The sequence below is a fragment of the Piliocolobus tephrosceles genome, chromosome 9 (genome assembly GCF_002776525.5).
Source record: "Piliocolobus tephrosceles isolate RC106 chromosome 9, ASM277652v3, whole genome shotgun sequence".
In the NCBI taxonomy this organism is placed as follows: Eukaryota; Metazoa; Chordata; class Mammalia; order Primates; family Cercopithecidae; genus Piliocolobus; species Piliocolobus tephrosceles.
In genome coordinates, this window is record NC_045442.1 from 37591794 (window position 1) to 37858520 (window position 266727).

A 266727-nucleotide genomic window follows, 5' to 3' on the forward strand; every position below is an offset into this window, starting at 1 on the left:
TCTGGTTTTGAGGTCTCCTGCCTCACTAGCGATAAAAATGATTCACTAATTGGTTGTTGGACAGCTGTTTTGCTGGATGAACATTCTCTTTGAGGGTTTTCATACACTGCTGTTCCTGAAAACCTACGACGTTTATTAGAATTATTCACTTTTGAGTAATTATGAAAAGGTAATGAACCTTGGTTGGAGGATTCAACAGGTAGCTCAGAGTTGACATAATTAATGCAATAATTATGCATATCTCCACTGCTGTATGCATTTGGTTTGGCAACACAGTTGACTTTATCTGGACTTTTAATGGTGGTACCTAATACCTCGGGGTGACTCTGAGTGAGATGATTTCCCCAGAAGTCAACATTATCTCTTGTTTCAAATTTTGTGGTCAAATTCACTGATGATGTAACCAATTCTGACATTGTTGACAAAGAAGATACACTTTTCTCATTATCCACTGTTTGAAGCTTATTATTCCTTTGAGATACCAAAGTCATTTCTTTTTCTGAACTTGCTTTCCCTGAAAGTATAGAAGATGAACACGAAAATGGAGTAGCTGCTTTCATATAAACTGTGTCATTTAACTCAGTTGTTACTCCTGTCAAAAATCCATTAGTGTCCAAAGTCTGGGGCTGCAAATTAGCAGTACTGTCCTTTGCAGCACCTGAGTGTGAGTCTGGTGAACATGTATTTTGTTTGATAGGCACCAATTTTAATAAAATATGCTGTTTTCCATCCATCATCCTGAAGCCCATAAACTTAGCACTATAGTTAGGGGGAACTGTTCCTCTATTATTTTTCAGCATAAACAGTGTAGGTCCTAGTACAGCAGTCTTCATGAAACCTGAACTAGCATTTGGTCCCTCTTCAGCTCTATTACCTTGCCCAGTGGACACAGGAGTTGGCTTCTCTGACTCTGATTCAGGGGCTTTATCATTACTCTCACAGTGTAGTCCTTCATCCTTTTCTTCACTTAAATGCTCTTGAACAACATGGCTCTGGTCTTCAGATTTAGTCTGTGGTTTTTTCATTTTTTGAAGCACTTGCGTGTTCTTTTCTACAATTCTATCACTTCCACTGTTAATTTTCTTACGTTTCCAGAATGTCTTCCTTGATGCACCTATTTTATATCTTTTCAGTATTAGCTTAAGTCCTGCTGAAGTCTTTGCCATTCTTTTTTCATATTTGTCTTTTTCCAGTTTTTCTTTTGCATATAAATGTTCTTTGTGCAAAGTTATAACATGTCTTACAAGGTGTTCTCTCTTGGTGGCACCATAGCTACAATATTGACAAGTGAAGGGAAAAGTACCAGAATGAATATGAAGGTGCTTCTGAAGCTCTCCTTTGGTAAAACATACATGATGACATTTACCACACTTATAATGAATTTCGTTATGTCTATGAATGTGCTGAACAAATGTGCCAACATCCTGGGTGGAGAACTTACACTTTTCACATTGAAAATTACCATTAACACAATGTGTGGATGTGAAATGCTTTGTCAAGTTCAGTAAAGTATATACACTCTCATTGTTACAAATGTCACATTTTACTAAAGTGCTTCTATGGGTTCGTCTGTGTTGTTTAAATACCTGAAAGTCATTTGCTGAAAAGCTACACATTTCACAAGGATATGAAGGTAATTCGCCATGGTGCCACATTTGAAAGTGTTTCTGCAAATCATTTGGGCTATATCGAGTGTTGTCTCGGCATTTTAAACAGCTGAAATTGAGTATTTTTGCAGACATTTTTATACCCTCCTCTTCAGCTCTCTCAGACTTATGAAGCAATGTACACTCCTCTACACAGCTTACAGTCTTTATACTGATAGATTTTCTTGCAGTCTGCTGTTTACTCTGAAATAATTTTCTGTATTTGTCAACTTCATGTTTCAATAGGACTTCATTTGGAATATTTATTTTTGGCAAATGAATTTTCACATTTTTTAGTTCATAATGAATACTTTCTGAAATTTTTGGTTTAAGTACTGATCTATCAACTATCTCATTTTTCACATCATACTCTTTTTTTAAAGTAGTTTGTTTTTCATCACAAAATAACTCTTTCTGTTCAGATGGCATGATTTAACCAAAAAAGTCCCAATTTCCTTTTTTCTGAAAACTCTTGAAGTTATCTGTAATTTAAACAGGAAACGATACTGTGTAGAGACATCTTCAAAATACAGGATTTTTCCCACAATAACTCACCTAAAATTAAACACAGAATTGAAATTCTCATCATAAAAAATAATAGTAAATTTCGTATCTGTAAGTTCATTTTGGCACAAAGTAGGAATGTTAATCAAAACCACAAATTAAATATACAAAAGACTTGTTAAGTATTTTAAGAACAGCTTACCAAGAAGTAATAGTTTGAAGTAAAAATAATACTAATCTGGAAGTCAGGAAATGCAAGCTCTAGTTCCAGCTCTGCTGTGTGACCTTGGGAAAGCTTCAACTTCTCTGGACCTCAGTTTTCTCATCTAAAGAAAACCACAGTTGGATAAGTACGCTCAAGCGCTAAGATTTTTATATTAAGGTGATAACACAGTTTTTAAACAAGACTTTAAAAATCTCAGAATCCTAAAAAGTTCCAATTACACACATGTGGTTTATCCATATACTATTAACTTTTTCATTTGCTTAGTTGATCTAATAGCTATTCCCTGTGAGAATCCCAACAGACTTCTCTCCAGATTTTCTACTTCCTTAGCTCCTCAGAGATAATCTACAGTTAAAACAAAAGCTTCATTCATCTAACAGAAACAACCAAAGACAGTATCTGCTTATCATTACTAACAGGTTAGCAAACAAACAAACAAAAAGAACAAAAAGGAAGAAATTTAAAAGAACAGCAGCACCATTTTCCTGGTGTAGTCCTAAAGTTTATCTACTTACTACCTTTTTGGTTCCCTACCATTTTGCTATGTGGATTTATATCCCTAGAACTCTAGCCAGATGACAGCAAGGAAAAGCCCTTGGCAGATTAGAACATACCCATCACTACCTACCTGCATTAATTCAAGCACTTACTGGTCATGTTACTTTAGACAAGTCTCAACCTCTGTGTCTTAGTTCCTTCATCTGTAAAATGGGGGAAAAAATTAGTACTTCCCCTATGTCTTTCACAATGTTGTTGTGAATATAAAATGAGAAAATACATGTAAAAATATCCTTAAAAGTGCTATATAAATCATAGCTACCACTATTACTCTATGTGATTATCATGTATGGGACATAACAACATATTGTTGAGACAGGAATCTGAATACTGAAAGTTCAGTCATTAAAATATCAAATTGCATTATTAGAAAAATTACATGTTTTTAATTTTGTGCCATATATATATGAATAGACAAAATCAGATAAGCTAAACAAAACATAGTATAAATCACATTAAGCTCCCCATCCATAATGTCTATCCAAAGGTCTCAGCTTTAAACTTCAATTAATCTAAATACCTATGAACTTTAGTGTTTTAGAAATCCTTTACTGAGGGAATGATTAAAAGTTGAATTACTTACATATTAAGAGATCTATAATAAATTAATCAGAAGGATACCAATTATTGAACTGTTTTACATGCCACGACTAATACAGTAAAATGTGAATCTAGAATGGGATGTTTGTCATAAAACTTTAGTATTACAAAGAAAAAGTAATACAAGATGAAGGCCTTATGAAGGGTTTTTAGGGCCCTAAAACAAGAAAAGCTGAAAAAGTAACTGGAACTGTCAGGAAACCAGGAGAAAAGGCTGAGAAGAATTATCTGACTGCTATTCTTAAAGATGGGGCTTACAGATGATTTCAGAATGACTAGCAAAGCAGAGCACTTGCCTTTCTAGGAGAATGAACTAGACACTAATTACCAGTAAGAGAAGGCTCTACAATCCAACAGTCAGGTTTTAACTCACTGCTTTGTTAACAGAAAAGAAAAGAAAGAAGAAAGGAAGGAAGGAAAAAAAAGAAAGAAAGGAAGGAAGGAGGGAGGGAGGAGAAAGAAAGGAAGGAAAGAAGGAAAGGAAAGGAAGAAAGAGAGAGAGAAAAAGAAAGAAAAGAATGATGACAGGGTCTCACTCTGTCGCTCAGGCTGCAGTGCAATGGCGCCATCATGGCTCACTGCAGGCTTGACCTCCCAGGCTCAGGTGATCCTCCCACCTCAGCCTCCCGACGAGCAGCAGGGATTACAGGCATGCGCCACCATACCCAACTAATGTTCTGCATTTTTTGTAGAGATGAGGTTTCACCATGTTGCCCAGGCTAGGTGTAGAAAGAATTGTATGAGTTTATTAAAAAGAAAATAGTATTACTAAATCAAGTGTTCAGTTCTCCTTCAGGGACTAGGGCAAGAGTGGGGAAATGGAATATATGTAGAGGTAGGAAATCAAACTGTCTAATCTTGTAAGATACTCTAATATGTAACTCAGGAGTCAAAATGGTTGTGAAATAAAACATAACAGACAGCTTTGGCTTCCTTCTCTAATAATGTCTCACTTAAACTTTGAGAATAGGATTATTAAAATGTAATACATACTTTTTCTGTTTGAGTATCAAAAGATTTTAGATGCCTAGCAGATGGAAACTCAGTATTTACACTGCTTATGTCCTATTTCACATTTGACATCTCTTCTGTGCTACTCGAGTTTTCATGTGTTTTCACTAGTTTCAACTTCAAATACAAGAGGTTCAAAAGCTTCACTGGGAACATTTTTGTAAGTCAAAAAAATGGCATAACAATAAGGATAAAAGAGACCATCTTATTAGGAAATCCACTTAGCCCTTACTTAAGCTTGGTAACTGTTAAATAAAGTTGAATGTCAATCTTTTCTGTATTTAATGGCATATACAATATAGCACTAGAGGAGTTTGTGTACTTTAGGTAGTTTGGGGTTATTTGCCCTCAAATTTTAAGTTTCTCTAGAGAGTCTATTATATGTCTTCAATTATGTTCAACTTGTTGCATGGGGAAGCAATCTGTGATGGTTAATTTTAGGTATCAACTTGACTGGATTAAGGAACACCTAGAAAACCGGTAAAACATTACTTCTGGGTTTGTCTGTGAGGGTGTTTCCAGAGACCACGATGTGAGTCAGTAGATTGAGTGTGGCAGATTTGTCTCAGTGTGGGTGGGCACCATCCAATCGGCCAGGGGCCTTGGCAGAACAAAAAAGGAGAGAAAAGGATTTCCCCTGCCCCTCTCTTGGAGCAAGAATACTCTCTTCCTCCTGCCCTTGGACATCAGAACTCCAGGCTCTCTAGCCTTAGGACTCCAGGACTCAGACCAGCAGCCCTGCTTTGGTCAGGCCTTTAGCCTCAGACTGAGAATTGGACCATCGGCTTCCCTGGTTCTGAGGCGTTTGGACTTGGACTGAATCACACTACCAGCATCCCAGGGTCTCTAGTTTGCAGACAACCTGTTACAGGATTTCTCAGCCTCCATAACCGCATGAGTCAATTCCCTTAATAAATCCCCTCTCATGTATTTATATATCTATCAATCCATATACAGTCAATGCTGCATAATTATGTTTTAGTCAACAATGAACCAAATAAAAGTGGTCTCAAGAGATTATAATACTATAATACTATAATTTTGCTGCATCTTTTCTACATTTAGATACACAAATACTCATCATTGTGTTACATTTGCATACACTATTCAGTACAGTAACATGCTACACAGGTAGCCTAGAAGCAAAAGGCTATACCACATAGCCTAAGTGTGTAACAGGTTCACTATCTAGGTTTTTGTAAGTACACTCTGATGTTCACACAATGACAAAATAACCTCATGACTCATTTCTCAGAACATATTCCCATCATTAAATAAGGTATGACTGTGTAAGTATCTTATTGGTTCTGTGTCTCTGGAGAATTCTGACTAATACACAAACATGATATCTGACAGCAATTTATACAAAGGTTGCTACATATGGACAAAACATGTTGTGAACATCTCAACATAAAAAAAGAAAAATTTTATTACAATTGTAATCCTCCAACCTATGAGCTAATGTTCTTTTTACTACAGTCCAATCTCTACCCACCAACAAAGATTGCTGGTTTTATTTATTTATTTATTTATTTTGAGACAGTGTCTCGCTGTCGCCCAGACTGAAGTGCAGTGGTGTGATCTCAGCTCACTGCAGCCTCAACCTCCCAGTCTCAAGTAATCCTCCCACCTCAGCCTCCCAGGTAACAGGGACTATAGGTATACACCATCACAGTACGCTAATTTTTGTATTTTTCTGCATAGATGAGGTTTTGCCATGTTGCCCAGGCTGGTCTTGAACTTCTGAGCTCAAGTGATCCACTCGCCTTGGCTTCCCAAAGTGCTGAGATTATAGGTGTGTGCCACGACATCCAGCCCAGATTACTGGTTTTAAATGTGCTATTTAAACTACTGCCTTCTATATATGTATTATTACAGCATAAGACTTGACCAACATCTCAATAAGTCTTGAAATAATACAAATTTGTAAAAGTATTACAATAATCTGTAGTTTCCTATAAGAACATGGCAACTGAAAACATCTGACTTCCTCCTCCTCCTAACTGCCTACTGAAACAATCAAACAACATAACTTAAAAACTACAACATGGCTAGGAACTAGAAAAACATTCCACATACATACAGCAAGGTGTCTGATAGGAAACGGTCTGGTGAGAGGGGAGTAAAAACAAACGCCTACCCACTGCCAACCACCATTTTTAAAGAGGGAGTTCACTAGGAACATTCATCCAATCAATGTTTAATGAGGATCTGCCCATTATGCCCCAAGTACAGAAGTGAGAGATATAATTTTGACTACTCCTACCCCTAAACATACCTTGGAAGATAAAGTGAGGCCTGAGTGAAAAAAAGCTGGAACCCTTTGGGTGACAGAAGGCTCAGGCTGAGGTACAAGGAAGAAGGAAATTAATCCAGAACTTCAAGCTAGGTCCAGAGGCCAGAGTAGGGGACTGTTAGCACCAACTGTCAGGAGAGATGCAAAGAAGACATTATTTCTGAACAAAGATGAATCTTCCTACACTCATGGCTATCTTCCTCTGCTCAACAGCCCTGTCCTTTTGCCACATAACTGAATTATCTCTACACCGTCAGAAAAATAAATGAGGTTAAATCTCAACTTCCCCTTCTCCTAACAAAAACATTGAGAAAATCTTGGTATATTCTCTAGGAATTCATCTCAACCACCAATGCCAACAAAAAAAGATAAGTAGGCAGAAACATCACTGGATACAGCAGCTCTAAAAAGAGAAAATAATCTGAACCCTCTGAGAAACCTCTCCCCTGTTCTCCCATTCAGCTGTGACCATAATTAAAGTTATTGCAGTAAGGACGGGAGTAGTGGCTCACGCCTGTAATCCCAACACTTCGGGAGGCCAAGGAGGGCAGATCACCTGAGGTCAGGAGTTTGAGACCAGCCTGGCCAACATGGTGAAACCCTATCTCTACTAAAAACACAAAAATTAGTCAGGCATGGTGATGGGTGCCTGTAATCCCAGCTTCTCAGGAGGCTGAGGCTCAAGAATCACTTGAACCTAGGAAGTAGAGGTGGCGACTGCAGTGAGCCGACATCACGCCACTGCACTCCAGGCTGGGTGACAGAATGAGACTCTCTCACAAAAAAAAAAACAAAAACAAAAAACAAAAAGAAAGTTACTGCAATTAAAAAATAAGAGAAAACTTAAAAAAAAATCAGGTAATAACTAGCATATTGAAACAAAGAGCATATTGAGGGCCGGGCGCGGTGGCTCAAGCCTGTAATTCCAGCACTTTGGGAGGCCGAGACGGGTGGATCACGAGGTCAGGAGATCGAGACCATCCTGGTTAACCCAGTGAAACCACGTTTCTACTAAAAAAAATACAAAAAACTAGCCGGGCGAGGTGGTGGGTGCCTGTAGTCCCAGCCACCTGGGAGGCTGAGGCAGGAAGGCAGGAGAATGGCGTAAACCCAGGAGGCGGAGCTTGCAGTGAGCTGAGATCGGGTCACTGCACTCCAGCCTGCACGACAGAGCGAGACACCATCTCAAAAAAAAAAAAAAAAGAGCATATTGACTGTCATAAAAGAGAGAACAAAGTAGATGCACAAGGAATAATGATTTTGAAAATGAGAAAAAATTGTACCTAGGTTTTTGTTTGTTTGTTTTCAATAAGACCTAAATTTTTAAAATCAAAGGCTCTCCAAATACCAGGCAAGATTACAAGGTAGAAGGAGAATATAAAGCTCAGTATCTACAACTTATTCCTGTAAAAATTTTTAGCCTAAAAGATAAAAATGAAATGCTATCCAAAAAGGTGGTGACAGTCACCTAAAAAAAGGGATTTTTCATCAGCAACACCACCTTTCATCAGGTATCAATTTTTTTATTTATTTTTATTTTTATTTTTTTTGAGACTGAGCCTCGCTCTGTGGCCCAGGCTGGAGTGCAGTGACGCACTCTCGGCTCACTGCAAGCTCCGCCTCCCAGGTTCATGCCATTCTCCTGCCTCAGTCTCCCAAGTAGCTGGGACTACAGACACCCACCACCACGGCCGGCTAATTTTTTTTCTGTATTTTTAGTAGAGATGGGGTTTCACCATGTTAGCCAGGATGGTCTCGATCTCCTGACCTCATGATCCACCTGCCTTGGCCTCCCAAAGTGCTGGGATCACAGGTGTGAGCCGCCACACCCAGCCCAAACACCAATATTAATCAGACATTTTATTCACAACTCTAAACTCGAGAAGAAAATGGAATAATATTTATATAGAGTTCTGAGGTAACCCAAGATTAATTTCACATCCAGAAAAGTTCCCATATGTGAGGGAAAAGCACAATTTTAGATATGCAAAGATTCAGAAAATACACTACATATGTACTCTTTAAGGAAAAAAGTTTTGAGTAAATACTTCAGCAAATTCAAATTTAAATCACAAAGAAAACTCAAAAAAACTAATATAGAAGAAATATCTGTGAACAATATAACCTACAACACAGAAATGAATATAAACATTGTTATTAATATAGTTAAGAAAGCAGAAAAGACTGGATGGAGAAAAAGAACACTTGCGACAACAAATATTTAGAATCCCTTACAGCAAAATTCACAACAGAAAACAGAAGAGGAAACAATAGCAACAAACTTTTGGATACTGAAAAGCACATAAATGACCTTGCAGACAGTTGGGAAAGCTAGCAACTAACACATTTTACATTCTGAATCTTTACGAGGCCTAAGAACTGGCAGCACCAAGCAACTACGAAATGGGAGGAAGGAGTGAGGGGGAGGCTAAAGCAGAAATTTGGAGAAAGCTGGTTGACTTTTAGTTAGATGCTAAGATTCTCTTCCTCACTCTATCAAGCTATCGGTTACTGTTGTTTCCCTACTACAGAAATCTAGAGGCTTACTCTCTACAGTGGGTAAAACAGAATCTCTGTTTTCGGGGAGACCAGGCACAGGTGAGAGAGTAGGCACTACACCAAAACCAAGAGGATTAAATCACCACATACATGAGACACAAACCCTCACCTCATATCCCTTTTTTTTTCTGCTTCTAGGTTGGCTCCTAGGCGACAACAATGCTCCTTAAACTATGGTCTGCTGATGGCCATAAGCCATCTGTCACCAGTCCATGACAAGGTAAGTACCGAAACCGAAAATAAACATTTATAACCTATTACGCAAATTTTCAGAGTTAGGGTTATTATCTGTTAAATCTAATAATAAAAATACATACTTGTGTTTTATATGTCTTCATTTTTAAAATTTCATTATTCTGGCAATTTATTTTTATTATGCTTTAAAACTATCAGCTGTAATAGACTGAGAGGCAAAAGAAAAAAAAAAAAAAAAATCAGACCAGGCGCGGTGGCTCATGCTTGTAATCCCAGCACTTTGGGAGGCAAAGGCAGACAGATCATGAGGTCAGGAGATCGAGACCATCCTGGCTAACACGGTGAAACCCCGTCTCTACTAAAAATACAAAAAATTAGCCAGGTGTGGTGGTGGGCTCCTGTAGTCCTAGCTACTTGGGAGGCTGAGGCAGGAGAATGGTGTGAACCTGGGAGGTGGAGCTTGCAGTGAGCCGAGACTGAGCCACCACACTCCAGCCTGGGCGACAGAGCGAGACTCCGTCTCAAAAAGAAAAATAAAAGGAAAAAAAATCCTGGAGCTTCACCAGTTGGAGAAGCACTGGGCCAGATTCTGGTGCCTGGCCCAGTCCAAAGAGCTCCCCACAGTGGGAATCAAAACCTTGTGTTACAAACCCTTCTATGGGTTCAGACTGGGCTTTCCAGGAGCTTCTGAGACACAAGCAGACAGCCAAGGATTACCGGATATCTGAGAAAACCCTCTAATATTAGTTCAAGATCCAGACCAAATAAATTTTAAAAAGTAATTTGTTAGAAACTGAGACTATGTATTAAGACAATTTTTTTTTTTTAGACAGACTTTCACTCTTGTTGCCCAGGCTGGAGTGCAATGGCACGATCTTGGCTCACTGCAACCTCTGCCTCCCAGGTTCAAGCAATTCTCCTGCCTCAGCCTCCCTAGGAGCTGGGATTATAGGCATGGGCCACCACGCTCAGCTAATTTTGTATTTTTAGTAGAGACGGGGTTTCTCCATGTTGGTCAGGCTGGTCTCGAACTCCCGACCTCAGGTGATCCACCCGCCTCAGCCTCCTAAAGTGCTGAGATTACAGGTGTGAGCCACTGTGCCTGGCCAAGACAATACATTTTTAAAAATTCATTGATTTCCAGGGATATAAGAAATAGGAACAGGATGCCACAAAAAGGGAACATCAAAAGAACAAAAAGAACTCTAAGAAATAAGAAAACATAAAGAAGCAAAAAGGGGCAACGGAAGGGCTGTAAGGTAAAGGTGAAATAACTTCTCAGAAAAAAACAAAACACAGAGATAAAAAACAGGAGAAACAAGGTAAGAAAGTTAGAGGAGCAATCTAGGAGGTCTAACATTTGACTAACAGGAGGGCAGGAAGAGAGTACAAAGAAAAAGAGGAAGGAAATCATCAATAAAATAACTTTTTAAAGTACTGAGCTGTAGGAAAGCAGTTTCCAGGATGAAAATGTCCACCAAATGGACATTTTCAAGTGCTCAGTGTAAAGTACGAAGGCATATCATTGCAAAGATTCATAACAGTAGAGGCAAAATCCAGTTTCTGAAAAGAAACAAAAAAGGTCAGAAAACAAATTAGAAATCAAATAACAACAACAACAAAAATAACAGATGGACAAAGACAAAGGGGCAATACCTTCGAATTCTGGCATAAAGTTTCAACCGAGAATTTTACATTTTGCCAAGGGTCTAAGTAAAAGGGTAAAATGAAGACATGCAAAATCTCAAAATTTACCTGCCAGACATCCTCCCCAAAATGAAAGAATAAACCAAGAGAGAGAAAGACATGAAATATATGCATTGTGGGATCAAATGGAAGAGAGAGAAGTAAATAATATCCCCAAGATGATGGTAAAGGGAAATACCAGGATAACAAACAGTTGGACCACAGATCACATGCTCCTGTCAGTCCAAAGACAAGACATCTTGGACATCAAAAGACACATTGAGGACTTTCATCGCCAAAAACATCACTGACACTGTACCATCTTTTCAATCATTGGACAGAATCCCCAGGTGAGCCTGGCCCAGATTCTTATCTGTATTTGGCTTGTATTGATATAAACTCATCATATTCCTGCTTTTCCCTCCATACCTTTATATCCAGATCAACTGCATGGTGAGCTTAGAAGCCAAAATTACAGAGCAGCCTCTCTCAGACATCCACTATCTGGTCTATACTCTGGGCCTGCCAGATTCTCTGATTACAGTGAGCCCTAAGGTTGCTAGGATTCACTCATGACTTACCTAGACTTCCCCAAAAGCGGCTCTGGTAAATTCTAGGGAAGCTAAAACCAGACTGTGATCTAGGTATGCTGTTACCTTAACTTCTCCTGGGAGCCTTCATCTACTAGCAGCACTGTTACCCTTTCACTGTACAGCTAGATTGAGGCTTGCTACCAAATTTTCAAAACTAAACAATTTGGTGTTTATAGTCATCAAAATACCAAAAGTTAGAATGGTAGTTTCATATTGGTTAGGAGCAGAGAGGAGGATATGACCAGAGAGAACACCATGAGAGTAGAGGAAAGGAGCTTCTGTTTCTCAAACAGTTGGTATGCAGATATTTATCTTTAAACCATACACACAGTGTGCATTTTGTACATAAACACATTTCATAATAAAAATACAAACAAGTTACAAACTGGGCAAAAGACCCAAAGAAGAAAGTCACAGAGGAATATAAGTGAAAACACGCCCAACTTCACTAGAATTCAAAACAAACAAAAATGAGAAAACTTCTGCCAATCAGACTGCAAAAGATGTTACATATTTGTAATACCTAGTGTTGGTCAGTGAGGGGAAAAAAGGCACAATGATATACTAATGATGGAGATAAAACTGGCATGACCTTTATAAAGAACAGTTTGCAATACATACATAAAAAGTCTGGAGGAAAAGGCATACAACTTCTGATTCACTTCTAGAAATGCACCCTAAAGCTAATAATCAGAAATATTGTTTGTGCTATTGTTTATAAAATCACAAAATTAAAAATAAGTGTCCACCAATAAATAATGATTAAATCAAGTATGGTATTTTAAGGGAATATTATGCAATCTAAAAATCAATACTGTAAACTCACATTTATTAACATGATGATATGTAACATACCTTAAGAAAAAATTAACAGTAGACATAATAAGAGTTTAATTTGTTCAAATACTGATAGATGGATACAGAATGGATAAACAAATGTGTAAAAAGTAAAAAGTCAGGAAGAACACACATACAAAAATGTTCCTAGTGATCACTGGTTACTCTTAGGTCAGTGTTTCATAAAATGCTGTCTTAGATCACCAGGGCCTCCACACTGGCATACTACCTTATGATAGCACAAGCAAACAACTTACATTTGGATGTTGTGAAAACAGCAATCTTTTTGCCTCTAGACTGCAATTTTATGAAACTTTATGAAATAAAGTGGCATGAAGCCATGATAATTTTGAAATTCTCAAACAAAGCAAGTGACTTCTGTGGTAAACCAACTGAGTTTTTCTTGAACAAACTCAAAATAATATACTTGCTGCCAGTATAAAATAGGAGAATGTTGACACTAAAGGTGAAGAAGAGATCAAAACAATATAGGTATCATTCAATTCTGTGTTTCCCATATCAACACACACATACCCACTCATACCAGTGCAGAGAACACTTTAACACCAGCGTCAAAGTTAATGGTAAACACTCAAGAAAATGATGAATTATGTTACTAAATTTCACTCATGTTACATAAATTCATGCTGTGTTTTTAGTTTGTTTAACAATTAATTTGTGAGGAATGAGGGAATGAGGCTAACTAAAAAGTAATGGGAATTAATACAACCAGAATAGCAGTTATGTATGCAGTGTTGTTACATAAATAAAAAGATGTCGTTGGGAGCGGTGGCTGACACCTGTAATCCCAACACTTTGGGAGGCCAAGGTGGGAAGATCACCTGAGATCAGGAGTTCAAGACCAGCCTGACCAACATGGTGAAACCCCATCTCTACTAAAAATACAAAAATCAGCTGGGTGTGGTGGCCCATGCCTGTAATCCCAGCTACTCGGGAGGCTGAGGCAGAAGAATCGCTTGAACCCAGGAGATGGAGGTTGCTGAGATCGTGCCACTGCACTCCGGCCTGGGCAACAGAGTGGGACTCCATCTCAACAAAAAAATAAAAAAATTAAAAGACATGTGTATTTTATATAAAAACAAATGGTATTCAACTAACAAGATGGTTCCTGATCTTGATACTGTTAAAAGAAATACTAAAAATTTTAACACCCACTTAATTTTGCCTATATATTTCTTTCTGTATGCTATACAAAGAAATGAAGAGCAACTATAATGTTGAGCTATTTTTGCAATATGCAGCATATTATTCTTTAATAAAGTGCTGAATTTCATCTGACAAAATGTTATTTAGACTTTTTTTTCTTTTTTTTTTTTTTTTTTTTGCTATCTATAACAGTTTTGGCAGTGGTATTACAGAGGGTTCATAAAATGGATTGCAGCACTTACCACTATTTCATCTGCTCTGAAATAGTTCACTAACCAAACTACTGACCACAGTTTAATTTTTGTTCTTTCCTTAAAATTATACAGACTGCACCAAGAACACCATATGGAACTAGTAACACTTCAGCTTTTTAGACCTTACACCCTTTGCAAGTTCTTCTATGGTTTCTGGGCTCTTTAGATTTTCTACTGCTTGAGTCACTTCGGTAATTTATATTTTCCTTGATAATACTCAATTTTGTATACTCACAAAAACCTCACTTTTAAGAATATCCTACCCCCTAAAAAGCATAACATATAAATATATATATGTCAGTATCACTTAAATGCCCAGGAATAGGAAAATTATAAAATAACGGAACATCCACATGAAATTGTACAGAAAGAAGTATGTGTACTGAATTGCCTTCAAACAATATTTATTCTATGTATTTTTTTTTTTTAATTTTGAAAAGAAGATGTAGGCTGGGCACGGTGACTCATGCCTATAATCCGAGCATTTTGGGAAGCCAAGGTGGGTGGATGGTTTGAGTTCAGGAGTTCAAAACCAGCCTGGGAAACATGGCGAAACCCCATTTCTACAAAAAATACAAAAATTAGCTAAGCGTGGTGGTGTGCGCCTGTAGTCCCAGCTACTCGGGAGGCTGAGGTGGAAGCATTGCTTGAGCTTGGGAGGTCAAGGCTGCAGTGAGCCATGATCAGGCCACTGCACTCCAGCCTAGGTGACAGAGCGAGACCCTGTCTAAAAAAACAACAACGAAGGAAGCTGCAGACTGAGGCACAGAATACATTTTTAAAGCAGGAGAAATGATCCTCATTTTCATGCTAAGAAGAAAGATCTTATAAGCATATGTGTATATAAGCACAGATCTGCAGAAGGGTATCCTCCAAACTACTGACAATAGTTTAATTTTTTTTTTTTAAGAAATGACAGCATGGCATAGCAAAAAACAAACCAGAAAACCAAATCAATAGAAGAAAAATAATCAGCTCTAAGAACCCTGACTGAAACCAAGAGGGCAATGTCACCACCACAAGCCTTTATGAGGTCTGCCTATATATTCCTACTCCTGAATTCCAGGAAATTCTGTATCCTTAAAATAATTTCCGCTTTCAACATAAGCTAGCTCACATTGGTTTCTACTGCTTGTTATCAAAGGCTTCTTAATACAAAAAGTTGACAAATCAATGATGACTGTGTTTACTTCATAGAAAGGTAGATTTTGTGAGAACCCTTTAAAGAGTAGCAGGACTTAAACATGTAAGAAAGGAGCAAAGGCAATCTCAACCAGAAAAACAGAAGAAAGAAACAATGAAAGAAAACTATTTTTCTCCCAAGGTACCACAGGGTCTAGATCAAAAAGAGAATGCACGATGGGGAGGTTAAGTGAGAAAAGACTATAGAGGACAGATCTGAATTGGAAATGAAAGATTAACAGAAGCAATTGTCAATTTATGAACAGAAAAAAGTTACAAAAGATGTACATTAGAAATATTAGAAGGGTACTAGAAAGCAACATAAACTGGAGAAAGAGTAAAAATAGAAATGAGGAAATTAAATGACTAGAGGGACAATCCAAATAAAAAGTGAGGAGCCAAGGAACTAGTAACGTTAACATACATAGGTCAGAAATCACAGGTGGGCGCAGTGGCTCACCCCTCTAATCCCAGCACTTTGCGGGGCCAAGGCGGGCGGATCACCTGAGGTTAGGAGTTCAAGAACAGCCTGGTCAACATGGTGAAACCCCATCTGTACTAAAAATACAGCCGGGCATGGTTGTGGGTACCTGTAATCCTGCAGGAGGCTGAGACACGAGAATTACTTGAACCCAGGCGGCAGAGGTTGGCAGTGGGCCAACTGCCAACTGCACTCCAGCCCAAGTGACAGTGAGATTCTGTTGCAATAAAAATAAAAAAATAAAAAAAAAAAAATAGAAATCACACATTGGGTCCAGAAAGACTTAAAGATAATTCCCAAAGTACAATGCCAAAGATAAGGAAGATTTGAAGAGCTCATCAAAAGGCAACATTCCTAGAGAGTTACATTTGCTTTCTACGATAATTAAAAGTCAAAGGCATTCTACAGAGTCTAAAAACGAAGAATCTATGTGCTACTTAACTATATTCAAGTTGCTTAAAAACCAAAGAAAACTAGAAAACTCTAGTTTTAGCTTAGCTATATTCGTGACTCAGCATGTAGCTCTGTAAGTTGTCTCATCACATAGAAAACTACTGCATTCCTTAAGTCATTCAATCCTTTTTCTGCAGATAAATACAGGTAAAACAATCATATGAATGAATACATTAGTGGTGATAAAACCAAAGCAGCAAGTACAGTAAAAGCTTACTGAAAAATATAAGGTTCTGCTAAAAGGAGTCTAGAAACACACACACACACACACACACACATCCACCTAAGAATATTACTTTCAAAGCAGAATCTATTTTAGTACCCTCAAAATAACTATTATCTATTCATTACTTGAAACAAACATTTTGGGCTTACCTTTTTTTGTACCTGTTTTAAGTTTTCCGAAAGTTTACCTGCAAGACTAATGCCTATCACATTTTAAGAGAGTGCAAGAAATGGTTTTATACAGTTTACATACATAACCAAATCCAGCTCTTTCCAAATCACTGTGGTTTAATGAACAACTTAAACATGGAAAAAGAAATGAAGGCTGCGCACGGTGGCTCAGGCCTATAATCCGAGCACATTGGGAGGCAGAGGCGGGAGAACTGCTTGAGCCCAGGAGTTCAAGACCAGCCTGAGCGATACAGTGAGACCTCATCTCTACAAAAGCATTTTTAAAATTAGGCAAGTGTGGTGGCATGTGCATGTATTCCCAGCTACTCAGGAGGCTCACTTAAACCTGGGTGGCAGAGGTTGCAGCAAGCCAAGCACCACTGCATTCCAGCCCAAAAGAGCTAGACCATGTCTCAAAAACAAAAAAAAAAAAAAAAAAAAGAAAGAAAGAAAAGAAAAGAAAAAAAGAAATGTAGGGTTAAATATGCAAAACTAATTAAATACAGATCTAGAAATGTTCAAAATTCTAGTGTATCTGTGGGTCACATACCATTCTGGTATGCAGTTGATATTGGTATACAATTATAAAGGAGTTTAAAATTAAAAATTAAAATACAGAAGCAGTTCTTGGTTCAGGTAAACCTTATTCTTTATTACTCCCTGAAACTATGACTTCTCACTGTGCCCAATATAAAAGATGCTTACCCACACATACACCTTTATTGACCTTTGTTCTGTTCGTGTAATTTTTGGTCACCAGGCATGGCATCTCTTTCCCTCTATCTAAATTCAATACTATTCAAACTTCCTTTCAAATGCTACAATACACACTAAATCTCTCCTTTCTCTGAATATCCACTTAAAGAGCAGCCAGTGCTCACCATTTATTACAAACTGCTTTATACTATTACATAATTTCATTATTTAAGTTTTACCTCCCCAGATAATTTATAAGCTTCCTAAATGCAAGCTTTACTTAATATTTCTCGTTTTTCCCTCACAAAAACCAGAAGACTGGGTAAACAGGTACCTAACCCATATATTTTTAAGCGATTCATTCTCATTTTCAAATCAAATACGACTATGATTTTAGATTAAATCAATTTATAGCAAACTTCAAAGAGCATGTAAACTTTTTTGCTGCAATAATTTGGAACTTGGTTTAAAACACACTGAGTCAGAAACCACTCCCACAACCCCCCATCTTTTTTTTCACTCTGTCTCCCAGGCTGAAGTGCAATGGCATAATTATGGCTCACTACAGCCTCACCCTCCTGGGGTCAATTGATCCTCCCACCTCAGTCTCCCAAGTAGCTGGGACTACAGGTGTGCACCACCATGCCAAGCTAATTTGTCCAATTTTTTTTTTTTTTTTAAGAGATGGGGTTTCACCATGTTGCCCAGGTTGGTCTTGAACTCCTGGTCTCAAGCAATTTGCCCACCTCAGCCTCCCAAAGTGCTGAGACTACAGACATGAGCCACCACACTCTGGCAGAAATCACCTTTTTAATAGGTAGGAATTGGGAGAAAAATCTGAACTAATTCGTCCAAAGTGACATAAGCACCATTGAATTCAGTACAGGAAAGGGATTATTTTCATCTCTTGCTCTTTTCTTCTGTTTGTCATTTTGCTGTGACAGTGACTTAGAATAGGCAGATTTTGATTTGGAATACACGAGGGGAGGGAAGAAAATCAAAAGATGTACTGCTGTTTGCTGGGAGAACGTGTTATCACGTGATCCATTCCTGCTCAGCTTCACTAAATAATATAAATGGTTTAGTTTTTCTCTAGGTCTATACAGCACCTGCCTCCATGAGTAGAAACTGCATGTCCACATCTTACTTAGTATGTGGCACTAAAATCCATACACTTTCACGAGCCAGAAATCAAGATTCATCCTTGATTCCTCCATCCCTTACTCCCCACATTAACCCATAAGCAACCCTGGTCAACTCTATCTCAAAACCAGATCTTGGGCCGGGTGAGGTGGCTCACGCCTATCCCAGCACTTTGTGAGGCTGAGACAGGTGGATTACCTGAGGTTGCAAGTTTGAGACCAGCCTGACCAACATGGAGAAACCCCGCCTCTACTAAAAACACAAAAGTAGCCGGGTGTGGTGCATGCCTGTAATCCTAGCTACTCGGGAGGCTGAGGCAGGACAATCTCTTGAACCCGGGAGGTGGAGGTTGAGGTGAGCCAAGATCGCGCCATTGCACTCCAGCCTGGGCAATAAGAGCAAAACTCTGTCTCGAAAAAACAGAAACAAAAACCAAAAAAGAAACAACAGATCTTGTATTTCCCTTCTTCTCTTCCTGTCCACTGTCATCATCTTAGTCCAGGCCACCATCATTTCTAACATGAATGAAAACAGTCTTCCCAACTGGCATCCATGCTTCCACCTTGTCCACCACCCACCTCTGAGTCCACTCTCCACACAGGAGCTAATGTTCTTCTTAAAATAAAATAGATCACAAAGCTCCCCTGCTTAAAGCTCCTTGGTGGTTTCCCAAGTGTCTTACTCTGTTCTGGCTGCTGTAACAGAGTACCATAGACTGGGTGACTTATTTCTCACAATTCTGAAGGCTGGAAAGTCTAAGATCAAGGCACTGGCGATTTGGTGTCTGGAGAGGGCCTACTTCCTGGTTCACAGAGGGCCATCTTCTCACTGTGTCCTCACATGACAAAATAGAGCTCTCTGGGGTCTCTTTTATAAGGGTACTAATTCCATTCTTAAGGGCTCTGCCCTCATGACCTCATCACCTCTTAAAAAGGCCCCACTTCCAAATGCCATCACACTGAACAATAGGTTTCAATATATCAATCTAAGGATGGCAAAGGGGGACATAAACATTCAGTCTATAGCGGAAAGGCACTTAAAATTTAATCCCTTTACAAAGGCCTGCAAGAGACAGCAGTATCTGGTCTTGGGCCTTTTTCTTCAACTTCATCTCACACCACTCTCCTCACTGTACATATACTCCAACAAGTTGCCACAGATTCTCAGCTCCTCAAATATTCTTCCTATCCTTCCTATCTCAGGCCTTTGCATCAGCTGTTCCCTACTTGAAATGTGCTTTCTTCCATTCTTCAAAAGGCTAGATCCTTCTCATCTTTTAGGTCTCAGCTCAAATGTCACCACCTCAGAAGGGCCCTTCCCTATAAACCATCCCCTCCTCAAAAAAAAAAAAAAAAAAAAAAAAAATTATTCGCCACTTTATCCTTTTGTATTTCTTTTTTGTAACACTTACATCTTACATCTCTGGCAATATTTTATTTGCTAATTTATTTTCTATCTATCTCTACCACTGGAATATAAGCTGCATAAGGATGAGAACTACATCTGTAATGTTCTTTACTGTATCACCAGCATGTGAGATGGTACCAGGCTTATAGCTAGCACCACATCTACGTTCTAAGCATTGGGAATATGGCAGTAAACAAAACAGACAAAAATCCCTCCCCTCATGGAGATAACATTTTACTGATTATTTAGGTAATAAGCAAAGCAAGTAAATTATAATGTATATTAAAAGGCAACAAGTGCTACAGAGAAAAATAAAGCAAAGATGGAAAGGCAGAATCAGAGTGCTATAATTTTAAATATGAAGTCAGGGAGCCCTCACTTGAAAAGGTCTTTTTGGAGTCAAGATCTTAAGGAGCTGAGGAAGCCAACAATCCAAGAAAAGAAAACAGTAAGTGCCATGACCCTGAGTGTGCAATGTGCCTAACACATTTGGGGAACAGCAAGAAAATCAGTATGACCACAACAGAAAGCATTAGAGGGAAAGCTAGAAGATGAGGTCAGAGAAGTAACAAGGGGACAGAAACAGGCCCTGATAGAAACTATAAAGGCTTTGGTTTTATTCTGAATCAGAGAGGAAGCTACTGGAGATGTTGCGGGCAGAGAATTACCATGAGTTGAATTACTTCTATCACTTGGGCTGCCATGCTAAGAACAGAGTATTCAGGAGGGATTAAGAGTAAAGACAAAGAATATACAGTGCAATTATCCGAGTAAGAGTTGATGGTGGTTTGGTTAGTTTAATGAGGCATGGTAAGATTGAATATATTTTGAAGTTAGCACCTACAAGATATCCTGACATGCTTTCTCTGAAAGCGACATGTCAAGGATAACTCTAGAAGTTCTGACAGCAATGGAAAGAACTGAATTGCTATTTACCGAGATATAAAAGATTGTTAAAGTAGGAGGGAAGTATACCAAAAGTTCCATTTTAGGCATGTAACATTTGAGATGTCTATTTGACATCCAAGAGGAAAGGTGGACTGTGTGGCTGGATATAGACTACACAGGGCTAGGTGGATGATGAAATCTGGGGAGTTATCGGTGTGCGTATATGTACCTATGTACTTTCAAGTACTTGGAGCAGGATGAAATCACCAGAAGAATAAACAAAAAGAGCAGTCCAAGGCCTGAGCCTTAAGATTCTATAACACATTCAACAGAAAGAGATTAAAAAGAACCAGCAAGTGAGACAGGAAAGAAAAGACCAATAAGACTTAAGGTAAATCAAAGCAAAATGAAAAAAATGTTTCCTGGATAAGGGATTGAACAACTCTGTCAAGTAAGAAGATGACTGACTAGACTTAATGTGAAGATCACTGGTACCATGGATTAGAAGAGTTTCAGTGGAGTTATAGAGGAGAAAGGCTGACAAGCTTGGATGTAAGCCAAAATGGGAAGAGAGGAAGTAGTGATGTAGTGCAGACTCTTTCAAGGAGTTTTACGATAAAGGAGTTGTTTTGTTTTGTTTAATTTTATTTCTTGTGTTTTAAAGGTGGGAGAAATTACAGTATGACTGCATGTTTATTAAAATAATCTAGTAAAAATAAAAAAATTGATGATGGAGGATAGGAAACAAATGCAGCAGCGAAGTCCTTCAGGTTAGAAGGGACGGAATCTAGCGAACGAGTTGAAGAGGTGAACTTAGAAAGTAGCAAACATGATCCATCTATAGTAACTAGAGGGGAGGATAAATAAAGATGCTAGCAGGTGCGCAGATGTGACTGAGAGAGTTTGTGGAATGAAATGACAGCCTGCGGGCCAAATCTGGCCTGCTGCCTGTTTCTGTAAATTAAGTTTCATTGGAATACAGCCACACTCACTCATTTACATATTGCCTATGGCTTCTTTTGTGTTACAATAGTTGCACCAGAAACCATATGGCCCACAAAGCCTAAAATATTTACTATCTGGCCATTTACAGAAAAAGCTTGCCAACCTTGGAATAATCCAACTGGATTAATCCAACTGTTACTGAGTTGAGAGTCAGATGCGAGGCTATGAGGAAAGAAGGTAGGCAAGGACATAGGAAATTACAGCATTTAATGAGACAATGACCCAACAATAAGTTGTACATCATTCCTAGTTTCCGGAGCCCAAAATGAACATTCTATGAGCAATCGATCATCACTTTAATTTTGTTCCTTATCTTTAAAAACTTTTTTTTTTAAATAGAGATGGGGGTCTCACTATGTTGTCCTGGCTGGTCTCAAACTCCTGGGTTCAAGCAATCCTCCCAGCTCAGCTGCTCAATGTGCTGGGACTACAGGCATGAGCCACCTCCCCAGCCTTTAAATGTTTTTACATCTATTGCTACATTCGTTTCAAACTGGCTTTATTGATAAGGAATAGGGTATGGTTTTGACTATTACTAAGAGATCTCTCAAAAAGGGAAAGGTAAGAAGAAATGTTATATATATTTCTTCTTACCTTTCCCTTTTTGAGAAAGGTTATACATACATATTTATAAATCGGCATTTCAAGTTATTTGCTATTTTTAAAAAATCTTCAAGACAGATGAATATAATAAAGGTTTTCGCCATAATGAATAATTTTACAGTATTCCATCATACTTTACATTTCAGCGTACAAAAATGAAATTATATGAAAAGAAATATACACATTTTTTCAAAGAAATCTCCATCTTAGTAGAAAGCCAAAATTTCTGCTTGGTTTTCCAAAGGCCTCATACAAAGATTTACCTTAAACAGTCACCTTATTTTCTACTACCTCATTTCCAAAGAACACATACTGTTATAGTGAAACCAATCTCCACTCCAACCTGGATCAGACTATAATCATTTTTAACTCCATCCTCTCTTCAGTTATTCTCTGTGCCTATCAAAGCCACATTCATAACTAGAAATACATTTAAAGTTATATATTCTTCACAAAATCTTCCTAAATGGGTCAACCTGCTCACTTCCTTCCCATCAAAATTGACTTAAAATACAATTGTGCATTCATTTATCCGTTTTTTCTGTTGTGTTTGCTGTATATTAATATGAACTCTTTAACTAGAAGACAACGAATTCTTATTCTCACGTTATTACTTAGATGCCAAGCACCACAGTCATTATTCTCAACACATGCTTGTTGATCTGTGCACCAGAAATAAAAAAAAAACAAGTCATATATCCACCATCCACTCAGTCTAGTACATATAATCCTTGCCTATCCATGCAGTTGCACATACTCGTACATAATGGACACTCAAAAAATGTCTGTAGGTTGAATGAAAGTGGATTGAACATATGCATAAATGATGAATAAATAAAGGGAACCTTTTATAAGGTATAGGAAAGTGGCAAACTACAGAAGGATGTGAATGATCAATCTGAAACTTTAGACCTTAAATTCATAAGGGCCATATATTCATCAGAACACTTTCTGCTCCAATTCAAACCAATTTATACATAGAATTCTGGCACAAGGACTGAGAAGGACACCAGGATAGCTCACAAAATCAAAAGTAGGTGCCACTTACCATGTTCCCTGAGATTGAAAGTGGCACTACCACCATCCATCTCCCATCTCCTTATGGCATCACTTTCTCCCACTACACAGATGTGCTTTTCATACACGTGGTAAAGAATGTCACCAGCACCTTCCCAGATCAACAGTTTCAGAGAAAAGGTACTACCTTTGTCCTAGCATTCGCCCATAAATTTTGAAAAAGGATTCTGACTGGTTCTGCATGAGTAACAGCAATCACTGTTGCAATAGGGATGACCAAGCTCAGGTTATAAGACAGTAAGACTGACGGAGAGCCCACCAACCACTCAGAATAGGGGAGGAGTGGTTCCCTAAATGAAGAGATACTGAGTTGACAAAAACAATATATATGTCTTCTACCAGCCACAGCCTTCAACAAACCAATTTTAATCAGGAGTTGACGATAAGCTTACTACATTTTGAAATTATTTGACTTTCCTCATGAAATGACACCTATGTGAAGCCCACTTAACTTTCTGAAACTTCACATCATGTACCTTCATTCTAATATTCTGACACTTGTTTCACACAGCCATACCAGTCACAGCTTTAAATTTTTAGTCAGACTTTGCTCACAACTTTTCAAGATAAATTAATACAAATCATTTTGGTCAGTCATCACATAGCAGTCTCTTATTTACTTTACTACAACTGAAGCTTTCACTCTTCATTACATTACTTTTTCTGAGTAGTTTGGTTCAAATAGTACAAACTGAATATTCCTTAACCAAAATGCTTGGAAGCAGGCCGGAAGCAGTGGCTCATGCCTGTAATTCAGTGGCTCACTCCTGTAATCCCAGCACTTTGGGAGGCCAAGGCAGACAGATCACTCGAGGTCAGGAGTTTGAGACCAGCCTGCCCAACATGGCGAAGACTCGTCTCTACTAAAAATACAAAAAAAAAAAAAAAAAAAAATTAGCCAGGCATAGTGGTATGCTCCTGTAGTCCCAGCTACTCGGGAGGCTGAGGCAGAAGAATTGCTTGCACCCGAGAGGCAGAGGTTGCCGTCAGCCAAGAAGATCACGCCACTGCACTCCAGCCTGGGTGGCAGAGTGAGACTCCATCTCAAAAAAACAAAACAAAACAAAAAAGCTTGGAACTAGAAGTGTTTCAGATTTCAGATTTTTGAGGATTTTGGAATATTTGCACTACTTACTGGCTGAATATCCAAAATCCAAAATGTTCCAATGATGATTTCCTTTGACCTTCATGTCAGGACTAAAAAAGTTTCAGATTTTGGAGTATTTTGGATTTCAGGTCTTCAGATTTGGGATGCTCAACCTTTAGGAAAATTCTTAGCATTCAGAATTACTTTATCTCTTCAGGAATAACACAGTACCCATGTGAATCTCATGGGAGGAAGTCAAACAAACGTTATATAGGAAAAAGTTACTTAATGACATAAATGATAACGTGGTATCCTCAACTCAGCTCTACGGCTTTCTACTTAATGTACATTATTTTCTGACAAAATAAAAATTCACGCCTTTGTAAAAAAATGGCCCTGAACAGAAATCTATTTGCTGGTGAAGTTCAGAGAAGAACACAGTTATGATAATTAAACCAATAATGTAAGGTGGTATACTATACAACAGCTATTTCAACAGTTAAATAAATAATCTTATTCCTAATTTATCATTATACTTATGTGTATACTTACTCCATTTAGAGGAATTTTATGATACTGTAGTATCCAAGAATCTTAGGATTTCAAAGATCCCAGGACCTATCCAACACAAACAGTAAGAGACATCTGTGTTTCGAGGGTAGAAAAAACATGTTTTTTTACACGGGTACAATATTTTCCACTACATTTCCAAAGTTTTCCTTATAATACCATAGATTTGTTGGCATATTTTTGCTCCTTTTTTGTCTACACCCAGACATTCATGATTGTCTTCAAGAAACTAATCATAACACGATAGTGATTCCCAAGTCCCGTTCCTGATTCATAATGAAAATGCTATTAGTCACAGTATAAACATGTATGAGATAACTTTTCTTTAGGTACATTGCTTTGCACTTACTAGACCACAACCACACTCTTCTGGCCATTCATACAGCTTTGAAACATTTATCTGCCACCTTTATCTCCACTGTTCATTACCCAGAAGCCTTTAATGCCACCTTTCTATTTAGAAGGATGATACAGTTAAAGTTGTATTTGGATCTCTAATAAAATGTTAAGCAATAAACTATGAAACCAAAAATTACTTTTTTTGCTTAGATTAAAATGAAAACCCATGTTTAAGTATTTTATTCTGGCCAAAAAATAAAATACAACTGTAACTTACATAACTTATGAAAACTCATGTATACGTAAACTACAGGTTGAGGGTCTATTATCCGAAATGCTTCGGAACAGAAGGGTTTCATTCTTTTTTTTTCTTTTTTAGGATTTTAGAATATTTGCATTATACCAGTTGAGCACCTCAAATCCAAAAGTTCAAAATCCAAAATGTTCCAAAGAGCATTTCCTTTGACCATCATGTCAGCACTCAAAGAATTTTGCATTTTGGATTTTTGGATTTGGGATACTTAACCTGTGTTTTATTTTTATTTTATTTAGTCCAATATTAAAACATACTAACTTACTACTTAATAGACTATATACTCCAGTATTTCAATCTTTACCATACCTCTTTCTTCAGGAACAAAAGGCACACAATTTAACACTTGCACAATGTCACAATCAGGAACAGTGATCAAAAGAAGAGATGATATCTGGAAATGAAGACCAAGATTTTAAAACTTTTGACTACAAAAACTGTTCAATTACACGTCACATTCAACTTAAGGAGTATAAAGAAACCTAAAACACACACACACACACACAAAACTAAGAAAACCTCTCTACACTTAAGCATGTATCATTGATGCCCAGTGATAACACGTCATAAATTTGCAAAAGTCACAATCTAAAGCCTAGAATCAATCTGACTCAGTATCTTCATTTATTACAAGAAAAAGAAAATGAGCCTTGCCCAAAGTCACAAAACTAGAACTAATATCTGGATCTGATTCCAACTCAGTTATCCTACAACCACAATACTAACCCTTAACACTCATTTCTGGTATCTAATATGCCATGAAAACTGCTCACCATGAGACGCCAATACCCCATATAGAATTGAAATACTCACAGCCTACACACCTGGGACCAGATAATAAACAAAAATTTCAAGACTGTGTTAAAACCTTTTCTTCTGCTTATAGCACTTTGCCACAAAACCTTCAGTAGCATACCTGAAGGAATGTCGGCAAGATTAAAGTCTCCTATCATTAAAAAAAAAAAAAAAAAAGTTGTATTAAGTGCTTTAAAGTATGCAATGTCAGAACGCCTCAATGAGAACAATTCTAAACAACTATATACAGAAAAGCAAACAATAAAAATAAAGGGCATTTAAAGTATATCTCGAAGTCAAATTATAGATTTAGGCTAAAGTACAGTCCCTCTGTAATGTTTCAAAATACAGAAACTTCTGGGATTACAGCATACTATTACCAGAGAGACTAGAACAGAATCCGAAGTGTGACCATGGCAAAAAACTGAAGCATTTAAAAGTTCATACATTATCAATGCACATAGTGGGTGTTCATTGTGGTCACTGTCTTTTGTCCTTCCATAAAACCATATATAAAACGTTTTAAGTGGTCATTATACTTATTTTCACTGCAACAAACAGGAAACATTTGGTTGTGTAACATACCTACATTTTATTCTCCTCCCCCTTTTGTTGGCAATTTTCTGTATCTAGGGATGATCTAATTTATAGTTTTTATAGCAAAAATCAACATTGTTTACTATGCTTACCTTCCCCAGGAAATCCCAACACCCTCAAAGTGTTAAAAGAACGCAATGTCTCTTTATAAGTTTCAGAAAAGAGAATTTTGCTGAAAGGTAGTGAATGCATTTCTATAAATTTGCAGTTAAACTCTGAAAATGTTAGGAAATTTCACTGAATCAATTTAAATGTTTTAAATTAAATCTGAGGATACCAACCTTAGAGTATACTCAAATCAGACCCCTCGCTGCAGAAAAAGCAATTCAATAATTACCAGTAACTAGATCTAACATGCACATTTTCAAGTTAATAGAATTCCTATGCTGACAGTTTGGTGTCTTCATGTTTTATCACTGTGACAACTGTACAAATTCCAACATTCTTATGAATTCCTTGAACACTGACTTATTTTATTTTTCTAGGGTTGTTTTAGACGTTTGACAACATACTCAACAATGTTTGCACTCAAACAGCTCACATACACTACTTGCTATCAAATTTAAACCTAAAAAGAACACTGAGTCTTAACTGTTGTATTCTAAACTTTAAAGCTACATCTGTTGGATCGGTCCGCTTAAGAGTTAAAACATTTTTCCTTATATACATTCACTCCATATACTTTTCAATTACCACAGCCACCTAGGAAGAGACTGTCTACTTGACAAAGAGGACACCATGTAAAGAATAGAGTCAAAATGAACCCTACATGTGAGAAAACAAGTTACAAAGAAATCCATCTGCCACTGGGTGTGGTTAGGGTCTGCGGGGAAGAGCACCTTTGGCCAACTCTGGAGAAGAGCGAGCGCTTCAGGGAGCTGGGCATCTCTGCAAGAAATGGCCCCCAATGACCATAGGCTGGGCCAGCAATGGGGACGCCGTCGAGTCGGGCCTGCGAACCTATAGGTCGAGGGGTGCGGTCTGCGGGGTGCCCTTGCTGTCTCCACCAACCACGAAACCCGCCGAGTGAGTGCTTCGAGCGCCGCGCGCCCAGCTTCGCCCCAAACACCGCGCCCGATCCGCCCCTTCCTCCGGGGTTCGGCTGCCCCGCGGCGAAGCGCGGAGGCACACCGTGCCCTACTCCCACCCAGCTCCTAGAATGTAGGAGAGTGTAGAGTTCAAAAAGCCCGGACGTAAAACAACCCCAGGTTTAGAAAGTAAGGATTAGCTCTGGCAGCCTGCAAAAGCGCTCGGCAAAAAAACCCCGACTTCGCCAGAAAAACTTTGCGGCAAGTTAAGCGGAAGCGCTGAATGGCCGGGACTATTTAACTTGCGCTTCCTCTCACAAGAGGCGGATCCCCAGACCTGTTTGGGGGACCCTGACGGTCCACAAACTCGCCGTTTGCCTGCTGGGTGGCCCTCTAGAAGTTCCGGCATCCTAAAAGGTCTGGGCAGTCCCGCTCACAGGGAGTACCTGTCGTAGTCCCCATTGCCTGCGAGTCCCTGATGGCGGCCATTACACTTCCATCCGGGTATTGCTGAAAAGCTGATCGCAGCGCTACCGGGAGTGCACGCTACGGCGGAGGGATCTGCGCTGCACCTGGGACAAGCGGAAGAGAACGGAAGCCGGCAGGGTCCGCGCTCGGTCCGACGAGACTAGGCCATGGAGCTGGGTTCGCCGCTGACCTTTCCCCGTAGGGCGCTGCCCCGGCGCCCACCACTCCAGTGACTCACTACTGCCTCTTTGCTCACCAGCAGCTGCTGATCCTACTGCCAGTGAAATGGCAGACAAACGTCCACTTTGTGCTCTTCAGAGTAGACACCAGGAGCAGGAAATGTATGCACTTCGCAAGCCTTTGCTGACTGGGAATGGTCTCCACCCTGAGATTTTAACCAGTTCCGGTTTAGCAAATGGCGCCTCCCCACCCCTTGCTTTTGGCACACAGGTTTTAGCAACCATTGTAGCCCATGTCAACGAAAGAAGCTGTCGCCAGTAGCTCTAGAAGATGTACTGAACTTCAAACATGTACATATTGAATAATTGATCAAAAACTGTCTTTACAATGAGAGAGGCTCGCATCCCCTTCAAACGAATACTTCCTCTACCTCACAACAGGGCTGGACAGTTAATATGGTTGGCTTTACCCCAAAGGCCAGTATGGCTCCTCTTCTGTTCTTTATAAATCCAACCTATTAATTGATACCTCACTTTCTACATAATTCTACATAAATTATCTTTTAAAATGTGGGAGGGAATAAGGAGGGGCAAACGTTCAAGCAACAACAAAATACTTTGGAGCAGAAGGATATACCAATAAATTAAAAGCGAAACTATGATCTGATTTTTCACTTTTTTTTTTTATTCCATGTTTTCTTAAGTAGCATGTATGGCATTGACAATTTTCTAAAAACTTTAAAAATGTGTGTGATACATAATTGTCTCAGAGTAGGCTTTTGAAAATGTCAACCTGTAGCCAAATGCAAGATTTTCTCCATCCTTTAATAAAAAGCACACTGAGAAATCCTCACTTTGTCTTTAGGAAGCCTTCTTTATTATTGTGTTTATTGGGCTACACAATTCCACCTAGAAAAGGCAAATGAGCGGAAATTCGCATTAGTCATACTCACGCTTGTGTAAAACACACAAGGAGAAATCTTCTGTAAATACCAAAGGGGATGCCATTGTGGAATGATGAACATGTTTACAAAGTGGATTTTACGCCGCATCGTACATCCCCCGTCTCTCTTCAGGTCCTCATTTCCATGCAAGCCAGACATGCACACACATCACAGCAGAAAGAGAGAACAAGATTTTTCTTTTAATGACAAAAAACGATGTTAGTTTGGAAAAATGGGTAGAGTTGTTTGTTCTGTGTTTTGATGTACTTTTTGTTTTTCAGATTAGGATATTGCATTCCCCCCAACAGTATTCACATTATAACTTTATTTTACTTCTACGTATACATTCACCTACAAAATCTTGCAAACCTGCATTTATGTTACAGAAGAATTGGAGAAAGTTAAAATAGTTAGTCAGACTTACCTTATCTCTTCCACCTTCCTCCTCCACCATTCATCTCACCTCTTCCACCATTCATCTCACCTTTTCCACCATTCATATGACCTTTTTTTCTTGCTAACCTCTATGTTCAAAACCTGAAAGTTATCTCGATCTCCTTTCAGGTTTTGAACATATTGGTTAGCAAGAAAAAAAAAACGGTGAGGGAGGAAAGGAAAGAGGAGAGTGAATCAAGAAGGAAGGGAAGATGATTAAAAGGGAGAAAAAGAAAAAGGGAGAGGGCTAAATCATAGCTCAGGAAAGGATTCTGGAATACTTTTTTACTTGAGAAGGATAGTTAGTGGGGATAGGGCATTTAGATTAATGCTTTAAATAGTTGATCCCTCCAAAGACCTTACTACTGTTTACTAGCTGATAGCATTTAACCTCTGAGTTTCTCAGAGCTGTGCAACGTATAACTAATATGTTATATATTGTTTGATAGATTGGAGAGAGTACTCAATGCCATTGCACCAAGAGTGTAATGGAAATGATAAAAGTGACGATGGTGGTGATAGTAATGAAGTTTCCATCTTGATTACAAACCTCTTTCTGCTTTTCAATATACAACTGATGCCAGGTGCAGTGGCTTGTGCCTAAAATCCCAGCGATTCAGGAGACTGAGGTGGAAGGATAAAAAAATATATACATACAATTCATGGACACTGTCATAAAGCAGCTCACTTTAAGACAGTGAAATTTTCTCCTAAAAATAATATATAAATGGAAATACATCTCTCTCTAAGGATTCTCACCTGTAAATCATACCAACAAACTTGTATTTGTTCTTACAACAATGTAAACATACTTTTAAGACATAGATAAGTTGGTACCTCATAAGCACTGTGATAACAAAAGATTAAATGATATTAATTTGGATAATAAGAGTCTCTTAAAAATGCCTCTCTTCTTTTTGCTGATCTATGAACTCAAGCCCAGGTTCTCTACCCCCAACAATATAATCAAGTGCAACCAGAATTGGGGGAAAAAAAAAAAAGAGATAGGAAGAGTCTGGGTGATACAACATAAAGTGGTTACACATCTTGGTCAAAGATATTATGGCTTAATTACTTGTGGCAATCTATCATACAAGTGTTACTTGGTCTTTAAGTATTATTCTTCTCAACGTTCTTTTCAATTTTGTTATTTAATATTTATTCAGCAGACATTTTCTTGACTACCTATTATGTGCCAGAAACTGCTAGCAATAAATAAGACATGATTCCTTGTGGAGGACCATCAATTCGATGGAATTTTCTTGAATATTTAAAAGATTTTATGATCCAACAAAGCAATTCTAAAGATGAGATTTCAGATCCTGTAATACAGGATGAGAAAGATTTTTCTTTAGGTTGGCATCCTGACAGTTTCCTCTCAATTCACACTTCTTAGATGACCAAGACATTTTTATTAAGTTTTTATGAGTCCCTCTTTCTTAGTTCTTTTCATGGATACTATATTCACCATAAAGAACATTAAAATGAACTGTATAAACTATATTGGTCTTACCTAAGTATTTTAGGGTACCTCTCCCCACCTCCAATCACATCAAATTCTTCCTAATACTCTCTGCATCCTGAGGGAACGATAATAGATAGTACAGTTAATTCAAGTCTTAGAAAAAGAAAAAAGAATTCAGTGGAATACTTGTTAATTACATTTAAGAACAAACCTGGTACATATATATGTTATATGTACTCCTTTATTTCTCTTGTATATGCATAGAACATTTCATTATTTAAAGTTTTAAAAGAAAAAAAGTATAGGGTTTTTCTTTTCTTTTTTTGTTAGTGGAAATTAATTGGTTTTTTGTCTAAAGTGGCTTAAAAGATAAATCTGATTTTTGTGAGATCAATGCCATATGGACTATGCTAATACCAATAAATTATATTTGAGAACTTGTAAAAGTAGATAATTATGGTTCATTACATTTTAAAGAAAACTTTTAATAAAAGTTTGATGGTTCATTAGGTGTCCAGCAAGAGACGTAATGAAAAAACAAAAAACAAAAAACCTAACCCTGATACATTATAATGAAATTGAAGAATATCAAAGACAAAGTGGAGCTTCTAAAAGTTTCCAGAGATAAAAAGATCACTTATACAGAATAAGAATCAGATTGAGATCATGTAGCTATCACAGCAGCAGACATTGTATCCTCCCTCAGCAGTAAGAAGTGAGAAAAAGAAAAAAAAAAAAAAAATCTTTCTTCTCACACTTTTCCAAATTTTACTGGAGAGAAAAACCTTTTCTAATGAACTTCTTATATTTAATTTGCCAACATGGAATCACATACTCATCTCTAGAACAAATTGATAGCGAAGAAAAACAGTATTGCTGTGATTGACTCAAACCAATCATGACTTACACCCTGAGACTGGGCAAATTGACAACTGAGCAAAATAGTGGTTCTAACTAGCATGGAGGAAGGATGAATAACTTTTGGTTAGCATATAAAAATGTTTGACTTCTGTCAATATCACAAAAAAAAATGGGAGAAAACCAGTCATTATGGGAAAACAAGAGTGCCTAGAGCACTACCAAGTCACAGGAATTACAGAGGTCAGAGGAACATACTAAACTACACAATGAGCAAAACCAACTATAAACTTCGTGAAACTGTATAAGACAAATGACCTGTTTTCTCAACCAAACAAAAAGTTGCACAGAAAAAAAGAGATGAAAGAGAAAACCTATAGATTAAAAGAGACAAATTATATATCAATTAATCATTATGTGTGGAAGTTACTTGGATTCTGATTCAAGCAAACAGACAAAAACACATTTATGACATGTATGAGACAATTGGAAATTTGAAAACAGGATATTTGATTGTATTAAATTGTTTTGTTAATTTTTAGATGTAATATATTTGTTATGTCTTTAAAGTTTATCATTTAGAGACACATGCTGAAATATTTACAGATAAAATATAAGACCACATTTCATGTATGTCCACAAGTCATAGGTCTTCACTTTAACTGATCCTGGCACCAAGATGACCAATGTTCTTTAAACACAAGAAAGCAGAGATACGGCAAAATGAACTGACCCTTTGGACAAAATGCAGAGATTCAACAGATTTAAATGAAAAATGCCCCTGTGTAGACAGAAATTACCTCACTCTCTTTTTTTTCCATCTCCCTAACCTCCTCAGGCAGCTGAGTAACTGAAAAATAGAAACTATCAACATCCAGCTCCTAGCTTAAAGTCTGACAGAATTAATACAGTTTCTAGACAAACAGGAAAGGGAGTTAAGAGGACTGGACCTATACAATTATTGACACAGAAAGATTAATTTAAAAGTTAATAATAAAAATCACTAATAAAACTCATGGGGTACAGATAAAATTTCTTCCCCTCCAAAAAACAAAACCAAACCAAAAAGACTTAAGAAGAAAAGTTTTTAAGAGAGGATTCTGGGAAGATGACAACACAGGAAGCAGCAGGAATCTGTCAACAAGTGGTACTGGCAGGATATGTCTGATGTAACTATTTTGGAACTCTGGCATCTATAGAAGGCTTGCAAGGTAAATTGCAGTTTCTGTCAATTTCAGCTCTCAGCTCCGCAATAGCTACCATCCCCCACCCTGTAGCCTCCAGCAAGGCAGCTGTGCACTTGTTCCTGGAGTCCCTTGCTTGCAGTTTGCTGGGCTTGGGTGGCAATAAGGAGCAAGTACTCATCCTCCAAATACTGGGGATCTGTGTTCTGACTGCTGATTGCTACTTCTGTTCCTAAGAGTGTCCGCACAGAGTTGGACAGCCATTGTTGCACCACCACCACCCAACCCCTCCTCCAAGGTGGCAAGTCCCACCCCCTCAGGCTGAAGCAACTGCCAGGAGACTTAAAGGGCCAGCGCCTTTTTCCTTTCCTTCATTTTCCTTTTTGCCCTTTTGGGAGCCAAACATTGAAGACTAGGACATTCAAAGGCAACTGCATATCCAGGAGAAATAAGAAAGTCACTGCACATGCCCAGAAAAAGACACAGGCTCAGGAAACACCTGAGGAGACTGGTTTACACCTTAGGTTGATCCTTGGCTTGGCATGAGTACAGCCTACAACAACCAAAACCCAAACAACAAAAAACAGCAAACCCTGTGGGAATGGGGAGGACTCTGATTACCAGCTGCCACATTATTAGATTCCAGTGGCCAACTTTCAACAAAGAAATCACAAGGCATACAAAGATACAGGAAAGCATGGCACAATCACAGGGAAAAAATAAACAAAACAAAAATTGCTCTGCAAGAAATGCTAAAGATAGTTCCTGCAGCTTGAAATAAAAGGACACTAGACAGTAACTCAAAGTTATATGAAAACATAAAGGTCTTAATAAAGAAAAATACATGGGCAATTATTAAAACTAGTTTTATGGTAACAATAACTTGGTTTTTTGTTGGCTTGTTTTTTAAGACCAGGGTGTCACTCTGTGGCCCAAGCTGGAATGCAGTGGCATGATCTCAGCTCACTGCAACCTTGACCTCAGGCTCAAGTGATCCTCCCACCTCAGCCTCCAGAGTAGCTTGGACTGCAGGCATGTGCCACCATGCCTGGCTAATTTTTTGTATTTTTTGTAGAGATGGAGTTTCGTCATGTTGCCCAGGCCGGTCCCAAATTCCTGGCCTCAAGCTACCCGCCTCAGCCTCTGAAAGTACAGGGATTACAGCCATGAGTCACTACGCTAGGCCAACAGGGACTTGTAATTCGACATTTTTTTTTTTTTTTAGACCAAGTCTCGCTGTATTGCGCAGGCTGGAATGCAGTGGCATGATCTCTGCTCACTGTAACCTCCGCCTCCCGGGTTCAAGCGATTCTCCTGCCTCAGCCTCCCAAGTAGCTGGGAGTACAGGCACCCACCACCACGCCTGGCTAATTTTTGTATTTTTAATAGAGAAGGGGTTTCATCATATTGGCCAGGCTGGTCTCGAACTCTTGACCTTGTGATCCACCCGCCTCGGCATCCCAGAATGCTGGGATTACAGGTGGGAGCCACTGCGTCTGGCGTAACTCCACTTTTTGTTTTATATGTGATTTAAGAGACCAATAAATTAAAAAACAATTATTGGTCTAAAAGCTAGTATTCTTATAACTTTGGTTTGTAAATCCATATTTCATTTTCTACATAATTTAAGAGACTAATGAATTTTAAAAACCAGTGACTAGTTTATGTTTTTGGATGCACAATATATAAAGATGTAATTCTGTGACCTTAATAATAAAAAGAGGTGGACATGGAGCTGTAAAGGAGCAGACTTTTTGTACGCTATTGGAAGTTAATCTGGTAAAAATTCACATTAGAGTGTTATAACTTTAAGATGTTAAATATAATCCCCATGGTAACCACAAAAATAATTATAGAATATACACAAAAAGAAATGAGAAGGGAATTGAAACATTTCACTATAAAAAGTCAACTAAAGATAAAAGAAAACTGTAAGGAAATGAGAGACAAGAAAGTTATGAGTCATATAGAAAACAAAGCAAAATGACATAACAAAGTCCCTCCTTTTCAGTAATTACTTTAAATATAAATAAACTCTCTAATTAAAAGACAGAAATTGGAAGAATAGATAGAAATACATGATCCAACTGAATGCTGTCCACAAGAGACTCAGTTTAGATTCAAAGACACAAATAGGTTGAATGTGAAAAGATGGAAAAATACATTTCATGCAAATAGTAAAAATAGGATTACCATATGATCCAGCAATTTCACTTCTGAGTATGTACCTAAAAGAATTAACAACAGAATCCTGAGGAGATATTTGTATACTGTGTTCATAGCAGAATTATTCACTACAACTAATAGAAAACATAAAAAATTAAAACCTAACATCCAGATAATAGGAGCTCCTCTTTTCCGTGAAGAGAAATGAGAAGAAATTATTAAACAAATACAATAAAATGCCCTAGAACTGGAGGATGGCACTTTCTATACTGAATTTCACACTGAATGTCACCAAAATGACCATGCTAAGATACATCACTGTAGATTTTAGAACATCAGGATACAAAGAGCCTAAAATCTTACAAAGAGAAAAGAGAGGTCACATGCAAAAGATAGTAAATAAAAATAAAATCAAATTTCTCAACAATTACACAAATAACTAGACAACAATGGAGTAATACCTTTAAATTCTAAGTCAAATTAAACAATTAAACATAAGAGTAGAATCAAGACCATCCTGGTCTACAACGGTGAAACCCCGTCTCTACTAAAAATACAAAAAACTAGCCGGGCGAGATGGCGGGCGCCTGTAGTCCCAGCTACTCGGGAGGCTGAGGCAGGAGAATGGCGTGAACCCGGGAGGCGGAGCTTGTAGTGAGCTGAGATCGGGTCACTGCACTCCAGCCTGGGCGACAGAGCGAGACTCCGTCTCAAAAAAAAAAAAAAAAAAGAGTAGAATCAATACATTTTTAGGAAGGGAAATGCTCTAAAACTTACCTCCCTTGCGCTTTTTCCCAAAAAGGTAATGCTTCACTAAAATTCAGGGAGTAAATTAAGAAAGAGTAAAACTCAGAAATCAGATAATAGGAAGTGTAAGTCAGGAGAAAGTGTAAGAAAATCTCAGAATAATAGAAAAAGGAAGCACAGGAACAAAACAAAATTATCTACTGGCTCTCTGGGGAACTGTGTTAGCCTCAATTTACTCTAAAACAGAGGCCTGTCATCTGTAATATGAAATCTCCTTCCAGCCTGACGGACTGGGATAGGCTAAGAAAGACAACTTCAAAATAACTAAATGAGGAAGAGTGAGCAGAGAGCAAGATCAAGAGTGACAGAAAGAGAAAAAGAAAGAATGGCCGGGCGCAGTGGCTCATGCCTGTAATCCCAGCACTTTGGGAGGCCGAGGCAGGTGGATCACAAGGTCAGGAGTTCAAGACCAGCCTAGCCAAGATGGTGAAACCTCATCTCTACTAAAAATACAAAAAAATTAGCAGGGCATGGTGGCAGGTGCCTATAATCCCAGCTACTTGGGAGGCTGAGACGGAGAATTGCTTGAACCCTGGAGGCAGACGTTGCAGTGAACCAAGATGGCACCACTGCACTCCAGCCTGGGTGACAGAGCGAGACTCTGTCCCCCTCCCCCAAAAAAAGAAAATGAAAGAAGGAAGGAAGGATAAAATTCCTATTCAAATTGACTCTGCAAATTCAACTCCAAACCCCATAAAGTAATCTAATGCTATGAAAGTAGCCAATAAATCAAACTTTAGAATGTAAGTTCACTCCTGAAGAAACTAAACTGTCTTACAAAAAGGTAAATGAAAAAATGATGTTATTAAAAACAGTAAGCAATGAATTAATAAGCAGGCAGAAATGAAGCACAAGTAGAGTGATATTTTAAAAGAATGTATTAGAATTATAATTAGATATCTTGGAAATAAAAATCTAGCCATTGAAATATTGTAAGTTAACAGATGGAATAAAGCCTACAGTGGTTACAATAAAGAGAATAAATGTGAAAATGACCCAGAGGAATTTCTCTGAAATGCAGTAAGGAGAAACAAATACATTGAAATACATGAAAGAGCTTTTAATAGAAATGGAGAAAGATTGAGTGTTTTCAACATACACCTGTTACAGGAGTGCATGCAAGTGTGTTAATGGAAGAAAAGCAGTATTGGAAGAGATAAAGGCTAAGCATGTTTCTGAATTGGAGAAAACACAAGATTCCTCCGGGGTGGGTGGCAGGGATAGCAGGGAGGTGGGGATGGTTAATGGGTACAAAAAAAATTGTAAGAAAGAATGAATAAGACCTAGTATTTCATAGTACAACAGGAGGACTATAGTCAATAATAACTTAACTGTACATTTTAACATAACTAAAAGAGTATAATTGGATTGGTTGTAACACAAAGGAAAATGCTTGAGGGAATGGATACTCCAATTTCCATGATGTAATTATGAATTGCATGCCTGTATCAAAATATATACATGTACTATGTACCCACAAAAATTTAAAAAATAAAATAAATTGTAACTAAAAACATAAAAAGAAAAGAGTCCCCATTTGAAAATGTGCTACAAACACTGGATAGAATAAATAAAAACATACCTGGACACACCATAGTAAAATTATGAAAATAAAAAAAAAGAGAATTCTTTTTTAAGTCACCAGAAAGAAAAGACAATTAAATATAAAAGAATTAGACTAAAAACAGAATTTTTCAATACCTCATAGATACTATAAAACAACATCATAATTTTTTTAAGTGGTGAGAGAAAATGACTGTATATAGGATTTCATACCTAGCTGAACTATTGTTATGAGGGCAATTTTAAAGATATTTGCCATCATTTAAAGATTAAATTTACCTCCACATATTCTCTGCAAAGGAATATTAAATAATGAACTTCAGCCAGAAGGTAAGTAAATCAAGAGGAAAAGTATAAAATATAGCAAAAATGTTGAGTTCTGAAACTTACAAAATATGTGAGAAGAGTAATGGACTCTTCAAGAAAACATTTTCTAATCTTCGAAAAAAGTTGAAGCTAAAATGCTATGCAACAATTACAAGGTTTGGAGTTGGTCTTGATGCTCAATGGATAAAAGTCATGTGGTATTCAGAAGAAAGATACAAATATTGGGTAATCACAAGCTGAGCATGGTGGCTCATGCCTGTAATCCCAGCACTTAGGGAGGCCGAGGAGGGTGAAATACCTGAGGTTAGGAGTTCAACCAGCCTGGCCCACATGGTGAAACCCTGTCTCTACTAAAAATACAAAAATTAGCCAGGTGTGGTGGCACACATCTGTAATCCCAGTTACTCTGGAGGCTGAGGCAGTAGAATCACTTGAACCCAGGAGGCAGAGGCTGCAGTGAACCGAGATCGAGCCACTGTATTCCAGCCTGGGCAACAGAGCAAGACTCTGTTTCAAAAAAAATAATAATAAAATAAAAATTGAATAATTACAGACATTGTTAAAAAAATTTATATGGAGTTATGTACCTCAAATATTAAGGGTTCCTATTAAAAGAAGAGAAATATATTCTATAGCTTCTAAGCCAAGAGAGGAATCAAAAGGCAATACATTTGTTTTTCAATCCGATCTAAAGAAGGAAAAATAAAGACACAGTGATAAAAAACGGTAAACAGAAAATGTAAATGTAAATATTATGATAAACACAAGTTCATCAATCATTTTAACAGAGAAAGCTTACATATTGAGACAGATAGATCCTCAGAATATATCTCAAAAACAAATTCCATCATTGTGTTGCTTACAAGAGAAAATAACAAACCTATAAAGTTTGAAAGTAAAAGTTAGGTAGATACACCAAGAAAATATTAAACTAATGGAAGATGGCTTTACCAAACCAAACCGGGCCAGTTTGCCTGCGCAACACAAAGCCAAACACGGAAGCACCAGGTTTTTGCAACGTGAAAGGGTTATTGTGACTGCACTGGCAAGTAGACCAGAGGAGGAAACACTCAAACCTGTTTCCCCAAGCTGGGGGTTGGGCCAGGTTTTTGTTTTGGTTTGTTTTGGTTTTTGTTTTGTTGTTGTTGTTCAGACGGGGTCCTCGCTCTGTCGCCCAGGCTGAAGTGCCACTCCCGAGTAGCTGGGATTACAGGAGCATGCCACCATGCCCGGCTAATTTTTGTATTTTTTTGTGGAGCTGGGTTTCGCCACATTGTCCAGGTGGGTCTAGAACTCCAGGGTTCCAGCGATCCACCCACCGCGGCTTCCCAAAGTGCTGAGATTACAGGCATGAGTCACCAGCGCCCAGCCTGGGTCAGGTTTTTAAAATATAGGATAATGAGGGGTGATCTGATTGGAGCTTGCAATGAGTTGCTGCTGGGAGTCATGATGTCAGTGGTGTCTGCTTCTTAATTCAGTCCCTGTTCCTTGGTCTGAGCACTTAGGTTCCACCAGTGGTTGCACATTTGGTTCATCTGGGCATGCTCAGGTTACATGACCTTGAACCTGGGAGGTCCATAGCAACTGAAAAGCAATTCACAACTTTGTTACATAGAAGTTGAACCCAATTGGTCTGGTTCAGTTACAATAGGTTAAAAATATTAACATGAGTCCAAAATATCATTTAAAGACAAAAGCTTTAATAAGGATTAAAAATAGTCACTACTGCCGGGCGCGGTGGCTCAAGCCTGTAATCCCAGCACTTTGGGAGGCCGAGACGGGCGGATCACGAGGTCAGGAGATCGAGACCATCCTGGCTAACACGGTGAAACCCCGTCTCTACTAAAAATACAAAAACTAGCCGGGCGAGGTGGCGGGCGCCTGTAGTCCCAGCTACTCCGGAGGCTGAGGCAGGAGAATGGCGTAAACCCGGGAGGCGGAGCTTGCAGTGAGCTGAGATCCGGCCACTGCACTCCAGTCCAGGCGACAGAGCGAGACTCCGCCTCAAAAAAAAAAAAAAAAAAAAAAAATAGTCACTACTTAGTAATTATAAAAGGAACTATTAATGAACAAGGTGTCATAATCCTCAACTTATAATTAACAACATAAGATTGGAATTTATAAAGTAAAATATAACAATCAATAGAAAAAAATTGAGACATCTACAATCATGGAGGAAGATTTTAATATACCTTTTTTAGAAACTGATAGGGCAAACAGATTAAAAAATTTGTGAGGATATAGAAGATTTCAACAACAAAATCAGCAAGCTTAAACTAATTTATATACTCCTGCACTTAAGCTGACAATAGATAAATGGAATATTTACAAAACTTGAACACTTTTTTTCAACACCTTTCCTAGAATCAACACCATGCAAACTAGAGATTGTAAAACTAGGACAAAATAACAATATAGATAGAGTTGTGTCTTATTTCATATAGTGTTGAAATATGAGTGAAGATGGGTATTTTCTTTAAAATTTCCAAGATTATAAAATTTTTAAAATAGAAAAGCTAAATATTAAGCACATTTCAAATATAACTTAAAAACATATAAAACAGCATGCAAAACACATTTTGAACATGCTTATCGCTCAAATAAAATTTTTAAAGCAATAACTAAAAATTACGCATTAAAAATACTGAAGCACTACCCCAAAATGGATAAAAGTGTATTTAAAATGAAAGATAAAAAATGAAGTAATATTTGATGATTTTTAGAAAATGCAATCTTCAAAACAAAGTGTGTGTCAATGGTGTGTCAACGGTGACATCCTTGAGTTGCAAATGCATTTTGCGTACGTTTATTCCGGCTGTTTCTTCTCTTTTTTTTTTTTTTTTTAAACCCTTCTATCCTAGGACCAGCTATTTCTTCTTGTGTCTATTTTATTGTTATATTTTCCAAGATTTTGTCCAGTTTTTCTTAAATGGCAAATTACTGACAATACAATTTACTCATTTTCCCATCTGTAGGATATGTTTTGATATCCACTTATACATTGCTGATATTATTTGTGATTTCTCTGTCTTTCAAAATCATTATCTCAGAGATTTTTCCTTTTCTTTTTTTTTTTTTAAGTCATTTTAAAGAATCAAGCTTTTGGGTAAGTGGATCTTCTATATTTAATATTTGTTTTCTATTTTATTCACTTCTGCTATTTATATTATTTCTTCTTTGTATATTCTTTGGTTTAATTTGTTACTCTGTACCTAACTTCTTGAGAGCAATCCCTGATTTCAGTCATTCTCCTTTCTTATGTATGCAAAGTTATAAATTTCCCTCCAACACTACTTTAGCTATATCCTACAGTTTTTGATTTGCAGTATTTTCATTAACATTAAATTCAAACTATTTTTAAATTTCCATCGTGATTTCTTTTTAATCCATGTGCTATTTTGATATGTATGGTTTAATTTCTAAATACATGGTGTTTCTTTCCTTTTTCTCTTTTACTGTTTACTTGTGTGTGTTGTTTTTGTACTGATTTCAAACTCAGTTCCCTTGTGATCAGGAAACATGTATTCCACAATTTCAATCCTTTGAACTGTATTGAGATTTGTTTTATAGCCTTGGATATGGTCAACATTTATAAATATTTCATGTGCTCTTGAAAAGAATGTGTATTCCATGGTAATGGGTGTAGTGTTCTGTGCATGTCTCTTAGGTGCATTTAAATCAGTTTTTACTCCTATGTCTTCACTGGTTTTCAAATTTTTTTTGTCTGTTTATTTTTTTACTTACTGAGAGAAGTATCTTTAAAAATCCCAGTATGATTGTTGATGTGTCTGTTTTTCCTTGTTGTTCTGTTATTTTGCTTTATGTGTTTTGAGACAATGTTATTTATGCACATATAATTTTAAAATTATTATATCTTCCTGATAAATTAGTTTTATCTTTATGAAATAGGACTGTATTTCTAGTCAGACATTTTTTCTCTTGAATTTTACTTTATCTGAGAGTGATATATATCTATACCAGGTCTCTTTAAGTTGGTATTTACATGACATGACCTTTTATCTTTAAGCTTTTCTTTCATTACAGTTTGTCTCTTATAAACAGCAGATCATAGTTTCTCTTCCTAAGAAAATGGTTTGCTCCTAGCTGGACAATACAGTCATTTATCCTTAATATAATTAGATAGGGATGTATGTGAACTTAAATCTACTATCTTTTTGTTGTTGTTGTTGTTTTCTACCTCTTCCACTATCATTTTTCTCCTTTTCTTTCTTCTTTTGGATTGATTGGCTGTTTTATTATTTCTTTTATCAGTTTTGCAGTAATCTATTCTTTACTTGTCTTTAAGTGCTTTATTATAGCTTATATTAGTTACCCATGGCTTATTAATGTCTAATGTATATCAGTACTTTTTCCTTTTTCTTGTCAATTAAGAGAACGTTTTAACTCAGTTTAATCCCATCTTTCTTAGTTTATGTGCTATTGTTTATAAATTTTAATTTTCTCTCTATCGTAAGCCCCAATAGACATTGTTATTACTGCTTTACATAGACATAATTGCATAATTGATTCAGATTTACTTTTACATGCTTTCATAATATCTTGCAACTCCAAGCTTCCGTCTGGGATCCTTTCTCTTCTGCTTGCAGAGGTGATGGGGGGAACACTTGATTTTTTAGTGTGGGTTTGCTGGTGATAAAGCTTTTTGTTTTTGTTTTCTTGAAAGTGTACTTATTTCACCTTCCTTACTGAAAGACGGTTTCGTTTGTTATGGAATTCTAGGTTGGCAGTTGTTTTCTTGAAACCACATTGACGATAACTTTATGGTGCCTCTTTCATTGTTTCTGTTGAGGAGTCACAGTTATCTATTCAATTTTTATTCTATTGAAGATAATATGTGTTTTTTATCTTTCTATGAACAGAATTTTGCTTTTAAAAATTTCCCTGTCTTTGATTTTAGCAGTTTGGTTCTTATGTCATTTCATATATTTATCCTTCATGTTGTTTTTTTGGGGAAAAAACCCCTCGGTTTTGGAAAAAAATTATGTTATTAGCTATCTATGGCTGCATTTAAAAATTACCTTCAAAGCTTAGCAGGTAAAACCAATAAACATTTATTATCAAGCTGGGCACTGTGATGTATTCCTGTAGTCCCAGCTGCTCAGGAGGTTGAGGCAGCAAGATCGCCGAGCCCAGGAATTCAAGGCCTGCCTGGGCAACATATACTCCATCTCTTAACAAAACAAAAATACATTTATTATCTCATAGCGTTTATGTTGGAGGGATCTAGAAGCAGCTTAACTAGGTGTTTCTGACACAGGGTCTCACATGAGATAGCAGTCAAGATGCTTGCTAAGACTACAGTCATTTAAAGGCTTGACTAAGGTTGAAGATCCACTGCCAGGGTATCTGATTACATGCATGGCAAATCAGTGCTGACTATTAGCAGGTGGTCACAGTGCAGTGTCACATAGACTTCTCCATTGGGCTGGGTGAGTATACTAGCACAGCAGTTGATTTCTACCAAAGCAAGTGATCTAAAAGAACACAAGATGGAAGCCACATTGTCTTTTATTATATCGTCTCAGAAGTATCAGTTACAGAGGCCAACTGTATTCGGAATGAGAGGGGACTACCCCAGAGTTTAATACCAAGAAACAAAAATCACCAGAGGTCATCTTGGTGGGTAACTACCACATTCCACCTTCTGTAACCCAATTATTCATGTCCCTCTCATATGAAAAAAAAGTCACCCTCACAAGTTTTAATCCATTACAGCACGAGCTCAAAGTACAAAACTTTGTATCAGGTCCAGATATAGGTAAGTCTTCTTGGGTGTAGTTCTTTCATAAAAGCTCAAGTATTGTTCCTTTCAATCTGAAGGCATGTGAACTAAAGTGACAAGTTGTTAGTGTCTCCCATGTCAAACAGTATGGTGGCACAGGCAAAGGATAACTGCTATAGATGCTCCTGTTTAAAAGGATGGGGGGGATGAGTACAACACACAGTCCACAGCAATTCTGAAATTCACCTGGACAAATTTTTAAAGTCCTTGATCAGAATTCATTGCTAATCCTGCACAGGAACAATTCTCCATATCTCTTGGCTCTACCATCTGGGCTCTTGATTCTTTTCTTTGAGTTATTCTTCCTTTTTCATAAAACACTATCATTGGTTTTGGTTGCATGATTTTTTTGGCCTAGTTCATGCCTATAAATGTTTCCAAATCCAAGGACTTATTTTCCTTTTTGCTATTTCTGACCCATTAAGTCCAAGCTAGTGGTGTTTCCACCAATAAAAGTATCTTTAAAACTGTGGGTATTCTGTGAAAGTTCTTGGATTTACTCTATTAAGTAAAAGCCACACCCACAAATCTCGTTGAAGTGATCCCTTTTCTACACTGGACTTCCACTGATGCTGCTGGGGACAGCACACCTAAGAGTCACATAACCTTTATTCTCTGATTAAAAGTATCTAAAGCATCACCTTGGATCCTTCTGAGCTCTTTAAAAGGAGTTTATAGGCACACTCTCAGCTTCATCTTTAGACCAAGTTTTCCTTAAAGTGACTTAAATTTGACCTTTGTCTGGAAGCCATTGTTAATTTCAGCATTCTGTGTCATTTGGAGAGGCTGAGAATGTTCAAATCCAATGATTTCTGGCTTCTCTTACTCAACTTTTTAAAAGCAGTTCTATTTTTTGCTTCCTCTCACCTTTCACATTTTCCTATAAGCAAAATGAAGAATCAAGGAGGCACACAATACTTTGCCTGAAAATTGTTTTTAGCTAGATCACATAGCTCATCAGGTATGTTTGCTACTTTCCATGTTACTGCAGGTACTAGTTTTGCTAAACTTTTTTACATAAGGAAGATTTCCTTTCCTCCAATATTCAGTAAAATTTACTTCCTTTTCATTTTAAGTCCTCACCTGCAGTATTCTAAAATGCCATCAGGTTTCTACTAACAAACACCTAAAGGCTCTTCAAGGTTTTCACCATTTTGTGTTTTGTATACTGCCTAGTTCCAAAGCCATTACATTTTAGGTTTTGGTTACAGCAGCACTCCAACTCCAGGCCTCAAAAATCTGTATTTGTTATTTGTCACTGCATGCAAATTAGCCCAAATTTAGTGGCATAAGACATAAACAGTTATTATCTCCTACAGTTTATTTAGGGTGAAAAACCTGGGAGTGGCTTAATGATTATGGCTATGACTCAGGGTCTCTCTTAAGGTTGAATAACAGAAGACAGCCAAGAATGCAGTTATCTGAAAGTTTGACTTGGCCTGGAAGATCTGCTTCCAGCATAGCTTACTCAATTGGCTGCCAAGTTAGTACTGTTTTTGGAAAATAGGCCTCAATTCCTGCCACATGGATCTCTCCATTGGGCTATCTAAATGTCTTCATGGCATGGCAGTTAGCTTCTCTCAGAAAGTGATCTGTGAGAGCAAGATGGAAGGTGAAATGGCCTTTATGCCTGGCTTTGGAAAGCACACTCCATCCTTTCTGCACTCTTTTATTGGTTATACAGATTAGCCCTCTGCAATGTGGGAGAAAACTATATAGAGGGGGAGAATACCAGGAGGCGAAAATCACTGTGGAAATCTCTAAGCCTGGAGATCACATTTCAGTTTTGGGAAAATCTCAGTTATTATGTCTTCAAACATTATTTCTGTACCATTCTCTTGCTCCTCCTTTTCTGGGACTCCAATACAAACATGTTATACAATATGCAATGCCTTTTCATTTTATTCCCTAGTGTCTTAAGTTTTTCTAAATATTTTCTTTTTTCTCTTGGTATCGTATTCTTCTGATGTTTTTCTCTGACATATCTTGAAGTTTACTAGTTAATTTACTAATTATTTTCTTCTTTTGGATGACTCAAGTATTTTTATTTTATTTTCCCCTTATTAGTTTATTATGCAGTCCTTAATCAATAATTTAGCATTTACATTATATATTCTTGACTTGTTAGAGTCCCTATGAAATTAGTAATTTTATCTCTTCACAAACAATGAAAGAGCTTTACAAATTTTAAATCCATTTAACTGCCTCCCAATTTGTCCTATTGTTGTCATAGATTGCATTTTATAAATATTTTAAGCCCAAGGCATTATTTTTGTCATTTGATAAAGTCAATATTCACTCTAATATACCCACATATTTACTTTTCCCAGCACGCTTTATTTCTTTTTGTATTCTGTACTTCCACCTGGGACCATTTCTTTTCCCTTTGAGCAACTCCCTTTAATATTTCCCTTAGTGAAAATCTGCTGGCAAAACATTCTTTCAACGTTTTTGCCTGAAAATATCGTTATTTGCTTTTCAATTTTTTTAATTGTGAAGAATTTTTTTGCCAGTTGTAGAATTATAGCTTTATGGATAGTTTGTTTCAACAACTTAAATATATTGCTCTATTGTTTTCTGACTTTCATTGATCCTATTGAAAAGTCATTTATCTGGCTTGTCTCACCCAACTGCCCATCTGAAAGAAACATCTCATTTTTCTCAGGTTGCTTTTATAATTTGCTTGTCTTTGACTATGCTGATCCCAAGTATGATAATCTGTATTTATCTTACCTATGGTTCTTAGAGAGCTTTTCAAATCTGTGGTTTGATATCTTTCACCAGTAGAAAAATATTCTCAGCCAACATATTCTGAAATACTGCTACTGTTCTATTCTCTCTCCTCCTATTCTGAGATTTACACACAAGTCAGAAGATGTCACCATGTTCTATATATTCTTATCTTTGTTATGTATTTTCCATCCTTTTTTCTCTGTGCTTTAATCTTGATAATTTCTACTCATATGTCTTCCAGTTAAAATATCCTGTTTCGATGTGTCAGATCTATTAAACACATCAACTTACTTCTTAATTTTAGTTACAGATTATTTTCAATTCTAAAATTTCCATTTGACCTTTTAAATAGATTCCAAGTGTCAGCTGAAATTCTGTCTTTCCCTTTGTTCTATTGGCTATCTTAATTATTGTTTTTAGAAACATTTTTTTCTTTTTTCTTTTTGGTCAGCAATTAAACATGGATCATCATTATTTTAAAGTCTCTGTCTGCTAACTTCAATATCTGAATCACTGTGAGGCTATTTCTCCATCTGTTTTAAATTTGTTTTTTCGTTATGTGGTTCTTCTTATAGCATGCTTCATAATTTTTACTGAATACCAGACTTTGTGTATTAAAACTGTAAAAGGTTTAACTAATGTTTTCTCCTTCCTAAGTCAGTTTTCTTCTGACAGATGGGACAGATTATCTTAATTCTATATAGGCCTGGTTTTAGGCTTTGTAAAAGATGATTCAGTTTTTTGTTTTGTTTTGTTTTTTGCCCTTACTCCTAGGATATGGCTTTCTGTGGTATCTTCTAAAAGTCTGGTATTTATATAGTTTTTCCACCTTTGCCGATCTTTTTAACTTGAACCTCTGTGTCCCTACCACCCCAAAGCTGCTGAAATCCCTGTTTGGCTCTTTAGCCTCAAAGATGCTTCTTTATCCTGGATTTCTTGAACTTTCATCTTGTGCATGTAAAGCTTAGCAACTGGCAAATGTCTTGAAGGAAGATGACATGAAAGTTTTGGATTTACTTTTCTTGATTTTCTCTGCTCTGATATTTTGTCTCTCAATTTCTATTTGTTTGTCTCCTCAGCCCAGTGGCACTAGTGTTTTCTGTTTGAATCTATCTTATTTAATCATCTATGTTAAAAATTGCAAATTTCCCTCAGGTAAAAATCCAAGAGTCTATCAAAACTGGCCAGAGAAGTTAACAAAGTACCAAGTAGAATTTCCAAAAAGCAAAAACATAGTAATTGAAAATTAAAACTCTGGAACTGGATTAAACTAAATATTAAAAACACATGAAAAAGTAAGTGAAAGACAGATCTGGAAACATTTCCTGAGTGCAGGATTGAAAGTCGAAGGGATAAGAATAATGAAAAGGATGTAAAATACGCAGAAGAAAGACTGGGAATTTCGACACCTGTCTAATCGGAGTTCTAGTAGGAAAAAAAATGCTGGAGAGGCAGTATTTGAAGAAATAATCACTAAAAATCTCTATAATTGATGAAAAGACACCATGACCAAGTGGGATTTATATAAACTATGTGAGGCTGATTCAGTATTTGAAAAGCAATTAATGTTATATCCATCAAATCAACAGGTTAAAAAAGAAAAATTACACAGTCATATCAATAGATGCAGAAAAAGCATCTGACAAAATCCAATACCTATTCATTATAAAAACTCTCAGCAAACTAGGATAGAGAGGAACTTCTCAACTTGATAAAGAATATCTACAAATACCATAGCTGACATTATACTTAATAATGGTAAAGTAGGTGCTTTTCACGAAAATTAGGAATGAAGCAAAACTGCTTCCTCTCTCCACTTCTGTTCAATATTATATTGAAAATCCTAGGTAATTCAGTAGGACAAAGAAAGAAAATAAAAAATATACAGATTGACAAGGAAGTAATAAAGTTTTCCTTGCTTACAGATAACATATTTATCTATGTATAAAATCTCAAATAATTGACCAAAAAATGCTAGAACTAATAAGTGATTACAGCAAGGTTACAGGATACAACGTTAATTTACAAAAGTCAATTGCTTTCCTATATACCAGCAGTGAACAACTGAAATGTGAAATTAATAACACAATACTAACTTATATCAACCACACTCTTGGACCACAGCACAATAAAAATAGAAATCAACACTGAAAAAAATCACTCAAAACCACACAGTTACATAGAAATTAAACAACCTTAAGACTGTTCTAAGAAATTTCCAAAAACATATAGCACTTAAAGGAATGGCCATTTTCTCTGAAAGAAACTGCTTTGATAGCCATGATCTTATTGCTAGCTGCTTTTACCAAAAGTCTTTTGTTGAAACTACCACCTACACTCTTTAAACAAGTAAAAACTGAAATCTCTTGCAAAAAAAAAAAAAAGAAAGAAAGAAAGAAAGAAAGAAAGAAAGAAAGAAAGAAAGAAAGAAAAAGAGAAGAAATTAAACTATCTGCTCCTGAATGACTTTGGGGCAAATAATGAAGTTAAAGCAGAAATAAAGAAATTCTTCGAAACTAATGAGAACAAAGATACAACATACCCGAATCTCTGAGACACAGCTGAGGCAGTGTTAAGAGGGAAGTTTATAGCACTAAACACCCACATCAAACTGTTGGAAAGATTTCAAATTAACTACCTAACATCAAAATTAGAAGAACTAGAGAAACAAGAGCAAACAAACCCCAAAGCTAGCAGAAGACAAGAAACAACCAAAATCAGAACTGAACTGAAGGAAACTGAAATGCGAAAAACCATACAAAAGATGAACAAATTCAGGAGTTGGCTTTTTAAAAAAAATAATAAGATAGATAGACTGCTATATAGACTATTAAAGAAAAGAGAGAGAAGATCCAAATAAATACAATCGGAAATGATGAAGGGGATGTTACCACTGACCCCACAGAAATACAAAAACCTTCAGAGACAACTATGAACAACTCTATGCACACAAACTAAAAAAACCTAGAAGAAACTGATAAATTCCTGGATGCATACAACCTCCCAAGACTGAACCAGGAAGAAACTGAATCCCTGAACAGACCAATAATGAGTTCCAAAATTGAATCAGTACTGAAAAGCCTGCTAACCAAAGAAAATATCTAGGACCAGATGGATTCATAGCCGGATTCTGTCAGATGTATAAAGAAGAACTGGTACCATTCCTACTGAAACTATTCCCAAAAATTGAAGAGGAGGAACTCCTCCCTAACTCATTCTATGATGCCAGCATCATCCTGATACTAAAACCTAGCAGAGACACAACAAAAAAAGAAAACTTCAGGACAATATCCTTGATGAACATAGACACAAAAATCCTCAACAAAATACTAGCAAACCAAAACCAGCAGTACATCAAAACCAGCTTTATTACTATGATCCAAGTTTAGTACAACACATGCAAATCAATAAATCTGATTCATCAAATAAATAGAACTAAAAACAAAATCAACATGATTATCTCAATAGATGCAGAATAGGCTTTTGATAAAATTCAGCATCCCTTTGTCAGAGGCATTCAAACCAGAGTGACTCCATCTTGAATAGGGGCTGGGTAAAATAAGGCTGAAACCTACTGGGCTGCATTCCCAGGAAGTTAGGCATTTTAAGTCACAGGATGAGATAGGAGGTCCGCACAACATACAGATCATTAAGTCCTTGCTGATAAAACAGGTTGCAGTAAAGAAGCTAGCTAAAACCCACCAAAACAAAGATAGTGACTAGAGTGACCTCTGGTTGTCCTCACTGCTCATTATATGCTAATTATAATGTATTAGCATGCTAAATGACACTCCCAGTAGTGCAACGACAGTTTACAAATGCAATGGCAACATCAGGAAGTTACTCTAGATTGTCTAAAAAGGCAAGAAATCCTCAGTTCCCAGAATTGCCCACCCCATTCCCAGAAAACTCATAAATAATACACCCCTTGTTTAGCATATAATCAAGAAGTAACAGTAAGTATCCTTAGTTGAGCAGCTCAAGCACTGCTCTGCCTGTGGAGTAGCCATTCTTTATTTCTTTACTTTCTTAACAAACTTGCTTTCACTTTACTCTATGGACTTGCCCTGAATTCTTTCTTGCGTGAAATCCAAGATCCCTCTCTTGGAGTCTGGATCAGGACCCTTTCTGCTAACATTTTCGTGTTAAAAAAAAACCCTCAACAAACTAGGCATTGAAGGAACATACTTCAAAAGAATAAGAGCCATCTATTACAAACCCACAGCCAACATCACACTGAATGGGCAAAAGCTGGAAGCATTCCCCTTGCAAACCAGAACAAGACAAGGATGCCCTCTCTCACTACTCCTATTCAACATAGTACTGGAAGTCCTGGCCAGAGTAATCAGGCAAGATAAAGAAATAAAAGGCATCCAAATAGGAAAAGAGGAAACCAAACTATTCCTGTTTGCAGACAACATGATTCTATACCTAAAAATTCCCATAGTCTCTACCCAAAAGCTCCATAAGCTAATAAACAACTTCAAAGTTTTAGGATACAAAATCAATGCACAATAATCAATAGCATTCTTATACACCAAAAATATTCAAGCTAAGAACCAAATCAGTAATGCAATCCCATTCACAATAGCAACAAAAAAGAATAAAATACCTAGGAATACAGCTAACTGAGAGGTGAAAGATCTCTACAAGGAGAATTTCAAAATGCTGCTCAAATAAATCAGAAATGACACAAACAAATGGAAAAACATTCCATGCTCATGGAAAAGAAGAATCAATATATTGTTAAAATGGCCATACTGCCCAAAGCAATTTACAGATTCAATGCTATCGTTGTCAAACGTTCTTCACAGAATTAGCACAAACTATTTTAAAATCCTTATGGAACCAAAAAGGAGCCCAAATAGCCAAAGCAATTCTAGGCAAAAAAAACCCAGAAAACAAAAAAACAAAGCTGGAGGCATCATGCTACCCAACTTCAAACAATACTACAAGACTACAGTAACCAAAACAGCAAGGTACTGGTACAAAAACAGACACATAGGCCAATGGAACAGAATAAAGAACCCAGAAATAATGTTGCACACCCACAACCATCTGATCTTTGACAAAGCTGACAAAAACAAGCAATGGGGAAAGAACTCTCTATTCAATAAATGGTGCTGGGATAACTGGCTAGCTATTTACAGAAGATTGAAACTGGACCTCTTCCTTACACCATACACAAAAATCAACTCAAGACGGATTAAAGACTAAATGCAAAACCTAAAATAATAAAAACCTCAGAAGATAACCTAGGAAATACTATTCTGGATGTAGGCCTTGGCAAAGATTTCATGACGAAGATGCCAAAAGCAATGACAACAAAAACACAAATTAATAAACGGGACCTAATTAAACTAAAGAGCTTCTGCACAGCCAAAGAAACTATCAACAGAGTAAACAGACAACCTACAGAATGAGAGAAAATATTTGCACACTATGCATCTGACAAAGGTCTAATATCCAGAATCTATAAGGAACTTAAATGTAAAAGAAAAATCAACTCCATTAAAAAGTGGACAAAGGACATGAACAGACACTTTTCAATAGCAGACATACACATGGCCTACAAGCATATGAAAAAATACTCAACATCACTAATCATTAGAGAAATGCAAATCAAAACTACAATGAGATACCATCTCACACCAGTCAGAATTGCCATTATTTAAAAGTCAAAAAATAATAGATGCTGGTGAGATTGTGGTAAAAAGGGAACACTTATACACTGCTGGTGGGAATATAAAATCGTTCCGCCCTTGTGGAAAGCAGTGTGGTGATTCCTCAAAAAACCTGATTACCATTTGACTCATAGATCCCATTATTAGGTATTGCCCAAAGGAATATAAATCATTATGTTATAAAGACACATGCATGTCTATGTTTGATGCAGCACTATTCACAATAGCAAATACATGGAATCAGCCTAAATGCCCATCAACAGTAGTTTGGATAAAGAAAATGTGGTACATATAACCATGGAATACTATGCAGCCATTAAAAAGAACAACCTCATGCTCTTTTCAGCAAGATGAATGGAGCTGGAGGCCATTATCTTAAGCAAACTAATCCAGGAACAGAAAACCAAATACTGCGTGCTCACATTTATGGACACAGAGAGAGGAAAAACAGACACTGGGGCCTACTTGACCATGGAGGTTGGGAAGAGGGAAAGAATAAAAAACTACCTATTGGGGACTATGCTTATTACCTGGATGACGAAATAATATGTACACCAAATCCCGTGACACACAGTTTACCTATATAACAAACCCGCACATGTACCCCGAACCTAAAATAGGAATAAAAGAAAAAAACAACACAATACTATTAGCATGAAGAAATGAAGTACTTCGGAATAAATCTAACAAAATATGTACAATATCTATATGAGGAAAACTGCAAACTCCAATGAAAGAAACCAAAGAATATTTAAAAGAATGCAGAGACTATGTTCATGGATAAAAATACTCAATATTGTTAAGATGTTTGGTTTTCCCAACTTTATAGATTCAATGTAATTCAAATAAAAAACCCAGCAAGCTATTTTGTGGATATCAACAAATTCAAATTTATATGGACAGTCAAGAGACCCAAAGTAGCCAATACAATACTGAGGAGGCAGAATAAACAGGAAGAATTAATATTATCTGACTTCAAGGCTTAGCATAAATGTATAGTAATCAAGACAGTGTAGTATTGGTAAAAGAACAGACAAACTGATCAATGGAATAGAATAGGGAGCCCAGAAATAGATCCACACAAATATTCTCACCTGACCTTTGACAAAGGAGCAAAGGAGATTCAATGGAGAAAGGCTAGGCTTCTCAACAATTGCTCCTGGAACAACTGGCCATCCACATGTTAAAACAATATATATACTGACTTCACACATTTCACAACTCATAATTCAAAACAGATCTTATACCTAAATGTAAAATGCAAAACTAAAACTTCTAGAAGATAACACAAGAGAAAATTTAGGTGACCTTGTGTTTGGTGATAACTTTTTAGATACTACACCAAAAGCACAATTCATGAAAGAAAAATTGATAATCTGGACTTCACTTAAAGTTAAAACTTTTGCTTTGTGAAATACACTGTTAAGAACATTAAAAGACAAGCCACAGACTGGGAGAAAATATTTGCAGAATACATATCTGACAAAGAACTTGTATTCAAATATATAAAGAAGTCTTAACACTCAACAATAAGAAAACTAAGAACTTAATTTAAAAAATAAGCTAAAGATCTGAAAAACACATCACCAGAGGAAATACACAGATGGCAAATAAACATATGAGACCACATACACCATACACCATATGCCTAATGACATAATAACACCTTATGTCATTAGGGAAATGCAAATTAAAACAACAAGATACCACCTCATGCCTATTAGAATGGCTCAAATCCAAAAAGTGACAATACCAAATACTGGGGAGAATGTGGAGCAATGCAAACTCTCATTTATCACTGGTGGAAATGCACAGTGGTATAGCCACTTTAAAATACTGTTTGGCAGTTTCTTACAAAGTTAAATATAGTCTTACCATAGACCTCAGGAATTGCACTTGTAGGTATTTGCCCCAATAAGTTGAAAATTTACTTTCACACAAAATCTGCTAGGAATGTTTATTACAGCTTTGTTCACAATTGCCAAAAACTGGAAGCAACCAAGATGTCCTTCCAAAAGGTGAATGGATAAACAAATTGTAGTATATCTATCCATGCAGTGAAATATTATTTAGTATTTAGCCATTAAAGGAAAGGAACTATCAAGCTGCAAGACCTGGAACAAACTTAAGTACATATTTGCTTGATAAAAAAGGCCAATCTGGGCTGGGTGAGGTGGCTCACGCCTGTAATCCTAGCACTTTGAGAGGCTGAGGTGGGTGGATTGCCTGAGTTCAGGAGTTCGAGACCAACCCAGGGAACAGGGTGAAACCCCATCTCTACTAAAACACAAAAACTTGGCCGCGCATGGAGGCTGAGGCAGGAAAATTGCTTTAACTCAGGAGGCGGAGGTTGCAGTAAGCCGAGATCATGCCACTGCACTCCAGCCAAAAAATAAAATAAAATAAAATAAAGAAGCCAATCTGAACATGTCTAAGGTCTCCAATGTAATCTTGAGTAGTAACAGTAACAGAAAATATCTATGCACCTATATAGCATCCTAACTTTTATAAAAATGCTTCTAAATGTAACCATTAAGTGATAATGGTGTTAAGTGAAAGTGTTTATGGGTTTTGCACTGATGTCAATCATGACATTAAGAGGTGTCTTTCTTTTTCTTTTTTGCTAAGGAGTTTTTGTTTGTTGTTGTTGTTTTTTAAGAATCATGAATAGATTTTAAATATTATCAAACAGATTTTCCTCATCCACTGACCATTAAAATGGCCACATTTTAAAATTTGATTCCTTAATATTGTGAGTTACAATGATATAATTTTAGTTGTTGAACCACTGTTATATTTCTGATGTAAAGTTGTCACGGTCTATTTTTTAATACGTTGTTTGATTCAACTTGATATATTTAATGTGGTTACATCCATGTGCATAAGAGAAATGTGGCTACAATTTTCTTTCCTTGCCCTTGTATGGTCTCAAAAAAATTAACAGGTCATGCTTCTTCTTTTTTTTTTTTTTTTTTCTTTTTTTTGAGATAGAGTCTTGCTCTGTCACCCAGGTTGGAGTAGGAGTGCAGTGGCATGATCTTGGTTCCCTGGAACCTCCACCTCCCAGGTTCAAGTGATTCTCTTGCCTCAGCCTCCTGAGTATTTGGGATTACAGGCACCCACCACCATGCCCGGCTAATTTTTGTATTTTTAGTAGAGATGGGGTTTCACCATGTTGGCCAGGCTGGTCTCAAACTCCTGGTCTCAAGTGATCCACCCGCCTTGGCCTACCAAAGTGCTGGGATTACAAGTGTGAGCCACCATGCCTGGCCGTGTTTCCTTTTAAAAGAATTTTTTTAAAATAATCTTTTAGCAGTTTGTGTAAGATAGGGTTTAGTTGTTTCTTGAACATTTGTTAAGACTGCCTATAAATCTATATACAGATAATATCTTTATTGTAGAAGGTAGACATTTTGATATTGTTTTTGAATGATTATTTATTTGCTCAGATTTTCTAAGCTTTATTGGTGACATATTTTCATAGAAAATAATCTATTTCATCTAGGTTTTACAAATTTATTGAATATGGCTATTCAAATTATCCTTCTAAGGCTTTTTAAGTCTCTATGACAGCTGTTTTTCTTGTTTTGATTCTTTATGTTTTCCTTCTTTTTGTCTCTATCTTTATATTGGTCTGTTTATTATTCTTCCAAAATAAAAAAAAACTTTTGGAGGTATTATCTCTTTTTCTGTTATTTTGTTTTCTAAATAAATTCTACTCTGCTTGTTTTCTTCTATATTATCTGAGTTCATTCTATCTTATTTTTAACTTCATGAATTAAGTACTTGGTTTATTTATGGTTTTTTATTTATTGTATTCTAAAATGCAAAGCCTATCAAGTTCCCTCTAAGTTCCATTTTAGCTGCACTGCACCAGTTGTTTATCTGGAGTGATTTCACTATCTTTTGATGTCTTAGTTGGATCTTGAGTTGTTTGGAAGTAAGGTTTTGTTTTCACAACTAATTTTTAACTGTTTGTATTGATTTTTAATTTTATTTCATGTTTGTCACAGAACATTGTTCCTATAATATCAGCTTTAAAAAATAAAAATAAAGACAGATTCTCACTCTGTCACCCAGGCTGAAGTACGGTGGTGGCATCACAGCTCGCTGCAGCCTTGAACTCCTAGGATCAAGCCATCCTTCTGCCTTAACCTCCTGGGTAGCTGGGACAACAGTCATGTGTTACCATGCCCTGCCAATTTCTTTTCTTTTTTTTTTTTTTAAGAGATGGGGGTCTCTCTATGTTGCCCAGGCTGGCCTTGAACTCCTGGCCTCAAGTGACCCTCCTGGAGGTTTGTTTCATGGTTGTATTGTGTGATGCTGAGGTTTGGGGTATGATTGAAGCCGTCACTCAGATAGTGAGCATAGTAACCAATAGGTAGTTTTTCAACCTTTTCTGTCTCCTTCCCTTCCCACTCCTGTAGTTCCCAGTGTCAATTGTTCCCATCTTTATGTCTAATCTTGTTTTTTTTTTAATAAGCATCCTTTTATTTGCTTACGCCATTACAAAAACCGATTACATTAGCAACAAAAAAAGTGTTTTCTTGAGTTGAAGTCAGAGGCAGTTACTTCTCAAAATGTTGAGTAAAACAATGAAAACAGTGTAGGTACCCATTGTTTAGCTTCCATGTATAAGTGAAAACGTGGTATTTGGTTTTCTGTTTCTACATAAATTTGCTTAGGATAATAGTCTCCAACTGTATCCATGTTACTGCAAAGAACACAATTTCATTCTTTCTTATGGCTGTATAGTATTCTACAGTGTATATTACCACAGTTTCTATTTTAAATTGAATCTAAAAATTTTTTAAAATGCTTTCAATTAAATTGTGATATGCCTTTTTATCAAGATTTTTATTGTGTGCTTATTGAAATATACCTTTTTGACTTACTTAGACAAGTACTCAACTATATATAATTTTTGTATATATAAAAAGAAATATGTAAGCAAAACAAATCATTTAAGGTATTTCTAAAATTTCTTCACATTTACATTTGTGTTCAATCACTTTAACTCAGTGGCACAAGTATCTGTTTTTCTACCCAGTATCATCCCATGTACCATAAAGAAACTTTGTGATGCAGCATTTTTTTAAAAGTGCTTCACTATTAACCTCTAGGATTTTCTTACAAATTGCTGACACTGGCTCAACAGGCTTTAATGATGGCTATGACTAAGGGAAAAGAGTAAATTAGTACTGATTCTACATAGGTATGGATCTAGATAAAATTTGGGGCTCTGTGTGCATCGCAGGGGAAAGAGGATACTGGGGGACAAGTGGCAGTCTCAGAAACATGGTAGTCATTTTCATATTATATACACAAGGTAAATGAAGCACAGAGAATTAGACTAATTGCCCAATGATGCACAATTACTGCCACTGAGCCAAGATGAAATCCAAATATATGCAGCTCTTCAATCCTACCCTAAAACCTAAATCTAGAGTTAATAAGTAATACCAAGTGTTGGGTAACCCCAATATTTTTGCAGACTAAGGAGGATTGCTTGAGCCCAGGAGTTCAAGACTAGCCTGGGCAACACAGGGAGACCCTGCCTTTACAAAAAATTAAAAATTATCTGGGCATGATGGTGCATGCCTGCAGTTCCAACTACTTGGAAGCCTGAGGTGGGAGGCTCACTTGAGCCTGGGAAGTAGAAGCTATAGTGAGCCATGATTGCACCACTGCACTCTAGCTTGGGCAACAGAGTGAGACCCTGTCTTAAAAAAATATGTAAATGTGCTTCTCCTTAAACTCAACAGTTCCTTCAGGAATTTAGTCTAAAAATACCAGTACAAATGTGCAAACACATATAGGATCTACATGAGTGAGTCACTTCTCCAGACTTTAAATTGGAAACTAGTGCTGTAAATAAGGCTGGAGAGTAAGGTGGCAGATACACTGAAATTTAAGAGTCAGAAGTAGCAGTATCATTATTGGTGCAAGCAATAGCATCCATAACCAGCAAGCACAGTAGTGATGTTCCCACTAGACCAGTTCCGCAGTGTGATTCTGGGAATTTGTCTTGGCAGGCCAGTCTCCAAGATGGTTCTTTGGCATCCCAGAGATTCTGGGAGTTGCTAAGTATCTTTCAATAAATTCTCTTCCTGCTTATATTGGTTTCCACTGATTGCAAGGGGAAGTCTAACTGATACACTGGCCCCCTCTCTTTTCCTCCAAACTGCCAAGTTGTTATCGCCTTAGGATCTTTGCTTTCCATGTTTGTCTGCCTTGATCACCCAGGGCCCATTCCTTTGAATCATTCAGGATATAAGCCAAATATCACCCACCTTGCAGCAGAAACGACCCAGATCCTCCTTTTTTTTTTTTTTTTTAAGTGACAGGGTTTCTTTCTGTAGCTCAGGCTGGGGTGGCACGATCACAGTTCACTATAGTCTCCATCTCCTAGGCTGGGCCTCAAACAATTCTCCCACCTCAGCCTCCTGAACTCCTGAATATCTGGGACTAGAGGAGCATGCCACGATGCCCAGTTAACTTTTTTATTTTTAAAAAAGTTTTTTTTTAAACTTTTTTGTGAGACAGAGTCTTGCTATGTTGTCCAGGTTGTTCTCAAACTCCTGCACTCAAGTGATCCTCCCACCTTGACTCCTCAAGCACTGGGACTCCATTGGTATGAGCCACTGCTTACCTCCCCAGATCCCCCCTTCTGAAGAAGTTCTACACCCACATCTTTCCCTTTGTATGAAATCTCCCTGTTTTATTTGTCTTCACAGAACTTATCACTAGATGCAATTATTTAGTTCACACATATTTGTTTTCTTGTTTATTTCTTCCCTTCTCTACCAGTAGAAGCTTGAGAAATTACTTGCCAAGAAAATTGTCTGGCACATAATATGGGCAATATATGTCTGTTGAATTAACAAATGAAGCAAATAATTTTATATCTTTGTTTTGTAACACCAATTAAATTGGGAACATCTTTTGAATATCTGTCAATAGGAAATTAGTTAGACATATGGGGCATAACCATACAACACATTTACTAAAAAGACAAAAGTGTATTTTCTGTATCTTGACACAGAATTCTGCAATATAACACTGAGTGAAACAGTGATGAAAGTAGTTTATAAAGATATAATTTCACATGTGTAATAGACATAGAATGAACATGGAAAGATATTAAGAAAACTGTTGTGAGTAGTTAATACTATAATGAGAACAGTAAGGTAGAAGGAGAGGAGAAAATCCTTGCTTTTTGCTTGATAATTTTTGTACGTTTTTGCAACAATCATGTATGCAATGGGACTTCCTTATGGTTGCAAACAAACTAGGCTGAAAATACAAATTTATTGAAAAAATATAAAGGTATGATATTCTTCATAATGAAATGAAGGGTTGAATACACAACTACTGAAAGGGTACACATAATACTGGGTCTCAGGAGATCCCAGAAACACTGATGTGAAAATTTTCAGATCTCTTCCCATCAATCTCCTATCTCAGCTTCTCTTTACATGTCAGCTTTATCTCACTGCAAAAAAAAATTTTGTCCTGATAGTAAAGAATGTTATTGTTTCTAAGTCTTTCATGGCATCTCATTTACCCTCATATATCTATCAGTTGAGAAAGACTAATCTGTCTTTTCCAGGCCCAGATTGAAAAATCCCAAACTTTTGTCTGGGCGCCATGGCTCAAGCCTGTAACCTCAGCACTTTGGGAAGCTGAGGTGCGCAGATTTCTTGAGCCTAGGAGTTTGAGGCCAGCCTGGGCAACACAGCAAAACCCCATCTCTACAAAAAATACAAAAAAATGAGCTGGGTGTGGTGATGCAACCTGTAGTTCTAGCTACTCAGGAAGCTGAGACGGGAGAATCATCTGAGTTTGAGAGTTTGAGGCTGCAGCAATTGCACCACTACACTCCAGCCTGGGTGACAAAGTGAGACCCTATCTGGAAAAAGAAAGAAAAGAAAGAAAAAGGAAAGAGAAGGGTTCAAGAGATTCTCCTGCCTCAGGCTTCCGAGTAGCTGGGACCACAGGCGCGTGCCACCCCACCCCGCTAAACTTTTTTTGTATTTTTAGTAGAGACTGGGTTTCACTATATTGGCCAGGCTGGTCTCGAACTCCTGATCTCGGAATCTGCCCGCCTCGGCCTCCCAAAGTGCTGGGATCATAGGCGTGAGCCACCATGCCTGGCAGACATTAACACCATTTCTTCTCAACATTATATTTTGTGTCTTCACTGGTACATAAAACAAGAAAAATAAATAAAACCATAAAGATTAGAAAAGAAGAATTCACAGATGATACGATTTGGGATATAGAAAATTAAACAGAATCTACATATAGATGATTAAAATTAATATGAAAGTTTAGCAACGTTGCTGGATATACAAAATCAACATATACAAATTTGTTGCACTCCAAGCAGTTAAAAATTAAAAACTTAAAGATGATGCCATTTATTATTAGATTTAAAATATGAAATACTAGGAATAGATGTTTAAATAATAAGTAAAATATTTGTAAAGAAAACTTTAATACTTTAGTAAAAGACACCAAAGAACAATGAAATAAATGAAGAAATATACAATGTTCATGAATTGGAAGATGCAAAGTTGCAAAGATGTATTTACGCCTAGTTGTTGGGTAAGCCAGACGGTACAGGCAAGCTCAAACTGGTAGGTGGGTGTTAGGCAGGAAGTCAAGTGCACAGAACAAGACAGAGCACCACTGTGGATGCTGCTGGAACTGGGAGCTACAGGAAACTAGTGCTTCTGTGTGTGGCTTGGACAAGGGCAGCTCTGAGCAGCTGCATAGGCAAAGCTTGGGTGGCTGGCTCACTAGAGCCAGGGTTAGGGTTGCTTGCAGGGCTCCTCACAGCCAGCTTACAAGGCTCCAGGCATGTACACATTGTGGGTCTGAGGAGTGGGTGAAGAGAGCAGTGACCTGGGAAGGCACAAATTCATGCCATTCTCCTGGCTATGCCTCTGTCACCCAAGTCTAGAAATTGACACAGTAGCCACTAGAGAAATCTGCCTCCTTTAGGTACCTCATACCAGAGAAAACTACACAGGCCAAGCTATAGAAAATAAAAGCAATAGAGAATAGAGGCCAAGTAATAGAGAATAAAAGCTACCAGGACCAGGAAGGAAAAATTCCTCCTACAATGTCTCTCCAGCTCCCAGTTCTTAAGAAGATTAACATCATGGCCACTGGCTAAGGAGAAATATTTCAAGAACCCAGGTCCATTTTTACTGATGAGGCAAAAGGCAGATTTGGGGCTGAGAGGCAATCAGTTGATAACTGGCATAGCTGCTTGATAAATAATGCCTAACTATGAGTCATCTTATAGTAGAAGGTATACCTTAATAAAACATTTAGAAAAGCAATGAGAAGTAGAACATCTGGATGCCTAATGCTTTTACAGTATGTCACTTGTGGTAGGAGAAAAAGACCAGTACTCAGGGGGCCTTCTTCAGGACAGGTAGCATTTAATCTACCAGAGGGGAGCCAAATATGCTCTTAGGGTCATCACTGAAGACTTCTTAGAACCATTTACAGAGCCTGTGCAGTTATCTGTGATTTGTCCTAGGTGAAGGAAGAAGTGATTTCTAAAGGAGGAGGGAAATGATTTCTAAAGAACCAGTATGTGGCATTTAAATTAATACCATGAGTTCTTTTGCCTCAGTGGACAGACATTTGAGACTCTGTCTCAAAAAAGAAAAAAAAAAAAAAGAGGTTAAACGTATGTTTACCATAAGACCCAGTAATTTTACTCCTAGGAATATACCCAAGAGAAATGAAAACATAGGTCCACAAAAAAATGTGTACATGAATGTTTATAGAAGCATTATTCACAATAGCTAAAAGAAAGAAACAACCCAAATGCCCATCAACTGAAGAATGAATAAACACCCTGTGGTATATCCATATAATGGAATATTTGGCCACAGAAAGAAATGGAGTACTGATACATGCTACAATATGGATGAATCTTGAGAACATTATGCTAAGTGAAAGAAGCCAATCACAAAAGACCCATATTATTGTATGATTCCACTTACATGAAAAGTCCAAAGTAGACAAATCTATAGAGACAGAAAGATTGGGGTGGTGGATATGGGGGACTGGAGAGATACCTAAAGGTTGTGGTGTTTCTCAGGACAATGGAAATGTTTTAGAATTGATTGTGGTGATAGATGCATAATTCTGTGAATGCTAATAGCCACTGAATTTTACACTTTAAGTGGGTGAATTGTATAATGTGAATTATGTCAATAAAATTGTTTAAAAGAACATGTAGACATGGACGACAGGTAAAATGGGCATGGCTGTGTTCCAATATTTTATTTATAAATACAGGCAACTGACCAATTGGGCATCATTTGCTGACCCTTGTTATAGAGTAATAAAAACTAATTTTTCAGCTGGGCACTGGCTTGCCAGAAAATAAAAGACTACCTTTTCCACATGTCTTGCAGAAGCTTGTGTGTAACATTTGGGAACCATCCTTAAATGAAACAAGTGTGCTTTTCTTTGAATCCCCTAGTCTTTCCTGTTCACTGGAATGGCTACAGCTCTACCAGCCATCTTAGATCATGAAATGACCTTGGAAAATGGACACCACAGATAGTGGAGCAAGAAGATAGGAGCCTAGAATCCTCACACCATGAATAACTGTACTAACTCTAAATTGATTTCATCTAGACTTCTTAAAAGAAAAAAATTAGTTTATGTCATGTTTAAATACATTTATTTTGGAAATTTATATTACTTCATCATAGCTGAACATAATTCCAACTATTATACCCCTTAAGGAATTAAAAAAACAGCTATGCCTCCTGGAAGGATCAAGTGGATGCTAAAGGAGGCTCAAATCTATGTCTGTCTTTTGTTTTGTTTTGTTTAACAGCAATTCATTCTTAACATACTGGCCTTTTAAGCTGCAGTCCTACAACTACTTGAGTTCATATTTGTAAGAAAGATGTAAGAGGATATACTCTCTGATTAACCAATCCTGTGTTAACTTTTAAAAAAATCAAATTTCATAAATAGAAGCAGAACCATATCTCTTATCAGAACAGTTCCACTGTTTACTAAGTCCCTGTAGCTAAATACAAGCCCCAGGGCTTAGACCAAGTCCTGATCACTATGTACACAGAGCCTGTTGCGGGTTTCCTCATGAGATCAGTAGTGTGAATATTAGTGTGTGATATCTTCTGCTCTGCAGAATGCAAAAATAACAGGGTCCTCTGGGTATCCAACTTTCCTTGACAAGATTAATGTCTAAAAAGCTCTAAAAGTGTCACAAACGATCTCTAGAGATCATATTTACATTTGTTCATAAAGATACAGGGCTGCAAAGTCACCATAGCATAACTTCTCCTTAAGAGTGTGAGACATAAACACAGACCTAATGTTTTCATGACCCCCCTTCCCCCAAAAAGGTATCTCTGTGTTGCAGAATCACACTCTGTGATGGATTGAATGTTTGTGTGCCCTTCAAATTCATATGTTAAAGCCCTAACCCCCACTGTGGCTATATTTGAAGATGGGGCCTCTAAGGAAGTAATTAAGATGAAATGAGGTCATAAGGGTGGGTCCCTGATCTGACAGAATTAGTGTCTTACAAGAAGATACACCAGAAAGTTCTCTCTGTTTCTCTCCCATGCCTCCTCATCTTGAGTATGTACCGGGGAAAGGCTATATGAGGATATTGTGAGAAGGCAGCCAGCTGCAACCCAGGAAGAATGCCCCTCACCAGAAAGCAAATTGGTCAAAACCCTGATTTTGGACTTTGAACTTCCAGAACGATGAGAAAATAAATCTCTGCGTGTAAGCCACTCAGTCTATGGTATTTTGGCTATGTCAAAAGACTAATACTCCAAAAAAAGAGTGTGAAGAAGTTTTTCCTTTAGCGTCATTTTCCAATTATCCTCTGATAAAATCTACTTTAACACTTGCATGGTCATAAACTGGTTTTACACTCTAGACCTGCTTGAAACTTAAACTTGACCCACTCTCATAGGTGATTTTTAGGTTTGTTGGAGGCTGCAACTCCTATGACATGTAGAATGATCAAACATGGATTCCTGAGACTTGGGACTTTTGGTACTAAAGCAGGGAAAGTCCAAGGCACACTGGACAAGTTGGTCACTCTAGATAGGCAATGCATTCTATTCCTCCAGTTATTGCTCCATCTGCAGCTATGGTTTCTCTAATAATCCATACCATACAGATTCTCTCCATACACAAGAGTCAAAAAGGTCTCAGGCAAACTTCCTCTTTTTTTCATGTGGCCCACATCTGCTGCACAAGAAACACTCAGGCATCATTTGCCTTGACAAACTACGGCAGTGACTACCGATCCCAACATAGCAACTCTCCTTCACTCCTATGCCAAAATTCTCACTGGCCCATCTCTCCTGCCCCTGGGGTTTCCCAGATGTGACTCACAATACTACTGTAACTCTCAAAACCCAGGGAATGCATATCAAGTTCTCTGAGTATTGCTATTGAAGCCCCCTTCACTAGACTTGAAGGTGAGTAGGGAAGCATAACAATGGCTCTCCCCAAAACTTCACCTCATAAACTCATCTCTTTCAACATCTTTTAACCCATGAAACTGGTGACAGGTTCCAAGAGTGGCAAAATCAGTTCTTGGACAGTGGCTGCCAATACAGGGAGCAAAACTGATCAAGGGCCCCAGATGCTTGCTGCACTCTGAATTCCCTGGCCACATTTTCACCCATGGGCTGCTCCAGCCGGTGACTCAGAGCAGCACAGATAATAAGGCAGGCTGGTTCCTGAAAGAAGGACTCCTCTGGCAGGTGATTTTGGCTTGAGGATTTCCAATAGCCTTTCTAAATCTCGCTTAGACTATTTGGCAGTCTAGGAAACTTCCACCACCCTTCCCTCCCTTTCTCCTTCACTCAGTTTCAGACTTGCATGCTCTCCCAGCCTTGCTTGGCTCCCTCCCATTCTCTTGCACAGGCGTTTCCTCTAATAAAATTGTTGCACATTTAATCCCATCACAACTTCTCATCAAAGTCAGACTAACGTAAAGACATTTCTTTGGAAAATATGCATCTTGTCGGCACCTCACTTCGGTGTTTCATAGTTGTTGCTTTATAATAATGCAGGCAAAACTTCCAGTTTATAGTTATGCTACTAACCACAGGATGAATGAATGACATGGTAAGAGAAAAAAACAGGAAAAACGATGAGATTTTACTTTACATTTCTTTTTGTTCAACCACTCCATTTTTGTTAAAATATATGTCTAATTTGAATGAGCATCAAGATGAACTTTTAGTAAGAGTTATCACTGTGGGTGCTGAGTATATGAGCGGGAACATCATAGATGCTAATTCACCTTTTAGTAGGTAACCAGGCCTGTGCCAGGACTTGGATAAGAAGGCTGTTACATGCCACCCTGGAGTTCCAAAGTAACTCCAACCCCAATATCACCATCTGTCTTTGTTCCTCCACATTTTCTTCTTCCCGTGATCACTTCTCATTTTTCCCTTCTATCTTCTTTTTCTTGTTTTGTCACTGCTTTGGAAGTCACTAATAAGCAATAGTGGGAAGCAGAGTATGTGCATAAAGAATGAAGCTTTCTTTGGCAGTCTGAAATAAATTGCTTAAAACTGTACCCCAAAGCAGCCAGAATAAAAATAGCTTTTTATACTTGTTCTCCAGCATTTCAAGTACCCAAAGGCCCCACATTCCATGGCCTCTGAAACTTTGTTTTAGATATGACTTTTGCTTGTAGCATATTCTCATATGAAAGTGTGTGAAAAACATCAATTTGCTTTTTTACTTTTCCTGTGAGGATTATAGAACCAAAACAAAACATCAAAAATTTTGAGAATACATCAACTCACAAAAATCCAATGCTTTTCTAGTCAAACAGGATTTCCCTATGTGATTTGTATCAAGGATGGTCATTTGTCAAAATGTGACAACATGCCTTTGCCTTCATTACAATGGCAGGCAATTAAAAATGTTTTTACCATAGCCAGTTTGCTTATTTTTCTATTTTACAAAGGTATTATAGCAGATATGCAACCGAGAAAGCAGAGAGAAAAAATCACCCACTATTCAAACACTATCACTGTTAATTTTGATGTATTTCCTGTGTTTTTTCTATGCATAATTTGTTTTTACAAAAACATAGCCTTAGTGGCTATTCACACTTTGAGTACTGGTTAATGCAGAAAGAAGATTAAACAATAGATTGGTTTTCAGTCATATTCTAAAGAAACAGAACCCAAACAAACACTTGATCTGGTGGAAAGTCCAAGATTATGATCCTTGGTCCTCTGTTAGGGCCAGCTAGATCATCTGATGATGGTGAGAGGCCTCCAACCGTCTTAGTCCTGAATTTAAAAGGGCCTAATCAGAGTTAAAATGCTCCCCAGAGCCTAGCAATCATTGACAGTTTCCTCAGGTAACCAGCGCTGCAAAGACAGGGAGAGTGCTGCAAAGGTGAGGTGTCAGAGACCAAGTGAAATCTGAGGTTCAGCCAAGGGGACCCAGGCACACCGTTCGGCCTTGTGTTCACCACAAAGAACACACTGGCTACAGGTTGGCCCCTCTCTGGGCAACAGAGTGCCTAACTTAAAGGAGCTTACCAGGAGGCCAAGGGCCAGCAGCTCTGGTTTTACAAAATGGAGTCACCACAGAGAAGAGGTGTCTGAGTTACACCACGTCCACCAAGTACCAGCTATACGATCTCGGACAAATTTACTTGCCCTCTCTTAGCCTTAGTTTCCCCATATGTAAAACAGAAATAATAAATTCCTGACTGCTGGGATTGTAGTAAGGAAGGGATTAAATGGCTTGCCAATGACGTGTTCAGCACAATGCCCTCCCGACACGTAAAACATGTTGGGGTTGCTTGTAAGACCCACAACCTCTCTCCCCACCCTTCCTCCGCCCCGCCACCAGCTGCCCAGCTGCAGCCGCTTCCGGGAACCGCCTCACTTCGGTCTCCCTCGGCCGAACGCGGATCCCTCCGCGTTGCGTCACTTCCGGGAGACTCTGGCCGCGGCTATTCGATATTTCCGATGCAACTGTCATGGCTGCCATCAGTGAGGGCCCGAAATGGAGATCGGGTTAAGGGTTGCCCAGGGGCACTTAGAGCCTTCGGCTTCAAAGAGGCCTCTCAAAGGACAAAGGATGAGATTTTCTGGCGGCAGGGTGCGCCCCCACAATCCTAGGAACTGTGTCGTCGCGCTTCCCGTTAACTTGCCGCTAAGTTTTTCTAGAAAACTCGTCCTTCTTGGCAGCGGGGGGGGGGGGCCTCACTTCTGACCCAGCCCTTCTTTGTGTACCAAGTTTTTGTTTCCGTCACTTCCCGCGGCCCAGGAGCTTGGCGGGCCATACTGTGGTAGCCTGGGAGGAAGGGGCGGGCCGGATGCTGGAACTTAGAGAGGTGGGGCTCGTCGAGGAGTCACGGGCGGCCGAGGCTGGAGTCTTCTAAATGCAACTTTGAGTTACCCCACCCTTTGGTGCCTGGTCTCTCTTAACCCTAGGTGCTCGCTCACCGTGGAGGCGCTCAGAGCTGATATAAGGCTCTTCCCTGCTGACCCAACCACCCTCAACCACAGCCTGCCCTGCTCCAGATAGACTTTGATCCTAGAAAATATCTAGGATGGGCATAGTGCAGTATGTTATTGTTTTGTTTTGTTTTTTAAGTCTCAAACATAAGCAAACTATTATTAAAAGTTTTAGAATTAATAGGCAGAGTTCGCATATTGGGTCATGTGATCGTTTTAAGGTTGAAATTTAGATAACATGTTAGCAAAAGCATTAGAAAAAAAACCAGTATGAGAAAATAGACTAATCTTTAGAATATTTTAACTTTGCTACTGCGTGGTGGTAACATGAAGACACCTCATAATAAGGCTTTCATTACCAGAAGCTTCTGAAAATAAAATTCTGGATATATTAATGTGAATTTTCCTCTGTGCAGGGTGTCCTGTAGATTTTTTCATGGAGTGAAACAGAAACAAATGTGAGTTAATCATTAACATTTCCTAGTGGTTAAAATTACTTTTTAAGCACTTAACTGTGTGTTTTTTAGATTGAAGATTTCAACTGAAATTTTGATTTAACTGAAATATTTAATATGTGATGAGTTGATATTAAAAGACAGAAGATTACTATTTTTATAGAAACAATGTAGAAGCTAATATTTAAAGCAGGTTTACTCCACATACTGTGTTATAATTTAGATTTTCACTGAAACTCTCAAAATTAGAAGAGCTGACCTAGTAAGGCTTAAACCTCTAAAACTTGTGGTTTTAACCAGGCTTAATATACGTAGTTATAATAGTTTTTAAAAAATTTTTTTATCAAGTTCCTCAGGTGATTCTGATATAGTATTTTAAATAAAGCAAAAAGAAATGATCTGTTTATACATTAAATATTTTGTTCCCTGTTTATGTATTGAGATTGTGCTTATAAATGCATTCACACATATTGAAGTACGTAATTTGATCATCATGCCAGCCTGGAATCTTGCTTTTTGTTTGGTTTCTTGCAGGTAGGTCTGCTGGGTTCTTGGCACAGTACCTGGACAAAACATTGTTAAGGTGGAAATTTTCGTGGTATTTATCACTTCAAACATTTGACCAGTTTATTTAGTTTTCTAGTGCTTTAGACAAACAACTATATGTGGGCTTGACTTAGTGTATAATAAATGTAAAGTCTGATCTCAAATAGTTGACATTTATGGAGTACTTAACATATGCCAATCTTTGTGACAATTGCCAGACATATCTTATTTAATGCTTACAACAGTACTGTGAGTTATGTTTATTAAATCCCTGTTTTAATAGATGGAGAAACTGAGGCAAGGACGGATTAAGTTCCTTGCTTATGGTTACAAAACTAGAGCCATCTTCTTACCTACTTACTTTGTATGACACCCCTTTTCCTCCATATAACTGTACACTGGTAGAAGAGTGAATGACTGTAGAAAACTGACCTGGACTCTATTCTACCTCTCCAGCTTTGTGAATTAGGGCAAGTCACGTGACCACTCTGAATTTCATTTTCCACACCTATAATAAATGAAAACTGTCAACTGTTATGTTTTATTGAACCTTGAATCATCAAAAATCCTTAAGGCTGGGTGTGGTGCCTCATGCCTGTAATCCCACCACTTTGGGAGGCCCAGATGGGAGGATTGCTTGAGGCCAGGAGTTTGAGACCAGCCTGGTCAGTCAGCATAGCAATATCTCATCTCTATTCAAAAAAAAAAAAAAAAAAAAAAAAAGGTGCCTTTACCATTGAACCTGGGATTTTCTTCCAAGCCCCTTGTGCTCATTCTGTGTTTTGAAGTTTTGATGCACATATAGGCAGTGCCAATTCCATCTCCATTGCTGTCTAGTCTGATCACATTGTAAGATGTGACTGATTTTAGAGATGTCAAAATGTAAAATAATGTGCATCTTGGAATTGATGAGCCCTTTTTCAACCCTAACTCTGTAACATCTGTGACTTTTTAACATTTTATTGCAGGATTAAGTATTTTTGAATGTAAATGATTCAAGATAAAACATAGATTTCATTTGATCACATCTGCAAAATAAATTTTAAAAAAATTTAGTCTTCATGATAATGGAAAAGTAGGAACCATGTTTGTCTTTATCACCTGTGAATCCCCCATACTGAGAACATGCTTGGCACATAGTGAGTGCTCAGTAAACATTTACTCAATGAAGTAAACAAGACTTCATTTCTTTTTCCTTTGTTTGAGACAGAATCTCACTCTGTTGCTCAGGCTGGAGTGCAGTGACGTAATCTTGGCTTACTGCAATCTCTACCTCCAAGGCTGAAGTGATCCTCACTTCAGCCTCCCAAGTAGCTAGGACTACAGGCACACACCACCACACTGGTTAATTTTTTAATTTTTTTGTAGAGACAGGGTCTTACCATTTTTCCCAGGCTGGTGTTGAACTTCTGGGCTCAAGCGATCTGCCTACCTCAGTCTCCCAAAGTTCTAGGATTACAGGCATGAGCCACAGTACCCCGCCACGTCTTCATTTCACATTACAAATACAACATTAAAAAATTGTATTTGGCTTGAATTAGACATAAAATACACAGTCACGCATTGCTTAATGACAGAGATACATTCTGAGAAATGTGTTGAGCGATTTTGTTATTATGCATGTACTTACATAAATCTACATGGTGCAGCCTACTACATACCTGTATGGTATGGCCTATTGCTCCTAGGTTACAAACCTGTATAGCACATTACTGTACTGGATACCATAGGCGGTTGTAACACAATGGTATTTGCATATGTAAACATGTCTAGACATAGAAAGGGTACAGTAAAAATATTATAACTTTATGGGACCATCAGTGAAATGTCATGCAGCACATGACTGCAATAGTATTAATAGTGCAAAAATATGTTGCACTGAAATTTTTTGCATTCAAAAGTTCACTGTTACAAACCGTCTTTCTTTCCAAATATCTTTTCTTCTGCTCGTTATTGTTGTCATCAAGTATGGGGTATATTTTGTTCGTTGAAGAGGTATAGTAAAAATTGAAGTGTTGGCATATAGACTTTCCAACAAGGAATCTGACTGATTTATTTTTAAACAGGCCGAAGTATAGGAACATTATTTAATTTTTAGCAATCTTCATTGTAAGAAAAGTTCAAAAAATGTTGATAGCTTATTTAATTTTTGTGAGTATTCTGGAGGTGATTAGGCATACTGTCTTTCCCAAATATTATTCCAAATAATGTTGAATGTTTCTGAGTTATGAATAATAAACTACAATTGGAAGATGTATTGAAATTATGTCAATGGGCAGAAAAGTGTTCAACTTTTGGAATGGGCAAGTGTGAGAATAATGTAACAGGAGAAATTATTCCAACCATAATTATGGATGTCTGACAGTCTGCACTTTCAGTTAGAACCAGGAAGGTGGCACAGGAATAATTATAGAGTTGTAGACTGTTTTCTGTAGATAATCAGCGGAGTATTGTGCTGTGGCCAGAAAAGCCAGTGTGTGACGTATTATCAGGAAGGGATTTGGGAAAATTAACAAAAAAAAAATTTTTACCCTCAAATAACACAGTGTTTTAACTAAACATGAGATACAGGGAATTATTTTATATTAATAATCCAGATGTTAAAAATCATTTCAATTGTTAAATGTGATTATGGCTATAATTTTACTTACATAATTCTGTAAAGAATATATGCCTGTATATCCAATTTTTAAAGACCAAATACAGGAGTAAAGTCATTTACATAATTACAAAAATTCCTGCCACTAAAATAAAACTCTGTACCACGTGATAGCACTTCATTACTGAGGGAACATTAACCATGAATATCTTGGAATTTTCACTATGAATTTCCTTTTCTCAGAGCCCTTTTTTACAGAAAACACAGTTTTTATTCTTTAGTTATGCCTGTGCAGTAAGAGAAAGGAATAGTATTCACTTCTGTTAGTACTTACTTCCTTGCACAGACTTTGTAATGTATACTTTACTGAGTTCCCCAAACCCAAAGGAGAATAAAGCCAAGGGCCTACAATAAATTATTTAATTAGTCCAAAAAAGTAATTCATTTTATGAAGTTTTCACAGAAGTTTATGCTTATTAATCAAAGACCTTCAAGTTTGAAGAACTGAAGGAGAAGTGATATCACTACATTTGGAGCAAATAGTTTCTTTCAATAATTTTTTAAGTACCTAAGGATTGCTTTGTATTACCCTGAAAATTGTTTTCCTTTAAAATTTTTATTATTTCCACACCGTTTTTCTCCATCTTTCTGTTTTCCTGTAAATGAGTAACAGTAAACCCCCCACCCCAACAAAATGTGAATTCACCTAGGCTGAAATCGTAAGATATATTCACTTTGTTTTCCCTACTTTTTCTGCATCTTCAAGAATTTATATCAAATACGGATGAATTTGAAAATTTGACATTTGGAGATAATCTGTGACTCAAAAGAATAAAACAGAAAGACATGGGACACTTGAAAGGAGGACCAGAAACAAAATTTTAAAACCCTCTCATTACTTACCTACAGCAAAGATGAATTTATAAGCATCTCATTTAAACTCTAGGGTAAGTAAATTTTAAAAAAGTTTAAAAATTTTAACTTTTAAACAAGGAGTACAAATGAATTTTGCTAATTTAAGACATCATTGTGTTTCATTTAGTGTACTGGGTAAAGGATTTTCCAAGTTAACTAACAAATTTATTTTCCAAATCCTGAGTTTTTCCTTTTAGATGTCAGCCATGACTTCTCATCGGGAGTATTTAAAAATGTTATCCTACCAGTTGGTGAAAAAATATCATACCTCCTTTCTAATCTTTATTGGAGAATCATTTTTCTTTTCTTTTTTCTTTCCTTTTCTTTTCTTCCCCTTCCCTTCCCTTCTCTTTTTTTTTGAGGCCTGATCTCACTCTTGCCCAGGCTGGCGTGCAGTGTTGCAGTCTCTGCTCACTTTAACCTCCACCTCCCAGGTTCAAGCAATTCTCCTTCCTCAGCCTCCCAGGTAGAAGTGATTACAGGCAGCCGTCACCACGTCCAGCTAATTTTTGTATTTTTCTTCAGTGGAGACAGAGTTTCACAATGTTGACCAGGCTGGTCTTGAGCTCCTGACTTCAAGGGATCCACCCCCGCACCCCCAGCCTCCCAAAGTGCTGGAATTACAGGCATGAGCCACCACGCCCACCCAGAAAAAAATCATTCTTTATAGTCAAAGCTTAAATGCTTCATGACCCATCTTCATAGGAGAGTATTCTTTTTATGCTCTGTTCCCTGATTTGGTGACTGTGAGAACTCTTTTGTAACATTTATGAAGTGCTTGCACAGCATTAAGAGATAGGCATGAAAAGATGACTACATCTTGCCTCAGCCCTGGAAGTACCTATGGGAGAGTGACATTTAAATATATTCATGTGGCCAGATGTCGTGGCTTATGCCTATAATCCTAGTACTTTGTAAGGCCAAGACAGGAAAATTGCTTGAGGCCAGGAGTTCAAGATCACTGTGGGCAACATAGAGATCCCATCACTACAAAAAATAAGAAAACATTAGCCAGGTGTGGTGGTTTGCACCTGTAGTCCTAGCTATTCAGGAGGCTAAAGTGGGAAGATCGCTTGAGCTTAGGAGGTCAAGGCTTCAGTGAGCTGTGATTATGCCACTGCATTCCAGCCTTGTGACAGAGTGAGACCTTGTCTCCAATGGTTCGGTCAATAAAAAAATACATAAAGTATGCTCCATACTGTGGTGGACATATGTGCGGGGGTAGAGAGAGAACACAAATGATCCTTCGAAAGGGCTTCAGAGATGCCATGACACCCGGAATAGCCAGGCTTCTTTGAGAAGGCACTCTAAACAGTTTGATGGCTGTGTTTCTCAGCAGGAACAGTAACATTTTGGATAGGTCAGTTTGCTATAATGTCGTTACACTCTCTTAAGCATTGCAAGCAGCCTTGGGTCTGTGGTCTTTTCCCACCAGCTAGCATCAGTTGGAGTTGGGAAGAGCAGTTGGCATCCTTCTGAGTTTCCTGTCCCTGCCATTCTCATTCATTTCCTTTCATTCACTGAAGACTTTGGCACCTAGCTTATAGTTACCCTCTTCTCCCCAAGTCCCACCTTTATGACGGTCACTTCAAATTCCATGTGGTTAACTAAACCAACATCCTGATTCTCAACTGCTTGACCTCAAATTTAGTGACCTTTTACCTTTTCATGAAGCCACCCAGTCTCTGAATCTTATAATTATTTATGTTAGCAGCTACACGCTTAAAAACTTAAAAATCTCTTCTGCTGTCTGCCCATTTTTCCAGCTTTTTAGCTGAATGACTTCCAGTGCATCTGTACTTCAGCTTCAAGAACTCCAACGGTTTGGCTGTGCTGTTCTCTCTCCCAGTCAGCTTTTACTTTTTACTTCCCATCACTTCAGCCATTATACTCTTGCACCCTTTTCCCTGTTAGACCTACCCAGTAAAACACAACCCTAGGTCAGATATTATGGTAATAGCTAACACATACTGAGTGCTTATTGTATTCCAGTCTTCTAAGTTTACCTGTCTCCTTTAATATTCTCAATGGTGCTGTTATCTCCATTTTGTGCATGAGGAAAATAAAGCTCAATTTCTGTCTACTGTCAGTAGGATATAAACCGTAGAAGTTTGCCCTTAGAAAATGTGCATTTAACCACTTATTTAGACTGTGTTTCAAAGCAGCTCTCTTCTCTGCTTCCACACTTGGACTGCTGTACTGTTTTCAAGACAGAGTAGGTTTTCCTAGGTGGAGAGTGTTGAAAGCACTCATCTTAAACCTTGGCTCTGTAACTAACCCTCTTGGTAGGTCTCCAGCCAAGCCAGAAAACAAGTAGGGAGGGAAGTAACAATGATGAGGTATTTAATGTCACCAGCTGCTTCTGGGTGTCTGTAGCCAGAGGAAGAAAAAAAGCTAAAGAGAATAGGCATCAGTTTGGAGATTGAGTGTGATGTCACCTTTGCCTGATGACCTACTGAACATTAGAGACTGAACTGACTTAAAATTGGTAGAATAGGCATGAGAGAGTCCTCCATTTGTTTGTTTGTTTATTGTTTTTAATTTTAGGTGATTCTGAGTGATTATGTCATGTATATGTATGTCATGGCTGGTGGGCTGAGGACCTCCATTGCCCTCTCCGAGGCTTGGCTCAGCTGGCCTGGAGAGATGTGCTGGGGATCATGCCCCCTCTTGTTGCCTTCCATCGCTATCTGTTTTGAGAAAACCACTCTAGCTAGTCTTTGCTCTGGATTTCTCTCTCTAGATGTCCTTCCTTTTGTTCTGGATTTGTTGATGCTGACATTGTCACTTGAAGTGACAGGGTAAAGCTTTTGAGAGCTGATTGCTTCAGTTATTAGGTCACCTGTGGGACTCTCTAAGTACCGTCATGCATCACTTGACTGTGGGAATATATTCTGAGAAATGTGTCATTAGGTGAATTCACCATCATGTTTATTTACACACGCATAGCTGGTGTAGCCTACTACACACCTAGATTACATGTTATAGCCTGTTGCTCTTAAGCTACAACCCTGTGCAGCATGTTACTGTGCTAAATACTGGAGACAGTTGTAGCACAATGGTAAATATTTGCATTTCTAAATATATCTAAACATAGAAAGGGTACAGTAAAAATACTATATGAAAGTTGTTTTTGTTTGTTAATACACCTATATAGTGCAGCTCCATTTTAATCTTATGGGACCAGCAGTGCATATACTGTTCATTGTTGACTGAAACATTGTTATGTAGTGCATGATGACTGTACTTAATTTAGGGATTTGCTTTGACAATGGTTTTTTTGCTTTGTTTGTTTGTTTTTGAGACAGAGTCTGGCTCTGTTGCCCTGGCTGGAGTGCAATGGCATGATCTTGGCTAATTGCAACCTCTGCCTCCTGTGTTCAAGCGATTCTCCTGCCTCAGCCTCCTGAGTAGCTGGGGCCACAGGCATGCATCACCACACTGGGCTAATTTTTGTATTTTTGGTAGAGACGGGGTTTCACCACGTTGCCCAGGCTGGTCTCAAACTCCTGTTTTCAGGTGATCCGCCTGCCTCAGCCTCCCAAAGTGCTGGGATTACAGGCATTAGCCACTGTGCTGGCCTCGACAATGGTTTTCATTTCCCTGTACAAAAAAACTTTCCCATCACCATTCTTAGTCCCTTAAAGAGGCAAACTTTTATTTTCTAGATATTTAAAATAATACCAATAACTTCCTACCTTTAATTTCAGATTCACCATAATTTCTGCATGTGATACTCACATAAATGTATTTCCACCACAATTTTGAACCTGAATTTAAGTCACTTGACTTAATTCTCACTCACAAGAGATAAGGTAGCCTCTGGTGGCAGGGATTTTTCTTAGAAACCCCTTTCTGCTCAAAAGACTTCTTAGAGAGAAATCACACATTGGTGAAAACTAGTACTATGACATTTATGTTCATGACTTTGCCTGGCAATTCTTCTCTTTGCCATTCTCCACAGGAGCTGTTTTAAACTTCTGCTGACCGTAGACCCTTTCCTGTATGCTCACTAGATCTCCTACCCTTTCATTCTCAGCAGGTTATTTTACCTCCCATTTTTTCAGAGAACATAGAAAACATAAGATGGAAACTTTAGCAAATTAGTGTGACCAAATCTTCAAACTTACTTCACCGATAACCCATTTTTTTGTCTTTTTTTTTTTTTTTTTTTTTGTCCTTTCCTCCTTGCACAGTGGAAAAGGTGATCCTCTTCCGGTCTGAGGCTCTGGATTTCTTCCCATTCATTCCTACTCTTTAGGATTTTTCTTGTTTTACTTAGCCATGGCTGCTTCCCACTTGCATTTAGCCTTTCTCACATCTTTTCTATCTTAGAAGAAAAAAATAAAACCATCCTACGCCAATTTGCCCTTCTCTCTTCTGTTTCATACCTCTCTGTCACAGACAAGTGTTCATGAAAAAGGTATCTCTACTCACTGTTTCTTTCCTTGAACTTCCTATTTATTTTTCAACCAACTGCAATATTTTACCTCAACTGAAATCACCAGTTTTAAAGGTCACCAACTACCACTTCATTTCTAAATCCACTGGGTATTTCTCAGACCTTGTCTGACTTGACCTCTGCTCAACATGTGACAGTTTATCCACTTTCTTCTTGAAATCTTCTTTTCCTTGGACTTCAATGACACCAGTGTTTCCTGGTGTTAGATAATTTACTTCTGTGGTCATTCCTTTGATTGTCTTTAGGGCTTTGCCTTCATTCATTCTCTCATCCTTTTGTTTGTGTATTTATAAAGCATTTATTACATGCCAGGCAGTATATTAAGTACTAGAGACTGAGAATCTGAAGCAATATTGGGACTATTTCTTCAGAAAAATACACTCCCAAACATATACTGAAAATGTGGCATACATTTTCAAGCCTCTCACACAGTGTTGAATAGATGCATATCACTGTGAATCTTGCTTCAGGGCCTCTAATTTATCTTCGCAGAAAGTTGTTTTTTGGGATGGAGTCTCGCTCTGTCACCCAGGCTGGAATGCAATGGCGCAGTCTTGGCTCACTGCAACCTCTGCCTCCCAGGCTCAAACAATTCTGCTGCCTCAGCCTCCCAAGTAGCTGGGATTACAGGCATGCGCCATCACGCCGAGCTAATTTTTGTATTTTTAGTAGAGACCGAGTTTCACCATGTTGTCCAGGCTGGTCTTGAACTCCTGACCTCAGGTAATCCACCCACCTCAACCTCCCAAAGTGCTGGGATTACAGGTATGAGCCACTGTGCCCGGCCAGAACTTTTATAAAAATATTTTTTGAAACTGCCCCAAGAGGCTTAAATTTTTTTTTTAAAAGCCCATGGAAAGTGAAAATGAAAACAGTTTTTCCCAGAAAAAGATTTTGCTACCATTGGAAATTTTCTTCAAGGCATTAAGAGTAAACAAGTTCTTTAAACCTAACATTTGTGAACAATCTACTTTTCCCCTTCTCCCTCCAACCCCTACTCCCATATGCTTTGATTGGTGTCATAAGAATACAGTTCAGGAAAGAGACTTAACCCATCCATGAAAAGGAGAAAATGGAATGATAAGAGCTGATAGCTTTACTTGAGAGTAGATTGAATAGGGTTCTAGCATCTACCAGGGTTCAAATGATGGGTGGGATACCAATTTCAGAGAAGGGGCGCAGATGAGAGGTTGAGTAATTCCTCATTTGATAAAGTTATTTTTAGTGTCAAGAGAAGGAAATGGTCCTGGTGTTGATATCTTGTGGTTACAAGTAATAGAGTATCTGCATTCTGGGCACTATCCCTTTATGCTGTCTATGCCTTACAACCCTCTTCCAAAATGGGTGGGTGCTAAGAAGATCCAGCCCCATCGTCCTCATGTAACAGATATTTTAAAAAAGAATCTTATAGCCAAAGATTTGTTATTGGGGCTCTTTCAATCACTGGAAACAACTAGGGAAAAAAGATGATGAAATTCATGTTGCTTTGGGGGCTATTTTGTAGGAGATAAAACATTTGCCAATGTTTTCACCCAGTGAATACATACTGAGCATCTACTCCAACAGAGGGCTTGTAAATGGTGAGTAAAAGCAGGTAAAACCCTTGCCCATAAAGCTGATGGTTTAGTGTTATAGATCATCAGTAGCCAGATAATCACAAATACAAAAATGCAAATGTAACAGGTGTTAGGAAAAAGCACAAGTTTCTATAGATCACCAGTAACCAGATAATCACAAATATAAAAATGCAAATATAAAAAGTCTATAACAAGAGAATTTGACTTTCTTAGATTTGGGAAGTCTCCCTAAAGTGATGCTCAAGCAGTAATCTGAAGACATAAGTAAATGTTAACAAATGAAGAGGGAAGGAATGTGTGCCCCTGATAAAAGGGCTAATATATGCAAAGGACCTGTGATAGGAAAGAACATTCAAATATAGGTACTAGAAGAAAGGCCGGTGGTTGGAGGGGAGAGAAGGAGGAGGAGATGACACTTGAGACCAGATTCGAATTTTGAGAAGATCTCCTTGGCTGCGATTGGAGCAAGAATTAGAGTGGGGCAGAGTAGATATAAGACCAGTCAGTCATCCAAGCATGAGATAATGGTAACTAGGACCCAGGTAGTGGGGATGGAAATTTAAGACATTGATCGTATTTAATATTTGGTCATTGGTTTTTAATATGAGTATTAGATTAGACTGTATATAATTGTTTGCTAGTATTTTAGCAGAAACAATTTGACTATTTCTTTTGGTATTGAAATAAGAATTACTAGTTTAAAAAAGTGTGTGTGTATGTGTATGTATAGAAGTATATATTTTTTTACCTTTTGAAAATTACTATATGTATTTATTACCCATTCAAAACATTCTTAGTTCTAAAGCCTTTTTAAATATTAATTCAGGGATTCTCATTGAATTGGTTGAGAGCAGAGACAAATGTTAAGCAAATAAATCAATTCATAATTTCCAAGTATAATTTTACCAAACCATAGGTCTAATTGGTCACTGCAGCAAAGTTTCTTTTTTTCATTTGGGAAGAGCCTAAATATATTCTTCCCATATACCAAAGGACAAGGGGCAGTCAGTCCACTCCCCTCTACACAATCTTCAAAAGTGCCTAGAGAAGGATTCTGTTGTACAATAAGAATCAGAAACTAAAAAACATGGTGTGTCGAAGTCTCAACCCCCATTCTGCTGTCATGAAGGTTTAGAGGAAAGGGGTTGACTTAAGAGAGGTGGGGCACGAACTCTCTGGGTTAAGGAAAAGTGTTGTAGGTTGAGGTTGCTGTGAAAGAGACTGTGAGCCAGTGATTTGGCTATAGGTGGCTTAATGGGGATGATTCTTGAGTGTAATGTGAGTGAGGGAGTAAAGAAAGCAGAATTAGGCAAAAGAAGGAGTTAGTTGAGCTGTGATGCAGTCACAACAAAGATGTCAGGAGATCCTGTAAGGGCATTCCGGAGCTGGGATGGCCCTTCAGAGTTGTTGCAAGTTGGGGCAAGGGCACAAAAGTATACATACTTTTTAAAAGAGTCACGGAAGACTTTACACTGACGCACAAGCCAGTCCCTCCTTGAAGCCTATTACATCCATTGAATATGAATAACTAAGCCTTACTTTTGAGAAAATTGAGTCTTGGACCCTTGAGAATCAATCCTCAAACTAAAAAGTACCTCTGTGATTTTAAAAGCAATTTTTATAACCAGGGTTGAGATTATTTAGCTTGTTTAGATGGGCTAATGGAACAGTCTTTTGTTAGTATTCGACGTGATTCCTTTAATGACATTCATTTTATAACTGTACCCAGCTCATTCAAATGCAGATTTAGCTGTGACACTTAAAGACCTGTAAAATTGCAGGAAGAGGGTGTTTGTCTTTCTAAGTGCGTTTTCTGTAATAGTGAAGGTTTACTGAGTTTCTCACTTGAGTGCCACCAGCATGCTTTGAATAACAAGAATACTTACTATCTCTATACATATGGCTGAATTTCTAAGATGCGCAGCTTCTTCATATTAATTGGTTTAGGACATTCATAAATTACAGCACCCAGGTGGGTAGGTATAATTAGCTTAAATCTTATCTTTTGCTTCAAAAATCATGGTTCAGTAGCATTCACAACCTTAAGAGCACTAGCAGCTGTAGGAGCAGGAGCCACTAATATAACACATCTCCTCAAAAGACATGGGAAGTATAAACATCTTAACCTTAAGTAAAGAGGGGTGTCTGTGTATATGTGTGTGCGTGTGTCTGTATTTATGCATGTGTGTAAAAAAATCTGAGAATATTCAGAAATCCAAAAGATAGCATTTTGAGGAGGGCACAAGGAAATGTACACATATCTGGCCACATTGGAGAAGAATACAGAACATGATATAAAGATGTCTTTATCAGTTATAATGCTTTCGGCAGCAAGTAACAAATCCAGACTCCAAGAAGATTAAATAGTAAAATTAACTCATTGATGACAGGAACTCCAGCTATAGGGTAGGCTTTGAGGCGTGATTGCCTTTATTGACTGGCACAGTAATGTCATCAAGGGCACAGGTTCTTTGCAACTCTCCGTCATATTTTATGTTACAATTGGTGGGTGAAAGTATGTAATTCTGACTTCAGCATCAAACCGTTGCAAGACAGCTGCAGCAGTTCCAGGCATCACATCCAGAGCTGGCAACATTTGCTCACAGTATTAGAAAACTAGAATCCTCCCAGCGGAGTTCCCCAGTGTGTCCTGTTGGCCAGATTCCAAACATGTGCCCATTTCCTTTTTTGCTTTTAGAGACAAGGTCTTGCTCAGTTGCCCAGGCTAGAGTGCAGTGGCATGATTATAACTCACTGTGATCTCAAACTCCTGGGCCCAAGCGGGTAGCTGGGAATACTGGCATGAGCCACTGTGCCCGGCTAATTAAAAAAGAAAATTTTGCGTGTAGAGACAAGGACTTGCTATGTTGACCAGACTGGTCTTGAACTGCTTTCCTCAATTGATACTCCCAACTTGGCTTCCCAAAACACTGGGATTACAGGCATGAGCTAACGCACCTGGCCTCATGTGCCAGTTTCTGAACCAAGCACTGGCAAAGAAAATGAATAACTATTAGCCTTCTAAGTCATCTCCCTGTAATTGAGGGCAGGTTCAGCCTGCAATGTTGATGTGGGGGGAAAGGGGACGTGACAAATCAAGCTTCTGTTTGAAGGAAAAAGGGAGAAATGGATGCTAGGGGAGGCAAACTGAATCTTCTGTAATACCTCTATTGTCTTCAAAGCTCTTTGATTAGAACAGTGCACACCAAAGTAGGGGAATGATTAATGAGAAAGCTGCTTCATATTCTACCAGTGGACCACAGAGTTAGAAAGAAAGCTACTGACCTAATAGGCTCATTAAGAAGTAATTCTTTTGTCAGATAGCATTTAACAATATATTTGACAAAGAAGGTTAAAGGAGCGTGGATTGGCTACTAATATAAGAAACTAGAGCTGTTTTGGAGTTGATGAAAGTTCACCTCATCTCTATAGCAATGGTTCTTAAAATATGGACCTCACAAAATCTGAATCAGAATTTCCCAGGGTAACTATTAAAAATGCAGATTCATAGGCCCTAGCCCCATACTTACCTTATGAAGTTGGGGTAGGGTGTTAGGAATCTGCATTAATTAGCTCTTTGATTAACGCACACTGGCATTTAAGATTCACTGTTCTGTAGACTCGTATCATGTATAACAATAATGAACTTCTTTCCTCGGTGCTACAAATAAACCATTCATGCTGGATTGGTCAAACAAAATCCATTTGTAACATATTTGAAGACTAGTGCCATGAGCTAAAGGCTCACTCTAAACAAGGAGCCCAGATCCTGAAATAAACTTATATACTGTACCACTGAAAGATTCTAGCAATGGCTTTCTTTAACACCCCTCCCCCAAATCTCCCTACATTTTAGGGGATAGCTGACTGTCTCTGTCGTTCAAACTAGCATTTTACCTCATCCAAATAATATATTCTTTATGTATATAGGTTAGCGTGAATGAAATCTCTACTACTTAGCTAATGAGGGGGCTGTGAGATCTTACTTTTTAGATGAACTTTCCAGAGTCACCTTTACATTTCATGTTCTTATCGTTGCCCTATTTATTTCTTAAAAAAAAAAGTCCAAACTTAGTGACCAACCAGTTTTAGGGTGTTTGTAAACAGAAGTGTTAGAGGAACTGTTAGTTTCTCTTGTTTCCACAGAGGGTAGGAGTTTCTACTCCAGTCCGTAGGGAGAAAGAGGAGTGAGGAACACTTTCAGCCACTTCCCCTCCTCAGGGTAGAAGGGAGACTTTATATGATCTGTGAGTTGAGGATAAGGAAATGGGCATGTTTGGCTTCTCTCCCCTTCTGATCTTCACATTGGCAGAGCGGGGGCATGTCTGGTTCACTCATACATGCAGGAAGTTGATCACAGTAAGCCTATTCTGGGAGGGAAGGCCTACAGTTGTCCTGCCCTGCCTGTGTCTGGTTGAGAATCCTGAATTCTGTGGTAAAGTATCTATTAGGTCACGCACTGAGATAACATATCTAAGGCATGTCCTTTGAGGTAGGTTTTATTAGTTTTAAAGCTGATACTTTGGTGTTCATCTGCCTTGTTTTCATTTTTATCTGTGCATTGATTCTGACTTTTCTCCCTTTTTGGGGAGAAGAAAAGGGTGACATTTATCAGCCCCCTGGAACCTAGAGTAGAATCATGATCGAATTTCCCTGTCTCCAGGAGCACACATGTGAGGTGAGGGAGCACGATAGGGAATAAGGCTGAAGGAAGATGATATGACTCTGGCTTCTCCTTAGAAACTGTGCTTTACTCAAGCTTTCGAGCTTGAGAGTACCTTTTGGCAGGGACCGCAAATGTTATCTGTCTTTATCTTGTCTTATAATTCGTGGGAGAAAGTTCATAATTACGATTTTATGAGTATGAATCCATTTGTTAACAAAAGTAAACGTCCCAATTGTGTATGGTATTTTTGGAAGTCTCCAAAGATCTTATTTAGTATGGGCTAGGGAAGGTTGTACCCATCTAGTGGAATTCTTTTTCCATTCTCCACTTTATTACTTACATTGCCCTGTCTGTGCCTGAGGGCAATCCTGAGGCTCCCTGCAGACATCATCATGAGAAGTCATGGTAGACACAGCATCCGTATTGCCTACCCTGTATGTATTTCTTCCATCTTTTTTGTTATTGAAACCTCAATTTTGCTTGGGATAACAATTGCCAGCCTCAGTCTGTGAGTCATGATTCATATGTGTCAGTCATGACCATCTTATTTCATTTTGCAAGACCCTCATTGGCCTTCTTGTAGATGTGGATGGTTATGTGACCCAGTTCTGGTGGATGAGTCATAAGAGGAAATCTGCCAGAGGCTTCTGGGAAGATTTTGCTTTTCTAATAACAGTGACAGATGTTTCTTAGCTCTTCTTGTCTTGAACATGGACATACTATCTTGGCTGCACCATCTTATGTCATTCTTATGACAGAAAAAATAGACTATTCACAAAGTCTACAAAGAACACCGAGACACTGGGTGCCCAGCCATGTAAGTTTAACACTACCCCACACAGTTTTCACATTCCCATAGATAAGTAGGGCTACTATTGAATATTACACAAAATAATCTTTTTTCCCAGGATCAAAATTAGGTACGTGATCCCAGAACCAAGTGTGCAGCTTACATTTAACCAATGGCTAACACATTGCCTGATGCATAACAGGCAATACTAGAACAGTATTTGTTGGATGAGGGAAAAGTGAATCACTGAAAAGACGTATAGGTGAATGAAGTGACTAATGAGCCCGAATACCACTTATCATGAATTTCTAATATGATATAGTTTGGTTTCGTTCACAACTGAGTACAAACAAAATAATATTGTACTCAGCAATAAAAACAACATGGATGAACCTTTAAAACAGCATGCCAAATGAAAGAAGCCACACTCAAAAGAGAACATCATGTATAATTCCATTTGTTTGAAACTGTAGGAAAGGCAGACTTATTTCACGTTGATAAATCCTCATCTCATGGGTACTTCTCTCAGTGGTAGCCGGGGCCAGGGGCTTGGATACAGGGAGGGTGGAGTGGGAGGGGCACAAAGAATCCTTTTAGGGTAGTGGAAATGTTCTGTATCTTGGTTGTGGTGGTGGTTGCATAGGTGTCAAAAGTTACTGAGTATGTGCATTTTATTGTGTGTAAATTATACCTCAATAAATTTGAATTTTCAAAAGAAAGCTCACTTCTTCAGGACCAATAGTAGGGAGGGGCACTGATGCTGAGTGTCACTGGTAATTCATGCAGCCATGAGAGATCCTCATAGAACAGGACGACAGAGGGGAAAAGGTTATCTGCCAGACAGATTTTTCTGAGTCTACAAGGAAGTGGCCTTAGACCAGGTCATTTTTGTAGGTTCCTTGCATCTTTATAGGCTCCTTTGTAGGCTTCTCTCTGCTTGAGCCAGGGAAGGCCCAAATTTTGTTGTATATCAAGAGTTAGAAGGTTCTCGTGGAATGAGGTCTTTAATACTTGAACCTCTGGATTTTTTTAAAACTGAAAAAAAATCTGCACAAATACCTACTAAGGCTTTTATCTAGAACCTGCTCTAAGATATAATGAAGTCTGTCTACCTTTTGATCTAAGAAGCTTTTTTCCCTAAAAAATATATTTTCTCAGTTGTAAAAGTAATCCTTAATTACTGTAAGAAAAGTTAGAAAACACAAATTTGCAAAGGCAAAAATAAAATCCATTTTCACTACCCAGCAATAACTATGATGACCCTTTGACAGACATCCTTTCAGATTATCAAATTAAATTAGTTGTCTTTGAATTAGTTAAACATACCCATTAGGCTACCAGGAAGTGAGTTGTGAATAAGGGAGGGCTTTCAGCCTCTCTGTAATCAAAGACTACTTTCACTTAGCGCCTTACTAGAAGGAATATCTGTAAAATGTGAGTCTTACTAAATCTACCAGTTGCTAATACGGTAGCACATAACCAAACAATCATTTTAGTATGTATTTCTCAGTGCTATTTCTTGGAGAGTATGGTTTCTAGGATTCTAGATTTAACTTTTATTTTTCCATGCCTTGATATGAGACCCACAGAGGCCATAGTCCTTGAAAGATGTGAGCAGTGTTTCCCTCAGGTATGTGAAGGAAGAGAGATGTGAAATTGGAGGATATGGTCCGCTTATCTCAGGCTTTGACAGGCCCCCTCCCTTGTGTCTAAAACCCATGAAGTACCTCTGCCAAAAGAAAAGACACAAAACCTTTGCTGAGCCATTTTATTGCCTTCTGTGTGTTGGTAGCAGGGCTAGTGGTGGTGGCTGAGTGTGAAAACTCCTGGGACAGTCATCTTTGTATTTCCACTAGTGCCCACCACAGTGCCTGAAATGCAGTAGTTTAGTCGTGTATTGAATGAAAGTATTAACGATAGTGTTAATACTCAAGGTCAAAGAGAACTCAGGTCATATGAGGACATATGTTGATACCAGGTCACTTCTGATGACTCTTAACTGTGTAAAAGACCCAGACCTTAGCCATGGCTGTTACCCTTCTGGGACAAGTCCCTAGCCCGGTAACCCAGTATGGATGTAACCCAATATGGAATGGAGGTTGGTATAGGAATAATCTGTAGACCATTACAAGATGGCTGCATTCTGTAGGCCCATGCTATCCAGTCCTGCACTTCTGTACTGGGGTGGCTTTCCATGGCAAAAGTTTGTCACTCTTTATCTTGGGAACCTTTTAGAGAAGGACATGCGTGTGTATGGAGCATAGTTTTTCAAGTAGGCCTCAAGACTTTCTCCATCAGAATCACCTGTAGTGTCTTTTAAAAATGTAGGTTCTTGATTCTTATTCAAGATTTACTGAATTGGAATCTTTTGGTCCTGAGATGCAGATGATTCTTGTGTACCCCATTTGAGAACCCAGGACTAAGTAGTATATTTCAAGCTTTTTGGACTCTGACCTAGAGTTAGAAATAAGTTTAGTAAAAACAATATTTGTACTTACTAGAGCAGTGTAATCTTACAGTTTCTATTTGTTGTTTTTGTTGTGGTGGTGGTGGTGGTGGTGGTGGTGGTGGTGGTTTTTCTGTTTAATTTGCTGGCTGCGACCCAGTAATTTCTTTCCCTTTTTTTTTGAGACAGAATCTCACTCTGTCACCCAGGCTGGAGCGCAGTGGCGTGGTCTTGGCTCACTGCAACCTCTACCTCCTGAGTTCACGCCATTCTCCTGCCTCAGCCTCCTGAGTAGCTGGGACTACAGGCGCCTACCACCATGCCTGGCTAATTTTTTGTATTTTTAGTAGAGACAGGGTTTCACCTTGTTAGCCAAGATGGTCTCAATCTCTTGACCTCATGATCTGCCCGCCTGGGCCTCCCAAAGTGCTGGGATTACAGGCATGAGCCACCGCACCCGGTCGCAACCCAGTAATTTCATTTTATGACGTACAAATGCTGAATTAGGGAATTGGATTACATGACTTTTAATATGTTTCAACATTAAGATTCCACAACAACTGGGAAGGATTGCATAGCGTAAAGAAAATAAACAGTTTTATGTTTTCTTCCTCTTCAGATTCTAGCCAATATAAAGATGGCCAAAATTCATAGAAGCACAGATGACATTTCTGGGCTTTACTCTTTTCTTTGTCACTAAAGCTGTGTGACTTTGAATAGTCAAAATCTTTCAACTTCAGTTTTTATTACCTATAACATAGAGCTAACACTTTCCCTAAAAGGGTTTCCTTAAAAGCATACACTAATGTAAGTTTATTTTTTTTTACACTAATTATACTTGGAAACTTAAATTTATACATTAAGGTACATATCTTGCAGCACCTGGTGCTGGCCTTAACCTTCACTCTCCCTGAGCCCTGGTGGATGGCCATTAGAGGAAAAGGTACCGTAGAAATCATGTCAGTGTTTAAGCAAATGTTCGGTTCTGGCTCTTACATTGTATCTTGGTTGCTTTCATGCAGGAGAAAATGGAACACTCTTTGGAGAAGAATCCTGTTCTAAGAATCTGGTTCTAAGGCCTTATGATCAAAACACCCTTACTCTGATAAAAAGGATAGGCACTCCAAACCCTGGGAACGAGTCTTCCAATGTTTTCTGAGTCTTTTGATACCCAGCACAGTCATTGCAGGCACTTCTGTCCTGGTGCCAGCTAGTCAGGCTCTTACTTGAATCCTGGAAAGCAGCAGCTCTTGCCTAGCATCACCCTTGAAAAGTCCCTACCACAGTTCACACACAGACCTACCCCATCCGCTGTCTCATAGAGGATAACCAGCCACTTAATGTTCTCTGACGAAAAGTCATCTGGCTGGGTGTGGTGGCTCATGCCTGTAATTTGAGCACTTTGGGAAGCTAAGGCAGGTGGATCACTTGAGGTCAGGAGTTCAAGACCAGCTTGGCCAATAGGGTGAAACCCTGTCTCTACTAAAAATATAAAAATTAGCTGGGCATGGTGGTGCACACCTGTAGTCCCAGCTACTCAGGAGGCTGAGGCAGAAGAATCGCTTGAACCCACGAGGCAGAGGTTGCAGTGAACCAAGATTGCACCACTGCACTCCATCCTGGGTGACAGAGCAAGACTCCATCCCAAAAAGAAAAGTGATCAACAGTTACATCCCTAGTCCCTCTCCTATCCTCATACTCAATAAACAAATCTTTAATCCTCACTTGGATTTTCATTCCCACATAGCTTGCAGAGAGAAAGTTCCCACTGTGGATTACTAAATATACTTCCAGATACTAATTAGGTTTATCTCCTAAAAATGCAGCATCACCTTATCTTTTCTCAGTCTCCAATCAAAAATGTTCAGCAGTGTTTGCCTGCAGTGGATATCTAAAGTTAGGCACTAAAAGTGTGCATACAAGCATGTGTGTATGTGCACACATATTCAATATATTATTTTTATAACTTTGAGTATGCCTAAAATGTACTCTTCTAACATGTCTCCTGTGACATTACTGTTAGTCTTGTACAGGATTAAATTGTCAGCTGTCATACCATTATGTTACTTAATTTTGCATGGAGTGGCTAATGAATTGAGAAAATGAAATAAGAGCTATACATTTTGAAAAGAAGACAAAATTATGTTGCTATTGATCTGACTGTGTACCTGAAAAAGCTAAAGACATCAACTGAATTTTATTAAAAACAAGGATTCAATAAATTCTGGATGATTATATAAAGTTTAAAATGTTATTCTAAAGTTAAAAATGTTTAATGAATAGCTCTTTTTATTCTAAGTAATATTGACTCATCTACATTTTTAAATATAAGCATGTATTCATGTATTGTTAGTATACTTAAAAACACCTTGAAAATAAAATACGGTTCTAAAACATAATCATCTTTTTATATATGCAAACAATAACCAGATAAAATACAGTGGAAAAACAAATTTCATTAACAGTTGTGGGTTTTTTTTTTTTTTTTTTTTTTTGAGATGGAGTCTCGCTCTGTCACCCAGGCTGGAGTGCAGTGGCACGATCTCAGCTGCCTGCAACCTCCACCTCCCGGGTTCGAGTGATTCTCCTGCCTTGAGTAGCTGGGATCACAGGCGCATGCCACTACGTCCAGCTAGTTTTTGTATTAGTAGAGACAGGGTTTCACCATGTTCGTCAGGCTGGTCTCGAACTCCTGACCTCGTGATCCACCCGCCTCACCCTCCCAATGTGCTGGGATTACAGGGGTGAGCCACCGCGCCTGGCCAGTAATTATTTTTAAAGGTTAAGATACCCAGAAGTAAACTTTAAGAAATGTGTAAGATCTATATGAAGAAAACGTAAAGGTTGTACTGAGGGTCCTTCAAGAAGATTTCAATACACAGAAAGATATATCTTGTCACACTCCTGCACTCCAGCCTGGGCGACAGAGTGAGGGGAGAGACTGTCTCAAGAAAAAAAGAAAAAGGAAGATATATTTTGATAGGAACGTGTCCTCCCAACAATACAAGCAAGGATAAAAAAAAGGTTAACTGGTAAAAATGTTTGTAACGGGTAAAATAGCTAACTGGCTAATTTCTGACTGTTTGGAATGCTTTTTAAAACCAAGAACTAACAACCAAAGAAAAACTGGTAAAGGAATGAACAGCTAGTTCATTGAGTAAGTATAAGTAGTCAGTACACTCATGCAAAAATGGTCATCTGTACTGAGAATTTAAGAAATGCTAGTAAAAACAAAATGAGATTTTTTACCTGATAGATATATTTACAAAGATGAAATTGTTTGATAATAATGTCTATTGTTGAAGAAGTGTGGTAAAAATATATGTTTATTGAGCATATTTAAATCATTTCAAAGCATTAGAAAATGATTTAAATATATTCTATTCATATAATTTATATGGGCAACCCTTCCAAAATATTCTTTGGATATATTTTAATTTCATGAAAAAAATTGTTGCTGATATATTGTGAAGTACAAAAAATATACAAAATTACATATTTAATATGCAGTCCATGTAGAAATAATATGTGTGTGTACAGGAAAGATCTTCAAAGCAAATTATTAGTTATGCCCCCCCTTTTTTTGTTTTTTTTGGGAGAGGGTCTCACTCTGTATCCCAGGCTGGAGTGCTGTGGTGCAATTTCGGCTCAATGCAACCTCTGCCTCCCAAGCTCAAGCGATCCTGCCACCTCAGCCTCCCTATCCCGAATAGCTGAGACTATAGGTACGTGCCACCATACCTGGCTATTGTTTTTTTCTTTTTTCTTTTTTTTTTTTTTTTTGGTATTTTGGTAGAGGCGAAGTTTCTCCATGTTGGTCAGGCTGATCTTGAACTCCTGAGCTCAAGTGATCCATCTGCCTTGGCCTCCCAAAGTGCCGGGATTACAGGCATGAGCCACCATGCCTGGCCAGTTATGCCCTTTTGCTTTATATTTTTCATTTTCCAAATTTTCTTTTTTCTTTTTTTTTTAGACGGAGTCTTGCTTGGGCCCAAGCTGGAGTACAGTGGCACGATCTCGGCTCACTGCAACCTCCACCTCCCTGGTTCAAGCAATTCCCCTGCCTCAGCCTCCCGAGTATCTGGGATTACAGGTGCATGCCACCATGTCTGGCTAATTTTTTTGTGTTTTTAGTAGAGACAGAGTTTCACCATTTGGCCATACTGGTCTCAAACTCCTGACTCAGGCAATCAGCCCGCCTCAGCCTCCCAAAATGCTGGAATTGCAGATGTGAGCCACCACGCCCGGCCCATTTTTCAAATTTTCTATGTTGACCAGTCAGAAATAAACAGTGAAAATTAATTAAAAAAAAAAAAAAAGACCTCATGTGATCTTGTAAGCATTGGTGTGATGGTAGCATACTCCCTATTCTGATATGTCTTGTATATCATCCATACCAATGCGTATAGAGAAATATTTTGTTCTTTTAATGCTATTATAATAGCAAAACAGAGTCCCTATGGATGACCATTTAAGTTGTTTCTAATCTTTGCTCTTATCAGTAATGGTGAAATAAATAATTTGTACCTATCCCATTTCACATGTATATAATTCTTACCCGTAGAGTACATTCCTAGAAGTGGAATTTCTGGGTCAAAAGATTTTTGCCTTTGTAACTTTGATGTATATTGCCAAATTACCTTTCATAGAATTGGACCTCTCAGACACTCATAAGTAATGTAGAATAATGCCTACACCCTCACCAGCACTGTTATCAAACTCTAAGATGAGGCTTCAGCCTCATCTTTTCTTCAGAGATGTTTGTATTTCTTTTTCTGGGAACTGCCTGTTCATATCTTTCCATTTTTGTATGTTAAGGAAATTATCCCTTTGTCTGGAGATTAGTTGCAAATACTTGACCTGTGTTATTATTTGTCTTTTGACTTTGATTATGATGATTTTTGCTTTGCAGAAAATTTTGAAAAATTTATATAAATTTTATTTCATTTGTATTCTTTTTTTTTTTTTTTTTTTCCTTGAGATGGAGTCTCACTTTGTCGTCCAGGCTGGAGCATAGTGGTGCAATCTTTGCTCACTGTAACCCCTGCCTCCTGGGTTCAAGTGATTCTCCTGCCTTAGCCTCCTGAGTAGCTGGGATTACAGGCACATGACACCACGCCTGGCTAATTTTTGTGTTTTTGGTAGAGACAGGGTTTCGCGAGGCTGGTCTCGAACTCTTGACGTCAGGTGATCCACCCACCTCGGCCTCCCACTGTGCTGGGATTACAGGCAGCCACTATGCCCAGCCTGCGTTTGTATTCTTATACATTCTGCCTTTGAGGTTATAAAATAATTCTTCCATAGTTTCTTTTTGGTCAGAATTTAAATGTTTTATTCATTTATTTAATTTTGTTTTAAGAGACGAGGTCTCACTCTGTTGCCCAGGCTGGAGTGCAATGGTGAGATCATAGCTCACCGTAATTTCCAACTCCTGGGCTCAAGCAGTCATCCCACCTCAGCCTCCCTAGTAGTTGGGATTGCAGGTATGCACCATCATGCTTGGCTAGTTTGTAAATTTTTTGTAGGGGTAGGATCTCACTGTGTTGCTCAAGCTTGTCTTGAACTCCTGGATTCAAGTGATCCTCCCACCTCAGTCTCCATAGTAGCTAGAACTACAGACACGTACCACTACACCTGGCTAATTTTGTATTTTTTACAGATACGAGAGTCTTGCTGTATCGCCCAGGCTGGTCTTGAACTCCTGGCCTCAAACAGTGCTCCCACCTCAGCCTCCTAAAATGCTGGGATTACAAGCATAAGCCACTGTGCCCAGCCTAAAACTTAAATTTTTTGAGATGTGGAATCTAAATTTGTTTTTCTAGGTGGCTACCCAGTTGACCTAACTCAATTTATTGAGTAATATTTATTTTCCTCTACTAATTTAAGATACAACTTTTATTATGTCATAAATTCTAAATGTGTTTATTTTGGGAATTTCTGTTCTGTTTCACAGAATTGTCTGTCAACTCATTTGCCAGTACCATTGTGTTTTATTTTTTATAGATTTATAATATATTTTAAAACGTCATGAGGCTTTTCTATGTTCATTATTCTTTAAAATTTTTTTCCTAGTTATTTTTGCTTATTTAGGTCATTTAAAAAAATTACCTTGTTAGATTGTGTTAAATTTATAGATTAAGGACAATTGACATCTTTATAAAGTTTACACTTTCTATGAAAGTACATCGTATGCTTTGTGCAACTTTCTTTTGTGTCATAAGTATTTTAAAGTTTTCTTTCTGTAGATCTTGTGCATGTCTTATATTTATTGCTAGGCATTATGTCTTATTTTGGTGGCCATTATAATTGAGTATATCTTGCATTAAATCGAACTGGTTGTTTGTATATGTGAGAGCTATTTTAATTGTGTAGCCAGCTAATTTACTAAATTTGCTTATTGTGTGTGATTGTTTTTCAGTTGATTACCTTGCATTTCCAGGTATACATTGATTCTGCAAATAGTTGTAATTTTACCTCCTCCTTCCCAATGTTTAAACTGTATTTTATTTTCTCTTGTTTAGTTATATTGCCTGTGTAGGTAGGTATTAGTTTTTTTCTTTTTCTCTTTTATAATTCATTTTTACTGCTTTTGTCTTATTTCTTTCCTCCTGCTTTTGTTTGGTTTCTTGTTCTTAGACTTTTTCAGTTGGATGTTAATTTTATTCTGAGCATTGCTTTAGTTTTATCCCAGAGCTCATGATATGTAGAATTTTTGTTACAAGTGATTTTCTAGATACTTTGAAGTTTCAGTTTCAATTTCTTATTTGACCCAAAGATTATTTGGGTTCTTTGGTCCTATTACATGTTTCTTTTTAGTCACATTTTCATCAGAATATGTCTTCTGTATTCTACTTTTTGGCATTGATGCCTTTTTTTTTTTTTTTTTTTTGGTGGATTAATACATAGTTTTGTAAAACTTCACATTAGAGTTTGATATTATCCAAGAAAACGTACAGAAATATGGTCAGTTATTAGTATACTGTTGTGTAAAGTGAAATCCAGTAATGGATTGACCTCATCTAACAAAGGCCAAAGTGGAAGTGTTTTTGCAGTTTGGAAACCATGCATTTTATTTTCACTGGATAAGCTGCAAATTAGCTGGTAGCTAGCAAAGAGGCCAGCAAGGGTATTCTGATCTCAGGCACCTAGATGGGTCAACAAAGAAAGCGATTTCAGTTATCTAAGGACTCTTTAGAAGACAGAATTTTGTTGTTGGCATGCGTGACAGGCTATCTCTGTACATCCGGCAGTATCCTTTGTTTTCTCTGCCATCTTCGTTATTCCAGGTCTGTAACATTTCCTTCTCAGAGTATCTTAATATGTGTCCATTAGATGTACCATAATGATATATTAGGGTTTTGTATATCCTTGCTTTTTTTTTTTAATGTTACTGATCTGTCTTGGACTTAGATAAATAAATTAGTTTCTTACCTACCACCCATGTTTTTCTTTTTTCTTTTTTTTTTTTTTTTGAGAAGGAGTCTTGGTCTGTCACCCAGGCTGCAGTGCAGTGGTGCGATCTTGGCTCACTGCAAGTTCTGCCTCCCAGGTTCTAGCTATTCTCCTGCTTCAGCCTCTGGAGTAGCTGGGACTACAGGCGCTGGCCACCGTGCCTGACTAACTTTTTGTGTTTTTAGTAGAGACGGGGTTTCACCGCGTTAGCCAGGATGGTGTCGATCTCCTGACCTCGTGATCTGCCCGCCTTGGCCTCCCAAAGTGCTGGGATTACAGGCGTGAGCCACCGTACCCGGCCCTATGTTTTTCTGTTATTTCTCTGTATAACCTTTATAGTTTTTGGATAATATTGCTACAGTTATTTGATCCAGAAGTATTAATAACTCTTCATCCTTATGAACTGTAACCCTTAGCGTTATAAAGTGTTCTTTTTAAAATCTGGTTTAATACATTTTGGCCAAAATTCAGCCTTGTCTGTTAATAAGATATTGATCCTTTCTCTTTGTTTGAGTTTTTCTAGTATCACTTTACTTATCCATTGATCTTCAACCTTTCTGAATCATTTTATTTTAGACCTGTCTCTCATACAACATAGATTTGACTTTCACTTTGTGATTCAGTCTGAAATTCTTTTTCTCTTAATAGTTAAGTTTGTTTTCATTTATTGATTGGATATGTTTGGACTTAGTTCTGTCAGATTATTTTGTTATACTTTTGCTATTTATACCTTTAAAGTATATTTTAATATATGGACAGTTCGCATTGTTTTCTTATTTCTTTTAATAATTAGAAAGCTTTGTGTTTTTGTTCCTGTACTTACCTTTGTAATACCAATTATATAATACCTGTTTTCTGTTTAGCCAGTATCTCAGTATCTGTAATTCACTTTTATACGTAATAACAGAGTTAGTACATTTCCTTTCCTTTATTATATCCCTCAATTCTATCAATTTTGTTTTCTTTCTTAGGGTTTACCTTTGTACCATGAAATATCCGGGTACCACTCTCACTCAATTTGTCATTATTGCAGAAAGCTGTCTGACTCCCATCTCCTCTTACTAACCTACTCTGATGCTGTCAGATCATTCTTCCTAAAACCATTTTCTAAAATCCTTATTCTAAAACCAATCTTCCTAAAATCATCATTCTTCCTAAAATCACCAGTATCATATCACAAATCCTCAGCGATATCTGTGACCCCACAAAGACTGTATTCTCTTCTGGGTTTCAAAACTCCATAACCCTTTGAGAGGCTGAGGCAGGCAGATCACGAGGTCAGAAGATTGAGACCATCCTGGCTAACACGGTGAAATCCTGTCTCTACTAAAAATACAAAAAAAAAAAAAATTAGCTGGGCGTGGTGGTGGGCGCCTATAGTCCCAGCTACTCCCAAGGCTAAGGCAGGAGAATGGCGTGAACCTGGGAGGCGGAGCTTGCAGTGAGCTGAGATCGCGCCACTGCACTCCAGCCTCGGTGACAGAACAAGACTCCTTCCCAATAATAATAATAAAAATAATAAAATAAAACTCCATAACCCAACCTCATTCTACTCACTCAGCCTTATTTCCTCTACAGTTTCTCAATGAGTCTGCCTTCACTGTCCAACAATTGAGCTGAGAATATAAGAAGGGAAGGGCTTCAGCCAGGCTACTGCAGTCTGCTTTGTGCCAACACTAGCGGTGATGACTGCCCTAGTCTAGCTGAAGCTTTTCCCTTCTTTCTACACCCAGTTCAAGTCCCAGGTCCATAAAGCCTTTAGAAACTCCCCAGAAACTCTTCAGAGCCTGAGAAGCTCTTGAGAATTGGAAGATGTTTACACCCAAGTTCAAGGATTACTTCCATCCCATTTCTGGTCTATGTCAGGGGCCTCTGTTAACTAGGAACTCAGGAACTCTCAAAGCAGCATTGCTCTGTTTGTAACATTCTGGCTTTATTCATTGAAATGTGAGAAACTTTGGACCACTGCCTTAATTCTGCCCTTTGGAGTAATAGGACTTTTCACATCTGGGAAGACAAGCATTTTACCCTTCCTTAAACTTCAGATGAAAACACCACCAGTTCCTTCAGCTGTTACTCATATAACACAATTCCTGGACCCATCACCAGTTTGTGGCAAAACTTGGGTTTATCACCATTCCACTTAAAATTCAGTTCACAAGATTTTTGTAGATATGATCTAACCAGTGCTGAATCTGATGGGACTGTGCCTTCCTGATCAGAGTACTCTACTTTTTAAATCAACCCAAGGCAGCATTTGTTTATTAGTCACTGCCTACTTTTGGACTGCATTTTTTTGTTTTGTTTGTTTTGGTGGTGGTGGTTGTTTTGAGACAGGGTCTCACTTTGTCACCCAGGCTGGAGTATAGTGGCACAAGCTCACTGCAGCCTCGACCTCCTGGGCTCAAGCAATCCTCCTGCCTCAGCTCCACAAGTAGCTGGGACTACAGGCACACACCACCACACCCAGCTAGTTTTTGTGTTTTTTGTAGAGATGGGGTTTTGCCAAGTTGGCCAGGCTGGTCTTGAATCCTGGGCTCAAGTGATCCACCCACCTTGGCCTCCAGAAGTGCTAGCATTACCGGTGTGAGCCACCGTGCTGGCCAATTTTTTGTTACCTACGTCCCAAGAGCCTATGATGTGCTATCATACTTCAGATCCCTATCACACACAGGGGCATAAGATGAGTAAGACAAAAATCCCTGCTCTCAAGAAACATATGTTCATTCTATGAAATACCTAACCACGGATTTTCGGAACTGTCGAGGTCATCACAGACAAAGTCTGAGTAATTGTCACAAGCCAGAGTTGCCTAAGACCTGAGTGCTAAAGGTAATGTGATATCCTGCATAGGAATCTGGGAGAGAAAAAGGAAATTAGGGAAAAACTAAGGAAATTTGAACAAAGCATGGATTTCTGTTACTAATAATACATTGGTACTGTTTCATTGTGACAAATGTACCATTTCAATATATTAATAAGGGAGACTGGCTGTGGGATATATGGGGAATGTCTGTACTATCTTAGTAATAATTCTGTACATCTAAGCTCTTCTAAAATTAAAAATCTCAAGAAAAAAAAAAAAAAAGGACAGCCTGGGTAACGTGGCAAACCCCCACCTCTACAAAAAATTGTAAAAATTAGCCAGGCATGTGGTGGTGTGTGCCTACGATCCCAGCTACCCAGGAGGCTGAAGTGGGAGAATTTTTTGAGCCCAGGAGGTTGAGGCTGCAGTGGGCCATAATGGCAACACTGCACTCCAGCCTGGCAGACAGAGGAAAGATATGTTTGACATAGTTTGGATATTTGTCCCCACCCAAATCTCATGTTGAAATATAATCCCCAATGTTGGAGGTGGGACCTAGTGGGAGGTGTTTGTGTCATGGGGGCGGATCCCTCATGGCTTGGTGCTGTCCTTGTGAGTTCACTTCACGTCAGATCTGGTGAAAGTGTGTGGCACCTTCACCTACCCCCATTTGCTCCCACCATGTAAGATTCCTGCTGCTGCTTACCCTTCTGCCATGAATAAGTTTCTTGAGGCCTCCCAGAAGCCAAGCAGATGCCAGCTCCATGCTCCCTGTACAGCCTACAGAAGCATGAGCCAGTTAAACCTTTCTTCTTTATAAATTACCCAGTCTGGAGTATTTATTTATAGCAATGCAAGACCGGCCTAACACAAGGTTCTAGTAGGGAGAAACTAGCAAGTAAATGGATACAAGATAATGACTGTTACCATTTTTAACTACAGGTCCCTCTGAGTAAATGACAAAACTTTAAGAACAGGGGAAATCATTTACATATAAATTGCATACCATATCAAGGCTTTATGGACTTGATTAAGAACTAAATTCAGGGTGGTGATGCTTACGTGGGAGGCAGAGGGTGTTATGGGAGGAAAGAGTGATAGGCAAGGATAGGACAGCAGGTGTCCTTCCCATATGACCCCTGAGCCTGGTCTTTATGCTGTCAACTGACTGTACTTGTTACTTTTTTAAAATCTAAGGGATTGAAAAATGAATGTTGAGTGATTCCTAAACCAACACGATATTAAACCGAGTTCCAGACTACACCAGCCTAATTCTTAGTGGCAGAGTCTAGCTCTGTTGCCCAGGCTGGAGTGCAGTGGTGTGATCTCAGCTCATTGCAGCCTCCACCTGAGTTCAAGTGATTCTTGTGCCTCAGCCTCCCAAGTAACTGGGACTACAGGTACTTGCCACCACACCCAGCTTGTTTTTGTATTTTTAGTAGAGACAGGGTTTCACCATGTTGCCCAGACTGGCTTCAAACTCCTGGCCTCAAGTGATTCGCTGGCCTCAGCTACGCAAAATGTTGGGATTACAGGCATGAGCCACCAAGCAGGCCTCTACTAGCCTAATTGCTTCAAGTGTGCTAGTCATATTTATCATAGATGTAAGCTGCTTGAGGCTAGGGAGGCTTTTACCATGTGCCTGAGAGGCAGTTGTTGGTTATAAACTTGTCACATGGGGCTCAGATCACCTCAAGGCAAACCTACCTGGTCTGGTTTGGAATGCTTGTTTTTTCTTAAAGTCAGCCCTAAAGAACATGGTATATTAACTCTTGAGAGCTGCTAAACCCTGGCACTGTGCCAGAACAAGTGACGATACAATACTTTTGAGACTGATTTCAAAAATGCTTTTTAAAAAGGCATGTAAATTCCTAACCCGCTTGTACAAACCTGTAAAATTTTACTTTTCAAAACAAATTCCATCTAAGATTTAAGTTGAATTAAGTAGCAAATGATATTTATACTCAGGTAAACAGACCATTCTCACTCACTGTAGACCCTATGTTCCTTCTCACAGCTTTAACCATTTTGTGTCTCTACTTTTGAGATCAAACTTCAAATTTTCTGATGCTTGCATGATTGTTGAATAAACTAGAATCTGTAGATGCTAACATACTAACAACTGATTTTAAGCTCAAAAGGCAACAGTGGTGTCCAATATACTTTTGTGGGCTTTAATGCTCAGCATGGAATACATAATGAACAGATGTTTTATGCCACTAATGGCTATATTCTACATCTTGATGGCTTTTAGTAAATATAATCATGATTCCAAGTCTGAATTACATGAGATGCTTCACTAGAGCTGCAGATATACAAGTATGTATTTGAAACAAAAATACCAAAGCCATTTTACTGAAAACTAGTTTTATTTTAAAATTAAGTGCATAGCACTCATCTAATTCCATTGGTGTAGACTTTAGCACCATACTTGCTATTTGCAATTAATGTCATAACACAGATACATTTTGGTTTGCAGTCTGTACTTGAGTAGTGTTTATTTAGTGGACTTTGGTAAAGCCCTTCATACATATTAATCTCTTCACAGTACACATTTAATGATGGTCCAGTAATCTCAAAAAAAAAAAAAAAAAAAGCCTACTTTGAAGACTAATCAATAAATTAAACAAAACAAAACCCACACAATGCTCCCCCACCCCCCAAAGCTAGCAGTTGTGAGTTGTATTTATATTGAAACCTAATGTTTTAAAAATAGTTCTGGTTCTCCAACCACCCCATCCCACCCCGGGTATGCAGCAGTAGTAATCAATTATTTTATTCTACCCTCCCAAAAGATTATTAATCCAGTGTTCTTTAGCTTTTTAAAATATAAATTGGGAAAGTGTTATTAATAAGCTTTTTTAAAAGGCATATTCTTCTATAACAAGTACGGCATATAAACCAATCAATAAAAGTATTTGACAAGACATTTAAGTTACCACAGGCACTGGCTGTTGTTTCAAGTTGGGATCTCTATCCCAGTATCTTACATTCATAGTATTATTGAGGTAGTTAAAATACTGAAAATTGGACTCCAGGTTGCTGGGTTCTGAATGTGAATGTGAAAGATATATTCTCTTTTGAGCCTACTTTCCCCCCAAACAATTCAAGTTTTCTTGAGGTAAGAACTACCAAAATCCAATTAGCAGCCTTCTTTAAAAAGGAAAAGTGATGATACTTTCAGAAAACAATTTTCATGCTTAAAAACTGCCATGAGTGTTCTTACCTGAGTGGTTTTCATTTTATCTACCAGACTAATAAATCCACATCATGCCCTATGTACTCTAAATATAAAAGTTATTTTCTTTTTAAGGAAAGGATATTTCTCTAAGCATTCATGCTGGCAGAAGCTACCCACCCACATTCATCCCCGGGAGCCATCTGGATCAGTCCATCACTGTGTTGAGCCCCTTCCCTTCCTGACAAAGGCCATTGGCTTGATTACTGAGACTCCTGCTGCATACCCACAACATCTTTATAGTAAGTTTGTCTTCAATGCATATTGTGGCAGTCACATATCTGCCACGCAGATTCCCTTCTATTCAAGTGCTATCTTAAAAAAAACACAAAAAGACACATCTTACTAATTTTTAAACCAGAAAGCTTCCCTCCACCAAATCTTTCTTCTCCCACAGAAAGGAGCACAATGTATACAGTTTATCAGTTACTACAATGACTTTCTAACTTTTTAAAGGTTATTCCTCCAAAATTCTTTACCCCCAAACTGCCCTTGCTGTAATGACAATTATTGCTGTTTGCAGTTAATACCAGTACAGTGAAATGTCCCAGGGCAGTTGTAGGGTCAATCTAATGAAAGTAGCTACTGAAATTTAGTCATCAGTTACCTTTGCCTGCTTAGACGGACTAGAGCTGGATTCAAAGGTTGCTTAAAAAACCTGTCTTCCACATAACAAAGTGCTGCTCTAGCACAACCTGAGAACTACCCTGGCCACAGTCCCTTCCAAAATAAACCTATAGGACTTTATTCTAGCACTGACCTCTTAGAGTTATGCCATCCCTTGAAATAACTTTTTAAGAATGCCGATTCTGAGTATAAATCATAGATTGCACTGAGAAATGCAAAACCTACATATATATGTATTATGAATCACAGGAACTACCACTTCATTCTGAGCTATAATATTATGTTCTCATTTGAAAACACACCCTAGCAAGAGTATTTTAACCTGTTATAAAGGTAGTTCACACTATAACATTCCCAAGGCATGTTGCATTACAGTTAAGTGTTTCCAAGTAGTACAGATTCCCTGAGTTAAATCTATTTTAATTCTAAAAATTTGAGGTTGATCACTTAGGGAAAAAAAGAAAAATTATGACCATGATTTAAAAAACAAGATCTTTTTCACCCTTAATTTTAGTATATTAATCCAGATACCTATACTATTTATGAGAGGAAGTTATATAGAATCATCTAAAAAATTTTTTTTTACTGCACAGATTGGTATAGCGTAACAATTCGTAAGTTTAAACTTAGTCAAAAATTCATGTGTAGAACAAAAATAAAAAATTGCAGAATAAAAAAACCTTTTCAAAAATTAATACTGTAACTTTCCTTCATAAAAGACTGTTTGGCAAGTCTATAGATAAGATAAACATTTAGTCTTTGACTTAGAAGCCAACATTAGGCCCAGATGCTACCACAGGTCAAACCTCAAAATGGCAAATTGGAGTCTGTCCAAATTTTCTATTGTATTGAATATTTTTGAAATATTTGGACCATCAGCCAGGATTTGAACATTTTTGTCATACAGGGATTTGTTGTAACAGAATTTGACATACTGTTAATTTGCTTAGTCCTCCCAGGATTCATGGTGCGTTAAAAGGGATATTCAGTCTTCCCGGTGCTGGTACCTGAAGAGTTCTGATGTCACTTAGATCCCTTTCTTTTTGAACAGAAGTTTACAAAACACTTACCCATAGCTTCATGTCACAAAGCAGTCTGGGTCAGTTATCAGCTTCACACATAATCACCTTTCAAAACATGGAGTAATACAGGGGTAATGTTCATTTATCTGATAACTCCGGTTATAAGAAACACTCAGACAGGGCTTAACTTCTACTGGTATTGCCAGTGACATCCCAACACCAGTCTGCATGTGCCCAAGGCCCTGAACACTAGTTTGGAAGCCAGCAGGACATGTCTGTAGTGTGTAAGATGAGGTGTGTGTGGTCGATACAATCTGCTGACAGCTTGGTTGTTCTGACGTAGGATGGCGATACTGCAGTGAGGTCTGATGTGTCTGATGGAGATACTGAGGTTGCTGAAAGTGAACTGGCCGTGAGGGCTGGGAGGCTGTCTGGAACACACTTAGTTGCGCTGACTGAGGTCCTGCTTGCCCTCTCTGTTTGTTTGCTTCTTTCACATCATTATCGTGAGCACTGAAATATGGAGAGAAAAGAAACTATTAAAAATATTACTTGAGAAGAATTTGCAAGAAAGTCAGGTCCCATCCCCAACTCCCCAACAGCTTCTTCCACCACTTGCCATGACTACTGAGGGAGCAGTCACTGCACCATAATTCCAACAACAGTGAGACCTCGCTTGTGTCCTTCTAAAGCTATTTCCCTTTATGTGAACCTTCCTGGTAGCTTTGAGGATTATTTCCAGTTTGGGAGATGTGTCCACAATAAGCACGTAAGTGTGGCTGCCACTTTGGTAACATCCTGGTGGCCCCCAAAATTCAAAGATGTTAGGAATGGGGCAAGGCTGGCCTGGACTGATCTCAGAGTTACTGACTTACAGACACAGAAAAGCAGCTCCTTTCCTTATCATGTGCCCAGAATCATTCTAGCAATGACACCTTCTAACTGATTAATGGCCAAAAGGGACTCTCCTTCCCCAGAGTTCTGCTCATACATGGGCTTGCTCATGGCAGCAAGTAACTGCTGCCAAAAGCAAATAACCTAGAAACTCTGTGCCTTTCAGAAGTTGTTTTCAGGGCACCTCATGCATGAAAAAAACTGTTAATGAGAAAGTACAAACACAAGAATAAAAAGGCTTACATCAATAGTCGTTCAATACACTGTACTAAGAAATCCCAAGAGTAGGCAGTAAGACGATGCAGTCTTGTAGGCCACGTTGGAGAAAGACGAAGTATAATCCTCGAAGAAGCCACACATGCAGCAGCTACTAAAGAAGGTGCATAATTTAGAAAGGCATAATCTGTGGAGACACCAAAAATGAACTTAAGGAACAGAATACACGAGTCACAAGTGCACAAGTCACTTACTGGTATTCACAACAACCCACCTTGCAAAGACACTTCCAGGAAGTAATCTGCATATTTGGCCATGTAGAGTTTAGTCTTTTCCAAGCAAATCATTGGCCAGCCGTCATGAAGATCTGTTTCGTGTACTGCTTCAGAGAGATAATACTCAATGAAATGGGCGGCTGTTGGAAGGCAGAGGTTCCACTGAAAGGTTTCTAATAATAATAGTTCCATATGTAGCAAATTTTGTTTTGTTAATACTAGATTCATATTAGTCATACAACCCAGGCTGTTGAGCTGCTCCAGCTTAGGCACACTATCTTCTTTTTCTTCAAATTTACCTTACAAGAAAAGGGGATGGGAGGGGAGAGAAAATGTTAGGCAAGTGATCATTACAGGTCTAGTCAGTAAAATGGGATTTGCTGTCTTACTGCCAGGATTTAGATCCAAAGACGTAGTTTACCTTACACAGATACAGTTGTGCCAGAACCTGTGTTTTCTTTCCCAGTGCCACCATCCCCAACCTTTCCCCAATCCCCTGGGGAAAAAAAAATGCTTGAAATACATAAACATTTTGTTCTGTGTTCTAGTATAGAATGGAAATAGTCATGTGCCAGTGAAAAAAAATAACTCAATCTCATCAGCTGAATATTTTCAGGAAATTTTTTTTTGCAGTGGGTGGTAGCTGGTAAAATAAATTATTTGATTTTAGAGTAGAAGATAGTTTTAACAATTTAATGTCATAGCTTTATTTGAAATAAAACATAGTTAAGCTCCAATTGTTTCATCTTGGCATCAACATAATCTCAATTCCAGAGAGAGAGAGAGAGAGAGAGACTGGAGGGAGAAATTGGGTGAACATGTAACACAAGCACTATCATTCCATAAAAAACCCCATTCCCCACTTCCTCTGAATTCAAAACAAAAATCTAGTCTGTTGAAGAAAAAAGGGGCATGGGGGAGATAGTTTATATCTGCTTTTAAATTTCCTTACTGAAAGCAGAATAGTAAAGACAATATGGCTGAACATTATTCAAAGGGATTAATTTCTTTTCTGGAAATACCTATCTATAAGGTTTCAACTATGCACAGCTGAAGAATAAAGATTCTCTTTCCAGCCCCAGAATGTTTCTATCGATTATGTACCATCTTACATTTTACTTTCCAAACAAGCATTTTACTGTCTCTATATATAAAGCCTTCATTTTAGAAAGTATTTCTAGAACTGATGGCTGGAGAACATTTACAAACTATTAAGTACTATTATGATTTTCCAGATGCAGCAACAGAACCAGAGTTGTCATCAAGCCTTTTTGGGTCTTTGTTCCATGGTGGTCCACAAAAGAAAGGAAATTATAACTAAAGCTCCTACTATTGTGTTCTATTTTAGATTAAAGGTTTAAAACCATCATATTATGATTATTATAGATTTCTCACAATAGATTTTACACCCATACTTGTTCAAAATCATTTGAATGTTACTACAGCAACACATATTACTATATAAAAATTATTTTTAATATTTTGATATATCTCAATATATTTTCATTTCCTTGGAAATTTTATAATTTTATTCTTTAAAAACTTTTTTTTGGAGAAGAACCAGAGAGAATGCCAAACCAGGAGAAACCAGAAGAGTTTCTCTGTGATGATTCTCTTCTAGAGGGGATGGGTTTGCAGCACACATTAAAGTTGCTACACTCAGCCCAGATGCTCAGTGTACAGGCAGTGGTGCTAGAGCCAGTGGGGATTTGCTCATGTTGGTTTGCTTTGGAGCTGGGGGAAAAATGCTGCTGACTGCCTTGATCTTTGCTTAGGGAGCGGAACTGGTATAAAAGGCATTTTTCTCCTATGCCAGGAGATTCTAAGCTCATGTGTTGTGAAGAATCTAAGCCCAAAGAAGCAGGAGTGATGGCAGAGAGGTGAACTCCCTTATATCTAAACCACTCTAAATAGTGCTTACAGGTAGAAGTTGATCCCAAACTTGAGTAATTCAAACCTTAAGAATCTAGATAGCCCTTCCTAATTAAAATCACATAAAGATCAATTTAACAAGTTTTGCCAATAGCAAATACTTAAAGTTGAAAGCACTAAAGTGGTCTGTATGACACAGTTATCCAGCATATTGCCTGAAAAAAGAAGAGGAAACCAATGTTCTTAGTATAAAGTGAAATTCTTCAGAAGGAGAATGACCTAGAAATTTGGTTCAGTGCCTCTGGATGAATCATTACAGCTTTCAAGCACCCTGCCATTTGTGTAGCAACAGCAATACTGACAGAATACTTCAAAGGAATACTGTAGAAATTAATGAGTTTATTTATATTATGCTTAAAGTTCCTTTGAAGAAATTAATACATCATAATTGAAGGAGTAAGAATGTTTCATATTATCTCTTTGAAATCTTCAACATTGGGGAAAAAATTGCATATGACCAATTTCACTGCTCAAAAACCAAGGTAGTGAGGTTGGCCAATCCATTTAAGGTCAGATAAGTTCAATCAAACCAAAAATGGAAGTCAAAAGGAAAATTTATGTCTGAATTCCCAAATTTGCACTTCTAGACCAGAACTGACAGATTTCTATATTATTAAGCATCTATGGGATGTTTGCATTTATAAAATATTTGGCTACTATAAGTGTGAAGGACTTTGCATATTGATCTTGCTAAGTTAAGAATAATCTGCATTCTGAATAAATAACCATACTTGAGGTTTTAATTCAGGGTTCAAATTTTTTGGAACTGTTCCATTATGTATAGTAATAAATATTCAGATACATGGATACTAAAAGATTTCAAAAAGTATGAAGTATGATAATGTCGATGAATACCTGCATTCATATCTATAGTTTTTGTTGTGCTGACTTCTATGCGTATGTTCATTTTAAGTATACTTATCCACATTACCGCACACAGATCACAAAGATCAGTTTCTTCAATTGAAAGGAAATACCAGAAGCCATGTGAGTATATTGATAAACGCCCCAAACAGGAAATAAGGGCACAGGAAATTCATATCTGCTTCCCAGAAAATAAAGAATTAGAGGCCATAGAAACAAAAACACTGGGTTGTCTTTCCTTTATAGGATATGTTCATATCAGCCATGGAAACCAACACATTTTCAAAGCCAGCAGTGAATAGTAGGTATGTGGTAGAGATTTATATACTGAATAGGGCACGGATCAGATGTCACAGAGTGCTCTGCGAATCCACATTCTATTGTTTTATTACTAAGTAGGAGGAGAAAAAGTCATCCCTAACATATACTAAGAATTATCACAAATTTATAAGATGAATCTACTATAAAAGTGGGCAAAGAAAAAGGTAATTCATAGAAAAAAATTCTAAGCTTATTAAAAATTGAGATGTAAATTAAACCAACTGTGAGATACAAATTTTCACAGATCAGTAAAAAGCTTTGCTAACCCAGTATTGGTTGGCAAGGGGAAACAAGTACTTGTTACAAATTGTTACTACTAAAAGCCTCTGTCTCACTTTTCACTTCGTCTTGACTCCAAGATCATTTCTTAGTTATGTAAGATCTTGAGCAAATTATGAGAAATGTTATCTCCAAGATTACTTCCACATGCTCCATAAATGTAATGTTGTTCACAGAAGCCAAGGGAACCCAGGGCATACATGTGAAAGAGTTGGAATAGGAGAATTTCCTTGGACAAATTAGGGTCCAGTTTGAAATAGGCCAAAACCTTTAGGGTAAAGGTGGCAGGCTAAAGGTAACAGAGCAACTTATGGGGGAATTAATAATTATCATGCTAATCTTTTAATGTTTCCATTTCCTACATGCTTTTAAACATATTACCCCCACTTGATCCTCAGAACAACTTTGTAAGGTGTCTTTATTTCCATCTTATAAAGAAATAACCTGAGATTCAAGGGTTGTTGAAATTCATATTGCTGATGAGATTCCAACCCAGGGAATCCATCACTATGGTCATTGCTCCAAAACACTACACATAGCTCTCCAATCAGAGATAATCTGTAGGCTCTTTCTTCTAATAGTGTAGACATAAGCATTTGCTTCTAGAACTTACAAAGTATGCTCCATCTTTGGCCAAACCGCCTACAGCTTCCCATTACAATGAACTCCACAAATTTAAAACAGGAATCAGACACTGAAAACAGGTTATCAGTTTATAAGAATCCTAAGCTCTTCTGCTGTAAAGTTATAGACTAGGGTTGGGGGGCAACGGTAGAGAGACTGCTGCCTGCTAAGGGCCAACCTCTTCAATTCCCAACCCTGGTGTAGAGCTGATAGCTCAAACTCTTTTGAACAACTTGCTACTTGGGAGGAGCAGAACTCCTTAAGAATACCTCACATACATTCCTACTATCCAGTGCAAAAGGAAGAATGTAAAAGCAATTCTTTCCTCAAGGAAAGGGAAATCAGGAGTCATCAGCAGAAAAAGGAGGGAGGTATCCAGTTCTTTCAGTAATAGGTGATAATTCATATTTGAACCCTAGCAAATACAGATCCTAATGCCTAATTACTGCAAAGTCACAAATAACTACATCTTACCACTGATATTAGTCCAAATAGTTCAACAAAATAAATTGTTCATGACTTTAAACTAATAGAAATATATAATTTAAAAATAACAACAATTGAAAACTCAATTCCAACCAACCTAAGATGGTACACAAAGATGACCCTCCCACTTGGCCCACACTACACTTTAAGAATCACAGGCATAGAGCAGGTGGGACATGGTAGTGTTAAAATGACAGTGATGGCCACACAGTTACTTTCCATTAATGATACCAAGCTTTTAAAATAATCTAACTTGCATGTCTGATTTCCAATGACACTCTACTATAAACTGATTCTATAATAAACACACTGTACAATAACAAAAAGCCATTTTATTTGTGGACTCACATCTACACTGTCAAGTGTGAGCTTTTCCAATCTTATACAAACTATTAAACCCCAAAGGGCTTCACAGCCAGTGATTAAACACATACGTATTACACACATGGTTACTTACGAGCATGAAACTTTAATTAGAGGCTAAATTAAAGGTTAATTATAAATATACAAGCATTACCTCTCTGGCTCCTGGGTGGGGGGTGAGGAGTGAAGGATGAGTGAAGTGTCTGAATTTTAGAGAACAACAGATTAAAGGGGAAATGTAGATATTCAGGAAGTAAATGGTATTCTAAGAATTTTGCTCAACGTACATGGGGATGAGACTGGAAAGGTGGCTGGGTCCAGATGAAAGATTCTAAACACTACATTAAGCAGTTTCCACCTTAACATATAGGCAGTGGGAAGTCATGCTACAGCTGTGTTTTATTTACATTCAGCCTGGTTCTACAATGGATCTGAAATAACTTACAAAAGGACATTCCAGGGGATAAAATAAGTAGTTGAGGTCATCAGATCAAAGGAAGAACAAAGGTCGGAAAATAAAATCTGAGAAGAGATTAGTACCAGAAATGATACTACACAGGACTACATTTGGTTTCAGGTTTGTAAGCAGCCAAGCACAGAAGCGCTAAAGAACTTTAGTGGCATGGATATAGGGGGAATGTTCCTTATTTCATCCCAGCCATATTTGACTCCAAAACCTCAAGTGGGAGTTAGAGGTGAAGGTTATCAGTATATCTACATACTACTTTAAGATTCTATTGTAATGACATGGATAATACAGAAACTACATTACTGATTTAACTTCAATATCAAATACAATCTTTATCCCTCAAGTAGGAGTTAAAAGTGAAGGTTATCAATACATCTACATACTATAAATTTCTACTGTAATGACATGAATATAGAAACTATATTACTGATTGAACTTCCATATCAAATACAATCTTCCACATTATTAAAAGAAAGAAACACAATTTCAATTCCTTTACGTGCCCTATCTTCAGTGAGAGTACCAACAAACAATGAAATGAGATACAGGAAGATGTAAAGAGAAAGAGGGGCCAAAAGGTCCACCAGTATTTTCTGTACTGAGTAACAAATATGGTTGTATCAGATTGTATCTTGGAGCCTACTACATAGTTGGTCTAATGCATAAGCAAAAGTTTTCACATTTGTAGTAGTTGCACATTAACTTTTAGTTCATTAAGCCAACTCATTATGTAGTCAGGAGAAAGTATTTTAATATAAGAGTATGGTACTTTTAAGACAGTTTCTCAACTTTAGCTCCACTGATGTTTTGGGACAGAGAATTTTGTTATGGGGAACTGTCCTGTACACTACAGGATGTTTAGCAGCATCCCAGGCCTCTATGTACTAGATGCTAAAAAAGCATCTCCCACTCTATCACCAGATGTGACAACCAAAACGTCTGTACACATTGCCAAGTGTTCCCTGTGGGACAAAACTGCTCCTGGTTTAGAACCACTGCTTTAAGACAATGGTTCTCAATTGGAAAGGTAAAGCAAAATCACCTTTAGAACTTTTTCAAAAAGTTAAAAAATACCCAGTACCCATTATGTAGATTTTGTCTTAGTAGATCTGGAGTGGCCTAGGATGTAAAGCTTAGGCACATGTTTTTAACAGATTCCAAAGCCATTTTTCAATGTCTGGTTAAGAATTATTGCACTGAGAAGCACTTTTAAGCTTCCTGATACTAGTGAACTGGAATGAATGGGATTTGATGATATTTCACTGAGTTCTAAATAAATTTATTTTATTATATAAACATCAGAAATTTCCAGTCATGTAAATCAGATTCATACTTACTTGCTAGAAGCAGGCAGGAAAGCGCAACTAAATGCAGCTGCTGGATAGAGATGTCATAGCGGTCCATAAACAGGTCCAGTAAATAGACAGCAAGATGGCGGGCAGAAGGGCAGAGCGTGAAGCGATTGCTCACAATGGCAATCAAGTCAGCAAAATACCGTCTGAGACTTAATTGAGGGGACTGGCCTTTATAGGAGGGCAACTTCAGCTCCTAAGTCAAAAGGAACAACATTTAGTCTGACCCATCTGTAGACTTATCCCCATAATGCAATGACTTAACATTGTTTTTCCAATATATTAGTATTACAAGTGCCTAAAACTTACTTTTCTTGACTGGAATACAAAAATGAAAAAGTTAAGTGGAAGGATAATGAATGACACTTAAAACCAAAATTTTCTCCTTATTCTTAACCACCTCTGATGTGAACAATTATAGATGTTCCTGTTTCTTGCTTTCTAAAATGGATTCATCGTACAAAGATTTTTAATAAGGGAATCCTATTTTCCCTACCAGGTGTTTTCAGAAAAACATCCCTGACAAAAAACCAACCACATAACACACACACGGCCCTACACCTCTCCAAGATGCTCAAAACTTTTGGTTAAAAGGTAATAGATAAGTGGATATGCTGCATGCAGTATTATACTTGCATTAGTGTAGAAACCAGTACCTATACACTAGTATCTTCTAATTTTGTTTCCCTTTTAACAGTTTTATGATCTGTCCTTTCCTATCATCCTCTCATATACCTAAAATCACTGTTCAATCTCAGGACTATATCAACTTGTTTTTTAAAAATTGGAAAAATTCTATACTATTAAAATATTTCCAGAGCATAGAGAAAGATGGAAAGCTTCCAAATTCATTTTATAAGATCAGCATAATACTGATACTAAACCCAACAGGTATCACAATAGAAGAAGTAACAGGGATATGACACCAAAAGCAGAACTCCCCATGCCCTGCAAAAAAAGAAAAAAGAGAAAGGGGACTTTAACAAAATTAAAAACTTTTATTTAACAAAAGATGCTATCAACAGAGTAAAAGGGCAACCCACAGAATGGATGAAAATATTTATAATCATATCTGATAAGGGGTAAATATCTAGATTATATAACTTATACAACTGGACAAAAACAAAAAAACCTGATTATAAAAATGGGCAAAGGACTTGAATAGACATTTCTCCAAAGAAGATACATACAAATGCCCAACAAATATCATGAAACATGAAAAAGTTGTTCAGCATCACTAATTATTAAGAAATGCAAATCAAAACCACTAACAGCACTTCACACCTAGTTGGACTGCTATTATCAAAAACAAAAAAACAAAATCAGAAAATCACAAGCGTTAGCTTTAATGTGGAGAAATTGGAATCCTTGTGCATTACTGGTGGGAATGTAAAATGATGTAGTAAACGGAGTTACCACATGATCCAGCATACTCAAAAGAACTGAAAGCAGGGACTTGAAGAGAGATTTGTACACACATGTTCAAAACAGGATTATTCACAATAACCAAAAGGTGGAAACAATGCAAATGCCCACCAGCAGATGAATGGATAAACAAAATGTGATATATACATGGAATATTATTCAGACTTAGAAAATTCTGATAATATGCTACATGGATGAACCCTGGAGACAGTATGCTAAATGAAAAAAGTCACAAAAGAACATTTATTGTATGATTCCACTTAATGAGTTACTTAGAATAGTCCTATTTATAGGGACAGAAAGTAGAACAGTGGTTATCAAAAGCTAGAGGGTAGGAAACTGGGGAGTAATCGTTCAATGGGTATGGAGTTTCAGTTTGGGAAGATGAAAGAGTTCTAAAGATAGATAGTGGTGACAATACAAATGTACCTAATGTCACTGAACTGTACAGTTAAAAATGGTTAGAATGGTAGTTTTATGTTATGACAGGTGCTGGCAAGGTTGTGGAGAAAAAGGAACACTTTTACTGTTGGTGGGAGTGTAAATTAGTTCAACCATTGTGGAAGACAGTGTGGTGATTCCTCAAAGACCTAGAGGCAGAAATACCCTTTTACCTAGCAACTCCATTACTCGGTATATAACCAAAGGAATATAAATCATTCTACTATAAAGACACATGCACGTGTATGTTTACTGAAGCACTATTCACAAGAACAAAGACATGGAATCAACCTAAATGCCCATCAATGATAGACTGGATAAAGAAAATGTGGTACATATAGACCATGGAATACTGTGCAGCCATAAAAAGGAACAAGATCACATCCTTTGCAGAGATATGGTTGCAGCTGGAGGCCATTATCCGTAGCAAACTAATGCAGGAAAAGAAAGCCAAATACCACATGTTCTCACTTATAAGTGGGAGCTAAATGATGAGAACACATGGACACATGTTGGGGGGAACACCACACACTGGGGCCTGTCGGAGGGTTGGGGTGGGAGGAGGAAGAGGATCAGGAAGAACAGCTAGTAGATGCTAGGATTAATATGTAGGTGATGGGATGATCCGTGCAGTAAACCATCGTGGCAAATGTTTACCTATGTAACAAACCTGCACATCCTGCACACGTACCCCTGAACTTAAAAGTTGGGGAAAAAAAGCTTTATGATGATACGTTTTACAATAAATGAAAAAGGGAAGTTATATATTCACCTAAATTAATATTATCTAAGATAAATGGATAAATAGTCAATGTAATTTAGTAGTATAGCCAAAGAATACATCAATTCTGGTTGTTTTTTGAGACAGGGTCTCCTTCTATAGTGCTGGCTGGAGTACAGTGGCACCATCTTGGCTCACTGCACCCTCCACCTCCCAGGCTCAAGCAATCCAACCACCTCAACCTCTGGGGTAGCTGGGACTACAAGCGCTCACTGTCCTGCCCAGTTACTTTCGGTAGAAACAGGGTCTCGCTATGTTACCCAGGCTGGTCCCGAGCTCATGGACTCAAGTGATCCACCTGCTTTGGCCTCCCAAAGTGTTGAGATTACAGGTGTGAGCCACCATGCTTGGCCAAAAAAAAAATTTTTTTTTCACATAAAGATGCAGATTTCTCGTGCAGCTCCTAGGATTTTTTTCTCCTTAACTGTTTCTTCGGATCTTTACGATGGTGTAAGTGAATGGCAACTTTACCTTTGCTGCTATCATGTGACATTTATTGAGCATCTCCCACGTAGCAGACGCTATACTAACCCAGGCATAAAAGCTGGAAAAACAGTCTTAAGCCTATCTCTAGCAGGTGAATCAAATACAGAGATTATCACACGATATAGTCATCACAGGTTATTATGGCAACACTTAGGAAGAAAATCTAACTTAGCTCAGGGATTAGGGAGTTGGGAAAAAAGGCAACACCAGATCAGGTTTTTCCCAAAAAGTGGCCTGAACATGGTCTTAAAGACTCCCTGGAAAACACTGATGGACTTCACTTTCTTAATGTTTCTCACAAAGCTAGAATTGTTCTCATTTGTCATTAAGGTTCCTGAAAACACTTTCTCAAACAGCCTATCACACTAACTATACACAGCAAAATAATGAGAAGAAAGGAGACAAAAGGGTGTAAGGTGACAGCTGCTTTGTAGGGGGTTTTTTTTTTTTTTTTGAGGGAGTGGATAGTTGGCATGATTTCCATTGTCATTTTTACTCTTCCCTAGTAAACACAGTGCTAGTCACACTAAATATTTCTCCACAAACCTTGGATCTAAACATAGAACACCTTCCGCAGTATCTCAATGGCAACTGCCCAAAGGAAGACCTAAATGTGGATGCTCTAAATTATAGATAAGATTAGACTATGAAGGCAAGGATCATGTCTTGTTCGCTGTTATTGCTCTAACACCTGGCGTAATATCATGTATGTCATAAATAATCAACATGTTGAAGAAAAACAGATGACTATCCGACTGAATCACCAATTAATAGCCTGGAATTACCACGTCTTTTCTAGGAGAAAAGTCCATTTTAAGTTTCCTTCAGTGTATTACAAACAGTGGTCTTTCCAGTTCCACAAGTTTAAGTTTTACTGATTAATGTAAATTCTTTATAAAGTGTTGCCAGTAAGAACCACTGTTTGCATAATGCTTAAACATAAAGACAACCCAGGGCACTAGGCCATAGGTGGCCCAAGAAAACTTTCAGTGGCATTCCTTCAGACCCTGTGGTACCTTGTCCTCTGATAGGTCATAAGCAACTTGAGTGTAGGGTTGGGTCTTATGCCTTGGATGCTCCAGAAACTAATTCACAAAAGCCTTCAACAAATCTAAATCTAGAAAAAACAAAAACAAACAAAAAAAAACCCATGTCCAACCTCAACTGACAAAATTAATTCAGATAATCATTCATGAATTAAAATGATACACACATAAAATGATTGAAAACTACAGAAATCACCAAGAAAAACCTTTTAAGTGTCATGCCAATTAAAAAAATGTATTCTTGGCTGGGTGCAGTGGCTCATGCCTGTAATCCCAGCACTTTAGGAGGCCCAGGCAGGTGGATAACCTGATGGCAGGTGAAACTCCAACTCAAAAAAAAAGTACTCTTAATATCAACTAATTAATTTCACCACATACCAGAGGGATAAAGAGGCTGACATTTAAAACACTTTTCAAAATATGTACAACTCTATTAATTTTTTTAAAAAAGAAAACACTGCACGTTGAAAGATGACATCTGCCAAAGAAAAAAAGATCAAAAGCGTATCTGGACAATTTTCCAAGTAAAGAACCTGTAACTCTTTCCTAAGACTCCAGAGATCCCACTAGTTAGAATTTTTATGTGGTACAAACCATCTCCTAGGGGGCTGAACTGTATTTTAGTGAATCTTAGAAACTGAATGTCAGAATTAGTAAGTAGCATTTAGAAATCTCAGGCCTAGAAAAGGGTAACAATTTAAGTCAGAATTAGGTTTTCCAATCTACTTGACCTGGTCAGAAACTCAAGATAAAAAGTTCGTTATCATTCCAGGATCTCAACCCCAAGATTCAGAATCCTTTTTGTTGAAAGAGTCAGCTGTTTTGCTTCTTTCTCAATTTTCTACATTTAACAAATGGCTTTCTTTATCCAAGGTGAAACTGAGTTAAGCTAGAGATCATTTTGGATCTGGTCTCTCTTTTGGTTATCAAAGAGGCAGAAATGTCTCATTAATCTGCCTAATCTGCCTTGCCACATGCAGAGTAAAATCGTTACTTAATAGCAACAATACAGACTCTGCTTTGTGTTGGAAAAGTATTTTTTTTCCAGTATCTATTAAGTATATTAGGTCTACTTTCTGCCTTTGATATCAGCAGGAAGGGACAGCCAACTCCCTCCACTTTAGGGCTTTTGAACAGCCCAAATCCTGAGGGGTAAGCGATAAGAAGTTATCACTTTGTGCTTACTATTTACCAAGAGCAGTTTCTAAGCACATGTACAGTACTAACTTAAGTTTCACAATCGCCAGAATCATAAAGCACACTCTTATTATTCCTCATTCTACAGATGAGGAAATCAAGAAACAGAAATTTAACTTGTCCCAAGTCTTACAGCAAGGGAGCGGAAAGGTTGAGGAATTTATGTACAAAAGCGACTTAAACTGGCTGCATGCAACGGCAACTCTCGAACAAAGAGGGCTGTTCTGTTCTGCCCAACAAAAATTCAGTATATGTATCTTTTAAAATACAAGATCAAATTCATGATCCACCTGGATACCAGAACGTCCCTTTCCACCTTCCCTGGCCCAAGTACAATCTCCCTCCCCATTCAAGTTGCAGGTTCTTCTGATACATCCCAGAGAAGGAGCCAAGAAGTTAATTAACCTTGAGCAAATGAGCAAACTCGTCTTTTCTGGCCCAGAAGATAGTGAGTAAAGAACCTGACCAGACCTTCTGGAGAGCCGAGATTCAGAACAACTGGCGCGAGACACAGGAGAAGGCAGGCCGGGCCTCGGAGTTACCTTGTAGCGAAGCGCTTGGTGAATGTCGGCGGCCAGCTGTCCTCGCCACCACTGCCCCTCCAGCTCCATGGGACCCGGCGGCGCGCCCAACCCGACGCGGCAACTCGAGTCTGTAAGACATACCCCAGGCGCGGTCACTGCCGGCTCCCCCGCGACCCTCTGCGCCCCCTCCCCGGGGGGTGTGACCTCAGGCCACCCGGTGTGGCTGCTCATCTTCACCTGACTCTTCCTCAACACAGCCCGACCCGAGTCGTTTCCCCCAACGCCACACGCAAGGCCGGGTCTGCCCCTCGGGAAGAGCCGAAGGACTCTGAGACTCCCTGCCCGACTGTGTGTCGGGCAAAAGGGGATCCACTCGGGCCCTGAGGTGCCAAAGCGCGGAGCCAGGTGCGAGCTCGGGAAGAGCTGGGGGAGGCCCGGCTTGGGCTCCCTGCGTCCGGGGCTGGAGCCCTCCCGCCCGTCCTGAGGAGCGGGGAGAGGTGACACGGTCATAGCCCCGCTGAGGGGAAACGCTCCCATGGAAAAGTCCGGGGGTGACCGTCTGCCTGGCCGGGGGTCTCCGCGTAGACGTCGGGGGCCTGCTCCTTCCCGGGACCCCCGAGAAACGCACGTTCCGCGCGGCCTCAGAAAGGGGAACAAAAGGCCGGGCCAGTCAGGCTCTTCGCCTCACCCCGGGAGGGTCCGCTGCCTCGCGCCTACCCCAGGCCTGCCAAGCCGCCCGACCCCACGCTGGCTCCCTTACCCGGAACCGCGGCCCTTACAGCCCCAGCCCCGCTGGCGTGCGGGGGACGCCGGCCCCGCTCATGTTGCGGACAGTCGGCCGCTAAGCGCCGGCCTCAGCTCGGGCCCAGCGCCTGGACGCTCGCGCCGCCCATTGTTAAAGGACCGGCAGGCGGCTCCGCGTACAAAGCCAGCGCGGGGGCACTTGAGGCCCCGCCGCTACCAATCTCCTCTCGCGATACAGCCGGGTCGCCCCAAGCCGTCCAATCGGCGGCCGGGTCGGGTCCAGGTGCAGAGCCAGGCGGCGGCGCGGCGGCTCCCGCCTGGGCTGGGTCAGCATCGCGGCCGGCGCGGCGGGGCCTGGCGCTTCGGTTGCCGCGGCGTGCAGCCGCCACCTACTGCGAAGCTGGCCTGATCGCAGGCTGGGGTCGGCAGAGTGCCGGAGAAATTGTAACGTGGATCACTGCAGTGACCAATCTAGTTAGGCCACTCACCTGCTGAGAACCTTGGATGGCTCCTCGGTGCCCGCGGAGCAAAGTTCCGACGCCTCAGTTTGGCGTTTAAAAGTCTTCACAGCATGGATGCGGTTTGCCTTACTTCACGTTGCACCAGCCCCTTCCATCCCTGGGGCTGCTCCGTGGATCATCAGGCCCTCTAAATGTGCTTTAGCTGTTTCTGTAGCCCCTGAAGCGGTTTTTTTTCCTGTGAAATTCTCTTTTTTAGTTCCACCTCAAACTCCGCCTTTCTTCTAGAAATCTAATTAATCTCTTCCCCCTCCTTATTTTCGTTGCTGTAGGGATTCCCAAGAGCTTTGAATGAAGAGATTTAAGATTACTTCTAGTAACCTTGCTTGTCAAACCCATGGTGGATGTAATTAACCATCTGTGCTCGTAAATCAGGAAACTGCACAACTGTGAGAACACTCCAACGTCAGTTGAGGTGATATGGGGGCTGAAATGTGATTAGAAGAAACCTAATCAATTCTATTTTAACCTCTGGTGGATTATCACAAAAGAGGTGGATGGTAACCCTAGGACAGTGAGACTGCCCACTTTTCTGAGACTGTAGATCAATCTCTTAATAGTAAAGCGTAAATATTTTAAAAACTTCACCCCTTTTACTTTGAATCCTTTGTCCAAAAAGATACATGATGATAAAGAGCTACTACAAAGTGATAAATACATGTTATGTGATTCTGGGTGGCATCTTCATCCATTTGAAGATTATCAGCAGACATACATATGAGCCGTACCCTATCCATAGACGATGCTTATACCCAGGAGAGCAGGCCCGCAGAAACCAAAGGCAAGAAAAGGGAAACTCAGAAGCTGAAGTTGGCAGATCCCAGCCTAACCTGACGTAGTCCAGGGAGAAGGCTGTCCTGGCCTGTCTCTCAGTTGCAGGGGTCCTCTAGAGTGAAGGTAGACACATCAGGCTAAAAGTTTCATGCCGTTTTTAATGGCATTTAAATAATACCTCCTTGGGTTCCATTTCATGACTATTAAACAACTTTATAATAATTTGGCTTCTAAATGACTTAACTGTCCAGGGCCTATTTAAGAATACTTTCAGAAAAATGGGGCACAGACTATAATCGTTAGTACAAGAAGTAGATTGTATTTATGGTTTCTACTTTGAAAATATTGTTCACTGGGATATATTTGTTCAGAAATCATTATTATTTTCTGGACTTGCCTTGTGATGAGAAGACTTCAATATCCATTTCCTTTTATGGATTAATGTTCATTTTACACATCTATTTTGCCTTAGTGTGTCTTAGATTGTAAATCCTTAAAATGCAAAGTTCGGGCTTATTATGATTTCTTTAATTCCTTTAGAGCAAGGTGGACACAATAAGGTATTTACTTAACTCCTAAATAAAGTCTCTGCTCTCATAGAGTTTTTATTCCACTAGGAAGAGAGAATGAACAACAACAAAAAACATATCACATGGTGACGAGTGATGTGGAGAAAAACAGAAAAAAAGGCTAGAAAGTGACCTTGGGTGGCCTGAGTGTGGTGGCTCACGCCTATAATCCCATCACTTTGGGAGGCTGAGGCCAGATTACCTAAGGTCAGGAGTTCGAGACCAAGCTGGCCAATATGGTGAAACCCCGTCTCTACTAAAAATACAAATATTAGCCAAGTGTGGTGGTGGGCACCTATAATCCCAGCTACTCAGGAGGCTGAGGCAGAAGAATCGCTTGAGCCCAGGAGGCAGAGGTTGCAGTGAGCTGAGATCGCACCACTGTACTCCAGCCTGGGTGACAGCGTCAGACTCTGTCTCAAAAAAAAAAAAAAAAAAAAAGAAAGTGGCCATGGGTGGACTTTGTTTCATGATAAGGTAAGGCATGCAAAGGCCTGAGGGAAGTGAGGGAGTAGGCACATATCAGGCTGAGGGAACGGTACATGCAAAGACTCTAGCTTTTTCCGGTTAGCGCGGTGTGAGAAGCCATGAGCAGCAAAGTCTCTCGCGACACCCTGTACAAGGCGGTGCGGGAAGTCCTGCACGGGAACCAGCGCAAGCGCCGCAAGTTCCTGGAGACAGTGGAGTTGCAGATCAGCCTGAAGAACTATGACCCTCAGAAGGACAAGCGCTTCTCGGGCACCGTCAGGCTTAAGTCCACTCCCCGCCCCAAGTTCTCTGTGTGTGTCCTGGGGGACCAGCAGCACTGTGACGAGGCCAAGGCCGTGGATATCCCCCATATGGACATCGAGGCGCTGAAAAAACTCAACAAGAATAAAAAACTGGTCAAGAAATTGGCCAAGAAGTATGATGCGTTTTTGGCCTCAGAGTCTCTGATCAAGCAGATTCCACGAATCCTCGGCCCAGGCCTAAATAAGACAGGAAAGTTCCCTTCCCTGCTCACACACAACGAAAACATGGTGGCCAAAGTGGATGAGGTGAAGTCCACAATCAAGTTCCAAATGAAGAAGGTGTTATGTCTGGCTGTAGCTGTTGGTCATGTGAAGATGACAGATTATGAGCTTGTGTATAACATTCACCTGGCTGTCAACTTCTTGGTGTCATTGCTCAAGAAAAACAGGCAGAATGTCCGGGCCTTATATATCAAGAGCACCATGGGCAAGCCCCAGCGCCTATATTAAGGCACATTTGAATAAATTCTATTACCAGTCAAAAAAAAAAAAGACTCTAAAGGGGAAGTGAGGCAGTAGGCACATATCAGGCTGAGGGAACAGTACATGCAAAGACTCTAAAGTGAAGGCATGTTTGGAATGAAAATAGAGGCCACCGTATGTCTGAAGTGAAGAGATAGGAAAGATGTTCTAAGTCAAGGAAGCACTGATTACCAACGGTATGAAAGAATGGAAGTAAAAAGGCAGAACATCTATATAAAGGGCAGAATAGGGAAACTGCAGAGTCTATTGTGACTGCAGCATATGGCACAGGTAGATTTGACAAGACATGAGGCGGGACAAGATTCTCTGGAAAGCTTCTGTAACTCAAGGAACTTTAGACAGTGGAAAAGCACTGATTTTTAATTGTTTTAAGTTTTTTAAATGAATGCATGAAAAAGGTAGATTTCAAGCCATAGAATACTGTATACATTGACTAGCAAGTCTCTTTCCCTCCCCTGGTCCCAGTTTTTTCCAGAGGCGACACCATTACTCTTTTGTAGCCTTCCAGGGATATCCAGGTATTTATAACCATGCATATATATATATATAACTCCCTTGCCTCATTTTGTGTACAAATGGTAGTGTGTCACATGCTCCATTGTGTACCTAGATTTTGTCATGCAGAATATTCTGGTGAACTTTCCATAACAGGACATCCAGGATTCCTTTTAATGGCAGCATCATATTCTACTGGATGCAAAGGCCTGGGAGCCAAAAGCCCTGGGCTCTGGTTCTCGTTTCTTGATTTGTGGCTATTTGTAGTATTCAACTCACTGCGACTGCTATTCATATCTACCATCTCTCAGTTGGACTTGTACAGTAGGCTCTTCACTGGTCTTATTGCAACTACTCCTGTCCTTCTTGAAAATATTCATCACCTAGTAGTTGGAGTGGTCATAAAAAGATAAATCACATCTGAGCTTGATAGTCAAGAGTTCCTAGATCACATTTCCAAACTGTTTTAGCATGTTGAAGAATGTTAAGCATAGTTTTTAAGTCTACTTTATAAAAAATTTGTTTCAGGTATTTGTAATCTACAGATATTTGTAATCTGTAATTTACAAAAAATATTCCAAATCTTAAAATGCTATGTAAGATTCTATTTCTGGATAAGATGAATGCGATAGTTAATTTTATGTGTCAACTGGATTGGGCCAAGATTGGGTGCCAGATATTTGGTCAAATATTATTCTGGGTGTGTTTGCGAGGGTGTTTTTGGATGTGATTAACATTTGAATCATAGAGTAAGTAAAGTGGATTGCCCTCCCTAATGTGAGTGGTCCTCAGCCAATCAGTTTAAGGCCTGAAAAGAATAAAAAGGTTGACCCTTTGTTGAGGAAGAGAGAATTCCTGCTGCCCAACTTATTTGAGCTGGGACATAGGTCTTTCCTGGCCTTCAGACTCAAACTGAAACATCAGCTCTTCTTGCATCTTGAGCCTATGGGTTTTCAGACTGGAACTACCTGTCAACTCTTCTGGTCTCTAGCTCCTGACAGCAGATCTTGGGACTCCTCAGCCTTTATGATCATGTAAGATATAGATATAATTCCTTAGTTTATATGTCTATATCTCTCTGTGTATATGCATATACACATATACACACATATGTAGATAGATAGGTAAATACACACATATGCACATGCACATTCTGTAGGTTCTGTTTCTCTGGAGAACGCTAACAGAATGGATTAAGCCAGCTTCAGCCTGTCTCTCCCACTGAATGTAACTATAAAATCTGGACAGACTGCATGAGCAACTATTTGAAGACAATGTAAAGTAAATAGTAGCAGGCAACTGGGTAAGAATACCTTAATTTGAAATATCACCAAACTGGTGGTGAGTTACCCCTTCTTCCTCCAGGATCCCCCAGCCTGGATTCAGGAAGCCAGAAATCTAGAAATGGGCACCAGGGCACAGAAAGAGAGAGCCCTAGGAGATTCCCTTTTGTTATGAGGAACAGCAAAGGAATCTCCTAATGCTCAGAGTGAGGCAATTCCCATTTGTTCATTCGTTCTTTGTTTCTTTCTCTCTCTCTCTCTCTCTCTCTTTCCTCTCTCTCCTGCTGTAGCCCCCAGGCAATCTTCAGCAGATTGGTGGTAGCCACAACAGTGGTCATAGGGGCCCACAGGTGCCTAGAACTTAGGAAAGGAAAGCCTCTTATCTGATCAGAACAGCTGTGGTTGTTTGTTTTCCTTTGTCTTCCTACTGCCTTACTCTGGATGGAGGTACAATAATGGGAAGTGTGGGCAAAGAGATGTAACTAAAAACCACAACTTTATGGCTGGAGAACTGAAAAAGGGAGGCCCAGGAAACTGAAAAGTACTGGGGAGACTGTGGAGAGGGAGGAGCAGCTTTGGAAAATGATCCCACAAAGTGCTTATGAACAACTGGGCTTACCTCTGAGTTGTGCATACATAGATCCACTCTGAAAAGACTAAAAACTCTGAGAACTGCTCAGAGCACTGGCTGGCCACTAAGCAGCACACACATGTGACAGATCTGAGTAGCACTGAAAGACTTTGAAAATGGACCTGACATCGAAACCACAACCCACAGAAGGCTAGCCAGAACTTGCAGCCTGAAGTCAACCAGATTGATTCCTGGGTACAACAAAAAACATCAATACTCTCCAAAAGATTTAAGTAAGACACAAATCTCCTAACATATAGCATATTCAAATTGCCCTGGATGCAACCCAAATTACTCAGCCTACGAAGAACAAAAACAAATCTCAATTCTCATAGAAGAGACAATCAACAGACACCAACACTAAGATGACAGAGAATTATTTGACAAGACTTTAAAATAGCTATTATAGTAATGCTCCAAGAAGAGAAAACTTCCTTGAAATGAATGGAAAGATAGGAAGTTTCAGCAAATAAAGAGAATACATAAAGAAGAATTAGATGGAAAATTTATAACTAAAAAGATAGAAAAAACCACAAAACTTAAAAACACTCACTGGATGGGCTCATTAGGAGAATGGAGATGTCAGAGTAGTCAGTGAACTTCAAGGTAGATCAATAAAAATAGTAAAATCTGAATAAAAAGATGGAAGCAAATGAGCAGAGACTTGGAGACCTGTGTGATAGTACCCAGTGGTCTAATGCTTATGTCATTGGAGTCTCTGAAGGAAAGGAGAAAGAATATGGTACAGAAATATTTAGGAGAATAATGCCTGAAAATTCCTCTAATTTGAGAAAAGACAAAAACTTACACATTCAGAAACTCAGGTGATTGATGCTAACAAGGATAAGCTCAAAGAAATCTATACCCACATACATGATAAAACTGCTAAAAACTAGGCTGGGCGCAGTTGCTCACACCTGTAGTCCCAGCACTTTGGGAGGCCAAGGCAGGTGGATCACTTGAGGCCAGGAGTTTGAGACCAGCCTGGACAGCATGGTGAAACCCCATCTCTACTAAAAATACAAAAATTAGCTGGGCATGCTGAGGCTCACGTGTTATCCCATCTACTTGGGAGGCTGAGGCAGGAGAATTGCTGGAACCTAGGAGGTGGAGGTTGCAGTGAGCCTAGATTAAGCCATTGCACTCCATCCTGGGTGACAGAGCAAGACTCTGTCTCAAAAACAAAAACACACACACAAAAACCTGCTAAAAACTGGAGAAAAAGAAAAATTGTAAACAACCAGAGAGAAACAAAACATTATAGGGGAAGAATTCAACGTATGATGGGTCTCTCACCAGAAACCAAGAGGACCAGAGAGAAGTAGAACAAAATTTTTTAAATGCTGAGGTGCTACAACAAAGAAGGAAATCATGTCCTCTGCAGCAATATGGTTGCAGCTGGAGACCATTATCCTAAGTGAATTAATGCAGGAACAGAAAATAAAATATCACATATTCTCGCAAGTGGGAGCAAAACATTGGGTACTCATGGACATAAAGATGGCAACAATAGACACTGGGTACTACTACAGCAGGGAGGGAGAGAAGGGGGAAAGATTGAAAAACTGTTGATTACTATCCTCACTTCCTGAGTGATGGGCTCATTCATATCTCAAACCTCAGCATCATTCAATATATCCATGTAACAAACCTACACATATACCCCCTTAATCTAAAATAAAGGTTGAAATTTTTTTTAGGTCCTGAGAGAAAAGAACTGTCAGGCCCAGAATTCTATATCCTGCAAAAATATCATTCGGAAATGAAATTAAAGACATTCGCAGATGAAAGAAAACAAAGATTTGTTGTCAGTAAAGCTGCTCTAAAAGAATTGCGAAAGGACATTTTTTAAACAGAAGGGAAATAATACCAGAAGGAAACTTGGCACATCAGGAATGAAGGAAGAACAACAGAGTGATAAATGTCTGGGTAAACATTCTTTTCCACTGAGTTCTTTAAAATACATTTGATGGTTAAAAGCAAAAATGTGAACATTGTCTTCTAGTGTTTTCAGCATATACTTCAACAGATACAATATATTAGACAATTATACCATAAAAGCAGAAGAACAGAAGAGTATGTGGTAAGATTTCTACATTCCACTTAAAAGTGTAAAAAGTAGATTCTGTGTAGGCTGTGAAAAGTTAAATGTGTATTAGGATAATCCCTAGAAAAACTTAAAAATATATATACAAAAACACATAGTCAAAAATATAATAGATACATTAAAATGAAATACTAAGAAATGTTCAAATAACCTGAGAAAGCAGGAAAGAGGAAACAGTGGAACTGAAACAGCAAATGAAATGCAAATAATGAAATGATAGATCTAAGTCCAAACATACCAATAATTACATTAAGTGTAAACACACCAATTAAAAAAGAGATTATTAGAGGGTATAAAAAATACCATAGTCCGGGTGCGGTAGCTCACGCCTGTACTCCTAACACTTTGGGAGGCCGAGGTGGGCGGATCATGATGTTGGGAGATTGAGACCATCCTGGCCAACATGGTGAAACCCAATCTCTACTAAAAATACAAACAATTAGCTGGGCGTGGTGGTGCACACCAGTAATCCCAGGTACTCGGGAGGCTGAGGCAGGAGAATCGCTTGAACCCAGGAGTCGGAGGTTGCAGTGAGCTGAAATTGCACCACTGCACTCCAGCCTGGCGACAGAGCGAGACTCCATCTCAAAAAACAAACAAAAAAACCCCATAACTCAGGTATATGCTGTCTACAAGAAACTCATTTCAAATGTTATATAGGTATGTTAAAAATAAAAAATGAAAATATATATAACACATAAACCCTAATCAAAAGAAAGCTGGAGTAGCTACATTAACATCAGACAAAACAGACTTCAGAGCAAAGAAAATTACTAAGACTAAAGAGGGATATTGTGTAATGATAAAAATTCATTAAGGAGACATAAATCCTAAATGTGTGTCCATCTAACAATAGAACTTAAAATACATGAAACAAAAACTAACAAAACTGAAAGAAGAAATAAACTTCCTGGCCAACATGGCAAAACCTCATCTCTACTAAAAGTACAAAAATCAGCCAGGCATTGTGGCAAATGCCTGTAATCCCAGCTACTTAGGAGGCTGAGGCAGGAGAATTGCTTAAACCTGGGAGGTGGAGGTTGCAGTGAGTTGAGATTGTGCCACTGAAGTCCAGCCTGAGCGGCAGAGTGAGACTCCTCAAAAAACAAAAAAAACAAAAAAAAGAAATGGAGAAAATCATAATTACAGTTGGCAACTTCACACTCCTCTTTCAGTAATAGAACTCGTAGACACAAAAGTAGCAAGGATATAGGAAAAATAAACATGTCAACCAAGTGGACCAAAAGAAATTCCCATCAGTAGGAGAATGGTTGAAAAAGCTATAATAAATAACATTTACAACCAAGGTTTCTACATACTACACAACTCTAGGGGTCTGTGCACATAAACTTTTGAGTCATGTGGTGCATAACCTCCTTAAGTGTATGCAGTGGTCCCGCCCACACTGTAGAATGTTATGCATCCTTTAGGAAACATGAATAGTTCACTTGGAGGGGTTGTATTGTTTTTGAAGGAAAAAAGCAATATACAGAAAAACATACATTGTGTCATCTCATTTTTCTAAGACAGATGCATATATGTGCATATGTGTGTGTATTGGCATATGAATATTTGAGAATGTTGGTGAAGTGAAAGGATACATACAACATGGTTGCTAAGAAGGTAGAAGAAGTGAACAATGTGGGTAGGGGAGAGAAGAGCAGTGGACAGGGACCCAAGTGAAAACCAGGAAAGAAAAATAAAACCTGCATTTCAAAAAACATGACATTTATGCACTTATATAAAATAATGAGTATCTGTAAAAAATAGTTTTTAAAGTAATTTCAAATATAAAAAAGAAAAATATTATTTTATTCAGTTGCTTAAAACTTTTCAATGATTTCCTATTGCACTGTAAATAAAATCCAAACTCTTTACCAAGACCTACGTGATCTGGTCCTATCTACCTCTCCAGACTTATGTGCTACTACTCTCCCCTCCCCAGGTGTCTCTTTCTGGACTGAAGGACTTCACAGTCACAGTTCCCTCTACCTCAAATGCGTTTTGCCACCGGTCTTTGCATGACTGGCTTCCTCTCATCTGTGGCAGACTCTGTGATTTGCCTACCCAATAGCCACCCTCTCCTTCTTCCTTACCAATAGGATACTGACTTTAGTTGGGAGAGCAATATGTGCATTTAAAATACTTGATCTCCCAGGCTCCCTTATGACTAGGAGTGATACAGTTCTGGCCAAAGGGATGTAAGTAGAAGTTACTGGCATGGCTTCTTGGTAAGCTTTCTTAAAAGAATGGAACCAGTTGGCATCCTCTGTCTTCCCCTTCCTTTTCTGCATTTTTAAGCCATGAAAATGGTTGTGAAGCTAGAACTGAGGTTCTCAAAGTGTGCTCCCCAGATCAGCCGTCTTAGCATCACCAGGGAACTTACACATGCAAATTATCAGACATCACCCTAGACCCACTGAATCAGAAATCCTGGGGGTGGGGCCCAGCAATCTGTGTTTCAACAAGCCCTTCAGGTGATTTTTATACCTGCTGAAATTTGAAAGCCACTGGGCTAGAAAATAGAAGTCTCTTTAGAGATGGCAAAGCAATTGGATGAAGTTAGTAGGCCTCTTGCACCAAACTTGGACTGCCTCCTCTGGACTTGCAGATATGTGAAAAATAATCCCTGTTTGGTTAAGCTACTATGGTTAGGTTTCTGTTACATGCAACTGAATGCAATTCTAATGTTAAATCATTTAAAAAATATCAGCTTAAATGTTACCTCCTTAGGCCTTCCCTGACTGCTCTGCTTACACCCTTCATCCCCACCAAAGTCCTTCTCTATCATCCTATCCTGTTTGTTTCCTTTAGAGCACTCATCACACCCTGAAGTCTTCTCACTTACTTGCTGTGGTTTGTTTCTTCTTTAAACATGTCAGCCTCACACCTGTAGAGTCTCTGTCTTTTCATCACTGTGCTCCAGCACATTATTAAATAGATAATACACAGTATCTGGCATGTAACAGATGCCCTGTAGTTAGTTATGGAATGATATAAAGAACTTTGAAATTATACATTCCACTTAAAATCATGTATTTTGAAACGTTTTAATGAAAAAAAGATTCATTACAGATGATTTCATGATTTTCAGGAAAAAATTTAATTGAAAAAGTAACACACATGTAAAAAGGATACAATATAGAAAGGTCCTCCATGCTTTCCTATGAACACTTGCAGCAGCCTATCAATTCTAAAAACCATGAACAACTAATAAAATAGCTATGTAAATATTCAAAGCTGTACAGAAATGAGTTGTATGAATTCAGCCTGTCTTTGGCATCCTCATCCTTCCATCAGCATCATTTTGTGCTAAATCAATCAAAGTGGGGGACTTGTTTAATAATAAAACTTCACATTAAATTTAAACAAAAACATTCAAATAAAAGTAAAAATTCTGATCAGTTTTCTTATGCATGCCACAAGATACATACAGTTAGGTTTTAACCTGGGAGAAAAAAACATTCCTTCACCCATGTCCCTACTTTGCCTCTTCTAGTAATCTCAAGCTTGGTCCAAGACTAACATCAGCACAAATAAGTGAGGCCTTTTCTGGCACCAGCCCATGCACATTTAGGAAACGGATATAGATTGGGTATTCCCTGCAGATAAATTTGGGGTCTCTGCTCTCTGCTTGTGGGAGTGAACCAAGAAACCTCAGTGGTTCTGCAATGGGAGAGGTGAATGTTCTCTTATCTTTACCTCATACAAAGCTGCTCTGGTCGACCTTTGGAAATCCATATTCCTTGATTATTTCTTTTTGACAAGTTGTTTTGTCATATGTAAGGAAATTTATATAAACACATTTCTTTTAATGAAGGACAAAACAATCAACTAGAAGAAAGTATAGTGCTTCCTACTTAGACCTGTCCAGTCTTTCTTGAGGGGCTCTTAGGATCTAGATAAGCCACTACTAAGAAAGCAAGGCAGCAAAAGTGCCAGAGGCAGAGTTGGGGGCTGCTCACTAAGGAAAAAAGGAGTCCTGAGATTTGTCAAGACCATTTCCTCCCTCATAGAATTGGGAGAAATTAGATTAGAGTTTCCTGGGAGTTCCTTCCAAATACTTGGAGCTGTAAGAATTACATGTCAGTAGCATCCCAAGTGCAAACTTTTGAGAAGCTTCTAGAAGCCAACATCAGCCCAACATGGTAATGACTTTAGTTTTCCACTTGAGCAGCTTCCATCTTGAATTGTATCAGACCCAGCATCAAACGTACCAGCCTTAGTTTAGTACTGACAACATTCTATAAGGCTAGGCTCTCCCTCATAACGGTGCATCAGAATTATCTGGGGAGCTTGTTGAAAATAATGCAGGTTCTGTAGCTTCACTCCCAGAGGTGCTGATTCAGTCGGTCTTGAGTGGGATCTAGTAATCTGCATTTTCAACAAGGCTCTCCAGATGACTCAAATGGAGATGGTGTGAATTCTACAATTTGAGAAACATTGGCCTTAGGAGAAGAGGCCAAAATTGCTTCTTTCCCAGAATAAGACCTACTGCAGACAGTGACCCAAGACAGCCAGACTATCCAAAGGTCCTACCTGGAGAGGTCTCTGGTGAGAAGTTCATCTAGACTCCTCCTCAAAGACTCACTCAGGGATGCGAGTCTCCATAGTGCCCAACTCTGTAAGTGAATAAAAAATTGGGCCCAGCACTTAGCTGGACTTGAGAATAAACAGCAAAATCTCAAGGTACCAGAAAAGTTTTTGTTGGTACTAAAAGCCTATAGTACAATCTTTTACTTTGCTCTGCTTCCTTTTCATTGATGTGGAACTAAGGAAGCCAAATAGACCCACACAGATAATATGTTGTTTGGGTATGGGTGAATGTATACAGCTAAAGCAAACTCTGTCTGGGGAAATTCAGCAGAGTGGATTCCAGTTTGATAAACAGCATCAATAATTGACTGTACATCAGTGTATGGCATCTGGATGGGAAATCCCGTGACCTGGATCAAAGACAGAACAGCACATAAACCCACATTACAACTGGGTAATCTGGAATTACTGTATGCAAAAAGATCACAAAAACCTCAAAGAAATAGTACTCATAAAATACTATCATAGTTGTCTGTGGGTGCTAAACTGTGTTCTAGGTACAGTTAAATGCTTCACATACATATTTAATTCTCAAACAACCCTATGAGGTAGGTATTATTATAATCCTTACTTTACAGATAGAGAGAAGCACCACCAGGTCTGAGTCCAAAGCCTGCACAGGTAACATTCCACAAACTTTCTAGACAGCAAACTGCTGGTGAGAAAATTACTTGATTCTACTTATGGGGGATTTGAGTGAGAATTTCAGAACAATTTATTCAACATCGATTCAGCTTATGTTTACTAGGCGACTACTACATGATGGGATTAAAGGATTGTGGAACATGGTCCTATGGAAAATTACCTATTTAATAATGCATAGATGACAACCATTCTTTCACACTGTAATTGCTTAGCTCAGGAGGATTTTCCTGATCCTTAAATCTGTTCACATGCTCTTCCCATGTGGTTGTGTAGCACACTGTCCTTCCCTGAGCTTATTTAATAAAATATATTGCAGTTACCTGTTTTCTGGTCTCTCTCTAACTAACCCATAATCTCTGCAGATGTACAAGACTGTTATCTGTCCTGTGTACTGCTATAACTCCAGTGCCCAGCACAACGCCTGGCACATAGAAGAAAAAAAATAGATAGCATTTACTAAATACTTAATAGGTGTTGGGTGCTATGGTAATTATTAACTCACATAATCCTCAAAACAATGACAGAATAGATAACTTTTTAAAAAATTCCTGTTTTCTAATGTAGTAGAGTGTATAGAGAGATTCGGTCACTTGCCCTAGGTCAAAGCTACTAAGTAGTTAAACTAGGATTTGAGCATGGGCTGCAGGGTGTAGTCCAGTTTTATTATTGTAGACTATGTATTACTAAATTGATTATTTTACATAGGTACTCCACATTTTAAACCTTGGCTTATATTTCTGCTTTGTTATCTGTTTATCCCCTAATTCTACTAAAAACAAAGCAAAACCTGCCTTGCTTCTTTTACCATATGAGGAAACAGCAAGAAGGTGTATTATATGTACAGGAGCCCCTTTTCTGCTAGCACTTTTTTTTCTTTGTCAATTTTTTTGTTTGTTTGTTTTTTTATTATACTTTAAGTTCTAGGGTACATGTATACAACATGCAGGTTTGTTACATATGTATACATGTGCCATGTTGGTGTGCTGCACCCATTAATTCATCATTTACATTAGGTATATCTCCTAATGCTATCCCTCCCCACTATCCCCTCCCCACAATAGGACCCGGTGTGTGATGCTCCCTTTCCTGTGTCCAAGTGATCTCATTGTTCAATTCCCACCTATGAGTGAGAACATGCGGTGTTTGGTTTTCTGTTCTTGCAATAGTTTGCTGAGAATGATGGTTTCCAGCTGCATCCATGTCCCTACAAAGGACACAAACTCATCCTTTTTTATGGCTGCATAGTATTCCATGGTGTATATGTGTCACATTTTCTTAATCCAGTCTGTCACTGATGGACATGTGGGTTGATTCCAAGTCTTTGCTATTGTGAATAGTGCCGCAATAAACATACGTGTGCATGTGTCTTTATAGCAGCATGACTTATAATGCTTTGGGTATATCCTCAGTAATGGGATGGCTGGGTCATATGGTATTTCTAGTTCTAGATCCTTGAGGAATCCCCACACTGTTTTCCACAATGGTTGAACTAGTTTACAGTCCCACCAACAGTGTAAAAGTGTTCCTATTTCTCCACATCCTCTCCAGCACCTGTTGTTTCCTGATTTTTTAATGATGGCCATTCTAACTGGTGTGAGATGGTATCTCATTGTGGTTTTGATTTGCATTTCTCTGATGGCCAGTAATGATGAGCATTTTTTCATGTGTCTGTTGGCTGTATGAATGTCTTCTTTTGAGAAGTGTCTGTTCATATCCTTTGCCCACTTTTTGACAGGGTTGTTTGTTTTTTTCTTGTACATTTTATTGAGTTCTTTATAGGTTCTGGATATTAGCCCTTTGTCAGATGAGTAGATTGCAAAAATTTTCTCCCATTTTGTAGGTTGCCTGTTCATTCTGATGTTCAAACTGATGATAGTTTCTTTTGCTGTGCAGAAGCTCTTTAGTTTTATTAGATCCCATTTGTCAATTTTGGCTTTTGTTGCCGTTGCTTTTGGTGTTTTAGACATGAAGTCCTTGCCCATGCCTATGTCCTGAATGGTATTACCTAGGTTTTCTTCTAGGGTTTTTATGGTTTTATGTCTAACATTTAAGTCTCTAATCCATCTTGAATTAATTTTCGTATAAGGAGTAAGGAAAGGATCCAGTTTCAGCTTTCTACTTATGGTAGCCAATTTTCCCAGCACCATTTATTAAATAGGGAATCCTTTCCCCATTTCTTGTTTTTGTCAGGTTTGTCAAAGATCAGATGGCTGTAGATGTGTGATATTATTTCTGAGGTCTGCTAGCACTTTGATCTTGGAATTCCCAGCTTCCAGATCCATGAGAAACAAATTTCCATTGTTTATAAGCTTTAAAATAAAGCAAAGCAAAGCAAAAACAACTGCCCCCCATTCATGAGTGAATAGTGCCTGTAGATCCCTCCCTTCCCAACTAAGTACTCAACTCCCAATAGATTCCTTACTTCATCTCAGAGAGTTCCCTAGCAGACACCCTCTAGTCTATTGCATGGTAAGGGGATGGAGTCTATCTCTTGGGAGGCTGAGGTTTTAAAAAACCCACTGGGCCAGTTTATAGGGAAGAAGAGGTGAAAGGATACCCAGAGCTTGGGGTAGAGTAGAAGGAAAGGAGGACCCTAACAATATACTAGATGCCCACCATGTTTGTTTATGGACTTGCTGAGTTTGAGATGTCTTTTTACCATCCAAAAAGATGTCAGTGGCCTGACTGAATGTATAAATTTAGAAGTGCAATAGGCCCTTCATATCCATGGGTTTCGCATTTGAGGATTCAACCAACCACAGATTGAAAATACCCAGAAAAAATAAAAAATAAAATATAGCAGGCTGGGCACAGTGGCTCATCCTGTAATCCCAGCTCTTTAGGAGGCTAAGGCTGGAGGATCATTTGAGCCCAGCGGTTCAAGACCAGTCTGGGCAATATAGTGGAACCCCACCTTTACAAAAATATTTTAAAAATTAGCCAGGCATAGTGGCAAGTACCATAGCCCCAGCTACTCAGAAGGCTGAAGCAGGAAGACTGCTTGAGCACTGGAGTTTGAGGCTACAGTGAACTATGATGACACCACTATACTCCAGCCTGGGTGACAGACTGAGACCTCATCGCAAAACAAACAAAACAACAATAAAAAACAAATAGAAAATGATATAGTGTAACTATTTATAATTATTACTTATAATACCTAACTATTGTATCAGGTATTATCAGTAATCTAGAGGTGACTTGAAGTATACAGGAGGATGTACATAGATTATATGCAAAGACTATGGCATTTTATATAAGGGATTTGAGCATCTCTGGATTGTGGTATTTGGGGGGGTCCTGAGATAAATCTCCTAATGATACCAAGGGACCACTGTAATTCACATGTAGAAGATACTGAAGCTTGCCTGGAGTCCTCTTGCCCAGAACCAATAACAGGGAATTGATTTATTACTAGAGTTTTTTTTTTTTTTAGTTTTTTGGTTGCAAGTGGTTTCCTTTTGGACATCTCTTTGCAAAACCTGTAATTTATACATCATAAAACATATAACTGTTTCCAAGTTAATGCCATGCAATACGGTCCTAGTAATAATTCTTCAATACATTTGAAGTCTTTTGGTTTATAAGTAAATGCATTTTTTAAATTTTTAATTTTTGTGGGTGCATAGTGTATATATATATATATATATATATGGTACATGAGAAGATATTTTGACATGGGCATGCAATGATGCAATGCATAATAGTCACATCATGGAAAACGGGCTATCCATTCCCCCAAGCATTTATCCTTTGTGTTATAAACAATTCAGTTATACTCTTTTAGTTATTTTTAAGTGTGCAATTAAATTATGATTGACTATAGTTACCCTGTTGTGCTATCAAATACTAGGTCTTATTCATTCTTTCTATTTGTATCCATTACCCATTCCCCACCTCCCTCCGAACCCCCCACTCCCCCTCCCAGCCTCTGGTAAGCTTCTACTCCCTATCTCCATGAGTTCAATTGTTTCGATTTTTAGATCCTACAAATAAGTGAGAACATGTGATGTTTGTCTTCCTGTGCCTAATTTCACTTAACATAATGACCTCCGGTTGCATCCATGTTGATGCAAATGACAGGATCTCATTCTTTCTATGGCTGAACAGTACTCTATTGTGTATATTCACCACATTTTCCTTATCCATTCATCTATCGATGGAGACTTAGGTTGCTTGCAAATCTTGGCTCTTGTGAACAGTGCTGCAACAAACATGGGAGTGCAGGCATGTCTTCAATATACTCATGTCCTTTCTTTTGGGTATATACCCAGCAGTGGGATTGCTAGATCCTGTGGTAGCTCTATTTTTAGTTTTTTGAGGAATCTTTAAACTATTCTCGATAGTGGTTGTACTAATTTTACATTCCCACTAACAGTGTATGAAGGTTTCCTTTTCTCCACATCCCCTCCAGAATTTGTTATTGTCTGTCTTTTGAATAAAAGTCATTTTAATTGGGGTGAGATGATACCTCATTTAGTTTTGATTTGCATTTCTCTGATGATCAATGATGTTGAGCACCTTTTCATATGCCTGTTTGTCATTTGTATGTCTTCTTTTGAGAAATGTCTATTCAAGCCTTTTGCCCATTTATTTTAAAAATCAGATTTTTTTTTTTCCTTATAGTTGTTTGGACCCTTCATATATTCTGGTTATTAATCCCGTGTCAGATTGGTAGTTTCTGAATATTTTCTCTCAATCTTTTCACTTTGTTGATTGCTTCCTTTGTTGTGTAGAAGCTTTTTAACTAGATGTGATCCCATTTGTCCATTTTTTCTTTGGTTGCCTATGCTCACAGAGAAATTTTTGCTCAGACCAATGTCCTGGAGGCTTTCCCCAATGTTTTCTTGTAGCAAGTTCATAGTTTGAGGCCTTAAATTAACTCTTTAGTCCAGCTTGATGTGATTTTGCATAAGGTGAGATATGAGGGCCTAGTTTCATTCTTCTGCATAAATGAATATGCAGTTTTCCCAGCATCATTTATTGAAGAGACTGTCTTTTCCCCAATGTATGTTCTTGGTGCCTTTGCTGAAAATGAGTTCACTTAGGTGTGTGGATTTGTTTCTGGGTTCTCTATTCTGTTCCATTGGTCTACGTTTTAATGCCAGTACCATGCTATTTTGGTTACTATAGCTCTATAGTATAATTTGAAGTCAGGTAATGTGAGTCCTGCAGTTTTGTGTTTTTTTTTTTTTTTGCTTAGGATAGCTTTGACTATTCTGGGTCTTTTGTGGTTCCACATACATTTTAGGATTGTTTTTTCTATTTCTGTGAAGAATGTCATTAGTATTTTAATAAGGATTGCATTGAATCTGTAGATTGCTTTGGGTAGTATGGACATTTTAACAATATTGATTCTTCAGTAAGTGTATTTTAATGCTACAGCATCTATCTTTAAGGATCAAGATACAAGGCATTTCAGAAATATTTAAGACTGCTATTATTTAGCAATTAACAACATAGATAAAACAAATGTCACTAATGCATTAAGTCATATACAAACCCAATAAAATTGTAGTATTCTTTCAAATTCATTATCTCCTTCAGATGAAACAAAGCTTCCTATGCCAAATTCCAGCTTAGGAAGGATTTGTCGCAAAATAAAAGTACATTGTCGATTCCAATGTGTTGGGTGTTTAGGTCGCCATTCCATCACTTTACTCGTCAGAGTCCTTTCGATCCTAAGGTAAGAATCCAAAGGTAATTTTATGACAAGTTATAACTCATTTAGTAAATGTAATAAGAGTTTTGTGACTTTTTTTTCTTTAAGATAAAGTCTCACTCTTGTCCCCCAGGCTAGAGTGCAATGGTGAGATCTTGGCTCACTGAAACCTCTGCCTCCCGGGTTCAAGCGATTCTCCTGCCTCAGCCTCCCGAGTAGCTGGGATTACAGGCACCTGCCACCACAGCTGGCTAATTTTTGTATTTTTAGTAGAGATGGGGTTTCACCATGTTGGCCAGGCTGGTCTCGAACTCCTGACCTCAGGTGATCTGCCTTCCTCGGCCTTCCAAAGTGCTGGGATTACAGGTGTAATCCCACCATGCCTGGCCTGTGACTTTTATTCAAGTATGAGAATGATACTTTTTGGACTTAGGAGGAAACCAGACCTTTATAGCTAGAGGTGTCTGCCATCATTCACATTAATGAAGTTGGGGAGAGGCAGGCTCTCACTTGGCTTGGGAAGACAAGAAGCCTCTTGGGGATAGCAGGCAATTAACTCTCCAAGGCACATCTCTCTTCCAGTCACCCGTGTGTAGGCAGCTGCCTACTGGGTGTGATTTAACAACACCTACCATCTGATTACTGGGTTGACATTCCTACTTTTCAAGACTTTGACTTGGACATTTTGTTTCCAAGAAACTGCCCTTATGAAAATCCAGACATCTGGTCTGGGATGATGTTAGCAGGGATGGGATTATTACATGAGTTAATTTAGCAAGCAGAGTTGGGAGGAAACAAGGCATTGGACAGGTAAGTTTGATGATCAGCTTCCCCCTATTTGAATGTAAGCTCCAGAAGGGCAGGGATTTTTACCCATATATATCCAGGCCCTAGAACAGTGTCTGGGGATGAATATGCCAGGGAGGAGAGAGAGGGGACACAGTGTGGGTTAGTTGATGGGGCTCTCCTGAAAAGCCTCCCTGTGCAGGATGACTGTGTGGCACTGATTCTCTAACTGCAGTGTGTGTTACAGAAGAAGGTGCTGGAGGTCTCTTCTTAGCTGAGTTCATAGTGCAACTAAGTAGTTTGGAGTTTGTAGAGGGTCTCAATAGTGGCTATGCATCAGAATCACCTGTAGGGCCTTATCAAAATGTTTCACCTCCAGAAACTGATCCAGGGACGCTGACATCTGTATTTTTAAATAGTTTCTATAAGCAATTATAATGAAAACCAGTGGGAACCACTTCCCTGTTGCATTTCTTCCTTTTTTGTTCAGAACTGGGAAATGAGGAGTAAGAATGACAGGTGGGGGGCTGTGAGGAGATGTGTGCTAGTGAGAAAGGGAGTGGCAAAGTTGCTTTGGTCATGCTGTGTGTTGCTTTGTTGGTAGTGGCTTCCATGCCAGCCTGCTATGTGAGTGTGAGCCACTGGAGACAGTCAGATCTAGAAGCCTCTGACACACAATGGCCTGGGAGTGAGTCCTGCTGCAAAGCCTGTGGCCCTCTGGGCTTGACTGACTGACTTCCTCAGGCACTTATGTGTAGTGCTTGGGAGGCTGGAAGTGTCCAGCAGTGGCAGTACTGCTGTTTCTATGGCCTAACTGGGATGTTTTTACCAGAGGTCAAGTTACGGGTCATTTACCTTCATGTCCTTTTCAGAAGTGTTGACTATTGCATTATTATTACTATAGGCTCAACAGGCATCTATGTTGAGAACTTTCCAGTGCGGGCCCACAGTGTTTCCGGAGTTAACTTAGTCTGTCCCATCAAAGAATGCCCTGGATGGCAGAGGGGCCACTTTTCCATGGATGTAACAAGAGCCAGGTGGTACAATGGAACTTTTTTTTTTTTCTTTTTTACACAAGGCCTCACTCTGTTGCCCAGGCTGAAACGCAGTGGTATGTTGTGTGATCATACCTGATTGCAACCTCAAATTCCTGTGCCCAAGTGATCTTTCCCCTCTTAGTCACTGAGATATACAGGTATATGCCATCATGCCCAGCTAATTTTTTTTGTTTTTGTTTTTGTTTTTAGTAGAGATGAGGTCTCCCTATGTTGCTGGTCTCAAACTCCCGGGCTCAAGTGATCCTTCCACCTTGGCTTCCCAGAAAACTGGGATTATAGGTGTGAGCCACTGGGCCAGCTGGAAATATTATAATCTCCCTTTTCATGCTTCTGCTGCTAACCTAGCAGGTATTTTGAATGGGGTGGGTCAGAAGACTGAAAGGTAAACCAACAAGAGATTAGGGAAAACACAGTACCTATTCCTTAGATCTTCTACCATGCTTTTATCAGTTTCAAAATACATTATTTCTTCAGGCTGAAATAGACAACCAAAAGTCAGGATAGATTCTAGAGACCACGTTTATATCACAGTCACTCCTGGAATGCCAGCTATAATGAGGAGGAAGACAAACCAGGCTTCTGCGGCAAAAACACTCAATTCCATAGGTAACATGCAGACCACAGCATTTCCTTTTATTTTCACACTGCTTCACCAGAACAGGGGATGGGGGATGGGTTTACAAAAGATATATTTTCATGGGTAAAACAGACCTGGTGCCCCAATTCATTTTTCAAACAAGTATTTGACACGCTATGGATTCCACCAAATAATCTTAGGCAGCTGCACTGATGTCTTCCACTGTGACCTTGGCAAAGTCTTTACCTCTCTGTTCTGAGTCTTTAAGATAAGGATAATAATAGTGACTACTGCTCTAGGGTTTTGTGAAGATTTTAAAATAAAGTAATACATGTAAACCCTGGCACATAGGAATGCTCAACAAACATCAGATATTATTATCATTCTAACATGGTTGATCATCTTCCTTCTTTGATTATTTGTTTCTTTCAGCTGGAAGAAGCCAGTTCTTTGTGTTTGTGTGTGTGTGTGTATGTACACAGTGCATACACACACACACACAGAGAGAGAGAGAGAGAATCCATCTCAACCTCCCCTATCTCCAAGCCTTTGCCTGGAAGAGTGCTGTCCCACATTTCTTCCAGTTCCCTTCCTGGGCAGGATTTGCTGAGAGGAGAGGAGGACTTCTCAAGTTCCTTGCCAACCCAACCCTCAACTCCTTGCAGGGCTCACATGGACAAGAGTAAGGGGCTGGGTTTAGACAGTTTTTACTTTGGGTATTCCTGAGCTGAGGAAGAGGCAGCTGCAGGGACAGGGACAGGGACAGATGTTTCCCCCTTGTGAATGGAATGAGGGTTGTGTAAAAAGGAGGCAACATTTGATAGGCCTCTAGGTTCCTAATTGTGGCCTCCAGACTGGCAATCTCACATCTGGGAACTTGTTGGAAACACAAATTCTTGGTCCTCACCTGAGATTACTAAATCAGGAACTCTGTGGGTAAGGCCCAGCAACCTATGTTTTAACAAGCTCCCCTTCCGCTGGCTCTGATGCCTGCCATGGTGGAGGAGCACTGGATTAGAGATGGTTCCAGGCACAGGGAGGAGCCCCGCAGTACAGCATGGTAGGGGATGTGAGATACTGAGGAAGGGAAGAATGACTTTGTATCATCTTGCAGGAGCCGGCAGCTATCTCTCACAGGACAGGTGGATGGGATTCCCTGATTACTGTCCCCAGTGGCTGTCCAACCCTCACTGGGCAACTCCTGTGGATGAGTTAGGCCACCTTCAGGCCTGAAAAAGGGGCCTGGTTTATGCTGACTTGAGAAGTTGATGGTGTGTTTATCCTTTCCTTTTCTGGCAATGGCCTCTTTCTTTCTGGGCACTCATGTCCTTCAAAACTTCAAGGGGAGTTCCCTGTTAACACCACTTCTGAGTACCCACATTCTCCTCACGCACATTCAAATTTGTGTTCACAATTGTGTGTAATAGTGTTCACTCTAGATAGTGGTTTATTCTGGGATGTATGTGGCAAGACAGAAGATGGAGGGCCATGAACCCACAGGAAAGAAGTAAAGAGAGATACAAGTTAAACACAACTATGAGTTTTATATTTATAGATTCAACTTGGCAGAAGGCTTTAGTTTCAGCCCTAAGTCAGAGTAGCTTTTACAAACACAATTTTGTTCACAGAAGCCCTTGCCTTAGAGATGCTGGCTTCTGTCTGCCCTGAGGACAAAGGCCCAAATTCTCACCAGGACTGTCCACCCCAGCACTGGCCAGCCTGGCCTCTCAGCTCCTGGACAGATAGCTCCTTGCCACTACCGGTTTTCCCATTCGCTGTTCCTGCTGTCTTTCGGGACCATTCTCATTCCTGACTTTTATCTAGGCCGGCTCCTGCTCACCCTTCCTCACTCATGCTTCTCATCACTCTTTCTCAGGAAGCCCCTACAACTCCCCTCCCTCAGGGCCTCCTGCTGTGCACTCCCCAAAGCACCGTCATATCTTCTGTAACAGCATTCATCACTCTGTACTGCACTTGCTTGTTCCCTTCTGTTTCTTCCTCTAGAATCCAAGTTCCAAGAACACTGAGATATGTCTTTTTTCTTGTAGTATCTACATCTAACATAATACTGGCTCATAGCAGGAAATCAATAAATATCACCCGAATGAACAAGAGAATGATTATACATTAAACAAACAAGAGCCTCATTTTGAAATAGATTATTCTCCCCCTGGGGGGCAGCAATGCTTTGGTCACAGCTTTGGGATGGGCAAAGCAACGTATGGGCTGTAGAGGCTTTAAATGTGGCTTGCTCAAGAGAGAGAAGCACATTTCCCCTTCTTTAAAATGACTTTTCAAATAGGAAATATAAAAATACCTATATATGTTTGCATCTGCATGGAGAATGTTCGAAGGATGCACGAAAAACTACTGACAGTGACTTCTTTGAGACTGGGAAAGAGATATTGAAGGAGAAAGAAACCCATCACTTTTTTATTTTTTTTCCTACAGAGTCTCGCTCTTTCGCCCAGACTGGAGTGCAGTGGTGCAATTTCAGCTCACTGCAACCTCTGCCTCCTGGGCTCAAGTGATTCTCCTGTCTCAGCCTCCCAAGTTACTGAGGTTACAGGTGTGCACCACCACATTCAGCTAATTTTTTTTTTTTTTTTTTTGTATTTTCAGTAGAGACAGGATTTCATCATGTTGGCCAGGCTGTTCTCAAACTCCTGACCTTAAGTGATCCACCTGCCTCAGCCTCCCAAAGTGCTGGGATTACAGGTGTAAGCCACCGTGCCCAGTCAGAAACCCATCACTTTATACACTTTGGCCCTCTTTGATTTCTTCCACCACAGCCACCATGCATTCTTTTTGATAGTGTGAATTGCCTTGAATCTATACAGGCAAACATAGAGAATAATGTAATGAACATTCACCTGGCATACCTACCACCTAGCTACATCTGATCTTTGCATTCTTGCATATTTGTTTTAGACTTTTAAAAAATAAGATACTACAGACTTGAAGTACTCTGTATACTGCTCCTTAATCTCGTTCCTTTTTTTCTCTCCCCAAAAGTAACCTCTAATCTGAATTTGGTATTTATCATTCCCATGAATGCTTTTCTACATCACCACATATCTGTATATACATAAACAATATATTGCTTTCAAACTCCACATAAATGGTTTTGTACCGTATGTGCCATATCATGTCTTTATTTTGCTCAGCATTACATTTTTTATATTCTTTCATGTAGATATGCATGCCTCTTGGCCAGTGATTCTCAACCTTGGCTGCACACTGGCATCAACTGGGGAGCCTTCAAAGCTCCTGGCATGTGGGTTCCACCCTCAGAGATTCTGATGTAATGCACTGACAGTCAAATTGGGAACAACTGTAAATTGGCTCAGTTCATTCATCTTTTACTGCTATACATTAGATTTCATTGTGTAAGTACTTCACAACTCATGTACTGATTTCCAGTTGATGAACTCTTTCACATTTTTGTTATTTCAAGCAATTCTATAATGAACATTGTTGTACTTGTCTCCCTCTGAATGTTCCTCTGCGGTATATACTGAGAAGATTGAATTGGCAGATCAAAGGTTGAGCATCTTTACCTTTACCAGGTATTATCACCATATTGTTTTTCAAAGCGTTTACAGAAACATATGCTCCCACCACTTCTCTGCCTCTTTGCCAACACTTAGTATAATCACACATTTTTTTTTTTGCCAATTTTATGTATGTGAAATAGTTTTATTGTTTTTCTTGTTTATTTATCTTAGAGAAAAGGTCTTGCAGTAGGCTCCTAGGCTGGAGTGCGGTGGTGCAATCATAGCTCACTGTAACCTCAACCTCCAGGGCTCAAACAGTCCTCTCACCTAAGCGTCCTGAGTAACTGGGACTACACATGTGCATCATCACCATGCCTGGGTAATTCTTTTGTTTTTATTTTTAGAGACAGGGTCTTGCTATGCTGCCCAGGCTGGTCTCGAACTCCTGGCCTCAAGTGATCCTCATGGTTTAACCACCCCAAGTGTTGGGATTACAGACATAAGTCACCATGTCCAGCAATGATTTTATTGTTTTAAATTGTATTTCCTTGATTATGAGTGAGGTTTAGCATGTAAGTTACTGCTTCTATGAATTGTCTTTTGCCTAATTTTTCTATTGTTCTTTTGCTCTCTCTTATCCTTTCTCTCTCTCTCCCTCCCTCCCTCTGGGCTCCTGTCTCTTCATTTGTGGACTTTGCAATTGCCGACACCCTGCCACAGCTTGGCCCTCGATCCAGAAACAGCTGTTGACATGGTATTTCTAGTGCCTTCCCAAAGTAATACTGAGTACATCACAGATCCACTAGCCAAACCATGTAGTGATTGAGTTACTTCTTGGTCTCCTGTCCTCTGAGCCCCAGATAGTGAGTCTACAGCTTTCCTTCCCATCTCCTTTCAAAAATATGGAAGTAAAGTAGCCCCACCACAGTCCCTGTCTTTAAAAAGTGATGCTTGCTCTGGTTCTCTGGCTTTCATGAAGCATTTTCAGATCTTGCTGCCATCCCTGCTCCAGCCTACTCACTGCTAGTGTTTCTGTCCTGTTTCTATTCCAGGAGACGACTATCATGGTTGGGAGTCCAGAAAGCTTTTTGTTTGTCAATTTTTCTACTTGATCATTACCACAGATATGGCATGGGAGGGCTAGGTCAGAGTAAGAACTTACTACACATCTTGAACATTATATGTTACATTTTATGATGAAAAAATTTTAAATTATATTTTAGCATCTAAATTTGCATTTGAGATGTCACTTTCTTCTCAATTTATTTATTTTTTTGCAAGTAGGGGAAAGAGCCCATGAGCTGGATGGCAGAGAAAACTAGTTTTTTATTAATATTGCCAAATATTTCAGTAAGCAACCAACTATAAAACATAATAAGAGCTGTCACAATTAGTAAAGATTAGAAGCAATGGTAACTCTCATATAGACACACCTGGGAAAATATGATTTACCTGTATGCTTTGTACTTTTGTCCCTTGAACGTTTTTTGGAAGCAACTGCTTCCAGAAACTTTCCTTTGAATAGTCAAAAAATACAGCCATTGGTGTATTATTTTGTTGAATATTAAACCAGACCTATGAATACATTAACATAACATTAGTGTAGGTCCACGGGAACACAAGGCCCATTGTTGGTAAGGAAGGAGCAAAATTTTACAGTCTTACTACTCAATGAAGTGGCAGAATCCCAGGGGGTTTCTGAGGCAGGAGATAAAGAGATTCTAGGGTTTCATGATCATTAGACTACCTCATTGGTTCTCATCCTTGAAGGCACTACACAAGCACCTGGAGGAGCTTTCAGGATAAAAGATTGCCCCGGCCCCATGCCCTAGGGAATCTGATAGACTCTCCATATTTAAAGTTCCCCAGGTGATTCTAGTGTGTAGCCAGGGTGACTCTTGAGGAGATAACTCAAGACTTTTCCCCCCATATACTTACATTTCTATCATCAAACAAACAATCTACGCTTTTTAAGGGACAAAATGGGTCAAACTGCTTATAACATTGGCCAGTTGATGGATTCCAAAGCAAATATTCATTAGTTTCTTGAGTTACTACATAAGCCACATGCCCCTGTATGAGAAAAAAGAAAGTAATTTTTGGTGGATTTTAATAATTTCTGTATATGGAAATTATACTGTGATGATTCTGATTTCTAAAACCATTTTTAACGGAGTGTGGTGGCTTGTGCCTATAATCCCGGCTCTTTGGGAGGCTGAGGTGGGAGGATCGCTTGAGCCCAGGAGTTTGAGACCAGCCCAGGCAACATAAGGAGACCCTGTATCTACCATACACACAAAAAAATTAAATTTGCTGGGCACAGCGGCACACACACCTGTAGTCCCAGCTACTTGGGAGGCTAAGGTGGGAGGATCACTTGAGCCTGAGAGTCAAGGCTGCAATGAGTGATAATGCCACTGCCCTATAGCTTGGGTGACAGAATGAGATCCTGTCTCAATAACAAACAAACAACAAAAATAAATAAAAGCCTTTTTGAGGGCTTTTACATTTTCTTTGAAATGAAAAAACAAGCAAGCAAACAAAAAACCCCAAAGCTCCAGAAATCCTCAGCCCCAGGTTAGCATGAGGATTCAGATGAAAAAACTTGTGAGCCAGTGCTGTCATGTATGGTCCTGCAGAGTGTGCCCTGATGGTAACATGGCTGTTGTTTTAACAAATCAGTGTATTACAAGGATTTCCCAACAGATAGTACTGCAGTGTTTTGAGGTAGGACACTTTTGTCTAATTCATACAAGATGCTATATGGACTATCCCTGCTTTGGTTAGAATATAATTGAAGACTGAGGGTGAACACCAGGCAGAGATAGGAAATGGAAACTGGCTTAAGGCTCTGACAAAACCAAGTAAAGCTAAAAAGCCATTAAATTAAATTTGGGAACAAGATTTGCAATTACAAGCTAAAGGGAAAGTATGCAGGAAACCAGTCTGAGGAATAAAAAGTAGTTATTATGTTGCTATTATTTTACTCTGAATGATAAGACCTTTTGTATTGTAATCCTATCCTAGCAAAGAATAAAATTTTTTAGGTAATAATAATGTTAGATAATATTTAACATTTATTGAGTATTTATATGCATCAGATACTATGCTAAGAATTAACACTAACTTTGTCACTTTCATTCACTCCAAATTTTGGGAGGAAGGGGTGATTGTTATGCCCATCTTTCATATAAAGAATCAGAGGTTAAGAGGCTTGTCAAAAGAGCCCGTGAGTGGCACTACTCCTGTTTCATGAGGAGGTAACTGAGGCTCAGAGAAGTAAACAAGGCTGAGATCATATAGTTAGTGGCACTGCTGGGTTTTTTGTCTATGTTTGTGACAGGGTCTCGCTCTGTTGCCCGGATGGAGTGCAGTGGTGCCATTATAGCTCACTGCAGCCTCGACCTCCCAGGCTCAAGTGATCTTCCCTCCTCAGTCTCCTAAGTATGTGGGACTACAGGTATGTGTCACTATGCCTGGCTTGCTTATTTATTTATTTATTTATTTATTTATTTATTTATTTATTTATTTATAGAGGTGGGGTCTCCCTGTGTTGTCCAGACTGGCCTTGAACTCCTGAGCTCAAGCAATCCTCCATCCTCAGCCTCCAAAGTGCTGAGATTATAGGCATGAGCCACCATGCTCAGCAATTGCTGCGTTTTAAACCTGTGTCTGACTGTCCCCCAAACCCATATTCTTAAAACTACGCTGTGCAGCCTGCTCTCCTTGACTCCACAGCCCTTGCTCTTGGTCTCTGTGCTCATCATCTTTATAGTAAAGAGGAGGCTTTACCTTAACCACATGGCTGAGGTGAAACTGTGCGGGGCTACCTCCTGCAGTATTGGTCCACAGGTACTAACGCAAATAGTTGCCAAAATATTGTTGACTGTTTACTGCCATCTGGTGGCACTTACAACTACGGCAGGTGATCATATAGAGGGAATGAACTTCTATTAATAGTTAACAAGCTTGGCAATGTAAAAATAAATGATGCCGAGAATACAGGGAAATAAATCATCATGGCAAAAACCATAAGGCAAGACTGTAAATACTGACACTTAGCAAGATACTCATGGTAGGGGTAGAAACAGTTCAAAAATAATAGCTGTCTGGTGGTACAAATACAGAAGCAGCATATAAATTAAGCTATAAACAGTTCAGATAGGGAAACATTAATTCATGGCTCAGTTCTTATAAGATTAAAACCTCAGCAATGGAGCATGAGAAGAAGTGTTTTTTACAGATCTTAAAATACACTTATTAGAAACATATGATGGGCCAGGCGCGGTGGCTCATGCCTGTAATCCCAGTACTTTGGGAGACCAAGGCAGGTGGATCACCTGAGATCAGGAGTCAAGACCAGCCTGGCCAATATGATGAAACCCCATCTCTACTAAAAATACAAAAAATTAGCCGGGTGTGGTGGTGGGCACCTGTAATCCCAGCTACTTGGGCGGCTAAGGCAGAAAAATCGCTTGAACCCAGGAGGCGGAGGTTGCAGTGAGACAAGATCATGCCATTGTCCTCCAGCCTGGGTAGCAAGAGTGAAACTCCATCTCAAAAAACAAAAACCATATGATGATCATGGTGGTAAGGATGGATAACAGCCACCACAACTGCATTATAACTATTACTACATTACCACCACCACCACCACCTTTATTGAGTCCAGGTGCTGCTCTCAGTCTCTTAATATGTACTAAGTAATTTAATATTCCCAGTATGATGTAGCACTGTTTTTAGTACTATTTTACAAAGGAGAAAAGCAAAAGGAAACATTATCCTCTTAATCATTGCTTGCCCATGAAATTCCAAATTAGTCTGTGAAGGGATGGAAACCTGGGTTTGAAGTCTTCTAAACTTGCAGCTGAAATCTGATTTCCTTTTGCTTACATTATTGCAATATGAACTCCAGCACTTACTTCTAACACGGAGGTTCCCAAGAGGACCAGTGCCTGCTTTCCAAAATACAGAAAGAAATTACAGAGAAGGATGGCATGCTCCTCCTTATTTCCAATAGCCAAACTGATACAGCGCTAAGACAAAACAAAAGCAATAGGAACAAAAAAAGAAAAGAGCGGAAAAGTTGAGTAATGCAAGCATCTAACTGATGCGGAGCACCTCTACTCACTCCAGTCCCAAACACATTTATTTTTACCAAGTTGCTAAGTTGACAGCAGAGCAGACAGCTCCGGCTTTGCTAGGGCATTAGAAGAAGAGAACATTGACTTGGAGCATTGGGGCCACCTTTATTACAGAACACTTAATGTAGATATTGTATAGAGTGACCAGACAATTTATACCCAAAATGGGATGTTTTTGTTTAGGACAAATATTAAAGTGCCCTGGACAAGCAGGGACATATGGACTGGTATTTTGAGGAACCTTATCTGATAGGGAATCATATAGTGTTTGCAGGAAGTGATCCTTTGGGCTGTGGAACTACATCCTGTCCTGTACCAATATAGTACTCTCAACTCAAAGAAAGGAAGAAATCTGAGTTGGATGTTAGTCAGGAAAAGTGACTGAAGCTTCTTCAACTCAAAGAGCTGAACAGCTGAGCAGTATGTAACAGATCAAATAGACAGTGCCCAGTAAAGCACAGCAATATAGCAGGGGAGAAAAAGTATAGCAGAAGTAGCCAACTGGTGATCTATGCCTAGTTCTAGTCTACTGGTGTGTTTTGTTTGGCACCCAGAATGTCAAAAAAAGAACATTTTCATAGAAAACTCTGGATTTCTGGATTCTGTTGGGGAAAAAAACAAAACAAAATAAAACAAACAAACAAACAAAACTCTAGCAAAGACTTGGGTCCAAATGTTCAGATGGCAACAATCTGTTGCTGACTAGTGGCTACACCATTTAAATGGGACATGTGGCCAGGTGCGGTGGCTCATGCTTGTAATCCCAGCACTTTGGGAGGCTGAGGTGGGCAGATCATGAGGTCAGGAGATTGAGACCATTCTGGCTAATATGGTGAAACCCCATCTCTACTAAAAAAAAAAAAAAATTAGCTGGGCCTGGCGGTGCGTGCTTGTAATCCCACCTACTCAGCTGGCCTCAGCAGGCTGAGGCAGGAGAATTGCTTGAACCAGGGAGTCGGAGGTTGCAGTGAGCCGAAATCGTGCCACTGCACTCCAGCCTGGCGACAGAGCGAGACTCCATCTCAAAAAAAAAGATGTGACATGTACTCTCTAGTTCAATACAGTCCCTGAGAAGGAGCTGTGGGGGCCAGGGAGGTGGGGGTAAGGGTTGGGGAGCTAGAGAGCTCATGGCAGTGACTATTTACTAATCAGTATGGAAGCACTGCAATGTTTGAACAACTGATATGGCCCTATCAGTGTGCATTGGCTGAACCTGATGGTGAAGGATGGGAGTTAGGGAGGATTGTTAAGGAGGCCCTTCTGAAAGAACTGTGTGAACAGGTGAACTAAGGGCAGAATAACAACAGTCTTCATTGTCAGGCCAAGAAGGTTCTGGATTTTATCAGAGGAGGAGGGAGAGGATGACAGTAGGGAACTAAGTTTTCCTGAGGTCCAGATGCTTTGCACGTTACTACATTTAGTCTTTTGAAAACTCCTGTATGACATGGATAAGGAAATTCAGGTCAAAAGAGGTTAACTTCTCTTAGGTCACACAGCTATAAAGCCTTTGAACTAGGAAATTGAACCAAGGTTGTTTGTTTGTTTTACTCCAAAGACTGTGTGTTAGGTGAGAGAAAATAATTCTTTTCTTGTGAAACCGAATCAGTCATACACTTATGGTTTATGACACAAATATGATTTAAGCTGAAATGGAAGAAATACTCTAAATACTCTACTTTGGGTTGCCAGACTTAGAAAAGAAACTTAGAGGATGCCCAGTTAGATTTGAATTTCAGATAAACAACAAATAATTTCTTACTTAAAGTTTGTCCTGAATATCTCATGGGGCCTGTATTTTGTTTGGCAATCAGACTAAAGAGGACTTTAAGTGCTAAGGAAGAGCACTGCTATACGAGCTCTTCATTCACATGGGGGTAATGGGGGAAAGCTTTTGGGAAGTGACAGCGCTTGCACAAGACTTCAGGGTCTGGCCAACTCCATAGTGACAAGTCATGTTGCTCTTTGGAGAATGGCATACTATTATACTCCTGGAATTCCCGTTGAGTCAAAATATTCATGAGCTACCACTTAGAATGTTGAAAAGATTTTTGGTATTCATGAATTATTTCCATAGATTGTTATGGAGCTGAAGATGATGTATAAAATTATCAAATACTTTTAAATTTCACAAGGCAAAGTAATATATAAATACATAACATTTTAAAAAGGTTTCCTTAAAAGAAATATTATACATTTTAATTATAACATGTAATTTATTACCTCTGATGTCATCCATATATCAGAACCATCATTTTCATCCGGTGTATTAGGCATAAAAGGAATCAAAGATACAAATCGAGCAATGAGGTCCTAGAATAATATTCACATTTATTGAGTGTGTACTGTATGTCCATCACTTAGCACAATGCTTTACATGCACTGTCTCATTTAGCATATAATCTAAGCCTATAAAAGGAGACACTATTATTATTCTAGTATTACAGAAGAGGAAATAAGCTTGGAGTAATAAAATAACTTGCCCTGGGTTCCATGGCTAATACAATATGTGAAGTCCCTGGGAAACTGAGCCCAAGTTGGACTGACTGCACAGGGTGCACATAACCATTATATTGTATTTATATTTATTTAGTAATTATTTAGTAATTTATTATTAAAATGTTAAATATTAAAATAATATGTTTCCACATTAAACACATACTTTAAAGTACAACTGTTAAAACATTTTAAGATATTGAAGAATAGCAAATGTTTTATTTGTTTTTTGGTTCAAATCTATCACAATTATTTTTGTGAATATAACTTTATTATAAGCTGCCACAGCAGGGAGATATTAGGGTAGCACAGTGTGCTTTCTCAAACAATAGAAGTTATACTATGTATTTTTCCCCTATAGTGCCAGAGATAAAGACTCAGACTAATCTAGGAAAGGAGAAAGGGGTGCAAATAAACAAGGTGTTAACATAGAAAGTTCATGAACATTTTAACTGATATTCAATAGCTGCCATTTATGTGCTGTTATGACCCTCTACACTGGTGACTTCATGCAAGTAATAAACAAAGTTCACAATCCTTGACAAGCAAAGGAGCTCAGATTTGTACATATTTTTTAAAAGATAAAGACAGTCTTTGAAATAGATCTGAGAGCACTATTACCTCCTTGGATATTGGGTGTCAGGACACACAGGCAGGAAGAAACTCATGATGGAAAAGCAGTGTAGCAAAAGGCAATCTAAATTAGAACTTTTGATTTTAGCTTAAAGAGTCCAGCTAAGGGAGCTTTATGACTCACAAACAGTACAAATATTCTGAGGACAGACAATTCACTAGATTGAACCCAAATACACAAAAGGTAAAAGTGATTCTTCACAGATGCCCTTTAATCACAATGAAGCTGTTAAAAATAATTGTAACTTACAAATGTTGCATCAGAATTGTGAAGAAATATATCCAGAAGTTGCTGAGGTGGATTTAATGCCTTGATATATCTTGTGACTAAGAACTGTATCCCTTCATCATTAAAAACAGTAGTTATGATTCTTCGGTTGGGAAACATTGCCTTACAATTCTTTTTAAAAATCTGTGCTCTCTGCAAGACCTCTGTTTGATCTAAAAACTGGAATAAAATTTAAAGTATTTCAACATTGTACTATACTGTTCTCACAGGAAAATATCAAGAACCAATGTTTATTTTTGCCATCTTTGAAATTATTATTACTGGTTTTTAAAATAGTTTATACTTCTTTGATGGTATATATAAAAGAAATTCAATGTAAAAAACCTACCTTATCTAGTGTTGGATTACAGGTGACATACAATATTTGAGGTTCAATGGTAGCAAAAATATTTAAGAATGTACATTCTTTTAAATTCTGCTTATTGGAATCTTCTTTAGGAAATACATAAGTATTACTCCAAGTATACCCAAGCAAAACTGGTGGAATAGTTACTTGAAATGTTCCACTAATCTGAAAGAGTATATCAGCATAATGGATTATGGATTATGCATGATGAAAATGAGCATCAGTCAAATATTAAGGCCCAGCGGAGTCCACTCCATCACAGAAAGCTGGCTTGCTTGTGTGAATGGGCTTCCACTCATTTGTACCTGCCCAGGAATGAGCAGGTTCTCTGTGGTGATGTGTTCATAGGTACCCTTGACACCTGGGGTCCCTGCTTAATATGTACTATGTAGAGAGGGTAGGAGTAAGAAAGGAATGAAACAAGCAAGTTACGATACCAGTGATAAAGCTCTTAGAAAATCTAATGCAGGCTCAGAGAAGAAGCTAAAAGATCATGTTACATTTTGTATTGGGTCTAGAAAGAGAAAATATATAACAGCAAGAAAGATAACCCTCAGGTCCACAGTAGGAGGAATTGTGTGTGTGCGCGCGCACGTGCATGTGCGTGTGTGTAAGAGGTAAATAATAATAATAATAATAAATACTAGCTGGGAGTGGTGGTGCACACCTGTGGTCCCAGCTACTTAGGAGGTTGAGGTAGGAGGATCACTTGGGCTTTGGAGGTTGAGGCTGCAATAAGCCATGATTGTCCCACTGCATTCCAGCCTGGGCAACACAGTGAGATGCTGTCTCAAAAGAAACATGATAGCTAATAGTTACCGAGTGCTTACTAATGTGCAAGACCCCAAGTGCTTGATATAGATCACATCATTCAATGGAGTAGACACTGCCCTTATCTCCATTTCACAAATAAGGAAACTGAGGGTCAGAGAATTGAAGTATTTGTGCGAGATCACAAAACTAATGAGTAGTGGAGCCAGGACTACAACCCAGATGTGTCCACCACCTTTGAGGCCCACACTCTTACCTACCACTGTATCCTGCAGTCTGGCCTAAGACTGAGCAATGTCCACAGGGACTTACAAACATAGGAAGCCCTGTAGCTGTACCTCCAACAATGTCTATTCCTATTGCCAGTCTTTGAAACACGTGCCGTCATGACTTCATGTGATTGCACACTGTGCAGGCACCTCTACTCTCCTATCTGATATTTGTTCTTTCCCACTTCCTTACCAATAGCTTTAGCTGGCAACATGACAGCCAGGTAGTAGGAACAGAAAGTTAATTAACACTTTAATTGGTATACAATGGCAACCATTTATGTACTATTATGACACTGTACAGTGGTGACTTCGTGCAATTAATAAACAAGGCTCACAATTCTTGACAAGCAAAGGAGCTAGGATTTATATATATATATATATATATATATATTTAAATGATTGTCTCTGAAATAAATCTGAGAGCACTGTTATCTCCTTGGAAATTGGGTGTCAGGACACATAGGCAGGAAGAAACCCATGATGGAAAAGCAGGGTAGTAAAAGGCAATCTAAATTAAGCCCTTATTTGCTTGACCAATTTGTCAAGCCCTTGTTTGCTTGACAAATCCATCTTTAAGGACTTAATTCAGAAGTTATTGCCTATATTAAGTCTTCTTTGATCCTTCTTTCTCCTCCTTAGTCTCTTCTTATCTACCAAACTCTGAACCACTCCCCTGGCATTTCCACCTGCAACCCAGGAAGAGTAAAGTACTCCATACTGTATGTTCCCACGTACCTATCTCGTACCTCTATTAAAGCACTACAATATTATCACATTGTACTGAAATGTTCGTTTTATTCCATAGACTGAACTCATTAAGGTAGAAAATTCATTTCTGAATTTTCACATTTCCAGTGTCTGCCATGGCGTCAGAAATGTCAAGTGCCTTGCCTACCATTACTTAGTGAAGAAGTAACAGTGAAGTCTGGGCTGGGGCTTTTCTACTTTGCTAGTCATGTAGGCATTTTCCTGCTACATAATAACCCCAAAACAGAGCCCTCTGAGGGTCTCACAGAGACTAGGTGCAAATCATAGGTCTTACCATGGTCAATAGACAGTGTTGACAAGCTGAAACTCCTGGTACCCATGATTACAAAGCAACACCACTAATCAGAATGTTTCATGAATCTCATCTTATAGAACTCTTTTATGCAAATATAAATGTTGTTTGAAGACCTAAGACTAGTTTTCCTATTCTTTGTTAGTGAGCACTCTAAAGATACTGTCCTATTCTTTGTTAGTGAACACTCTAAAGATACTGTCCTATTCTTTGTTAGTGAACACTCTGAAGAACTGTCTAGAGACAGTTCAAATGTTCAAACACTTCAAAAGCCCAGAACATTCTAATATAGGATCATCTTAACTGACCTACCAGCCTGCCAATCACAGAGTCTGATTCAAAGACAACAGAAAGTGTTTCGGTTAGTGTTTCTATTAGCCAGAGGTCAAAACTTAGAATAATGAGCAAAGAAGCATTTTCTCTTACTTCAGATTGTTGCAGAAGAGCAGAAAAAGGGAAGACAATGGATCCAAGCCAATTCTTTCTTATATATGAGTGAGCACTACAGCTCTTGAGACAGTGATCCTATGAAAATAAATAATTTTTTTATTACTTAATATCATATGATGAATAGTTTTACAAACTCACAGGTAAATACAAAAAGTCATTCTGTTTCTTTTAAAAAAAGGAAAGGTAAATAGAAAAGATATGTTTTTCTTGCTTTTTAATTTCTTTGAAAGATAACTATTTAAAGCAAAAAATAATAGTCTGGGAGAAAATGATCTGTTGTGGAGTTTATGACTTGGGTAAAGTAGAATGTATGACAACACTAGCACGATGCAAGGAGGGAGAAATTGAGGCATTATATTATAGTATCCTGCTCTTACACTGTATGTGAAGTGGCACTATATTATGTACAGATAGTCTGTGGTAAATTAAAGATAATATTGTAAACCTGAGAGCAACAGTTAAGAAAACAAACAATTATAGCTAATAAGCCAATAGTGGAGATAAAATGAAACATAAAACTATGCCATCAATTCAAAAGAAGGCAGGAAAAAAGAGTAAAGAATAGTTGGGATAAGCAGAAGATAAATAGGAAGATGGTACACAGCCAGGTTAATAATTATACAAAATGTAAATGGTTGTACGTTCAAAGGAAGAGATTGTCAGAGTGGATAAAAAAGCAAGACTCAACTTTATGCTGTCTAGAGTAAACCCATTTTAAATATAAAGACACAGCTTAAAAGAAAATAAAAAGATATATTATACAAGCACTAATTAAAAGAAAGCTGAGTCACTATATTTATAACAGACAAAACATTTAAAAACAAGAAATATAATCAGGAATAAAGAGAGATATTTTATACTGATACAGGAATCAATTCATCAAAAAGAAATATATATGTAATATGTAATGTATATCTAACATGTATGAACCTAGAAACAGAGTTGCAAAACACAGAGCTAAAAAACATGACATCAAAAGCAAGTTGATAAATTTGACTTCATCAAAATTAAAAACCTTGCTCTTCAAAAGACACTGTTAAGAAAATAAAAAGATAAGCTACATATTGGGAGAAAATATTTGCAAATCATGTATCTGACAAAGGACTTGAATACAAAGAACCCCCAAAATTCAGTAAGAAAATAACCCAGTTTTAAAAATAGACAAAAGACTTGAACAGACACCTCACCAAAGAAGATATATAAATGGCAAATAAATATTTACATGGAAGGGTGCCCAACACCATTAGTCATTAGGAAATGCAAATTAAAGCTACAATGAGAAACCACCATACAACTATTAGGGTGGTATAACCACCATACAACTATTAGGGTGGCTAAAGTTTAAAAGTTTGAGGAAGTGTTTGTAAGAAAGTGAAAGAACTGGAAGTCTCCTACATTATTGGTGGGCATAAAAAGTGGTACACTTTGGGAAACAGTTTGGCAGTTTCTTAAATATTCATTTACCATAATATCTAGCTATTTTTGTTTACTAAGAGAAATGAAAGCATTTGTCTATAAAAAGACTTTACACAAATGTTCATAGCAGCTTTATTTATAATAGTCAAAAAATGAAAACTAAATGTCCATCAACAGGTGAATATATAAACAAGCAATGAAATGCATGTTTATCAATGGAATACTGCTATATAATAAAAAGAAATGAACTGTTTGATACAACTACAACATGAATGAATCTGAAAATAATTTTTCTGAGTAAAAGAAGCAAAAACAAAACAAAACAAAAACACATACCATAGGATTCCATTTTCTATAAAATTCTAGAAAATAGAAACAATAGTGACAGAACACAAATCACTGGTTGCTGGCAGGAGGTAGACATGTCAACAGAGCAGGCGGATACTTTTGAGGGTAATGGATATGTTTATTATCTTAATTGCGATGACAGTTTCATTGGTATATACATATATCAAAACTTGTCAAATTATATACTTTAAATATGTGCAGATTATTGTATGCTAATCATTCCTTAATAACACTATTTTCAAAATTAGGGAAACTATTTGTAGTAGGGAGAAGCAGGGATTAGGCATAAAAGGAATTGGCATTCGCTCCCACCACCACCCCTCCCGCTGGCAGCACCCTATGATCTACTCCACTTTTGGCCACTTCTATTTTTCATTTCATCAACCAAAGGCCAGAGAATCTAGGGAAAATGAAAGAAAATAGCTGAAGTTTGAAAAAAGCTGCGAAAACCCTGATTCCTCCCTTTAGTTCATAACCACTGCTTTGGACATTAGGAGCCCTTCCAACTTTTGTACTTAAGAAGTTACCCCATCCACTTACCAGGGAATATGAGAAGGGTCTTTTAAATCCAGAGGCTAACCAGCAACAACAGAGCTGAGCAAGATGGACTGTGCTGCTCTAGTCTAAAAGGTAATAGGCACACTTAGGTAGTTTTGTAGCAATCAAGTCCTTGGAATTCTGACGGATGTGCTCTCAACTGCATTAATCTTTCCATCCTAAGTCCCCAGGGATGCTGGAGGCTTCTTAGGTCTACCTTGCCTCAGGCTATAGATTACAGCTCTATCAAAGTTCACTTTAGAATTAGTTCCCTACATAGATGGAGCTGGAGGCCATTATCCTTAGCAAACTAACAGGAACAGAAAACCAAATCCCATGTGCTCTCACTTATAAGTGGGAGCTAAATGATGAGAACACATGGACACATAGAGAGACATAACACACACTGGGTCCTATTGGAGTGTGGAGGGTGGGAGGTGGGAGAGGATCAGGAAAAACAGCTAATGGACACTAGGCTTAATACCTGGGTGATGAAATAATCTGTACAACAAACACCTGTGACACAAGTTTACCTGTATAACAAACTTGCATGTGTGCCCCTGAACTTCAAAGTCAAATAAAAATAAAAAGTATATAAAATTGGTTCCTTATACATCCTCTCTGAGAAGCAATGAAAGAATTTTAAGATCAACAATATGAATTATATATGAAGCAACGTTTAAGGAATCTATTAGTATGGGAACTATATATATCAAGTGATAAAAACAAGACTTAATATCCGGAGCTATAATGTGTATGTGTAAGTTTGCATATCCTGGTGTAAGCTGAAGCAGGGCCAGGCACTCTGATGGTTAAATGGTGGAAAAGGTGCTGTTATGATTGGACCATCTCTTTAAATAACTCATATAAATAAAACTCAGATATCTGTATACTTAGTCTCTCAACCCCTTGTAAATCAAAGTAACCCCTTCATCTTTGTCGTGGAAGGTAATTTCTTTGTGAGCAACATAGCTTGCCCAGTGAGGTCCCTTATCTTGTCATCAGGATGAACACCTTTGTATGTTAATTAACAGTCAGAGTTGGGACAGTGGCTTGATTAAATGAACCATGGACTAAAGGCTCAAATGTACAGTATGATTTCCACAAGGTAATAAAACTGAAATTTAAAATCAAAAGTTTATGCAAGTCTTTCAAACATTTGAAAATGCAAAGATACAATATTAGAAGACTGTTAGGCCAAGCAATAAAATGTAATATATATATATTAATTATATGTATATAATATATATTACATATATAAAATAAACAAGTCACTAAATATAAAATACATAGTCTAAGATGTTTACAGAGATAAATTTATAGTCTCCAAATGTTTCCATTATTTATGAGAAGGCAAGAGATCAAATAAACTAAGCATTCAATACATTTGGCAAAAGTAAATACAAAAATTATAGTCCTGGGGGAATAGGGAGAAAAAATTAAAATACAAGTGGAAATAAATGAATTAGAAAACCAAAAAAGTGAAAAGTAAAAACAATTTCAGTAGTTGGTTCTTTAAAGAATAGGCAAACATCTTCCAAATTAAATAATTTTTTTAAAAATTGAAAGACAAGGTTGGATAAAGTTAAAAATCAGAGGAGAGTAGATAATGGCAAGTCAAAAATTATGAGACTATGCTGAAAATTTATATGCTAATAAATTTTAAAATCTTGAAAATAACGATTTTTTAAAAGTATTTAAACCAATATCTGAGTTTTGGGTTAGTTCAAGGTCTTTCCGTGGCTACTGGGATTTCTGTTAGACTTTCAGTTAACCTAGGTTTTAAATCTGGAGTATGCATGGGGCTTGCTCTGCCAGTTCCAAAGGCAGTTCAGTCCATCTCTTTCATGCGGGGCATTAAAAATAGGCTACGTGTCTGTGAGAGTTCCAAGTCTTCAGCTTTCTGCTAATACATAACTAAAGAAAGGGAGATCTGTGGGAAGTAAGAAAACAGTTGATAGCAGGAAGAAAATATACAGGAGGGGCACAGAGAAAAAAAGGAAAAATGAAACATTTCTAGACAAAATAATGTTCAGTGATAACTTAAAACCTTCTTTCAACTGCGTAGCTATCTCGGGGCTCAGCCTAGCTCTAGTCTTTTACAAGACAATGGAATGTTTTGGCCCATAGCTACCCTAAAACCCTGTCCATGAGAGGAGGGCAAGAATGCAAGGCCCTTTCCTTTTTTAAAGAGCATGCCAATATTGTCACAAACAAGTCTGACACCTAAAGCATGTGGATCTCATTCCAATAACAACAATCTCACTCTAATAACAATGCAAAGCAGTTTCAAGGGTTCAGTTGTTAATCAACTGCTACTCAATTCTGACCAAATTAGTCTTTGAGATAACCCACTTTTGAGAGAGAAAATTTGTTAGACATTCTTTTGGGTTTTCTAAGCTTTACCCATTATCAGTGTCATCAGAACATTACTCAGTTTAACTCCTTGGAGAAAAGCTATTGCCAAATTATTGCTCAATATTTTACCTTCAGCGTTTATCATGATTGATTTAAAGTTTCTTTAATAAGAATATGTGTTGTATCTCCTGGAAAACTGGGTTGGAAAACATAGTCATTAAGATTTGCAGTGGTTTTTACAGAAGGCTCGTTCCTGTACCTTACTCTCCAAGGTCTTGTTCAACTTCTCTGACATAGATCCCCAGTTCCTCCAGGTAGAATTAATTGCTCCTTCAGTAGCATTGCCATAGAATTTGGAAAACATTTCTATTAAAGCATTTAATCTACATACCTTAAAAGAGTAGATTCTATGGGTATGCATTTTTATATTTTTAGTAGCAAGTTCAATAGGGAGGAAACTAACATTTATTTTGGAGCTTGCTAGGGTGCTGGGCATTGTGCTAGGAACTTTTACACATCTATGAAGAAGATAGTCAGTAATTTTAGAAATTAGATTAAATAGAACTGAATTTTAGCCTTAGGAATAATTTGATCTCTTTTGTAGGAGTAGTGTATTTTCTTTGATCAGATAATGAGAAATATGTAACCTATTTCTATTTATATTTCTGTATTGGCTACAGAAAGCTCACATTTAAATGTAACGTTCTATTGCAGAAACCTACTTCTCCCAAGTTCTTGGTATATTTATTCCTCCTCCTCCTATATGTGGTTTATGATCTCTGTTATTTTTTAACTGACTTGTCATATGTTTGATTTTATTGCAAGTTGCCTCAAATCCTTTCAAGAAAATGTTGGATATAGACATTGCATCTAAAAGCATATTTACAAACATGTTACTAGACTTCATTCCGTTTGACCTTAGAATTATTCCAGCATTGGCTATTATAATTATTCTACTTTACCTCATGTTTTTCAGTCATCATTTCATCAAAAATGTTGATATATATATTATCTTTTATTTTAGATAAGCTTGAGAAGCTATAATCATGTCCTGGTGAGCTGCAAATAAGAAAAATATATTCAAATGCTTAATTTTCTCAAAATCCACTTATTTCCTAACAGCATTATTCATAAAGAACTATAAAATCACCTGTGTTGTTTTCTTTTATGAAGGATAAACTAAGGAAAAACTGTATATTTTGAAGACTGGCTGCTACCTTTCATTAGAGCCAGCATGTGCTTTGTAATTTACATCCCTCTTAAGATGAAAAATAAAAATGTTTAAGTGTTGAACAGAAAGGCTTTCACTATAGCTATCAATTGCAAAGATTATTTGGAGTATTGTATAGATTTTTCAACTATCTTAAATTCTGCTAGTTTCCCATAGAGATAAAATGCTCTTTTATTGTCAGTTAATAGATATGATTTTAAATACAGAATTTATGGCCAGGCACGGTGGCTCACGCCTGTAATCCCACCACTTTGGGAGGCGTAGGTGGGTGGATCACCTGAGGTCAGGAGTTTGAGGCAAGCCTGGCCAACATGGTGAAACCCCATCTCTACTAAAAGTACAAAAAAAAAAAAAAAAAAAAAAAAAAAATTAGCCGGGCCTGGTGGCAGGCGGTTGTAATCCCGGCTACTCGGGAGGCTGAGGCAGGAGAATTACTTGAACCCGGGAGGTGGAGGTTGCAGTGAGTAGAGATCACGCCACTGCACTCCAGCCTGGGTAACAAGAGTGGAACTCCATCTCTAAATACATAAATAAATAAATCACAGAATTTATTCTCTTTCCCATGTTAATTTTCTCCAAGCAGAAACTGGGATAATGGAGTGCATTTAATTTTGCAAGCTGTCCACTGATGGCATTCTTGATTAAGTACATTTTGGAGGTAGTTGAAAGGATAGTGTATATCATGAACAATGAACTTTCACTCTCAGCTCCAGCTTGTGTACTGAATCTCCATCAAACATTTAACAGTGATGGCAATCTCAATCTTGTACAATAGGTTACTTTACACGAGAAACTGAAGCTCTGAAAAGTTAAATAACTTACTCAAGGTAATGCCACCAGCAAATGACAGAGCCTGATCTGAACCCAGCTTTTCTTCTTTTTAATATTTTTATTTAGTGTATATATATATATATTTTTTTTTAGAGACAGGGGTCTATCCTGCCCAGGCTGATCTTGAACTGCTGGGCTCAAGTGATCCTCCCACCTCAGCCTCTTGAGTAGGTTGTACCACCACACTTGGCTGGACCCAGTTCTGACAAACTCCAAAGACCAGGTCTTTTCAGTGTACAGCTGCCACTGACATTACTTGTTGAATCTTGTTGCTTAAGGAAGCAACCACTATTTCAAAGGATCTTCAACAGCTTCTGTAACTTTTTGAAACCTACAAGCAATGATGATTGAAAAATGCTAGTTGAGTTTAGAGAACAATTTTAAGTGGAAGTTTCCTTATATTTCCTAGTGACAAAATAACTAGCTGACTCCTCTACTTTGTTCCTCAAGGATTTCCTTTCCTTGATGTTGCCAGAACCTAAGAAAGGGCAGGGGAGGCAATATTTATTTACAACAGTACGCTAGCAGGAGAAAGGACAACTGTCATCCTTACAACATTTTTTAGCTTATTAGTCTATTCCTGACATCACTTAAGTCCTTCTGCATTATTTTGCACTCTGTATTCTATGAAAATGTTCTTCAAATGTTACCATAATTCTTCCTTCAGGAAGGGCTCATGGAGCTAATTAATATTATTTATTACTTATAAATATTATTTATTATGACTACTTATCAATTTGCTTGTGGTTTTTGTTCACTAAACTGTCACAAGAAGAGGGGAGTTGGGGTCTTATACCAAAGGCATCAAAAAGTAGTAGCTGGATGGTTTTGCCTTATCCAAAGCCTGCGATCCACTTGGTTGTACTCCACATTGTTCTTGGTCTATTTCACTGCTATAATTGCAAGGATGTAGACACTCCCAAATCTTCTCATTAGTTCACTTATAAGTTTATGTATCTTATTGACTCTTTTATGTTCTCCTAAATTTATTTAATACAGTATACTTCCTCTAACTGTAATGTCTACATTAATATTCCAAGTATTTCCAAACACACATGACCACATATTTTACATTTACAAACTTTTCAAACAAATACATTTTATATGTTGATTATTTAACTTGATATTATGTGATATTATAGAATAGATTTCCCTTTAAGTCAATAATTTCCTTCACACACAAAGAATAAATAGTTCAAGAAAGCAAGTGTCAGAGAACAATGCAAAGTGAGAGGTACAAGATTCAGACAGGCAGCCAAATAACAAGAATATCTGTTTAGGAACTCTGGCCAACAACTCTGAAAATATAATTGAGCCTATGTTGAATCCAGAAGAATGAATTTGATTTCTGCTAATAGCAGAAGTTCCATAGCATCTAAGCTAACAAAATTCTAAGGTGTTTTTTGTTATAGTTTCCCTACCCCTAAGTTGAAATAATGGCACAAACAGGGTCTCCCTTTCTTTACAAATGCTGTTTAGGATTTGAAGCCTTTCACTTTCAGAAGGGGTGGCTGGGATGTGAATATTTACATAGCCTCCAAGATGTCATCACATATATGCAAGTGATTATGTCAGTTCTTCTGAGTTCCTTTAGCCTTTGTTAGTGGGGGATATATGTTAACATAGGCATCAGAGAAAGCATAGAAATCCTATAAAATCATATAAACTATGAACTAACATGAAATATAAAATATTCATAGGAAATTATAGAAAATACATTATAGAAAAATAATATAAAATGATGGCTAATCCATAAGACAATCCTGCTCTACATGTATGAATAAGAAGTCAATTTTCCCACCTTTCAAAATAAAAAGAAACATATTAATTGAAAAATGTTTAGATGTTTAATAGCTCATGAAAGAAATTTATACCCAGCAATAAAGCATAGCAATACTAAAGGAAGTGGCAATGGAATTAGATTCATTTTACTGGGTCATGAGTGTGTGTATGTGTATGTCCCTAAATACCACATAAAGGATTATTCTACTCTGTATCTGTTTTGTTCCTTCTTGGTAGCAAGCAGGAACATAGGTGTATATTTCTTTTTGGATTTAAAAATCTGATTTATTAACTATTTTAATTAAAAATCCTTTTATATGCAGGAATATTATTCAAAAAGATATCCTCACTCATTCTTCAGAAAATGCAATGGTCTAAAATTTTAATGTAAGTTGACGTATGTTCTAAAGTAAGGAAAGTAAAGGAAGACCACTATGTATTAAAGATTTTTTAAAAGGACATACCATAAAGGAAAGGACTGGCACGATTTAAAACTTCTTTTCATCAAAATATGTCATAAAGAAAATGAAAAGTCAAGTCATTAGGGAAAGATAGTTTTAACACATATAACTGACAAAGGGCTGGTATCCATAATATATAAGAACTGCTTAGAAAAAAAAAAGACAGGCCGTGCATGGTGACTCACACCTGTAATCCCAGCACTTTGGGAGGCCAAGGCGGGCGGATCACGAGGTCAGGAGATTGAGACCATCTTGGCTAACACGGTGAAACCCTGTCTCTACTAAAAATGCAAAAAAATTTAGCAGGGCGAGGTGGCGGGCGCCAGTACTCTGAGCTACTCGGGAGGCTGAGGCAGGAGAATGGCGTGAACCCGGGAGGCGGAGCTTGTAGTGAGCCCAGATCACGCCACTGCACTCCAGCCTGGGCGACAGAGCAAGATTCCGTCTCAAAAATAAATAAATAAATAAACAAATAAAGACAAAACAATAGAAAAATAGAGAAAAGTATCCTTTTGGCTAGAGCAGCCATCTTCCATAATTCGCCAAACTGACGAACACAAAGGAAAAGAGGAAAGGTACCCGATGTTTGTTCTCTAGGCCTTTTAGAAAACATGGAGTTGTTCCTTTGGCCACGTATATGCGAATCTATAAGAAAGGTGATATTGTAGACATCAAGGGAATGGGTACTGTACAAAAAGGAATGCCCACAAGTGTTACCATGGCAAAACTGGAAGAGTCTGTAATGCTATTGGCATTGTTGTAAACAAAGAAGGGCAAGATTCTTCCCAAGAGAATTAATGTGTGTATTGAGCACTTAAGCACTCTAATAGCGAAGATAGCTTCCTGAAACACGTGAAGGAAAATGATCAGACAAGAAACACGTGAAGGAAAATGATCAGACAAAGAAGCCAGAGAGAAAGGAACCTGGGTTCAACTGAAGCACCAGCCTGCTCCACTCAGAGAAGCACCCTTTGTGAGAACCAATGGGAAGGAGGCTGAGCTGTGGGAACCTATTCCCTATGAAGTCATGGCATAATTGGTGTTAAAAAAAAAAATGATAATAAAAGACCTCTGGACAGTACAAATGTTTCTGTTCATTGAGTAGAAGTGTGGTGTCCTCTCCCTCAAATAAATATTTAAAGCAAATTTTAATTGTATCCTAATTCACTATGTAATGTCTTTACTAGTCAAACTTAATGTATTTCTTGCTTAGATGTGACGTGGCTTATTGTGCAACAAATAACTGGTTAGAAAACAGCTAGATATTATTTATGAAATATTTGTACTGGTTTGAAGATAGTCCCTCTAAATCATCATGGAAGAAATAAAATAATTTCTAAAAAGAAAAAAAAAAAGAAAAATAGACAAAAGTAATGAAAGGGCATTTCACAGAAAAGAAAATACCAATGGCCAATGAATCTGTGAAAAGAAGTTCAATGTGGATAAATAAGTAAACTGTGATACATCCATACAATAGAATATTATGCAGGAGTAAAAAGAAGTAAGCAATCAAGCTATAAAAAGACATGGAGAAAACTTACAGGCATTTTTTTCACGGAAGAAAGCCAATCTGAAATGGCTCCATACTATATGATTTCAACTATATGACTACGATGGCTAATTCTATGTGTCAACTGGGCTAGGCCACAGTTTCTATATATTTGGTCAAACATTATTCTAGATGTTTATCTGAAGATTTTTGTTTTGTTTTGTTTTTTGTTTTTGAGACAGAGTCTCCCTCTGTTGCCCAGGCTGGAGTGCAGTGGTGTGATCTCTGCTCACTGCAACCTCTGCCTCTTGAGTTCAAGTGATTCTCCTGCCTCAGCCTCCCGACTAGCTGGGATTACAGGTGCCCACCAGCACGGCTAGATAATTTTTGTATTTTTAGTAGAAACGGGGTTTCACCCTGTTGGCCAGGCTGATTTTGAACTCCTGACCTCAAGTGATCTGCCCGCCTCGGCCTCGCAAATTGCTGGGATTACAGACGTGAACTACCATGCCTGGCCTCTGAAGGTATTTTTTAGGTACAGTTTAAGCCAGTCGACTTTGAGTAAAGCAGATCATCCTCCATGATAAGGGTGGACCTTAGCCAATCAGTTGAAAACCTTAATAGACAAAACACTGATCTCCCCTGTGGAAAAGGGAATTCTGCCAGCAGATTTCCTTCAGACTTAAACTGCAACTCTTTCCCGAGTCTCCAGCTTGCCATCCTACCCTGCAGATTGTGGGCTTGCCAGCCTCCACAATCATGTGAGCCAATTCCTTAAAATAAATCTCTCGCTCTCTCTTTCTCTCTCTCTGTCTACATCCTATTGCTTCTGTTTCTCTGGAGAACCTTGATGTACACAATGACATTCTTTAAAGGGCAAAACTGTGAAGGTAGTAAAAAGATCAGTGGTTGGCAAGGTTCCAGGGGGAGGGAGGGATGAACAGACAGAGCACACAGGATGTTTAGGGGAGTGAAACCATTCTGTGTGATACTATAATGGTAGAAACATGTCACTGTACATTTGTCAAAATCTATAGAATGTACAACACCAAGAGTGAACCCTAATGTTAACTATGGACTATGGTTGATAATGATGTATCAATGTTGGCTCATTGATTATAACAAATATCACACAACACAGATGTTGAGGGAGGCTGTGTGTGTGCTGTGGTGAGGGGGTTAACTCTGTACTTCCCACCCGGTTTTCTTGTGAGCCTAAAATTGCTCTAAAAATAAAGTCTCTTAATTTAAAAAAAAAATTGAAAAAAAAACCGTGCCTCTTTAAAAAGAAGAAATTATAAATTAAAACACAATGAGAATATAATTTTAGATCCACCGTATTGAGAAAAATAATTTTTAAAATACAAAATATTATTGAAGACATGGCACAAAAGGAAATTGTATATACTGCTGTTGGGAGTGTATATTGATATAATCACTTTAGAAAAGAGTTTGGCATTGTCTAGTAAAGTTGAAGCTGACTTCAGCTACAACCTAGCAATTCTACTTTTGAACACATATCCTAGAAAACAGGTTCTCAAAGTGTCACCTGACTAGTAGCATTAGAACCACCTGGGAACTTGCTAAAGATGGAATTATCAGACCCTACCCCAGACCTACTGAATTAGAAACTAGAGAAGTGGGCTTACCAATCTGTGTTTTAAGAAGCAGGCCAAGTGTGGTGGCTCATGCCTATAATCCCAGCACTTTGGGAGGCCAGGCAGGAGGATCACTTGAGTCCAGGAGTTTGATACCAGCCTGGGCAACATAGTGAGACCCTAGTGCTACAAAAATAACAATTTTTAAAAAATTAGCTGGGTGTGATGGTACATTTCTGTAGTCTCCATTACTTGGGAGGCCGAGGCAGGAGAATCACTTAAGTCCATGAGTTTGCATCAGTGAGCTATGATTATACTACTGCACTTCAGCCTGGGCAACAGAGTGAGATCCTGTCCTAAAAAAAAAAAAAAAAAAAAAAAAAAAGCTGTCTAGATGATTCAAATACATTAAAAAGATCTGAGAGCCACTATCTTAAAAGAAACTCTTGCACATGTGCTCCAGAAGACAAGTACAAGAATGTCCAGAGCAATATTGCTTGCAATGGCAAAAACTAGCAAAAAGACAAATGTTCATCAACAGAAGAAAGTATAAATAAATTATGGCATTTTTATACAACAGAATACAATATAGAAGTAAAAATAAATAAATAACAATGTCGTAGTTCATTTTGTGCTGCCATAACAGAGTATCTGAGACTAGGTCATTTATAAAGAACAGAAATTTATTTCCTACAATTATGGAGGCTGCAAAGTTCAAAATCAAGATGTCAGCATCTGGTGTCTGGTGAGGGCCTTCTTGCTGTGTCTTCACATAGTGGAAGGTGGAAGGGAAAAAGGGGACAAATTCTGTGTCCTTACATGGCAGAAGAGTAGAAGAAAGTGAACCTACACTGCAAGCCCTTTTTATAATGACATTATTCATAAGGGTGGAGTTCTCATGGCCTAAAACACCTCCCATTAGGCCTCACTTCCCAACATTGGGAGTTAAGTTTTCAACACATGAATTTTGGGGAGCACATTTAGACCACAGCAAACAGCTACAAGCATGAACATGGATGAATCTTTCAAAATAATTAAGATTAAAGCAACAAGATTACAGAAGAATACACAAATATAACTCAATTTATATAAAGTTGAAAACATACATAAGTAAATAATACATACTTAGGGATGAATATCTATGAAGTAAAATCATACAGGAGAGAAAGAATGATAAACACAAATTCATGGTTATTACCTCTGGGGAGAAAGAAAGAAGATGCCATTAGGTAATGGCACAAAGGGCCTTCTAAGGTGTTGGTAATATTATATTTTTTTTAAGCTGGATGGTAAATAAATAGGTATTCATTTTATTACTTTTCTTTAGAACTTATGTTTATATATACATAAGATTATATATTATGCTATACAATATACATTATTGGTTTAGGTGCATCAAATATTTCATAATTTAAAAGCTTAAAGCCTATTTCAATAATTATTTTCAATAAGTGGCTCAAGAAAATAATTTTGTTATTGCTCTTTTTTTAGGAGCTATGGAAAAATGAACTCCAACTTACATAAAATCTACTTTAATTTCCTCATTCCAGCATGGATGAGATCCACTTGCTGTATTGGTTTGGTATACAGTGTGCTGGAAAAAAACTTCCACGAATGGATTTACAGTATCCTGAAACACATAATAAACATTGACTAGATTTTGAAATACTGTATATAGTCGATAAAGATAGAGGCCTAGGAACTTACTTGGCAAATATATGGCTTAATTTTTCTAGTTTTTCAAATGACCATTATTTATTTATCTATTGAATAAACATCTATTGTGTCTATTCTATATCAGGTACTTTTCTAGGATCTAAAGATAAACAGAACTTTCTCTTAAGGATTTTAAAGTCTATCAGGGGAAAACATACAGGTAAACAAACAAGTGCAATGAAATATGAGAAATTAGAGAAATATCTTTAAGGTATGAAAATTATTCAGGAAAAGGAATTATTAACTTTTGGGGGGTGACAATAAGGAGAGTATCATTGTTTGAGTGTGTGCTTTGAAACTTTAAGTCGTAGTTCATTTGGACAATAACATGGATATGTGTCGAGGCCATTCCAGGCAAAGGAAACAACTAGTAGGGCCCTCGTGGAACAAGGAGTAGCATCATATGCAGGATAGAGAGAGATGAGGCTGATTGTAGGCGTGGGCCTGATGCCTGAAGATTTTGTAGCCATTTTAAGGAGCTTATACCTTATCATATAGACCCTGAGAGCAGGGAATGAAATGGTTAGAATTACATTTTATAAACACCACCTTTACTGTGTCATGGAAAATAAACTGGAAGCCAAAGAAAATATAGATGGAGAGATGAATTAAGAGTCAATTGTAATTCAAAATAAACATAATCAATATTGTACTTTATAGAAGTGTTAAATACTTATCTCATGTAAGATCTTATCCAAGGCTACTGATTTGATTGTTCCTTTATGTCTGAGGCAAGATATAGATGATTTCGAACAAGTAGGCATATCCAAGGCTCTTCAGGAAAAACAATATAGAGACATACACCTTAATTAGTTTTAATATTAGTTTTGGTAGGAGTGGGTGGGTTTTTCCTGTGCTTATGAAAATATATAAGTCAGTATCTATGGTTCTTACTGAGTTTGCTTTGAATTGTCTTATCATGTGTGGTTACAGCTAAACATTTGATAATTACTACTCTGGAAGTGCAACTCCTAAATACTGAACTATGGATTAGATCTGGTCTATGATAAAATATCCACAGGTATTCAGTAAAAGGGGAAGAAAGGGCAAGTTATTCATGATGGATGTCAATTAAAATATATATCGTGGATGGAAGATTACCCAGGTGCCAAGGCAAGAGACTGAAGGCACAAACTGTTGCAGTGTAATAAAGAAAATAGTTAGAATAAGAATAGTTACAATACAAATTAGATATAGAGATGATCATGGATATTATCAGTCATTAGTATAAACGTTATTAATCATTAGCTTTTAATATTACTCTTTGTTGTATTACTAACATAACCAAGGAATAACTGGCGGGTATAGGGTCAGGTGCTGAAGGGACATTGTGAGAAGTGACCTAGAAGGCAAGAGGTGAGCCCTCTGTCATGCCCGCATAAGGGCCACTTGAGGGCTCCTTGATCAAGCAGCAACGCCAGTGCCTGGGAAGGCACCTGTTACTTAGCAGACCACGAAAGGGAGTCTCATTTCCTTGGAGGAGTCAGGGAACACTCTGCTCCACCAGTTCTTGTGGGTGGCTGGATATTATGAAGGCCTGTTGCAGTCATCCGGAGGCCTAAACCCCTCCCTGTGGTGCTGTGCTTCAATGGTCAAGCTCCTTGTCCACTCTCATGCTCCTCCCGCACTCCTGGTTCCTCTCTGAAGTTCTTAGAAGATAGCAGTAGAAGAAATAGTGAAAGTCTTAAAGTCTTTGATCTTTCTTACAAGTGCCATAGAAGAAAATGCTGATGTATGCTGCCTTCCGTCTCTGCTTTGGCTACCTAAAAGGGAAGGGCCCCCTGTCCCATGATCACGTGACTTTCTTGACCTTATCAATCACTTGGATGACTCACCCTCCTTACCCTGCCCCCTTGTCTTGTGTGTAATATCAGTGCGCCCAGCCATTTGAGGCTACTACCAGTCTCCGCGTCTTGGTGGTAGTGGTCCCCCTGGCCCAGCTATTTTCTCTTCATCTCTTTGTCTTGTGTCTTTGTTTCTTATGATCTCTCATCTCTGCACATGGGGAGAACACCCACTAAGCCCCATAGGGCTAGACCATACTATATATATATATATACACACACACACTATATATATATATTACAAGTTATACTTTAAGAATACATCCTTCCTACGTTTTTGGTGTTACAATATTCTTTTTTTTTTTTTTTAACAGCAGGATGCTTATAGAAAATGGTGGGGATTTTATATGTCTTTATTTCACAAAACAGCCTTTGAAATATGCATTTGTTTTGAGCATATTTAATTCTTTTAGATGAACAAGACTGTAATTTGTAAGATACTGGCAAAACCTTTAAGAGATGTTAACTATAGATTAGTAGCCAGTAAGCAAAGCGTTTGTTTTTCATAGGAAGAATTCATGAGTTGTGATAGGCATAAATGTAAGCAAGCAGGGCACATGTATTGAACACAGACAGAGGGGAATGCCTAACATTCTTAAGACATTTGGGTACTAAATATTAGTAATACACAAATCATACTGACACTAAACATATGACACATTAAATATCCAGGATACACTAAATACACGTGGGCACTTAATATTCATGATGCTGTACTTTGCCCATCCACTGGTGATGACCACTCTGGCCCCATGTATCCTCTGCCCCCAAAACACAAATAAAACCCACTGGGGCACATACAATTTAGGTAGATGTTACCTAAAAATAGCAGGTCTAAAACACAGCAGGGTGCAACTGTAGCAATTCTGATTTTACACACCATTCCACATTTGCTTCACAGCTTTCCTGGGGGCATTTCCCAAAACAAAATTAGTGTCCCACTCATTTTCTCCAGCTTTCTGCTTCCAGTACTGAGAGAGTCAGTGGCATGGAATAGGGCAGTTGGCAGCAGAAGCTTCAGAATTTTCACAACAGGAAATAGAGACAAAGGCATTTACTTGATACAGTATAAGAAGGTGAGAATGCAGCCCATACCCTCAAAATATACATGTTAAAGTTACTCTGGGAATCTTGAACCTCAGAAAACTCTTAATACATGGCACTGACAGTAGGTTTGACTATGCAAATGAAGATTTCAATTTTCATTCATTTTATGTATGTGGAGCATTAACAACATGCAAAGGTTTACAAATAATACACATGGAGAATTATCACATTTAAGGTAGACCTTTTGCAACTCTAAAATTTGGGGCATATTGCCTTACCTATTAATTGTTGTTTTTCTGGTAGGAATATTATAGGCCCTCACTATTCGGACAAGAATCTTAATATCTCCATCAGAGATCGTCTGAGCTCTGACTTTTTTCCTTTCTTTCCTCTGAGGTTTTAACTTTCTCCGTGGTTCAACAAACTGACAAACTGCATCTGTCAATTGGCTAAAGAGTAAAAATTGATCATTAGCCTCGTTTGTTTTCTTGGTTTTAAAAGGTATCAGTCTTTTGAGTAATTGAAATGAGACCATTATTCTGAACCATATTCTCTGCATTATGGAGGGGAGACCAAATTGTCTTAAACTCAAGGAGAAATCTTTTTCTTAGCATAGGAAGGAAGAGATGCTATGTTCCCTCATGTTGAGAGAGACCGTGATTGCTCCGTGCCCTTTGGGTACATGGTCCAAACAGAGACGTGGACATGGAGAGGTAAAGCCATGAAACATGATGATCTTTTGGAAGATTATTCATTGTTCAGGAATCATTCTCTTGAAAGTGCCCAAATATTAACATTTTCTACATGGCTCTGAAACTAGAATTAGTTGTATATGCCGCCAACCTGGGCAACACAAATCCATAGAATTATAGTTTTATGTTCACACTCATTTTTCCCTCAAGGACTGAAAAGTAAAACACACTAGAGTTCAGCATCCTACATGAGTTAAAACCTTATTGATCATTCCGAGTCTGCATGTGTCCTCCAGGGAGTTTTCCCAGAGACGGCCCTGTTCCTACCCTTAGTTCACAGATAGAACAGTGTGAGAATTGAGTGACTTCACCAAACGCTCTCCCAGCTGCTGCCTGTGGATCTCAGCACCTTTGTCCAGCTGAGGATTCTCTGTTTTGCAAAGGGGAGATTACAGGCTTAGCATGGTGCTAGCAGCAACAACTTTTCCCATAGCAGTCTCAGGACAGGAAATCTTAGGGCAAAACTAATTTGGGACAAAGGTGTTTCTTGAATTTTTCTTTCTTGCCCTAAAACCTGTCTAAGGAGAGGGCAAAAAAACTGCCCCCAAATACTATATAATTGAAAATATATCACGTAGATATCCCAAAATGCAACTTTAAATTGACCAAATATTTTAAGTCATTGTATTTCACGTTATAATCGGAAACCGCATCTTCTGACATATGGCTTAATTAAAATAAAAATAGAGAACTTAGAGGATTTTAAAGAGATTATCTTAAAGGTTTATATTTCATACTTAATAGTCTTTAGCAATTACCTTGTAGACACAATTTCTTCATAATCAGTCACAATATCTGACAAGTTACATTTGCTAATTTTAACAATTCTCTTCATTATCAACCTTCTCACCTAAAAAAATTTTAGAATGTAATAAATAAATGTATTGTTTATATTTTAAGGTTAAGTATTTGCAATGCTACTGGTGCCACTATATTTTACTCCTAATTTTTGCAAGCAATGAATGGAGTGGGGGATTAGACAAGTGAAAATACTATTCTGTTTGCTGCCATTATTAAAGTCATTTCCAACTTTCACACTGTCACACCAAAGGTAGTTTATTTCTTTCCACTTTTTTGTCCTTCTACATCCAGTTCATCTCATCCTAAACTCTTTGCTCTCTTATTTTTTTTCCTCTAACTCACAGTGTATGTGGCCAGAACTAGTTTTCACCAAAGGAGACGATTGCCCTGTGAATCCACTTCTACAATAGCCACTAGTAATGGATATGAGTCTTGATCTACAAACACAAGGAAATGTGATCCCATTTCTGTATTTCCTTCAAGTCAATCCTATTCTGACTTTAAGACCTCATTCTGGCAAGAAAGTCAGTGCTTGAAGGAAGCCATCTCCTTGAGCTCTTCCTACTTGGAGAACCCACAGACCTTAGTTCCTCCAAGGACTCTGAACATCTCCTTTTTAGTCTGAGGAAATCCTTCCTTTTCTCCTTTTACCGTCTCTAGCTTTTCAGATACAAAACCAGACAGAGGCAGGTCTGGAGGCAATTTTCTGCTTTCTGTCCTGTCAAAGATCATTCTGGAGACAACGTAACCTAGACCCTAGTTATCTCCTTGAAGCAGGTAGGAAAATGGAGTGGTGAGAGATGAATGGGAAAAACATAACTAACTCCTAAAAATTATCCTGCCACACGGACAACAAATTGTTTCCCTTGAAGGTGAACAAGATCTCGGTGGCCCCTTCACTGGCCACCGTCGTCTCTCTCTTCTCCCACTCTCCCTTGGCACGATGCAGGCTGAGCTCCTGGCTGTTCCTCCCACAGGCCAGGTGTGCTTCTATGCTGAGTTTTCTATGCTGGTTCCATCGGCCTAGAAAGTTCTTTCCCTAAACTTCCATGGCTAGCTTCCTCGTCTCGTTTAGGTCTTTTGCAGAAGTGTTACCTTCTTACCAGATTCTTTGACTACTTCTATTTAAAATTGTGCCCCTGCTCACCCCAATGCCCCCCACCTCCGCCTCTGCCAGAACACCTGTTCCCTCTTCTTATTTTATTTTTCATAGCACCTTTCACTCTGTAACATACTAATAATGTGTCTCCCATTATCTGACTTATAGAATATATACTCAAGGAGCTCAGGAATTATAGTAGGTGCTCAATAAATATTTGTTGAATAAATTAATGAAATGGACAGATTGAAGAGATGTGCTACCCTCTTAGAGAAAACGTTTCAGTAAAAGTTTTATCTAGTAATATTTGAGACTACTGGGACCTCATTCTGTACTGCTGTAACCCTGGCCTCAGCCATCACTGACTCCAGTAACACAGTAGGAAATGTAATGCACATAACTCACCTTTCCATGAGTTCCTCCCATGGAAGGATTTAGGTACCTATGGCCCTAATAGGCCTCCAGGAGCAAACTTTTCCAGTATCTTTGATTATAGTAATTATCCCATAAAACTACCAAACCTGTAGTTTCATTTTATTTTACTTTTCAAACCTGTAGTTTTAAACTGTCCTCAGATAGCAAAGAAGTCTTCACAAGGAGTTAAAATCTAAATACAAAATGTTTGGAAAGTGCCTTTCCGGGATTCCTGTATGAAGTTCAAGCATCCTCAGATACTTGCTGTCTTGTGTCCTTCCTAACCGTCTGCTACCCTCCCTCCTTGGGTTTCTCCTTACATAAAAAAGAAGAAACAGGATAAGAAGGATATGTGTTCTATTTTCTTATAAGCAAGAACACTTCTTTACTTCCTGAGACCACAAACTCACTATTAAAGCACATCCCAACTTAAAAAATAGAGCAAGCTAGTAAAGAAGAAGTTAGAGAGTCAGGGATGAGTGGGAAAAACAGCTGCCAGTGAAAAAGGGGGCTGTCTCATGCCCGGGAGAGCTACAGCGGTTCACATTCCATCTCACAGTCATGGCGTACGAACTAGAAGAATATTTGCAGTTTGATCTCATTTGCTCCTCACATTGGATGTAAAGCAAAGCAAGCATTAATATTGTCCGTTTTTATAAAAAATAAAGTGGGACTCAGTGATCTGGTTACTTGCCGGTGACACACAGGGTAGTAAGAACAAGTCTTTAGAACACACCTGCCTGGGGGTCTACTAGCTATACATGGTTGTCTCTCACCTGTCCCCATGAGGGATCTGGAATGTATCTCTTAGATCTTTCTGTAGCTTTCCCTGCTTCTTTTCAAATTACCCTGCAAGGCTGCTCTGGTGCTCTACAGCAAAGAAGATGTAGGTGGGTGAGAGTCTACTTTTGTAGGAGTTGTAGAAACCACCTCAGCTCCCATCCTTTAATTCATTAATTTCTCAAACATTTATCAGCACTTTCTAAGTATAAGATACTATGCTAGGCACTAAGGAGCTGTAGATGTCGCCCCTGCACTAAGCTAACTAAGTCTAGTGGCGTGATGAGGGGTCGACAGAAATCAGGCATGAAATCCAGTGAAGGATTCCACTCAAACCTAGTTAAGGCTCTGCTAGAGTGTTTTGTATACGTTCACTATTTGCCTTTGTTTCAAAGCATATCTATTTTTCTGATACTGTCTGTGTGCCTCTGGTAGCTCCTTCATCCCTTCATCTCCTGAATTGCTATGGTCCATGACATCACGAGGCACCAGTAAATACAGGAGTTCTGGCAAAATGATGGGGTATCTCTCAAGGTGAACTTTTAGAGTCAAAGAAGAGATGAGAAGTCTTTATAATTTATGTTTAAACAGAAAAGTTTGGGATGTGCTTTAATAATGAGTTCACTGTCAATGAAGTAACCTAACTCTCATAAAGAGATCTGAAAAGAACAGAAAACTCCTCAGTGATCTGAAAGACGTGACGAGTGAGTGGACTCGTCTATCGGACTCTCTGGAAGGACTATAATACCATGGATCTAGCAGACAAGTTTTCACAAAAACAAATGCAAATATATTTCTGATGCTGTGTGGTTACCTTTTTCAGCAAATTGGCAGAATTAATCCTTTGTGCTGTAATAGAATTTACAACCGAAATGGATACCTCCTTCTCTTTCTGACTTTCATACTCCTAAATACAGAATTATTAGTTTCACTTCTTGAATGTAACAAAGAGTTTACGTATGACACATTGCAATAAATATCACTAGTCACTTCAGTCCATGTGTAAGGCACTGGAAACACTCTGAGACTGAAAGAAGAAAACATTTCTTCTAGATTCTCCCACTGAGGATGAGCTAAAAGCCAGTTTCTAACTATATTCTGTTTGGGTCTAGATTGAAGTCCATTCATCTTTTAAATTAGAGTAATGATTAAGAACATTTGTGACTGAGAAAATGATTTTTTAAAAAGTGAAGAGGATTGAGAAAAGATTCTTCATATATGCATTTGCCCTGTATCACTAAAAACAAAATAAGTGGTTAAGAGCATGGAGGCAGACAGTCCCAGGTTCAAGTTGGCCCTGGCATTTACTAACTGGTGTGGTTTGGAAAAGCTGATTAACTGCTCCAGACCCCAGTTTCCTCTTCAATAATAATAATAATACCTCTGTCATAAGATTGTTTGTGAGACTTAATTGAAACAATATATGTAAAGGGCCTGGCATATAGTAAGTAGTCAACGTGTGTTGACTATAATCAATAATTTTAATATGACATATATAGTCAGTATAAGATTATTTTTCAGGATACTTCATCTAAATAAAGTAAATTTGCATTTGTTATTTATGTATTTTCAGTATTATATATCCCCAAAGCACTTGGAAATGATTTTACATTATAGATATTATTAAAGACTATACAAAAATAATGAAGTAAATACTTTAGAATCTTCAGCCATGAAACAATGCATGCTCCATTATCTGAAGATAAGTTACTTGTCCTTCTAATTATCCATAAGAAATCCTGAAATTAATTCTTTTGCAAGTAAAACTTTTATTTAAGAAAATATTATATTGCCATTTCATACCACATTATTTACATTTTTTTTTTTTTTTTTGAGACGGAGTCTTACTCTGTTGCCCAGGCTGGAGTGCAGTGGTATGATCTCAATTCACTGCAACCTCTGCCTCCTGGGTTCAAGTGATTCTTCCGCCTCAGCCTCCCAAGTAGCTGGGATTACAGGTGTGTGCCGCCACACCTGGCTAATTTTTCTATTTTTAGTAGAGACGGGGTTTCACCATATTGGTCAGGCTGGTCTCGAACCCCTGACCTTGTGATCTGCCCACCTCAGCCTTCCCAAGGGTTGGGATTACAGGTCTGAGCCACCGTGCCCAGCCTCACATCACTTTATTTACTTTTAAAGTATTAAGTTGTAGGAGTTAACACAATACTCTGGATATTAATATTTTAATTTTATATATGTAGGGAATAACTTTTCTAATCTGTAGGCTTTTAATTTTAATGTTATAAAATTTATTAATCTGGCCAGACACTGTGGTTCACGCCTGTAATCCTAACACTGTGGGAGGCCAAGGCGGGTAGATCACTTAAAGTTAGGAGTTCAAGACCAGTCTGGGCAACATGACAAAACCCCGTCTCTACTAAAAATACAAAAATTAGCCAGGCGTGGTGGTGCACACCTGTAGCCTCAGCTACTAGGGAGGCTGAGGCATGAGAATCACTTGAACCCAGGAGGTGGAGGTTGCAGTGAGCCGAGATCACGCCACTGCACTCCAGCCTGTGTGACAAAGTGAGACTCCATCTCAAAGAAAAATTAATTAATCTTCTTCTTTATCATTTATACTTTTCATGTCTTATTTAAGAAATACCTTTGTATCCCAAAACTGAAATGCCCATTTGAAGTTTTGCTTTTCACAAGTAATCTTCACTACACATGGTATTTATTTCTTTTCTGATATCTGAATCTAATTTTATTTCTTTCCACATATATGAATAATGATTCCAGGACCAGTTAATGCATCCTTCATTCTTTTCCAACTGATTTGTAATGACAATGCTGTCAAATATAAAATTTCCACATATGCATAATAAGCCTATTCTATTTCTTTGGTTGGGAATTGCATTTCTATATTTACAGCTTAATATGGGTAGTTTTGGCAGTTTACAATGTTGACTCTTCCTATCAATGAACATTTACTCAGATTCTTTTGTATATCATTCAAAAATACTTCAAAATGTTATCTGTTGAGTTTCTGCACAACTTTTGTCAAATATATTCCTATGTATCTTACAGTCTTTATTGCTCTTACAAGTGATATATTTGTTAAATTACATTTTTAGTGGGGTTTTACTGGTATATTAGATGCTATTTATTTTTGTTTAATTTTTTTCATATTTTCAAACATATAGAAAAGTAGAAATATATATACACACACATGTGTATGTGGGTGTGTGTGTAATTTTTTTTTTTTTTTAAGACAGGGTCTCACCCTGTCGCCCAGGCTGCAGTACAGTGGCAGGAGCTCAGCTTACTGTAGCCTTGACCTCAAGTGATCCTCCCACCTCAGCCTCCAAGTAGCTGGCACTACAGGTGTGCTCCACCATGCCCAGCTAATTTGTTTATGTTTTTGTAGAGATGAGGTCTCACTATTTTGCCCAGGTTGGTCTCAAACTGCTGGACTCAAACTATCCTTCTGCCTCGGCTTCCCAGAGTGCCGAGATTATAGGCATGAGTCACTGCACCTGACTGAAAAAAAGAAATATTAAAATTCATATCCCTACCCCATTGATTAAATAATTAATATTTTATCATATTTGTTTTATCTGTTTTTATTTATATTATTTTTGGCTAACATATTCTCAAGTAAATTATAGCCATCATGACACTTTAAGCATCTCTAGATAAATACTTCAGTATGAATCTCCAAAGACTAAGGACGTGCTTCTACATAACCACAATGCCGTAAGCATCACCAGCAATTCTCCAATATTATCTAATATTTGATCCATATACAAATTTCATCAAGTAGCAAACTTAAAGCAACTAATATGAAAAGCTAGCTTTATTTGATAGTGTGCTAGAGCTGGCTGGCACCAGCTGGCGAGAACCTATTGTGCATTCCAGCTTTTGTTTTCTTTTAGAAATATTTTAAATATTCTAACATTGAGATGGGCCTTATAAGTAACGTTTAAGTTTATTGCGGTAGTGTCTCTCCCCCTTACTCCCAAAGCCGCTTTTAAATTGGTGATACATTTTATGATAACAAAAATACAATAGTTACATAAATTTAGAATATGCCTAAAGGATTTTGGCTGCTGAATACTGAATAGACTAGACAACACTAAATTGTAAAGTCAAGCTGAAGAATTTCTGGAATTTGGGAGATACATACATTTTTAATGCCTATAGAGAAGGGAGGAAATCTGTCTACAGATTATTAGCTTAAAAAAAAAGAAATAAATTAAGATAGGGTTAAAGCAGCAAACTGTTAACATTATCATACAATAAGCCATATTCAAATAGAAACCAAATACCTGGAAGAGAAAATCTGGAATCTCTGTATCATGGAGGGGCATTTGCTGTAGAAGGAAATTATCTAATTGACCTGCATTTCTAAGTTGCAATAGCTGGAAACGTTTACTCTTTGCCATTTTCTCTTCAGCAACAAAGTTAAATTCATCTTGCAACTGTTCAAGACGAAAATACTTTGGACTATCCTGCCCCTTAAGTCTCATGTACTGTAAAACATAAAAATGCAGTCTTTACTTAAAATATTAATTTTTTAAAATTCAGGAATTACTTCAAAAGACTTTGTCCCCCTCAACTGTGAGATGTGAGTGGCAATATAAGTAAGAAATGGAGCAATTGAATTTGTAGTCTAGAACATAAAACAAAACAAAATAAAACAAAACAAAATAGCATCCAGCCTTTGTGGCTTTCCAACCTTTTCCCAGTCATGACTTACAAAGAAAACAAAAATATTTGTACTGTACACTGAATTTTGTATTGTACACTGATAGGACAGATGAGACTGTTCCTATCTGGTTGTCCTGAGTTGAGAGAGGATCAATACTTCTGTATACCTATAACCAATTCTGCACCTCAGCTGAGAAGCTCTAATCTAGGGAGCTTACTTGCAGCAATCTAATTTATGGGTTGTTTTATTCAACAAATGCAAATGTGAGTGTATAGTACATGCAAGGAATAGTGCTAGCTGCCATCAGAGAGACACAGATTTATTAGCTGTAGTTCCACAAGGAAAAATAAAATATATGAATGAATAACTATTGTAGGCCAGGTGCAGTGGCTCACACCTGTAATCCCAGCACTTTGGGAGGCCATGGCGGGTGGATCACCTGAGGTCAGGAGTTCAAGATCAGCTTGGCCAACATGGTAAAACTCCCTGTCTATCAAAAATACAAAAATTAGCTGGGCACAGTGGCACGTGCCTGTAATCCCAGCTACACGGGAGGCTGAGGAAAGAGAATCGCTTGAACCTGGGAGGCGGAGGTTGTGGTGAGCCGAGATCACACCACTGCACTCCAGTCTGGCAACAGAATGAGACTCCGTCTAAAAAAAAAACCTACGGTAAAAGGCAAAATGAAATTAGAGTCATAAGAGTTGATTTTTTAAAAAAGTAGAAGAAAGGTTAACAGGAAAGCAAGGAAAGGAGATGCAGTGCCTAACCGAGGTTACCAGGGAAGCATTTATTAGACTTGCAGGGTGAATAAGGTAACTGTTATGGATGCCCTTCTAGGCAGAGCAGTGGCATGAATAAAGGTATGAAGAAAGCATGTGTGAGTTACATACAGCAGTTCAGTTGGCAATAAAGAAGAGTAGAAGTGACTACATAATAGAGTCTGAGAGAAGGACTGTGTTTATAAATCATCTCAGTATCTTCAGTATCTAATACTATGGCTGGCACATGGTAACTGCACAATAGATGTTAGCATAAAAGACTGTCGGATGTGCTGTGGCTGCTAAGTAGTGGCAGAGGACCATCCATCAGGCCTAAAGGCGGAATTATTTCAGTTGCTGAGTTTCTAATTGCCTTTACAGTATTGTACACCAGTTGAAAATGGTCTCTGTCCTCAGATTTACTTTTACATAAACCCTAGAGCCTAGAAAAATATATAGCAAACTATGGGGGAGAAAGGGGGGTAGAGCTTAGGAAACAGAATATGTTTACAGTACTGATATTTGCTTTAACTTACCATAACAAATTCCATTAAATCAGAATATTCTGGATTATTTGGATCAATTCTGACTTCATTTGCCCATTCAAAAAGCTTCTGTTCATTAATGAGCCATGGAATTCCAGGAACACTTCTCGCATCTACATTCCTTAACATACTAACATAGAGAAAATATTTTGTGAACTTGCATACAATATACAATATATGTATTACATACAATACACTGTTATATAGGGTAAAAACGTACCCATTCTGGGTATTTGAAGATAAAATTTATCCATCCTCTGTATTTATGGATAAAATAGAAAGTTGAGATGTGATATCTCTCCTAGTTCTCACTCTAACTTGTATCATAGCTTTTTGATAAATGTTTATAAGAGACAGTAACCTTATTAAGAATAGTCTGTAAATATTGATCCTTGCCATCTATATTGTATGTAACAGCTAAAATATTGTAGATGTTTAAATGAATGGTGCTTATTGGATGTATTATGTAAACCCTAAGCATAGTAACTTATTAAAATATTTTCTTTTCACAGGGTGTACAATATTGAAATTTAATCAAAATCTTCACTTAAGCAAAATTAAGAAAGCACACAAAATAAAAACCACATTTAGGCTACATCTTTACAGTGGAAACATAATAGAAAGTAATGCAATTAACTGGGTAAGTATGTGCCAGAGGACCATCCTTGATCATATGAGATAATCTTTTTATTTTTTTTTGAAACGGAGCCTCACTCTGTCGCCAGGCTGGAGTGCAGTGGCGCGATTCCAGCTCACTGCAGCCTCTGCCTCCTAGGTTCAAAGCAATTCTCCTGCCTCAGCCTCCCGAGTAGCTGGGACTTCAGGCAAGTGCTACCACACCTGGCTAATTTGTGTATTTTTAGTAGACAGGGGGTTTCACCATGTTGACCAGGATGGTCTCAATCTCCTGACCTCGTGATCTGCCTGCCTTGGCCTCCCAAAGTGCTGGGATTACAGGCGTGAGCCACTGTGCCCAGCCATGAGATAATCTTAAAAGCTGGAAAGCTGTAAAAGATAGGCTAGACTCATAATATATTCTTAGCGACTAAGTGCAAAAGGAATTCAACTCTAATGAGTAAAGATTTCTTTAGAGCCATCAATTATCCCAGCGATTTAATCTGTCTCTTCATAGAGAATTTGTCTTATCATGTGTAACTAGAGGAATTTGGACTACAATCCAAATTTCTACAATCCTTTCTATAAAGTAGTCCAGAAAGGTTCCTGTCTATAAATTGGAATTCCAGAAATACAGTTCTGACACGGATTCAACAATGTCTTAGCCCAAATATGGGCACACATTTTACACTGTCTCCTTCCCATTCGTTCGTATTTCTTTGATGAATCTTCTGAGGCTATTGCTGCAAAAGCCAATGTGTGGTATGGTAAGATATAAGGAAAATTACTAATAGGTGTAGTTTGCATATTTTTCTTTTCTTTTGCTTCCCATGTCTGCCCTCATTTTGAACTGTTTTGATATCTATGTCATAAGAGTGCTAGGACCTGACATCCTTGACACCATCATGTAATAAATTTTCCTTCTTGAAACAGTCTTAGCCCAGATCCCCTAGAAGATAGCCTCAGGTAAAGCTTAAATCTTAAGGAATAGATTAGAGAGAAACTTTTCCCATTATATCCTTTAACAACAACAACAAAAACAACAACAAACAATAAAGAAAGTTGTAATTGAATTTCAACATAGTCCCATGGTTTCTGCCTCAGAGAAAGTAATAAAAATCTCAGAGCCTTGCTACAATGATTCCCCCAGCTGCCCCTATAGCTGTGGGCTATGGCTCACAGCAATACTGTTCCTTGGGTCAAAACCAGTCAAATGATTGAAGATTTCTCCCTCCCTTTCTCTCTTCCTTTCCCCTCCCCCTCTCTTCTTTTCAATTGAAGATTTCTACTTTGATGATGGAGAGCTGGAAACAGTACTTTATAAAAGGCATGGGAAACTCTTTGATTGTTGTTTATCTAATGCAGCCCTGACATTTACATCTTATTTCCGACAAAAGAATCAAAGTATAGCATGGCCCCAAGAAAGAGGCAAGCTTTAATTCTAGCAGGCCCCAAGACCTCGGCTTATACACCCAAATGCAAGTCCACAGCCACCATGTTTTTAAATTGAGGCAAAATATACATAACATTTACCACTTTATTTTAAAATACACAATTCGGTGGCATTAAGTACACTCACAGTGTGGTGCAACCATGACCACCATCCATTTCCAGATTGTAATGATGGTTGTACAACTCTGTGAATACATTAAAACCATTGCATTGCATATTTTAATTGGCTGGATTTTATGGTTTGTGAATTGTATTTCAATAAAGATGTTAAAAAACAGTTAAAAATATAACTATGCTGAGAGCTAAGATAAACATTCCTGTGAACCAGAAATGGAAAAGAAAGGCAGAGTGGTGAGTGGGGATAGCACTGTGGGCTTGCTGGGCTTCAGGCTGATGAGCAGTCCATGGTGGTTGTGGGCTCAGTTCCTGAGACAGGGAACTAGCACCAGGTTTATCATTTTAAGCCAAAGATTTGAAGTGGGGGGAGGGGACTTAAATAAAGGGACCTTTAAAAAAATACTGACCACTGCATGGGGCTGTGGCTTTTAGAAAGCTATGAGTCTAGAGAGGGAAAGGGACACAGACACTGCCTCATAATTAGGAACTGAACCAGACTCACAGCTCACCAGTTGCCTAGATCTATGATGACTCCAATAGCAACCCAGTATAACAACCCAGCCTCCCAACCTACCCAGTAAGTAGGCTTATGGCCCACTTCTGGATTTAGGAGGACAGATGAAGTCAAATTCAGAACCATTAGGTAAGGAGGGGTAGATACAGAAGGAGAGAGAGAAAAAACAAAATCAAAACAAAACAAAACAAAAACAAAAAAAACACCAAAAACCCAGAAACCTGTAAATCAAAATCACCCAAAAGTTCTCCAACTCAAAATGACCCTGCTAACCAAAACTTCTGAGCAATGAAGCCATGCTCAGAAAAATAATCAACAGTATCAACTATCAGAACATTAAATTAATTCTAGCTGAAATTCATTTTATGGAAGTCTGCCAAACACATTTTAATGAAGTATGCTTAAGATGTAAAAACAAATGAAAACTAATAATTCACTTTTAAATGCAAGAAATAATGGAACAAAATGCCAAAATGAAATAAGAAAATGTAGATATGAAAGAGAATCAAACAGAAAACTTGGCAGCAGAAAATAAAAGTAAAAATTATAACATAAAAATCAAATAAAACTTATACTGGACAAAGTTGAACAACGAATTAAGGAACTAAAAAATAGTACCCAGAAATTCACCCAGCATGCAGATTAAATAAAAACATAAAAATATGAAATAATAGTTAGGCTGAGGCTTGGCTGGGCTCAGTGGCTTAGGCCTGTAATCCTAGTACTTTGTGAGGCCAAGGTGAGAGGATTGCTTGAGCCCAGGAGTTTATCAGCCTGGGCAACATAGCAAGACCTCCTTGTCTCTTAAAAAGAAAACAAAGAAAGAAAGAAAAAATGTAGCACCTGCCTACAGTCTCAGCTACTAGGGAGGCTGAGGCAGGAGGATTGTTGGGTCCAGGAGCTTGAGGCTGCTATGATTACACCACTACATTCCATCCTGAGTGACAGAGTGAGACCCTGTCTCAAAAATAAATAAATGAATAACAGACTGAGAGGCTACAAATTCAATAAGAAATCCTGAAGGAGAGAAGAGTGGAAATGGTGAAGAAGTAATATTTGAAGAAATAGTGGTTGAGACGTTTCTGTAATTGATGAAAGATGTGAGTCTTTAAACATAAAATTTATTCTGCTAAGCAGGAAAAGGAATAATGATAAATCCACACGTACATGGTATAGTAAAATTTCAGTACTTTCAGGATAAAGCAAAATTTTTTTCATGGCAATTTCTTCCTTTTTTATTAAGGTAAAAGATACATAATATAAAATTTACCACCATTTTAAAGTGTACGATTCAGTAGTATTAAGCATACTCACAGCATTGTATAACCATCATCATTACTTATTTCCAGATATTTTTCTTCATCCCAAACTGAAACTCTGTACACATTAAACAATAACTCCCCATTTCTCCCTTCCCCATCCCTGGTAACCTTTATTCCACTTTCTGTCTCTGAATTAAAGTGAAATATTTCAACATTATCAGAGAGAAAATATAGCCTATAAAAGTCCAACATTTAGACCAATAGCGGACTTATAAATAGCAATGATGAATCCCAATAGATAATGCAGTACTGTAACAGCTTCAAAGTGCTAAAGGGAAATAAAGAACATCCTCAAATTTTCTACTCACCTAAACTATTAAGAATGAGGACAAAATAAAGACACTTTTAGATCTAGAAAGGCTAAAGAATTTTGCTATCCATAGAAACCAACTGAAAGAATCATTAAAGGAGCATGCTTTCAGCATGAAAAGTAAATTGAGAATGAAGGATGGGAAATAAGAAACAAGGCGAACATAAAAGTCAATGTTATTAAATGTTAAAAATGTTATTAACTAGTGAGTGTAAGAAAAACTGTTTCATGTTTAAAAATGAAAACTCTAGACAATGATCATTTAGATAAGAGAGGTGTGGTTTTGTTTGTTTGTTTTTTTGTTTTCTGATTTGTTTGTTTATTGAGACAGAATCTCGCTCTGTCGCCAGGCTGGAGTGCAATGGCATGATCTTGGCTCACTGCAACCACTGCTTCCCGGGTTCAAGCGATTCTCCTGCCTCAGCCTCCCGGGTAGCTGGGGCTACAGGCACGTGCCACCATGCCCGGCTAATTTTTGTATTTTTAGTAGAGACGGGGGTTCACCATGTTGGCCAGGCTGGTCTCAAACTCCTGACTTCAGGTGATCCGCCCACCTCGGCCTCCCAAAATGTTGGGATTACAGGAGTGAGCCACCATGCCCAGCCAGAGAGTTGTGTTTAATGTGGTATTAAAGCTTGACTTAGAGAGGGCCCTGGACTTTGAAAACCTCTCTTGCAATATACTTCCTGCTGAAATCTGTCATCTGTCCCACCCTTGCATATAACTGTTTTCAACCTTTTGTAAGCTTGAGTTTCCAAGTAATAGGAATTGTAAGACAATAGAGACAAGCCACTGAATATGGCTTGAAGGTCACTTGCTGGTAACCTTCGGTGACAAGTGGGTAGGGTTAGGAAGGGAATGTGTGAACAGAAAGTGGAGGGAATGTATGCAGACCAGTAGGCCACACATAGGAGAACTCTGGTAGGAAAAACTAGCCAAAATGGCCTTCAGGATTTAATCAGGTGCTTGAGTTGGTGCTTGTTCGTTTTAAAACAAAGAAGGCTTTTGGGTACAAAAGACCAACAGCCTAGGGAGATGGACAAGTTGAAGATAATGCAAGAAAAGGATATAAATGCATCAGTAGAATTGTAAAATACAGAGCGTTCCAAATTACCTGCATAAAAGTTAGCCTCAGAGTGAGGAGGACAAACATCTCACTCCAAGAAAAATGCAAAGAATATTATGATGAGGCAAAGATTAGGAATAGCTGCTGTGGAGACTATGCTAGAGAAATATTAAGAAATATAACAAAATAATAGTTCTGGGTATTAAAAACTTTTCCACTGGCTCCAAAATGAATGACCTTTAATAACTGTAAGATTTGCTCTTAAAATGCCCTTCTCCAGGTCTCTAAGAAGATGACCTCATTTACTTAGCAAAACAAGGACATTCATCAAAGTTCCATTTCTGTCTTCATAGTGGTGACTGTCTCATTCCCTGAGTTGAGGAAGAGAGAGTTTCTCTTCTCCAGAACCATAGGTACCTTCCGGACTCTGAAGGACTTCATACTCTTTCCAATATATTGGGTCTTTTTTCCCCACTGACTTCAATCTTTTGTAAGCTCATCACTTTTAATCACTTCTTTTAAGAAGATAAATATGGCCCCAATTTTTAAGAAATCTGTACCTTGATTCTTTTGTCTTCTGTTATTTTTTAGCATATTTTTTATTGTCAAACTCCTTGGTAAGTAAACTACCCCTACTACCTCAGTTTCTTTCACACCAAGGATCTCCTTGTGCTACTGACATTTAGTTTTTTCTCTTTCAATTTCTTACATACCGAAGAAAAGCATTTATGAGCTCTTACTATGACTCTGGCCATATGCTACTAGTTTTTATATATAATGTTCTCCTTGTTATTTTTTAAACAGTCTCTAATTTCAGGTTTGATTTTCCATTTAATCTAGTTACGCATAACAATTTTCAAAACTATAGTATTTTTAAAATAAAATTTTTTAGAGAAGTTTTAGATTTGCAGCAAAATTGAACAAAAGTCACAGAGAGTTGCCATGCACCCCATCCCCATAAACACGCACAGCCTCCCCAGCTGTCAGCATGCCTTGCTGGAGTGGTACCTTTTTTCCACAGTCCATGAACCCACATTGACACATCATTGTCACTCAAAGTCCATAGTTTACATTAGGGTTCACCGTTGGTGTTGTACATTCTGTGGGTTTTGACGACTGTGTAATGACATGTATCCAACATTATAATGTTATGCAAAATAGTTTCACTACTCTAAAAATCCTGTGTGCTCCAGCTATTCATTCTTCCCTTCCCCCGGAACCTCTGGCACCACTGATCTTTCTACTGTCTCCATAGTTTTGCCCTTTCTAGAATGCCATATAGTTGTATGAAGCTTTTCATTTCCATTTATTTTTAAAAATATGTGTTAAGATGGGGAGGGGAGAGGATATCTTTTTGTTATCATTGTTCATTATTTTAAATGATGAAGTAAACTTTTTCCTTTATATTTACCATTTCCCTCAAACATAGCACATTATGGAAGCCAGCATTATCATCATTTTCATAGAATTTACTGTACTTATTTCTAGTAATCCCACAAATAATTAATCTGAAAATTAACCCCAGTTCTTCTGGGAACTCCTAGAATCATGATAATGCATAAATGGTTCTTTGCTAATCCAAAATGACTGGGAGATATACAGGCCCCAGAAATAAAGTTCCTGGGAGTCTGGACCTTTGCCTATAAGTGAGGGACTCTGGGAATGACTCTCTCATCATCTATGTGGCTATAATTCCAAGCATTGAAGGGACACATTCTCTTACATATAAATACACATACTACCTTAGTAGAATGATTTAAATAAAAGATAAATCAACATTCAAATAAACTAAACTCTTCCTACTGCTGCTCAAGTTTTCTCTTTTACACATAATATGTTTTGTGTGATGCTTTGCTGAGACCTGGCATTATTTTTCAAAGATAAAAGTTTATTACCTGCAGTAAGAAGATCTCAATGACTGTGACATATGTATCAGAGGAAGACCATTTCCATCTAAGCTCCATGATAGAGAATAGCTAAGTTTTCCTGATGTCAAAAGACAGAGTTCTTCAGTTCCATTTCCCTCAAGAAGAAAAGGCACATCTGTATATAAAGGGCATTAAAAACATATGAATTGATTCAAGTGCAGTTGAAGCACATTGTGGGTTTTTTCCTGAGTTTTACTTGGTGGAATTCTAGGAACAAAAAGGAAGATCTGTGCTAACCCTACTCTTTTTTTTCTTTTTTGAGACAGAGTTTTGCTCTTGTTGCCCAGGCTGGAGAACAGTGGGGCGATCTTGGCTCCCTGCAACCTCCACCTCCTGGGTTCAAGTGATTATCCTGCCTCAGGCTCCCGAGTAGCTGGGATTACAGGTGTCAACCACCACGCCTGGCTAATATTTTGTATTTTTAGTAGAGATGGGATTTTACCATGTTGGCCAGGCTGGTCTTGAACTCCTGACCTCAGGTGATCCACCTGCCTTGGCCTCCCAAAGTGCTAGGATTACAGGCGTGAGCCACTGCGCCTGGCCCTAACCCCACTCTTATCTTAGTGCTCTCCCTCATCTCCTCCCTAACGTTCTTCAAGGACTGCAAAAGATAAGGTAAAGATTGAGATGATATGTAGAGATGAATATCACGATTTTCTTCCTTTTATGCCTGGAGGCTTCTTAACCATTCTCTGTGGGAGTGGCTTCCAGCAAGAAAGGACCATTGGCAGCAGAAAAAGAAGCCAGCAAGCTGTTCTTTCTCCTCTTTCCCTACATTCCCAAGTCTTCTGCATCTAATCTCCAAAGAGTTTAACAATACTTCTTAAAACTTTTGCTGAGTGCCCAGTGTTCCCTAAATTTTTTGAGTCCTGAGTCTTTTCTCCCAGGTCTCTATAAGCTTATTTTTCTGCTTCATCTGGACTTGAAGCAAACTCCATTCTTCCCTCATTCTCTGCCCTTTTTTTCCCCTCTCCTCCTCGCTCACTCATTCATACTTCCTTACTTTTCACCAAATAGGCCCAAGTAGTTTCAAAACCCCTGGGAAAGTGAAAGAAAGGAATAATGGGGAGAAGGAGAGGAATGACAGTGCTGTCAGAGATGCACTAACTTACATTTAACTGTATAAGAGGAGTAAAAGCAATTGAAAAACAAATAACAGAAACATCCCTTCTTTCTTCTCTCCTTTTCTCTGTCCCTCCCTCATTTTCTTCTTCCCTTCCCTACGCAGTTCAAAGACAAATCCATATGTCTGCGAGCACCTATAGGTTCACTAAAGGAGGTAGAGGCAGAGCAGCCAGCCCACTCAAAAGCAGAGCTCGCTTTCCAGACAGCATTCTATCCTTGCCTCGGATGGCCTACGAAAAGCATGGGTGCTAACTGCTCATTTGAAATTTCCCAAAAATCTGACCCAAGACAAAGCTTTAAACAATCTAGTTAAACATCTGAATGAATAATTTAATTCATTTTTAACAGAATACTCTAAACACAGGGCCAGGCGCAGTGGCTCACGCCTGTAATCCCAGCACTTTGGGAGGCTGAGGGGGGTGGATCACCTGAAATCAGGAGTTTGAGACCAGCCTGGTTAAAATGGTGAAACGCTGTCTCTACTAAAAATACAAAAATTAGATGGGCGTGGTGGCGGGCATCTGTAATCCCAGCTACTGGAGGCACGAGAATTGCTTGAACCTGGGAGGTGGAGGTTGCAGTGAACTGAGATCGAGCCACTGCACTCCATCCTGGGTGAGACTCTGTCTCAAAAAATATATATATATATATTGTAAATACAGGATTTTGTACTTATGTGAGTGAGCCAGGGTCATTTAGGAATATGGTACTCAGGAAGAAAATAGGGTGAATGTAGTAATTTTAATAAACTCACTGCTTCCTACTTCTCCATCGGCAGGCATGACCAGCTTATCAGAGCTAAACTCTACATATTGCAAAACGGTTTTGCCTTTCAGCTCTGTGTAGTTAGGTAAAGGTAAATATAGTTTTGCCAGTAAGCTTGTTCTTTTACTTTTTTCATAAACCTAAATATAAAAGAAATGGCTGATAGCTCACTAAAAATACAACATAGAAAAAGGAAAAAATAAGCACCCTTAACAACATATTTTATTTATTTTTTTAAAATACCAGAATATAAAATAAGTATTGCTCTACAGCATTTCATCCACATGATTATGAGAAAAGCGACCAGTCGTGTCCTTGAAAGTGTAATGCCTTTTACTGACTTCATAGAAAATGAATTGAATACAATGGATTATGAATACAGTTCTGAGAATACGTATATGAGGTACATATAACATAATATCATAGTAACTTAATTTTGTGTAGCACTTTAAAATTCTTGATCTCATGTAAATCTGATAAAAATTATAGGAAATAAATATTCTCATTTTATAAGTGAGGAAATGGAAGCTCTATATGAAAATATGTTTGTTTTTATTATAAGTGGCTGAGACTCAGGTTGAATTGCTTAGGAAAAAGGTAGTCATTGGTCATGAAATTCAAGGATGAGTTAAACAAGCTATGGGAGTGGGCAGGGAAGAAAAGCTCCAGAAGAAAGGAAAAGGGGGTGCTGAGTAGACAGTCCCATAGAGGTTCACTGAGCATGAAACCCAGGTCTTCTAATTCTATATGGTGTGTTTTTTACAACAATTCCATGTAACTTCACTGTCATAACTATAAGCTAAACTTTTTTCTTTTCTTTTTCTTTTTTTTTCTTTTTGAGATAGAGTCTTGCTCTGTTGTCCAGGCTGGAGTGTAGTGGCACAATCTTGGCTCACTGCAAAACCTGCCTCCCAGGTTCAAGCGATTCTCCTGCCTCAGCCTCCTGAGTAGCTGGGATTACAGGCGCCCATCACCATGACTGGCGAATTTTTGTATTTTTATTAGAGACGGGGTTTCATCATTTTGGCCAGGCTGAACTCGAACTCCTGACCTCAGGTGATCCGCCTGCCTTGGCCTCCCAAAGTGCTAGGACTACAGGTGGGAGCCACCGCATCCAGCCTAAGCACACTTTTTTCAATAAAAAAATCGTATTTTGACCTGTACTGTGTTGTCAGTGCCTGGGAAAACAGTGATATGTGCTCTAAGAAGGAAATCAGAGGGGAAAATTGCTCCTTGAAAGACAAGAAAGAATGTGCCAATCAACGTGATGACTTATTAGCCAATAAAGCAAAGAAAGAGGAAAGTCAAAGAGGCACATATTTTTTCTGGTTATCTGGTTTTACTTCCTTGTAAGAGAGAATTTAAGACACCACACTGGTCCCTTTGACAAAGGCATCCCTACTGCAGAAAGGTTTGTAGGAGTTGTAGCTCTGTGAAATAAGTTTTATTATAAATTAGTAAATTGGCTAACTTTCAGAGAATATGAACTGATATATTCAATTGTTGAGTTGGCATTTACACTTCAGCCTTGTGAATTTGCTTAGGGTATGTAGGATGCATTTTCAGTGGACTGTCAAACCCAGGTTCTTGGACTACAAGGCTGGAGGCCAACTCCTGCACAGCAAGATAAGTGTACTGAGATAGAGAATTTTATCAGTTGAGGGTTCCTAGGAGCCAGTTTTGTCCCCTGATGACAACTGTCAACACCATGATGCAGATGAGATTGAGCATCTTAAAAGTGGTAAGAATGAAAAAATGGGCATTTTAAATGGAGCAGCTAACATGTACAAAAGCTAAGAGGTAGGAAATTACAAGCACGTGTGAGAAAAGACAAGCAGCTCAGTTTGGCTGACGTGATGAATGAATAAAGAGTAGTAGTAAGAAATGAATTAAAGGCAGGCGTGTTGGTTCATGCCTGCAATTCCAGCACTTTGGGAGGCTGAGGCAGGCAGATCACTTGAGGTCAGGAGTTCGAGACCAGCCTGGCCAACATGGTGAAACCCCGTCTCCACTAAAAGTACAAAAATTAGCCGGGCGTGGTAGAGGGCATCTGTATCCCAACTACTTGGGAGGCTGAGGAAGGAGAATTGCTTGAACCCAGGAGGTGGAGGTTGTGGTGGCTGGGATCGCGCCACTGCACTCCAGCCTGGGCAACAGGATGCAACTTCGTCTCAGAAAAAAAAAAAAAAAAAAAGAATTAAAAATGTAGGTTAAAGTCTGTTAGGCTAGGTCATATCGATTTATTTTGGAATTTTTGCATTTGCTAATGGTGAATTTATCTCTAACTAGATTCCTCTCCCTCCCCGCTTCTTAGTTTGTTAGGCTCACATGCTAAGTGATAGGATGATAAAGCACTCAGAATCCACATTTACCTATTTGAGGAGGCAGATTTTAAACTTCAAGTGATTGGATTATTATATCACAATTTACTTTAGGGACAACAGTAGGAAAGTATAGTTCTTGTTTGTTTTTGTTTTGTTTTGTTGTTTTTTTGTATTAGGAATGCAGTGTGGAAAGTCGGCATATTTTTAATGTAGGAATTTCAACAGAGGGACATTGTAAGACAGTGTAAACCTGAATACATGAATAATGAATAGAACATTTATCAGGGAGAGAGCAAAATTATTCTCGGCATTATAAAAATGATTTTGATTTATATTTGTGACTACAATTATCTCCCTACTCCTCAAGCACCTCCCTTCCTACACACAAATCTTTATTCCCTCCTAACTTTTTTTTTCTAGTCTAGCTTCAAGTTTAACCCCATTATTGGCCACCAGGACTTCTTGTCTAGACTCCTTTACTGTCTCTCATTTTTCTCCATCATCCTATTTTCTTCTTCCATTAGTGTGGGGGTTTTTACAGTGGGATCTTTGCACAGAGTCTGGGGGTCTTTTGTATGTATATTCTTTCATCTGATTCTTACAGAGATCTAAAAATCCAAAAAAAGAGGAAGAACAAATACAGCAAGAGACTGAAGCCACCAAGTCAGGGATGTGGAAGTTCATATTACAGAAATCATTCAACACTTAAAATAGCTATGATACTCATAATACTTTAAACAGCACTTTTCTACCTCATTGCAAATGAATAGTAGTGCTGCACATCCAGGGGTGCAGAAATTTTAGCAGGAGAGGAGTATTTGGAACACTACAAATCAAATAACTTTGTACTTACAGCATAAGAGGCTGGTGGTGAATTATACATTTATAAATATCTTATCATCTACACATAGAGATCAGTCCATCTCTTAACATCAAAGAAATTACTTATCACATATAACTGTAACTGACAAAAAATGTTAAATTATGTATGGCATAAAATAAGATACAAAAGTAAATGACAATGGCATACCTCCAAGCATATCACTTCAGGCCAATATATTAACTGAATATTGAATATTTGCTGAAACATGACTTTAAAATCAAACTGTAGGGGAGATACTGAAGTACAAGAAACCTGTTTATTGTTGTAAAATATTTTAATAAAGTATTTGAGCTTCTGAATTCTGGCTCTTCTTTTTTGTTCATCCCTAAAAATTAAATAAACCTTTAAATCACCCTTAAAAAGTACAATAGACCTAACATATTGTTCTTTCAAAATGTATATTAGCATGTTAAACAGAAGATAATTTCAGAGGACAAATGTTATCTTTACATCAAATAACACTTGTCACATGTGGATAAAAATTTCTTCTTCCCAGTCAAATGTTTTTAATGAAAGAGATGTGCTCAAAATATGCACTCAAAAATAGAAGAACTAAAATCAAGGTGCTATAAATAATTCAGCTATTATTTCACTAAATTACAATTTAAAGAAACTAAAGCACGTATCTACCACATGTCTTATGAGAGGAAAAAACTGAGGGGCTTGGGAATGGTAAGGGGAAGTTGAATCAAGAATTTAAAAATATTTTCTAACTTTAAAAAGACACACACATAGACTACATACACAAACACACAACTCTCCACACACCATGTTGTCAATAACTTCAAAGATGTGGCTCTAAGGCAACAGGCTTGCTGTATTCTCTTAAAGGTCTCTGTAAATCACCTTAGGCTGTGTACCCCTTTTCTCCAGGACAGTGGGGAAGCCACCCTATCTCTGAACCCAAAGATCAAAGGAGCAGGCCAGGTTACTTCCCTAGCGGAAACATTTGTTGAGGCCTAAGTTGATCCCTTGACTGATATAAAACTCCTAGAGTCTTTCATTCATTCCTTAATTCACTCAACCAACATTTATTGAATATCTTCCTAGCTGCAAGAGAACTCACCTAATGATGTTTAAGACTTGATCCTCTTTTTCAGAAGGAAGAAGGCTGGGTGGAAGATAAACCCTAAGTTGAAACATAAAATCCCCTTCTGCTCCCCAGTCTAATCACCCTATGGGCCCAGTATGTCCCTGCCCTATTACCTGTCCATCTCTGTAACTTTCTCAAAGAGTTAGAGGACAAAAGATTACTTATTCTTATCTCCCTGTTGGCCTCTTTTGACCATATTCCCAATTACCTTTCAAGAAATATCTAAATAAAAGTTACCCTTTCTGTTGCCCTCTAAAAGTAGTTTTAACAATGAGTTCATGAATTAATTATAAAAATTTGTTGATTCAGGGTTATAATTATCTTCAGGAAATCTTGCCTTTCTCTTCACCTGTAAACTCTTTTTAATTCTTCTCTAATCTCTGTATTCTTTTCACTTCTATCCTCTATATCGACATATTATTCTTTTCTGGAGAATGAGTTTTTATCCAATTGGATGTTTTAAATAGATGACGGCAATGTTATCTTCAGATGGCAATGGCTTTGCAAAGATATAAAACACCATACATCCTTTTGCCTTGACTTCCACTAAGTTTTAGTCTAGGTTTTCTAGCACAAATATCTTCTTCCTCCTCTTTCTTCTCTCTCACTCCAACTTTCATTTTATGGCTCCTGTATTCTTACCCTTATTTAGATAGTCTTTTGATATGGGTGTCCTACATAATAAAATATCTCAGGCCCTTTTTGGAAGGAGGTACAGAGCAAATAAAGTATTTCTCCACTGCTGCACTTCTCTGGTCAGAAAGTGGGTGGTGATAATTGTGACTTTGTGTGTCTGCTGCTCTTTTGGTTGTTAATGTAATCATCCATTCATTCATTTAATAAATATAAACATTTACTGAGTACCCAGTATATTCCAACACTGCTAAATGATGCACATTCCCAATAGTCAAAGATGGACTGGTACCAAGTGTGCCATGGGATAGAGATGTTGAAAAATTAGACCTAGTACTCTAGGTTGCCATATCCTCTTTAAGGGAGATGGGATCCACAGGCCTAGTAGATGGAGAAACAGGGTTACCTATGATGTCTGTTTTTGCATAATGTTTTAGGCAAAGAGAGAAAACATTATAGCTCAAGGAAGAAATCACAACTGGGAAGTAACGAAGTTTGTAATGCCAGAGAAGAAAATTGTTTAGGGGGCCCTCTTGATGTGAAATAGTTTTTACGAAAGCCAGAGTTCCTTTAACAAGCAAAGGCAATGGTATGTTACTTTTTACAGTGCCTTTGTATCTTTTTATACCCGAACAAAAATTAGCAAAAAGAAAACCCCCACAAATTATCAATATATGAAGCCTAGCAGTGAAGACACCACAGTTTCTATAGAACACCAAACTGGTTTAAGTCCCACCTCAGTTATGTATTAGATGTGTGAACCTGGGCAATTTAACTTCCCATAAGCTACATTCCTGCTATAAGATGAGGATAATAAGGAACTCTATAGAGCTATGGTGACAATTAAATGTGAAAATGTGTTTTTAAAAACTTAAGAGTGCCTGGCATATGGTACTCACTCAAGAAATCCCACTTTATTATTAAAAACAATCCAATTAATAGACAATATATAATAAAGAAATAATTATTTAAACATGCTTACAATGAACACTTGGATAAGCTTGTTAATTCTGCAGTGAAAGAAAGTTGTGGCCTCAAAGTAATTGGCTTTATTCTTTCAATTTCTGTTTCATCTGAAGCTAGATATGAGAGGCTCTAGAAATAAAAAAAATAAATATATAATTTGTCATGTACATCCCTTGTGTAGGACATTTATTCTTAAAATTCATTTATTTCATGTATTTGTCACTTTGTTGGATAACTGTTAGAAATACCAAGATTTCATATTCTATCAAAAAATAAAATATTATAACTAGTTGCGTTTAATGTTATTTTGCAATATAAGTACCTCCTGGTTTTTCCCATTAAGTTCTTTTCCTTCATTTTTCTTCTCAGTTTCGGACATTTCTGAGATTTGCTCTTGTTCATCACATTTATTCATTTTTATCCTAATTAATAATAAACGGAATTACCGAAAGCAGAAATAATGGAGGTATTTGAGAGTTGTTCCAGTTTTTGCCAAAACACATACACACACACACACACACACACACACACACACACACACACACACAAAACCAATCCCTTACAAGTAATTTTACATTCTAAGGAAATTACCAATTTGATAAATATTAAAAAAAACTTTATAATCTTGTTCTCAGCTTTCAGAGATTTCTCCCTTCTCAGTACATTTACCATTAGTGTTTACAGCCCTTTCTAAGGGCATCAAGAAACCTTTACTCTGGTGAGAATAAGTAACAGGGGAATGGGGAGATAAAAATCAAAGGACACATACCCTGTTTCCTCTCATTTTTCTTTCTCTCATATTTTTGAAGCTGTGAGAACCTGAGCAGGTATAAGGGCAGGTGATCATGGTGATATTAAATGGTAAGTCATAGTTGGTGTTTGTGCATAAACAGTAAACAGTTCATGGCATTAGCACTACTGCCACTGCTGCTGCTACTACTACTACTACTACTAGCTAATCCTTATAGAGTACTTACTAAGTATGTGCCAGGCAATAGTGTAAGTACTTTCCACGTATTAGCTGATTTAATTATCACAACCCTATGAAGTACTATTATTCCTCTTTTATTAGTAGTTCAATAAAATCTCAGTTATCTGAACAGTGTCAGAAAATTATTGATCTAGGAGTCAAGTTTTTCTGGTAGTGTAAAAGTTTATTGTTTTCAGTATAAGTTTGTTTTCCATTTTAATCATTTAAGAAGGAAATCCTTTGGTAAAATATTATATGCTCTGTTGGGAATGTAAAATGGTGCAGCTGTTTTGGAAAACAGTCTGGCAGTTCCTCAAAAATGTTAAGTACAGAGTTACCATATGACCCAGCAATTCCACTCACATACCCAAAAGAAATAAAAGCCTACGTCTGCACATACGAGGAGTGACCGCTAATGGGAAGATGATTTCTTTGGGGGGTGACTAAAACATCCTGAGATTACATTGCAGTGATGGTTGCACAATTCTGGGAATTTATTAAAAACAATTGAACTGGAGACTTTGAATGGGTGAACCATATGGTATGTGAATTATATCTCAGTAGAGCTGTTTAAAAGCTTTTATATGCTTTTTACCTTCTGAAATAGAATACAGGTGACTAAGTGCAGATATTATCTATGTGGTAGTATCCTGGGCTGAAAATCCAGCCTCATTAATGGCACTACAGAATCTGGGCAAGTTACTTAAGAACTCTATGCCTCACTTTTCTCATCTGAAGTGTAGGTTGTTGTGAGGATTAAATGCACTAATTTAAGTAAAGTGCTCAGCCCAGGACTTGGAGTAAAACAAACACTTAATAAATGTTATTATTTTCTTTGGTTTCAGGGCAATCAATATGACATCAATTAACTTGCTGTTCTTTAATACCAATGGCTTTTAACCTTTGTTACATATTAAAATCACCAGGGAAGCATTTTAAAACTCATGATATCCAGACCATACCCCATACTAACTAAATTAGAACAGTCATTTTAGAACTTCCTAAGTGATTTCAATCTATAATAATTTAGGGAATAAGTGTTACGAGTAACTTAGACAATGGGTGTTATGCCCAGATTTTCTTCTGAGGGAAACTATTGAGGCAGGGTCTATAGCTTCCTCCTTTCTATTCTGAGCCAAATGACTCTGGGAAATGATGAAGGTCCTGATGCTATTTTATCAAATGTTGTTGCATTTCCTGCTTGCATAGCTTGCATTTTCTTTCTCATTTTAAAAGTTTCTTTGGCAGTTATCTGAATCTTCTCCAGGTAGGCAGTGCCAAACAGAGAACATGAGTGAAGACAATATAAGAAATCTGGGTTCTCTGTGTTATTTGCCAGTGCTGTGGTTTGGGTTCAGGGGCAGAAGACAACACAATCTATCATCTATACCGACTGACACATCCAGTCTCTCTAAGCTGAATGCAGTGTTGCTAACATTTAACAAGGAGAGTTTGCCACCTGCACGAGAAGACAGGGCTATTTCTTCAACTTTCTGCTACCTCATTTCTGCCACTGTAACTTTCTAAAACTTGCTCTAGCTGAGATTATCAATAATCTCCATGTCAGGAAATCCAATGAACATTTTTAGTAGTGAACTTAACTGATAATAACTGCTAACCACTTCCTCCTACTTAAAATACTCCCGCTTCCTTGCCTCTGGGGCAAAATACTCTACAATGGGCGCTTCTCTGTCCTTCCTCTGGTTTCTCCTCCTCTACCAAGCTATTCAAACCAATTTCTCAAGACTCAGTGCTTGGGGTCTCTCCTCATTTTATTCTCTGCCTTCTCCCTAGGCAGTTTCATGCACACTCATGGCTTTAATTATGATTATTTACTATGCCACAGACCATGGACCTAGCTGCCCACTCAATTGCTTTATTTAGAGATATCTCAAAGGCACATCAACTTCAACATGCCCCAAACCAAATACATGATGAGATGATAACCTGAGCTCAGAGTCTAGGTACCATGCCTTCTTATCATGAGTACTATCTCTCCAGGAAGCCTAGCTACAAGTTTATTCAGTTAGGGCTCACAAGGACCAGGTATGTTGTGAGGTCAACAGTGGTAAAGTTGGCCAGGAAACAGTTCCGAGAAACATCTTCAAACAGATAGCTTCTCTAATTGATCAGAATGATACTTTTAACTGCTTAAACTAAATGCCCCAATTTAGGATTGCTGGGGCTAGCCCAGCTGGGGCCAACCTGGTGAATGACAGTGTTGTATTTAGCTGAGAGGCAGTCTGGAGAGACAAATTCAAGCCAAAGTCAGCTGGAAAAGTTGAATGTCAGGAATAATAAACGCAAAGGGCCTCAGGTGGGACTGGAGTTCAGAATAGTGGCAACAAGAGTTAGTGTTGAGCAGGCAATATGGGTCCAAAGACATTGTTCTGGGTAACCCTATGACATCTGTGTCTCCTCTTTGTTGCTGAAGGGTTCATGATGCATGGGTGTGTCAGGTTGGTTTAAAGGATTAAAAGCAAGTCATTACATTTACATTAATTTAGGAGTCTAAGATGAAGTTCAATGCTGGATTTAGGTTTAGAAACCGTCCAAAGCACTTTTGTTAAAAAAAAAAAAAAAAAACACTGCAGCAGGAAAAAAAAAAATCAACAAAATAAACATTTTTCTTATTTGCCTGAAATTGTACTAACCTTTTACTCTTTTGAAAACCAAAAGACCCAGGACAATGGATTGTGGGGAGAAAATTAGTTATTTCCCTGTGAGTTCACAAACAGCTTAAGTGTTTGGGTTTGAATTGAAATTATTTCCTCCATCAGACATGGTTTTATGATTTTATCAAATTATCTAAAATGTGTTTCACCTAAAGTATGATTGCTGGCTCCACATTCATCTTTATAAGAATGTGCCAAACTGTTTCCAAAGTAGTTGTACCATTTTGCATTCCCATCAGCAATGAATCAGTTTCCACTGCTCAGCATCCTTTCCAGCATTTGTTAATGTCTTGTCTTTCCTTTCCTTTAGTTTTGGATTTTAGCCATCCTAATAGGCGTGTAGCACCATTTAATTGTGGTTTTAATTTGCATTTCTCTATTGACATGACAATAGAGAATGACATGACAATGTTGAACATCTTTTCATGTGTTCATTTCCCATCCATATACATTCTTGAGTGAAGTGTCTGTTCAAATTCTTTCCCCATGTTTAATCGGGTTTTCTTAAGTTGTAAGAATTCCACTTTATATATTCAATATATATGTGCATATATATATGTTTATATATTTAAGATAGAAATTCTTTGTTGACTATGTGGAATAGTTTCCTAGCTTCTGGATGTCTTCCTAGTCACTGTGAATTCCCACTTATTCATAAGCAGTTCCTCAGGAGACCAGTAAGAGCAAATAGAGCAGCCACTTACCTCTGAACCTGTAAATTTATTGGGGTGCTTGTAAACCCTTGCCGCTGTCGAAGAGATTTAATCTGTTTCCAAGTTCGTAATATACTGCGTAGTAGGGAGAAGTCCTTTCCCCTTTCTAAGTCATACATCTGTTTTGTATTACTACAACAAAAATGGCAGAGCAAAAATTTGTCAGTGGATTAGAACTAAAAGCCTTCAAAGGTGGCATGAAAGAATGTATTGCAATAACTCTTCTGAACTCCCTCCCCACTTTATTTTTTTCATTTTATACACACCTGAACCCCATGTTACTATATTTTATGTTACCCACTGCAATTCCATTAGAAATTCGTTCCTTTATGACTTAATGGCTTTTCACTATTCAAAAGTGCCTTGCTAAAATGCAAATGCTCCTGAGAAAACAAATAGCCTAGCTAGAACTCTACGATATTTTTTTTTTCTTTTTTGAGACAGAGTCTCGCTCTGTTGCCCAGGCTGGAGTGCTATGGTGTGATCTCAGTTCACTGCAACCTCCATCTCCCGGGTTCAAGCAATTCTCCTGCCTCAGCCTCCCAAGTATCTGGGACTACAGGCATGTGCCACCATGCCTGGCTAATTTTTATATTTTAGTAGAGATGGGGTTTTACCCATGTTGGGCAGGCTGGTCTCAAACTTCTGACCTCAAGTGATCTGCCTTTGGCCTCCTAAAGCACTGAGGTTATAAGCATGAGCCAATGAGCCCTGCCAGAACTCTACAAAATTCTGAAGTACCAAAGAGAGAAGAGCAATAGTGGAAGAAAGGAGCAGTAAAAGAAAGGGAGTGGAAAGCCCTTATTTTTAATAATTGTGCTTGCTGTCTATTCAGGATTTAGTTAATTTCTGGTTGGCACTTCATTATTTATAAAAAAGAAGATGCAAAACAGCTGGTGCATGTCCCTTCCAATGCTTTGGTGCATTATGATGCTCCCACAACTTTTATTTTGCCACCTAAGTTCTAGTTGGATGGTTCCAAAGCCACTGGTGAGGTATTGGCTTAGATTAAGGATGCCAAAATCTCACGAGGTCTTGATGGGAAAGGATGGTGGTAGCCTAGTACCACAGAGTTTGAGTCACACTAAGAAAGTGCTGGGGAGGGATTCTTATTTAGTTAAAGGGCATGAAGATAGAAAATATGCATTTCAAGGCCAAGCATGGTGGTGCATGCCTATAATCTCAGCATTTTAGAGGCCAAGGTGGGGTGGATCACTGGAGCCCAGAAGTTCAAGAACAGCCTGGGCAACATGGTGAAACCCTGTCTCTACAAAAGTTATGAAAATTAGCCGGGCATGATGGTGCACACTTGTAGTCCCAGCTACTCAGGAGACTGAGGTGGGAGGACCACTTGAGCCTAGAAGGTTGAGACTGCAGTGAGCCGTGATTGTGCCACTGCACTCCAGGCCAGGCAACAGATGGAGATCTTGTCTCAAAAAAAAGAAAATATATATTTCATAACTCAGTTTATATCACTTCCTCAGTACAGCCTTGCTTGAAAACCCCCACAACAAAATTAAATTTTCTTATATCCCTTCATGCTTTTCCTTTTAAATATTCATCACACTTGTAATAAGTCATTCAACGTCTGTTTCCCCGTGTGATATCAAGGTTCAGAATACTTTAGGATAACAAGTGTTTATTGTAAATGTTACCAACATTTTTTTGTAAGCTTCCATTACCTCCCAGTCCACTCACGTAGCTGAAGTGTGAAACAAGAATACTTAAAGGAGTGTGGTCATTTTGAGTAGGTGCCATAAGAAGTGTGATACAGTAGAAAGGATAGCAAGATACTTGGAGTCGACAAACCCAGTGTTAACTGCAGTTCTCCAACTTACTTAAGAAAACTGCTTAAGTGTTCTGAGTCTTCATATGCTCAATTTTTCTTCAACCTCTTGACACCTATTTGAATGAAGTACCTCTAAACTGAAAGCAATGGATCAAATTATTAATCAGAAAATAATAAAATAAAGACACTATTCTCCATGTATTTCCAGATTTTCTGGAAATTGTATAATGTATTTATTACAATTTTTTCAGGTTAACAATTAGAACACTGCTTCAAATTTAAAGGTACTTTGCCTGATAGGCTAATAATCATATTTTTAGAATATTGAAGTAACATACTGTTTTAAAAAAGTTTCTTCTAAGTTTCATAACTTTGCAAACACATTATATTAGTATGTTAAATTACACTAATTAACATATTGTATTAGTATGCTAAGTTACACTAATTAATTTCTAATGTTAAACCATCCTTGCATTCCTTGGATTATTCCAATTTGGAATAATCCAAATTTGGTTATAATGTATTATTTGATAAAATTTTGTTTAGTATTGTAGTATCTATGTTCATGAATGAAATTCAGTTACAATATTTTTATATGGTTGCCAGGTTTTAATTTCAAGGATATGATAACCTCATTAAACGAGCTGAAAATGTAGCCTCTTTTTCTTTTATTTGAAAGAGTTTGTGAAGAAGAGTAGTTATCTTTAAATAAGAGGATGTGAAACTTTTTCATGCATCAGAATCACCTGCAGGGCTGGCTAAGCACAGATTGCCAGGCCCTACCTGTAAAGTTTCCAATTCAGTGGTCTGTGGTAGACTGGATGATGTGCATTTCTAACAAATTCCCAGGTGAAGGTGATGATGCTGGTCTGGGAACCATACTTTGAGACCCACTGCTTTAAATGTTCTAGAAAGTACTCTAGTCATCTGAGCCTCGAGTTTTCTTTGCAGAAAGATTTCAAATTAACGGTTTGATTTCTTTAACAATTATTGAATTACTTAAGGTTTTTTTTTCTTCTTTGTCTTTTACTTCTTGAATATGTTTGATTAGCTGTATTCTGTGTAGATTTGTCTTTTCCATATAAATGTTTACATTCTTTAGCATAAAGTTATTTAAAATATAAAGCATCCATAATAATGTTCCCTTTCTTTTCCTGACATTGTATATTTGTGCTATTTCACTTTTTCCACTTGATCAGCTTTCCCAGAGTTTATCAATTTTTATCCAACATTTGAGTGTATTGATTTTCTCTATTATAGTTTTATTATAAATTTCTGTTTATCTCTGTTATTTCATTTCTCTTACCCTTTATCCTCATTTCTTTTCTTTCTATTTTCTCCTTTTGAGTCTCCTCCAATGAATATGTTGATCCACTTAATGGTGTTCCACAAGTCTCTTAGGCTCTGTTTGTGTTTCTTCAATTTTTTTTTCTTTCTGTTGCTCAGATTCAATGATTTACATTGTCCTATCTTCAAGATCACTAATTCTTTCTTCTGCCTGCTGTAATCTGCCTTTGAATCTTTCTAGTGACTTTTTCATTTCAATTATACTTTTCAGCTTCATTCTCTTTTTCAATTTTCTATCTCTTTATTGTTACTTCCATTTTGTTTATATGTGGTTTATTTGTTTGTTTATTTATTTATTTATTTACTGAGACAGCATCTCACTCTGTTGCCCAGGCTAGAGTGCAGTGGCACAATCTCAGCTCACTGCAAGCTCTGCCTCCCAGGTTCAAGCAATTCTCCTGCCTCAGCCTCCAGAGTAGCTGGGACTACAGGTGCACACCACGACACTTGGCTGATTTTTGTATTTTTAGTACAGATGTGGTTTCACCATGTTAGCTAGGCTGGTCTTGAACTCCTGGCCTCAAGCAATCTGCCCACCTCAGCCTCTCAAAGTGCTGGGATTACAGGCTTGGAGCCACCGCATCCAGCCTATTTTGTTTATGCATGGTTTAACATCCAGTTTTCTTGACTTTCTTGACATCTTTCTTTAGTTCTTTGCACATCTTTAAGACAGTTGTTTTAAAGTCTTTATCTGGTAGATCTGCCATTGAGTAGGTCTTTATCTAGTAGGTTTTTTTTTTTTTTTTTTTTTTTTGGCACAGTTTCTGTTGATTTATTCTTTTCCTTTGAGTTGGCCATACTTTCCTGTTTCTTTGTATACCTTCGTGTTTTTCTGTTGTTGAAAACTGGATATTTGAATCTAATAATGTGGTAACTCTAGAAATCACATTGTCCTCCTTTCCCAGGGCTTGCTGTTTTTTGTTATTGTTATTTTTTTAAAAAATCATGGCCTGGTGTGGTGGCTCACACCTGTAATCCCAGGACTTTGGGAGGCCAAGGCAGGTGGATCATCTGACGTCAGGAGTTCGAGACCAGCCTGGCCAGCATGGTGAACCCCCATCTCTACTGAAAATACAAAAATTAGCCAGGTGTGGTGGCATGTGCCTGTAGTCCCAGCTACTTGGGAGGCTGAGGCAGGAGAATCGCTTGAACCCAGGAAGCAGAGGTCACAGTGAGCCAAGATCGTGCCAGTGCACTCTTGCCTGGGTGACAGAGCGAGACTCTGTCTCCAAAACAAACAAACAAACAAACAAACAAAATCATTGTCAGCTGTTTCTGTGCCCAGGATCAGGCTGAGGTATAAACATAAGGATCTCTCAGGTCTTTTCTGAGTCGATGCCTTTCCCTGTGCATGTGTGGTCACTTTCTAATTTTCCCTGTATATGCAGTTGCTTTCAAATGTCATAGTCTTTAATATCTGGATCCCAAAAGAGGAAAAAGAAACAATGAAGGGGTGCAGAAGGGGCACCAGCTTTTTAAATCCCCTGGAAGTCACTTTATCCAGAGATAGAGGGGCTTGCAACAATGGGGAAGAGTACAACAATAATGGTCCCCCTCTCATTGCACCTCTGTGATTAGAAGTAAGCAGTGATTAGAGCACATGTTCCCAATATTTGTAGGATAAGGTCCTTTTTGCTTACCTTAAGGTCCTTTTTGCTTCCCTTGCGCTCCTGAAAAATGCGTGTGGGTTACTCCAGGAACATGTGCACAGCTGCCTGCCATGAGGCTGAGGGGCAGGGGTGCGGAGATAGCTGCTACTGTACTAACAGCTGACATTGACCAAAATTAACCCCAATTTACCACCCAAGCCTTCCTCTGGATGCTGCAAGCCTTCAATACACTCCAATGTTCCAAAATATAGGCTTTTCATATCCATTAGTTCTGCATCTACAGATTAACCAATCTCAGATTTAAAACATTTTTTAAAAAGCCAATAAAAAAATTAACAAGAGTAAAAAATAATGTGAATAAACAAATACAGTAGAACACAACTATGTACATAGCATTTACATTGTAGTGGGTATTATAAGTAATCTAGAAATGATTTAAAGTATATGAGAGGATGTGCATAGGTTATATGCAAATACTATGTTGTTTTATACAAGGGACTTGAACATCCATGAATTTTGGTGTCTGTAGGAGGTTCTGGAACCAATCCCTTGCAGTTACTGAGGGACAACTGTAGTTACATCAGACAGGTTCTCTGCTAGTACAACTGCTGTCTAGGTGGGGAGATGAATTCCTAGTGCTGCTTCTTCTTCCATCTTCCTAGAAACTCCTTCCATTGAATTTTTTAAATTTTCATTTTATGTTTTTCAATTCTATAAATTCCCTTTGGTTCTTCTTATATAAAAATAGCTCAAGAAGTACTCAGTAATTTACTCTATCTTGTTTGTAGATCATATTTTCAAGCTTGTTTTTATTTTTATTTTATTTATTTATTTATTTATTTTTTTGAGACGGAGTCTCACTCTGTCACCCAGGCTGGAGTGCAGTGACCGGATCTCAGCTCACTGCAAGCTCCGCCTCCTGGGTTTAAGCCATTCTCCTGCCTCAGCCTCCCGAGTAGCTGGGACTACAGGCGCACACCACCTCGCCCAGCTAGTTTTTTGTATTTTTTAGTAGAGACGGGGTTTCACCATGTTAGCCAGGATGGTCTCGATCTCCTGACCTTGTGATCCGCCCGTCTAGGCCTCCCAAAGTACTGGGATTACAGGCTTGAGCCACCGTGCCCGGCCTTGTTTTTATTTTTAAATCATATTTTAAAAAGTTATATTATTTTCTATATTTGATAATTCTATTTTCTTAAGCTTTTGCTTTGTATGAGCCTACTATTATTTCTTACGGCTCTTATTCATGCTGTCTTTGTGCATGTGTGATAAAAGAGGTTGTAAACTGTAAGCTCATGTTCCTTAAAGTGTTATATCTTTGAATAATCTCTGAGCTAGGATTAAAACTGTGCTCTTTCAGAAAAAATATGTATTTGCTTTGCCAGTTGTTTGGTGCCAATGCCAATCTGGGACTATTTTAAGTTAAATTCTAAATCTGAGATAGATTTTAGGCTAAATAAGTTGTATAAATTCATGTCAGAAATCTGAATGAAGGCTGTCTTCTGATTACGAATACCTTCCAGTGAATTTTCCTGCTCTTAGAGATTCTGTGACACATGAATATATTTTGTCTTGGAATTACTTTTCCAGTTATTTCACACTTTCATAACTTCGCTTTCCAGTCTATATGCCAATAGCTCCCAACTTGTAGACCATGCTTTTCACAGGGTTCCTTAAATCTACTACTTGTGAAATATTGTCTTTAGACTGAAATAATAACATATCTGGCACATGTGTAAATGTGCACCAATTATCAAATATACATTAACACTTCAGATCAATATAATCCAAGTCAATTTCAAAGTACTCATGAACTCACAGTTCTTCAACTTTTTCAAAAAAATCAATGGATGTTAAAACTAGAATTACTTTCACATGGCACCCCTGTGAAATATTTTTACACAAACGTGGGTCTTAAAAGAGATTGAAACCATTTCTGTAATCGCCTAAAGAGTAGGGATTGTGTACTTTTCTTTATCTTCCATAGCAAGTACAGTACTTTGTCTAAAGAAGTTACCTAATGAATGCTTGATGAACATGAATGGCTCAAAACCTACCTTATTTGCCAATAATAATCTTGTAAAGATTTTCTGGTCAACTGGTTTATTTCTGAATTTTCATTTGACAATTTAGTAGCATCTGTCAGTGCTTTCAGCTATAACAAAAAAAAGAGCTCTTTGGTATATTTTATCTGCCTGTTACCATTACTCCAGCTCACCTATAGGTCAAGGTGTGTGCAGCAGCAGAACAAATGTATAACTTTGTGTGCATTATTGGCTTATCTTCCACAATATATTTTATATAAGCACCTTGGGGAGGAACTGAGAAAAGCCTCAATATCTTTGCGGCAATAAACATCAATTTAGTATCTAATAACATCTAGTATCTTGAATATTACTAGACAATCAATTCATCAATTGATATAAAGAAATGCCATTAGATCAAGAAGGAATATTGAGCACAGGTACCAATCTTATCTTTCACCTAAAATCCCATAGTTACAGAAAAAACATATGTCTGTCTTTATCCACATCCATTGCCATCACATCCATATCTATATAAACATATTGATAACTATCTTTACAGATAAGTGCATAATGTAGGAAAACAAGAAGAATAAAATCAAGAGAACAAGAGATACTACAGAAGGTATAAAACAGAGTAACATCCATAGAGCAACAGAATAGGAGGAAACTAGGCCCTAAAACACATAAAGGAGAAGTCTGTCACAGCTGGGGGTATTTTGTGGGAACTTCAAGACTAGAGTCAATTGACATAAACTTTTACTGGAAGACATATGAGAAGACCTAAACATAGGAAAACAAACTATATTCCTGGAAGAGGAAACCCAATTTTTATGAGGATCAACTTTCTTTGAAAATTAATGTAACAATACAACACAATCACAATAAAGATGGTAACAGGGTTTTAAAAATAGAAGGTGACAAGCTAATTCTAAGGTTCATATGGAAGATAAAATCTATGGGGCATCCAAAAACATTCTAGAAAAGAACAACAATGAGGAGGTACTTGTGCTATGACATATAATTTAATAATTAAATATGGTAATGAAACAGTATGGAACTAGACTATACTAGGCCTCAAGCAAATCTATATGTTAATAAATATGTGCAGCTGGTATAGGATAAAGTTAGTATTTTAAATCAATAGAGAAATAAATGATGGTATTTGGATATTAGGCTGATCTTTTGGGAGAAAGAGTGGAGTTGGAGCCCAGTCTCACCTGAGACACAGATATAAACTCTAGATAGAAAAGGCTGGAAATTATACACACATATGCCCTTTGACACACACACACAGATATACTCACACATCCATATGTATACACATATACAAACACATATATAACATACACCACAAGGATATATAAAAGGAAGTCTTTATAATTTTGGTCTGTCAGACACTATTCATTGCCCTTAAAGGATCATTTTTCTTGGTTGGCAGAACACCAATTTTGTTCAATTGCTCAACCATTTTCCATGTGTTTTTTAGGTAAACTGATTAGTGCAGCTATTTGCAGCAATTTCATTCTTGCCAATGAATGATTTAGGCATGATCATGCAAAATAATTCTAGTCAATGAGATATTAGGGGAAATCTGCTGCAGGACAGGAGCGAGATTGGAGAAGGCTCTCAACGTGAGACACTGTGCTGCATATCATGTGTCTGACCAGCATGGCTTGAACTGGAGCAACCACTTGGTTAGCTTCCATGAGTGGAGCTAACCCCAAGTCGACTTGCTGAAGATGAAGAGAAGGACAGAAAAGGCTAGGGTTGTTGATAATATTGTCGAGACGCCAAATTAACCAAACCTAGAGCTGCCCTAACTTGGACAATATGAGGTAATGCCTTTCCTTATTGTCTGAAGTAACTGAGATGAAGTTTTCCTTGAATTGCAACCAAAAATATGCTAATTGATAAACTTGGGGTAGAGAAGGTCTTAGGAAGCTTAGGAAGCAAACAAAAAAAATCTAAAATTCACAAGGGAAAAGATTAACAGATTCGACCTCGTAAAAATGTAAAATGCTTGCCAAGTTCAGTGGCTCATGCCTGTAATCCCAAAAACTCAGGAAGCTGAGGTAGGAAGATTGCTTGAGGCCAAGATTTCCAGGCCAGCCTGGCAATATAGAAAGACCTCATTTCTTAAAAAATTTTTTTAAATGACCTGGTTGTTGTGGCATGTACCTGTAGTCCCAGCTACTTGGGAGGCTGAGTGACAGCATCACCTGAGCCCAGGAGTTAGAGGCGGAAGTGAGTTATAATTGCACTCTGGGTGACAGAGTGAGACCTTTCTCAAAAAAGAGTTTTTTTTAATTTAAAATGTTTGCTGAAATATATAATAAAGTTTAAATCAAGTAACAGAATAGGACAAAAATATATAAAACATATTTAAAAGATATACTTCTTTTATGGATTTACATCTAGAAAAATATATATATATTATTATTATTACTATTTTTTTATTTTTTATTTTTTTGAGACGGAGTCTCACTCTGTTACCCAGGCTGGAGTGCAGTGGTGCCATCTCTGCTCACTGCAAGCTCCACCTCTCGGGTTCACGCCATTCTCCTGTCTCAACCTCCCGAGTAGCTGGGACTACAGGTGCCTGCCACCACACCAGGCTAATTTTTTGTATTTTTGGTAGAGACGGGATTTCACCATGTTAGCCAGGATGGTCTCGATCTCCTGACCTCGTGATCCACCCGCTTCAGCCTACCAAAGTGCTGGGATTACAGGCATGAGTCACCGTGCCTGGCCTATATATTATTTTTTAACTCGTGAATTAATTAAAGATGAAGCTAGAAAATAATACTGAATATTGGTGAAGTCTCTGGGAAGTGGACTCTGTCCTGCCTTGCCAGTGGAAATTCAAATTGGAAAAACATTTGGGAAAGGCATTTTATCACTTTCTAACAAAGTTTAAACTACATATACCCTTAACTTTGACCAGGCAACTTCACTTCTATGGGTCTATCCTATAGAAGTTTTCATAGATGTGCTCAAATATATAGATACAAGGATAATCACTGCTTCATTATTAATCATAAAGAAATGACCTAAGTGCCATTGAATGGGAGTGATTAAATATGTTAAATATATTGAAATAAACCTATATTATGGACACATATATATATATTATAGTGATACATATAAAGTTTCAAGATAGAGTATTACTTTCAGAAAACCAGCTGGGCATGGTGGTGCACACCTGTAGTCTCACCTACTTGGGAGGCTGAGGTGGGAGGATTGCTGGAGCCCAGGAGTTTGAGTCCAGCCTGGGCAACATAACAAGATGCCGTATCTTAAAAAAAACCAAGTTGCCAAATAATACATATGATAAGATCCAATTTATGTTAAAAACAATCATGGCATACATACATATAGAAATACAGGGAGAAGAGAACTTTAAAGATGTACTTAAAGAGCTAAAGGATGTCCAAACCATGAGGTGTGGAATGAAGTAAGGCTTTCACATCTTGACACTTCTACAATTAATCTTTTCCAGTGTGAATGTATTCCTGTATTATTTGTACAATTTTTTAAAGCTAGAGGGAAAAAGAGCAGAAGTCTGCATAGCTGAGCATCCTTTCTACTCTCTCATACTATCAGCAACATCCCTCTTTGTTCTTTAAGTGGAATTCATACTCATATAAAGGAGCATATTTCAGTTTAAGAATTCCTTGGATGCCAATGACTCTTCCACTACTCTGAATTGGTTTGAAAACACTGGCAACAGGCAAAGCCATACATTTCACACCCAGGGTCTAAATTATCCATGTTTAAGAAATTAATCTTTTGGTGGGAGGCCAATGGACATGCTCTGCACCACCTGGCCTTTTCTTCTCTTCCCCACTGCTCTTCTCCACCTCAGAAGAGAAGATTATGCACACTTCCAACCACATTTCTCTTTTTACAATTTACTGGGAGGTAGAGAAAATATTTATATTCACATAAGAGAATAAATTGAAAACAAGTAAAAATCTGCTAAGAAATTACATTTGGCTCCTAATACAATAATAATACTGAAACATATTGCAAATAATAACCCTGAAAGTTTTTATTTTATGCACAGAGCCATGTATATATACGAAAAATAAACCTAGAGTCCATATATACTTTAATAGATGGTACTCTAATAAACTACAATTGATATTGCTAGATCAGACTTTAAAGATTCTATAATATTGTTGGAAAAAATTCTGTAAAGCAGAGATCTGTAGATCAAATTACTTTTTAAATGACCTGCATTTTAATCTGAGTTGTTTCCTTCATTCATTTAAAAAATGGCCATATTTTACTAAAAGTTAGAATATCCAATACTGATTTTAGAAAATGTTCTGATATTGCTAATGCATGGTGTTCATCTATTAAGTTCTCCCACACAGTTGCTCCATCAAATCAAATAGATTAACTCCTGGCTGGGCATGGTAGCTCACACCTATAATCCCAACATTTAAGGAGGCCAAGGCAGACAAATCTCTTGAGCCCAGGAGTTCAAGAGCAGCCTGGGCAACATGGCAAAAGCCTGTCTCTATGAAAGAGAAAAAAACTTTAGCCAGGTGTGGCAGTGCACAACTGTAGTTCCAGCTACTCAGGAGGCTGAAGTGGGAGGATAGCTTGAGCCTGGGAGGTTGAGGCTGCAGTGAGCCATGATTGAGCCACTATATTGCAGCCTGAATGAGACCTTATCTCAAAAAAAAAAAAAAAAAAAAAAAAAAAAAATCCTGTGGGTTTTAAACTTGTATTTTAAAAAGCAGATATTGGCCGGGTGTGGTGGCTCATACCTGTAATCTCAGCAATTTGGGAGGCCGAGGCAGGCAGATCACCTGAGGTCAGAAGTTCAAGACCAGCCTGGCCAACATGGCAAAACCCCATCTCTACTAAAAACACAAAAATTAGCCATGCATGTCGTGGGCACCTGTAGTCCCAGCTACTCGGGAGGCTGAGGCAAGAGAATCGCTTGAATTCGGGAGGCAGAGGTTGCAGTGAGCCAAGATCGCGCCACCGCACTCTAGCCTGGGCGACAGAGCAAGACTCCGTCTCAAAAAGAAAAATACAAAAGCAGATATTTATGAAGGTTCATAACAGATATTTATGAAGGTTCATAATTAGTTCATGTCCAGTTTATTGAAATGGCTTTGTGTCTCCATCAGGACTGAATGTTTCATTAAATATCTTATGGGTATTTGATTTCAAACGTATTCATTAATTGAATGAGACATACTACCAAAATACCTTTCCCAAGAGAACACTAGTCAACAAAATGCTCATATATCAGAAACCTAGCAGAGAGTTTAAATGAGGCACAAGTTTGTAAAAGTAATTAGTGGGTACTCCTTCTATTTCTCTTCAGACTTCATATAACCCTCATGATGTCATGAGATGACTACTTGGATTAATCAGCTTCAGACCAAGACTCTTCAGGTTTGTTATGAGATTCAAGATTTCTAATATTTTAATTAAAATACTTTATTACAGACTTAAAACAGCCACATGGCTCTTTTCAGTAATAATCATTTCAAATACTCTTCTTGAGTTATAGGACCAAGAATACCATTGATTAGTAAACCATTTGTGGTAAATAAATATCCCATTGGATATATTTAAAGCTTTCTCCCCAGTCAGTCAGTTCCTACAGTTTCTTTTCAGAGAAACTGAAATTGAACCATTGTTCTACTTAAATATTTAGAAAATGTTCTGATAATTTGCTCTGTATGAGGAATTTTTTCTCTTTCAATATTAAATGTTTAGCTTTATAATGAAAGCCATTCTCACCTTCTCATAAAGCAGCTGAGATACATTCTGTTGCTGCCTGTCCTGAAAACATTCATAAAGTTGGAGAAGCCTAGCACATAATACTTGTTCTTGATTGAAGAGATGATGATGGCTGAATTGCAAACCCACAATGTTGAGGTCTAATTGGTATATTTCCCTTGGACCTTCCATTTTGTTCATAAATGAACTTCCCAGGTCATATGTTACTGCCTTTTAAAGAAAAATAAGTGCACGATGTTAATTTGATTCAGTTTCTTTTGAAATTATAAGTAACTTTTCCTTATAAAAGTAACATTTCAATTGAAGGAAAATCAAGAGATATAGAAAAACAAAAAACAATAATTTGATTCTTTTTCCTTAAATTGATTATGACCCTTAATTTCATCAAATATATTTATATTACAACATTTTAATCATCTTGCTATTAACTATTGTCATCCATCTCACTATTGCTGCTGGTGGAGTGGAAGTTGGACTTTCAAGTTATAAAACCAAAAATAATTTCCTATAGAAACACTATGACAAATGGTGTATAGAACCGTGGGCCAGAGTTAAATGAGAATTACTTATTAAAACATTGTTTATAAATGGATACACTGGTGATCCTCTGGGAAATTATCTTCAGGAGACTGGGCCCTCTAAGCAATTCCTATAAGAAAAGCACCTGTTTTTGTACATGAGATTGTCTCCATTTGGATACCAGATTGTCCTTAAATTTCTGAAGTCCGTAGGCCTTAGATCATATGGAATATGATTCATCTGTTTCAGTCCATCTTTTTTTTTTTTTTTTTTTTTTTTGAGACGAGTCTCACTCTGTCACCAGGCTGGAATGCAGTGTGCAGTGGTGCCATCTTGGCTCACTGCAACCTCCACCTCCCGGGTTCAAATGATTCTCCTGCCTCAGCATAGGCGCATGCCACCACACCCAGCTAATGTTTGTGTTTTTAGTAGAGATGGTGTTTCACCATGTTGGCCAGGATGGTCTTGATCTCCTGACCTCGTGATCCACCCACCTTGGCCTCCCAAAGTGCTGGGATTACAAGTGTGAGCCACCACACCTGACCACCTTTTTTTTTTGGAAAAGCAAGTTTATTAAGAAAGTAAAGGAATACGCTGAGTGTGGTGGCTGACACTTGTGTAATCCCAGCACTTTGGGAGACTGAGGCAGGTGGGTCACCTGAGGTCAGGAGTTCAAGACCAGCCTGGCCAACACAGCAAAACCCTGTCTCTACTAAAACTACAAAAATTAACCGGACGTGGTGGTGGGTGCCTGTAATCCCAGCTACTCGGGAGGCTGAGGCAGGAGAATTGCTAGAACCCGGGAGGCGGAGGTTGCAGTGAGCCGAGATCGTACCATTGTACTCTAGCCTGGGTGACAGCGTGAGACTCTGTCTCAAAAAAAAAAAAAAAAAAAAAATATATATATATATATATATATATATACACACATATATTTAGTCCACTATTTTGAATTTATACACATTTGAATATGCATGTGTTCAATATGATTGGTTTTCACTAATGCAATTTACAAGGGTTGGTGAGTTACTTAGCATATGCAGCCTGATTCATCAATGCCTAGCCACTCCTGATAAAAGCCATGAATGCATCAACCCAAATAGGAGCACACTGAGCCCACTCTCTGGATAAGTCTGGTGTAATATGATATACTCTTCAGTCTGTGCCATTGCTATTACACCTAATGTTGTCTCACCCCTAACCTGGTGTGGCAGACCCAATGCTCCTCAAGGACTGAAAGCCATCTGTACGGTGCTCAAATCTCTGCCTCCTTATTTTTTCCTGAGTTAGGAACTTTGCTTCCTCCTTACTGGGTTTCAGGGAGGCAGACAAACAGCAATAAAGCTTGTTTATGGCTGGTAAGTTTGTTCTGTATGTAAGAGCCAACCCATAAAAGGGGAAACCTGCTCTTGATTTCGCCTGAGAGATTTAGGCAATAGGTAATAAGTTGGTAAATTTGGCCATTAAACAGGAAAGAAAACACCAAGGAAAAATCATTTTTGGTTTAAAACAACTAAATTGTAAATGAACTTCTGAAAATTAAAGTTCCTAAGCTAGAGAATCCTGTCTTGTTAAGCAGATCCAGCACTGGTTGAATAACTGTGTTGCTCAGTTGCTTTGGGTTTCTAATGGAGTGACACAAGCCTCTGCCCTTGGTCCTGGCCTCTTCAGCACCTGCTGACTACAGTGCTAAGAAGCTACAGGAGGGTAAATGAGGTGGTGGAATATCTAGCAACAACCAAAGGAGGCAATTTAGACTGGAGAGCAAAAACTAAAGGTGGAAGTGACTGTAGGCTTCAAACATTTGAGGAGCTGGCACACAGATGAAGTACTTTATGTGTTCCCTATGGCCAAACAAGGTCAAATAAGTAGAAGTGACCTGGAGACAGACTTTAACAACAGAAAACAAAGAACAATTAGAATTGTCCGCTGGGCACGGTGGCTCACGCCTATAATCCTAGCACTTAGGGAGGCTGGACGGGCAGATCTTCTGAGGTCAAGAGTTCGAGACCAGCCTGGCCGATATGGCAAAACCCCATCTCTACTAAAAGTACAAAAATTAGCCAGGTGTGGTGGTGCACACCTGTAATCCCAGCTACTCAGGAGGCTGAGGCAGGAGAATCACTCGAACCTGGGAGGTAGAGGTTGCAGTGAGCTGAGACTGTGCCATTGCACTCCAGCCTGGGCAAAAAGAGTGAAACTCCGTTAAAAAAAAAAAAAAAAAAAAAAAAAGTCCAACATTAGAATGAATTCTTTTGAGAGGCAGCAAACTCCCTGACACATTGGTTAAAAGCAGCCCTTGACCGAGTGGGTTAAGTAGGCTTCTAGAACTAGGTAAGTGTGTTATACCAAAAGCATAAAGATTTGGGCAGCAATGAATCAAAGGCTACATAAAAGCACAAAAACATCCAAGCTGGCTGACATATATAAAATCTACATAAATATATAAAAAGAATGCTAGAAATGGGAGCAGAGGGAAGGCCATAGTCAAATCAGATGAAACTAATCAGCAAATAGCAGGCAAATAGGGTACCTGAGATAGTAGGGGTACAACAAGCTGTTAAAGTACCTGGCAGAGGCAGCAGCAAAGACAGGACTCTGATATGCATACAACTGTTATATCTACCTTGGTTGCCCTTATATTTATTCTGGAGAGAGACTATAGATCAGCTTTTCCTTCAAGGCTGGCTGGGCAACACGAAAAATGTGAAGAAGATAGAAGAGAAAGGCAGGTAGAGGCATTTGTCTGACACAAAATCTAGAACATGATCTGTTAAGGATGCTACTGTCTTAGTCAATTTGTTCTGCTATAACAGAGTACCTGAGACTAGGTAAATTATAAAGAACAGAAATTTCTCTCTCAGTTCTGGAGGCTGGGAAGTCCCAGATTAAGACACCACATCTCATGTCTAGTGTGGACCTTTTAGCTGTGTCTGCTGGAAGGGAGGAATGCTGTGTCCTCACCTGGCAGATGGTGGAAGGGCAAAAGCCCCTTTATAAGGGCACCTAATCCCATTGACAATGGCGGAGGGGCCTTAGTTGGCCTAATCATCTCTTATAGGTCCTACCTCTTAATGCTATCATATTGAAAAAATCTGAATTTTAGAGGAGACACATTCAAATCCCAGCAGCTGCAAGAATGGATTTTAAAACTCAATTTAGACAATGAGATGACCTTTACATTTTTTCCAAATTATAGCAGTCCATGAAATACTGTAATTGTGCTTGGATGAAGCTAGAACAGATGCACTAAAAGAAAGTTACTTGTTCAGCCCAGTGGTTTCCAACTTGGGATTCTAGTTTATTACAAAGGTTAACCTGAATGGTGGTTAATATTTCTGCAATAATTGTAAATTATGCATTTACTTTTTATGATGCATTTGTTCATTTATTTATTCATTCAACAAATTGTTGTTGTTTCAAAGGCCTCTCTCCTAAAAGCAATGATCCCAGATAATTACACCAAAATATATCTGCTATATCCGGAGCAAAATTTAGATAAAATGCATTGTCACTATAAAGTCTAGAAATTATGCTACATAATATCAAAGAATAAGATAAATAGCAGGGCTTTTCCCTCCTCTTTTATTCTTTTATGTTTTTATATTTTAATGGTGATAGATTCTTTTATAGTAAACCAACTGGGAAAATACATGAAGATATTGTAATGTTTGGTATGGTGGTGCCATTTATAAAATCTTGACAACTGTGTTCCACTGTGAATTAGGATGGGGCAGAGATATTGTTAGTCTCTCATGGTATGATAAGCACCTTGTAGGAAATAACATTTTCTAAGATTATGTCAGTGAAGTTCTTCTGCCAGTCTTTATCTTCTAAATTATATTAGGACCCTAAAAGCATAGAGTGACTGAGGTGATGAGTTCTATTACAAATAATATAAGCATTCACTCAATGCTAGGTCTTTGGGTAGGTGTTAGTAATAAATTATAAAACAAGCCGACAATAAAACAAAACAAAAACCCTGCCCTGCTTGCAGTCAAGCAGAGAAAATGCTAGGTAAACAGAAAATATAGATACAGACTGAGCCTTAACAAAACTGTAATTCAGTCTTTAAATCAGTTAAGTCCCTGGTTGGATGAAGATGATCATCCTCACTCAACACGCTTAACAAAGCAAAGGATAGAACATTTCTGGTGGAAGATAACATCATCTAGGGCTTCTATAATTTTTCATATATAATAATGTAGAATACAATTTTTTAAATCACCTGTCATAATAAGAGGCAAGGCTAAATGAGCAAAACCAAGAGCAAAAATAGATAATAAAAAGATTCATAATGATCCAAATATTGGAGTTACTAGATATGAATTTAAAGTAGCTATTATTACTGTATTAAAAATAGAAGCGAAAACCCTTAACTAAATACATCTCAAGAAAATTAGAATATTTACAGAAGAATTAAATATCGAATGAACACTTTCAAGCAAAAAATGTATTGAAAATATGTAAAATTAAGAAGTCAGCAGATGGGCTGGTCTGAAAATATGGTGGCAGTACAGTTTTAGATCTTCCCAAATTCCTATATTAAAAGAGGCAGAGCAACTAGACAGCAAAACCAAAAATCCACAGACAAGATTTATAACGGAAGTAGTTCTCAAGAAATGCCTCATGAAACCCAAAACACAAGTCAGTGAAGACAAATCATCAATATTCAGAAGGTCTGAATAGCATTGGCAATTGTGTGGGAGACAGCAGAGAGAAGCAATGGAACATCTGATAGACCTGACAAGAGTCTGAAAGAGCCAACAGAAATGCACCAGAAAGTACAGGAGGCCAACTTAAAAACAGTGGCCAAAACTGGAACAGGTTTTGTCTACTCCAACTGTGGATGGTTGGGTTAAGCACTGAAGGAGCTGCAGGAATCTAGCTCCCAGGAATTTTCAGAATGAGGCTTCACACTGAATAGAAACTACTGGGAGTGAAATCGAAACTAAGAAGTAGGGGACCACAGGAATTAAGGAAAGAGGAGGTTCAGAAAAAATCTGGGGAAGGGAATAGAGCCAAGACATTACAGAAATCTAGCCACAATATATTTTAACACGACACAAAAATAACAGGTCTGTGAAAATAGAAAAGTTATTTGAACTGAGACTTTTTATAAAAGTTTTAGGACAAATAATTTTATATAAAACTAAGCAGTAGAAAGCGATCAACATTAAATCCATCAAAGTTTCTATAAGAAAAAAGAATAAACAGCAAAATAACAGCCTACAGGCAATCAAAGCACACCAGAAGGGTATCCAAAACCAAATATAAATAGAAATGTGGTTTTCACAGTGAGCTGAATTTATATGGAAGTTATATGACATTTAAAACATAAATCAGAATTAAACTCAGAAATTAGGTGAAAGAAAATGGCAAAAAAATTTAAAATTTAGAAATTAAGCTATACTAGAAAGAACACAAGGGCAAATAAACACCACTAAATCTTTTCCTTAAGGTGAAGAAGGGGACATTTTAAACATATGAAAGAAATAAAGAAAGGGAAATAAATCATTGGGTGGATTTAACTGTAGATAAAATATGGCAGAAAACTATATAAGTGAATGGTAAGACACGTCAGTAGAATATATGCAAATTAAAATTCAGAGAGAAAAAATAATTTTTTAAAAAGCAAAAGTAGAAGACAAATTAGAGAAAATATAAAATCTGAATGGTCCTATTTTTTGTGGTAAAAATTACAAAGCATGAGATCTCCCCTCAACAAATGTTTAAGTTTACAGTACTATTAACTATAAGCACAATGTTGTGCCACAGATCCCTAGGGCTTTTTCATCTTGCATGACTGAAACTCTATACCCTTTGAACAGCAACTCCCTATTTCTCTCTCCCCAAATCCCCTGGCAATCACCATTCTACCTTCTGCTTCTATGAAGCTGAACTACTTTGGATACCTCATATAAGCAGAATCATGCAGAATTTGTTCTTCTGTGATTGACTTATTTCATTTAGTATAACATCTTCAAGTTTCATCCATGTTTTAGCATATGACAAGATTCATTATTTATGGCTACATACACCACGTTTTCTTTATTGAACTGTCAATGAACAGCTAGGTTGTTTCCACCTCTTGGCTATTGTGAATAACGCTGCAATGAACATAGGAATGCAAATTATCACTTCAAAATCTTAAATTCAATTTTTCTGAATAAATACCCAGAAGTGAGATTGTTGGATCATATTACAGTTCTATTTTAAATTTGCAGAGGAACTCCATACTATTTTCCATAGTGGTTGCACCATTTTACATTCCCACCAATAGTGTACAAGGGTTCTAATTTCTCCACATTGTTGCCAACACTTGTTATTTTCAGGGGATTTTTAAAAAATAATGACCATCCTAACAGGTGAGAGGTGGTATCTTCTTGTGGTTTTGATTTGCATTTCTCTGACAATTAGTGATGTTAGGCATGTTTTATATGTCTGTTGGCCATTTGTATGCATCTTTGGTTTTTTTGGAGAAATGTCTATTTGAGTCTTTTACCAATTTTTTAATTTGGTTGTTTTCCTGTTACTGAGTTCAATAAGTTCCTTATATATTTTGGATTTCAACCTCTTATCAGATGTATGGTCTGCAAATATTTTCTCCCATTCCATAGGTTGCCTTCTGTCTCTGGTGATCATTTCCTTTACTGCAACAGATGCATTTTAGTTTGTTGTAGTCTCACTTCTCTATTTTTGTTTTGTTGCCTATGCTTTTGGTGTCATATCCAGGAAACCACTGCCAAGAACGATGTTATAAAGGCTTTCCTCCATGTTTTCATCTAGGAGTTTTATAGTTTCAGGTCTTGTTTTTAAGTCTTTACTCAATCTTGAGTTGATGTTTGTGTATGATGCAAGATAAGGGTCTGATTTCATTCTTTTGCATGTGGTTATCCAGTCTTCCCAGCACCATTTGTTGAAGAGACTATCCTTTCCCCATTGTGTAGTCATGGCATCCTCTTGAAGATCATTTGCCTGCATATACGTTGAGTTTATTTCTGGGCTCTTCACTCTGTTCCATTGGTCCATATGTCTGTCTTTATGCCAGTACCATCCTGTTTTGATTAATGTAGCTTTGTAATATATTTTGAAGTCAGGAATATAAAGCTTCTACTTTGAAGGTCCTTTGACGTTCCTTATTAATTATTGGATTTTTTTCTATTTCTGTAAAAAAATGTCATTGAGAGTTTGAAATGGATTACTCTAAGTCTGCAGATCACTTTGGGTAATATGGGTATTTTTAACAATATTAAGTCTTCTAACCCATGAACATGGGAGGTCTTTCCATTGACTAGTCCTTTATTTTTAAAGACATAGATGGTCAGCTGACTAATGTCAAAGATGACAATGAATTACAATGAGAAAAGATTTATTGATTTTTTTCCATAAATAGTATTAAGTCAATTGGATATCCATGTGGATAAAATGAAATATGACCCCCTACCTAATGCTATACACAGAAAGTACTTTTCAGATGGGTGGTAACTCTAAATGAGAAAGGTCCAACAATAAACTCTTTAGAATAAAAACAGAAGAATACTTTTGGGACCTGGAGTAAGCACAGTTTCTTAAACAGGATATAAAAGGTGCTAACCCTAAAGAAAAATAAAATGGTAAATTACACTACATTAAAATTAAGAACATCCCATCAAAAAGCACAGGTAAGAGAGTGATATGGTTTGGATCTGTGTCTCCACCCAAATCTCACGTTGAGCTGTAATCCCCAATGTTGGTGGTGGGGCTTGGTGCAAAGTGATTGGATCATGGGGGTGGGTCCTTCATGAATGGTTTAACACCATCCCCTTGGGGTTGTTCTAGTGATAGCGTTCTTATGAGATCTAGTCATTTAAATGTGTGTGGTACCTCCCCTCTTCTCTCTCTTCTTCCTACTCTGGCCTTGTGAAGTGCCAGCTCCCTCTTTGCCCTCCACCATGATTGCAAGTTTCCTGAGGCCTCCCAGAAGTTTATTGAGGCCTCCCCAGAAACCAAGCAGATGCCAGCATCATGCTTCCTGTACAACCTGTAGAATCATGAGCCAATTACACCTCTTTCATTTATAAATTAGCCAGTCTCAGGTATTTCTTTACAGCAGTGTGAGAATGCACTAAAATAGACAGTGAGAAGATTAGCCATAGAGTAGATTATATGAGGGCTCATATCCAGAAATCAACACATCAATAAGAAAAAGCAGACAATCCAATAAGAAAAAAATGGTTAAAAGTCTTAACCAAGCTTTCATAAAAGAGGCTGTCCTAATAGCCAACGGACATGAAAAGGTGTTCAGTTTCACTAGGCATTAGGGAAATGCAGATTAAAACTTCAATGAAATACAGCTTATGTACACCAGAATGGCTATGATTTAAAAGAGAGATATACCAAATGTTGACAGGAATACAAAGCAGCTGAAACTCTCACACACTTCTTAGTTTGTGTATAGTTTGGCACAACCACTTTAGAAAACCATTTGGCACTATATATAAAAACTTAACATTTACAAACCTATAACCCAGCATTTCTACTCTGAGATATTTACCCAACAGAAAATGCATACACATACAGTTATCAGAAGAGGTGCAAATTTTCATGGTAGTGTTATTAGTAATAGCCAAAAACTGGATGGAATTTATATCCATCAATAAAAGAATGGTTAATAAATAAATAAATGTATTTTTCATACTGTGGAGTTCTATACAGCAACAGAAATGAACAAGCTATTGCTGTACACCACAATATAGAGTACCTATTCTATTGTTTCATTTATAAAAAATAGGTAAAACTAACAGACAAGGGTAATGTATAGTGGTAGAAGTTACAATAGTGGTTACCTTGAGTATCATTCATTCATTCATTCATTATTTTTGTAAAATTAGCATCATACATAATTTTGCATTCTGCTTTTTTCACTTCAGATTTTATTTTGGGCATTTCCCCATATCACTGAATATTCCTTGAAACTATAATTTTAAGGGCTATTTAACATTTCATCATGATTTAGACATTATATTAGTAGACTTAGTATCTTTAAAGGATAAATCAACACCACAAAACCACCAGATATAATTGATTTTACAAGAATTTTAAGCATAATTACAAATAAATTGTTGTTGGTTACCTTCCTGTATATGGTCTTAAGTAACGGATTTAAAGGTTCCTTCCTTACGTTTAGTCTGAAATTCCATGACTGTTTAATAGGTGTAGGTAATGACATTATTTCTCCACTTTCTCCAAACCAACATTTTCCCTATCAAAAATATTTAAGTATAGTAATTAAATATTTTGCTAAATAAGTCACATACTAGCCAGTGTTTTAACTTGTTAGCTGGTGCACTTGCCTCTTCTAGTTTAAGCAGGCGATTTTCCATTTTGTTGCAGGCCTTTTTATATATTTCTGGCTTTCTCTGAATATAGAATCCTTCATCTTCTAAAATACGTGGCATCATATCTTTTGGCAGTTTGCGCTGGTTGACCACTTAATAACAACAAAACTTAGATATTACTTTAAAGTCCAAAATATTAAATGGATATTGACCAAATAAGTGGTACAAACGACTATAACACCCTACTACTAAAGTCTAGCAGAAAGCCTCTCTCTCACTTTCTCTTTCTCTCTCTACATATATATATATATATATGCCTATATATGTACATTTTTTCAATGAAGAATGAGTTCTCTTAATCAGTTCCCTTATTTCAGGGAAGTCATGAAAAACAAATATAGAAAAGTTACTGTAATTTTAGATTGGTACTTTTTATTTATCCAGCATACAGAAAAGCTATTATTCCATAACATAATTCATTAATGACTTGAATATTTCACTGGAAAAGAATGTTACCTGGAGAACTACTTGGTACAAAAATATTTGCCTTCTGTTTTTTTATTTGTTCTTGATCATCTTCAAAGTCAGCAGCTTTTACTTTGAGTAAATCTGTCAAAATGAATTCTTTCATAAACTCTTCATCTTCACTCTCAGCAACATTTTGTAAATTAACACCGAGTGAAGAGCATCTGGGATAACTATCTTTTACTGGTCTCTGTTGAATACCAAAAAGGAAAATAAGTTTACATGCTTGTCTCCAATGATTAATATGCATATAAATTAAATGTACTGGAACCTTACTGTGAATTGTGTGTCTGATCCCGCCACCCACAGACCAAGTTCTAGCTGAACTTGTGTTACAATGAAATTTCACTGAACTTAGAACTCATTTAAGGTTTAGTATTATAAAATATGATTTTTCTATAGCCCATCTTTGTAATTCTTCACTGAAAGACTACTGAAATAGCCCTTCCTCCCCTATGGAAAATGTTCTGAGATACTGAACTGTAATATTTCAACTACTGAGAATACACAGTGTAGGGCAGGGTCCAAATATATCAGACCATGTGACCCTAAATCCTTTTTTTCCTCATCATTCAGAAAACAGTACCACCTAAAGTGCTGTCGAGTAGGCATGCTTTTTTCTACAAGGTATTCATGAAAAAAAAAAGAAAGAAGAAAGAAAAGATTCAGCATAGAAGTGCAGCAGAGTGATTATAGTGAAATTCTGATATATGATATATATAAAGGTTATAAACAATTTGAACATAGATGTGGAAACAGATACATTACTAAATATTAAAATGAATATATCATACTCATAAATTTAATATGAGTCTATTCATGAAAGCAAAATCATTATTTTGGATGATTTTTTTCTGTCTAATTTGAAATATACACATACTGAATAACAGAGACAGTGTGTGAGTCACACAAAAATCCCTCGATTCTCAAAAACAAACATTTAGGGTAAATAACAAAATTTTTAAAGTTAATCACAGAATTCCTTTGAATAGAGAATCCTACATTGCCTTGATTAATACTGACAAAGTTAAATAAGTAATGTCATTAAACATCAACTAGGTTCATATAAAATCATATAATCATACCCTCCCTCCTATATCCCTGCCATGAAATCAGGATATTTTATATCCAGAAATCTTTGTGATATCCTTTTCAGAATTCAAATAAAGTATGCCAATATCTAGGAGCAAGGTTTGGGGGATCTCCACATGGGGGTTCTCTTTGAAGATTCCAGTCACAGACTACAAAGGCCTCTTTGCTCCAACTGGAGCTCTCATAACCAAGCTTCCTTTAAAACACCCCTCGTGTGGGCCAGGGCTTTCTACCTGCCTTCAGAGCTAGGGTCTGCCCTGATGGTAGACTATGTTGGGCTGTCATCTTGGACTTCAGCCTAGTTATGACTCTGCGGGTCTGTTTTTTATGAAGCCTACCCAATCTACCTATATTTTTAGCTTGAGACAAGCTGTGATCTTGACCAATACAAGTCCTACCTGCTAAACTGTTTCTCACTTAGTCTGAGTCCAGCTGCTATCCCAGATCACTTTCTTGGTCTTCACTATGCAGCTGACAGCAGAGCAATGTGTGTGCTGTTGGCTATTGTGTGATAGGGAGAATGGGGTCAGAAGATATAAGTCTAGATGGATACAAGTGAGTTTTGTGCAGTACAAAAGGGGTAGTGTCCCTGCCGCTTCTCACAGGAATATGCCTTGTTAACTGTGGTGTGACAAGCAGAACCTTCTGAAAGTAACCCCAGGCTTCACTCTGGGTTGCCCAGATGAGATATTTGGAACCAGGGCTCCCCTTTCTCCCAGCAGGAAGGGACCACACTCAAACTCAGCCTCTTACAAGAAGAATAGCATTCTCCTTTCTGTGATGGGGACAGTAGTCACTAGCTGCAGGGCAGATAGCTTTTCCAAACAACTCCTCTAAACAGCGCACATCTAAACCTTGACTTCCTCATGCCCAAGAAGCCCATTTGCCCCACTCTTTAATCCTACTGACCTAATATCTTTATGCTTGCTCTACAAGAAGGAAAAGTGGCCACAGCCACAGCACCTAGCCCTGGCATATGCTGCCGGGTTGGAGGACCAGAGACAGGGCCTGCTTTTGTTTTTCCAGAAAAGCCTATCCCTTAACCCAAACTGTGGGATGTAGGGAAGTCAGATGACTGATTAAGAGCACAGGAATGTTTGATACCCATTTAATCAATATTCATTCAAATATTCATTGTGTGCCTAATATATTCCAGGAAGAAAATAAACAAATAGACAAAGAACTATATATTAAGTGGTGATAAGTGTTATTAAGAAAAATAAAGCAAGGTAAGAGGATAGAGAATGCTAGACTGGGTAGGTTGGGAGTACTATTTTAGATAGGGTTGTCAGGCATAGCATCTTTAATAAAACGTCATTTGAACAGAAATCCAAAGTTAGTGGGGGACACAGCTTAAGGAAAAGGAAAGAGCTTTCTAGGCAGACACCTCAGCACAAAGGCTTTGAGGCAGGAGCTTGCGGTAAATGAGAAACAGGAAGGAAGGCCATGTGGCTGGTGTCAGACGACAGAGAGGAGAGTAGTGAAAAATAAAAGTCAGAGAGGTACTAAGGGGACCAGGTTATGTAGATTTTGAAGGCCCCTGTAACGACTTTTACTGTAAGTGAGGTAGGAAACCATTAGAAGGTTTGAGCAAAAAAAAAAAAAAAAAGATATTTCTTAAATTTTAACAGGGTCACTCTGATGACTATATGGTATGGAAAATGGACTACAGGGACAATAGTGAATACAGATGGAGGCAGTGGCAATGATTCTGATGAGGGGCTATGGTGAAGTACCAGAGAGGCTGGTGAAAAGTGGGTCCGATTCGGGAATACTTTGAAGGCAGGGCCAACAGCGTTTGTGAGAAATTGGATTTGAAGCATGTGAGTAAAACGAAATCTGAGGATGAGACCAAGGTTCAACTGAGCAACTGGAAAAATGGAATTGTCATTGACGACTGTGATTCTGTTTATATAAAACTGTGTGGCCAGGTGTGGTGGCTCACGCCTGTAATCCCAACACTTTGGGAGGCCGAGGTGGGTGGATCACCTGAGATCAGGAGTTTGAGACCAGCCTGGCCAACACGGCGAAACCCCATCTCTACTAAAAATGCAAAAATTAGCCAGGTGTGGTGGCACACTCCTATAATCCCAGCTACTTGGGAGGCTGAGGCAGGAGAATCACTTGAAGCTGGGAGACAGAGGTTGCAGTGAGCTGAGATCACGCCACTGCACTCCAGCCTGGGTGACAGACTAAGACTCTGTCTCAAAACAAAACAAAACAAAACAAAACAAAAAAACCTCTGGTGGCTGGCAAGATGGCAGAATAGGAACAGCTCTGGTCTGCAGCTCCCAGTAAGACCAATGCAGAAGGCCAGTGATTTCTGCATTTCCAACTGAGGTACCCGGCTCATCTCACTGGGACTTGTTAGACAGTGGGTGCAGCCCACAGAGAGTGAGCAGAAGCAGGGTGGGGCATTGCCTCACCCAGGAAGCATAAGGGGTCAGAGAACTCCCTCCCCTAGCCAAGGGAAGCCGTGAGGGACTGTGCAATGAGGAATGGGCCCAGATACTACACTTTTCCCATGGTCTTCTCAACCTGCAGACCAGGAAATTCCCTCAGGGGCCTACGCCACCAGAGCCCTGGGTTTTTTTTTTTTTTTTTAATTATATTTTAAGTTCTAGGGTATACGTGCACAATGTGCAGGTTTGTTACATATGTATACATGTGCCATGTTGGTGTGCTGCACCCATTAACTCGTCATTTACATTAGGTATATCTCCTAATGCTATCCCTCCCCACTCCCCCAACCCCATGACAGGCCCCAGTGTGTGATGTTCCCCATCCTGTGTCCAAGTGTTCTCATTGTTCAATTCCCACCAATGAGTGAGAACATGCGGTGTTTGGTTTTTTGTCCTTGGGACAGTTTGCTGAGAATGATGGTTTCCAGCTTCATAGATGTCCCTACAAAGGACATGAACTCATCCTTTTTTATGGCTGCATAGTATTCCATGGTGAATATGTGCCACATTTTCTTAATCTAGTCCATCATTGATGGACATTTGGGTTGATTCCAAGTCTTTGCTATTGTGAATAGTGCTGCAATAAAAATACGTGTGCATGTGTCTTTATAGCAGCCTGATTTATAATCCTTTCGGTATATACCCAGTAATTGGATGGCTGGGTCAAATGGTATTTCTAGTTCTAGATCTTTGAGGAATTGCCACACTGTCTTCCACAATGGTTTAAGTAGTTTACAGTCCCACCAACAGTGTAAAAGTGCTCCTATTTCTCCACATCCTCTCCAGCACCTGTTATTTCCTGAATTTTTAATGATCACCATTCTAACTGGTGTGAGATGGTATCTCATTGTGGTTTTGATTTGCGTTTCTCTGATGGCCAGTGATGATGAGCATTTTTTCATGTGTCTGTTGGCTGCATAAATGTCTTCTTTTGAGAAGTGTCTGTTTATATCCTTTGCCCACTTTTAGATGGGGTTATTTTTTTCTTGTAAATTTGATTGAGTTCTTTGTAGATTCTGGATATTAGCCCTTTGATAGATGAGTAGATTGCGTAGATTGCAAAAATTTTCTCCCATTCTGTAGGCTGCCTGTTCACTCTGATGGTAGTTTCTTTTCCTGTGCAGAAGCTCTTCAGTTTAATTAGATCCCATTTGTCAATTTTGGCTTTGTTGCCATTGCTTTTGGTGTTTTAGACATGAAGTCCTTGCCCACGCCTATGTCATGAATGGTATTGCCTAGGTTTTCTTCTAGGATTTTCACGGTTTTAGGTCTAACATTTAAGTCTTCAATCTATCTCGAATTAATTTTTGTATAAGGTGTAAAGAAACGATCCATTTTCAGTTTTCTCCATATGGCTAGCCAGTTTTCCTAGCACCATATATTAAATAGGGAATCGTTTCCCCATTGCTTATTTTTGTCAGGTTTGTCAAAGATCAGATGGTTGTAGATGTGTGGCATTATTTCTGAGGGCTCTGTTCTGTTCCATTGGTCTATCTCTCTGTTTTGGTACCAAAACCACGCTGTTTTGGTTACTGTAGCCTTGTAGTATAGTTTGAAGTCAGGTAGCATGATGCCTCCAGCTTTGTTCTTTTGGCTTAGGATTGTCTTGGCAATGTGGGCTCTTTTTTGGTTCCATATGAACTTTAAAGTAGTTTTTTCCAATTCTGTGAAGGAAGCCATTGGTAGCTTGATGGGGATGGCATTGAATCTATAAATTACCTTAGGCAGTACGGCCATTTTCATGATATTGATTTTTCCTATCCATAAGCATGGAATGTTCTTCCATTTGTTTGTGTCCTATTTTATTTCATTGAGCAGTGGTTTGTAGTTCTCCTTGAAGAGGTCCTTCACATCCCTTGTAAGTTGGATTCCTATGTATTGTATTCTCTTTGAAGCAATTGTGAATGGGAGTTCACTCATGATTTGGCTCTCTGTCTATTATTGGTGTATAAGAATGCTTTGATTTCTGCACATTGATTTCATATCCTGAGACTTCGCTGAAGTTGCTTATCAGCTTAAGGAGATTTTGGGCTGAGACGATGGGGTTTTCTAAATACACAGTCATGTCATCTGCAAGCAGGGACAATTTGACTTCCTCATTTCCTTATTGAATACCCTTTATTCTTTTTCCTGCCTGATTGCCCTGGCCAGAACTTCCAACACTATGTTGAATAGGAGTGGTGAGAGAGGAAATCCCTGTCTTGTGCCAGTTTTCAAAGGGAATGTTTCCAGTTTTTGCCCATTCTGTATGATATTGGCTGTGGGCTTGTCATAAATAGCTCTTATTATTTTGAGACATGTCCCATCAATACCTAATTTATTGAGAGTTTTTAGCATGAAGGGTTGTTGAATTTTGTCAAAGGCCTTTGCTGCATCTATTGAGATAATCATGTGGTTTTTGTCATTGGTTCTGTTTACGTGATGGATTATGTTTATTGGTTTTTGTATGTTGAACCAGCCTTGCATCCCAGGGATGAAGCCCACTTGATCATGGTGGATAAGCTTTTTGATGTGGTGCTTGATTTGGTTTGCCAGTATTTTATTGAGGATTTTTGCATCGATGTTCATCAGGGATATTGGTCTAAAATTCTCTTTTTGTGTGTGTGTCTCTGCCAGGCTTTGGTATCAGGATGATGCTGGCCTCATAAAATGAGTTAGGGAGGATTCCCTCTTTTTGTATTCATTGGAATACTTTCAGAAGGAATGGTACCAGCTCCTCTTCATACCTAGAATTTGGCAGTGAATTCGTCCAGTCCTGGACTTTTTTTGGTTGGTAAGTTATTAATTATTGCCTCAATTTCAGAGCCTGTTATTGGTCTATTCAGGGATTCAACATCCTCCTGGTTTAGTCTTGGGAGGGTGTATGTGTCCAGGAATTTATCCATTTCTTCTAGATTTTCTAGTTGATTTGCATAGAGGTGTTTATAGTATTCTCTGATGGTAGTTTGTATCTCTGTGGTATCAGTGGTGATATCCCCTTTATTTTTTATTGTGTCTATTTGATTCTTCTCTCTTTTCTTCTTTATTAGTCTTAGCAGTCTATCAATTCTGTTGATCTTTTCAAAAAACCAGCTCCTGGATTCATTGATTTTTTTGAAGGGTTTTTTGTGTCTCTATCTCCTTCAGTTCTGCTCTGATCTTAGTTATTACTTGCCTTCTGCTAGCTTTTGAACGTGTTTCCTCTTGCTTCTTTTGTTCTTTTAATTGTGATGTTAGGGTGTCAATTTTAGATCTTTTGTGCTTTCTCTTCTGGGCATTTAGTACTATAAATTTCCCTCTACACACTGCTTTAAATGTGTCCCAGAGATTCTGGTATGTTGTGTCTTTGTTGTCATTGGTTTTTGACTTCATTTCGTTATTTACCCAGTAGTCATCCAGGAGCAGGTTGTTCAGTTTCCATGTAGTTGAGCGGTTTTGAGTGGGTTTCTTAATCCTGAGTTCTAGTTTGGTTGCACTGTGGTCTGAGAGACAGTTTGTTGTAATCTCTGTTCTTTTACATTTGCTGAGGAGTGCTTTATTTCCAACTATGTGATCAATTTTAGAATAAGTGCGAGGGCCCTGGGTTTCAACAAAAACTGGGCGGCTGTTTGGGCAAACACTGAGCTAGCTGCAGGAGGTTTTTTTTTTTTTTTTTTTTTTTCCATACCCCAGTGGTGCCTGGAACACCAGCAAGACAGAACCATTCACTCCCCCTGGAAAGGGGGCTGAAGCCAGGGAGCATGCAGTCTAGCTTCGCGGATCCCATCCTGACAGAGCCCAGCAAGCTAAGATCAACTGGCTTGAAATTCTCACTGCCAGCACAGCAGTCTGAAGTCAACCTGGGACACTGAAGCTTGGTGGGGAAAGGGGTGCCCACCATTACTGACGCTTGAGTAGGTGGGTTTTTCCCTTACAGTGTAAACAAAGCCACGGGGAAGTTCAAACTGGGTGGAGCCCACCGCAGCTTGGCAAAGCTGCTGTAGTCAAACTGCCTCTCTAGACTCCTCCTCCCTGGGCAGGGCATCTCTGAAAGAAAGGCAGTAGCCCCAGTCAGGGGCTTATAGATAAAACTCCCATCTCCTGGGACAGAGCACCTGGGGCAGCTGTGGGCACAGCTTCAGCAGACTTAAACATTCCGGCCTGCCAGTCCTGAAGACAGCAGCAGATCTCCCAGCACAGTGCGCGAGCTCTGCTAAGGGACAGACTCCCTCCTCAAGTGGTTCCCTGATGGCTGTGTCTCCTGACTGGGAGACACCTCCCAGCAGGGATCGACAGACACCTCATCCAGGAGAGCTCCAGATGGCATGGCATCTGGTGGGTGCCCCTCTGGGATGAAGCTTCTAGAAGAAGCAATAGGTAGCAATCTTTGCTGTTCTGTAGCCTTCGCTGGTGGTACCCAGGCAATCAGGGTCTGAAGTGGACCTCCAGCAAACTCCAGCAGACCTGCAGCAGAGGGGTCTCTTACAAGGAGAACTAACAAACAGAAAGGAATAGCATCAACATCAACAAAAAGGACGTCCACACAGAAACCCCGTCCGAAGGTCACCAACATCAAAGACCAAAGGTAGATAAATCCATGAAGATGAGGAAAAAACAGCAGAAAAAGGCGGAAAATTTCAAAAACCAGAATGCCTGTTTTCCTCCAAAGGATCACAACTCCTCACCAGCAAGGGAACAAAACTGGACAGAGAATAAGTTTGATGAATTGACAGAAGTAGGCTTCAGAAGGTGGGTAATAACAAACTCCTCTGAGCTAAAGGCGCATGTTCTAACCCAATGCAAGGAAGCTAAGAACCTTGAAAAAAAGTTAGAGGAATTGCTAACTAGAACAATCAGTTTAAAGAAGAACATAAATGACCTGATGGAGCTGAAAAACACAGCATGAAAACTTCATGAAGCATACAAAAGTACCAATAGCTGAATCGATCAAGCAGAAGAAAGGATACCAGAGATTGAAGATCAACTTAATGAAATAAAGCATGAAGACAAGATTAGAGAAAAAAGAATGAAAAGAAATGAACAAAGCCTCCAAGAAATATGGGACTATGTGAAAAGACCAAACCAACATTTGATTGGTGCACCTGAAAGTGACGAGGAGAATGGAACTAAGTTGGAAAACACTCTTCAGGATATTATCCAAGAGAACTTCTCCAACTTAGCAAGACAGGCCAACATTCAAATTCAGGAAATACAGAGAATACCACCAAGATACTCCTCGAGAAGAGCAACCCCAAGACACAAAATCGTCAGATTCACCAAGGTTGAAATGAAGGAAAAAATGTTAAGGGCAGCCAGAGAGAAAGGTCAGGTTACCCACAAAGGGAAGCCCATCAGACTAACAGTGGATCTCTATGCAGAAACCCTACAAGCTACAAAAGAGTGGGGGCCAATATTCAACATTCTTAAAGAAAAGAATTTTCAATCCAGAATTTCATATCCAGCCAAACTAAAATTCATAAGCAAAGGAGAAATAAAATCCTTTACAGACAAGCAAATGCTGAGAGATTTTGTCACCACAGGCCTGACTTATAAGAGCTCCTGAAAAAAGCACTAAATATGGAAAGGGAAAACCAGTGCCAGCCACTGCAAAAACATACCAAATTGTAAAGACCATTGACACTATGAAGAAATTGTATCAATTAATGTGGAAAATAACCATCTAGCATCATAATGACAGGATCAAATTCACACATAACAATATTAACCCTAAATGTAAATGGGCTAAATGCCCCAATTAAAAGATACAGACTGGCAAATTGGATAACGAGTCAAGACCAATTGGTGTGCTGTATTCAGGAGACCCATCTCACATGCAAAGACATACATAGGCTCAAAATAAAGGACAGAGGAAGATTTGCCAAGCAAATAGAAAGCAAAAAAAGAGCAGGGGTTGCCATCCTAGTCTCTGATAAAACAGACTTTAAACCAACAAAGATAAAAAAAAACAAAGAAGGGCATTACATAATGGTAAAGGATCGATGCAACAAGAAGAGTTAACTATTCTAAATATATATATGCATCCAACACTGGGGCATCCAGATTCATAAAGCAAGTCCTTAGAGACCTACAAGGAGACTTAGACTCCCACGGAATAATAGTGGGGAGACCTTAACACCCAAATGTCAATATCAGACAGATGAATGAGACAGAAAATTAACAAGGATATTCAGGACTTGAACTCAGCTCTGGACCAAGTGGACCTAACAGACATCTTCAGAACTCTCCACCCCAAATCAACAGAATATACATTCTTCTTAGCACCACATCGCACTTATTCTAAAATTGACCACATAATTGGAAGTAAAACACGCCTCAGCAAATGCAAAAGAATGGAAATTATAATAGTCTCTCAGACCACAGTGAAATCAAATTAGAACTCAGGATTAAGAAACTCACTCACAACTGCACAACTACGTGGAAACTGAACAACCTGCTCCTGAATGACTACTGGGTAAATAATGAAATTAAGGCAGAAATAAATAAGTTATTTGAAACCAAAGAGAACAAAGACACAATGTACCGGAATCTCTGGGACACAGCTAAAGCAGTGTTTAGAGGGAAATTTATAGCACAAGATGCCCACAGGAAAAGCAGGAAAGATATAAAATTGATACCTTAACATCACAATTAAAAGAACCAGAGAAATATGAGCAAACAAATTCAAAAGCTAGCAGAAGACAAGAAATAACTAAGATCAGAGTAGAACTGAAGGAGATAGAGACACAAAAAACCCTTCAAAAAATCAATGAATCCAGGAGCTGGTTTTTGAAAAGATTAACAAAATAGACCACTAGCCAGACTAATAAAGAAGAAAAGAGAAGAGAATCAAATAGATGCAATAAAAATGATAAAGGGGATGTCACCACTGATCCCACAGAAATACAAACTACCATCAGAGAACACTATTAACACCTCTACACAAATAAACTAGAAAATCTAGAAGAAATGGATAAATTCCTGGACACATACACCCTCCCAAGACTAAACCAGGAAGAATTCGAATCCCTGAATAGACCAACAACAGGTTCTGAAACTGAGGCAATAATTAATAGCCTACCAACCATAAAAAGCCCAGAACCAGAAAGATTCACAGCCGAATTCTACCAGAGGTACAAAGAGGAGCTGGTACCATTCCCTCTGAAACCATTCCAAACAATAGAAAAAGAGGGACTCCTTGCTAACCCATTTTATGAGGTCAGCATCATCCTGATACCAAAACCTGTCAGAGACACAACAAAAAATGAAAATTTCAGGCCAATATCCCTGATGAACATCGATGCAAAAATCCTCAATAAAATATTAGCAAACCAAGTCCAGCACCACATCAAAAAGCTTATCCACCATGATCAATGGGCTTCACCCCTGGGATGCAAGGCTGGTTCAACATACGCAAATCAAGAAACATAATCCATCACATAAACAGAACCAATGACAAAAACCACATGATTATCTCAATAGATGCAGAAAAGACCTTTGATAAAATTCAACACCCTTTCATGCTAAAAACTCCCAATAAACTAGGTATTGATGGAACGTATCTCAAAATAATAAGAGCTATTTATGACAAACCCACAGGCAATATCAAACTAAATGGGCAAAAGCTGGAATCATTCCCTCTGAAAACTGGCGCAAGACAAGGATGCCCTCTCTCACCACTCCTATTCAACACAGTATTGGAAGTTCTGGCCAGGGAAATCAGTCAAGAGAAAGAAATAAAGCGTATTCAAATAGGAAGATAGGAAGTCAAATTGTCTGTTTGCAGATGATATGATTGTATATTTAGAAAACCCCATCGTCTCAGCCCAAAACCTCTGTGAGTTGATAAGCAACTTCAGCGAAGTCTCAGGATACAAAATCAATGTGCAAAAATCAAAAGCATTCTTATGCACCAATAATAGACAGAGAGCCAAATCATGAGTGAACTCCCATTCACAATTGCTACAAAGAGAATACAATACATAGGAATCCAACTTACAAGGGATGTGAAGGACCTCTTCAAGGAGAACTACAAACCGCTGCTCAATGAAATAAAATAGGACACAAACAAATGGAAGAACATTCCATGCTCACGGATAGGAAGAATCAATATCGTGAAAATGGCCATACTGCCCAAGGTAATTTATAGATTCAATGCTATCCCCATCAAGCTACCATTGACTTTCTTCACAGAATTAGAAAAAAATACTTTAAATTTCATATGCAACCAAAAAAGGGCCTGTATAGCCAAGACAATACTAAGCAAAAAGATCAAAGTTGGAGACATCACGTTACCTGACTTCAAACTATACTACAAGGCTACAGTAACCAAATAGCATAGTACTGGTATGAAAATAGATATGTAGACCAATGGAACAGAACAGAGGCCTCAGAAATAATGCTACACATCTACAACCATCTGATCTTTGATAAACCTGACAAAAATAAGCAATGGGGTAAGGATTCCCTATTTAATATATGGTGTTAGGAAAACTGGTTAGCCATATGCAGAAAACTGAAACTGGATCCCTTCCTTACACCTTATACAAAAATTAACTCAAGATGGATTAAAGACTTAAATGTAAGTTCTAAAACCATAAAAACCCTACAAGAAAACCTAGGCAATAATATTCAGGACATAGGCATGGGCAAAGGATTTATAACTAAAACACCAAAAGCAATGGCAACAAAAACCAAAATTGACAAATGGGATCTAATTAAACTAAAGAGCTTCTGCACAGCAAAAGAAACTATCACCAGAGTGAACAGGCAACCTACATAATGGGAGAAAATTTTTGCAATCTATCCATCTGACAAAGGGTTGATATTCAGAATCTACAAATAACTTAAACAAATTTACAAGACAAAAACAACACCATCAAAAAGTGGGCGAAGGATATGAACAGACACTTCTCAAAAGAAGACATTATGCAGCCAACAAACATATGAAAAGAAAGCTCACCATCACTGGTCATTAGAGAAATGCAAATTAAACCCACAATGAGATACCATCTCACACCAGTTAGAATGGTGATCATTAAAAAGTCAGGAAACAACAGATGCTGGAGAGGATAGGCAGAAATAGGAACGCTTTTACACTGTTGGTGGGAGTGTCTTCCACCATTGTAGAAGACAGTGTGGCAATTCCCCAAGGTTCTAGAACCAGAAATACCATTATTGACCAAGCAATCTCATTACTGGGTATATACACAAAAGATTACAAATCATTCTACTATAAAGACACATGCACACGTTTATCTTTACTGCAGCACTGTTCACAATAGCAAAGACTTGGACAACCCAAATACCCATCAATGATAGACCGAATAAAAAAAAATGTGGCACATATACACCATGGAATACTATGGAGACATAAAAAAGGAGGAGTTCGTGTCCTTTGCAGGGACCTGGATGAAGCTGGAAACCATCATTCTCAGGAAACTAACACAGGAACAGAAAACCAAACATCGCATGCTCTCACTCATAAGTGGGAGCTGAACAATGAGAACACATGGACACAGGGAGGGGAATATCACACACCAGGGCATGTCGGGGGTGGGGGATTAGGGGAGGGATAGCATTAGAAGAATACCTAATGTAGATGATGGGTTGATGGGTGCAAGCAAACCACCATGGCCTGTGTATACCGATGTAACAAACCCACACGCTCAGCACAAGTATCCCAGAACTTAAAGTATAATAGTAATAAAAACTGTGTGTGTCCATGTACAGGGCTAAGCATAGAGAAAAGTAGGAAAAAATGATAATAGTGACTATCTTAGGTTAGTGGGATTTCAGGTGATTTTTATTTTCTTCCTTGTGGTTTTCTGCATTACGTTTTTATACTGTGTATGTTTTACTTGTTTAAAATTTTAAAGGAGTTTTTTTTAATTGTGCGAAAAACAACAATAACAAAATTAGAATGAAAGAACTGGAGCAGAATGCAAAGAAAGGTGACTGGAAGGGACTGGGAGGTGGAAGCAGAAAAGCAAATGGGGGTCCCAGAGGGACTTGACAGGGGGACCTGAGGGATCTGGAGGGCCCAAGAGGTGGCAAAAGACATTATGTAGAACTACTGGGAATAGGAAGTACTGGGTAGCAGGGGGCTCAAGAAGACTGTGGGGAGACTGGAAGGTACAGAGGGAGAGAAGAAAGTGTCTAGGAACAACAGCAGATAGGGAGACAAGTCAAGAGAAGATGGGAAAGACCATTGAGGCTAAGTAGGACTGGAGGAAAGGGCAACCCCAGAGAAACGGGAGACTACACAGTTTGAGGGGGACTGAGAGAGACTGACTAGAAGAGGCCTTGGGATTGGATTAGCTTTTGAGCTGACAGCTTAGACTTTCCAGCTCTATCAAGGCTTAACCCTCTTTGCCTGATTTTCGTCACCTGTAAAGATAAGCATAATGCCTGCCTCAGAGTTAAGATGAGGATTGAATGCTACAATCCGTGTTAAAAATTTAGTAATCACTGGGCCGGGCACGGTGGCTCAAGCCTGTAATCCCAGCACTTTGGGAGGCCGAGACGGGAGGATCACGAGGTCAGGAGATCGAGACCATTCTGGCTAACATGGTGAAACCCCGTCTCTACTAAAAAATACAAAAAACTAGCCGGGCGCGGTGGCGGGCGCCTGTAGTCCCAGCTGCTCGAGAGGCTGAGGCAGGAGAATGGCGTAAACCCGGGAGGCAGAGCTTGCAGTGAGCTAAGATCCGGCCACTGCACTCCAGTCTGGGCGACAGAGCGAGACTCCGTCTCAAAAAAAAAAAAAAAAAAAAACTTAGTAATCACTGAGCATTCAGAGCGCACTCAATAAATGCTAGGTTTTATTATTATGAACAGCTTCTCAATTCAAAAAGAAGAGGCATGATAATAAAACTTCATCTCCCATCCAAGTATTTCATTCTGCGCTTTTAATAAAGAATCATTTTTTCCTGAGAGTGAGATGGTGTGAGGGAAGAGAATAAATCCAACCTGCTCTGAAGACTTGCCCAAAGCTGAACCTTCTTCACCACTCAGAATGAAAAATGAAAGACTTTCATCCAATGAGACTTCAGTCTGTGGAGACAACTATGATAAACCAGTATTTAGTGTTGAAATAAATGCTTTTTCTGCTTATAAGTAAAGGAAATACTTTTCTGTAATATGGTAAACATAATTGTTATCTTGCTAGTGAACGGGGCAGATAATATCAAGGTATATTTAGCTTTGAGTCTGTTTGGTTCATGAATTTTTTATTTTTTATTTCTTATTTTTGTTATTTTTGTTCTGTTTCTAATGTTCTGGTAACTGCAAGAAAAGCCAGAATATAGAGCCCAAATCTTCTTCATCTTCCCAAACTATCTCCTCACTCTAGTCTGGGAGGAAAGAGTTTGACCAAAATGCTGGCTCCAGTGGAACTTTCTTTTTTCTCCTTGTTTTTGGTGCTGTCCTGTTAAGGTGTGCACGTGTGTGCATGCGCACACACACACACACTCAGACTGCCACCTCAGTCCACAGTCTTTCATGGAGTTAGAAGCAATTAAAAGTCTGAAAAGTGGCATATTCTTAGTTGTAAACCCACTGATAAAGAAGCTCTCATTTTTCACTCTTGTAAAGTCTGACTCTTTGAATTGATAAATCACATCACTTCTTTCTCACACACATATATTAAAATGAACTGTTTTAAGGAAGGCTTGGGAAAGCAATCAATTCTATAATAAAAAGTAAAACTCATAGTTTCTAGTAATCAAATAATTTAAAATATGTAAAATATAAAATTATAAGATATAATTTTATATAAGATATAATTTTATAAAGTATAAAATTATAAGATTTTATCTTATAAGATAAAAGCTTATCTTTATATTGTTTGTATCTACAATGTAGCCATCACATTAACATAAAAATTATTCACCTTGTAACAGTGCTGCTTATATGAACTGTCAGTATATACTTTTACCCCCCATCATCTCTGCACATCTCAAAATCGCTTGCTAAAATCTGCTTCCTGAGCAGATATCCCTGTGTGATAACTGGGATTGTGTTTCTTAGAAGTCAATTTCTCTTCCTTTTAACCCTTTTCCTGATACTCAATGGATTGACCTTGACAAACTTTGTAAGTCTTTATAGTTTTTACTATTCGTAGTGAAATTAAATCCAATTTAGGCATGTTTTAATTCATGTGTTAAGTGAATAACATGCACATAAACATCACTTTTTAGTCTGCTTTTACCTTTACATTTAATTAAAATAATTTTTATTAAGCACCTAAGAGGGACTCTGTGGAGGAGCCAAAGAAAAATTAAAAAAAAAAAAAAACCCTTGCATTTTAAAATGTGCAGTTATATACACTAGGTGCTTGTGGCAGAAACTATTAGTTGCTCTTTACAGTCTTTTCTCCCATCTCTAATAGTGGAACCTAGACACTTCTTCCACATTCATTTGGTGGAAATGATATGTGCAGTTTGCTGGTCTTGTCCCCTAAAAGATCAACCTAAAATCCTTTGGTTCTTTCTTTCCCCCTTCCCTTTTGCTAGCAAATGGAAAACTAGAGCTTTGCCATTGGACTCACAGATGGAAACCACATACTGGAGATAGCAAAACTTTCCTATCAGCCCCGATTACTGATTTGTTATATTAGAGAAAAAGGAAACTTCTATCTTAATGAAAACACTTTACTTTGACTCTTTTTGTTACAGCTACTTAGCTTGTACTCTAAATAATATAACTCTCTAAAAATATGAGTTGTTTTGTCATTTCAAGTTCCAAATATGTGATTACACATTGACTTTTCAAATATTGATTACACATTAAAAATCTGTAAGTTGGATATCACCTATAACATTGTGAAAATAATTAATTGGGAGGCCATTAGACGGAAGCAGCTCTAGGGCCCTGAGTTCCTATGTAAGCAAACCAAAACCCAACTCAGTGTGAATGGCCCTATCCAAGGAAAATGAAATTTAGTTTTACCAATCAGAAACTGCCAACTAATCTCTAACTAGGAACTTTAAGGCTACTGCTCCATTCTAGTCAATCAATGTTTTCTTTGCCTTACTTCCACATGCACCGTTTAAAAGTTTTCCCTGCATGCCCCTTCGGTGGAGCCCTAACCATCTGCAGACTGGCACTCCTCAATTCATGAATTGTTGTCTGTTCAAATAAACTCTTTAAAATTTTAATGTTCTTCAGTTTATCTTTTAATTATATTTTATTATAGTTTTTTTTAGGATAAAAAGTAATGCCAAGTAAGAATAGAGCGTGATTGCAAATGGGCAATCACTGATAAAGAGGAATCTTTTTTGGGTGATAAAAATTAAACTGTGGTATTGATTAAACAATTCTGTAAATTTACTAGAAATCATTGTCATACACACTTCAAATGGGTGAAGTTTTGCTATGTAAACTATATTTCCATAAAGCTGTTTTAAAAAGTAAAAACAGAGAAAAGTTATTCACCTTGGACCTTCGATATATTTTGCTCTCAATGAGCTGCTCCACTGAAGATTTTTCACCTTTATTAATCTGAAACACAACAGAAATAAATCTTTTCAGAAATAGACATAATGCTGCTCATAAGTCTTTTATCCAAAATTTATAAATTTCAATACTTTGCAATGCTTTTCTTTTAAAAAGTATGGTATGTGTATATGAAATACCAGCAAACATACTGAAATATCATTTATAATTACTATGACCAAATCACCTAGCTCTTCTTGGCTTTAGGTTTGACATTATAAGGATGTTATGAGACAAAAGGAAAATATATATGTAGGAAGCCTTTAGGAATTAAGGAGCTATATTAACACTGAATTTCAGCTCTCTTTTGACAAAGAAAATTTTACTGTGCTAAATGTCTCATTTAAATAGTAAATTTGAAAACAGGAAATTTTAAAAAGCATTACCTTAGAAATTTTTAGCTTTTCTCTCACTTTGCCTCTCATTGTCTTTACTACATTTTGATTTTCTTCTGCATCTAAATCTATCAGGAAACCAACATAATAAAGAGTTTATGACACTTTATTATAATTAAACAATAGCGGCAAAAGTATTTATTAAATTCTTTAATTGCATGCTTTTCTAAGCCTCATGACCATTATGAAAACTAGGTTATTGTCTTACGAGAGCTTAGAATCTAAGACCAATAGATGTCCTTTCCCCTTTTCCATCTGGAATAAATACCTTCACCCATTCAGCACTGATTTTTGTTTTTCTTTGTGACAACTTTTCTATCCTCTGTCATCTTCTTTTTTAAACTTTTTTTTTTTTTTTTTATGGAGACAGAGTTTTGTTCTTGTCACCCAGGCCAGAGTGCCATGGCACCATCTTGGCTCGCTGCAACCTCCCACTCCTGGGTTCAAGCGATTCTCCTGTCTCAGCCTCCCGAGTAGCTGGGATTACAGGCGTGTGCCACCGCACCCCGCTAACTTTCTTTTTTATATTTTTAGTAGAGATGGGGTTTTGCCATGTTGGCCAGTCTGGTCTTAAACTCCTGACCTCAGGTGATCCATCCACCTCAGCCTCCCAAGGTGCTGGGATTACAGGCATGAGCCACAGCACTCAGCCCTCTTTTTTTAATTTTTAATTATTGTGGGTATATATTAAGTCTCTGTCACCTTCTTTTGTTGCTTCTTCAGCTACTGGCCAGAGCCATCTTTGGCCAAAAACAAAACAAAACAAAACAAAAACAAAGCTCATATTTTAAAAATCTGTGAGACATCTCTGTGAAGTATACTAATACACAAATATCAAAGCCTGGTTACTTCAATTTTATTAAACTGAAAAGAGAGGAATCTAAAAAAAGAAGAACGATAAGTCTCTGGATACCCATTTTAATTATGTTAGTTTTGTAAAATCATTACAAAATTCTCACCCCTACTTTTTCCAGCTATTAGAGAAAAGGAAAGTTTTATAGGGTATAAAGTAGGCTTATGCCTGCAATCTCAGCACTTTGGGAGGCCGAGGCAGGAGGATTGCTTGAGGCCAGGAATTTGAGACCAGCTTGGGCAACATAGCAAGACCCTGTCTCTACAAAAAAAAAAATGTGGGGGCCAGGCACAGTGGCTCACGCCTGTAATCCCAGCACTTTGGGAGGCCGAGGCGGGCAGATCACCTGAAGTCAGGAGTTTCAGACCAGCCTGACCAACATGGAGAAACCCCATCTCTACTAAAAATACAAAATTAGCTGGGCATGGTGGCACATGCCTGTAATCCCAGCTACTCGGGAGGCTGAGGCAGGAGAATCACTTGAACCTGGGAGGCGGAGGTTGCGGTGAGCCAGGATCGCGCCATTGCATTCCAGTCTGAGCAACAAGAGCAAAACTCCGTCTCAAAAAAAATTAACATACATGCCTGTAGTCCCAGCTACTTGAGAGGCTGAGGGGGGACCATCACTTGAGCCCAGAAGTCTGAGGCCGCAGTCAGCTATGACTGCACTACTGCACTCCAGCCTTAGGCAGCAGAGCAAGACTCTGTTTCTTAAAAAAAAAAAAAAAAAAAAAAAAAAAAAAGTCTCAAGCCCTTGTGTGTACTCCAAGCCATGTGTTATTTTCTGCTCGTTCACTGGATGGAATAAAAGAGATCATGCAAGATCATGCAATCCCCTAGGTACAGTAAAAAATTAAGAATCTATTGATCACTTTGCCTTGCTTTTTACTTTTTCTATTCCCTGTCTTTGAGTGCTAGTTTGTAGAAATAAAGGGTAAGCATAAAGCTAAATAACTAACTATAGGTCATGAGAATCTCCAGGTTTAACCACAGTATTCCTTGGTAAAATTTTAAAATGACTAGTTGGTTTTGTTTATACTCTATTCCCATAACTTAGAATGGCAGATGGCATATAATACATGCTCAATAAATATTTGCTTGGTGAATGAACCAGAGCTCAACCATTATTTATGTATTTTTCTCCCTGAGATTTGAAGTTTGCTGAAGCAGGTTCTGCACCTATGTATCTTTGTGATCTAAAACAGTCTCACCGCCAATGGAATCTCCATGTTTGCAGTGACAAACAGAAAATGAAATTCAGCTTTATTACATCCATTGACTTTTCCATGTATTTCCTTATGCCCATCTTGTTCTATTTAGGAAGTTTAATTTCTCTTTAAACTGATTCCTTAGGAAATTTGTGTTCCCAGCTGAAACCCTGGCACAGGATTAATCATTTACATCTTTTAAAAATAAAAAGGAAGAGTATCAGAGTTATGTTATACTTATTGATAACCTTTTTGGAGATGCTTGTCTGTAATTTCTTCAGCTGTAACATTATCCATCTCTTCTCACATCTGCAAAAAAAGCAGGGAGGGTTAAACTTGCATCTTGTTTTGTCATTGAACATCTTTTATTATTATTATTACTATTATTATTATTATTATTACTATACTTTAAGTTCTAGGGTACATGTGCACAACACGCAGGTTTGTTACATAGGTATACATGTGCCATGTTGGTTTGCTGCACCCATTAACTCGTCATTTACATTAGGTATTTCTCCCAGTGCTATCCCTCCCCCAGCCCCCAGCCCTCCAACAGGTGTGTGATGTGCCCCGCCCTGTGTCTATGTGTTCTCACTATCATTATGTATTCTCATATCTTTTCAAATATTCATCAGCCCTTTGAACATCGTCTCCTTTAAAATGCCAGTTCACATATTTTCCTTGTTTTCTTACATTTCACCTTTTTATCAATTTGTATGAGCTCTTTATATACGGTGAAATTACTCTCTCTTAGGAAGTAAAGCAAGATGGCTGAATAGAATCCTCCAGCAATCATCTGCACTGCAGGAACATCAAATTGAACAACTATCCACATAAGAAGCACCTTCATAAGAACCAAAAATCAGGTGAGCAATCATAGTGCCTGGTTTTAACATCATATCAAGGAAAGAGGCACTGAAGAGCGCAGGAAAGACGATCTTGAATTGCCTATACCACGTCTCTCTCATCATCAGGCAGTGTGGCAGGAAGACAGAATCTACGCACTTGTGGGGAAGGACAGCAAAGTGATTGGGGGACTTTGCATTGGAACTCCCTGCTCCCCTAACACAGCGGAAAGCAACACAGGGCAGAATTTGGCCAGCACCCACAGAGCATTTAGACAAGCCCTAGCCAGAGGGGAATTGTCCATCCCAGCAGTCAGAACCTGACTTCCAACTAGGCCCACCACCATTGGCTAAAGCACTCTGGGGTCCTAATCAATTTGAAAGGCAGTCTAGTCCACAAGGACCACAATTCCCGGGCAAGTCCTGGTACTGTGCAGGGCTCACAGCCAGTGGATTCAGGGTGCACAAGATCCAGTGAGACACCAGCTGGGGTGGCCAAGGGAGTGCTTGCATCACCCCTCCCCCAACTTCAGGCAGTACAGCTCACAGCTCCAGGATAAGAGGGAAGAGCAAAGAGTACTTCATCTTGCAACTTGGATACCAGCTCAGCCACAGTAAAATAAAGCACCAAGCAGAGTCCTAAAGCCCCCACTCCTGGCACTGTCTCCCAGATAACATTTTTAAACCGACACTGGGCCAGAAGAGAACCCACTGCCCTGAAGGAAAGGTTGCAATCCTAGTAGAATTCACCACCTGCTGACTAAAGAACCCTTAGGCCTTGAATAAACATCAGAGGTAGCCAGTCAGTAGTCACCACGACCTTGGGCAAGACCCAGTATTGTGCTAGCTTCAGGTGTGACCCAGCACATTTCCACCTGTGGTGGGCACAGTGAGAGACACCTTCTGCTTGAGAAAAGGAGGAGGAAGAATAAACATGACTTTGTCTTGCAACTTGGTGATATGGTTAGGCTTTGTGTCCCCACCCAAATCTCATCTTGAACTGTAATCCCCAGGTGCTGAGGGAGAGACCTAGTGGGAGGTGATTGGATCATGGGAGTGGTTTCCCCCACGCTGTTCTCATAATAGTGAATGAGTTTTTACAAGATCTGATGGTTTTGCAAGCATCTGGTATTTCCCCTGCTTGCATTTCTCTCTCCTGCCACCATGTGAAGGTCTTTGCTTCCCCTTCACCTTCCACCATGTAAGTTTCCTGAGGCCTTCCCAAGCATGTGGAACCATGAGTCAATTAAGCCTCTTTCCTTTATAAATTACATTTTAAAGGATAGTATTGTTATAGCAGTGTGAGAATGGACTAATAATACACTTGGGTATCCAGCTCAGCCACAGTCAAACGAAGTGTACCAAGCAGACTCCTAAAGTCCCTGATTCTAGACCTTAGCTCTTGGAGGGCATTTCTAGACCCATCCTGGGCCAGAAAGGAACCTGAAGCTTTGATGGGAGAGAACCAGGCTTGGTAGGACTCACAAACTGCTGACTAAAAACCCCTTGGGCCTTGAATAAACATCAGTGGTAGTCAGGGTATAGTCACCACTGGCCTGGGGCAGTGGTGCCCATGAGCAGATAGCCCTTCTGCTTGAGGAAAGAAAGGGGAAAAGCAGAGAGGACTTAGTCTTGCAATCTGGGTACCAGTTCAGCCCCAGCAAAATAAAGCACCAAACAAATTCCTAAAACCCCTGACCCCAGGCCCTCACCCTTCAATGGCATTTCTAAACCCACCCTAGGCCAGAAGGGAGCTGCTTCACTGAAGGGGAAGACCTAGTCCTGGCAGGATTCATCATTTTCTCACTAAATAGTCCTTGGGGCTTGAATAAACATCAAGACTCTCAGGACTCTCACCAATAGGCCTTGGGTGAGACCTACATTTCACCTGTAAAACAGGTGAAAAAACACATTTCACCTGTAAAAACACATAAACACTGAAAAGCATGATAAAAGATATTCCATGCAAATGGAAACCAAAAAGGATCAGGAATAGCTATAATTATATCAGATAAAATAAATTTCAAGACAAAAACAAAGAAGGTCATGATATAAAAGGGATCAATTCATCAAGATGTAACAATTGTAAATACATATGCTCCCAACACTGAAGCACTCAGATATATAAAACAAATATTATTAGAGCTAAACAGAGAGATAACCAATACAGCAATTGTTGGAGATTTCAACATCCCACTTTCAACACTGAACAGATCATCCAGACAGAAAATCAACCAAAAGATATCAGACCTTATCTAAACTAAAGACCAAATGGACCTAATAGATATTTACAGAACGTTTCATCCAACGGCTGAAGAATACACATTCTTCTCTTCACCACATAGATCATTCTCAAGAATAGACCATATGTTAGGCTACAAAATAGATCTTTAAAAATTCAAAACCTTTGAAATCATATCAAGTATCTTCTCTGACTACAATGGAATAAAATCAAAAGTCAATAACAAGAGGAACTTTGGAAACTATACAAACAATATGCCTCTGAATGACCAGTGGCTCAAAGAAGAAATTAAGAAAATTCCTTGAAACAAATGAAAATTGAAACATAACATACCAAAACCTGGGGGATACAGCAAAAGCAGTACTAAGAGGAAAGTTTACAGCAATAAGTGTCTATGTCAAAAAATTTTTAAAAAGAAAAAAAAATTCAAATAAACAACCTAAAGATGCATCTTAAAGAACTAGAAAAGCAAGAGCAAATCAAACCCAAAATTCATAGAAGAAACAGAAAACACAAGAGCAGGAAATAAATCACATTAAAATAAAAAAATAGAAAATACCAATGAAATAAAAAGTTGTTTTTTTTGAAAAGTTAAACAAAATTGACAAACCATTAGCCAGACTCACTAAGATAAAGAGAGAGAAAATCCAAATAAATAAAATCAGAGATGAAAAAGGAGACATTACAACTGATACTGCAGAAATTCAAAGGATCCATTAGAGGCCACTATGAGAAATTATATGCCAGTAAATTTAAAAACCCAGAAGAAATGAATAAACTCCTAGACACATACAACCTACCAAGATTGAACCATGAAGAAATCCAAAACTTGAATAGACCAATAAGAAATAACAAGATCAAAGCCATAATAAAAAGTCTCCAAGCAAAGAAAAGCCTGGGACCTGATGGCTTCACTGCTAAATTTTGGCAAATATTTAAAGAACTAATATTAATCCTACTCAAACTGTTCCAAAAAATAGAGGACAAGGGAATACTTCCAAACTCATTCTACAAGTATTACCCTGATACTAAAACCAGACAAAGTGACATCAAAAAAGGAAAACTACAGGCCAATGTATCTGATGAACATTGATGCAAAAATCCTCAACAAAATCCTAGCAAGCCGAATTCAACATCATATTAATCATTCATTATGACCAAATGGGATTCATCACAGGGATGCAAGGGTGGTTAAACATACACAACTCAAACAATATGATACATCATATCAACAGAATAAAAGACAAAAATCATATGATTATTTCAGTTTATGCTGAAAAAGCATTTGATAAAATTCAACATCACTTCATGAAAAAAATCTTCAACAACTGGGTATATAAGAAACATACCCCAACACACTAAAAGCCATATGTGACAGACCCACAGCTAGTGTTCTACCAAACAGGGAAAAACTGAAAGCCTGTCCTCTAAGATCTGGAACAAAACAAGCATGCCTACTTTCACCACTGTTGTTCAACATGTACTAAAAGTCCTAGCTAGAGCAATCAGACGAGAGAAATAAAGGGCATCCAAATTGGAAAGAAAGAACTCAAGTTATCCTTGTTTGGAGATTATATAATTATGTATTTAGAAAAACATAAAGATTTCACACGAAAAAACTATTAGAAATGATGAACAAATTCAGCTAAGTTGCAGGATAGAAAATTGATATACAAAATTCATTAGCATTTCTGTATGCCAACAGTGAACAATCTGAAAAAGAAATCTAGAAAATAATCCCACTTACAATAGTTACAAATCAAATTAAATACCTAGGAATTAACTTAATCAAAGAAGTAAAAGATGTCCACAATGAGAACTATAAAATGCAAGAAATTGAAGAGGATACACAAAAAATGGAAAGATATTTCATGTTCATGGATTCGAAGAATCAATACTGTTAAAATGTCCATTCTATTCAAAACAATCTACATATTCAATCCAGTCCCTATCAAAATACCAAGAACATTCTTCACAAAAATAGAAAAAGTAATCCTAAAATTTGTAGGAAACCTAAAGAGACTCAGAATAGCCAGAGCTATCCTGAGCAGGAAAACACAAGACTCGAGAAATCACATTACCTGACTGTAATCCATTCTCATGCTGTTATGAAGAAATACCTGAGACCGGGTAATTCATAAAAGAAAGAAGTTTAATTGACTCACAGTTCTGCATTGCTGGGGAGGCCTCAGGAAACTTCCAATCATGGAAGAAGGCAAAGGAGAAGTAGGCACCTTCTTCACAGGGCAGCAGCACAGAGTGAGTGCAAGCAGGGGAAATGCCAAGCACCTATAAAACCATCAGATCTTGTGAGGCTCACTCACTCACTATAACAAGAACAGCATGGGGGAAACCACTCCCATGATCCAATTACCTCCACGTGGTCCCCCCATTGACACATGGGGATTATGGGGATTATAATTCAAGATGAGATTTTGGATGGGGACACAGCCAAACCATATCACTGACTTCCAATTGTACTACAAAGCTATACTAAAAGCCAAACCATACCACTGACTTCAAATTGTGCTACAGAGCTATACTAAACAAAACAGCATGGCACTGACATTAAAACACACACACACACACACACACACACACACACACACAATCAATGGAACAGAATAAAGAAACCAAAAATAAATCTACGCATCTACAGTGAAATCATTTTCAACAAGGTGCCAAAAAAACACATTGGGAAAAGACAGTCTCTTCAATAAATGGGGCTGGGAAAGCTGGATATCCATATGCAGAAGAATGAAACTAGACCCCTCTCTCTCACCATATACAAAAATCAAATCAAAAAGAATTAAAGACTTAAATCTAAGATCTGAAAGTGTGAAACTACTAAAAGAAAAATTGGGGAAACTTTCCAGGACATTGGTCTGGGCAAAGATTTCTTAAGTAATACCCCAAAAGCACAGGCAATCAAAGTAAAAAAATGGACAAATGGGATCACATCAAGTTAAAAAGCTTCTGCAAAGTAAAGGAAACAATCAACAAAGAAGCAGCCCTCAGAATGGGAGAAAATATATGCAAACTATGTATCTGATAATGGATTGATAACCAAAATATGTAAGGAGCTCAATAGGAAAATAGCTAATAATCTGATTTTAAAATGGGCAAAAGATCTACATAGATATTTCTCAAAAGAAGACATACAAATGGCAAATAGGTATATGAAAAGATGCTCAACATCATTGACCATTAGAGAAATGCAAACCAAAACTACAATGAGACATCATCTCACTCACTTAAAATGGCTTTTAACCAAAACACAGGCAATAATGAATGCTGGCAAAAGCATTGAGAAAGGGCAACCCTAACACCCTGTTGGTGGGAATGTGAATTAGTACAGCCACTATGGAGAACAGTATGGGGTTCCTCAAAAAACTGAAGATATAACTACCATATGATCCAGCAATTCCACCACTGGGTATATACGCAAAAGAAAGAAAATCAGTATATTGAAGACATATCTGCACTCCCATGTTTGTTGCAGCACTGTTCACAAGAGCCAACATTTGGAAGCAACCTAAGTGTCCACCAACAGATAAATGGATAAAGAAAATGTGGTATATATATGCAATGGAGTAGTATTCTGCCATAAAAAAAAAAAGTGAGATCCTGTCACTTGCAATAACTTGGATGGAACTGGAGGTCATTATGTTAAGTGAAATAAGTCAGGCACAGAAAGAAAAACTTTGCATGTTCTCACTCATTTGTGAGAACTGAAAATTAAAACAATTGAACCCATGGAAATAGAGAGTATAATGATGGTTTCCAGAGACTGGGAAGAGTATTGGGTAGGGGGCAGGGAATGGGGAAGGTTAATAGGTACAATGCAATGAATACGATCTAGTATTTTACAGCACGAAAGGGTGGCTATGGTCAACAATAATTTATAGTACATTTGAGAATAACTGAAAGAGTACAATTAGAATATTTATAACACAAAGAAATGATAAATGCTTGAGGCAATGGATAACCCACTTACCCTGATGTGATTATTACACATGTATAAAAATATCTCATGTACCCCATATATATATATATGCACCTACTATGTATCCATAAAAATTAAAAATTTTCAAAAAGGAATTGCTCTCTGGAATATTAAAAAATGGCCTTTTAATGAGAAAATCCAAGAGTTAGTTCTTGGTGTTCATGTATTGCCTACTTCATATATCTTTTAAGAGGGTCAAGTTAAATCAGATATATACAAAAATACTTTGAAAATTCAATGCTATACTAGTGTTAGCTATTACTTGATTTATTACCCTGTAGCGTGTGACAATGTTCAGCGCCCTTATTTTTTGAAAACTTTATATATCCTTGCCCTCTACCCTTCTACCTCTGTAGCCACTTATTCTCTGTATCCTTCAATGGCCACACCTCTTTATATCCTAAATGTAGGGTACGTTCCAAAGCTTTGGAGGGTGCATGTATTCCCATGGGTTCCCGAATCTATGTCTCCAGCCTTCACTCTCCTAAGCGTCAAAACCATATTTCTCACAGACTCCTGGTAATTCTAGTTGAATGTTGTATCATCAACAAAAATTCAGTATGTTTAAATAAGCATTTCTTTTCCAGTTTTTATAAACCCCAATATTCTACAGGTAAACTATTCTAGCAATGTTAAACCCTTTTTAGAATGATATGATATATGAATTTCTTTTTAATTTTAATGCTAAAAAATAGAATAGCAAAGACTCCTGAAATACCAACTGTACATACTAACCAAACTAATGTGCAGTTGGAAAGCTCAAGCTTTCCAATCACAGTAAAAACATGAATTTGTGTCAAAAACCAAAGCAGGCTATTGACATGACCACAGTAAAAACATCATAAAAAGAGCCCAGTCTACAAACTTTCTGAAAGAACTTCAAAATCTACCAGTTGTTCCTGTGCCACTATTAAAAACTACTGAATGAGGTTAACACAGACTGCGACATTCCCTTATATCTTATTCAACCTTCAGTAACTACCTCAAGACAATTAAAAATACCTAATTCTACTCTTGACCAGGGGAGAGCAACCCTGAAGGTATGAGGGAACAACTCCGGCAAGTGATTGATAGAGGCCTCCCTAATTAGTTCCCAAATATCTTGCCCAGCATTCCCAGAATCCTGTATAATTTTCATAACTTATCATTTCCATCTAGAAGGTAGGGATAAAATATGAATCTTAATTGCAGTTACTCTAAGAGACATGTAAATATTGCTCCTATATAGGTTTAACTCACTGACAAACATCTTTTTGAGCAAAGCAGGGAATGGGTTGCTGGTGAGGTGAGAGAACATACAAACAGATATTGAAGTAAGAGATTAAACAAACACATATATAAATAATTCATCTTATTAAATAACTCACAGACCAAATAAGAATACAATTCATCCCTAAACTCTCCTATTGTTTCTTTTTTAACATATGAATTTATGATTAGTATATAGAAACAAATGTATCACATTTATCAGAATTATCCCCCATTTACAATAGGGTTATTTGGAATAATCAAAATATTATAAACTCCATTAATACCTTACTTTTAAAAAATATTCTCTTTGAAATATTTTTCATGATGGTCCTTTTATTTCAACTTTCTAAATAAATAAGAAATATTACTGAGAATCACATATAAGAAAACTGACTATTGTGATACTTGAGGTTAAAAGTATGCTTTAAAAATTTTTAAATGTAAAGAGAAACAAAACAAATATACTATCACTTGTACTATTTCATATTTGTATTTGGTCATCTTTAGTATTTAATAGAAATCCTGGTTCATGCAATAAGAGATATGCAAAAGAAGGAAGAGGTGTGACTCTTAGAAGAGGAAAATAAAATTATCATTGTTTGTAGATGATAGGCTTTTATATATGAAAAACCCAAAAGACTAAATAAACAAAGTTTAGACATAATTAGAAAATTGGAATTGGCAGAATACAAGAGAATATTTGCAAAAGTCAGTATCTTCCCTACATGCTAATATACTAGAAAAAAAATCACTTCCACAAAAATGGTACCAAAAAAAACTTCAAAATACTAAGGAATTATTTTAATTAAAATATGTATGAACTCCCTTTCCCCGAAAAGTATAAAATTTTACAGTAAAAAAAAAGGATCTAGGCCGGGCGCGGTGGCTCAAGCCTGTAATCCCAGCACTTTGGGAGGCCGAGACGGGCGGATCACGAGGTCAGAAGATCAAGACGATCCTGGCTAACACGGTGAAACCCCATCTCTACTAAAAAATACAAAAAATTAGCCGGGCGTGGTGGCAGGCGCCTGTAGTCCCAGCTACTCGGGAGGCTGAGGCAGGAGAATGGCGTGAACCCGGGAGGTGGAGCTTGCAGTGAGCTGAGATCCGGCCACTGCACTCCAGCCTGGGCGACAGAGCGAGACTCCATCTCAAAAAAAAAAAAAAGAAAAAGAAAAAGAAAAAAAGGATCTGATTAAATATACATTTGATCTTAGCCAAAAGGCCAAGAAGCAATGATTACATATAGATATTCTATGGAGGCAGAAAAATGGATTAAAAGGCTATTGATAGATACTAGAGAGCTGAATTTTAAAATAGATATGAGGGCCGGGTGTGGTGGTTCACGCCTGTAATCCCAACACTTTTGGAGGCCAAGGCGAGAGGATCACTTGAGGTCAGGAGTTTGAGACCAGCCTGGCCAACATGGCGAAACCCTACTGTCTCTACTAAAATTACAATTAGCCGGGCATGGTGGTACACACCTGTAGTCCCAGCTACTTGGGAGACTGAAGCACAAGAATCACTTGAACGTGGGAAGCAGAGATTGCAGTGAGCTGAGATCCTGCCACTGCACTCCAGCCTGGGCAACACAGCAAGACTTCATCTCAAAAAAAAAAAAAAAAAAGGATATGAGAAGGCGAGTAGAGAGAGATTCATTTCAGAGGTAGAATTCACAGGATTTGGTGACCAATTAGATATGCAGGACAAAGTGAGCAAGGAGTCGAAGAGGACATTCAGGTTTTTGGCTTGATCAACTGAGAGGTAGCTTCATTTCAAGTACCGTCAAAATAGAAAGGTAATTGAGATGGGATTAACAAGTTCAGTTTGGAGATACTGCTTATAAATGCTTATAAGACATTCAAATGAGAGATCTGGAAGGTGGTTAAAAATAATGAATAGACTTGGAACAGAAAATAATCAAGTCTAAGTAAGATAAATTATTTGTATAATCAGTAAAAAAAAAAAAAGGCACTTAACAAATTAAAGAATCTTAAAAGACTACCAGCACACTTAAGATTCTTCCTACTAACATACCAAAATAAGACAGAAGAATAAAATGGTGAGAAAAGAGAATTTTGAATTTATGATCCATTCTGCAAGAACTTCTAAAATGTTTGCACTGAAAATCACGACCTGGCTTATTGATGCCTATACTTGAAAATGTTGTCTGCTCAACTAGGCAAAGCATTAGCAGTAGCACACATCCCATAGACAGTAAAATTATAACAAACTATCAAATAAAAAGTTATTGCAGAAATTATTAATCATTTTTTTGCAGACCTGGAAGTGTTCCTAACCTGTTCATTTATCATTCTACATAAGAGATAAGATAAATAATCATTTAAAATTTGGATAAAATTACAGATCTAGATGAATATTGCACTGCTCTGTTGAAATCTCCTGCAAAAGTAAGGAAAAATTACAGTGCAGACTTCTGCCTTCTTACAGCAATTCAGTTCTCTGTATTAGAAAATTGGCTCCCACAGTTAAACCCTATCTTCTCTTTGAGGTTATTGCTGATTCATGATTCTTGTAGTTAAAGCTTTTTCTAAAAGGCAAGGAAATTGAGGATTAGCTATTTTTGTATCAGATGACCTGGAGTTTCTCTATTACTTTGGTGATTTCTGAAATGAAATTTCCTAGGGCTTATATTGTAAGTTTAACATTTATAAAGAAATGTATCACTTGAAACTTTGAAAGCTAAAAAAAAAAAAAAAAAAAAAGGTGGGGGTTGGTCAGGAGATCTCTTCCTAGCAAGGCTTGGTATATGAAAGTATACAAAAGTCCAATTTGTAGTTTTGCAAGCATTTATCTATTAATGATGCCCACAGGGTAATAGATGTGATAAAATATAAAAACTTCTGGGCGGGTGCGGTGGCTCACACCTGTAATCCCAGCACTTTGAGAGGCTGAGGTGGGTGGATCACCTGCAGTCAGGAGTTCAAGACCAGCCTGGCCAACATGGTGAAACACCCTCTCCACAAAAATACCAAAGTTAGCCGGGCATGATGGCGGGTGCCCATAATCCCAGCTACTTGGGAGGCTGAGGTGGGAGAATTGCTCGAACCCGGGAGGCGGAGGTTGCAGTGAGCCTAGATTGTGCCATTGCACTCCAGCCTGGGTGACAGAGTGAGACTCTATCTCAAAAAAAAAATATATATATATATATTTATATAAACTATATATATAAATAAATATATATAAATATATATAATATATAAATATATATAAATATATATATAATATATAAACTTCTTTAGTATTAGTACAATAGATTTTGCTGTGGTTTCTTAATTTATGTTTGTAATTAATGAAATTAAAGTCAAAGATGAAACCAAACACATTACTTTTCTATGATTATAAAAGCCAGAATTCCTAACATCTCATCCTATCATTCATAGAGTCTTTGGGATAGAAGCCAACTTCTGAAATTTCACAATGAAAACCAATAAGACATCAATTCAATAAAAAAAATAAAAAACAACTTGATGGTAACACAACAAAATTAGAGCAATTAACTGATTTCAAATTATTATATTTCTAAGTTATAAAAATCATTAAATTTAATAAAAATAGTGTTAGTCAGTGGAGGCTGAAAAGACACTATGAGATTTACGTCTCTTTCCACATTCTTTTTTGGCTCCACAAATACCTTTGCAGCAGAGTTGATATAGTTTGAATGTTTGTCCTCTCCAAATTTCATGTTGAAATGTATTCCCAATGTTGGAGATGGGGCCTGGTAGGAAGTGATTGGACTGTGGGGGTGGATCCCTCATGGATGGCTTAGCACCATACCTTTGGTGATGAGTGAGTTCTTCCTCAGTTCACATGAGATCTAATTGTTTAAAAGAGTCTGATACCCTGCTTTTCTCTCTCTTGCTCCTTGTCTCACCATATGGCATGCCAACTTTCCTTTCTTTCCACCACAATTGTAAGCTTCCTGAGGCCGTCACCAGAAGCAGATACTGCAGCCATATTTGTGCAGCCTGCAGAACTGTGAGCCAATTAAACTTTTTAAATTTATAAACTACTCAGTTCCTTTACAGTGACACAAAAACGACCGAACACAGAAAGTTGGTGCCAAGATGTAAAGCATTCTGTACAGATACCTGAAGATGTGGAAGTGGCTTTGGAATTTGGTAAGGGGCAGAGGTTATAAGAGTATGGAGGGCTCAGAAGAAGACAGGAAGATGAGGGAAAGCTTGGAATTTCTTAGAGACTGGCTAAATGGTTGTGGCCAAAATGCAGATAGAGATATGGACAGTGAAGTCCAGGCTGATGAGGTCTCAAATGGAAATGAGAAAGTTACTGGGAATTGGAGTGAAGATCACCCCTGTTACGCCCTAGCAAAGAATTTAGCTGCACTGTGTCCATGTCCCAGAATCTGTGGAAGTTTGGACTTAAGAGTGATGACTTAGGGTATCTGGCAGAAGAAATTTCTAAACACCAAAGCATTCAAAAAGTGACATGACTGCTTCTAACAGGCTATTATCAGATGTGGTAGCAAAGGAATAAAGTTGGAACTTATATTTAAAAAGGAAGTAGAGCATAAAAGTTTGAAACATTTGCAGCCTGACCCTGTGGCAGAGAAAGAATTTAAGCAGGCTGTGGAGCAATCACTTGCTAGAGAGATTAACTTGACTAAAAGAGAGCCAAGTGCTATTATCCAAGACAATGGGAATAAGGCCTCAAAGGCATTTCAGAAGTTTTTCAGGTAGCCCCTGCAATTACAGGCCCATAGGCCTAGGAGGAATGAATGATTTCAGGGAGCAAGCCCAGGGCCCCACCACCCTGTTCAGCCTCAAGACACTGCTCCCTGTATCTAAGCTGCTCTGGCTCCAGCCTTGGTTCAGAGAGGCCCAGGTACAGCTTGGGCTGCAGCTCCAGAGTGTGCAAACTGTCAGCCTTGGTGGCTTCCACAGGGTGTTAAGTCTGCAGATGCTCAGAATGCAAGTATGAAGGACACTTGGCAGCTTCCACCTAGATTTCAGGGGATATATGAAGAAGCCTGGGTGCCCAGACAGAAGACTGCTACATGGTGGAACACTCACAGATAAACTCTACTATGGTAATGCTGAGGGGCAGTGTGGGGTTGGAGCCCCTACAGGGTCTCCACTGGGGCACTGCCTTGTGGAGCTGTGGGAAGAGGCCGTCACCCTCCAGACTCCAGAACGGTAGATTCACCAGCAGCTCACACTCCCTGCCTGGAAAAGCTGCAAGCACTCAACTTCAACCCATGACAACCGCCATGTGGGCTGCACCCTGCAAGGCCACAGAGGCGAAGCTCCCCAAGACCTTGGGAGTCCACCCCTTGCACCAGTGTGCTCTGGATGCAGGACATGGAGTCAAGTATTATGTTGGAACTTTAAGATTTAATGCCTGGCCTGCTGGATTTCAAACTTGCATGGGGCCTATTACTCCTTTCTTTGGGCCAATTTCTCCCTTTTGGAATGGGAATGTTTCCCCAGTGCCTGCACTGCCATTGTATCTAGGAGGTAAATAACTTGTTTTTCATTTTGCAGGAGCAGAGGTGGAAGGAATTTGGCCTTGAATTTCAGATGGGACTTTGGACTTTGGGGTTTTTGAGTTAAGGCTGGAATGAATTAAGAATTTGGGGACTATTGCAAAGGCGTGATTATATTTTGAAATGTCAGAAGGATGTGAGATTTGGGAGGCTAAGGGTGGAATGACATGATTTGGATGTTTGTCTCCTCCAAATCTGATGTTGAATGTGATTCCCAATAATGGAGATGGGGCCTGGTGGGAAGTGATTGGATTGTGGGGGTGGATCCCTCATGGTTGGCTTAGCACCATCCCCTTCATGATGAGTGAGTTCTTGCTCAGTTACTTCACATGAGATCTAGTTGTTTAAAAGAGTCTGTCCAGGACCTCCCCTTTGTCTCCTTTACTTGCCATGTGACATGCTGGTTCCCCTTCCCTTCCACTATGATTGTAAGCTCCCTGATGCCCTCGCCAGAAGCAGATGTTAGAGCCATGCTTGTATAGTCTGCAGAACTGTGAGTCAATTAAAACTCTTTTCTTTATAAATTACCTAGTATTCTTCTGTTACAATGCAAGAAAGACCTAATACAAGAGTATCATTCAACATGATGGTTAAATGCAAGTTCATGCAATTCCCCAGACATTTGTAGAAACTAGAACGCCACACAAGTTTTTGTTTATCTGTTTGTTTTTCAGGGACAGGGTCTCACTGTTTCACCCAAGCTGAAGTGCAGTGACATGATGACGATCCATTACAGTCTCGAACTCCTGGGTTCAAGCGATCCTCCTGCTTCTGCCTCTTGAGTAGCTAGGACTACAGGCATGTGTCTCTAAGGCTCGGCTAATTATTATTATTGTTATGTGAAGACAGGGTCTCTCTATGTTGCTCAGGCTGCTCTCGAATTCTTGGCCTCAAGCAATCCTCCTGCCTTAGCCTCCCAAAGCATTGGAATTATAGGCATGAGCCACTGTGCTTGGCCTAAACAAATTTCTAAATCAGTTCTGCGGGCACAAGACTAAGCGAGATTCCAGAATCAGCACAGACTTCTTTTTGGCACAATTTTCAATCACCTTGGTTACTTCTGTCACATGCCATTTGGTTTCAGGAGTGCTAGCAAAATAAAACCACAGAAAAATTTCTAGCATGTGGAAATGGTTACACAATGCATATCCTAGTATATAGTAACATATCTTTAATTGTGATCCAGTCAGAAATTTGGTTCCCTTTAATTTTTCCATGGCTCTTGTTAGAAATATTTCTAAATGTATTAATGCAGTTTCCTTCCTTAGCAGATCTGAATTCAGACCAAAATCCAATTTTATCTTTATCTCAGTTCATCTATTGTCATACAGTATGATGACACCTTTCTGAACTCTCTTATAGCAATGTTTCTTAAATGATGCTCTTCCAGACTTAATTTGAATTAGGATTCTATGTCCAGAATTAAGGTCTCATTCACAGTTATGATGTAATTAAGGCAACAATAGCATTTTGTAAAAATAATCTATTAAATATATGGTACCAGCTACCCTTTATTGTTATTAGGTTATGGAAGAATTAGAATTTAACTTAACAATTCTTTACTTAGTTCAGTGGAATACAGCAGTATTTCAGTGTACTACAAAAAACATTATGACTTCCATGTATTGCATTAACTGGCAAGTTTAAAAATTAACTGTTACCTTGTTTTCCAAAATCAAAACCTAGGAACAAGTGGCGTGACAAAAGATTTTCTGATCTGTGAATTTATTTAAGTCTTTGAAAGGCAACAAAACTAAATCACCTACTCCTCTCAGGACCAGTTCCCAAGTCATCACGTCCTGCTCCTGTAGATCAAGAAAGATTTGGGCCCACTTCTCTATCTTGGGACTTCTGGTACATGAAAACTAATGTGGAAACAGGTTACAAAACTATCATATTATATTTTGAAAATTTACATCTAACACACACCATGCAATGTAGTTTTGCTACTCAAAAGTAAATTACAAGATTTATAAAAATATATTAATTCTTAGAGCAACCACTGGCCAGGAGGTCCAGAAACTCGAAACAATTAAGTACTGTAATGCCTTTTATTCAAACCTGAAGATGTACCTCTGTGTCTATACTTATAACCTCAATTAGACAGAAAGTCAACCGGGAGGCCCTTTCTGAAAGTGAAGCCAAAAAACCCTCACATCCACTTCCCCATCTAAGCCGCAGTGACCACTCTCCAACATAATCCCTCAACTGTTGCTGGATGGAGTTCCTGTTTACACTCCCTGGCATCTCCATCCTTTAATTTTTACAACTTCCCCACAACTGGATAGCATTCAAAGGCTGATTCAAACTCCACGTCTTCCAGGAAGTTTTTTCTAACTCTGTCTCTTGATCTCCAACAGCACTTGTAGTTCGTAATGTGAATTTTGTTCATTACATTCTACCTTGCAAGTTCATCTTTCTGCTTATCCTAATGTGAAGACCAGGACTAGGGCAAGGTGTTCAGCACACACAGTAGGCACTGAATTAATAATATGCCGACCCGTATTTGATACAAATCAAACACTGCTCTCGAGTGATTTTTTCTTTTTTTTTTTTTTGAGTCGGAGTCTCGCTCTGTCGCCCAGGCTGGAGTGCAGTGGCCAGATCTCAGCTCACTGCAAGCTCCGCCTCCCGAGTTCACGCCATTCTCCTGCCTCAGCCTCCCGAGTAGCTGGGACTACAGGCGTCCGCCACCTCGCCCGGCTAGTTTTTTTGTATTTTTTAGTAGAGACGGGGGTTTCACCGTGTTAGCCAGGATGGTCTCGATCTCCTGACCTCGTGATCCACCCGTCTCGACCTCCCAAAGTGCTGGGATTACAGGCTTGAGCCACCGCGCCCGCCTCGAGTGATTTTCAATTGTACTCATTCCCAAATTGGCTAACGAACGGGTCGGCCAGGCCCCCGGACTACAAGTCCCAGCGGCCTGCGCGGACCCGGCTCCCGTTATCCCAGCCCAGCTGGTTCTCCCCATGGAGCAGAGCTCCACAAAAGTGCGGGAATGTCTGACAGGGAAGAATCACAGAAACCTTCACAAGCAGCCCAACATTCACCTGGACGCACAGTGCACTTTTCTTAACGTCTGGGCAGCGAAGGCAGGGCACACCATCTACCGCAGGTTAGGACGATCACCAACCGCCCCACCGCACCCTGCGCCCGCCCCACGACACCCGCCGGCTGCAAGCCACGGCGACCCAGGAGCATGCGCGCTGCGGCCCCTGGCCTGCCAGCAGGAACGGAGCGCGCGCCTGCGGGAATCTTCGTTGCGCCAAGCGTGTTCTCTGCCCGGGTCTATCACCCCCGCCCCTCGCCTCTGCCCGCGCGCGTGTGAGTTGTAGCGTCCCCTGGGTTCTGTTCTGGAGGAGGCCTGACAGCGGGGTTGCCTGGGGCGTGGGGCCCTCACCCCTCTCGTCGTGGTGAAGAGGCTATACCCAGCAGGTGAGTACCGTCCGCGAGCTCCCGGCTGAGCGGGCGTCCCCGGGGAGGACGCTGCGGGGCGCCGCCGTGGGAAGAGCGTGGAGGACGCAGCGTGGAGGCGCGAGGCTGTGGGACGCCAGCCAACCAGTTGCGCGGGTTGCGGCGCACTGGGACCTAGTTTATGCTTGCCGTCGTCCCTGCCTTGCTAGGAAAAGAGGGGAGCTTTGACTTAAGGTGATTCCTTTGTGACTTCCAAAAGAGCCCCCTAAATATGCAAGCGGTTCCTTTTATTTCCAGAGCTTGCTGTTAGCCTACTAATGTACTATGTTTAAAGTATTAAAATAGGGCATACCAGACACGCTCACCCACGTGTCGTCATTCATTGCTTAATGAACAGAGTACAGGCCTCGTTGTTTTTCTTTTTCCCATTGCCTTGCTCCGAGTTAGATAAACTAAACGTGATGCGGTTGGGAACTTGTTCAGGGAAACCGGCCGGGACGAACTTCGGAAACTTGCTAGTATGGAGCGCCGCACAGTGGTGGTTTGTATGCTTTCACTCATTCGAGCCTTCCACGGTGTTTAACTGCGTTCTGTGTCAGGCGTTGTGCCCCAGCAGTCGTCCTGTGCATTTTTAAACTTTGCTCTTATTTTCTTTCTAAATGTACATGTTAATAACAAGGAATAAACTATTAACATCTTTATTCTGATATTCATTAATTGACTACATTTCTTAGAATTGTCTTTTTTAATAGTATAGTGACCAAAATTAGTCGCTAGTGTTCAACCTTAGTAAGCAAAATAAAGTCCTAGTGTTTCTGACAGCTTGGCACTGAAAGAATATTAGAGTGTCATTTGAGACCATAAATCCCACCCTCCCTATAGTTTCTGTCATACTTGGTAACCGCCCAGATAATTTATCCCTTCTCGCAGCAGCATTCCCACACCTTCTCCATCGCTGATCATTTCACTATCTGCCTTCTTCTGGAAACTGGAAACTCTCTCTCTAGACTCCCCATATGTAAATCACTCTGTATCTTTATATCTTCTTGTTCACACAATATTCCTCCTTGTGATATTGGGTACCTGGCTGTCTCCGGAAGACGCTGCTTTCCCAGCAATTCACCACAGCGAAAGTCTGCCACCGCCCCCGCGCCGCAGGTGGTATCTGTATTTGCCGTCTCATGGCCATTGCTAGGCCATTCCATTCCACCCTTGTAAACCTTAGCAGAAACCCTTCTCTAATGAGCCCTTTTCCCTCTCCTCACTGTTATTTACCAGCTGCCTGGTCACTGATGTTCGTTAAGGAATTTAGTACCCAACTCAGTCTTTTTTTTTTTTTGAGACGGAGTCTCTATCAGCCCAGTTTGGAGTACAGTGGTGCAATCTTAGCTTACCGCAACCTCCGCCTCCCAGGTTCAAGCGATTCTCCTGCTTCAGCCTCCCAAGTAGCTGGGACTACAGGCATGCACCACCACGTCCAGCTAATTTTTGTGTTTTTAGGAGAGACGGGGTTTTACCATGTTGGCCAGGCTGGTCCTGGACTCGTGACCTCAGGTGATCCACCCGCCTCGGCCTCCCAAAGTGCTGGGATTACAGGCGTGAGCGCTGTGCCTGGCCAGTCTTTCTTTCATACTCAATTGCTACCAGGTTCTGGGGTGACTAAAGCAGTCATGTGCATCACAGGTCCCGCACCCCATATTCCCTTAACTTACTGCCATGACTGACTGACTGCAGGATTGTAATATCTAAGACTGTTCCATATTAACAATCATGAACTCTAGTATTCTCTTCTCATCCTGTTTCTTTCATTTCTCCCTCTCCCTTATTCTTCTATACTTAATCCCTGACCTCATGAAGACGCTGTCCCTTGGTGACTATTTTGTTATCATCAGCCTCTACCTACATTGACTTTCTTCCTTGTCTAATCCACACTCCTTGTTTTATTATTTACCCACATCAGTATCCACAATTTCTTTGCCTTTTGTGCTTCTTCCACTTTTGCCCAGCATACCTATTATTCTAGTTTAGCCATTTGCTTTCTCTCCTCATGAAGAAAAGTAATTAAATTGTATTAGTGAAAATCATGTAACCGGATTATTGCCATGGTGATATGGCATGGTCCGTAATGTCGCTCAGCCATTCTTTTCCTCTCTCACCCACAGCTACTATTCTAACTTTTATCATTCCTTAAACCTTCTACTCTACTCTTGACCTTGTACTTTGAGCAGCTGGCTTTGCTTTTTCAGAGGAAACAGGGACTCCCAGACATGAATACTGTGACACTGACCACCAGGCCAACTTAACATCAGCAGATTCTGTCTCAGATGAAGACGTATGTTTGGTTTGTTTCTTTTCTTCTTCTTCTTTTTTTTTTTTTTTTTTTTCCTATCTACAGATGATCCAATATATGTCCTAGATCCCATTCATTCTGCCTCCTCTAGGGCCTTGTTTCATCATTTAACCCTTCCTTTTTATCTTCAGTATACCCTTTCCCCACCTCCCTCCCCTGGCTCTATCTGCCCTGTCCAACAAAACAAAAACAAAAAACCATCCACTGGGATTATTTTCAGATTTCTCCTTTCTCTCCTTTTTTACAGCCACATTTAGAGGAAAAGGTAATCTTTTTTCCCCTTCCCTTACTTGTTACCTATTTTACCCACAGAGTTCTGGCTTCCACCACCTAATCATGCCACCAAGGACTTTGTAATTGCCAAACTGCCAAAATATCTTCTTAGGCTTCTTTTCTGTGCTTGGCTCTGTAGACCACTTCCCAGGCTTGAACTTTCCTTGTTTCATTGTTTTCACAAACATCAGTTTCTACTATTCTTCTCCCACCTCTTTGGTCATTTTAAACTTGCAGTACCAGTTCCTCTGGGATCTTGCTTTAATGTGGGGTATCCTATTTTTTGGCATCCCTGGACCACATTGGAAGAAGAAGAAATGTCTTGGGCCACACATAAAATATGCTAACGATATAGCTGATGAGCTCAAAAAACCAAAAATTGCAAAAAACTCTCAAAATGTTTTAAGAAAGTTTACAAATTTGTGTTGGGCTACATTCAAAGCAGTCCTGGGCTGTATGCAGCCTGAGGCTGCAGGTTGGACAAGCTTGCTCTAATACCTTTTCTATGATTTTGTAGTCATTTTCTCCTTGGCACCTAAACATGTTGAAGTTTGTCATAAAAACAAACCTGTTCCTCTGTCCCCCTCCCCTCAGTTGTTGCTCTTTAGGGTTTTGTCCTTGATCCTTTTCTCTTTTCAGTTTGTATTGTTCCCTGTGAGTAATCTCATAGCTTCAACCACCAGCTTAGGGCAATGACTCCCAAATCTCTCTTTAGCCTGGACTTCTTACCCGAGCTCCTGACGGTGATACCCTTACCCCAGTACCCAAAGTACCCGAAGTGTATAGAGTTCAAAACCAACCTTCCCTCCCCAGACGTATTCCCTGTGTTTCCTGTTTCATGCATGAGGCCGGTGTCTGTTCAGTCACCCCAGTGAAAACTAAGAACAGTCCTGAAATTCCATTTTTTTAAAGTCATTCCACACACGTTCAGCAGGTTAATTCTGCTGCCTGAATAGCTGTTCTTCGGAGCCTATCTTTGTCCTCATGGCTGTGCTTTAGCAGCCATCATCTCTTGACATTCACTGACTGACTGACTTGTCTCCCAGTTTCTTCTTGTTTCTTTCATTATGTTATCACCAGAACTATGTTCCTAAAGTGCACACCTGATCCCCCGCTTTCAGTTCCTCCATATAGTAAAATCTGAGCTCTCTGCCTAACATATATGAACTAGCTCCTTTCTTCTAAAACTTTGTTTTTCTACCATTCTCCAGCATGCACACTGTGCTAAAACCATTCCAAACCATTAACTGTCTTCTGGGCACAGCATGTAGTTTTCTTTGCATGAGCCATTCCTTGCTGGAATCCTGTCAACTTTTCCCCATAAAGTTTCTGCTCAAGCATTACTTTCTTTGTGATACCACCACTCATTCCTTCTGTATGGCACTATATAGTAATTACTCATCTGTCTCTGTCTTCACCAGACTAAAAACTGAGGGCTGACACTGAATTTCGTCATTTGTTTGTTGAATGAATAAATGAGTAGCAATTAGCACAGTATCATCTGTGAACAGTGAACCATGAGTCCTGTGTACTTTGGGTTATGATCAAATATTAACTTTGGGAAGGACCTCAAAGACAATGTAGGTCAGCTCTATTCTTATCAGATGCAGAAACTGAGGACCAGCAAAGTTAAGGACCGTAAGCACCTGTTCCTCAGGCACATGATACACATTGATGGCTTCATGCCTTTACTTCTGTTCTCTGCCTAGAATGAACTGTTCCACCTGGCAAAACACTACTCATCCTTGCACCTTGCTTTTCAGTGTTGTTCTTGGACTACCAGCATCAGAGTTATTAGGGGTGTTTATTTAAAATGCAGATTCCTGTACTCCATCACAGAGTTTTTGAACCAATCTCTGGAAGGGAATCCAGGAAGTCCATTTTAAGTGGAGTTCCACTGTATTAACCTAAAAAAAGAAAGGTCTCTACTTCCCCCACTGCTTTCCCCTGCAAAACAAACACACAAGAAGAGAAAGAAAGATGGGCGGGGATAAGGGGGTGGTAGAAAAGAATAAACACTGATTCCAAAATGAGAAAGGAACTGTCTTTGCATCTAGGTTTTAGTGTGTGGTACCATAAACAGCTTTAAATAAATCTTTTGTGATTTTCATTTTTGTTACTTAAAAAATAAAAGCAAACTGACTCAAAATTATATAGCAATAGGACAAAAAGTAATTGAAGCTTACATTTATTATTGCTCATTCTTTAGCAAAACCTCACTCCAAAAAATTATTCAGTTCAGCATTCATTTTCAAAAGTTGGGGGGTGATTTTCAAAGGGATTCTTTTACATTTAGTGGTTGAGGGTAAGACCACGCTGAGACCCCAAAAGAGAACAAGGCCCAGCTGATCGCTGACATTTTACCATAGGATTGTAGGTGCCCTAAAGGGTAGTTGATGCCCCCTCATGTAACTTAAGACAAAGGTGTGAACAGGCTGCTGGCTGCTACAGAAGTGAATGTTAGTTTGGCTCTTTCTTCCAGCTCAAATCAGTAGCAAGCAGCTGAGTTTTCCTTAAACCCAGGTTCTGTCCTGGCAAGAAGAATGTGGCTCAAAGAAATTTATACTGTCAGCAGCTCATGGTTTGGAGTTGAACAAAGTACTTACCTCTTCTCCCAATTTTAGCAGCTGTATATTCTTGGTAGTACCTGCTTTTGATACATTTTTTAAAGTGTGGCTTATAGAGATTTTATATTAAGTTGCTGTCTAATTGGATCTTGATTCTCTGCATAAATCTGACTTCTCATATTATGAGCAGTTGCAAAATAATCTGAGGAATTTTTATGTTCCTCAGATTAATTTTTAGACCGTGATATTTACCAGTGTTGCCCAGTAAAACACTATTTTGCTTGCTTCTCAATTCACTTTATCTTAATGAAAAGCAAATGAGATTCAAATATAGCCGTACTATTGACCTATAAATCAATCTATAGATCAGTTTTCTTGATCTATACATTTATAGAGCGATAGTATACCTATTTTGTGGGAAGGTCTGTCAAATATAATATTTCGTTTTGCACAGCTTACATTGACCTTTGTTTTAGTAGACAGTAACTAGTTATAAGTCACATAAACTTAATATATAATTCAACTAACTGATGTTTCTATAAAACCTACATTTTTTTTCTCTTTTTTTAAAATTGTACTTTAAGTTCTGGGATACATGTGCACAATGTGCAGGTTTGTTACCTAGGTATACATGTGCCATGTTGGTTTGCTACACCCATCAACTCGTCATTTACATGAAGTATTTCTCCTAAGGTTATCCCTCCCCCAGCCACCCCCTTCCACAGACTCCGGTGTGTGATGTTCCCTTCCCTGTGTCCTTGTGTTCTCTTTGTTCAACTCCCACTTACCAGTAAGAACATGCCATGTTTGGTTTTCTCTTCTTGTGTTACTTTGCTGAGAATGATGAAAACCTGCATTTTAATAACACTACAGATAGCAGATATCTTGGCAGATTAAATACATGTTTTTAAAAGTGCAAAATAAGACTATTCTGGATTCCTTTTAATGTGAATCTAACTATTTACAGCTTTTAAATGAACTGTGTGCATATTCTCCTGCGTAATTATCTTCAGTACACTGATAACATACTTTTACTTTGCAAATTAGGAGTGGCCTCAAGGGCAGTTAGGATTGGTGATCTATAAAAGTTCTCTAGTATCAAGTCTTCTTCTAGATGGAACTCTTCTATCTAGGTAAGAGTTCTAGTTTCTTAACTTGCTCAGTAAGATGCCAACCTTATTGTCTCATTGGCTTTAAGAAAAAATAGTAGCTGCTTACCAAGTGCTAGATACTGTGGATTTGCTCTTTATATCTGTGGGCCTCCAATTTATGTGGATCCATCCAGCACATCAGATTCTTTTGAGAGAGTAGCATCTAGAATTGTCCGTCCTAACTTTTTCTCAAAAGTTTGGCTGAAAGAAGTATTATTGCAGAAGGTCATTTAAAGACTGTGCAGTCCGTTCATCACTCCCTATGGATCAAGCTGGACCACTCAGACTTATGTACTTGGACTATATTACATTAATTACTTAAAGCATTAGTTTCAGTGAGTCTTGCCAGTCATGTTAAATGTCATGCCCAGTCACATGGACGGTATCTTTTAGGATTCAGTAGTAAAAAATGCTTTCTTTTGGTTATTTAAGTATTGTATGATATATAAATGATTTGCCCCCCCCCCCTTTTTTTTTTTTTTTTTGCTTTTGCTTCTTGGATGCTGAGAGGTGAATGTGAAATTCAGTTAACATCTAGACTGGTCTTTATGATCTGTATTTTTTTAATGTTTACATGTTCTTCATTTACTACTTAAATTTTATTTGTATTTTAAGTGGCTTTAAATTCTTTTTGAAATAAGTAAAATGTATGCTAAATTAAGTCAAATATCTGGCATTTCAGTTCACTGTAAAAGGAAGCTATTACTACAGCATTAATAACGCTTTGATCGCCAGATTGTAGAGTGGGATGAGAAGTAGAATGAAGTCCTGTGTTTGAAATGGCTTTCAATAAATGAAGAAAAATACAGCTAAGATCTTATGCCTCTGTCTCATTATTCACTTGAATAGTTAGATAAGTTACCACAGTAGCTGACAAGCTAATTTTCATTTCCTTAGGAGCTTTAAAAATTCATAATATTCTGAAGATATCAGAATATATTACACTGCTTGGAAATTTTAGTAAATTATATATGTTCTGACCTAGATTATTTCAATTATAAAGATATGTACATGCAGTCTGGTTCTATTGGAACCTATAGCCAAGAAACATTGCAAAAAAGTAGTCATTCAAATATAACCATTTCATACAGGTTTAGAAAAGGGAGAGATGGCAATGGGTTATGTTGGCTGCAGGTTTCTTATAGGACTTGAGTTAGAGCTTGAAGTGAGAGTAGGAGTTAGATCAGTGTTTCTCAACCAGGGGTAATTTTGTCCACCAGGAGACATTTCACAATGTCTGGAGACATGTGTGATTGTTATCACTTGGAGTGGTTTGGGGAGGGGGTGCTACTGGCATTTAGTGGACAGAGGCCAGGGATGCTGCAAAATGTCCCACAATGCACAGGACAGCCCCACAGTTTTTCGCCCCAAATATTAGTGCCCAGTTGAGAAACCCTGATTTAGATGGTCAAGGATCCTAAGGAAAGGTACAAGACACAGAAGGGAACAACCTTAATGTATTTGTTGGACTCTAAGGAGACCTGCCGGACTGGAGAGTGTTTCCAGGTGGGATCTGTGGTGAAAGGTAAGACTCAATATATGGATAAGTCTGTGTGTATATGGCCTTAAAGAATCACAGTAGATTTGAAGTTTATCTGTAATGAGAGTAGCATTTACAGAAAGTTTCTGTCGGAAATAGAAAAAAAACATGGAAAATATATGAGTATAGATGAAAAACAACTGGAATTCCATTTTTAAAATAATGATATATTCTCTTTAAGACACCATTTTCCTTCTCCCTGTCGCTTCAAAAAAAAATCAGAATAACACTATATGTAAAAGTTTTGCGATGTGATCTTTATGTAACATTTTGAGGATTTTTCCTTATTAAATAGTCTTTGTGGCCTGGCATGGTGGCTCATGCCTATGATCCAAGGACTTTGGGAGGCCAAGGTGGGAGGATCACTTGAGGCCAGAAGTTCAAGACCAACCTGGGCAACAACATAGCAAGACCCTGTCTCCCACAAAAAAAAAAAATGAATACCTGGGTAGGGTAGTGCCTACCTGTAATCCTAGCTGCTTGGGAGCCTGAGGAAGGAGGATCCCTTGAGCCCAAGAGTTCAAGGATACAGTGAGCTATGATTGCACCATTGCATCCCATCCTAGACGACAGAGTGAGACCTCATTTAAAAATATAATCAATTAGCCGGGTGTGGTGGTGGGCACCAGCTACTCAGGAGGCTGAGGCAGGAGAATGGCATCAACCCAGGAGG

The 266727-nt window shown here is 38.4% G+C and overlaps 3 protein-coding genes and 1 pseudogene across 16 annotated transcripts in view; 1 reads left to right on the top strand and 3 right to left on the bottom strand.

Moving 5' to 3' along the window:
* ZNF518A (zinc finger protein 518A) overlaps window positions 1–29010 on the bottom strand; it is a 57366-nt gene extending 28356 nt beyond the window's left edge. The window contains exons 1-7 of one of the 11 annotated variants that reach the window (XM_023206260.3): window positions 28917–29010; window positions 26082–26166; window positions 25103–25168; window positions 6824–6969; window positions 3027–3077; window positions 2353–2476; window positions 1–2201 (exon numbers count right to left, since the gene is read on the bottom strand). The exon at window positions 1–2201 is cut by the window's left edge and continues 5361 nt beyond it. In XM_023206260.3, the coding sequence (XP_023062028.2) occupies window positions 1–2075 (2075 nt within the window). In that variant the 5' untranslated portion in view covers window positions 2076–2201; window positions 2353–2476; window positions 3027–3077; ... (2 more) ...; window positions 26082–26166; window positions 28917–29010. Of the gene's footprint in view, window positions 2202–2352; window positions 2477–3004; window positions 3078–6823; window positions 6970–25102; window positions 25169–26081; window positions 26167–28003; window positions 28582–28638; window positions 28890–28916 lie in introns of those variants that run through there. The other 10 variants (XM_023206257.3, XM_023206258.3, XM_023206259.2 and 7 more) reach the window with 10 other exon arrangements.
* A 70389-nt stretch (window positions 29011–99399) lies between these two features.
* Window positions 99400–117272, bottom strand: CCNJ (cyclin J). Of its 3 annotated transcripts, none has more exons than XM_023206256.2 (6): window positions 116672–116993; window positions 115930–116039; window positions 109997–110207; window positions 103321–103620; window positions 103074–103197; window positions 99400–102449 (listed from the first exon to the last, which is right to left on the bottom strand). In XM_023206256.2, the coding sequence occupies exons 2-6, from the start codon at window positions 115996–115998 to the stop codon at window positions 102038–102040; spliced, it is 1116 nt and encodes a 371-aa protein (XP_023062024.1). In that variant the 5' UTR covers window positions 115999–116039; window positions 116672–116993; the 3' UTR covers window positions 99400–102037. The 3 variants fall into 3 exon arrangements, with proteins under 3 accessions (XP_023062024.1, XP_023062022.1, XP_023062023.1); XM_023206254.2 differs by having other exon boundaries at window positions 103074–103233; XM_023206255.2 differs by lacking the exon at window positions 116672–116993 and adding an exon at window positions 117144–117272 and having other exon boundaries at window positions 101606–102449; window positions 103074–103233.
* A 1807-nt stretch (window positions 117273–119079) lies between these two features.
* LOC111538735 lies at window positions 119080–119799 on the top strand (annotated as a pseudogene). The gene has a single exon (XR_002730444.2). The product of XR_002730444.2 is annotated as a 60S ribosomal protein L10a pseudogene (transcript).
* A 7686-nt stretch (window positions 119800–127485) lies between these two features.
* Window positions 127486–241197, bottom strand: CC2D2B (coiled-coil and C2 domain containing 2B). Its single transcript, XM_023206253.2, is given in 33 exon segments — window positions 127486–129252; window positions 135051–135228; window positions 137470–137528; window positions 142580–142702; window positions 143066–143200; window positions 146050–146163; window positions 148492–148581; window positions 149648–149845; window positions 150015–150197; window positions 152562–152660; window positions 158207–158303; window positions 166157–166266; window positions 167006–167126; window positions 169522–169692; window positions 170754–170845; window positions 173904–173996; window positions 177361–177564; window positions 179041–179179; window positions 186341–186488; window positions 188253–188403; window positions 191618–191795; window positions 194179–194291; window positions 194485–194584; window positions 198512–198652; window positions 205324–205421; window positions 211063–211272; window positions 220697–220825; window positions 220917–221053; window positions 221418–221616; window positions 235907–236002; window positions 238373–238438; window positions 238819–238895; window positions 241137–241197. Coding segments are annotated over 33 exon segments (4299 nt in total). The 3' UTR covers window positions 127486–129063.
* Between the last annotated feature and the right edge of the window lie 25530 nt (window positions 241198–266727).

Bases quoted from the DNA above. Each gene is read 5' to 3' on its own strand.
- CCNJ (XM_023206254.2), bottom strand. From the start codon at position 115,998: ATGGAGCTGGAGGGGCAGTGGTGGCGAGGACAGCTGGCCGCCGACATT. The intron at 110,208-115,929 runs GTAACTCCGAGG...CTTTTGACTTAG, and splicing joins ACCAAGCGCTTCGCTACAAG to GAGCTGAAGTTGCCCTCCTA. The intron at 103,234-103,320 runs GTGGGTTGTTGT...GTGTCTCCACAG, and splicing joins CCTGGAAGTGTCTTTGCAAG to ATTATGCCTTTCTAAATTAT.